This window comes from Heterocephalus glaber, unplaced genomic scaffold (assembly GCF_053883595.1).
Source record: "Heterocephalus glaber isolate CG9 unplaced genomic scaffold, H.glaber_assembly_v1.0 deba00000937, whole genome shotgun sequence".
NCBI classification, from domain to species: domain Eukaryota; kingdom Metazoa; phylum Chordata; class Mammalia; order Rodentia; family Bathyergidae; genus Heterocephalus; species Heterocephalus glaber.
In genome coordinates, this window is record NW_028258173.1 from 6,324,510 (window position 1) to 6,562,382 (window position 237,873).

A 237,873-nucleotide genomic window follows, 5' to 3' on the forward strand; every position below is an offset into this window, starting at 1 on the left:
TCTTGTAGGACTCCACCCTGATCCACCATTTCTCAAGTGGCTAAACTAGCCCCTGAGGGCTCCACCCTTCTCCCTCAGGAGTTACTGGGCCATAGTATGGCGACTTCTAGGGATAAGGAGTACTAGAAAGCTAAAACACTGGTGTCACTACTAGAGCTTTGAGCACAGACATCTGCTTCTAAGGAAACACTAATACTAGGGCTGAGTAGTCCTAAATAAGTACGTGAGTGTCACAAGGTGCACTTTATGAACTCATGGGTCTGCCTCCTGCAGGGGATGCTCTCTGAAGGAGAGTCTGGACCTAGTTTTCTTTCTCCATAGGCTTCAAGATGTGCCCATGGGGGTGGCCAAGGGTGTGTGCACCAGCGGTGACAAAGCAGAGGCAGTGGTTTTGTAGCAGCAGCGGCCAGGAAGCCCTAAACACCAAATTTCATGGCACAGAGTCCTGTTATCTTATTCAGCGTGGTGGCAGTGGTACATGGTTCCAAGAGCCTGCTGTGGTTTTTGAGTTCTAATTCCTCAGGGAAGGACAAAGGCAGCTGCAGGTCCTGACTACACCCAACTGGGTGGTTCACTCCTCTCTGTCCTTGATTTGAGGGCTTTGAAAGCTGGGACTAACTCAGCCTGAGGAGAGGCCAGGGGATCGAGGCCCAAGAAGGGCCTAGGACTGAGGTGGCTGAGGAGAGTGGGGGAGGGGCGCAGCCCAGTTGAGGTGATTTGGGCAAGTCAATTGTGAGGCATAGTAGTGGACCATATTGAGATAATTTGAGCCACCAGTCTATGAAGATTGGGCGGGACCGCAAGCCAGGTTTTTTTCGAGTTTTGAAAAAAAAGTCAGCGTCTTCCAGTTGGGAAGTGGTGAACCCGGAACTAGCACCGGTGGCATTGCAAAGACACTGTGGTCTCCATCTAGGTAGGACCTGTTCCAGGATCCTGCCATCACTGGTAGTGGAGACGTGAGTGCATACTCAGTTTTATGACAGAAGAGTGTAAATTTCCGGTTTGGTAAGTTTTCTGGTCAGGAAATTTAAGGGAACAAAAAAGGGCTTGAAGAACTAATGATAAGATGAAGAAATAATAACCGTCAGTGAGCTCAATAACCATTGACTCCAGGACCATCCACTTTGACTCTGATTGTCTGAACTGAAGTACTGAAACTTAAGGCTAAAAGTTCTTTGGAGCTGCAGGTTTATGACAAAGTTCTTTCCAAAATATTACATCATAGAAGATTTCAAGTACTTAAAGAAGAAATCAGTTGCAGTTTTGAATATCTGAATCTATTTTGGATAGATACTTGCTAACTTGCTTCAGCAAACCTTAAGGAACAGAGAGACAACCTTTACTCTGCAGAGACCTGAAAGGTCTGTTCTGTAGGCTGAAAGACTGGAGCTTTCACTACAATCATGGCTTTCACATATTACAGCAGTCTGAATCGAGCTCAGCTAACCTTTGAATACAAATTCAACCACTCGTGAATTTTTATTTGGAGCTCTTGCTGAACTGGTTGATAATGCAAGAGATGCTGATGCCACTAGAATAGATATTTATGCAGAAAGGTGAGAGGACCTTGGAGGAGGGTTTATGCTCTGCTTTTTGGATGATGGAGCAGGAATGGACCCCAGTGATGCCACCAGTGTGATCCAGTTTGGGAAGTCAGCCAAATGAACACCTGAGTCCACCCAGATTGGGCAGTATGGGAATGGGTTAAAATCACGCTCAATGTGTATTGGGAAGGATTTTATCCTCTTCACGAAGAAGGAAGATACCATAACCTGCCTCTTTCTGTCTTGAACCTTTCCTGAGGAAGAAGGCATTGATGAAGTGATAGTCCCATTGCCCACCTGGAATGCCCAGACCTGGGAACCTGTCACAGACAATGTGGAGAAGTTTGCCATTGAGACAGAACTCCTTTACAAGTATTCTCCTTTCTGCACTGAGGAGGAAGTGATGAGCCAGTTCTTGAAGATTCTTGGGGACAGTGGAACACTGGTGATCATCTTTAAACTCAAGCTCATGGATAATGGAGAGCCTGAACTAGACATAATCTTAAATCCAAGAGATATCCAGATGACAGAGACTTCCCCAGAGGGCACGAAGCCCGAACGATGCTCCTTCTGAGCCTACTCTGCTGTGCTCTACATTGATCCCTGGATGAGGATCTTCATCCATAAGCACAAGGTGCAAACCAAGAGGCTGTCCTGCTGCTTGTGCAAGCCCAGGATGCACAAGTATACATCTAGCCCTTTCAAGACCTATGTGGAGCAGTAGGTGAAGAAAGCAGAGCATGTAGCATGGATTGCTGAAGAGAAGGCCCAGGAGACAGAGAGCAAAGCTCAGACCTTAGAAGTACACTTAAGGTGAAGAGCTCACACGGGACTCCAGGGTAATGTTGAGACAGGTCCAGAACACTGCCATCACCCTGTGCAGAGAAACTGATGTCAAAAAGAGGATCAATGAGGCCAAGCAGTGAGCACTCAAAGAACCTAAGGAACTGGATTTTGTTTTGGGGATCAACATTGAACACCCAGAGCTAGATGGCATGTTTATTTACAACTGTATCCACTTGATCAAGATGTATGATAGAGTGGGCCCACAGCTGGAAGGGGGCACAGTATGCGGTGGGGTTGTTGGGGTTGTTGATGTGCCCTACCTGGTCCTGGAATTTACACTGAACAAGCAGGACTTTGCTGTTTGCAAGGAGTACCGGCACCTGCTGAAGGCAACAGGGGAGCACCTGGCACAGTATTGGAAGAACATTGCCATTGGCCAGTGTGGAATCATGAAGTTTTGGGGTGAGTTTGGTTACCTCTCTGCCAACTGGAACCAGCCCCCATCCAGTGAGCTGCATTACCAATGCAGGAGAGCAATGGAAATCCCAACCACCATCCAGTGTGATTTGTGTCTGAAGTGGAGGACCCTCCCCTTCCAGTTGAATTCAGTGGAAAAAGATTACCCTGACACCTGGGTTTGCTCCATAAACCCTGTCCTGAGCAGGACTGATGTGAGGCTTCTGAACAAAAGCAGAAGGTTCCCCTGGGAACATTCAAAAAGGATCCAAAGATACAGGAAGAAAAGCAGAAGCAGCTGTCAGAGAAAATTCACCAGCAGTAGAATCTGGAGGCCCTTCAGAAAACCACCCCCTCCGTTCCCAAGCTGACCTGAAGAAATTGCCCTTTTAAGTGACAGCCAGACCTTCCACTGTGGAACCCGCTCAGAGACCTCAGCGTCCTCGGTCACCACCTTTACCTGCTGTGATCAAGAATGCCCCAAGCAGACCACCTTCCCTGCAAGCTCCCAGACCAGTCAGCCAACCCTAAAAGGCTCCTGTCAACAGCAATCCCCCAAAACCTCCTTCTCTGGCAGCCTGAGTAGAGGCCAGTATCTCCAGGCTGCTCCAGCCCCCTGAGGTACCCTGAAAGCCCGTGAACTCTCCAGTCAAGACTGCACCCTGGACCACTTCTCTGGTGCAGCCACTGTCGTCATCTCTCCTGTCCAACTCCAAGAGCTCTCAGGAGGTCCCTGCAGCCATTTATCAGGACTCCAGTGGGCAAGAAGCCAGAGCCACCTGTTAAACTCTTCCCAGCTACCACTGGTCATGAGCAGAGTCTGGGAGCCTCTGATGAGGAAGAAGCTGAGGAAGAGGCTGAGAGGAGGAAGGAGAGGTGTAAGCAGGGCAAATTTGCTGTGGAGGAGGAGGAGAAGGAACCCAATGAGCTCTCAGACAGTGCTGGAGAAGCTGACCTCAAAAAGGCTCAGAAAGATAAGGGCTACATGTGGGAGTATGTGTGAACAAGGAGTGGTACACAGGCCATGTCATAGCCGTGGAGGTGGGCAAGAGTGTGGCACAGTGGAAGGTGAAATGTGACTATGTGCCCACAGATACAACTCCAAGAGACCAAAGGCAGTGAAGATGTGCGGCTGATGAAACCACCTGCTCCAGAGTATCAGGCCCCTGAGACACAGCAAGAGGGTCAGGAGGAAGAAGAAGCTGTGGTGGCTCAGCAGGCTGGAGCCATGGCAGAGCTCTCTACCTCTGACTGCATCTGCATTGAGCCTGACATCACTGCTCCAAGTACCAACCATGAAACCATTGATCTCCTGGTCCAGATTCTCCGGAATTGCTTATGGTATTTCTTGCCTTCAAGTTTCCCCATCTCCAAGAAGAAGCTGAGTGTTATGAATTCAGACGAGCTAATATCTTTTCCTCTGGAAGAGTACTTCAAGCAATATGAAGTGGGGCTCCAGAATCTGTGCCATTCATACCAGAGCTATGCTGACTCACAGGCCAAGGCATCTGAGGAAAGCCTGCGCACCTCTGAGAGGAAGCTCTGTGAGGGAGAGGAGAAGCTGCAGAAGCTGAGGACCAACATCATAGCACTCCTGCAAAAGGCGCAGGACATAGACATCAACACAGATGATGAGCTGGATCCCTACATCAAAACCTCATCACCAGGACTGAGGGACCAGGAGCCAGAGATCAGCTCCACCTGCCCCTCAACACAGTAGCTTCAGGGAGGGAGATTTCACTTATGGGTTGATGGACTTAACCTTTGATTTGATTCATGTGAGAGACATTTGTGCTTTTGGAAGGACAGATACTTTGATTCTTTGACTCTTCCTCCTTAAGTTTATAAATATTTATTAAAAAAAAGAAAAAAGATGTGCCATGGGAATCATCTTGAGCAACAAACACCCTGCAGATCCCAGCAACCTTGCCATTAGGTCATATCCTTCAACAGTGGGAAACATTTGACCCTGACAGTCTGAGAAAGGAACAGCTTATCCGCTATTTTAATATGCTTTGGGTTCAGTTCAAACTAGGGAATGATGAGAGATGGGTAAAGAAAGGCAGTTTGAAATATGATACTATTTAATAGGCCGTTTCTGCAAAAAGCATGGAAAGTGGAGTGAAGCCCCTATGTTCAGGCTTTTGTAACTCTTAATCACCAGAAAAGCCCGGAGTGGCCCCTAAGGGAGAGGAAGTTGATATCACTGGTGATCTTGCCCTCAGACCTCACCTGTCTCTTAGGGGAATATGGATCTTTCCCACCTGTTTGAAATCACACTTGGAGGTCTCTTTGACCTCCTCTTTATAATGCTCAGGCCAGTGAAACAGTCCCCTTCAAGTAAATCAAGAACTCTACCAGTACCCAGTGCCCCAGAGGGACCCAGTATTCCCCAGCCCTCTGGTTGTGCTCCTCAGACAACTTTAAATCCCACAGGACATACTCAGAGTGGAGCGTCCTACTTCTCTAACTCACAACACATCCTTCTCCTGAGAAATGGCCTTTTAAATATGGCCTTCTGCAGCCTTGCCAGTCCCCCTGCTGTGCTCCCCTTCTCCCCATAATAAAACCTTCAGGAGAATATAGAATGGTATAAGACCTTTGCCTCATTAATGAGGCTGTAATCCCAATCCACTTTCTGGTGGCAGATCCATATATGATTCTCTCCCAGATTCCAGGGGACACAAATTGTTTCTCAGTCCTAGACCTCAAAGATCCTTTCTTTTTCTATTCCACTCCACCTGCATTCCCAGTTTCTGTTTACTTTTGAATGGGAAACTGCCACTTCAAGGGAAAACAGCAGTATACATGGATAGTTCTTCCACAGGGCTTTAGAGACAGGCTTTACCTTTTTGTTCAGGCATTAGAAAAAGATTTGGGGAAACTAGAGTTTAAACAGGAAACTACCCTATAGTATGTAGATTTTAATATCTATCTTCCCCCAAATCATAAAACAAGTTCGTGAACCAAGGTCCTACTTACTATCCAAACTCTCAATTATTTTTATTCATTAAGTTTATTGGTACATTTTAGGTATACATTATGATCACGTTTATCAGTGGGAATGTGTACCTGTACATGACATATCTTGGTTTTTATTATTTTTTCCCATCCCCCTTCCCTCTCTTCAACCTCTCTACCCCTCCATCCCTGTTTATAAAAGCTTTGTTTCTGTTTTCTCCTTTTTAAATTTTTTCTTTCTCTTCTTTCCTTTCCCCTGCCCTCTCACCCTGGTGCCTCTCCCCCGTGAACATTTTCGTCCTATTTCACAATATTGATTATACATTTTGGTCCTCATTTACACTTTCAGGTTCTCACACCAGCGAAACATTTCAGTATTTACACATGTGTGTCCTATGTTTCACTTAGGAGTATGGCCTCAAGGTGCAACCATTTAGCTATAAATGTCTCCAGTTTATCTTTCTTATGGCTGAGTAGTACTCCATTTTATTAAAAAACCCCACATCTTCTTTACCCAATCACCAGTTGATGGGCATTTGGGCTGTTTCCAAGGTTTAGCTATTACAAACGGTGCTGCTATGAACATGGGTGCACATATATCGCTGTGGTATGATGCTTTTAATTCTTTTGGGAAGATACCCAGCAGGAGAATAGCTGGGTTAGATGGGACCTCTAATCCTAGTTTTGTTTTTTGGTACTGGGGTTTGAACTCAGGACCTTGAACTTGGCAGGCAGGCACAGTGCCACTGAGATAAATCCCTGGCCCTAATCCTAGTTTTGTTTTGTTTTTGTTTTTGGCACCAGGGATCAAACTCGGACCTTGTGCTTTTGCAGCAGGCGCTGGAACCACTGAGCTAAATCCCCGGCCCCTAATTCTAGTTTTCTGAGGAAGCTCCAGACTGATTTGCACAGTGGTTGCACCAGTCTACACTCCCACCAACAGTGGAGAAGAGTTCTTTTTTCCCCATAGCCCTGCCAGAATTTCAAACCCTCAATTTTCTAGCTGAGAAAGGATATAAAGTCTCAAAGAAGAAACCTCAGCTATCTCTCCAGAAAGTCCAATACCTGGCATATATTCTTACACCCAGGAAAAAAGCAGCTGTCTAGGTATTGGATCCAGGCTATCTGTCATCTGGGGCCCCCTGCCACCAAACAACAGCTCCATTACTTCCTGGGAATGGCAAGCTTCTGCCAGATTTGGATCTCTAATTTTGGACTAGTAGCAAAGCCTTTATACGAGGCTGTCAAAGGTCCTGAGTCTATGCCCCTAGAATGGACAAAAGTGACTGGCAATGCCTTTTGAGAAATAAAACATGTCATCACTAAGGTTCCAGCATTAGGGCTACCTGATTTAAGAAAATCCTTCTCCCTCTACATATCAGAAAAGAGAGGAATTGCTTTGGGTGTCTTAACCCAAAGACTGGGACAAGAAAGCTGTCCCGTAGCTTACTTTTCAACAAAGAGTGGTGGCTGGAAGGCCACCTTGGCTTAGGGCAATAGTAACTACAGGTATGCTAATGGGTGAAGCTACAAAACTAACCTCGAGACAAAAACTGTAAATCTGGACTCCCCACCAGGTCAGGGCTGTACTTGAGATGAAAGGCTACTTGTGGTCAATAGGGAAACAGCTAAGTATCAGGACATGGTCTTAGATACCCTGAGGTTACCCTAAAGACTTGCACTATTCTTAATCCTACTTCATTAATGCCTACAGGCTGAGTGGTTAGTCACTCTTGTGAACAAGTGATTTCTCAGACCTATGTAAGCAGGCAGGACATCAGTGACCTACCCCTACAAGACCCCGAAGAGGTGCAGTTCAGTGAGGAAACTGGTCCTTCCCCAGGGAGCACAGTAGAAAGCTATGAAAACCATTTATGATTCTTTCCATATGGGAAGAGATGCTACAAGAGCTCACTTGAATTTTCACAGAGCTAGCACAAGTGACAACCACCCAACAGGTCTACCAAGCTTGCTCACTCTGCACCTACAATAACCCTGGGAAATCCAGACCACCTCCTTTGTTAGAATCTGTACAGAGAAGAGGGACATACCCTGGGGAGGACTGGCATTTAGACTTTACCCATATGTCATCATGTGGGGGATTTTAGTTCTAATTGATACTTTTATAGGCTGGATTGAGGCCTTCTCTACTGATTCAGAAAGGGCTACAGAGTAGTCAGTTTCTCCTTATAAGTAAATCATCCCCCAGTTTAGACTACCCCACCCCTTCAGAGTGACAATGGGCATTTTTTTTTTTTTAACCTCTCAAATAACTCAGGGGATGTCAAAGGGTTTAGAAATAAAGTACCGTTTCCACTCTTCATGGAGACCTCAGTGCTCTGGAAAGGTTGAGAGAGTCAACCAGATCCTAAAGCAAGCTTTGGCAATGCTTTGCCAGGAGATATCCGAATCTTGACTCTGGTTATTGTCAATTGCCCTCATGAGGATTCAGAACCTCCCCCGCAAGGCTAGACTAAATATGAGTCCATTTGACATGTAATATGAGAGGCCTTTTCTATCCTCTGATATGATAATAGATCCACAGACCATGGGACTCTTGGGATAGCTTATCAATCTAAGCCAAGTACAGCAGGCCACCCAACTACACAGGAACAAAGTCCTGCCAGCTCCTGGCCCAGAGGAACAATCTAATGTTCACCTGGGTGGTTGGTGCTTGTTAAAACTTGGAAAGAAGAGACTCCCAAGAACAAATCAAAACCAAAATGGAAGGGACCCTTTTCAGTGATCCTTGCCATGGGCACTGTAATGAAGGTGGCAGAGCTAGACAGTTGGATTCACTTCTCTAGAATAAAACCAGCTTCTCTAATACCGTATCTGAACACCATCTGACAGAGTAGTACTGCGGAGCACTGGAAGACCTTAGGCTCCTCTTTAGAAAGCAGGACCCCAGTTCTGCTTCAAGGACAGGCTCCTGACAAGTTCATCAAGCTCTCTTCTGTTAAATGGGCAGCTCAACACTTCTTCATATATAGACACCAATTCCTTATACGTTTCAGTCCAGCCAGTAACCCACATCACATAAGGTGGTTAATACATAGTCTCCAGTAGGTAGGGCCCATGGTCCTTTTCAGTAGAAAGTAGCTATCTGAAGACAGAGACCTCTACTCTCTCAAGCACTCCAGAAGGAATTATAGAGATTTATCTGTGTCTCTCAGTGGGAAATGAGGCAGAAGACTAGGGCATGACAACATGGTTGTCAACTGGCACGACCAGCCAGTTGAAGAGACTTGTTACCATGGGCAGAGCAGCAGCTCCCGAGCCTGACACAAGATCAAGCCAAGCCAAGCACCTGGTGCCAATCTTCTGACATAAGAACATGCTGAACCTGACACCTAATATCAATCTTCTGACAAGCTGAGCCTCGCACCTGATCCCAATCTTCCAGCACAGGATTGAGTGGACCACCTGCATCAACTACTGAAGACATAAAAAGATGGCAGCAAATGACTTTGCACTACTGGAGTATAGTTATTGCAGTTCTGTTCTGTTGCAGGACATATCTTCTCTTTTTTCCTTCCAAGCAACCTTTTCTCCTTGAGGACTTCTTTTGTGCTTCTTTTCCTTTTCTTCTTCTTTGTGCCTTAAATAAATGTTAATCTTTCACATTCACAAACTGGTCTGTCCAATTCATTGAGCGAGACAATAAGAGCCTGGAAAGCATTGCTGGTCTCTGCGCCACTAAGTAACAATAGGAAGGGCATCTTTCTTGCCCAGAGATCAAGGGAGAAGAGGACCCGGGCTCAGTGGAGCCCACTTCCAAGAATTGGCCCATTCCCAGCCCTCACAGACCTGCCTTTAGGACCCAGCCCTTAGGACCTGCGCACACCTCTCCCCACCCTACTGTGCTCCACACTCAGGCCCTGGGCTCCCACTCGACCAAAGACTGCAAGTGTAAAGTGCCCAAAGCACAGTCACTGATGATTCAGCATGACACATGCCCTTCACTGGCACAGTTGCTATTTTTGACATTTGTTTACCTTGGAAAGAAACGACAGAAGTAGAAGAGGAAAACACGGCCGAATGGTGATTTACACACAGCAGAGTCCCCAAGGGCACCTGAGGCGATCACACGGTATAAGGTGCAGTGAAAAGAGGTGTGTGGCTCCCGAAGGTCGGGGAGAGGCTGCAGCTTGGGTCCAAGCTCTGCTCACAAGGCTACGCTGATGTCCTCGGGAGGCAAAGATCTGGCAGGCGGTATTGCTGCCACTCACAAGTGGACAGTCGTCAGCTGAGGGAGGCGAAGTGACCGCACAGTTGGTTCTCAGGCCCAGCGAAGTCATAGATCCAGAAGCCAGGATTTGGTCTGACGCGTATCGGCCAGCGCAATGAGGTGGGGGTGGGGTATGAGTCGCCTCCGGGCCCTTGCTAGTGTCGGGCGGTACGCAGCCACTGGTACTCTACCAAAGCGGGCCTAGCCCCCACCTTCCCTTCAGGGAGCGGGTGGGCCCGGCCCCGCCACCCCCGCCGCCCCCGCCCCCCCTCCTCTGGGCCCCGCGATTGGCTCCACGGTATGGGGGCGTGACCAGAACCCCGGAGCCTACGAGAAAACGTCAGTCACTGCTTAGCTGTTACTCGTTTTTGTTTTGGTGTTTTTTGTTTGGTACCGAGGATCGAACTCGGGACCTTGCGCTTGCGAGGCAGGCGCCGGAATCACTGAGCTAAATCCCCGGCTCTATGTTACTCGTTTTTTTAACGGCTGGGGGGCCGCAAATTCACCTCAGAGGGAGAAGGGGATGAGCGGCTGGAACCACTCTGTTCGGCTCCCGGACCACCTTTGGTGAGGACCAGTGCAGAGGCGAAGGGGCGGACACGAACGGTGGGCTTTCTGCCCTCTGAGTGATCCCAGACCCTGGTTGCCTTGAGACCTTTGGTCTGGAGAGTCCCTGGCCCTTCCTGCCCCGGGGTCCCTTCCATCTTCTCCCTCTGTGACTGTTACAGACGGTGCACATGAATACACTCGTTAAAATAGGCTTTTGTTGTTGTTGTTGTGAGAAAAAGAAAAGTTTATTCCAGTGGACAGGGACTAAAATCAGAGAGATTCTAGCAGCTAGCTGGGAAAGATTTCATCCGTGGGTGGATGGGCTAACACCGGGAGAAAGATTAGCAACTCACTGGGAAAGGAATTAGGCTTATGTAGGTATTAAAGGGGCTAAGGAATCTGGGGCGAGATGTTTATGACTGAATCCAAGGACAGTTTGCATAGGTGTGTAGACAATCACTGGACTTCTCGGCTCCAGGGGGGTTGTATACTTCATTTTGAGTCCATTTGTCCTATTTACTGAGAAGCTGTTGTTTGCTGAAAGCTTTGTCAAAGTGGACAAGTTGTTTGCTTTGTCCTGTTTATGAAGGACTCACTTAAGTCAAGCATGATGCTGACCTCAGCCCTGACCCCATCCACTCCGCACTGGCCTTGAGGAAATACAGCCCACTGGGACCCCTCTAGCCTCGTTGCACACTGAGTCTGGGCCACAACCCTGCACTTCTTACCCCATCTTCACCCAGCCCCTCCAGTAATCCTAATGCTCCACACAAACCTCCCAAGAGCCACCATTTAGATTTCCCTCTTCTGGCTCACAGTTCTTTTTTTTTTTTTTTTGGTATCGGGGATTGAACTCAGGACCTTGGGCTTGTCAGGCAGGTGCAGTGCCACTGAGCTACATCCCCAGCCCTGGCTCACAGTTCTTATCCCAGTTGAGACTTGTTTATGTGTGTTCTCATTTCCACGGGGATGGGGGGCAGCGTGTGTGTGTGCTGTTGGCGCCCACATGGCTCACCTCCTCTGCACTGGGAGCAGTGGTATGGTGGCCTGGAAGCCCCTTTCTCTTGCGTGGGAAAGGTGGAACGGCTGCCTGGAAGCCCCTTCCTCTGGGTTGGGAGTGGTGGAATGGCAGCCCAGAAGCCCCCTCCTCTGGGCTGGCAGTGGTGAAACAGTGGCCCAGAAGCCCCTACCTCTGGGCTCGATTATCATTAGTTTTATTTATTTATTTATATTTATTTATTTTTTGGTTCCAGGGATCAAACTCAGATCCTTGCACTTGTGGGGCAGGCGGCGGCACCACTGAGTTAAATCCTCAGCCCTATCCTTAGTTTTAAAAGAAAGTAAATACAGTATCTAGCCTCCATATTGCTGCTAGGTGGTTCTGTTCTCATCTTTGTTCTTTCATTCTGCCTTTTCCTCTTGTCTTCAACAGTTTCTTAGAGTTTGCCTGATTTTCCTGTCTTCTGGCCTCACTGCTAACCTTTCCTGATCTTTCTACCTATCTGTCCCTCCCTCCCCAACTCCTTCTAACTCTCCATCCCGAAGGGTAAAGTTGCTATACTGAAGAGGTTATTCACTGTAAACATATGTTGGGCTGGTCCTCGATTTAGATGTCATTCACACAGTTAAAGGTGATAGAATAACAACTACCACAAATTGTCATTTTCTAAGCTTTGCTTGATGCTATGGTGTTGCTGATTGTATCATTTGGGCTAAGATGTTGTGATTGCCTTCCTGGTATAATGAAAATGAGATAGCCTTAGAGTCATTAGAGACTCAAAACCTAAAGACCAGCTATATCTGGAAGACACCTCTGAAAAGCAATCATTCCACAAGGGTTCTAAACACTAGCAACAAAGATGCTTACAATAAGCAATTTGGAAGTATCAACCCAGGAATTAAACCAAGGACACAGTACCAAAAACAAAAATGAGAAGACATTTAAGCAAGGCACAGACTCAGGCTTCTACCCCACCAAAGGCAAATCCTGGGGGAAAGAGGTGGAAGAATATGATAAGCAACCACCTGGATACTCTGCACTGATAGCAAAGGAAGTAACAAATCAGATGAATGAGGCTCTAGAGAAATTCAAAACAGAAATAATTTCCCAGATAACTACAGAGATGGTGAGCAGAGTGAAAGACATGATTAGAGGCTCTAGAGCAGAAACAGATAAAAAAATAGATGAGCTCAGAACCATGCTGGAAGCCATGAACGCACAGCATAAGAAAGAAATGAAAACCACGATCATCCAACATAAGAAAGAAATGGAATCCATGAAACAGATTCAAACAGATATCCAGGAGATTAAAAACTCCATCGAAAGCATTCATAGTAGATTGAGGGAATGTGAAGATAGAGTATCAGATATAGAAGACAGGATTGCAGTTAGTGAACATGAAAACAGAGATTTCTTAAAAATAGTAAGGGCCCATGAGAAATCAATCCAGCAGCTGCTAGATGATGCAAAGAAGAATAACATAAGTCTGATAGGAGTCCACGAAAAAGAGGAGAAAGTACAATTGATATAAAAAAACTGTTCATAGAAGTAATAGCAGAAAACTTCCCAGACAGAGATAGAGAATTGGACATACAGATAAGTGAGGCATATAGAACTCCAACTAGCCACGATCAAAAAAATCTACACCTAGACATTTAACAGTCACGATCCCAGAAACCCAACAGAAGACCAGAATCCTACAAGCAGTTAGAGAAAAGAAACAAATCACCTACAAAGGAAAGCCCATCAGAATCACAGCAGACTTCTCAATGCAAACCCTCAAGTCAAGGAGAGCCTGGAGGAAAGTATTTCAAGCCTTAAAAGAAAATAACTTCCAACCTAGACTGTCGTATCCTACAAAGTTATCTTTCAAAATCGATGGGGAAATTAGATATTTCCATGACAAAGAATACCTGAGACATTTCGTGAACACTAAATCAGGACTCCAGACAATTCTAAACAACTTGTGAGTTTGATGTATAGCCTGTAAATATTTAGACAGGTGGCCTCCCACCCCTGGCTGCGCATCCAGAATGGATACCTGGTTTCCAGCCTGGCTTTTTTGGTTGGTTGAACGAGCAGGAATCCATCCAGGGCTTTTGTCAGGACTGTGGGGCTGAGGTGGCCGTCAGTCTGGTCCGCCTTTGAGTGCTGACATCATCCCCTCCCAGATTTTAAGCTGTAGAGAGGCCAGATTTCCAGGGCATGGTCCTGGACCAGAGCAGTCTCCAGAGTAAGTTTATTCAGCTCACCAGGGCCACCTTGAGAATGCAGGCTGTGAACAGTGCTTCATAAAGTTATGGTACTTCGTGTGCTCTCTCTCCCATTCAAACTGCTCCCTTTCCAGCTGTTCTTGCTGCTCCATCCACTCATAAAGTGGTACCCACAGAAGGCCTTCCTGGGGTTCTGCCTCCATTCCTGCTCCGTTGGCTCCCTACCCCAGGATGTCACATGCTGTGTCCTGCTGGAGAGAGAAGCAGGAGGTGGGGACAGGGTGGCATCACCGTGGTTACTCTGTGAGACCTGCCATCTTGTTTCTCAGGTTGAGTTTCTCAGTGAAAAACTTTGCTCCCTCGCCTCCTTCTAGCTCCCGTCTGTGGAAATGTTCTCAGGCAATGTTGGCCCTGCTCTGTGAATTCAGCACTTCTAAGGCTTGCATCGTGACACTTGCGGCGACACTGGCATCCTCCTTGCTGCCAAAGTGGAGGCCTTACACGGGTTTGGCATCCTGCCCCGGTGGACGGTCTGGGTAGCTTGACTGTATGTCTGCCCAATTTATCACGACCTGGCGGTCCTGGCTCTTCTTGCCCACCTCCCTGAACGTGTCGTTGCCCGTGCTGGGATGGAACTGGACTCTGCTGAACCCTGAGGAACTCCGGCCACCACCGGCTTCTCCTTGGCATCCTCGTAAACCATCAAGCAGCTTTCGCCTGACAGATGCTCTGGTCACTCCAGGTGCCAGGGGCTCCAGCAGAGCTCATCCGGTGAGGCGGCAGTGACTCCCGGTCCACAGGGAGCCTCCACGGGGGTGAGGGGCAGTACAGGCGAAGTTGAGACCTTGGACGGTCCCACCCGAGTGACAGAATCTTGTTGATGTAGGACCCGAGCTCTGGACCCCAGTCCAGGCCTCGCTTGTGAGCCGGGCCAGGGTAGAGGGAGCGATGGAGGAAACCCCGCTCCCCATGCAGTGGGAGGCCTGAGCCCTGCCTTAGTGCCTCCCTTTCCCAGAGGACTCCACCTAGAGCGCAGTGGGCAGCGGCCCCAACCGGTGCTGAGGGAGAGGAAACCTACACAACCAGCAGCTGCTGCCGGCCAGTGCTTCTCCACCCAGTGTTGCCTCTTTCCTCAGAGGAAAGCTTTCTCACAGAATGATAGGTTTTTGAGTCCCGCCCTTTGAGAAGGGCTTGGAGAATATGGGGGGACGTTCGGGTCCATTTTCCTGTCATGAAATTTCCTGCAGTTTCTTGGCATGGGGCCACCCCACAGGCTTCTCTGTTCACAGTATTCTGTGCCCTCAGCAAGTCTTATTCGGCCAGGAATCCCAAAGAGCGCCAAAGGCACGTGACAGGAGGCCGATGTTCCAGAAATCTCCAGTGAAGGTGGCTTCACAGATGGAATTTTTACCTCCACTGAGATGAGGGCTGAATTCAATAACAGGCGAGCAATTTGGGGCCCACAGAATGCAGAATGCATAGCCACACTGATTCCCTGCTTCAGTTTTGTTTTGTTTTCTTTTTCATGAAATTCAAGCTCAGGGCGATTATGAGAATTGCTTAAGGTTTGTGACTGTAACTGGAACTACAGTGAATCCCAATCTTACTGTCATTTTATGTTGCCTTTAAGAAATCTTCTCTGGAAGAGTTCTGCTTCTGTTTACTTTTATGTGCATTTAAAGTGTGTGAGCTTGACAAAGTCTGTTGTCAGTGGTAACATAAAGGATGCTTTATCATCATCACTCTTCAGTTCCCAGCAAAGCTTTTCTTAATGGATTGTAGAAACCCTATCCTGAGTTAACCAGGCAACCAGTCCTGCTTTTCCAGAGCCCCAGGACTGCTGCATCGTGCTCTGGTTTAACCACATTTCCTTTCTCCTGGGCCATTTCATTTCCTGATTGGCTGTTTGATCTGTCTACTCACTACTGACCTTGCTGCCTGTTGTTGTCTGTGTTGCTTTCCTCGTTGATTTAAGCTTGAGTGACCTGAGAACTCTACCCATTATTGTCTGCAGGTACACTACCTATACCTCTGCACCCTGTTCAACACTCTCGTCTAACCTGGATACACTTCCTCCGATTGAATGATCACCTGGCAGACGTTTTTTAAGGTTTGGACTTTGATTTGCCTGTTTGTAACTGCTGGACCAACTCTCATCGCCATTGAGTACAGATGGTACTGGAAAGATTACAAAACAGTTACTTGGTATCATTTTGTGGGTCATGAGTTTTTAGTGCTGTTTGGACATGAGACTATTTCATAGGCTTTCAATTTTGAGAATTTCACAGTGTACATCCCATCACTGATGGAGTGATGAAGGAAATGTTCAGCAAGTCAATGTATGGTTGGGAGGAGATATAATCTTGAAGTTCTTTCTGTAGTTAACACAGAGCCTAAGTGTCCCCAACCCCGAATTGGTTTTTGGTTTTGTTTTTTTAGATAGGGCCTCACTGTGTAGTTCAGGCTGCCCTTGAACTCAGTATGTAGCCCAGGCTGGCCTCAAACTCACAGTGATCCTCCTACCTCTGCCTCCCAAGTGCTAGGATTACAGGCATGCACTACCACACCTGGCTAAAATCAAGGTTTCTGAGGTCTTGATTTTGACTATCTTTTTCACCTGGTGTGGCTGTAAAGAAAACGGTTGTCAACAAGAACTGTGACAAGATTATCCCTGGTGGCAACTGTCTGTACTACCTGGGGTCTCAGAGCCCTCTGAAGCTTTTGGTCGTCCAGTAAAACTTCACCATGACTCACTGTACAGGGCAGGCTCCCCTGCACCACTGGACACTTAAAAATCAGACTTTGTTTCTCTTTCCCAACCAGAGCTACAGTTGGTGAATGAAATTTTATTTTTTTATTACTCCTCATTTTATCCATTCACCTAACCACCAGACCATGAATCCTGTATTAGATGCCAAGAACTGTGCTTGATTCTCTTAGTGAGAAAAGTGTAAGATATGGGTCCCTGGAGCACTTAAGGGCTGATAATCTAGGGCAGAGGAAGAAGCTAGAGCAAGAAATCAATAAAGAATTAATAATGTTTAACTTTATATTGTTCAAATTTCATTAAAATGTTCATAGACTACCCTTTTAAAAAATGAAACAAACATTCAGAAAAGAACTAGTGATATAAGAAATCCACATTAATGTGTAAAATATTTGGAGAGTTAACAATATATTGATAATTGCATTCGCAAAGAAGCTTGTTAATGCAGATGAGCCTGTAATGGTTTAGTTGCTTGTAAAATCCACAGAGCTGTGTGTATTGTAGCCCCTCCGCTAACAGGGATTGGTAACCTGCAGAGGGGGTGGATGGCAGCCTCATCTGTTTTTTGGGTCGTATTCCTATCCAATTGGATAGGAAGGCTGAAATAATCTTTTCCACTCACAATCCTATAATTTTCCTGGAGGGCTTCCTGGGGTTGCTATTTTCATGACTATTTACCACTAGAGGTCAGGGAAACCTTTCAGTTAGTCCGGGCCCCTGAACATGAGGCCGAAAAGTGCTATGGTTTAAAAGTAATATTTAAAAAATCTATTTATTTAGGGTTCACTATGGATGCAATGCTTGAAAGGCTCTTTCTAGGCCATTTAATCTTCACAGCCCCTGTATGGAGGAGTATTGATGAGTCCCAGGGGTATCCAAACTAAAATCTCTGGCAGGTGGTGATACTGGTGGGTCTATCTCTTGTGTCTTTAGGTTTGTCTTGGGACCAGACATAAGGTGGCTCAACATCAGACCCTTGCCGTGAACAGCTCACGATCCCAACCACTGGCAAATTACTGCTTTGGTTGCAATGGATGGTCCAAAAGGGTAATTGAGGTAAACCCTGTAGATTTTCCTTGACTAATCATACTCTCCTTCAACACTGTAATTCTAGACTTTAGACAGAAGATGAACTGGGTTTTGGGGAGGACATGTGAGAGGTCATCTGCTGTTGGGGATGAGGGGCTGTATCTGAATTGGCCCACATAGAGTTAATAATGCTGCGTGGCCATCATGCGGATGTTGGTGTCCTTAATTTTCTGCATTGTCTGTGTGGTATGTAATAAGGAGTGATTAATCCATAATAATCCAGTGATTAATTTGCACATCTTACTTGACTTTGAAGCTAGACAATGCCTCAACTACTTGCTAGAATTATTAGAGTTTAGCTTTTATTTCTGTACATTGAAATCCTAGGGCAGCTGGTGATGGAACTCTATGCGAGAGTGATTGCCTATCATGTCTGAGGCCTGGGTTCAATCCCCAGCACTGAAAAAAGTATAATTGAAGCCAGGTGTGATGACTCATGCCTGTAATCCCAGCAGTCCGGAGGCTAAGACAAGTGGATAGCGAGCTCAAGGCCACCTGGGCTACGTTGTGAGTTTGAGAACAGCCTGAGCAACATAGCAAGACTCTGTCCCAAAGAACCAAAAACTAAAACACATCCTAAGAAGGACTTTTTGTTTTTTGTTTTTTTGGTACTGGGGATGGAACTAGGGACCTTCCTCTTTCGAGCCAGGCGACAGAACCACTGAGCTAAATCCTCGGCCCCAAGAAGGACTTTTAATTCAAAATCCTGACAACTTCAGGAGCTTTGTGTCCTTGAAGGAAGGGAAAATGAAGATCTTTCAGCACCACTTGAGAAGTGAAGCCTGAATTTCTTGTGTGCATTGGAGGTGGTGCTGCAGCCCCATGAGTGCTGGAATCCTGGAGCTGCCACTGCAGAGGAGTCTTTGGAGAGCTGGAGGAAGGTGCATTCTTAATAGAAGGGGGAGGAGGGGACAGGAGAAGATCTTGATTTCTTTTTTCTTTCTAAAGTTCACTTTTCATCTACCTATGAGGCCTTGCCCATGCTAAGCTTTTAAATTCTGGGCAGAATTTTTGTGCCTTATAATACAGGCTTTCATTTTCTGCAATATCTGACAGAAACTTTAAGTGTAAAATTTAAGAATCAATTTCCAACGAAAAAGCCTAGAATGAGGTAGGAAATGCGTCGAAAGCACAAGGTCCTGAGTTAGATCCCCGGTACGAAAAAAAAAAACCTCAAGGAAGGAAATAATATTTCTCCTTTGAGACAAGGTCTCCTTGTATAGTGCAGCCTGACCTCAAACTCACTATGTATTCTAGGATTGCCTCAAACTCAAGGTGATCCTCCTGGCTCAGCCCCTGAGTGCTAGAATGATAGGTGTGCACCACCATACCTGGCATGTTTCTCCAGTTTTTTGGTTAAGAACTTGCTTTAATATATATATAAAAAAAGAACTTGCTTTATTGCTGGGAATGGTGGCGGCATCCCAATAACTCTGGGAATCTGAGGCAGGAGGATCAGCCTGGGCAATGTAGCAAGACTCGTTCTCAAATAAAAAATAAAACTGCTGGGGATGTAATTCATGCAAAGGCCTATGCTCAAACCCTAGTACAAAAAAAGAAAACAAAAAGAAGAAAACAACAATGGCAAAAAGCAAAAAAGAGAAATTGCTTTATATAAATATAGAACTTCAAGTGGTGCCTCCACCTTCCTCCCAAGCACAAGGCCCTCAGTTTGATCCCCACTTCCAAAAAACAAGAACTTCAAATACAGAGCTCTTGTAGTTTTCAGTTATCTCAGCAAGTCATTATCTAATGGGCTCCATAATCCAGGCCCAGTGCCCCACACTTGTAATCCCAGCACATGAGGAGGGTGTGACAGGAGGATCTCGACTTTGAACCCACCCTAGACAATGTAGTGACTTAGGGAGAACTCGTCTCCAAAGTAAAAATAAGGGGCGGGGATTTACCTCAGTGGTTCCTCTGCCTGCCTCATAAGCACAAGGACCCGAGTTCGATCCCTGGTACCAATAAAACAAAGTAAAAATAAAAAATGGGCTACAGGTGTAGCTTAGTGCAGAAGCCTTGGGTTCAATACCTAGTACCACAAAAACAAAGACAGCTTCATGCTCTTTTGTAAACATACATTCCTTTTTTGACTCATGTAAGAGCTTAAGCAGAAATAGATTCAACTAGAGATACCTAGAAAGGGCATGTTGATTAATCCTGAGTTTTTGTATAATCCATGGCCTTTAGGCTATGGGGTATAAGTCTGAGGCAGGGCTGTTAGTAGGGTAGGGGAGGCTCCTGTGGCTGATGTGCAGGTAGGGGCCAGATCATCTGCACCATCTCCAGACTTTCTCAGTATGTGATTGCACCCTGATGCATAGGCCGGGGGCAACAGGAGTGTAGCTTCCATTTGTCTATATGACACATCTGTGGGTGATGTGAGACTTGTGCCAAGTACATCAGAAACTTCCACACTAGATCAGTGAACATAGCCCTACCAGGATATATTTACCTCAGACCATTCAACCAAACCCGCGGGCCATGCCTGCCTCTAATCTCTAGGACAATGATGTAAGAATCACACAAGGATTGTTTTTTACTATTGTTTTGTGGGGTTTTGTTGTTGTTGTTGTTTGATGTTTTGAGACAGGGTCTTGCTATGTAGTTCAGGCTGGCCTTGAACTCACTCACGGTGATCCTCCTGCTTCAGCCTCCTGAGTGCTGGGATTACAGGCATGCACCACCACACCCAGCAAGTATTGTTATTTTTAAACAACAGTCTTCTTCACATAGATATTTTAAATCCATTTGTTTCGCTTGGGTGTATCATACCGCAGTGATGTATGTGCAACCATATTTATAGCAGCACAGTTTGTAATAGCTAAATCTTGGAAACAACCCAAATGCCCATCCACCAATCAGTGGATAAAAAAAGATGTGGTGGGCTGGGGATTTAGCTCAGTGGTTCTGCTGCCTGCCTCACAAGCGCAAGGACCTGAGTTCGATCCCCGGTACCAAAAAAAAAAAAGCTGTGTTTTTTTGATATAATGGAATACTATTCAGTCATAAAGAAGGATAAACTTGAGACATTTCTTGGTAAACACACATGTGTAAATATCACATTGAGAGAAACAAAGTATAAATAAGGATCAAAATGTATAATAGATATTGTGAAACAGGAAGAAATTGTTCAAAATAATACTGAGTGTCAGATACTTGGTTTTTTTTTTTTTTGGGTACTGGGGATCGAACTCGGGTCCTTGTGCTTGCGCAGCAGGCGACGAAAACACTGAGCTAAATCCCCGGCCCCAGATACTTTGTTAATAAAATGTTTCTTCAAAAAAGGTATAGTTCTTAGGAGATGAAAGATTAGCAATTGAAAATATATTCTTTTAAGATTATGATACTCAGTATATTTACCATTGTTCTCTAATTATTTTGTTATGAAATTTTATTTTTATAGATGTGCTTTTATATTTTCTTTATTAATATCTACTTGTATTACATTAAAATAAAAATATTTTTAAAAACAAACCAGAAAGTTGTATACAGAAAATACTCCCTCAACAGGGCAATTTTACCCTCAGGGAGAGAATGTGAAAGGGGTAAAAGGAAAAAGTAGAGAAATAGAAGAGAAAGAGATTAAAAGCAAGGCTGGAGGACAAAGGAAGATTTCCTAAGCTTTGGGAAACTGGTGAAAAAACAGGAAGGAGAAAAAGAAGGAAGAGACATACAAGAACACAAGAAAACTAGAAACAATGTTCACACTCATTTCAAAACAAGAACAAATAATCAATTTTAAAAAAGCAAAGGGCTGGGTGTGGTGGTGCCCACCTGTAATCCCAGCATTCTGAAGTCTGAGGCAGGAGGATCACTGTGAGTTTGAGGCCAGCCAGGACTACATAGTGAGTTCAATGCCAGCCTGAACTGCATAGTGAGACCTTGTTTCAAAAAAAAAAAAACAAAAAACAAAGGAAGAAAAAAAGTCCACTTCAGGGCATGTTTCTGCTACCATTGGTAGACAAAAGGAGCAGTCAGAGCCCAGATCTGTGTTGGTTGATCCCAACAAGCCTGCAGAATTGTAGGGGGGTGGGGAATAATCCCAGCAAGCTTGCGCTTTCAACTCTGATGAAATTCAGGCTGATTCTGGTGTCAGGAGTCCTGTGAGGCTGGATCCTAAATTGTTCAGCCCACAACACTCTTGGTGCCTCTTACTGGCTTGAACTCATGTCTCCCTGACTCTGTCTCCCACAGCTGTGCCTCATCCTGACACTGGGAGCGCTAGATGGAACCAACTTGTGGCTGCTCTGAGTCCTGGGCTCAGGTGACCCCTTTCCAAAATGGTGACTGGTCAGTCTCTTGGGGACTGTCTCTTGGGGACATGTGAACTGGAATGACTCACCAGCCACTGCAGTCCACAGTGCGTACTGCTCTGTTGGACTGGTGCATTTCTCCATGAAAGCCTCTGGCGTCACTCATAGTAACTGTGCCTCTGTAGGTTTGAGCTGCTTCTCTCACACTGTGAGCTAGTATGAAACCTTTAACTAGGGATAAGTTTTCCAAAGTAATTTCTAAAAGAAAATTGTCATTATTTACTATGTTTAGGATGTTTGGAAAAGAAAGAGGCAAAAAACATGTTTTGTGCCAGTGGGACTTAATTTGGGGATTTTTGATTAAAAATTGGAAAGTGTTTGTTTTGAAAAGGTGGAGAATGTAGTTATGTTCTGGAAAAGTATCTGAATTTTTTCCAGGTAAAACAGTGATTTCAGTTTAATTTAAATAAAACCAAAGAAGCTTCAAACTTTAAGGACTCTAGCTTCCTGTACAATGTGGAAAGAGGAAGTCATCACTGATTTCAGAAATCTGATTTTAACACCAAATCCACCTCTACATGAGGTGACTTTCGGAATTAATTCTATTTTAAAACCATTACAATGTGCCCAGCCTCGTGCAAGGCAGGAGGGATAAGAGGATGAACGAACCCTCTTCTTGAATTTCACATGCTAGGGCTGTGCCAGGTAAGAAATGAGTAATAAAACAGATGAAAAAGGGCTGTGAAGGAAGTCAGTTTATCGTAGCGAAAGGGGAATTTTGCCTCCGTAGTCCAAGCAGGACTTACTACAGGAAATTCCCTACATAAAATTTTCTTTGTTCAAAATGTCTGGGCCTGTCCCACCTCATATGCCCATCTCATAGGCCTGGACATGCCCAAGCCAACTTCCACATCTCAAGAATGTCTTTGTCTCTAAAGTAGTTTTGTCTTTCTGCTCAGATACAAATGAGGTATTAACTCCCATATTTTAAATTACCCAATGAACCTGCTGCCAGTATTATATGTGAGCCAATGCCATGTTTGATTCTGCCTGTTAGTGCATAATCAAATTCTGTAACCGATGAGTGTACACCAAGAGTACCTCACTTGTAATGCCCCCTCCCAAAGTGTATATCTACTTTGTTCAAGCATTGGACGGGGCCAGTCACCCATGTGTGAACACAGGCTGACCCATGGCATTAATAAAGCTTTACTTTGTCTCCAAGGCTCCTGGTGTGCCTTCCATCCTTTTGGACTAGCGGTAATGAGCTTTATCAATGAAACAGAAACCTTGCCATTTCAGTAGTACCCCTCTCCTCCCTCTCTCTCGCTCTCTCTCTCTCTCTCTCTCTCTCTCTCTCTCTCTCTCTCTCTCTCTCTCTCTTTCTCTCTCTTTCTCTCTCTCCCTGTTCTTGTGAAAGAGTTTCTCTCTGGAGTTCAGGCTAGCTTTGAACTCACTATGTAGCCCAAGCTGGCCTGGAACTCACTGCAGTCCTCCTGGCTCAGCCTTGAGTGTTGGGGTTATGGTATGTGCCATCATGCCCAGTTTATAGTAGTGTTTCAAGAAAATTATTTAGCCTGCAGACTTTAACATCCTAAATGTCTAATCCACGTGTGTTGTGAAAAATGGCGTCATACCTAGATGAACGACTATGCTGAGCCATGGTGGGCTGGGGAGAGTTCTCCCATACTCATGTAAAGAACTGGCTTCTCGGATTCAAACCTTTTCTCTTAGATCCAATTGCCCACCTCCAAAACCCATTGTGGCATCATCACAGAATATATGCATCTCCAGTCCAACAAAGGGGAATGAATTATCAAACATGGAACCAGATACTGAGAGTTTAGAGCAAATGGCAGCATTGTGGAATAAATCACCATATTGTGTATTCTCCTGCCTACCACCCTAACTGGTCCTCATTGTGTAGGTCAGTTGCTTTTCATAGAAGCTGTATACCCAAGAGGAGGAAGAATTTCTCTGGGGAGCAGGAAGACCTCAGGCTGCCAGACTGGGTTACTACTTCTGAGTATCCTTTTAGGCCCAGCCCTGTGACTTTCATGGGAAGCTCTTCCATGCCACACCCAATGGGCTGCTGAATGCATAGACTACATAGGTATGGGGCCCATATCCTGCCTTTCTACAGGGAGATGACCCTGCAAGAAGCTGCTATCACCTGTACTGGGGGCAAGGAGTTGGCCCTGGTCACTGTAACATGAAGCTCCCTAAGGCCATGGTAAGCCCATCTGGGCCAGAACTATTAAAGATTCTTAAACAATGATGTCACAAATGGTGGGGGATGGTGGAATGTACAAGGTTACCCAGGCATTTGCAGCAAGTGCCCACCAGAAAGATTCCGGCAGGTGTTTGGATGGAGCCTTACTGGCTTAGTCTTGGTGACCAAGCCTTGTATTATTATGTTTGTACTTTGCTTCTGGGTTTTAGGGCTCACTGTGTGGCCACAGTTGTGGCTCCTGGGCCTGGTGGTCCCACTTCCAGAGTGGGTCCAATACCCAGACCAACTGAAATCTGAGCCCTTGGGGCCCAATTTTTTGTTTTCTCCCTATACGTCTACTATCTCACAGGAATCACTCCACGCCCTTACTGCCTCTGAGGAGCCAGGGGGATTTGATTACCTCGGGTCCTCTGTGCCTACCAAGATGTTTCTTCTACCTCTGGAGTCGACTGGAGAGCTGTTGCCAGATGAGTTAACTGATCTACATCAGGGTCTGGGCGACCAGGTTGCCAGGCAAGAGAGGCTCCCAGAGGTGGTTTCAATGCTAGATGGGGATCAGAACCAAGTTCTAGCTTTGCCTCCTCGACTCGAAAGGAGGATTGAGACTCCAGCTCAAGAGCAGGCTGCAGACCACCAGTCACTTTTACTTGCTCCACCTCCAGTGAGTAAGGGTTCGACAGCATCACAGTTTGCTTCAAACCTGAACCTGAAGAAGGATCTAACTCAGCACTGGCAACTTGCTAAGGAGGTTTTGGGAACTCGCTATCAACTGGCAACACCTAAGCTTCAGAAACAAACCGTGGAGGATGCTAATGTAGATCCGAGTGTGGCTAGAGCTGACCATGAGAGCCTATATCTGGGATATCAGGAGAACCCAGAGGAGCCTCCACAGCCCTGTGAGCACAAGGAATCATCACAATTCCAGCTGGAGGCCCAAGCTCAAAATCCACAGACTCTCCAAATCCAGTTTTCTGTATCTCAGGGAAAAGCCCCAGGTCAACTCTCACAGCCCCCTGAGGAACTTGAACCTTCTTTAAGCCAGCAGGAGGACCCAGCTCAGCCTCCAGCATTACCCAGTGTCACGGTACAACCACTGAATGTGGGCCTTAGGATAAGTCCTGAACTCACTACAGAGGCTGACCATTCTGTGGCCCTGCAGAAAGCATCTCCTGCTCTGAAGCAGCCTGCGATGACACTTGTACACCCACACCTGACTCCCATCACGTTTCAACCTTTGGATGTGAAACCTACTACAAATCAGTATTCTGTAAATTACATGCCAGAAAAGGCTTTAACTGAGCACAGTGCCACCAGAGCCATCAAAATATGTGAGCTCTGTACCTGTGAAAACAAGACCCTGTCGTGTATTGGTCTCAGCCCAGTGCAGAGGCTGCACCAAGTACCTGTACTGGAGCCTGACACCTATAGCAACACCTTCACAGTCTTGTAAGAATGACCTTTCCTGGGCTAGGGATTTGGCTCAGTGGTTCCTGAGCCTGCCTTGTAAGCGGAAGGTCCTGAGTTCAATCCCTGGTACCAAAAAAAAAAAAAAAGAATGACCTTTCCTCACTTGTACTCTGCACTATGTCTGACCTGGCAGCCTTTTCTTCCAGGACTTCCTGGGCTGTCCTCATTTCCTCAGTTCATGTTGACTAATTTTCTGCTTTTACTTTTTTCTTTCCAACATTTCCTTGTCCCATTCTCCTTTATACTAGTGTGCTCCATTTCCTTTTCTTCTTATCCTTTTTTTAAAATTTAGTACTACGGCACCATTGCTTAATCCTTGCTCTTTGCCCCACCCTTTTTACAACTCATTTCCTTAGTGATGCTATAACAAAGTGGGTTCGAGAATGTTCTGGGCCTGGGGCTGTAGCGCAGAGGTTGAGTGCTCATCTTGTATGTGCAGGGCCTTGGGTTCCATCCCCAGTAACCCCCTCTGAAAAAAGAATAGATTCTGCCTGACTCAGACTGCCTGAGTTTGAACCCAGATCTCTCTCTTTTTTTTTTTTTTGCTTTATAATCATTTGCAAGTTTAGTTTCCTCATCTGTGAAATGAGTATATTTACCATTTCATAGGATTGTGAGATTTAGAAGAGTAAGCACCTGTGATACATATGTCAGCACCATGCCTATAAATGAATATTAGCTGTTATTATTATTCAGTCCCTGAATTATGTACAGAACTTGCCTCTGTGCCTTGCTTTCTATATATAGCATCCAGTGTGTGCCCAACCCAGAAAGGCTAAGTATCTTGGGAACTATAGGAGGATAATGTTTTTTTCTGGAACATGAAAATAATAGGAGAGAAGGGAGCAGAAAAGCATTAAAAGGTGTGTGGTTATGAGCTAGGAGAGGATGGAGACCTTAGGTGCTGTCATCCTTCAGAACCTGGAACCACAGATGTGACGGTTAGGGAAAGCTGCATGGGTCAGATCAAACCTTACCTGGTGCTTAGAGTGGCTGCAATTGTCAAGTAGAGGAAATGCAGGAAGCTCAAACCAGGCAAAGGCATGGCAGCAGGGATGAACAGGATTTGATAAGTCAGTCTGCCTGCAAAGGATTGGGTTACAAAGCAATAAGAGACATTATCTTGAATTCTTAACCTTGAACATCAACTTTAGGGGTTTGAAAGTAAGACAGATACAGAGAGCCAGTGAAAGTTTTCAAGCAAGAGAGCAAAATGATTAAAACAGGAGGACTCTGTTAGAATCCATATGTAGAGTGATGTAGAAGGGAAAGCTGAATTCAGGAAGACCATCTAGAAAGCTCTAGGACATCTAGGAATAAAGGGAGAAGTGGCTGAGCAGAGTGGTGGTGATAATCCTGGGAGTGCTTCGTGATTGAGTGAAGAATTGGGGTTAAGGTGGACAGAGAAGTGCAAAATCAAACACGGTCCACCATTTCCATCCCGTGTGGAGATGATAATGGCGGTTGTATCACAGAGGGCAGCAGCAGCCAGGAGAGCCAGTTTGAGGGAGAGAAGTTCCATTTGAGGCACTTTCACTGGTGAGCATGAAGCAATAAGACTGCTTCTGGTTGCATGGAACTGTTCACTAGACAGATGAGCAGACTGATTTCTTCCCTCCCCACCCCAAGAAAAAATGTATGTAAACTAAATAGGAAAGTTTTGGCTGAGGAATAATGAATGAATTTCCACAGAATTGAAACTGAGCCCTATGTAGTTCAGGCTAGCCCAGGCTGGCTTCAAACCCATGGCGATCCTCCTGCCTCAGCCTCCTGAGTGCTGGGATTACAGGTGTGCGCCACCATGCCCAGCTTAATAGCTTTTTTTCAACATGTGCCACTTGTGGATAGATCTCACTCTTAAAAAGGAATCAGATATATGTGGAATAATGTGAAACCCATACCCTTGACCACCCTGATGCCCTTACCCATCACCCAGAAGATAAGCCTTGTTACCAGTTCGGTGTGTGTTCTTCCTTTCTCTCCTTTGCATTTCCCCCGCCAATAAGGTGCTGGTTTCCTCCTTGCTCTGTGGTTCCTGCTTTTTTCCTGTGCCTCAAGTCCAAGTGATTTTTCCACATCATCACATCAGTTCCTCTAAGCTTTTCTTGTCTTTGTTTTGGTTTTTTTTTTTTTGGTACCGGGGTCGAACTCCAGTCCTTGTGCTTGCACAGCAGGCAACGAAACTACTGAGCTAAATCCCCGGCCCAGCTTTATTTGTCTTTATCCTTCCTCTGCCTGGTGAAGCTTCCACAAAGGGTACTTAGGGAAAGCTTTGGTGGTACCTGGCATAGGGTTTCTTTATTCTTGTTTGCTAACGATACATTTTGGCCCATTTTGCTGTTGAATTATTTATCATTTACTTACTGATTTATAGAAGGGGTCGGCTTAGACACAAGTGATTTGGGGAGAGATACTTAGGTCAGAAGTAATTGACTGGCATTATTTATCCAGGAGATTGGACAGACAGGAAGTTCAGCTTCTGAGGAGAAATCTCATCATTTGTGCTAGTGGCTCCACAGTCCTCCTTTGTTGTGCAAACTGGGAAACTGTCAGCTCTGGAAATTTAAAAGCTGCTATGTTATCATTGTTTGAGTGTCCTGGAGATCACCAGGGTTCTTTTACTTGTTCTGCTCATTTCTTTCCTAGTTATTCAAGGATATAAACTGTTTCTTCACAGAACTTCCAAGGAAATTTTATTCATGGTATTCAAGAAAAGGCATGGAAAACATACTGTTGGGCTGAGAAACTGAGTACATTCTTTCCAAATATGAATATAAAATCTTCATTGTAAGATCCTTCTTGGTCCAGAATTTTGAGGTCAATACTTATGAGAAAAGGTATTTCCCAGTCTTACCCCAGATCAACCTCACTTGAAATTTTATGGTTAATAATTAAATTTCCTGTGGATTGGAAGTGTAGCTCAGTGATGGAACACTTCCCTAGCATATGTGAGGCCTTGGGTTCAAACCCCACCTCTGGAACTAAAAAATAAATGAAGAAAGGAAAGGAAAGGAAAGAAAGAAAGAAAAAGAAAGGAAGGAAGGAAGGAAGGACAGACAGACAAGTAAATTTCATAGACCTTCTTTTTCTTTTTTGGTACCAGGGATTGAACTCGGGTCCTTGCGCTTGTGCAGCAGGCAGTGAAACCACTGAGCTAAATCCCCGGCTATTATTACATTCTTAATGAATAAAAAATGAAATAGCAGGTATAGTAAAGACCTTCTAATGTTCTGTCAGTGAGGTAACCACTAGTCTGAATTTGCTATATATCTTTCCAGATTTTTCCCATATATTTGCCTACATACTTGTTTACATACAGCAAAACAGGTTTTTCAGGTGGCTGTCATCTTTTTTTTTTTTACATAAATTATAATATCCTGCAACTTCATTCTTTCACTTTTGATACATCAGGGTTCTTTCCTTCCTGATACATAAAGGGTTACCCTATTCACTTAAACTGCTGCACAATATTCTATAATGTGTGTATGTCATTGTGTCTTTAATAATTTCCCTGTTGATGGGTATTTAGAGCATATGCAGATTTTTTTTCCAATTTTTATTTTTTATTAGTACATTGCAGTACATAGTGACTGCATTTCTCATGGAGAGTTGGTACATGTACATAATACTGTTCATCTTCATTCCTTTTTTCATCCCCTTTCCTTTCCCTCCCTTCCCATCTCTCCACTGCTTGATCTCCTTCCCCTTTGAGAATGATCTCTCCTTTCTTCCTATTATCTATCTTTTATTTTGCTCTTTTCTTATACTTTGGGTTTCTCATATAAGAGAAACCATAAGATATTTAAGCTTGTGTGTCAGATTTATTGCACTTAACATTATGATCCTAAGTTGCATCCATTTTTCTCACATGACTGAAATTCATGTTTATGGCAGAGTAGTACTCCATTATGTGTAAATACCACATTTTCTTTATCCATTCATCTCTTGGTGGACATACCCCTTCCAAGATTTAGCTGTTATGAATTGTGCTGCTATAAACACGAGTATGAATGTATTCCTGTAATATGATGCCTTTAACTTTTTGGAGAAGATGCCTAGAAGGGGAATAGCTGGTCAAGTGGAGTTTCTAGTCTTAGTTTTTGGAGGAATCTCCATATTGATTTCCATAGTGGTTGTACTAGTTTACATTTTTACCTATAGTGTAGAAGAGTTTTCTTTTTCCCTGAGACCATAATAGCATTTGTTATTGATTTCTTTCCTTCCTTTTTTTTTTTTTTGGTACTGGGGATCGAAGTGAGGACCTTGTGCTTATGAGGCAGGCGGTGGCACCACTGAGCTAAATCACCAGCCCTGCTGTTTGATTTCTTCTTTTTTTTTTTTTGGAACTGGGGATCGAACTCGGGTCCTTGCACTTGCGCAGCAGGCAGCGAAACCACTGAGCTAAATCCCCGGCCCAATGTTGTTTGATTTCTTGATGGTAACTATTCTTTCTGGAATAAGATGAAATCTCAGTGTTGTTTTAATTTGCATTTCTCTAATGGCCAGAAATGTTGAACATTTTTTTCTTTTTTTGGTACCAAGGTTTGAACTCGGGTCCTTGAGCTTGCAAGGCAGGCAATGGAACTACTGGGCTAAATCCCCGGTCCATTTTTTTCATGTATTTATTGGCCATTTGTACTTCTCTTCTGAGAAGTGTCTATTCATTTTAGTTGCCCATTTTTTGGTTGGATCTTTTATTTGGTGTGGGATCTCTCCAGTTTTCTTGGTACCTGTATCATGCAATGAACATTCCTGTACATGCTTCTTTTTGAACATGGGCAAGTATTCCTGTAGAACAGGTACCTAAAAAAGGCATTATTGGTGTGAAGACTGTTGTTAGATGTGACTTTAATTGCCGTGAAAAAACATTGTGCCACCACACTCCAGGCAGCAGAATTTGACAATGTTCATTTCCTTGAACTTTTCCACCACTGGATAGTCTTCATGTTTTTGATGAAGTTTGATTCAGAAATAACCTTTTGATCTTCCAGAAATCTCAGTGGAAATTACATCACTGAACTACATAAGGATTCTTTTGAAGGCCTGGTGTCCCTCCAGTATTTGTGAGTTGGTTAATAATATTTATTTGTGAATCATATGTTATCTATACAATGAATAGGGATTTAAATTAGATATTCTCCAAAATCTGTTCCAGCAGTAAAGTTCTGCAATTATATAAGTCTGTGTAGGTCTCAGTCTGTATCTAATATCAAATATCCTATATACATTTTCAGTTTTTTGAATTATATAGACAACATACAAATGGGAAAAAACTCCACTTACAGAGGAAAAGTGATATTAAGACCTGAGGATTTACAGATGCCAATATGAATCTTGTTTTATAAGTGTTCATGTGCCATCTTGTATGTATATTTTCTTGTATTTATATTTACCCTGTGGCCCATGGATCAAATTGATCCACAGTCAATTTTATTCAGCTCCTAAGTTAATTATGGTTTTTCCTTTTTTTGGGGGGTGGACCACGGATCAAACTCGGGTCTTTGTGCCTGTGACAGGCAGCAGGCAGCGGAACCACTGAGCTAAATCCCCAGCCCCTGTTTTTCCATTTTTTAAGTGCTGTAAAATAAAAGGGAAAAAACCCCAAAAGAGACTGTATATGACCTGGAAAGTCTACAAATAATTTACTATCTGGGATTTACAAAAAGGTTTGAAAAAGCTGAATTAGAACAAAATAATTAAAATGAACTTTAGAGTGATGCTTAAAGGAGAACAAAATACTGTATAAGCTACCTATGTTCATTTGAATGACAGTAACCCAGAGTGCTTGGACAATTTAATCTGAATGAAATTAACACTTATGTATTAAATAGTTAACTAAACAGGTAAATTATAATATTAGCCAGGTGGTTATGCTACCAGAAGAATAGACTGCCAGTATTTCAATGCAGGAATTGTTACCCCCATGTTAAAAACAGGTATTTAAAATGATGGTTAAATGGTATAGCTAGAAATGTTTACACTCAGCGTAGAAATGTCCCTCTCTTCACTAATAACACAATAAAAATCTCTGCAGCTTTGTCACCAAGGAGGAAATACTTGCATGGTATTTTTATCTGTTTAGAGAAAAGAAGATACTTTGTTCTTTGGTATGAAAGTTTGATTTTTATTTTTGTCCAGGAGGTCCAGAAGTGAGAATTTCATTACCCTTAATTAAGCCAATTAGTGATATTTTAGCAAATAGAGCCTTCTTTCAAATGTAGAAGGCTTAAAGAAAATGAGCAAAAAGAACCTACATTATATGGGCCTCAAAATAGTCTTTTGAATTAGGAAACCTTCTAGGCCCCGAGCCTGTTGTTTTCTCTGAAGACAAAAGAGGTTAATATATGAGTTGTTTTTTCTAAACTAAGACCTCACTAATTCAGGTTTAATTACAGTGTTGGCACTTGGAGATAAATAAGTGGGTTTTGGGTTGCAGTTGGGGCACTGGGCTCTAAAAGGTTTGCAATCAATGCCCTAAGGGAATGACCGCTTTGTTATTGGTCTTCTTGAGTACCTTTTTCATCTGGGCTCCCAAACCTTACAGACAGGGTTTGGAGAAAAACAAACCAGATGTTCAATGGAGTACACCTTTCATATTTATACTGTGAAGTACTCTATAGCCTAATAATTTCACAGTATCACATGTATATCCTCATTCACTGAAAAATGCCCACCTATAAAAAATATCTCAAAAAGAATATCCCAGCACTATGGGCAGTATGGAGGCACAAAGATGAATAAGACAGAGTTCCTGTCCTCTGGGAACTAGAGGGCTCCTACAGGACCCAAACCTGTGAGTTCAAACCTTAACACAGCCGGTACTGACTGGGTGACAAAGTGTTGCAGAGTTGCAGGACAGCAGCAAGTCATGTGGTAATACACTATATTCATTCTGAAATAGTTATTTTGGTTTGCTTCATTCCCAGCTATTTACTTTATAAATGTTTTGAGTTTACTCAAATATTTATGTCATTCTCACACATGGTGTACAGTGCATGTCATGTGAAAGCAAGTTCATGCTTTCAAACAGTTGATGCTTGGAAGGGATAGGATGTAAAAATAACTGTATTAAAAAGAAAATGAGTGTGCACACCTGCAGTCTTAGCACTTGGGAGGCTGAGACAAGATCCTAATGAGTTTGAGGCCAGCCTGAGCTACATGGCCAGTTCAAGGCCAGCCTGGACTACCTCCCTAAGGCAGAATAAAAAAGCAACTAACGAAAAAGGATCTATAGTTGTGTATTTTCTTTATGAAGATCATGAAGGTGAGAATCTTAGAGGAAGTATAGACAGGGTATGGGATCCAGAATGTTCAGCTACAAGTCCAAAGATTTAGACAAAATATGTTTTCAGTATTACCAATTCTAAAGTCTAGTATTTATTCATACTAATTAGAGATCTAATAGTTATTCAAGGCAATATTTCCATTTTTCTTTTCCTAGAGATTTATCCTGCAATAAAATCCAGTTTATTGAAAGACGTACATTTGAAGCACTACCGTTTTTGAAGTTCGTGTAAGTTACAAATATAACTTCATTATATTTGCAGTTTTATAAACCTCTTTGCTACTCATTTTGAAATCCTTCTAATCTCTACCAAAGATCAGTATGAGGATTAGTGCACAGGACAGAGAGAATCATTATAGAGCAGTGATGCTCAATTGGTATGATTTTGCACCCAGGTGGCATGTGGCACTGTGGATACTGCCATTAGCATCTAGTGGGCAGAGACCAGGGATGCTGCTAACCATCCTACACTGTTCAGTCAGACACTCGCAACAAAGGATTGTCCAGCTCCAAATGTCAGTAGCGCTGAGGTTGTGAAATCCTGTTTTAGAGAATCAAAGATCACTCAACATGTGTTTATTAAGTATTCACTCTTTTATATCTAATGCATTGCAGGTATAAATATGAAAATATAAATTATACTGTACTTGGGATTGGACTCATAGCCTTGTGCATGCTAGGCAAGTGCTCTACCACTAAGCTACACCCCCAGCTCTGAAAGTATAAATTATAAGTCAATTTCTTCCAGTGAGATTTCTTTTTTATATGGAAAAAGTATTGAAAGTTATGTTTCATTGTATATCATTTAGGATTACTGCCAAATGATAAATATTCAGAAAGAGTATCTTTTTTCTTTGGCTTATGTCTTTTTTTGTAAAAATCTTCATTGTAATTTACTCATGAAACTGAGCTTTGGAACATTTCAAGCATGGCACAGGATGCAGTTTTTACACCAGTGTAAGTGAAATGAATGATAAACACATGCAAAAACAAAATCTATGTGTTAATTTCATGCAGATATTGGTTAGCTGGGTCTAAGTCCTGTATGAACTCTGAAAAGTATGTCTTAAGACCCATTCATTATTTTGAAATGAGGAAACTAAGGTACAAAGAGCCCAAGAGACTTGTATATAACTTGTTTTGGTAACAGAGTATTGCTATGTAGTCCAGGGTGGCCATGTACTTACTCACTGTGTACCCGAGGCTGGCCTCAAACTCACATTTCTCCTGCCTCAACCTCTTGAGTTCTGGAATTACAGGCATGTGCCACTGTGCCTGGCTTGACTTCTTTAACTTCTAGGTAACATGGCCTGCATTCCAAGGTACTGATCTTTGGCATGGGCAATATGAGGTATTGTACAAGTAACACCCAAATTAGCACTTTTGGAAGCTCAGGGATGCTGCTCTGACATGTGTATGGTCCTTGAAATTCCACTTGTCAGTTTAACTCTGATTCCTTCTCACATGCTGAGTTCCAACTGTTCAAATATATACAACAGAGAGCTTCAAATAATTAAGTTTAATGTAATATTCTCCAGGGAGCAAAAGGTACAGGTGCTTTCTCAGTGCCAGTGTCTTCTAAATGGAAAGAATTCCTGAAAACCTGCTACCAGGTACTTCTCTCCCTACCCACTCAGAATGTTATTTTTTGAAAAGTATGTACTTCTGAAGTTATGAATTATCTGTGTGCAATAGGTAGTGTTTCTGTAGAGTGACAGTTTGAAAAATATAAATAAAAATACATTGCTCTAGCCTTATTCCATTTGCTTTCGTTCCTGCTACCTTTGATAAGAAGTGTGGGTTTTATTGTCTTCCAATTGAAAATTCTGATGTTTAATGGCCTGAAGGGGATTTTAGACTCAAGGTGAAAATTCTCCTCTATCCTTGATGTTCGGAAAGACTGTCCACCTGTCTTGTGGGTTCCAAAATCCAGGTTCACACAGTTTATTTTGAGTTCCGTGGAGGGAGGGTTAGGATGTGCCTGGAGCTGGTTAACTTCACCTGCATCCTCAAGTGTAGTGATTCCTCTCTCCCCTCATCAATCTGCTGATGCCCAACTTGGGAGAATGAACACTGAGAATTTGCTTTTGAGGCAAAGTGGGAATGGGTGGTGGGTTAGAAAAGACCCATAATGGAGGAGATACCAACTTGTTACATCTGATTTTAAGGTTTATCTTAACAGAAAGACAGTTGCTTCATGGAGATGAGAAAATGAGAGCTAACTCGTGTTGACATTAATACTTGTATCATGTGATCTGGATGGAGCTGTGCCTCTGAAACTAATTTACAGTTGCTTTGATAGATCTGCACAATGAGCCAAGTGTGGCATGTACTTGTGGTTCCAGCTACTCAGGAGGTGGAAGCAGGGAGGACCATTTAAGCTCAGGAGTTTGGGGGCCAACATGGGCAACATAGTGAGGCCCTATCTCCCCCCTAAAAAAAGAGAAAAGATTGACACAATGGTCACAATCCACAAAGTGTGTGTTTGCAGCTGGGCACCTTTGTTTAGGGTCTAATCTTTCTAATAGACAAAAGTAGTGTAACATTTGCCATAATGAGATAGAAGCCTATTATATCTCTTTCCAAAAGGAAGTTGCCAAGTTAAGATACCAGTAATTTTATGACCAGTCAGATTCAGTCATGGGGCTGATTATAACTTGAAATATAATTTTTTCCAATGTTACAAAGGTTTGTACAAATATCTCAGCTGAGGTGAATTTACTATGACTGGAATGGAGCCTAGGCTCTAGGGCTCCTCACTTGCAAAGGCCCTTTCCAAAGCTCTGGTTATGGCCCTGTCAATCTCTGTATGCATAAATGTTGCATGTTTTTTCATTAGAAGGCACTTTGCAAATTTCATAAGGTTCAGGCCCCACAAAATCTGGATTCACCCCTGGGTTCCAGATAATTACTGTAACAGAGGTAGGGGGAGAGCAGAGAGACCACCAGTGGCAGGCCTTAGGCAAGTAAGGAGACTGGTTTATTCACTGTGACAGCATACAAGTGGTCTGAGTTTGGGAAAAGGGTAATCAGCAGTGACCAAGGTGAGAATCAAAGTTTTAAGGGGGAGGGGAAGAGTTTGCTTTCATGAGGAATTTGGAGGTGGAAAGAGTGAGGTTACACTTCTTGGGATGGATGGTGGTTGCAGGCATCATCAGGCTTCCTGGAAATGTAGCAGGTGGGACATGAGGATGGGACATGGTTTACTATCTTTGTTCTCTTCCCTAGTTTCCCACCATGTCTGCTAGTAATGGCTGACAGCTTATTAACTAAGATGTCTCATCCTAAAAGGGGAATGGAACAGGTGGGGAAAACTAAAAATGTGTGTGGGAAAAGGTGTTGGCCCAGTTGACACCAAATTGGCACATCTTAAAAGGTCTGGAGAAAGCTCCCCTGATGCCATCCCAAGCTCCTAGGGCAGAGAAGCTGAGCCAGTCCCAGCACCCAGAAGGAAACTCCCCCGCCGCAATCCCAAGCTCCTAGGGCAGAGAAGCTGAGCCGCACGGGTGCCAGAAGCAACCCCCCCACACACACACCGCCTGTGGAAATGAGAAGACACGTAAACAAGCCTCAAAAACAGACTTCTACAGCAACCCCAAAGGAAATGAGATGGAAGAATCTGATACTCAACTACCTGCACTCTCTAAACTGGCAACAAAAGAGGATCTGGGAAAAATAAAATCAGAAATAATTACTCAGGTAACAGCCGATTACAGGCGTGCACCACCACCATGCCCAGCTTATTCTTTGATTCTTTTTTTTTTCCAGTAGCAGGGATTGAACTCAGAACCTTGTGCTTATGAGGCAAGTGCAGTGCCACTGAGGTAAATCCCCAGCCTGTATCCTTTCATTCTTGTACTGGATACCTAGCTGCATCCCTGGCCCTTGTTTTATTTTTTATTTTGAGACAGGATCTCATTAGTTTTTTGGCAGAAATCCTCCCGCCTCCCACAGTGCTGGGATTACAGGCATGCACCACTATGCCTGGCTTCTCTGTAGTTTTCTACATGTAAGATCATGTTATCGGCAAATGTATATAGTTTTATTTGTCTTTCCAACATGGATGCCTTTTTGTTTTCCCTCACTGGCCTTGGCTAAAACCTCCATACAAAGTTTAATAGACATGGGAAGAGATCCTTGCTTTGTTCTTGATCTTAGGGGTATTCACTATAAGTAATGTTAGCCATGGCTTTTTATTTGTTTTTTGTTTGTTTTGCTTTTTGTAGATGCTTTCTACATGGTTGAGGTCATTTTTTTTCTATTCTTAGTTTGTAGATGTTTTTATAATGAAAAGGTGTTAATTTGTAAATGCTTCCACTGCATTAACTTAGATGACCATGTTAATTCTATTAAGATGGTGTCTTAGATTGGTTGATTTTTATGTTGAGCCAACCTTGCATTCCTGGACAAATCCCACTTGGTTGTGGTGTATAATGTTATCTGTATACTCTCTTTAATGTGGTTTGTTACTATTTGTTGAGGATTTGTACATCTATTGTCACAAGACATACTGGTTCATAATTTTCTTGATTTCTTCATCTGCTTTTGTTATGGGGCAATACTGACTCCTAGAATGAATTAGGAAATAGTCTATCCTCTTTTATATTTTGAAAGATTTTTTGAAGGATTGGTGTTAATTTTTCTGTAATTAGTTGGTAGATTTTACCAGTGAAGTCATCTGATCCTGAAATTCTCTTCATCCTATAAAAGAGAAAACCAAAGGTCCTAAGAAGTTTTTTGATCAATAACTCAACCTTTTTATTTAAATAGATCTGTTCAGATTTTGTTTCTGCTTAAGTCGCTTCTAGGAATGTATCTATTTCATTGGGGTTATCTAATTTATTAGTAGACAATTATTCAGAGTTTTCCCTTATAGTCTATTTCATATCTGTAGGTCAGTAATAATGTCCCCTCTTTTGTTCCTGAATTTTTTTCCTGAGACAAGGTCTCACTATGTAGTTTATGCTGGCCTTGAACTTACAGCTATCCTCCTGCCTCAGCCTCTTGAGTGCTGCAATTACAGGCATGCACCACCATTTGCTGATTTTAATAATATGAACCTTCTGTTTCATCTTGATCAATCTAGTTTGTCAGTTTTGTCTATCTTTTTCAAAAAACAATTTTTCCTTATATTGATTTTCTCTATTGTTTTCTATCTATTTCACTTTTTCTGTTTTACTCTTTATTATTTCCTTCTGTCTTCTTGACTTGGGTTTAAGTTGCTGAATTTTTTCCTAGTTTATTCAAGAGTTTATATAATTCATGAGAATTTTTAATATTTGCATTTGCATGTATACCTTTCCCTCTGCACACCGCTCTAGCTAGGTCCCTAATGGTTGGTGCTGTTGTGTCTTCATTTTCATTGGTGTCAAATCATGTCCTCATTTCCCTTGTGATTTCTTCTTGACCCATTGGTTGCTTATATGTGCTTAATTTCTATATATTTAAGATTTTACCAAACTTAGTTATCTTATTGTGATTTCATTCTACTTTGTTTGGAGAACATACTTTGTATGATATTAGTCCCTTTAAACTTACTGAAACTTGGGCCAGGGATGTAGCTCAGTGGCGCCATGCTTGCCTACCAGCGCAAGGTCCTGAGTTTGATCGCCAGTCCAGAAAAAAAAAAAAAAGAAATTTAAACTTACTGAGACTTGTCGCTAGGTGTGATGACACAGGCCTGTAATCCCAGCGTGGGAGGCTGAGGCATGAGGATTAAGAGTTCAAGGCCACCCTGCAGCACATAGCAAGTTTTAAACTAACCTGGACTACATAGATCCTGGCTCAAAAGAAACAAAAAAAATTTATTGAGACTTATCCTATAGTCTGTCTTGGGGAATGTTCTATGTGCCCTGGAGAAGAATGTGTTTTTTCTCTTCTTACATTGCTATTGTTGGGAAGTGTTGTATATATGAATGTTAGGTTTGGTTGGCTTATAATTACTCAAGTTTTCTGTTTACTTGCTGGTCTTCTGTCTGGTTGTCCTGTTACAGAAAATGGCATGTTGAAGTATCCAGCTACTATTGTTGCCTTGTTTATTTCTCCAATTAGATTTTGTTTCATATATTTTAGGATTCTATTGTTAGATGCATATGCATTTATATATATTTAGTACAATTGTTTTTATGTTCTTAATGGACTGAACATTTTGTGGGTTATTTTTTTTTTTTTTTTTTTTTTTGCTTTTTAGCCTGAGACAGGGTCTCACTGTAATTCAGGTTGGCCTTGAACTCACTATGTAGCCCAGGCTGGCCTTGAACTCATGGCAATTCACCTGCCTCAGCCTCCCGAGTGCTGGGAATACAGGATTTAGCACAAGGCAGCTCTGAGTCTGGTCAGTAAAAATAAGCCTTTCAAGTGCGATCTTCCAAGGAATGACCAATTTTCTAGGAACAAAGGGCTCCGGCTCCATTCTGCTTCCTCTCATCCTGGGGATGAGGCTCTTCTTCATGGCAGCCATGGGCCTGCAGTGAGGAATGGTCTAGGTCTGGACCCAGTTAAAACATCACTGATGTCACTGTTATTACAAAAATTCAGCTGTTTTTCCTTAAGTAAATCCTTCGTGGGTTGCTGCATGTCTTTGGTTAAATTGCTAAAGTTCTGAAAATGTTGATTTGGACCATTTTTGTTGTCACTTCTATGGAGGGATGAATTTTCAGATGTCCTTACTCCACCATTTTCACTGATGTCACCTACAACTTGATTTTAAATATCTAAAGCCTCTATGAATGTGAGCTAATTAAGTATTTAACCATAGGAAGAGATTAGGGGAAAGGAATTATAAGGCAAACTGGAATTCTCATAGAGGCTTTCTCAAAGCAGCAAATGTTGGGGCAGGGATGTATCTCAGTGGTGCCATGCCTGCCTGGCAAGCACAAGGTCCTGTGTTTAATTCCCAGTACCAAAAAAACCCCAAACCCAACAACAACAAATGTTTAAAAGAGTGTTTTTATATCTAGTCCTCTCAAAATTAAGGTTAAAGTAACAGCTTTTTAAAACCCCTTTTCACACAGATTAAACTTAAACTTTGGCAGCAGAACTGTGTTCAGATTCCAGCTTGGCATCTTACTAGCTTGGCAACTCAGAACAAGTTATATAACCTCTCTGTACCTAGTTTCCTCATTTATAAATTGGGATAATGATAATATCTACCACTTAAGGTTATTATGGGGGTTCAGTGTGAAATGCTGAGCATAGATGCCTGGCAGCCAATAGATACAAGCTGTAGTAGTTACTATTAAAATATTCTGTAGAAGTACACTAACAATTCAAGTAGAGTTAACCTAAGGATAGGTTTTTCTTTTCTTCCTGCTCCTTTTTTTTCTTTTGTTGTTCTTGTTTGCTTGCTGTAAACAATTGAATAGAAAAGATATTCCAGTATTTTGGAGTAAAAATTTGCATCAAAATGAATATATCTGGGCATAGTGGCATGTGCCTTTAATCTTAGCAGCCTGCCAGGCTGAGGCAGGAAGATCACAAGTTCAAGCCCAGCCTGGGCAACTTAGCAATTTAGGAGACTTTGTTTCAAAATTAAAAATAAAAACGGCTGGGGATGTAGCTCAGTGCAAAGCCCATGGGTTCAATCCATGTGCTGTAGTCTCAGCCATACAAGAGGCTGTGATAGGATGATCACTTGACCTTAGATGTTTGAGGCTAATCCAGGCAAGATTATGCCTAATGGGGGGGGGGAGATTTATTCATTTTGTTGATATGAAAGAATATTCATTTATTCAACAAGCATTTATTAAAAACAGAAAACTTCAGACACTAACCAGGCATAGACATGATACAAGAGTCCAGATGAAATGGGAAATGGTTTTAAGTACTTCCTCCTTGTTATAGTTTCTTTCCCCCAAAAGCCTCCTTCAGTCATAGGTGGGGCTTTGGGGAGGTGAGTGGATAATGGGGCATTACAGCTGAGGTAAGGGCTTATCTTCCTTCCTCACTCCTCTCTCCACCCTCACTGCTTCCTGATTGCCAGGCCATGAGCATCTCTCCTCCACCCAGGCCCTCTCACGGTGCCTTTGTGCCTTGGCGCTGGATAGTTATGGACTGAAATGTGAGCCAAAATAAACTCTTCCACCTTTAATTTACAAGTGTGTCAGGTATTGTTTCTCAGCCACCAGGAAAGTTAGTAAGACCCACCTGTTAGATTTTCTTTTTCTTTGGCTCAAAACCAAGGAACTGGTCCCATTTTTTCTTTACTTTTTTTTGAGACAGGGTTTTGCTATGTTGTTCAGGCTGGTCTTGAACTCACTGTGGATCCCAGACTTGCCTGAAATAAAGGCAATCCTCCTGCCTCAGCCTCCCCACTTCTGGGATTACAGACATGTACCACAAAACCTAGCTCATTATTTTCTTAAATAAATGAATTAGATCATGAATGTTTGAAATTTATAAAGATGAAAGTCAAGCACTTTGAATTATGAAAGGTACTAAATACAGAATTTCCCTCAGGGTGAAGGTTTCCTGTCAGTGTAGTCACTTGGAGGGCTTTTGTTCTTTCACCTATTTTTTTTTTTTCTACTTGCATTTTTTTTTACATTTTCTCTCTCTTGCACTTTTCCCTTTATCTTTTACAGACCTACGTAATCCCCCAAAGAAGAGTGCTTTATGAATTCTAAGTTTTATTCATAGGTAATCACAGAAAATGATTTTAACCTACAAATAAGTTCTATACCAACAAAAGAATATAAACTTTTTATGTAATCTCATACATATTAAAAATACAGATAATTTTAATTCCATTGCATTTTTCAGAATTCTCAATCATAATCCTCTGACAACTATTGAAGATTCATCTCTTTTTAAATTACCAGAATTAAAATATCTGTAAGTTTACAATTAATTCTGTATATCATAATATGACTTCTACTGTTTTTGCTTCCTTCCATCAATGGTTAAGTATTATACTTTGATTCTAAAAGTCATAATTTTAATTTGAATCAGGTTATTGGCCAGAAAAAGATTAAGATGTAAGGTGGGCAAGAGAGTTAGCAGGGGTAGAGAGCAGTATTGAGGAACACAGTAGATATGGAACATACAAATGGATGTAGGAACATCATTGTTGTTAAAAATGAGAGAAAGAGAGAAAGAGAGAGAGAGAGGTGAATGTAATATAAAAATGAGAAGATGACGATGAAAAAAAGATATAGCCTCTACTATGCAATGCCAACGTCATTAATTTGGTGATGAAAATATTAAATTTGAATTTCTTCATGAAGAGCTCTTGGGATTATATTTTATGATAAACTCATGTGTTGGCTCATTTTATTGGAGGGCAAAATTGGAATAATGACCTGTTCTTGAAATGCCTGTTTTAAGTACAGAATATTTGTGCTGGGGTTCCTCATTTCTGCCTGGGCTTTCTTCTTCAGAGACTTAGGACAAACACATGTGTCATTTACAGCACTTGAGAACATCCTCACAATGGCTCTGGAATTGGAAACACTGTAAGTTAGATTTTTCTTAGATTTATTTTGACTTAGGTTTGTTTAATTATTTTCTTGTCAGGTTTATTGATGTATGGTTTCCATGTAATAAAATTCATAAGCTTGAAGTGTACAGTTTGAGGAGTTTGTATAGTTACCTAACTGCCACCACATTTCTGCTGTAAAACATTTGGGTCACCTTCAAAAGGCAGCTCATCTCCTTTGCAGTCAGTTCACTCTTTCCACCACCAGCTCCTGGAATCTGCTGATCTTATCTCTGACCCTATAGTTTCACATTTTCCCAAAGGTCTTATAAATGAGATCGTGTAGTGCATAGCCTTTTGTGTTTGGCTTTTATTCACAAAGTGTAATCAGTAGTATAGCCCATCCGCAGTGAATAGGAGTTACAATTGCAGCTGGGCATGGTGGCACATGCCTGCAATGCTAGCACCCTGGGAGACTGAGGCAGGAGGATGGCAAGTTCGAACTCAGCCTGGGCAGCTTTCTGAAATAGTGTGACCCTGTCTCAAAATTACAAAAAAATAAATTTGAAAGGCAGGACAAGAAAGGGGGCTGGGGATGTAGCTCAGTGTGAATACCCTGGGTTTAATCCCCAGTACCACAATTAAAAACAAAGGAAAGAGTTACTGTGTCTTCTTTACTTGACCTTATATTTCAGTCTATAAGAACCTCCGCCTTTTTACCAGTAGGTATGTAGATGTATGCACTGTAGTTTAAATGTGCGTTTCTTTACTAGCTAACAATGTTGAGTATTTTTATATATGCAGATATCTTTTTTTTTTTTTTTAAGTACTAGGGGTTTCATACTGAGCTAAGGATCTCTCTCTCTCTCTCTCTCTCTCATTTTATTTTGAAACAAGATCTCACCAAGTAGTTAAGTTTCCCAGACTGGGCTTGAATTTGTGAACCTCCTACCTCAGTTTCCCAGAGTGCTGGAGTAGAAGAATAGAAAAATAGAAGTTTTAAAATTTTTAAATTTTGATAAAATGCAATTTAGCAAATTTTTCTTATGATTTGTGTTTTCTGATATCTTACCTAAGAAATCTCTATACCGGGGATCAAACTCAGGACCTTGTGCTTGCCATGCAGTCACAGCACCACTGAGCTAAATTCCCAGCCCAGGAATCTCTTTTTTTTTTTCTGGTAGCGGGGATAAAACTCAGGACCTTGCGCTTGCAAGGCAGGTGCCGCACCACTGAGCTGAATCCCCAGCCCCAGGAATCTCTTTCTTAATAACTCATTGTTTAATTCACAGTTGCAAGATTTTCTCATTTGATTTCTTCCAGGATTGTACTATATAACTGTATGGTTACATTCAGGTCCATGGTTTTTTTTGTTTTTTTCTTGATGCTGGGGATTGAACTCGGGATGTTGTGAGGCAGGCAGTAACACCACTGAACTAAATCCCTGACCCTGATTTATTTTAATTTTCAATTTTTGGTGGTACTGGAGATTAAACTCTGGCCCTTCACAGTGAGTTCCAACCCCAGCACTTTTTTTATTGTTTAGTTTTGAGACAGGGTCTCACTAAGTTGCTGGTTTGCCCAGGCTAGGCTCAAACTTATGATCCTTCTGCCTCTGCTTCTGAGTGTTGGGATTAGTTAGGGCTATAATCTATTCTGAGTTAATTTTCACACATAGTGTGAGGTATTTCATTTTTGTATTGTAGAGTTTTAAAATTTTTTCTGTAATGCCCTGCTGTGATGGTTTTGTTTTTTGTTTTGAGACAGGGTCTCGCTGTGTAGTTCAGGCTGGCTTTGAACTCACTATATAGCCCAGGCTGCCCTTGAACTCACAGCAATCCTCCTGCCTCAGCTTCCCAAGTGGTGAGATTACAGACATGAGCCACCATGGCCAGCTGCAGTGGTTTTTATACCATTGACTGCAACTTAAATTTTGCCACCCTCCTCCAATATGGCAAACTAAATAGAAGAAAGTTGCTGGTATGGTAAAGTAGCACTCTGCTCCACTTGTTTTCATCAGGTCACCTCCTCGAGTAACTTCCCCACACTGTAGAGCCCTTGGTTTCTGCTTCAGGCTCATCTTCCTCAACTTCCTGCAGCATCTGCTCCCTTCCCTCACATGTCAGTTGCATGCTGTCCCTTCCAGAGAGTTGTTATGAATTCATAGACTCTTCTTCACATTAGATGGTCACTCTTCCCTCCTGCTCCCTCCTTTCCTTTCTGTATTTTGTGATACTAGGGATCAAACCCTGCCTTGAGCATGCTAGGCAAGCTCTCTCCCGCTGAGCTCCCCAGCCCCATGCAGTCCTCATCCCTTTGAATGCTCCAGTTGTGTAGATTTGGCCAGTGTGGTCTGTGTGGTTATGAACCATACAATATGGGTGGGGGTTTTTTGTGCCCAGAATAATGTGTAACATTTACCACTCCTAACAGGAATTGGGGAAGGGTCTCCAGATATTGGAGGCTGATTCAGACTCTTCTTAGAAGTCGGCCTTCTTCCTGTGCACTCCCAGCCCAGAGAAAGACTTTGGAGTAGAAGGGAGATGCTTTTGAATGAAACTACACATTATTGTCACTCAGAGCAAATCTCTGTTGCCTTTATTTTAGGCATACCACATAAACTGCTGTGGTTACCCTTCTGTGGGGTGCCTCTCTCCTCCCTCCTATTTATTAACAGTATTCAAAAGCAGCAATTGCTTTTGGGTTCCTATCCAGCTGCTCAGACCTTGCCATGAACTCCTTTCTACACAACCCTGTGAGAACCTTGTCCTGCCTCTTTTACCATTCAAAGAACCTCTTTCCATGAACTCAGCTCTCCGTGTTTCTGTCTACAGGATCTTACCGAGCCATATGGTCTGCTGCCTCTGCCAGTTTAAAAAGGATATTGAGGTTGTCTGCAAGACAGTCAAGCTGCATTGTGACAGCATATGTTTGATCAATGCCATGCAGTGTTGTGAGTCTCAACTGCCTAGTGATAAATGTTTTTGTTATTTTATTTGCTTTTAATTTTTAACTGCTGATAAAATTTTAAACTAACGGTATTACTTTTATTCATTCATCAGAGTTAAACTCCCTAAATTTCTGAAGTGTTCCCCTGCTGAGAGTCAGGTTCTCAGTTAGTAGTGCATAAATCAATAACATAACTGTCCCATAGGCATAAGGACCCAGAGGAAGGGATGGAAGGGGAGGGAACACTGTTCATAGCCGTGCACCATGGACTGTGCTCTCGGCTTGGTGCTTGGCCTTCCAGTGATAACTTAATTCATAAAGTGCAATGCAGTTTGTAAGCTGGTTTTATATACATTAGGTCTCAAGTTTCTTCAACCTCAGGGCAGGTGTAGATCAGTTTTGTCTTGTTTCTGCAAATATATAAGACCGTAAGTAATGTTGTTTTATTTGGAACCTAGGGGTTTCTGACTGTGTAACCAGAAACTGCTGCCTGTCTCTTCTAAAGGAATACAGGTTCTTCCATGCCTAGACTGTCCAACCCTGAGCTTCTTCTGAATGTCAGCTGACTCAGGCGCATTTAAGTGTTTTTCTACACATCAGGTTTATTAGTTCTCAGTTCTTGCTTGCAAAATGTGACTGCTTTCACATCCAGACAGCTTGAATTCAGGTCTCTATCAGTGATCTGTGCTAATAATAAGTAATAGCACTCTGCTCCTTATGCAAAAGCAATGTTGCTTGGATTTCCTAACAAATTTTCACCAGTGACATCATTCATTCCTCCCTCAGAGATGAGGAAAACAAGAATTTCTGGCCTCCTTTTGGAGATGAGGACAACAAGATGAGAGGTGTCAAGTGCTAGCGCCTCATGCCTGGGTCTCTGTCCCCAATTCTGGGCTCTCCACAAGCCCATGCTCCTTTTTCCTCATGATCCTTACCTCCTCCTCTGGCCCTCATCACCACCACCACAGTCACACTGGGCACGAGACTTTCATACCATCAGAAGCTTTGGATGGTTAGAAATATTAGAAATGAAAGTAGGGCAGGCATCTGATAGAAACAGCTTCTTCCCTTGTACATCAGGACCTCAAGTAATGTTGATCCCAAAATTGCTGTTATTCTGTCGATTTATTGCACATCATTCCACATAGGCATACAATCAGGCAAAGTAAAAACCTCTTGACCTACACCTCAGATCCCTGCCCAAATCTAAAGAAAGAACCAGGGCGGAATAGCGTTTGGCTCTGTGTAGAGCCTTTTGTTATGGGGCTAGGACAGTGGTGGTGAACCTTTGGCACATGTGTTATCATGTTTTTCTTTTACGACAAAAGATTTTAATTCAGACTTGTTTGTTCTAAACTAAAACCTCAGTACACGAGTTTCATTGCAGTGTTGGCACTTTGCAAGTAAGTGGGTTTGGGATTGCAGTTTGGCACCCGGGCCCTAAAAGTTCGCCATGACTGGGCTCAGATATATGGGAGCAGGGACCAAGTGAAGGCACTGGCTGGTGAATAAATAGGTGGAGAGGACCTATCCAGATGAGGACCTGTTAGCAGAAGGAGTGGGGACTCTGCTTTCGCATGTCTGCCTCCCTGTCCTCGGAGGACTGTCCTTCATCGTGGTCATCTGTGACAGTAGCAAGAACGTGGCACACTGAAGAGGTGGAGCGAGGAAGCCTTGTCCTTCCTTTGTGGCTGCAGAGAATGCTGCATACACGATCCTGAGCGGGCATGGAAGGTCCACAGAGGGGCTTGCAGAGTGGGCCAATATTTGTCAGTATTTGGCCTTTGATTGAGTACCAATCAACTGACTGTCCTAAGTTAAGTTGCTGTTTTTCCCACTATGGCATGTACCGAGTAGGGAGTCACTTTAGCAAGAGAGGTCTTTTTCTTTTTTCTGTTGTGGTTTTCATAGGTTTAAGTTTGGGCTTCCTTTTGTCCCTTCCATTTGGCACTCAAATATTTACTGACCTCTAACTTATTGGACTGGCATGTATAGTGTGGGGTGACAAAAAGCTGGCTGTCTGTCAGTCTCCCCTGATTGAGAGCAGTCTTTTCTTTTCTGACAGTGGGACAAGCACCTACAGAGAACCCCGAAGGCACCTTCATGAAGGCGTTACAAGCCTGGAAGAAGAGCACCAGCACCAAGCTCACTATTGAGCCTGAAAAGACATCTTCAGAAAAAACTGGTATCGACTCATTGGGCTTTATGAAAGAGCAGCTAGACATTAACGATGAAAGTGATATTATTAGTGCACTAAGTTACATATTGCCATACTTCTCACAGGGAAATCTAGACGATGTAGAGTCAACATTATTACCATTCATTCAGCTGCTTTTTTCAAAAGTACAACACGGAAATAATACCCTAGGTTATTTGAAAAACAATACAGGAAACTCTTCTTTTCAACCTGTATCCAACAGCTCGACTTTCACAAATAAACTGAAGAAGCTGTATTTTATGCAAAATTTGTTAGATGCAGAAATTCATGAAAAAATTGATGAGGTGAAAAAGAAAGAGAAAACTGCCATGCTTATGCAGTCTAGCCTTTTTGGTCCCAAATTCAGACGCCAAATCTTTCCAAAGAAGTTGGAAAGTGCTCAAGCCCAGGAAAACAACCTGGCAGAGGTTCGGTATGGAAGGAAAAGGCTTCAAAGACTGAAGAAGGTCATTAGGAGAAACAGAAGAAATGACTTCATCCACAGCATTTTGGTTCTAGAAAATGCAAGCACTAGAGTTCAAAGCATGGAGGGCACTAAACCAATCTTACATTCTGGAAAAGTCCACCACTTTCACAAAATTCACTCTCTCATGGCCCACAGAACACCCAAGACCAAACTGAGTGAAAAGTTGAGAGAGGAAAACACGCACAATAAACTAATGCTTGTACAGAGGCCTCAGATTTCAGCAGTGAGGAGCTTTGACAGTTCCCATTCAGGACGGTTTTTATCTTCAGGAGACCTGAATTTTCAGGAGAGTCTTGTCTCAGAATTATATGCACCTTTAGAACTTTCAGGGGAACACACTCCTGTAGAAAACCATGCTATAGGAGATAATTATCAAGGAGATGATTTTGCACTAAACAGTGTGCCAGAAGAAACTATCTCTGAAAAGACAACTCAGAAGAATCCTTCTGCTGCAGACTCTGCTGTGACTAGATTCAGCCCAATGCCAGCTGTGGACAAGACCAGGCAGGCACAATGGGGGCACCCATACGCGGGCACTGACTCACCCCCCAAAGACTTCACCTCCCCATTGCTGTCATCCCCAGGTGATCAGTTTGAAACTTATCTAAACCAGCAACTCCAGCCATTCATCTCCAACAATGACATAAGAAGGCTGATTTCCGAACTCATCTGGCGTTTAAAAATGGACTGCTCTAAAGTCCATGTGCAACAACTGGCCTGTGCCAAGCTCATCTCCAAAACGGGCCTCCTGATGAAGCTTCTCAGGGAGCAGCAAGAAGTCAGTATGTCCAAGGCCCAGTGGGATGCAGACCACTGGAAAAGTGAGAACTCTATCAATGGGAGCACAGAAGACCAGAGAGAAGAAAAGGAGCAGGAGTCAAGGGAGGTGAGGACAACTACCCAACCTGAGGGTCTACCCTAGGGGCTCCTACTCTGTATTTTGTCTTGGCCACATAACTGGCCGGGACAGCGATGCCCACCCTGCTCCCTGAGAAAACAAAGCTGACCTGACACACAAGGTAAACAAATTAGAGAAGGGCATGCATAGTAATAAGATTTGTAACATGTCCCATCATGGTATGTTTTTAAGACCCTGTAAGCTACTTACCCAGAAGAATTGGATTTGAATAGTCAGCCTTCATCCTTCCTTCCTCTTTGTTACTTAACAAAAATTATTATTGTTATTTTTTTTTCTTTTTTTTTTAGCTCACAAAAGTTCCAGGATTTGACTATTATAAACTGATCTTGCCATTATCCGTGATGGGAGTAGTGATCATTTTGATGCTTATTTTCTGTGTCATTAAGGTAAGGATAAAAATTGATTCAGGTTTCCTGAATGCATCCTGTTTTTATAATAGATTCAGGACCCATGAATTAAAAATCCAAGCCACTTTGCCCTCTCCTATTTGACATCCTTCTTCAGTAACTGAGATTGAGGTATTTTTTGTTCTTTTATTGAAATATTTCCACGGATTTATTTTTTTTCCAGGGATTTATTTTTTTGAGACAGGGTCTTGCTATGTAGTTCAGGCTGGCCTTGAGTTCATTATGTAGCCAGGCTGGGCTCAAACTCACATCGATCCTCTTGCTTCAGCCTCCCAAGTGCTGGGATAACAGGTGTTCATCACCATGCCCAGTGTTTTCCAGGGAGTTTTAAAGGAACCCCACTCTGAAGAGATCTCTGAGGAATTGAAACCAAGATAACAGGCCATTTGACTATCCAGAGAAGTGAATTCTGATGGCCAGAATTGGCATGAAAGAAAATTTCCCCAACCCAAAACTACTATATCAACAATTTGACATCCTCGTTTATCTCATAGTCTATGCTCAAGGAGCTGTCATCACCCTGGGGAGAAAGGACAAGGCCACAAGACATAAGTCTGTCTTGTAGATTCCTTAGCTTTCTGCAGCCGCCACCTCCTCTAGTGCATGAGGCACTAATAGGTTCAGTTGAAGCACTGCTGCTGAGTCTTTTGCCAGGCTTCCCACAGCAGGTCCTATTTACACTAACCTGTTCCTGGAGCTTGCCTCAGTTTACCTTTTGCCTGATTATGTAATGGTTTGTTACTTTTACTTTTCATCTGCTAGACAGTTAAAGGGTAATTTCCTAAGTTGACAAACGTTGACTCCCCTTCTAGTTCAATCACCTGGTAATTTATTTTTTCCACAGTCAGGCAGCCTTCAGTCCCAGCCAAAGCAGTCCCTCTCCATGCTCTAGTCATACAATGCCCATTCCTGTTTTTGTCTGTGCCTCTAAAATCCCCACTTCACCTTGCCTGTGGAAGTGCCATGAATGTGCCAAAAGCCAACTGAAGCTTGTCTTTCTTCATGAAGCCTTCCCTGAATCCCCTGGCTCTCATGAGCCCAGTCCCCTCTTAAGAGATTTCTGTCCATTTCTTAAAGCCACAGTGAGGTACTGCCCCCTATTCCAAGAACTAAAAATGTAGCTGTGAGTTTTTTAAAGGACAGGTATCCAAGAAGGAAACACCAAGATCAACATGTAATAAAGCTGGGTGTGGTGCTGCAACCTGCAATCCCAGCATTTGGGAGGCTGAAGCAGGAGGATCACCATGAGGTCAAAGCCAGCCTGGACCACACACTGAGTTCAAGGTCAGCCTGGACTACATTGGGAGACCCTGTCTCAAACAAGGAAGACAAACACTAAAACCAAAAAAAAATACCCAACAGAGCAGAGTGGAGATGTGTAAGGACCAGCTGGATTCCTGGTGTATCAGATTCTAGTGGAACTCGACAGAAAAATATGTCTGTTCAAAGAAGGGCTGGTCAGTAGTAGAAGCACAAAAAGGTGAAGAAGGAGCGAGCATGGGCCATACCTATTCTAGCATTGGGTAAGAATGGATACGAAACCTGGGCCAGCAGATGTGGAGTCATTTCTGCTGGTGAGGCTACCCCTGTGTGTTTGGGGGGGGGCATGGACCTGCCCTCCTCAGCCCTTTCTATTACATGCTGGATTCAGCTGATTTCTTAGTTCTAATTCTGCTCTCATCAAGGCCTCCTATTGTGCTTGGCTGTGCCTCCCAGGCCTCTCCCTACAGTGACACAATTCCCTGATGGTGCAGACAAGTGCTGTCCCTGGGACAGAAGTCTTTCTCATCAGGTCATTATCTGCCAATCTGCTTTGGGGTCAGTCCTGTGATAATGATAGGTAAGACTGCTTCAAAAGGAAGGAGTGTGTACTCTCTTGGTGAGCGCAAAGACTATTTTCTGAGTACCAAAAGCAGGACCAACATAGGGTCAGATGCTTATAGTTTGGTTGCAACCAGAATCGTGGAACAAATTCTGGGGCCAGAATGGTGAAAGAAATTAAGTTTGTGAACCAAAGCACCAATCTGAATGGCTGGGAGTGGTGACATATGCCCCAAATCCTAGCACTCTGGGAGGCTGAGGCAGGAGGATTGCAAATTCAAGCACAGCCTGGGCAATTTAGTGACTTAGCGAGACCTTTTCTCAAAAAATATCCATATCAATACCTATATCTCCATCTCCATGTATTCATATCTATATCTATATCTATATCTATATCTATCTGTCTCAGTGCAAGGGCCATGGTTTCACCCAGTACTAGATTTTAAAAATTTCCAGCTGCATGCAAGACTCCAAGCAAGGTGCCTTGGAAAAGTCAATGACCTATGATTAACAGGGTAGAATTCCTGTCTCCAGAAAGGTTATCATCACACTGAGTAACTAAGACTTAAGATAAATTAAAGGACTAAAAATTAAGAGATGTCGGTGGATGCTCATGACTGTGTCTTCTTCCAAAACAGATTTATTCCCACAGAAGAGCTTCAGAGGAAACTGAAGAAGGATACCCAAGGTAAATACGAGTCTGCCAATCATTCAGTAAATACATCAGAACTAGAACACGAGATGAACTTAGAACTCATCTATTTCAATCCCTGATGTCACAGTGTGGAGCCCACCTGTGGGAGAAGACCCCTTCCTTTCTCTGGGGTTTCACTTGGCTCCAGCAAAGCTGAGATGGGCCTGAGGAGCGGGGAGGCACCTGATGTCACCAGACATCCAGTGCCGAGGGTGGAGGCGATAGGTTTGGCACGCCTACTGCTGTGGAGAGCGCAGGCACAGCCAGAGGCCTTCGTGGAGGCCCAGGAGCTAGGCTGGGGCTGGAGGGTGGAGTAGGCATCCTTCCTCAGAGGGGGCGGAAGTGCACCTTTGCACACTTCCTGTTCCCTTGTCATCCTCTGTTCCATTTACTCAGACCTCAAATTCATTCACACTCTCCCTCACCCTCCCTCTCTCATACTGGAGATTGAACCCAGTGCCTTTGCACTAAGCTACATCCCCAGCTTTTTTCTTGTTTTTTTTTTGAGACAGGATCTTGCCCAGGCTGCTCTTGAACTTGCCACGCTCCTGCCTCAGCCTCCCAGAATGCTGGGATTACAAGTGTGTACACCACACATGGTGTACTCAAAAAGGACATCTTGTGTTTTAGGGTTAATCATGTCCTTTAAACTGATTTCACAACTCATCAGTGACAGCCCTTGCTATGAAAATCTCTGAACTGTACCACTTTACTAACTGGACTTGGGTATTTGCTTGATGTGCCAACTTTTGGATAAGACAGCTAGGAAAATAGAAGCACCTTCTAGTTCTTCCCCATTGAGGGCTGCCTGTGGGACTAAGTGTGCAGGAGACTGATGTGAAAGGCTCTGGAGAGAGTGAAACGCTTCCACTCAGTATGGTCATGCAGTTTGTTCACTGCACGAGGTACCTGACCTATGGTATAATTGGGGATGATAATCCCGCTTGTGTTCCAGCTGTGCCAGGTGCAGGGGTCTCTCCAGAGACTTCCTGAGGCCCCTGGTAACAGATGGAGCCTCTGAAAGCCCAGCATTGTAGAGTTGTTTTCAGGACCCCAGTTCTGGGGTGACCTTGCTCACTGTGATTATGGACCAAGGTACAGGTTTTATCCTAATGAGACCTAAGGCGTGCAATTTGAGACATGAAAAATAACAGCAATCACTAATTGTCTTGCATGTGTGTTTTCCCACAAGGGGCTTCTCCCAACATTGGCATGGGAGATACAACATGGAACATGAAAACAAGGTAAATTTGAGGACTGGGTGCTGGCGTGGAAGAGGCAGGGGAAAGCAGAAGTCCTAAGTCCCCATCTGCTCTCCAGGATGGCGTCCCTGGGTTTGGTTTGCCACTTTGGCTGAGGGATCTGTACAGACCTATCAGTGCCTCACAGGTGAAAAGGATTGCATCTCTGCTCCATGGCAAGGACTCTTTTGATGATGAAGGATGCAGGGTAAGTGGCCAGGGATGACTTAAAATTCCTGTCTAAGGGGCCGGGGATTTAGCTCAGTGGTTTCGCTGCCTGCTGCGCAAGCCCAAGAACCTGAGTTCGATCCCCGGTACCTAAAAAAAAAAAAATTCCTGTCTAAAGTGAAGGGGTAGGGAAAACTTCATTGCCTTGGCATTGTTCTCCCAGCAGCTCTGCAAAGTCATCACAGAAGTGGCGCTAACAGAGTCGGCCATTGAGGATGAGGACAGTGAGGCACTGGAAGAGGTCGTCATTCCCTGAAGCTGTCTTGCTCTAGCAGTGGTTGTAAAATACTTTTTTACTAATATTAAAATACATAAAATTCATAACCACTTTTAACTGTATGGTGAGAAATTAAAATGCAAATAATTAAATATATGTGTGCATATAGCAAGAACAAGGGCAAAAAGTATAGGGACTGAAGCTCAGATCCTTGTGACTGAGATTCGCAGTCAAATGGCCACGGTTCTGGGTCCACTTTCCTCTGCTCTTTCAAGAACCAGTTGTGCAGTGGTGTAGGGTGGCACATCCCTGTAGCCCTAGCACTCTGGGAGGATCACAAGTTTGACCCCAGCCTGGGTAACTTAGTAACTCAGTGAGACCCTGTCTCATAAGAAAAAATAAAATAAGGCTGAGGATGTGGCTTAATGTGAAGGTCTGTGGTTCAATCCTCACTACCACAAAAAAGAATGAGCCAATCATTCCCTGCATACTTGGCCTCCTGCCCACAGGGTATCGTCTACCTGCCTACCTTCTGGACCCCTCTCCCAGGGGGTTGGGATCACCAGAATAGTTGGATCACTGAGCCTACTGCACTCAGGGGTCAAGTCCTGTCTTTCTCCCCAAGCCCTGAAACTCAAGTGTGAATGGGTATCCCGTCTTGGTAGCAGTTGTCCATCCTTACATGCTGGTAGAAAATTCACATTGTTTTTTTCTTCTTAAAATCCCAACACTTGGCCAACTAGCACAGAGGTGTGGAGGAATAGGGTAGGTAAAGAATACAGTAGTGCCAAAAATAAAATAAAAGCACACATCTCTCAGGGATCCACATGGCTCAAGGACAATTTGAAGACAGATTCACCATCAAAACTACAGGTGACACACCTGTAAACTTAGCACTCAAGAGGCTGAGGCAAGGGGATCACTGCAAGTTTGAGGCCAACCTGGGCTACATAAGTTCAAGGCCAGCCTAAACTACCTACTAAGACTCTGTCTCAAAAAACAAACACAAACCAAAAAACCACTACTGTTACTTAGCCACTCTCATCAGTCAAAGGCAAGGCCAGTCGTGGGTGTTCTACCTCAATGGCTGCCTTCCCCAGAGACCTTGATTTGTAAAGGAGAATCAAAGAGAACTGTGACTGATACTAAAGAAGGCCACCAGGACAGGACCCAGGGTGGCAAGTGTATATTAGGGCAATGATTCATGGTACCCCTGGTCCCCAGGCCTAGGCTAATAAAAGTGGAAGGGTGGGGAATCTAGGATTGTTGTGAGGTATTTTGGTTATAAAAAATGACAGCCCGTGACCCTCCAGGCTGAGTAAGAGATTGCTTTCATGAATTACAAGAGAATACAATACCTTGGATCAAGAATGTGTCTGTTTGTAAACAATTTGGTTTGCAAACAAAAGTGTTTGGCAAAATCTTGCTTCCTTTCACAAACTCCACATTAGGTGACAAACACGACCATGGCCATCTTCCCCATACAAATACAAATGCAGCCATCTTCCCCCAAAATCATAAAACAAATTAAGTTCATAAAGTGGTACCACTGTATTTTGCTTTAAGGAGGCTTGGGTGGATGACTGAGACAAGGTTTTGCTACATAATCTAGGCCGACCTTGACCTTGTGATCCTCCTGCCTCAGCCTCCTAAATGCTGGAATTATAGGCATGCACCACCAAACCTGGCTTCAAGGGAGTATTTTGTAGCAGTTTTTAATATAAGGTAGGATTGCCAGGGATGTAGCTCAGTGGCGCCATGCCTGCCTGGCAAGCACAAGGCCCTGAGTTAGATTCTTGGTACCAAAATAAAAAATAAAAGTAAAGTAGTCTGAAACAATTTATCTTCAAGATATACCAGCACTGATAAAACGACCAAAGCCAAGATAAAGCCAGTATGAGACTGGGCCCCTAGCCACATAGGACTATTGAAATACAAAGGAATACATATTAAGTAAAATTTAAAAGGCAGCCAAGTCACACTAGCCATATTTCAAGGGCTTAGTAGCTCCATACTGGACAACAGGCTTAAGTTTCAGCCTCACAGTTCTGGTGGACCACGCTGGTACAGGATACCTCTTCAGGGACATAGAGGACACAAGGGATGGAGGTCCTTCAGGGAGGGCAACTGGGAGGCTCAGTGCCATGTCCCCTATTACATCTCTCAAATACATATCATGTGTTTCCCGTCTGTGTTTAAATAAATAAATAAATAAATAAATAAATAAATAAAATATCTGAAGCTTGGTGCCATGGTGCATGCCCCTAATACAGGCTACTTAGGAGGCTACAGCAGGTTGATCAAAAGTTCAAGGCCAGGGCCGGGGATTTAGCTCAGTGGTTTCTTCGCCTGCTGTGCAAGCACAAGGGCCTGAGTTCGATCTCTGGTACTAAAAAAAAAAAAAAAAAAAGTTCAAGGCCAGCCTGGGCAATTTAGCAAGACCCCATCTAACGTACCAAAGAAAAAGCACTAGGAACATAGCTCAGTGGTAGTGACCCTGGCTTCAATCCACAGGATCAAAACAAACAAATTGGGAATCAGGCATCCCTTGTGTAAGGGTTCACTGTTTCAGGAGAATGGCTTCCAGGAAATAACTTTATAATTTGCCTAAAACAAAATAAGCTAATATTATGATTTCACAGTCGTTTTTTCCTCACATTTAAGACTTTTTAGCTCCTGCCTACCTCTCTCTGCTCTTAGGAGCAAACCACCTAGAAAGCTCTAGGAAATCTGGGACTAAAGTGAGAAGCAGCTGAGCAGAGAAGTGGTGACAGTGGAAAGAGAAACCTGGGAGCACTACATGATTGAGTGACTGAAGAATTGGGGGGTAAGGTGGACAGAGAAGCACAACATCAAACCTGAATTCATGCTTTCTGAACTAGATGAAGATCAGAATGACAGGTGGAAAGACCGGGACATAAGGAGAGCCAGTTTGGTGGAGAAGAGTTCAGTTTGAAATCCATACTAAGAATGTGTCTTCAACCTGCATCCTACAGTTTGATTTATAAAACTAAACTGAAGAAGCTACATCCTTTGGAAAATGTTTTGGAGGCTGAAAATCAGGAAAACAACAAGGTGAAAAAGAAAAACTGCCATGCTTATGCATTCCAGCCTTTCACATCCCTCATTTAAATGACAAATCTTTCCAAAGAAATTGGAAAATGACCAACCGCAGGAAAAGAGCCTGGCAGATGTTCATCTTGGAAGAAAAAGGCTTCAGACACTGAAGAAGGTCCCAAGGGGCCAAAGGGGCTCAAAAAAGTCTCTTCAAGGAAGTGAGAAAACAGGGGGTCAAGGCAAAGCAGAGTCCCCAGCCACTCTTGGAGGATGTCACCAAAGAAAGAAGCCCGAAGAGACCCATCCCAGGGGACTGGAGCACCATCCGAGGTACTGAGGCCAGAAGTTGGTAGGAAACTGCTTCCACATAAAGAAGGGAGCAAGCAGTCTCTTCTTCCCTTAAACATCACTCAGTGGGCAAGTCTCTCTCCTCCATCCCTGCCAAAGCCCTGCCTAAGGTGAGAAACAGGGCAAATTACTTTGTCTACAGTGTGTTGATGTTAGAAGATGCATATGCCAGAGCGAAAACTATGAAGTGTACTAAACCAATCTTACCCGCCCCCCCAAATCACTGCTTTCATAAAACGCATTCTCTTATGGCCCACGGAACACCCAAGGCCAAACTGAGTGAAAAGTTGAGAAAGGAAAATACATGCAGCGGACCAATGCTTGCGAGGAGGCCTCTGTTTTGGCAGCGAGGAGTCTCATCAGTTCCCCTTCACAACAGTTCTCATCTTCAAGAGACTTGCGTTTTCAGCAGAATCGTGTCTCAGAATTACATGCTCATTCAGAACCTTCCTTAGAAAGCACCCTATAGAAAACCATACCACAGCAAATACTTTTGAAGGATGAGGCTTTGCAGTGAACACTAATGTGCAAGAAGAAACTGAAACCACAAGAATCCTTCTGCTGCAGACTCTGCTGTGACTGCATTCAGCCCAATGACAGCTATGAATGAGACCAGGCAGGCACAATGGGGTCACCCCAACGTGGGCACTGACTCACTCCCCAAAGACTTCACCTCCCCATTGCTGTCATCCCCAGGTGATCAGTTTGAAACTTACCTAAACCAGTAACTCCAGCCATTATGTCCAATGACATAAGAAGGCTGATTTCCGAAGTCATCTGGTGTTTAAAAATGGACTGCTCTGAATGAGGCCCATGTGCAACTGCCCTGTGCCAAGCCCATCTCCAAAACGGGCCTCCTGATGAAGCTTCTCAGGGAGCAGCAAGAAGTCAATGTGTCCAAGGCCCGGTGGGATGCAGACCACTGGAAAAGTGAGAACTCTATCAATGGGAGCACAGAAGACCAGAGAGAAGAAAAGGAGCAGGAGTCAAGGGAGGTGAGGACAACTACCCAACCTGAGGGTCTGCCCTAGGGGCTCCTACTCTGTATTTTGTCTTGGCCACATAACTTTGGCCAGGACAGCAATGCCCACCCTGCTCCTTCAGAGAAAAAAAGCTGAACTGACACACAAGGTAAACAAAAGAACATGCATGATAAGATGTGTAACCCATTCCATTTGTTATGTTTTAAGACCCTGCAAACTATCTACCTGGAAGAATGGGATTTTGAGTAGTCAGCTTTCATTCTTCTTTTCTCTCTCTCTTTTTTTTGTACCAGGGATCAAACTCAGGACCTTGTGCTTGCAAGGCAGGTGGTGTTTTCTCTTTTAAGAAAAGATTCTTTTTTTTTTAAGTTCGCAAAAGAAGTTACAGGGCATAGCTACAACAACAAGCTCATCTTGGCAATATCTGTGACAGCAGTAATGATGATTTTGATCATTTTCTGTCTCACTGAGGTAAGGAAAACAATTAATTCAAGTTTCCTGAATGCATCCTGTCTTTGTAATAGATTCAGAAGCCACAAACTGAAAATCCAAGCCACTTTGCCCTCTCCTACTTGACATCCTTCTTCAGTAACTGAGACTTAGATCTTCTTTGTTCTTTTATTGAAATGTGACTTCCAGGGATTGTAAAAAAAATTCTATTGGTAAATTTTAGGTAACAATATAATGACATTCATCACTAGAAATTTGTACCTTTACATAATCTATCTTGGTTCTTATTTTTTCCCCTCCAGGGCATTTTTTTTTTTTTTTTTTGGTACCAGGGATCAAACTCAGGACCTTGTGATTGCAAGGCAGGCACCAGCGCCACTGAGCTAAATCCCTACCCCATCCCCAGCGATTTTTAAAGGAAGCCCAGTCCCAAGAGGAATTTGAAATGACAGGCCACATGAGTGTCTTGAGAAGTTAATTCTGATAGCTAGATGTGACATGAAAGAAAATTCTCCAACCCAAAATTATGGCAATAAGTTGATGTCTTCATCAGTCTTGTATAATCTCCACCCTCACGGAGCCGTCATCACCCTATGGAGAAAAGAACAAGGCCACAAGCAGAAGTGCTTTCTTGTAAACTCCTTAGCTTTCCACAGCCAGGTCCTCTTCTAGAGCCTGAGCATTGTCTATATAGGCTCAGCTAAAGCACTGCTGCTGAATTCTGCATCAGGCTTCTCCACAGCAGGTTATATTTATACTATTTCTTCCTAGAGATCAACTCTTTACCTTTTGCCTGGTTACATAATAGTTGATTACTTTTACCTTTCTCAAAAGTCAGATGTGAAAATATTAAATATTAAAGAATTACTTGATTGGGATCAAATTTAGACCAATTTTAAGAATACAGCCCATGGATGAGTCAGGAAGGATAGAGGACATAAGACCTTTCTCTGTAGGTCCTGCCCAGTGCTTTTGGATTCTACTCAAAAGCTTCATTTCAGGAAACCCATGAAGCAAGCTCTAATCTAGGGTTTTCCTTGTGAAAGACAGCCTCTGGGTTCCCAAAGTCAAACCTGGTCTCACTCTGCACCAAGCCGGTGGTAATGCCCACCGCCACAGTGTCTGTTGGGTTGGAATCAACCTGAGCAGGCAGGCAGAGAGCAGGGAACTGAGTCTGTGCACTGAATGGCCACCAGGGGAAAGAAAATTCACCATCCTGAAGAGCTTAAAACATGCTCGCTCATGAGTCTTCCAGAAAAGGACACTCAAAAGAGGCTAGCAGCAGCAGAGGATCAGGAGAGAGCTGTGGGGCAGCTAAGGGGGAGTTTTCGCAGTATGCACAGATTTGCCCTGGATGAGATTCTGCTGCCAACTGCAGTGTCACCTGCACTGTGTGTTCCAAGGGAGGGGAGTCCTGAAGGTAGAAAAGTAGCTCGTTACCATTATGGATCATACCAAGCTGCCCTCCTTTTTTCTGCTGCCTTCAGGTCCCACCAGAGTGTTGCCCCAGTGAGGGTCTTGTAGTTGCAAACGGGAAGCAAGGCTTTCCACAAGGGACAAAGCAACATCTTAGCTCATACCCTCATGGCCCTCCACAGTTGGGGTCATAGCACAGAAGCATTCAGGCCCCACTCCAGCATTCAATATGGGGGTTGAACCATCTCCCATTGAGAGTTCCCTGCACCAAAATGCCATGTGAGGTGTTACATGGAGGGCTGATGATACAGATTGCAAAAAAAATTCACTTTTCTGCTCATTCCCAGGTGTTAGGCCCACCTCAGAGTTGTTTAGAGTTTCTAGAGTGGGACTGCCAGACCAAGAACTAGTGGGTGAGGGCCAGGGATTTAGCTCAGTGGTTTCACCGCCGCCTGCTGCGCAAGCTCAAGGACCCGAGTTCAATCCCCAGTACCAAAACAAAACAAAACAAAAAAAGAACTAGTGAGTGAAGGCAGAATTTTCAAACAGATGAACACTGGGTATCTTTCTTTACTTCCTCCAGTTATCCATGCAGTCACACCCATTTCTGCATGTTCTTCCCTGTATGCTGTTGGATTCTAATAATGACCAAAGTCAGAATGAAATAAAGCAGTAACTTTGCCTACCTCACTCACAATTGCATTTACAGTATCCAGAACCATGCTTTGAATACAGTGTTGCTCAAAGAAAGCTTGTTGAATGACTTGATAAGTAAAACAAAAATAAGACATGCGGAAGGTATGTACATTTCACAAACTGTGGGAGGTTGAGATATAAAACTGTGAAGCAATGGGGCTATGGGGAATTCCTGCCATTAAACCAAGCTGTCAATAAGGCTGAAATCCATTCAGATAGTTTTACTTTTTTTTTTTGGTACCAGGGATCAAACTCAGGACCTTGCACTTGCGAGGCAGGCAGGCGGCAGCACCACTGAGCTAAATCCCTGGCCCCAGATAGTTACACTTTAGTGTGAGGAACACATGAAGGGAGCTGCATTAAGGGAACTACATTTAGTTTTCAAAGAGCAAATTAGCAAAGGCAGTGGGTCCTCTTGAGGCCCTTGAAAACTGCTGTCACGCCTCGAGGTATGTCTCAGTGTTAGAGCTCTTGCCTAGCACGTGAGAGAACCTGGTCTTGATCTCACTGGAAAAATATTTTAATTTATGTTTTTAAAATCCTACGAAATAGCCGACCCTTCTGAAGCAAGGTCATTAGAATTTGGAGGCGGCGTTGTGCACTAACAAGTCCCCAGGAGATTACTAATGTTCACCATGGGACCTAGGTCCCTGAGGAACATGCCTCTGTCTCAGCTCCTGTGAGATACTTTGATTTCCTGTGCTCATGGAACCTGCATGGCTACAACTCAATGACCCAGCACCTCCAAACAGAAGAAGCCATTCAGTTTCTGTCCTTCTGCTGGGCACTGAGACCCATCTGCAATCAGCTGTGGCAGAAAGGAACACAGGGAGAGAATCCTTCACAAGTGCCAGTGATACGGAAAAACAGAATGAAAAAAAAACTTGGATAGGAACTCTTCTGAGTCCCCTTCTTGTTATAATATTACTATTAATGTTTGGTCCTTGTGTCATCCAATGGATTTCAAAATTTATACGGTAGCGCAGTGCTGCAGCTCAAGACTACCAAATGCTAGTGTTAAAAAATATAGATAAACTGGATAGAACTTGTAATGGGTAGAAGAATTATCCCGAAGTAAACAGAGGGAGGAATGATATGGAAAAGTTTTAGATAACTTAATAGATTGCATATTAAGGTAGTTGTAGAAGCAAAATAAGTAATGTGTTCTTTTAAGATTTGCTTTTCCTGTAACTCCTTGTTTAAGGTGAGGATTATCTGATTTTAACCAGTAATTTCATTAACCTAACAAAATTACCATGCCAGGGTGAATTTACAATGTATATGTGCCTATCTTGTGTCTGTGACTTGTAAATAGGAACTGGAATTGTATTTACATATCAAAGACCACTAGGGATGAGATAATGGCTAAAAAGGATATAAAAAGGGAAATGCTGAACAAAGGGGGCGATATTGACCAGACTGGTTTCTGGCGTTCCCATCTGCTTGCGAGAAGAAATTTTATTATTTTATCCGAATTCTGTGTCTCTGTGTATTTCTTTCCGAGATTTCCATAACACCAGGACAAGACACAGGCTCCTGCTTCTGTGATCACAGCCAACCCACTCAGTGGCACTCCCTGGGTTCTCCAGGCCCAGATTACCAGCCAAGGGGAAGTGATGCTTCCATTGGCCCAGGCACAGAGAGGGGATGAATGGCCACTCTCAACTTCTAGGTGCTGGAGTGATGCCTACCATTCCAGCAGCCCCCACAAGGGATTTAATAGGAATGCCAGAAAAACATTCTGTAGGGTCAGACACAGGGGACCACATACCGGAAATGCCTCTGAGCTAAGAGTGGGGGAGGGATCTCTACTCCTCTGCACCATACCCCACCTGAGGCCTTGCACACACCAGTCAAGCTGCTCTATCTCTAAGTGCCCAGATCTGAGGCAGCTCCTGGACTTTGGCTGTAGAAGGAGAAGCTGCTGGGGCTGGTAGGGCTCTGTGTTAAGTTCTCAGGGTGAGTGGGAGCCTGGTCAAGGAAGAAAGAGCCCAGCACTGGGGTGAAGTGTTGTCACGGGGCCAGCAGAACAGAAAGGACATGGAGATCTCATTGTTAATAAGACTGGAGAGGTGGGAGGAACTGAAGCAGCAAGCCTCGAGGATAGTTTACCAAAGGCTTAGGGATTGGTGTCATGAGATTGAAGTCTATCTGATGAGCTAGGAATTTGGGGATCAAGTCTGTGAGGACAAGATTCACACAAAAGCCGTACTCTAAAACCCCACACTGCTGCTGAGTGAGGAACCAAGTGACTCTACCTTAGTGGCACTGTGACTTCCATTGGCTGCAGGAGCTGTAGGGAGGATGCCAGGAGAACTACAGGAGTCGGGAAGCGGAGTGTGTTAGGTGTCAGTGGCCTTTGAGGATCTGGCTTTGAACATCACTCAGGAGGAGTGGTCTTTGCTTGATCCTTTCAAGAAGAATCTCTACAGAAAAGTGATGCTGGAAACCCTCAAGAGTCTGGCTTGGAGAGAAAACAAATAGAAAAACAAGAATATGGAAGATTAATGCAAACATTTTGGGTGAAATGTAAGCAGCCATATGGAAGAGATGCTCTGTAAAATCAAAGGACAGTGATACTTTGGTTGTCGAACTCAATTCATTCCAAATTCATGTTTGAACACTGAAAAGTTTAAAAACCGAAAATGTTTTCCCCATAAGAAATAATGGAAAACCAAATAATTGGTTCTGAGGCCTCAAAATTACATGCATACACATTCATTTTTTCTAGTACTTCATTAAATTTCACAATGATTTCTCTTTGATTCTATAGTGAGTCTTGCAGTTTTCCTCTTAGCTTTACTGCTGGTATCACTAACTTTCTTTGTAGCCATGATTATGATATTTTACACAAATAAAATCACAAAAAAGCACAATGACTAAATTAACATACTAACACAAGCACTGTATGTTGTCTGGCCAAGAACGGCACTCATACTGAAGTGTCACCCCTCTGGAGCCAGATGTGACACACGACCCATTCTCAGCCTATATGCGTTTTTTAAAGTCAGATTTTTGGTTTGACTATTGAGCATAGTTACGAACACTGACCAGGTGTTTTTCAAGCTTTGCTGTTCAAGAAGTGGAAAATAGGGCCAGGGATTTAGCTCAGTGGTTTTGCTGCCTGCTGCGCAACCGCAGGGACCCAAGTTCAATCCCCGGTACAAAATAAAATAAAATAAAATAAAGAAGTGGAAAGTACAAGTCTGGAACCATTTGACAACTGAGGTATCACTGTAGGTGGTCAGCACAGTAAATCCTATGTCTGGATCCCAGATCTCAATCTGTGCAAAAAAAAAAATCTTGAAGTAAAACCATGTGAATGCAGTATGTGTGAGAAAGTTTTCATGTGTCAGTCATCCCTCAACAGGCACAATATATTGCACTTGACCGATACCATGTGAGTGTGAGGAGCATTCAGAGAAGCTATATAAATGTAAAGAAAGTGGTGAAACATTGATTTCTCTCACAAGTGTTCAAAGGCACACATGTAAACCAAATCAGATCATAAATGACCTCCTAAATGTAAGGTATGTTTGAAAGCCCTTTCTTTTCCCAGTTCATTTCAAGTCTGTCAACAAACTCAAATGGGAGAAAAACTTTATCATGGCAAGGATTTTGCAAAGGCCATTGTTTGTCCTAGTTCATTTCAAGGACATGGAAAAATACATCCTGTAGCAAAAAAATGTCTATATTATACAGTATGCCTAAGCTTTCATCATTCCCAGGATCCTTGAATGTCATAAATGTTTTGCCTCCAGGAAAAACCTATGGATATAAACATTGTGGTAGTTGTTCCAGTTACCTTCAAGTATCTGAAAAAATAAGGGGAAAAAGTTGCATGAATTCAGACAATGCGGTAAAGCCTTCATTTCTTCCTATTCCATTCAAAATAAATCCTACTGGGGGAAAAACCACATAAATGTAAACTCTGGAAATCCTTCAGTTCCAGTTCCCTTCAACATCATGAAAGAATTCACACTGGCATACAACACTATGAATATAAACAATGTGGTAAAATCTTCAATATTCCTATTCCTTTAAAATCTAGAAAATGACTCATACTGGAAGGAAAGATAAACCCTATTAATATAAAAAAATTTGGTAAACCCTTCATTCCAGTTTTCTTCAAAGACATGAAAGGATTCATAGTGAGGAACAAATGTATGAATGTGAATACTGTGCTAAGTCCTTCAGTTGTTTCACTTTCCTTTAATACATAAAAGCACACACACTGGAGACAAACTTTATGAATGTGAACAATGTATTAAAGTCTACATTTATCCTTTTTCATTCAAAGACATTAAAGAACTTGTACTGGGGCAAACAATGTACATACTCTAGTGTCATAAAGACTCCAGTCATTCAGATCCCTTCAAGTACACAAAGGAATTCATACAGGAGAAAAATTCTATGAAAGTAAACAATGTTCACTTTTCATTTATCCCAATTCTTTTCAAAGACATGAAAGAACCCATACTGGAGAAAACCTCTATGAATGAGAACTACGTAGTAAAGTTCTTGGTTGTTCTACCTACCTTCCATTACATGACATTATTCATAATGGTGGAAAATCCTATGAATGTCAACAATATGGTAAAGCCTTCATAGTGTCCTATTTCTTTAAAATGTATGAAATAACTCATATTAGAGAGAAAAACCCTGTAAGTGTAAGAAATCTAGAAAAAGCCTTCGTTCATCTGTGTTTCCTTTAAAGACAGGAAAGAATTCATACTGGGGAAAACATGAAAGTAAACAGTGTCATTGCTCCTCCCTTTATTCAGTGTCCTTAAATTCATGAAAGAACTCATAGCGGAGGAAAAAAACTAATGCCTTGTGAATATGAGAAATGCATTATGACCTTTAGTTGACCCAGTTCTGTTGGAGGACATGAAAAAAACTCACTGTGGAGAAAAATCTATGAACATATAGAATGTGACAATACATTAATTCCTTTCTTGGATATTCATTCAAGCCAAGATGATGCATACTATTGATAAACCACAAAAATAAAAAAACAGGGCTGGGGATTTAGCTCAGTGGTTTCAGTGCCTGCTGCACAAGTCGAAGGACCCGAGTTAGATCCCCGGTACCAAAAAAAAAAAAAAAACAAAGACACTGACTTGAAACCCAGCTATTTGGATAGAAGAGGAAAATATTTTAACAATGAGTTCTCAAGTGAGAACTCCTGTTTAAGAGAAAGCAAGCCTATAAATGTAATATTGAAATTGACAGAAATTATATAATGCTCAAAATTTCATAACATGAATGAAATGTTATATAAATTACAAACATTTATCAGTGACACATATTAAAGGAAGGTCTCTTGGCTATGAATTTCCATTTCCACTGCAGGAAAACACAGAGGTGAGAACTCTGTAGGAATAGCTGTGTTAGTTCTCAATGAGCAATGGGGGTACAATCTGTGAAATGTATTGTTAAGGCAATTTTATTATTGTGTGAAGATCATAATTGTGTTTACACGACACTGAACAGTGTCACCTACTACAGACCTGGCTATAGAATACAGCCCAGAGGTGGGAGGCTATTTGTATCACTGAAAGCTCTAAAAGGTTCACCATCACTGGTAAGCCTATTGTTTCTGGGTTGTACACCTGTGTAGTGTGTTATTGCACTAAATACTGCAGGCAGTGGTAGCACAGTGCTATGTATGGGTGTATATAAAACCGCAAATGCATAGAAAAGGTATGGTAAGCATAGGGTACAAAATATAGAAAAGGGTGCACCTGTGATGGGCACCTACCACGAATGGAACTTGAAGGACTAGATGATGTTCTGAGTGAATCTCAGTGATTTGGGAGTGAAAGTGAAGGCTTAGGAATGTGAAAGCCTAGCATGCCACATGCAATCGACTGTAAATTTTGTACACATTGTAGAATTAAGTTATAATAAATTCACAAGTGCCTTTTCTAGCCACAAAATAACCTTTACCTATTGTAATTTTTTAATTTATAGTTTTCAATTTCCAAGACTCTTGACTCCTTTGTAATAACATCATAAAACCACCATGTTGGAGAGCTACATAAAAATATTTTCATTATAATCTTCTATAATCTTTTTTCCATTTTTTAACCTTAATCTTATTTTATTTAAAACTAAGACAACAAGGGCTGGGGATTTAGCTCAGTGGTTCCACTGCCTGCCTCACAAGCGCAAGGACCCAGGTTCGATCCCTGGTACCAAAAAAAACAAAAATGAAGACAACAAAAACAGAGTAAGTTAGCCTTACGTATGGCCAGGTTCATCACTATCACTGGTTTCCACCTCTATCGGTCCCACTGGAAAGTCTTCAGAGGCAGGAACACACATAGAAGAGACCATTTCTGGATTATCTTCACACATGTTATGTAGTCCTCTTCTCTTACGGGAAGAATTTCTTCTAGGGAGGAATAAGATGTTTATTTAACTTTCTCTGCTAATAAAAAGTAAGTATCAATTTTTAAGTATGAAAAAATAGGAATGAGCTGGGCCTGGTGGTGCCTGCCTGTAAGCCCAGCACTCAGGAGGCTGAGGCAGGAGGATCACCACGAGTTTGAGGCCAGCCAAGGGTACATAGTGAGTTTGAAGCCAGCCTCAACTACATAGTGAGACCCTGTCTCAAAATTTAAAAAAATAAATAAAAAGAAGATACATAAAAGCCTCAGGAGCAGGCTGAGGTCACAGTTATCCAGAAGAGGGGGAGATCGACGGGGTGGGGTGTTCATTGAAAGGAAGGAGACAGAGGTATGATGTCTGTGATGAGAGCATGTCGGGAGCTCACGGGACTGTGGGCAACTGGGATAAGAACTGTGAGCCTGAAGGGCGAAACCCGAACGGTGGCTCTCGGGAGGCTTGTGCGGAGCATTAGGGTTACCAGAGGGGTTGGGTGAAGATGGGGTAAGAAGAGGCAAAGGGTTGTGGCCCAGACCGGGGTTGCAACAGGCTGGAGGGGTCCCAGTGGGCTGTATTTCCTCAAGGCCAGTGCGGAGTGGATGGGGTCAGGGCTGAGGCCAGGTCACAGAGGGAGAAGATGGAGGACCGAGCAGCAGGCCCGATGGTCTCAAGGCAACCAGAGTCTGGGATCACTGCGAGGCCGGCAGGCCCACCGTTCGTGTGGGCCCCTCTGCCCCTGCCCTGTTCCTCACCAAAGGTGGTCCAGGAGCCGAACAGAGTGGTTCAGGCCACTCAACCCCTTCAGCCTCAGGTGACTCCGCCCGCTTCCAGCGGCTAAAAACTATTAACAGCTCTGGGGTGACTGAGGTCTTCACTCAGGCTCTGGAGTTCCGGTCCCGCCCCCGAACCGTAGAGCCAACCGCGGGCCCCACAGGAGCCGTGGGAGGGACCAGCCGCTCCCAGAAGCCTTGAGGGCCCAGGCGCCTGAGCCTAGGTACAGTGCTAGTGACACTACTAGCTACTCCAAGACACTAGCCAGGCTCCGCACGCAAGCCACCCCCCACCCCGCACCCCCACCTCATTGCGCTGGCTGGACGCTTCTATACTGTCTGCCGCTGGCAGTTACACATCAGACCAAATCCTGGCTTTTCGCCTCCCTCAGTTCATGACTGTCTGGTTATGAGTGGCAGCAATTCCACCTGCCAGATCTTTGCCTTCTGAGGACATCAGCGTAGCCTCGTGAGCAAAGCTTGGACCCAAGCTGGAGCCTCTCCCCTGACCTTCAGGAGCCAGGAAAACACACACCTGTTTTCACTACACCTTATACAATGATATATGCACACCCACGTTTATGGCTGCACAGTTTGTAATAGCTATATCTTAGAAACAGCCTAAATGCTCATCAACAGATGAATGGATAAGGAAGATTTTTTTATACAATGGAGTACTATTCAGCCATAAAGAAGGATAAACTTCCAACATTTTTAGGTAAATGGATGCATCTTAAAACCATACTCTTAAGTGAAATAAATAGGACACACCTGTTTAAATTTCACATTGTGGCTGGGGTTTAGCTCAGTGGCGCTGTGCCTGCCTCCCAAGCACAAGGTCCTGAGTTTGATCCCCAGTACAAAAAAAAAGAAAAATTCACATTGTTTCTCTGATGTGAGAAACCAAAATTGCAAATAAGTACTGAAATATATAATAGACATTGGGAAGTAGGAAGAAAATGGTGAAATGGGAAGGAGAACAAGGGAGGGGGAAGGGAGAAACAAAGGAAGGGAAAAGAAAAAATATACATATAAAGAAAAAATGGAAACTAGCTTTTGTAAATAAGGAGAGAAAGAGAGGTTGAAGGGAGGGGAGGCAATTGGAGAAAAAAGAAGACACAAGATATATTATGTACAGGTACAGATCCTCTGATAAATGTGATCATTATGTATATCTAAAATGTACCAATAAAAATAATTTTTAAATATGTATAAAATATCAACTTTATACATTTCGTTCAATGAAGTTTGTGATCTTAGAAATGGGAACTAAGGAATGCTGACAGGAATTTGGAACCAAAATTCTTCAAATGAATAAAAGTAAGACATTATCTGGGCTCAAAGTGAGTTCAAACCTGTGCTGGAGTCCACTGGACAAGCAGATGTTTCATATGAGAAGCAAGGGGCAATTTTCTACTCTCTAAGAACCAAAACGCCACCAGCTTCAATGAGCAAAGCTTCAGAGAAAGCACTGCAACCTTGCGTTGGCAGAAACTGGCCCACGTACCTTACAGACAATACAGCTGTCCTCAAAGCAAACTAGAGCCATAACGTTTTGCATCTAAGGAGTGTGGGATTAATACAAGGGATACCATAGCACGTTATGAAGAAGTAAACAACCTATTTACTTTGTTCTTAAAAGTTATTACTGAGAGTTAATGGAAATTCCAGGCAGTGACCACAAAAGTCAGACTTTCGCTGGAAGGCTGCCCATGCTGCAAGGCTGAGACCAGTAAGAACCACTGTCACAAGCAAATCAGGGTCTCTGATAACTCAGCTAGGATTTCTCAGTGTCTAAGCCTCCAGGGCTGTGCAGCACGAGGGCAATTCTGTTCAGGGACTCTGCTCATCCTCAAGTTTCCCTTGAGCACAGCCTGTAACATTCACCTCACTGTGAAACTCAGCAGAGAGCACTGCTATTCAATAGTATGACTATTTCCAAGGCTCACACGAAAGCAGCTGATTCTTAGGAGTCCTGTTCATCCAAAGTGTCAGTGCCATGAATGAAAACAAAGACTGAATTGTTAAAAAATAAAGACTCTTTTTTCTCCACATCCTCAGCAACATTTTTAATTCATTCATTCATTCATTTTTTAAAAGACAGGGTCTCACTGTACAGTTCAGGCTGGTCTTGAACTCACCATGTAGTCCAGGCTGGCTTCGAAATTATAGCAATCCTTCCTGCCTCAGCCTCCCAAGTGCTGAGATTACAGGCATGTGCTACCACACCTAAGACTGAATTCTTTTTTTTTTTCAGTACTGGGGATGGAACTCAGGACCTTGTGCTTACAAAGCAGGTGCAGTGTCACTGAGCTAAATCCCTGGCCCAAGACTGAATTCCTGATTCAGCAGTTTATCTATTTATTTCAAGAGAAAATGATAATAATACTTATACCTTGCTTACCACGTAACGATAGTTCTGAGCTTTTACATTCATTATCTCAATTACCCTGACAATATCCTCCATAAATTAGGTAGAACAATAACCCTATATTGCAGATAGAGACTGCAGGATAAAGACACTAATTATCTACAAATGTCTCAGGCAATAAAACTTACAATTGCATTAAAAAACCTAAGAGACAGAGTTAACACGCAATCCTAGGTGTCCAAAGCTTATAATCACTATTCTGCATGATGCGAAAGAGAAAGGATTTGGGTCGAACTCTTTCTGTGCCAGCGTGACAAGTTATTCTATATGTGTACACTGGGAACAATACTATTTATTGCCATTACTCCCACAAATGTCACAAAGAACAAATCTGAGATCACTGCTAGGAAAACATTTAGTGAATATGAGCTGGGCATGGTTGTGCACACCTGCAATCCCAGCATTCAGGAAGCTGAGACAGGAGGATTGCTGCAAGCTCCAGGCCAGCCTAAGCTACACAGCCAGACCCTGCCTCAAAAAAAAAAAAAAAAAAAAAAAAAAGTGAATATGGAGTGGTTAAGATGGCCATGATTTCATCCAATTAACTTTTGTTAAAAATGAGTTCATTTGTGCTGGAGATGTGGCTCAATGGTAGAGCACCTACCTAGCACAAGTGTAGCCCACAATTCAATCCTCTGCAGAACCACCAAAAACTATGAGTTAATTTGCCCTTTGAACTTGACATACTTTCAGGACAATCAGGACTCACCTAAACCACAACTGACAGTTTCTGGAGTACATCTGACAAAACCATCCAAAGAGCAGGCTTCTGGGCCATCTTCCTTTTCATGAGGAATGACAACAGTCCTACACCCAAGCAAAACAAATGGATTTAAAATATCTATGTGAAGGAGACTGTTGTTTAAAAATAACAATACTTGCTGGGTGTGGTGGTGCATGCCTGTAATCCCAGCACTCAGGAGGCTGAAGCAGGAGGATCACCGTGAGTGAGTTCAAGGCCAGCCTGAACTACATAGCAAGACCCTGTCTCAAAACATCAAACAACAACAACAACAAAACCCCACAAAACAATAGTAAAAAACAATCCTTGTGTGATTCTTACATCATTGTCCTAGAGATTAGAGGCAGGCATGGCCCGCGGGTTTGGTTGAATGGTCTGAGGTAAATATATCCTGGTCGGGCTATGTTCACTGATCTAGTGTGGAAGTTTCTGATGTACTTGGCACAAGTCTCACATCACCCACAGATGTGTCATATAGACAAATGGAAGCTACACTCCTGTTGCCCCCAGCCTATGCATCAGGGTGCAATCACATACTGAGAAAGTCTGGAGATGGTGCAGATGATCTGGCCCCTACCTGCACATCAGCCACAGGAGCCTCCCCTACCCTACTAACAGCCCTGCCTCAGACTTATACCCCATAGCCTAAAGGCCATGGATTATACAAAAACTCAGGATTAATCAACATACCCTTTCTAGGTATCTCTAGTTGAATCTATTCCTGCTTAAGCTCTTACATGAGTCAAAAAAGGAATGTATGTTTACAAAAGAGCATGAAGCTGTCTTTGTTTTTGTGGTACTAGGTATTGAACCCAAGGCTTCTGCACTAAGCTACACCTGTAGCCCATTTTTTATTTTTACTTTGTTTTATTGGTACCAGGGATCGAACTCGGGTCCTTGTGCTTATGAGGCAGGCAGAGGAACCACTGAGGTAAATCCCCGCCCCTTATTTTTACTTTGGAGACGAGTTCTCCCTATGTCACTACATTGTCTAGGGTGGGTTCAAAGTCGAGATCCTCCTGTCACACCCTCCTCATGTGCTGGGATTACAAGTGTGGGGCACTGGGCCTGGATTATGGAGCCCATTAGATAATGACTTGCTGAGATAACTGAAAACTACAAGAGCTCTGTATTTGAAGTTCTTGGTTTTTGGAAGTGGGGATCAAACTCAGGGCCTTGTGCTTGGGAGGAAAGTGGAGGCACCACTTGAAGTTCTATATTTATATAAAGCAATTTCTCTTTTTTGCTCTTTGCCATTGTTGTTTTCTTCTTTTTGTTTTCTTTTTTTGTACTAGGGTTTGAGCATAGGCCTTTGCATGAATTACATCCCCAGCAGTTTTATTTTTTATTTGAGAACGAGTCTTGCTACATTGCCCAGGCTGATCCTCCTGCCTCAGATTCCCAGAGTTATTGGGATGCCGCCACCATTCCCAGCAATAAAGCAAGTTCTTTTTTTTTATATATATTAAAGCAAGTTCTTAACCAAAAAACTGGAGAAACATGCCAGGTATGGTGGTGCACACCTATCATTCTAGCACTCAGGGGCTGAGCCAGGAGGATCACCTTGAGTTTGAGGCAATCCTAGAATACATAGTGAGTTTGAGGTCAGGCTGCACTATACAAGGAGACCTTGTCTCAAAGGAGAAATATTATTTCCTTCCTTGAGGTTTTTTTTTTTTCGTACCGGGGATCTAACTCAGGACCTTGTGCTTTCGACGCATTTCCTACCTCATTCTAGGCTTTTTCGTTGGAAATTGATTCTTAAATTTTACACTTAAAGTTTCTGTCAGATATTGCAGAAAATGAAAGCCTGTATTATAAGGCACAAAAATTCTGCCCAGAATTTAAAAGCTTAGCATGGGCAAGGCCTCATAGGTAGATGAAAAGTGAATTTTAGAAAGAAAAAAGAAATCAAGATCTTCTCCTGTCCCCTCCTCCCCCTTCTATTAAGAATGCACCTTCCTCCAGCTCTCCAAAGACTCCTCTGCAGTGGCAGCTCCAGGATTCCAGCACTCATGGGGCTGCAGCACCACCTCCAATGCACACAAGAAATTCAGGCTTCGCTTCTCAAGTGGTGCTGAAAGATCTTCATTTTCCCTTCCTTCAAGGACACAAAGCTCCTGAAGTTGTCAGGATTTTGAATTAAAAGTCCTTCTTGGGGCCGAGGATTTAGCTCAGTGGTTCTGTCGCCTGGCTCGAAAGAGGAAGGTCCCTAGTTCCATCCCCAGTACCAAAAAAACAAAAAACAAAAAGTCCTTCTTAGGATGTGTTTTAGTTTTTGGTTCTTTGGGACAGGGTCTTGCTATGTTGCTCAGGCTGTTCTCAAACTCACAACGTAGCCCAGGTGGCCTTGAGCTCGCTATCCACCTGTCTTAGCCTCCGGACTGCTGGGATTACAGGCATGAGTCATCACACCTGGCTTCAATTATACTTTTTTCAGTGCTGGGGATTGAACCCAGGCCTCAGACATGATAGGCAATCACTCTCGCATAGAGTTCCATCACCAGCTGCCCTAGGATTTCAATGTACAGAAATAAAAGCTAAACTCTAATAATTCTAGCAAGTAGTTGAGGCATTGTCTAGCTTCAAAGTCAAGTAAGATGTGCAAATTAATCACTGGATTCATTATTATGGATTAATCACTCCTTATTACATACCACACAGACAATGCAGAAAATTAAGGACACCAACATCCGCATGATGGCCACGCAGCATTATTAACTCTATGTGGGCCAATTCAGATACAGCCCCTCACCCCCAACAGCAGGTGGCCTCTCACATGTCCTCCCCAAAACCCAGTTCATCTTCTGTCTAAAGTCTAGAATTACAGTGTTGAAGGAGAGTATGATTAGTCAAGGAAAATCTACAGGGTTTACCTCGATTACCCTTTTGGACCATCCATTGCAACCAAAGCAGTAATTTGCCAGTGGTTGGGATCGTGAGCTGTTCACGGCAAGGGTCTGATGTTGAGCCACCTTATGTCTGGTCCCAAGACAAACCTAAAGACACAAGAGATAGACCCACCAGTATCACCACCTGCCAGAGATTTTAGTTTGGATACCTCTGGGACTCATCAATACTCCTCCATACAGGGGCTGTGAAGATTAAATGGCCTAGAAAGAGCCTTTCAAGCATTGCATCCATAGTGAACCCTAAATAAATAGATTTTTTAAATATTACTTTTAAACCATAGCACTTTTCGGCCTCATGTTCAGGGGCCCGGACTAACTGAAAGGTTTCCCTGACCTCTAGTGGTAAATAGTCATGAAAATAGCAACCCCAGGAAGCCCTCCAGGAAAATTATAGGATTGTGAGCGGAAAAGATTATTTCAGCCTTCCTATCCAATCGGATAGGAATATGACCCAAAAAACAGATGAGGCTGCCATCCACCCCCTCTGCAGGTTACCAATCCCTGTTAGCGGAGGGGCTACAATACACACAGCTCTATGGATTTTACAAGCAACTAAACCATTACAGGCTCAACTGCATTAACAAGCTTCTTTGCGAATGTAATTATCAATATATTGTTAACTCTCCAAATATTTTACACATTAATGTGGATTTCTTATATCACCAGTTCTTTTCTGAATGTTTCATTTTTTAAAAGGGTAGTCTATGAACATTTTAATGAAATTTGAACAATATAAAGTTAAACATTATTAATTCTTTATTGATTTCTTACTCTAGCTTCTTCCTCTGCCCTAGATTATAAGCCCTTAAGTGCTCCAGGGACCAATATCTTACACTTTTCTCACTAAGAGAATCAAGCACAGTTCTTGGCATCTAATACAGGATTCATGGTCTGGTGGTTAGGTGAATGGATAAAATGAGGAGTAATAAAAAAATAAAATTTCATTCACCAACTGTAGCTCTGGTTGGGAAAGAGAAACAAAGTCTGATTTTTAAGTGTCCAGTGGTGCAGGGGAGCCTGCCCTGTACAGTGAGTCATGGTGAAGTTTTACTGGACGACCAAAAGCTTCAGAGGGCTCTGAGACCCCAGGTAGTACAGACAGTTGCCACCAGGGATAATCTTGTCACAGTTCTTGTTGACAACCGTTTTCTTTACAGCCACACCAGGTGAAAAAGATAGTCAAAATCAAGACCTCAGAAACCTTGATTTTAGCCAGGTGTGGTAGTGCCTGCCTGTAATCCTAGCACTTGGGAGGCAGAGGTAGGAGGATCACTGTGAGTTTGAGGCCAGCCTGGGCTACATACTGAGTTCAAGGGCAGCCTGAACTACACAGTGAGGCCCTATCTAAAAAAACAAAACCAAAAACCAATTCGGGGTTGGGGACACTTAGGCTCTGTGTTAACTACAGAAAGAACTTCAAGATTATATCTCCTCCCAACCATACATTGACTTGCTGAACATTTCCTTCATCACTCCATCAGTGATGGGATGTACACTGTGAAATTCTCAAAACTGAAAGCCTATGAAATAGTCTCATGTCCAAACAGCACTAAAAACTCATGACCCACAAAATGATACCAAGTAACTGTTTTGTAATCTTTCCAGTACCATCTGTACTCAATGGCGATGAGAGTTGGTCCAGCAGTTACAAACAGGCAAATCAAAGTCCAAACCTTAAAAAACGTCTGCCAGGTGATCATTCAATCGGAGGAAGTGTATCTAGGTTAGACGAGAGTGTTGAACAGGGTGCAGAGGTATAGGTAGTGTACCTGCAGACAATAATGGGTAGAGTTCTCAGGTCACTCAAGCTTAAATCAACGAGGAAAGCAACACAGACAACAACAGGCAGCAAGGTCAGTAGTGAGTAGACAGATCAAACAGCCAATCAGGAAATGAAATGGCCCAGGAGAAAGGAAATGTGGTTAAACCAGAGCACGATGCAGCAGTCCTGGGGCTCTGGAAAAGCAGGACTGGTTGCCTGGTTAACTCAGGATAGGGTTTCTACAATCCATTAAGAAAAGCTTTGCTGGGAACTGAAGAGTGATGATGATAAAGCATCCTTTATGTTACCACTGACAACAGACTTTGTCAAGCTCACACACTTTAAATGCACATAAAAGTAAACAGAAGCAGAACTCTTCCAGAGAAGATTTCTTAAAGGCAACATAAAATGACAGTAAGATTGGGATTCACTGTAGTTCCAGTTACAGTCACAAACCTTAAGCAATTCTCATAATCGCCCTGAGCTTGAATTTCATGAAAAAGAAAACAAAACAAAACTGAAGCAGGGAATCAGTGTGGCTATGCATTCTGCATTCTGTGGGCCCCAAATTGCTCGCCTGTTATTGAATTCAGCCCTCATCTCAGTGGAGGTAAAAATTCCATCTGTGAAGCCACCTTCACTGGAGATTTCTGGAACATCGGCCTCCTGTCACGTGCCTTTGGCGCTCTTTGGGATTCCTGGCCGAATAAGACTTGCTGAGGGCACAGAATACTGTGAACAGAGAAGCCTGTGGGGTGGCCCCATGCCAAGAAACTGCAGGAAATTTCATGACAGGAAAATGGACCCGAACGTCCCCCCATATTCTCCAAGCCCTTCTCAAAGGGCGGGACTCAAAAACCTATCATTCTGTGAGAAAGCTTTCCTCTGAGGAAAGAGGCAACACTGGGTGGAGAAGCACTGGCCGGCAGCAGCTGCTGGTTGTGTAGGTTTCCTCTCCCTCAGCACCGGTTGGGGCCGCTGCCCACTGCGCTCTAGGTGGAGTCCTCTGGGAAAGGGAGGCACTAAGGCAGGGCTCAGGCCTCCCACTGCATGGGGAGCGGGGTTTCCTCCATCGCTCCCTCTACCCTGGCCCAGCTCACAAGCGAGGCCTGGACTGGGGTCCAGAGCTCGGGTCCTACATCAACAAGATTCTGTCACTCGGGTGGGACCGTCCAAGGTCTCAACTTCGCCTGTACTGCCCCTCACCCCCGTGGAGGCTCCCTGTGGACCGGGAGTCACTGCCGCCTCACCGGATGAGCTCTGCTGGAGCCCCTGGCACCTGGAGTGACCAGAGCATCTGTCAGGCGAAAGCTGCTTGATGGTTTACGAGGATGCCAAGGAGAAGCCGGTGGTGGCCGGAGTTCCTCAGGGTTCAGCAGAGTCCAGTTCCATCCCAGCACGGGCAACGACACGTTCAGGGAGGTGGGCAAGAAGAGCCAGGACCGCCAGGTCGTGATAAATTGGGCCATTCCTGAAGGTAGACATACAGTCAAGCTACCCAGACCGTCCACCAGGGCAGGATGCCAAACCCGTGTAAGGCCTCCACTTTGGCAGCAAGGAGGATGCCAGTGTCGCCGCAAGTGTCACGATGCAAGCCTTAGAAGTGCTGAATTCACAGAGCAGGGCCAACATTGCCTGAGAACATTTCCACAGACGGGAGCTAGAAGGAGGCGAGGGAGCAAAGTTTTTCACTGAGAAACTCAACCTGAGAAACAAGATGGCAGGTCTCACAGAGTAACCACGGTGATGCCACCCTGTCCCCACCTCCTGCTTCTCTCTCCAGCAGGACACAGCATGTGACATCCTGGGGTAGGGAGCCAACGGAGCAGGAATGGAGGCAGAACCCCAGGAAGGCCTTCTGTGGGTACCACTTTATGAGTGGATGGAGCAGCAAGAACAGCTGGAAAGGGAGCAGTTTGAATGGGAGAGAGAGCACACGAAGTACCATAACTTTATGAAGCACTGTTCACAGCCTGCATTCTCAAGGTGGCCCTGGTGAGCTGAATAAACTTACTCTGGAGACTGCTCTGGTCCAGGACCATGCCCTGGAAATCTGGCCTCTCTACAGCTTAAAATCTGGGAGGGGATGATGTCAGCACTCAAAGGGGGACCAGACTGACGGCCACCTCAGCCCCACAGTCCTGACAAAAGCCCTGGATGGATTCCTGCTCGTTCAACCAACCAAAAAAGCCAGGCTAGAAACCAGGTATCCATTCTGGATGCGCAGCCAGGGGTGGGAGGCCACCTGTCTAAATATTTACAGGCTATACATCAAACTCACAAGTTGTTTAGAATTGTCTGGAGTCCTGGTTTAGTGTTCACGAAATGTCTCAGGTATTCTTTGTCATGGAAATATCTAATTTCCCCATCGATTTTGAAAGATAACTTTGTAGGATACGACAGTCTAGGTTGGAAGTTATTTTCTTTTAAGGCTTGAAATACTTCCCTCCAGGCTCTCCTTGACTTGAGGGTTTGCATTGAGAAGTCTGCTGTGATTCTGATGGGCTTTCCTTTGTAGGTGATTTGTTTCTTTTCTCTAACTGCTTGTAGGATTCTGATCTTCTGTTGGGTTTCTGGGATCTTGACTGTTATATGTCTAGGTGTAGATTTTTTTTTGATCGTGGCTAGTTGGAGTTCTATATGCCTCACTTATCTGTATGTCCAATTCTCTATCTCTGTCTGGGAAGTTTTCTGCTATTACTTCTATGAACAGTTTTTTTATATCAATTGTACTTTCTCCTCTTTTTCGTGGACTCCTATCAGACTTATGTTATTCTTCTTTGCATCATCTAGCAGCTGCTGGATTGATTTCTCATGGTCCCTTACTATTTTTAAGAAATCTCTGTTTTCATATTCACTAACTGCAATCCTGTCTTCTATATCTGATACTCTATCTTCACATTCCCTCAATCTACTATGAATGCTTTCGATGGAGTTTTTAATCTCCTGGATATCTGTCTGAATCTGTTTCATGGATTCCATTTCTTTCTTATGTTGGGTGATCGTGGTTTCCATTTCTTATGCTGTGCGTTCATGGCTTCCAGCATGGTTCTGAGCTCATCTATTTTTTTATCTGTTTCTGCTCTAGAGCCTCTAATCACGTCTTTCACTCTGCTCACCATCTCTGTAGTTATCTGGGAAATTATTTCTGTTTTGAATTTCTCTAGAGCCTCATTCATCTGATTTGTTACTTCCTTTGCTATCAGTGCAGAGTATCCAGGTGGTTGCTTATCATATTCTTCCACCTCTTTCCCCCAGGATTTGCCTTTGGTGGGGTAGAAGCCTGAGTCTGTGCCTTGCTTAAATGTCTTCTCATTTTTGTTTTTGGTACTGTGTCCTTGGTTTAATTCCTGGGTTGATACTTCCAAATTGCTTATTGTAAGCATCTTTGTTGCTAGTGTTTAGAACCCTTGTGGAATGATTGCTTTTCAGAGGTGTCTTCCAGATATAGCTGGTCTTTAGGTTTTGAGTCTCTAATGACTCTAAGGCTATCTCATTTTCATTATACCAGGAAGGCAATCACAACATCTTAGCCCAAATGATACAATCAGCAACACCATAGCATCAAGCAAAGCTTAGAAAATGACAATTTGTGGTAGTTGTTATTCTATCACCTTTAACTGTGTGAATGACATCTAAATCGAGGACCAGCCCAACATATGTTTACAGTGAATAACCTCTTCAGTATAGCAACTTTACCCTTCGGGATGGAGAGTTAGAAGGAGTTGGGGAGGGAGGGACAGATAGGTAGAAAGATCAGGAAAGGTTAGCAGTGAGGCCAGAAGACAGGAAAATCAGGCAAACTCTAAGAAACTGTTGAAGACAGGAGGAAAAGGCAAAATGAAAGAACAAAGACGAGAACAGAACCACCTAGCAGCAATATGGAGGCTAGATACTGTATTTACTTTCTTTTAAAACTAAGGATAGGGCTGAGAATTTAACTCAGTGGTGCCGCCGCCTGCCCCACAAGTGCAAGGATCTGAGTTTGATCCCTGGAACCAAAAAATAAATAAATATAAATAAATAAATAAAACTAACGATAATCAAGCCCAGAGGTAGGGGCTTCTGGGCCACTGTTTCACCACTCCCAGCCCAGAGAAGAGGGCTTCTGGGCTGCCATTCCACCACTCCCACCCCAGAGGAAGGGGCTTCCAGGTTGCCTTTCCACCACTCCCAGCCCATAGGAAGGGGCTTCCTAGGCCGCCATTCCACCACTCCCAACCCAGAGGAAGGGGCTTTCAGGTAGCCGTTCTACTTTTCCCAGGCAAGAGGAAGGGGCTTCCAGGCCACCATACCACCACTCCCAGTGCAGAGGAGGTGAGCCATGTGGGCACCAACAGCACACACGCACGCTGCCCCCCAACCCCCATCGAAATGAGAACACACATAAACAAGTCTCAAAACCAGACTTCCAGATCACCTAAAGCAACCCCAAAGTGAAAGGAGCTAGAACACTCTGATAATCAACCACCTGGACTCCCTGAACTGGCAACAAAGGAGGATCTGGAAAAAATGAAATCAGAAATAGTTTCTCAGATAACAGCAGAGACTGTGCTCATAGTGCAGGACATGATTAATAAATCTAGAGAGGAGCTGAGTAACATGATGGAATCCCAACACAGAAAACAAATGAAATCCATAAAACACATGCAAACAGATTTCCAGGAGATTTGTAGGGAACAGGGGAAGGGGACGTTACCAGAACCTCTGCAGTGAGTCCTGGTCTCCTGTGAGCCACTGCAGCACACGGCGAATTACAGGAAAGGTAGACAAATGAGACTGAGAAGAAGCTGAGCTTTGGGTCTGATCAGTGCTGCTCTAGGCAGCAAAGACAAAGACCCCTAGCTTGCAGCACCTTTTATTTAGTACATCCAAAGAAACAAATGTAACAAATGAATAATGTAGATTTCAGTATCATATTGGGATGAACAAGGTGTAACAAAAGACTGGGTGGGGGTGGTGGAAATCTAAGAACAATGAGGAACTATGCAGATGCAGATTTAGTTCCTCCCAGGAACTACACAGATGAAGATTTGGTTCCTCCCAGGGCATCTCCCTCAGGTGTGGTCTTGTCCTGGAGGATTACAGCATCATGGGATCATTGAGATCTCCCTTGTGACCTGAGGCCAAAATGGAAGTATGTCTTGGAGTGTTATTGCTGGCCTGTAGGCAGGAGAACTAGGCCTACTCAAATGATTTTTCCCTAGAATTATGTAGCATTGCTCCCAACAGAGATTAAAGACTTCATTGTATTATTATTATTTTTTTTTTGGTACTGGGGATCGAACTCTGGACCTTGCGCTTGCAAGGCAGGTAGTGGAACCACTGAGCTAAATCCCCGGCCCCCTTAAAGACTCCATTGAAAGTCTACACAGAAGAATGAGCCAATGTGAGGACAGAATTTCAGATATAGAAGATGAGGTTGCAATTAGTGATCAGGAAAAGAAAAATTGCTTCAAAACTGTAAGTGCCCAGGAGTAATCAATCCAGCAGCTGCTAGACGATGCAAAGAAGAATAACATAGGACTGATTGGAGTCAATGAAGAAACAGAAGAGTGCAAATGACATAAAAAACTGTTCACAGAAATAATGGCAGAAAACTTCTCAAGCAGGGGAAAAGAACTTGATATACAGACAAGTGAGGCATATAGGACTCCAACTAGCCTTGATCAAAAAAAATCTACACATAGTCATATAATTGTTAAGATTCCAGAAACCCAACAGAAGAACAAAGTTCTACAAGCAGTTAGAGAAAAGAAACAAATCACATACAAAGGAAAGCCCATCAGAATCACAGCATACTTCTCAATGCAAACCCTCAAGGCAAGAAGGGCTTGGAGTGATGTATTCCAAGCCCTAAAGGAAAACAGCCTCCAACCCAGATTGATGTATCCTGCAAAACTATCTTTCAAAATTGATGGAGAAATAAGATACTTTCATGACAAAGAGCACCTTAGGAACTTCATGAATACCAAACCGGCACTCCGAAAAATTTTAGACAATATCCTAGGAAAAGACAGTGAGGACCACAACCCCAGGAAGCACAGCAGAATGAATCCATCGGGCATGACAAGAAATTAAATGTAAAGGGGGAGAATCCAACAAAAAGACAAAGACATGACAATGATAAGTCAATACGTATCAGTTATAACCATCAATGTTAATGGTCTCAATTCACCAATCAAAAGAAATAGACTGGCAGAATGGGTCAAGAAGCAAAATCAAACAATATGCTGCATACAAGAAAGACACTTAATTCAAAAAGAAACTCACAGACTGAAAGTTAAAGGATGGAAAACAATACTCCATGCAATGGGAACACCAAAAAGCAGTAGCTACCCTCTTTGCAGATCAAGTGGATTTCAAACCAACACTGATTAAGAGGGACAAAGAATGACACTACGTCCTTGTAAAGGGAACAATCCAACAGGAAGAGATGACAATCATAAATATGTATGCACCAAACACTAGTGCGCCCAACTATATAAAACAAATACTAACGGACATGACAAGTCATATACGCACTAATACAATAGTAGTGGGGGACCTCAATTCCCCACTGTCACAAAAAAGACATCAACTAGAGAAAAAAATAAGTAATGAAATACTAGAACTCAACTGAACTCTTGAACAAATGAACTTAACAGATGTTTACAGTCTTCCGCACCACAAAATCAAAATACACATTCTTTTCAGCTGCACATGGGTCAATCTCCAAAACAGACCACATGCTTGCTCATAGAACATGTTTAAGTACGTGCAAAGGAATTGAAGCTATCCCCTGTATATTATCAGACCATAGTGTGATGAAATTGGAGAGCAACAGCAAAAGAAACCGCAAAAATTTCACAAACACGTGGAAATTGAGCAACACACTTCTGAATAACCAAAGGGTCTGAGAAGAAATTAAAGAAGAAATCAGACACTTCCTTCAATTAAATGACAATGACAATACAACATATCAGAATCTATGGGACACAATGAAAGCAGTCTTATGAGGGAAATTCATAGCAGTGAATACTCATATTAGGAAAACAGAGCAAGCCCAATTAAACAACCTGATACTGAACCTCAAGCTTCTAGAAAAAGAAGAGCAGGACAAACCCAAAGGTCATACAAGGGAGAAAATTATAAAGATCAGAGCAGAAATCAATGCACTGAAGACTAACAGAACGATACAAAAAAATCAATGAAGCCAAGAGTTGGTTCTTTGAAAAAATAAACAAAATTAGGCAACCTTATCAGAAAAAGGAAAGAAAAGGCCCAAATCCATGCAATTAGGAATGAAAAGGGTGAAATTAAAACAGATCCAGCAGAAATCCAGAGGATCATCAATATCTACTTCAAGAACCTATACACCAATAAGGTGGAAAACACAGAAGAAATGGATGTATGAATTACCAAAGTTGAATGAAGAAGACCTAAAAATTCTAAACAGCCCAATATCAACCAATGGAATTTAAAATGTAATTAAAAACTTACCAACTAAGAAAAGCCCAGGTACTGATGGCTTCACTGCTGAATTCTACAAGACATTTACAGAGGAACTACTGCCACTACTGTTTAAACTCTTCAGTGAAATTGAAAGGGAAGCAATACTCCCAAATTCATTCCCAAAAGCAACCCATCACCTTGATCCCCAAAGCAGAGAAAGACCCAACCGATAAAGAGAACTATAGGCCAATCTCACTAATGAACATAGATGCAAAAATCCTTTATGAGATACTGGCAAAAAAAAAAAAGATACTGGCAAATAGAATGCAGAAGATGATCAAAAAGATCATACACCCAGACCAAGTGGGACTCATCCCAGGGATGCAGGCATGCTTCAACATATGCAAATCAATCAATGTAATACACTATATCAATAGAGCGAAGGACAAAAACCATATGATTATCTTCACAGATGCAGAAAAAGCCTTTGACAAAATGCAACAAGCATTTATAATAAAAACCCTACAAAAAATTAGAATAGATGGTCTCTACCTCAATCTGATAAAAGCCATCTATGAAAACAACAGCCAATATCATTCTAAATGGTCAAAAACTGAAATCCTTCACACTAAAATCAGTGTGTGATTTAACCACTCTTGCCCAATATAGTTTTGGAAACATTAGCTACAGCAATTACACAAGAGAAAGAAATGAAAGGAATAAAGATAGGAAATGAAGAAGTCAAATTGTCATTATTTGCAGGTGACATGATACTCTATTTAGAAGACCAGAAGAATGCCACCAAAAGTCTTCTAGACTTAATAACAAAATTCAGTAGAGTAGCTGGATACAAGGTCAACACACAAAAATCAAGAGCTTTCCTCTACAAGAACAACAGACTCACTGAGACAGAAATAGGCCAAACAATTCCTTTCACAATAGCGTCCAAAACACTGAAATACCTAGGAATCAACCTAACGAAAGAAATCAAAGACCTTTTCCTGAAATCTATAGCACTCTGAAAAGAGAGATTGATCGCTTCTCGGCCTTTTGGCTAAGATCAAGTGAAAAGAGAGATTGAAGATGATATCAGAAAATGGAAAGACATCCCCTGCTCCTGGGTAGGAAGGATCAACATAGTGAAAATGGCCATACTTCCAAAGCTGCTATACACATTCAATGCAATCCCAATTGAAATCCCAGCAGCACACTTCAGGAACCTTGAGAAAACAATCCAAAAATTCATTTGGAACAAGAAGAGACCCAGAATAGCAAAAGCAATTCAAAGTAACAGAGACACAGCAGGGGGTAATAAAAACAGCATGGTACTGCCAAAGAAACAGACCTGAGGACCAGTGGAACAGATTAGAAGATGCAGAAACAACTCCAGACACACTCAGCCATCTCATCTTCGATAAAGGAGACAAACCCTCACTGGAAGAAAGATAGCCTCTTTAATAAATGGGGCTGGAAAAATTCAGTTTTAACTTGTCAAAAATTAAAACTAGACCTTTAACTCTCACCATGCACTAAACTAAAATCGAAATGGATTAAAGATCTAAATATTAAAATAGAAACACTGAATCGGCTGGAACAGAGGTTAGGTAGAACTCTTGAAGACATTGGTGTAGGAAAAGATTTTATGAACAAAACCTCAGTTGCCCGTGAACTAACACAAACAACCAACAAGTGGGATCTCTTCTTATTAAAAAGCTTCTGCACAGCAAGAGAAACCACCAGCAGTGTGAAGAGACAACCCACAATGTGGGAAAAAATCTTCACCTGGTTTGCCTCAGACAAAGGTCTACTATCGCGAATCTATAAAGCATTTAAAAAGATCAGATCTCCCAAATTTAAAGATCCAATCCAAAAATGGGCATCTGAAATGAACAAACATTTCGCAGACAACGCAGTAGAAATAGCAAATAAACTTATGAAAAAATATTTAACATCACTGGTTATTCGAGAGATGCAAATGAAAACAACGCTGAGATTCCACCTCACTCTACAAAGAATGGCTGCTATCGTGAAATCAACCAATAACAAATGCTAGCGGGGCTGTGGGGAAAGAGGAACCCTGCTCCACTGCTGGTGGGAGTGTAGACTGGTGCAGCCACTGTGGAAATCAGTATGGAGCTACCTCAAAGAACTAGGACTGGAAGTCCCATTTGACCCAGCTATTCCCCTGCTGGCTATCTTCCCCAAAGAATTAAAGAAATCATACCACAGTGATATATGTGCACCCATGTTCACAGCAACACAATTTGTAATAGCTAAAACTTGGAAGCAGCCCAAATGCCCATCAACTGGAGACTGGATCAAGAAAATGTGTTTTTTTAAATAAAATGGAGTACTACTCAGCCATAAAAAATGAGAAATTAGAGACATTTATAGCTAAATGGATACACATTGAGGCTATACTCTTAAGTGAAATAAATAGGACACACATGTGTAAACACCGAATAGTTTCTCTGGTGTGAGAAATTGAAAGTGTAAATAAGGAATAAAAGGTACAACAGATAATGTGAAATAGGAAGAAAAGGGGCAAAGGGGAAGGGGAAGAGGGAGGGGTAGGGGAAAGGAAAGAAGGGAATGGAATTAATATGAGAAAATGAAAAAACAGAAACAGAGTCTTTGTAAATAGCAAGGGATGGAGGGGTTGAAGGAAGGGCAGGGGAAGGGGGAAACATAAGAACCAAGAGAGATTATGTAAAGGTGCAAATTTCCAATGATGAATGTCATTATATTGTACACCTAAAATGTACCAATGAGTAAAATGAATAATTGATAATGCAAAATAGGAAGACAAGGTTTAAAGAGGTAGGGGAAGTAGGAGGGGTAGGGGAAGGGAAAGAAGGGAAAGGAAAAATTATGAGAAATGGAAAAAATGGAAACAAAGTCTTTGTAAATAGGGAAGGGTGGGCAGGGAATGGGGGAAAATAAGAACCAAGATACATCATGTAAAGGTACAAGTTCCCAGTGATAAAGGTAAATGTTTGTATACCTAAAATGTACCAATAAAAGAATTTAAGGGAAAAAAACCCTAACGATAATCAAGAGAAGGAAAAAGAGAAGAAAAGAAAAATAAAGAAGAAATCTGAATTAGGTCCAGAAAGGAACAAAAAGGGAGATGAAGAACAATGTGGGACAGCAAGAGAACGAGTGAGAGAGAGAGAAAGAAAAGTCATTTTTTAAAAAGAAGAACAAAATAAAAGTTTGAAAAAAGTAGAAAAAAATAAAAATTAAAAACTAAAAATTAGAGAAAAACATTTTTTGCAAATAACAAAAAATAAAAATGAAGGGCCTCCTTCAGGGTATGTCTCTGTTGTCACAGCAGGCAATGTGGGCGGCCCTGTGCAGATACAAGTCAATGAGTCTCAGCAAGCCAGTGGCAGACCTGTGAGACTCAGGCAGATTTCTGGCTGCTAGTCCCAAGTTGAGCTCCCTGTCCTCCTGCAGGGTTGAACTCTGCAAGGTTCTACTGCAGGTTCCAGCTGCCCTTCCCCTGAAGATAGTCCAGGTTCCGATGGGAGGTGATGAGCCCTCCAACTTACCAAGTACGGTGATCTGCTGTGGCTTTATTTGCAGAGCTCTTCACTTTTCCACTGGGCTTCAGTTTTCATTGAGGAGCCTGAGAGACGCCCTCTTTCTGTTGCTCACCCCTGCTGTATATTGTGAGGCTCAGGACGATGGCCTTTTTGACCCCCTGTGCCTCTGTAGTGTGGAACCGGGGGGCGGCAAGGGGCCAGGCCGTGCAGGCCCACGGGCAGCTGAGCTGCTTGCATTGTGCGGAGCACGGAGATCAAGTCGGGGCTCCGAGCCTCGCCGGGGTCCTCACCATGGGCCTTCCGGTCGCGGTGGGCGGAGCCCGGGACAGAGAGGGGTCTCCTTGCTGCCCGGGTTCTCACAGCCCTGGCTGGTTCCCTTGTGCGGATCAGGGGGACCGAGCGGGGGCGCCAAGCCTTGCTGGGGTCCTATAGGTTCTATCCTCATTCCCTGACAAATACCACTGTAAATGGAGGCAACTTTTAAATATGTATCTAGCTGTGTTTGTATGAGAGAAAGTTGGCAAAAACCTCAAAGATGGCTGAATTTTTTATTTCAAATATACTCTGTTGATGTGATGACCCTATCGGGAGGAGTTTAAGGGTTAACAAGGCTTAGTAAGGAATAAAATAAACATACATGTAATTCATCAATTATTAAAACTATTCCATGAAATTTATTTATCTTCTTTTCAGCCAAATCCACCCCATCCTGCTGCCAAGATGCGCTGACTCACAACAGGCCCAAAAGAAATGGGAGCAATCAACCATGGATTGCACCTCCAAAACCAATATGAGATTTTCTCTTTATAAATGAATTATCGCTAGTATTTATTATAATAGCAGAAAGTTGACCCCATACTGTGATTGCATCTATAGAAAATGAGAATGTGTAAACCAATCTATAATGATAGAAACCAGATCAGTAGTCCCTTGGGAATAGGGAAGTAAGAAAGAGCAGGAGGAAGGCTTACCAGGGGCACAAGAAAGCTTTGTTGGGGTAGAGATGGATATGTTCACTGTCTTGATTGTGATGATGATTTCAGGTGTACACATATGTAGAAATTCTCAAATTATATTGTATGAATATGTGCAGTTTATTGTAGATCAACATCTCAAAAAGGTGCTTCTAATATTTAAGGAGCTGGGCATGGTGGTACAGGCCTGTATTCCCTGCACTGAGGAGGCTGAGGCAGGAGGATCACCATGAGTTCCAGTCCAGCCAGGGCTACATCGTGAGTTCAAGGCTACATAGCAAGTTCTGGAACTGCATAGCAAGACGATGTCTCAAAAAAAAAAAAAAACTTAAAAATTACTATAGTTACGCAAAATGTATTTTGTGGAAAGGGAGTTATGGGTCAGGCATGGTTGAAAATCCCAGCAGCAGGTGGACTGAGAAATGGGGAAACCTGCTCCCACTTTCCCATCTTCTGTCTTGCCATGGTCTCCAAAACGGTTACCAGCCATTTAGGCTCATATGCTCAGGTTCATCTGCTGGCCCTCTGATCACACCAAAGGAGGCCATATATTTGGGTAAAAAGGAAAAAGGATTTATTCAAAACTAACAACAGTGAAGTTGCTTTATAAGGAAGATGGAAAGGAGAGGTTTAATGGGGTGTAGTGGGGGATTTATTTGCTTCAAATCACCATGTCACCTTTACAGGTGAACAAGGGTCTTTTCTGGGAAGGAAGGAATGAGCAAAGACAATGCAGACCTTTACACTACACTTGCTTTATCACTTCCTGGCAATCTTCAGTTCCTCCTTCTTTTTCTTGCGGAAAACAAACCAACCTCCTGGGTTCCTGGGACTTGCATCTGCATATTCAGTCACTTCTTTTGGGCTGAAGAGAAGAGGGGGTGTTGACACGTGCTCAGGAGGAGGGAGTTTGGAGAAGTTGCTTATCTCAGAAAAACCCAAGTTCCAACTCGCAGTGCCTGTTAAAATTGGGACACTTACTTGTAATCTATCTGGTGACCACTAGGAGGCAAAAGCGGCCCATGTAGAGGAAGTGGAGCTTGTTAAGGGGTTATCCTTCATCACTTAGAATTCTGTCCTCTAGGATCCCGGCATAAACACTACTTTATGCTCAGTAGAGCTAGGACTTGGGCCATGGTCTCAGTTCTGAGTCCATCGCATGTTGCTCTCAATACCAGAACACTTCCCTTTACTCCCAGATCTTTTATAAATGATGTCCTGAGCCGGGACGTGGTGGTGCATGCCTGTAATCCCAGCAATCAGGAGGCTGAGGCAGGAGGATTGCTATGAATTTGAGGCCAGCCTGGGCTACATAGTGAGACCCTATCTCAAAAAGAAAAAAAAGGAGTCCTGTGTAGGTAGTAGTCATAGCTCTGGGTCTCTTACCCAAGGGCTGATATGTTTTTGTTTTGGTTTCATTTTGGTTTGAGACAGGATATCATTATGAGGTTCAGGTTGGCCTTGAACTCATTATATAGCCCAGGCTGGCCTCAAACTTGCATCAATCCTCCTGCCTCAGCCTCCCAAGTGGGATTACAGGCATGGGCCACCCTGTGCTGCACCCAAGGGCTGATATCAGCCACTGGAAATGGGAACACCTGAGTGTTGTAATTCTCAGGGGGCCTTTGGAAGACCCCCCTTCTTTGCCTGAAATTCACTACTATAAAGCAGAGCAATTTCTAGAATCACATGCTGCAACATCACAGGCTGAGCTAGCCAGGGAGATGGAAAGGAGAGGTTTCATGGGGGCAGAGGTGATGCAGAGAAGCACCCATGTAATGCTGCCAGGAAAGCCTTCCATGAGGAGCCATTGCCGACGCTGCCTGAGGGCTGGATGCAGGGCACCATTTCCCCTCCATCGAATTCCCATGGAACTAGCTGCTCACCCACAGTCACAGAGCTGGAAGGAGGCACAGAAAGGATTCGTATCCAGGTTTGACATAAACCCATGTGCTTACCTATTACTCATAAGGTGCTCACTTGAGTGGAATTGTCTTTCTTTTTTCTTGAGGTCATGGTGGGCACTGGTAGCAGATGGTGGGCATCTTAGGTTACTCTAAGAGATAGTTAAGCCCATGTGATAATCTAGGAAGGAGAGTTTCCCATCCCTTCACCCCATTATATCGAACATTTTCAGTGGGTGAGGTTGGTGACAGTAGAGACCTCAGCAGTAATAGTATTTGAAGGGCAGGTGGATCAAGGCCAGTGACGTGGAACTGAGGGGCAGTGACATGAAGCAAACCAGAACACTGTTCATTTGCACTCAGAGAGGTGCACTCAAAGGAGTCTGTCAAAAGCTGCCCAACCCCAATAGCATCCTTAATGTGTGTGCAGACCAGGATGCAGGCTCAAGTTGTGGACCAGATGTCCCCAGGCCACTCATCCTGTGGAGCAGGTCACACTCTCAGATGGCCCATGAGTGGGTGTGGCTGTCCAGCGATTTCTCCCCGTTGCCTTGGTTGGGACCAGCACACCTGAGATCATGCAGTTTACTCTCCAGGCGAGGTACCCTAAGGAGGTGGCCTCTCCTCCTCTGGGTTTTGCAGAAACCAATCACCCTGGGCTGAGGCCGACCATGCCTTCTCTTGCCCATTTTACCCTCTGTGGATCCACACCTGGGGGGACGTAGGCACTGACTAAAGCCCAGGCTCATGTGGGAGGCCAAAGTGGAAGGAGGCCAGTGAGGTCCTCACAGGTCCAGGTGGCCTGTGCTATCGAGCATAGCCTGTCAGCCGCCAGCCAGGAGAAAACGTCCACAGCAAGCTAGCAGGATTGGCCTGCATTGTTAAGGACAAGTGCACTCTCAGAGGCCAAGAGCTGCTTGATGCAGGGCAAAGCATCCTTGGGATGATGAGTCAGGGCCAAGCCTGACTTTTCCCAGGAGGCACTGAAGTGGCTGGTGACAGCTGCCTTTACTTCATTGCTTGGAAACAGTTTCAGTGTGGTACAGCATTGTCTGTAGTCCCAGCGTGTTACCATCTTTTCACTGCTGTGACTGAATACCAGAGAAGAACAATCGAGAGGAGGAAAGGTTTGCTTTGGCTTGCAGTTTCAAAAGCTTTGGTCCATGATCAGCTGGCTCCATAGCTGTGGGCATGAAGGGAAGCAGAACCTCAGGGTTGAAAGGTTTGGAGGAGGAAAGCTGCTAGCCTCACAGCAGCTGCACCTAGAGAGAGCCAGACAGGAAGGGGCCAGAGACCAGATATAGTCCCCAAGGTCATGGCCCCCTGTGCTCCACTCCCTTCAGTGAGGCTCCACCTCCTATTTCCACCACCTTCCAACAATGCCACCGAATCCCAGTGATGAGGTTAGCACCTTGGGATCCAGTCATCTCTCTAGCCCCAGCTCTGAACATTGCTGCACTGGGAATGAAGCCATCTCTACATGAGTCTTTGGGAGCTACTTCATACTCAAACTGTTAAACCCAGCTGCTTAAAAGACTGCAGCAGGAGGTTCACTTACCCAGGATTTTGAGATCAGCCTGGGCAATAACAGAAAATATTGTCTCAAAAAAATTTTTCTTTTACCTGGGTGTGACGGTGCACACCTGTAATCCCAGCATTTGAGAGGCTGAGGCAGGAGGATCACTGCAAGTTCAAGGCCACCCTGAGCTACATAGTGAGCTCAAGGTCACCCTGAACTGCATAGTGAGACCCTGTTTCCCCCCTAAAATTTTTTTTTAAATAACAGAATAGCATTGCATATAGAAAAGTACCCAAATCACAGATGTACAGCTCAATGATTTTTATAAGAATGATAACACCTAAGTATTCAGGAGCCGGATCAAGAAGTAAGACATTTCCTGAACTCCACAAACCCTTCATGCCCCTTTCTAGTTACTGTTGCCTTTTCCTCTCTCTTCCTCTCTTCCTACGCTTCCCATTCTTCCACTCGCAGTGGCTCCCCAGCATTTGTACCATCTTTCCTGGTGATTCCAAGGCAAGGGCAGTGCTGAGGTTTGTTGCTTTGATAACACTGGTTCTCCAACCTAGCTGCATGTTAGAATCACCTGGGGAGCACCTGCCCATTGAAGTACAAGATGGAACAGAGGTAGCTGACAAGGCAATGTCACATCTTCCATTTGCCAGCTGTGTGACCTCAAAAGAGTTCCTTCCACCTCTGCAAGCCTCCCCTGTGGAATGGGAACAGGACCACAGACCCTGCCAGAGTACCGAGCCCACCCATAGGGTCTCCATATGGCAGCTACTGTTGTCATGTTGAAGACTAAAGTCTTGCCTTCTTTTGATGGACCCCAATGTGGGGAGGGAAGAGTGGACTCAGGTTGTGTGGATGGGAGGCAAGGATCTTGAAAGGAAGCATGGAGAAATTGCAGGGGCAGCAGTTACGGAGGAGGCCCAGCTTGGGCAAAGCCAGTCCTTCTTCTTCACCCAGAGCAGAAGCTGACTGGCCACAGGTTCTGATGCTGAGAGCAGCTTATGGAGAAAACACCTCAGCTGAACACCTACTGTGCTACACAGCAGCATACCTGGACACTGCATTTATGCCTTTAATTCTGTGAAGGGGTGAGGGGTACAGACTCATCCTTTCTTTTTCTTTTTTCATTTAAGTTTTTCTTTTTTCAGTAGTGGGGTTTGAACCCAGGGCCTAGCTCATGCTGGGCATGCACTTTGCCACTAAGCTACATCCCCAGTGCTTTCAATTTTCATTTTGAGACAAGGTCTCACTGAGTTGTCCTGGCTGAGCTCTACCTTTTGGTCCTCCCGCCTCACCCCCAGCCCCCTGAATAGCTGGGCTTCCAGGGGTGCACTCCTGCCCATGTCAGGCTAGACTCATCACTTTTAGCACCCTGACACTTGGCAGCTGTAACCCCGGCTTTACTCACAGGCCCTGGGGGCTGCGCGAGACTGTGTCCTGCTCCGTGGGCTGCGGTGTGTACACCAACGACACAAGGTCACTTTCTTCACTTCATGCTCTTCCCTATAGTTTTCCCAAAGCAAAAAATAGGTTTTTAGGCTATTAATTGCTTTATGATTGATTGTACTTGTTTCAAGGTATAATACTGATTGTAGAACACATACAAAATACAGTAAACAAACAAATCAGTATCTCAGTCTCACCCAACAGAGATGACCACTGTCACTGCTTCTGCATTTATTGGTATCTGTGTGTGTTTTTGTGTAGAAATTTACCAAAAAGGAGTCATACAGCACACACTCTTAGATAATCTGCTTTTCTTCACTTTATGGTATTAGAGGCTGTCTGTCTGTCATTGAACATTCATCTACATTATTGGCTCTGCCTTAGAATCTCCTAGGGAAGCTTTAAAAATATTGATGCCTGGGTCCACCCTAGAGTCAAATTTAATTGATCTTGGCTGGGGCTGTGGTTGGAGATTCTGAAGAAAGTTCCCAGGCAGTTGTGTTGTGGCAGCTGAGCTTGACAGCTACCTTGCTGCAGTGGCATTTTCTCACAGAGACTTGCATGCCATTTGCTGCAGGGAAACACTGTAACTGGATCAATTTTCTTTTAGGGAATTTAGGTTTATTCCAATTTTTATATTATTATAAAACAGGGAGCTCCTTTTTCTGTAAAGGCTAGGTAGTACTGTATATATTTTAGCCTTTACAAGCCATAAGGTCTTTGCCACATCTGTTTAATTCAATCACCATGGCACAACAGCAACCAGACAATCCATAAATGAATGAGCCTGGCTGTGCTGCAATGAAACTTTATTTCCAATAATCGGTGGTAGCCAGATCTGGCCTCTCAGCCAAAATTAGCTGTCCCTTTTTATAGACAATGTGAAGTGAGTCTCCCTTGCAGGCAAACCTCCTAGTATGAAATGAATGTTTTCTTGTAACAGTAGTTTTATACTGTTTATTTTTAAAAGTAGGATTCTCCGTTGATGTAATCATGTATTTCTTGTGTAGTGGAAAATAAATTTTAACTTGCTGCATACTTATTTGCAAGATGGTCCATGATATTTAATTTATTATAATGGGGGGTGGGTGCTGCAGCGCTGTGGATCAAACGCAGGACCTCAGGCAAGCTAGCTAGGCAAGTGGTCTGCTATGGAACTGCACTCCCAGCCCCTCTAGGAGAGGGATATAATCCATAGGCACCCAGGAAGGGGTCATCGAACCTGCTTCCTGTCACCTGTTCCATCACGCATCTAGAATCAGAGACAATGGCTAGACTCTTATATGCTAGCACCCACTTTAACCACAAGCTACTTCTTGATCCACATCAGATTTAGGGGAATGATGTGGGCAGTGTGGGGAGAAGTAAGGAAATATTTCCTGTCCTGAATCCAAAGCCTGGCTGTCTCAAATTGTGTCTCCTTAGGTTTCTGGAATTTAATCTCTCTGCGTCAGTTCCTGTTGTGTGCACCAAAGTATGCTGTCCAGCACCCATAGATTGCTCTCAGAAACTTCCAGCATCAGCACCCTGCCAGGGAGTCAAAGGAGAGACCGCAAGAGGACCTTTCTTTTTAAACCTTCACCCCCAACATAAGCCAGGCACGGCGGGGCCAGCAGGCTTGACAGCGTGTCGGGCTGAGCTCAGGTTGCTGAGTTTCTTCTTCTTGGGGGGGGGGGGGGCGGGGGGGGGGGGGCAGACTGATGAGACCTACTGGAAATGAAAGGGGACTTTGTGCATTGCCACTGAGACTAGACTTAGACAAGGAATTTCTTTTCCCGTCACTAAAGTCTGAACCCGGGCTGGGGATTTAGCTCAGTGGTTCCACCGCCTGTCTCCCAAGCGCAAGGTCCTGAGTTCGATCCCCGGTACCAAAAAAACAAACAAAAGTCCGAACCCAAACAGGAACCAGTTACATTGAGGGAAAGGACAGAGGCGACAATAATCTGGCTCGACTGTCTGATACAGAGAAGTGGAAGTTTACATGGGAGAAACGTTTGGTGATCACATAAAGATTGATGATTAGAGCTTAAGTCATTTGTAGAGAAAGCAGATTTTCCAAGCCGCCTCTGGGCAGTTGCCAGTGCAATGTATGTTTGTGGCTCCAGTATCAGATCCATTAACATGTGTTTGTCTCTGGTCTGAGCAGCAATCTGGTAGGGTTTGTTAGCAGAGGTTTAGTATTGGACAGCCTACTGGACTTGAGTCTGCTTGAAGATGGTCTGGTATTTGCGTGTTTGATTTTTTGACCCCATTGTCCTTGCCCTAATTTAGTGTCAATAGGGTCATTCCTTGAACATGGCTGTAGAATATACTGGCCTTTTGCTGTATTCTATGCAATACATTCTACCAAATGTAGTGGTTTGGAGGTTTGCAGATTTTTTTTTTTTCTTACCAAGGAGTTTCTTAAAAAGGCATTAACTTTTTGTTTTTGTCTTTTGATATTGTTGCTGTTTGGTACCGGGGATGGAATCAAACTCAGGACCTGGTGCTTTCGAGGCAGGTGCAGTGCCCCTGAACTAAATCCCCGGTCCCCGTTGCTTTTTGAGACAGGGTCTCGCTATGTAGCCAAGGCTGGCCTCAAACTAGGAGCAGTCCTCTTGCTTCAGCCTTCTGAGGGCTGAGATTATAAACACGCACCACCATCCACAGCACTAAGAGACCATCAGCTTTAAATCTGTCATCAGAACTTACATTATTTTTCCACTTTGCAAATGTTTAACTCCCATTGCTTCAAACATGCATTGCAATAACATTTTCAGGGTATGTCAGCATGTGCTTAGTTTTTATAACAGTATAGTCAATCACAATGATTAACAGTTCAAAAGTTTAGTGTACTATAAAACACACTAAAACATGTTGTATGAGTTTTCGGTAATTATGTTATTAGTTACACATCCCTGTAATCCCAGTACTCTGGGAGGCTGAGGAGGGAGGATAGCAAATTTGAGCTCAGTGACTTAGCTTAGACCATTTTAGGTCAGGGATTTAGCTCAGTGGCACACCTGCCTTGCAAGCACAAAGTCCTGAGTTCGATCCCTGGTACCCCCCAAAAAGACCCTGTTTCAAACAATTAAACAGCTCTTTTTAAAGGGCTAGTAGCATGTAGCTCTATGTAAAAGCCCTAGGTTCAACTTCCAGTATGTTGTTGCTTTTTGTTTTTAAGGCCAAAGATGATTTCACAGGATTATTTTGTTTCCCATCAGTCTAATGTGATCCTTAATAAACATTGACTTGCCAAATGAAATGTCTTTTCTTTTTTTTTAAACAGTTTCACTATGGAGTTCAGGCTGGCCTTGAACCCACCACATAGCCCAGACTGGCCTCATACTTGCAGTGATCCTCCTGCCTCCTGAGTGCTGGGATTACACATATGTGCCACCACAGCCAGCTAAGCCTGGTCTCTGATTCTTACTCTTGGTCTGATCACAAGGATAAGCTACGGATAAAATCTGAGTAGTCTTTTTTTTTTGCAGTGGGCAGTGGAACCTAGGGCATCTTGTGAGCCAGGCAAGTGTTCAACCACCGCACTACATCCCCATCTTACTTCCTTTACCTGCTTTGCTCTCAGGTATTGTAAACTCCCCCTTGCTCCAAGCCCAGCCCTCTTCTGACTCCATCCCACCCTTCATCCCTCTCTCCTGGCCTTACCCACAATCCACAACTCCTAGCTCCTTTGCTTGGGTAAGTTTACTAGGAGCCAGTGATTTTACAGGCTCTCATTTAATCCCTTCAGCCCTCTGAGGGAGGTCCTACTATTATCCCTCGGTTTACAGATAGATAAACAAGGAATGAGGTCATTTACCTGAGGTCACAGGCAAAGCCAGAGCTCAAGGCTGGGCCTGCCCACTACCGAGTCTAAGTGAACAGTAAGTCTCCCGCCTCTTTGGATGCCTGAGACCCTAGGATCTACATCACACTGATAGCCCAGCAGCCTACTTACTGTACATGGCCTGTGGAGCCAGCACTCACCCGCCTTCTCTCACCTGGCAGCACTTGTCATTCCAAATTCCCAGTGTTGCTATTTTGACCACTGTCACTTATCACATACACTTCTACGAGGACCCCAGCTCCTCTCCTTGTGCCAACCCAGCTTCCTCCAATTCACTTGCTAGAAAGGAGGCTGCCAACCCTTCCACTGTGCATACCCATCAATAAAAATCGCTCATCTGCCCAGGCCTGGTGGCACATACTGGAAATCCCAGGATTCTGGGAGCCTGAGGCAGAAGGGTCGCAAGATCAAGCCCAGCCTTGGCAATTTATTGACTTAGTAAGAACTTGTCTCAAAATTTTAAAGGGCCCTGGGTTCAGTCTCCAGTACTAGAGAAAAAAAAAAATTCACTTCACATTCTCAATACAAGGATGTTTTCTTCAAAATAAAATAAGCAAACATTGACATCAGCTGACACTTCAAAGCACAGGGTCGTTAAGCAAAGCTCATCATTAGTGAGCAACGAAGGAAATTTTTGTTTTGTTTTGTTTTGGTACCAGGGTTCAAACTCGGGACCTGGTGCTTGTGAGGCAGGTGGTGGCACCACAGAGCTAAATCCCAGCCCAGGAAATCTATGTTTTAAGAGCCTTCGCAGTTTAAAAAAAAGAAACAAGCTGTCTTATATACAAGCCTGTACAGGAAATATATACTAAAAAAAATGCCTTCATCGTGTTTTCAACTTTTTTTTGAAATGAGGTCTTGCTATGTTGCCCAGGCTGGTCTCAAACTCCTGGGCTCACAAAATCCTCCTGCCTTCGTCTCCTGAGTAGCTGGCACTATAGGTGTGGGTCACTGTGCCCACTCCTTTTCAAAGTTCTTGTTCAGTCTGATCAGCCAGATAACTGCTATAGCTCTAAAGCACCTGGGAGCCCTGAAAGCCAGCTCCACTGCAGTCTTCTGACCCGTGGTGCCTGCTTTATCACTGATATCTTCAACTTGGTCTCAGGGCAGGAAAGTTCTTGTTATGTTTGTTAGTTTACTCACTGGATAAAATAAGCTGTCCACCCCTTTAAATTCAGTGAAATCCCACGCAAATCTAAATGCTTGGGCAGGGGGTTATCTAGCTCAAGATGGTTCACCTTTGCCCTTTAGTCTCAAAGACAGAAGGTGCACTCACGTTCAGACACAAATAAGCAGTCTGCCCTGATTCAAATGCTTAAAAAGCTGATTCTGAGCACTACTCGGGCCACGGAGACAGACACAGTGGAAGGCAAGGCCTCGCTATGACTTTGTGTTTATCTGGACAGTTCTTTCACAGGTGAAAAATTAAAATTCCTTGGACCAGTCCAGTGACGAGGTAATAAGGTGTTTATTAAAAACTCTGTTTCATCCAGAGACAGTTAAAATTTATAATTTAAAACCCAGCCCACTACAAAAAGGGGGGGGGATAAAAACTGTGCAACATTGACAAAGGACTGAGACAGACAAGGCCCAGGAGGGGCATCCCCAGGGCAAGTCTCTCCTCTCCAGAAGCCAGGAGCAGCAGCAGAGTGGAGCCCTGGGGCACACAGCCACTGGCCTGGCCCAGCTCTTGGGCCTCTCCAGCTGGGGCAAGCCTGGAAGGGCCCTCAGTAGTGTTCGCTGCGCAGCCTGGATGTCCATGCTGCTCACTCTGCTACGTGAGGTCAAGAAGGGACAGCAACTCAGGACCGTCCTGGGTAGGATGGAGCACCTCAGTCACTTGCCCTGCACCCTGACACGGTGGTTTCCAGCACATCTGGGCACGTATCAGGGCTGGGATGGGCCCTAAGGCCTGTAGGGGGGTGCCAGGACTCTGCCACCTACCCTCCCAGGGCAGCAAGCCCAACCCGGCTGAGCCCCAGAGTCCTACCTCCCCCATTGCTGAGGCCACATCCCACAGCCACCTGGTGAGAACGCCAGTTGCCATAGCTCCTGTGGTTGCAAAGACAGGGAGTCACCGTCCACGGGGACCCTCGCCCTCAGCGCTCTCCAGACGCCCTGTCAGCCCTCATCGACTTACCCTCGGTCCCCCTCCAGCGTGCTCTGGATCTCCTTCAGGACTCCTGCAGGCAGCAGAGGCCCGGTTAGGTGGGCAGGGGCCGGGCCAGCCACCAGCCCTTCCCTCCCTTTTACCAACGCGTGCTGGGCCTCCCGTCTCCCTTCTCAGGGTTCGACCCTGGCCTTATAAGCTCCGCCCTGACACCAACCTCACCTACTCCCACCCTGACTCACGCTCGTCATTGAGCAGTGCGTGCTCCATCACTGGGCCAGGCTTCTTCTCTGGAAGGCAGAGGCCAGGTCAGGCGAGGCCCTGGCTATGAGGAATGCTGTTTCTACTCCCAAACCGAACTGGCCCTGCTCACCTGAGGCCCCTTCCCTCCCTTCCAAGGGTGGCCCAGGTGTGCCCCAGGCAGTGGCTCCGAGGGGCCTATCTTACCCTCTCCATCACTCTGGCTTCCCGAGTTCCTGTGGGGAAAGAGATAATGAGGGCCTAGAGGACGGGGAGGTCAAGTGTCCTGGCCTGCCCTGAGCGGGGAGTCTGGGGAGTGCCCTGAACTCTGCCAAGGACCCATGGGGTGTATGCGGGGTAGACCCTGAGGGCAGGGGGCTTCCGCCAGTCAGCAGCGGCACTTAGGGAATCTCACCAAGGGCAGAGGCGGGAGAGGCTGTGGAAAGGCCTCCTGTTCTCTACCTACCTGGCTCTGCCCACAGCCTTCTCAGGGCCCATGCTGTTGCCATTGCTTGGGCAACTGTGGTTCCTGGTTTTGGATGAATCCACCAGACACCGTGGCTCTACCAGCCACTTGGTGGAAAGAGAAAAGCGCTCGAACTCTGAGGGTGAAATCAGGTAGAAACCTGGGGACGGAGGGGAAGCCCGGCAGGTAAGGCTGTGGCTGTGGAGGGGTCTTCTCTCCTAGGAGAGAAGGGGTGCAGCCCCCATCCCAAGGCCAGCCAGCCTGGCAGCGGCTGCCACACCCTGGCTGAGCCCCTCACCCATCTGGACCTGCTCAGAGGCCCAAGGACAGCTGCATACCTTGGCCATATTTGGTGAAGACACAGGAGGCGATGCCACTGACGTCCTCCCGACGAATGCAGCTATATCGAACCTGGGGCTTGAGCAGGGGCAGCGAGACCACCTGAATGTCGCCCAGGTTGGTGAGAACTGCCAGGTGGTGCTCCCCATAGTCTTCGACCCGACAGCTGCCGAAGTGGGCCACGCCGACCCGCCGCACCCTCGAGCCCTCCAGGGCCGTCAGCTTCAGCTTCAGCTTGGCACTCACCTTGGGCAGTGTGAACACCTGGGGGCACAGGGTGCCCGGTGATGCCACCACGCACTGGGCCCCTGCCCTCCGGAGCCCTGCCGGGTCTCAGTGCCCCCAGCCCCTGGATGCTTAGACACTGCACTTGGGCTGCGAGGACTTGAGGCCACTAACTGCCACATCTGGATAGTCTGTCCCTTCCACAGTCACAGGTTCTGCCTCACTGTTCCTACCTCTGACCCCGAGGCTCAGGGACTCAGCACAAGACTACTCCACTTCCTTCCTGCGCCTCGGTAGCCCTTCTGACACCGAGTCTCAGCCATCATCATTTGTGCCCAGGAGCCAAACTCAGCGAGCATCCCAGAAACCCTGCTCCCATCCATGTGACACCTTGAATTGCTCCTCTGACACCACAAGCAGCTGGTGGCTTCCCTGCATGTCTGGGCTCTTCGACAGGTCGTGGGCCACTTCCAGGGGCTCAGGAAGGGGTACGCTGTGTCCGTCGAGCACCAGGATGCCCACCACAGGTGCTCTGTGCATCAGCTGGATCTCCTTGGCTACAGGAAGGCAGCAGGAGGGGGCTGTGGCAGGCGACCAAGCTTGAGACACCAGGCAGATCAAGCACCCTCTGCTCACCCCATCCAGCACTTACCCTGTTCCGCCCACACCGGCTCGTCCATTCTCCGCTCAGCTGGGGGCACACGCAGGGAGAAGGCATAGACAGTGCCTCCATTGGTGCCAGCCCACAGTGAGGGGCAGTGGCGGGAGCCTGCCAAGAGGCAAAGGCTTGGTATCTAATTCCTTGGCTCTTGGAGCCAGGTGGGGTTGGACAACCTGGGTTCCCATCCCACCCTTGCCACTCCAAAGCCAACTCAACAAACCTAAATCTTTAAGTCTCAGTTTCTGCCTCTTTCAAATGGACATGCTGTGGGGCCTGCCTGCTTCCCAGGAAGGGTGGCAAAACTCTGGCAGCTACACAGAGTCCCAAAAACAGATGCTTCTCAATCTAGGACCGCTCAGTCATGGCTGCCAAACAGCCGGGGACACACCCACCCGACGGGAGAAATGGCCTCGGAGGGACACTTCCACAAGTGTGCCGCCACCATGTCAGCCTGAACCCTCACGGCCACTCTAGGGGGAAAACATCATCTCCCCATTTCACAGAGCGGGAAGCTGAGGCTCAGAAAGATGAAGTGATGTGTCCAAGGCCATGTTTCCAGACAGTGAGAGCATGGACATGAAGCCAGACGGGAGAAGGACAGAGGCAGATGGGGGTTCTGATCTGCCCCTGCTCACAAGGGGGAAACCTTTTTAGAGTTCCAGGCAGGCAGTAGCCCCTATGTGCCCTCAGGCAGGGATGCCACATGCCAGAGGTGTCCATTACATCCCCAACCTCAGACTGGCCACTCACTGTCCCTCAGGTAGGTGTCAGCGAAGTACAGGGTCCGGACAAAGCCCGTGAAGGAGTCCTCAGCTGAGCGGGCCTCAATCTTGCGCTGCACCGGTGCCAGCTCCATGTTCTGCAGGCCTGTCCGCTCTGCCTTGGTGATGCCTGCTGTCTGCATCTGCAGTGAGTTGGGCTGGGCCTAAGGCTAGGTTCAGGCCACCCCTCCCCAAGGGCACTGGCTGCTTCACTGCCAATCCTTCCAGGGAAGGCTGGCCTGGGTTCAAGAGGACCATGTCCAAGTGGGAGGAGCCCTGGTGGGAAGCCTCCCTACCCTCCCACAGAAAGCAGCAGAAGAACAAGAAGAAAATCACTAGTGTTTCCTGGGGACTCACATCTAAGGTTAGTATTACAACTTATCTTTTGTACTTAGGGAAATGGAGGCAAAAAAGCAAAGGTCACACAGTGGGTGGTGAACTATTCAGGGCCTATACTTGTAGGCCAGTGAGCCCAGCGAGAGTTGGGTGGTCCTGCTGGTGGCTGTTTTAGGCTTGGCCTGGGCTGAAGGCCAGCCTTGGGCCTCACCTCTCCTGGGGCACCAGCTGGCCGGCACTTCCGACTAGACACTCTGCTGTGGCGCATCCGGCGGAAGGACTGACGCAGGGACTTCTTGAGGGACTTTACTCGGGACAGCGGGCCTTCTAAGGCTAGCTGGTCACTGGGGTGCAGTGTGCACCTGGAGGGATAGCAGCCCATTAGTGCTGCCAGGGCAGAGGGGTCCTCACGAGACCCCAGCCTCACACCCTGGCCCCAATTATCTTGCTCACTTAACAAAGACCTGCCGCCTCTGATGGTGATCAAAGAGGCCAAAGCCATGGCTGGTGCCAAACGCCACAAGCCTCCACTCAGAGTGCAGGGCCAAGGAGGTGACCACAGCCGGGGGCTGGCACTGCACCAACACGAAGGGCTGGAAGCCGGGCTCAAAGCACACAGCCCCTGAGCGGGCAGCCAGGCGCTCATGCCCCTTCCAGCGGTAGCCTTCTTGGTCCTGCAGCAGGTCCACCTCCACCTCCTCCACAGTGTGCTCTGCCGCCTCATCATTCAGCTCCAGCACCAGCACCTAGTGGGGGGAGGGTGTCAGAAACAGGGGGCTCAGCAAATTTCAGACACTAGACCTGAGACCCAACAAAAGACCTGGGACCCAAGCCAAGGCCCAGGACCCAAGCAGAGAATTTGTTCTGATTTCTGGAGGAGAAACAACCTTCGTGGGGGCCGCCCTCTACTGGAATCAACTGGCCTCCATTTGCTGGGAAGAGCAGAGTGATAGAAACTGCTCTGGTGACAGTTCCAGCAGGTGCTTAGAGGCTGGTTCCTGTCCCCGCCGTCCCCAGTCCTGAGAAGGAAGCTCCTGGGCCTGGATGCTGCCTCCAAATCCCCCAACCACTGTCCTCTCGCCCCCTACCCTGCCCAGCCTGCTACCTGTCCTGCCGTGCCTGCTACAGCCAGGTAGCCGCTGTACTTGCAGAGGAAGATCTTCTGGATGCCCAGCCGGGGATCGTCACTATAGGGGTCAAAGGAGCCCACCTGAAAAGGGAGAGGGCCCTATGAGTGGTCCTGAGCCAGCTCCAGGCTGTCCACCCCCCACCCCCACCCTGTTTCCTGGCTTCGGGCCTCACCTTTCGGAGAGGGGGCCACTCCTCCTCGCCCTGGGCATTGAGGCTCTCGCTGGCATCCGTGTCAGTGAGGAACACACGCACCGTGCTGAGTCTGAACAGCAGCCGCAAGCAAACACCCGAGGCATCCCAGAAGCGTACCGTGCCATCCTCGTGCCTGTGGGTACAGCCCACCTATGCCCACCAGAGCACTGCCGGCTGGGTACCCAGGGGACTGGACACACACCTCAAGGCTCTGCTCCCACCCCCTTGTCCACCTGGGAAGAGGAACAGCAGTATCAAAGTCACCTACCCTGTAAGCAGCAGGTCCCTCTGGGGTGGGGGAGGGGCCAGAGTGGTGCCACCATCAATGGGCCACTTCTGGAGAAGGAGACAAGAAGTCTTGGAGAACCTGGCTCCATGGTGGGCTGGAGCTGGGGCTGGCGCTGGGGCTAGACCTACCATGGCGGAGAAGTGTGCATTCTGCCGGCTGCCTGCAGCGATGATGCGCTCCCACAGCTTCAGGGGGATGTTGGACACGTGGTGGGAGCAGGTGATGGCTGAGCAGTGCAGGGAAGCCAGGTAGGGTGGCTGGACTTGGGGCCAGCCTGCCGTCTGCAGGTCAATCACCACTAGCTCCTCCTCAGCCAGCACCACCAGGGCGTAGGGGTTGTCAAAAGCTGAGGCACAGCCCAAGGGTCAGACCCGGGAGGAGCCAGTTTGCCCTAGTCCGGCCCTGCAGAATCAGAGCTCCAAGGAGGGAGCCTGGGCATCTGCACACTCCAAAAGCCCCATTCTTGGCTACTTCAGCAAAATCTTTCACCTGGAGTCTGGGCTCCAGACAGGGCCAGAAGGCAGAGTCCCCACCAGGAAATGGCCAGCTGAATCCTGCCTGACCCTCTTCCCTGGTTCCTATTCTCCATGCCCAGCCCTGGCTGGGATGCAGCTACTGATGCTGTCTGTCCCTGCAGGCAGCAGCAAGCAGGGTGCTCAGCACCCCAGCGGCTGGGGTGGTGTGATCACACCACGGGACACACGGCCTCACTCAGGCCTGGCCATGGTTGGTGCTCGATAGAGGTGAGCTGAAACCTGGCTTCCAGTGCCCTTTCTCTTTGTTTCATTTTGTTTTTTTGTTTTTTTGGTACTGGGGATCGAACTTGGGAGCTTGTGCTTGCAAGGCAGGCGCCGGAACCACTGAGCTAAATCTCTGGCCCTTCCAGTCCCCTTTCTCTACAGGTCAAGCTGTCTCACCAGCTCCGACCTGGCCGGGGACTGGGGCCCTTATCCACCAGCCCAGGGAAGAGACCCAGCTGACATTTCTCAGGGGGAGAGGAGGAGTGAACCCAGGGCCTCCACACTGAGCTACATCCCAGCCTGACTGACCGACTGACTGACACAGGGTCTTGCTAAGTTGTTAAACTGCCCAGACTAGGCTCAAAATTGTCATCCTCCTGCCTCAGCCTTCCTGGGGGGTTGGATTATAGGCATGTGCCACCATGCCCAGTTCCATCCCCTCTTGAATCCTCTCGATCAGGCTTTTGTCCACAGAGGAAGCTTTCTTCTAGGTGTGCCTCCATCTGTCTGGGCCTCACACCGCTGCCTGCGTTGCCTTTGCAGCACTTCTCACCCTGCTTCTCTCAGGTCTCCTGCTTCCGTGTCTGCTGCTCAGTGTTCTCTGTCAGATCCCATCAACCTCTGTGCCCCTAATGGCTTCAGAACATGTTAGGGCTCGGTTTTTGCGTGGCTGCTCTTCTGTGCTGTCTCCTTCACTGCTGGGCACCCTCATCTGCTCCCAGGGCTTTTCAGCTCCAAGAATGACTCCAAATCTCTCCTCAGAATCCAGACTCAGACCCCAAGCGTCTACTCAATACCTCATGCTCAATCCCCACCACCTGAAAGCCTGCCTCTTCCCTAGTCTTCTTCCAGCTTCCTGAGGCTCTAGCCAAATACCTCAGCTGCCCTTGGTTCCCCTCCCTTCCTTCCAGGACGTCTACCTACACAAGGGGTCCACTCTGGCCCACTGCCTGTTTGGGTCAGGAAGTTGTACTGGGACAAAGATGAGACCATGTGTTGACATACTTACTGCCTGTGGCTGCCTTGGCTCTATAATTTGCACTTGCAAATGGGGAAAACATCTGCTATCCAGACTACCTTTACAGATCTACCATCAGTCAAGGCTGAATGTCAGGGAGAATGTTCCTGACCTGCCCACTTCCCGCGGCCCTGTGCTTTTGTCCCGGCCTAAGCTACTTGGCTTCCTTCTTGGCTCTTGGGGGGGCTCCCTTCTCCACCACCACAAAATGCTCCCCATGCAGCAGCCAGCTAGATCCTTCCTTCCTTCCTTTCTTTCTTTCTGGTACCGGGGATCGAACTCGGGTCCTTGCGCTTGCGCAGCAGGTGATGAAACCACAGAGCTAAATCCCCAGTCCCTATTTATTTTTATTAATTAAAGAAATAATTTTTTTTTGGTACTGGGGATCGAACTCAGGACGTTGCTCTTGCAAGGCAGACACAGTGCCACTGAGCTAAATTCTCAGCCCCTCTTTATTTATTTTTTGAGACAGGTTCTCCTTTGTAGTTAAGGCTGGCCTTGAACTCCAGGCAATCCTCCTGCTTCAGCCTCCCAAGTGCTGGGGTTACAGGTGTGCACCACCACTCCTGGTTTAGATCCTCTTTAAACAGAGGCCAGACCATGGCACCTCTACTTGGGGCTCTCATTTCTCTCCAAATAAACCCGAAGGCCTCACTGTGCCTCTATGGCCCTATATGATCTGGAGTGTCTGGGATCATCCCCATGGTCACGCTGCCTTCCATCCCTTCCTCTGTGCATGTCTCTGTGGCCAAGGGCTCTTCCAACGCATAGTCTCTGCACCCAGTCCCTTGTGGGCCATCCCTGCCCTCTCAGTTCCTTACAGTGTCCAAGGGGCTCGATGACCACTTGTCTAAATCAGCACTGTCCCCAGCCCCACCTCTGTCTGCTCGCCTGGCCTTGCTTTTTACCTGCCTCTGACATTATCTGTGGAACTGTTCATTCGATCTCTCCACTTGAGTAAGCCTCACCAGAGCTGGGACTTTGTTTGCTCCAGGGAGAGGACCAGGCATGTAGTAGCTGCTCACTAAACAGGAAGGTCCGCCCAGCATGGGTGCAAGGTGGAAGAATTATGTAGGAAATTCGGGGTGCCCATCCCTGGCCTGAGGGGAGCACCCCTCCTTACAACCTGTGTCCAGACCTGCTGTTACTATGAGAGATTGGGAACACAAATGGATGACCACAGGAGGATGGCTTGCCCTAGAAAATGTCATTGGTTTGATGTTTATGGTACTGGGGATTGAACTCAGTTGCACTGAGCTATATCCCTGTTCTTTTTATATCTGTTTGTTTGTTTCTTTTTTATTTAGTTAGTTTCGAAGCAGGGTCTTGCTAAGTTGTGGAGTTACCCAGGTTGGATCCGAACTTTCGAGACTCCTGCCTCAGCCTCCCAGAATGCTGGGATCACAGGCATGTACCACCATGCCCGCCTCCCATTGTTTTTTAAATTTTTTATATTTTTTTCCCCCGTTGTTTTCAAATATGTAGCTCAGCAAGATTCTCTCCTGCCTCCTCCACCCACTCAGCCGCATGGGAGCCCCAGGCTCTGTGCCCACAATGCTCTGAGTGGTTTGAGGAAGACAGCGCGAGAGCCCTGCTTTCAGCACCCAGAGGACAGAGAGGAGAGGGAGGCCAAGATAAAAGGGGACACGCGGCTGGTCAGTGGTGCACATCTGCAATCCCAGCACTCTCAGGGAGGCTGAGGCAGGAGGACTCAAGTTTGGGCAACTCAAGCAAGACCTTGTCTCAAAATTAAAAATTAAAAGAGGAGTGGGGATGTAGCTCAGTGTGAAGGCCCTGCTACTGGGGGAGCGGGGGGGGGGGGGGGATGGGAAGAATTCCCACTACTGAAAAAAAAAAAGAAAGAAAGGAAAGAGAAAAGGAATTGAGGAAGAAAAGCATAGTGAGGTATAAGGACCCAGGAGGTTGCAAGTTTGGGAAAGCTTATGCAGGACCCTCCTCTATTTCTGCACCCACTCAGTACCCCTCACCTCCTGCACCCACCCTGCACACCCACTCCCACAGCTCCCCTACCAGCCGAAGGGTCCACCTCAGCGAGGACAGTGAAGTCGATGACACGGGAAGTGAAGTCGAAGGCCGTCTGCTGGCTGTTGTGGAACACAGAGATGCAGTGGCGGTCCCCATAGCTGGCTCGAGGCATGCCACCCTGGAAGATGGTGAAGGGCAACCTGCAGGCACAGGAACAGGGTGGGTGGGGCCTCCACACAACCTGGACAGCCACAGGCGGGGATGGCAGCTGGACTTCCTGGAGCATGCAGGGCAGTGGCCAGCCTTTGCAGCATGGCCTGGGGCCCTAGCACTGAAAAGGAAGCCAGTCTCAGAGTGACTGGACCCCCACCCCTTCCTGACTGTAGCAGCCCAGGAGAACTTGGGGGGAGGGAGGCTTCCACACTGGGGTCCTGAGTCTCTAACGCCACTTCTGCTTTGACATCAGGCCTCCCTGCATGATTCTGTTTGAAGAAATGGGACTGCGGCTAAAAGACTGTGAAACCCAGGCCAGGGATTTAGCTCAGTGCCACTGCGCCTGCCTCATAAGCACAAGGTCCTGAGGTTGATCCCTGGTACCAAAAAAAAAAGACAGAGACAGAGAGAGAGAAAGAGAGAGAGAGAGAGAGAGAGAGAGAGAGAGAGAGAGAGAGAGAGACTGTGAAACCCACTGATGGGTGGGGGAGGAAGGAGTGAGAGGAGATTTTGCAGAATTGAGCTGCTGAGAGTTATGAATGGCAAGTCTGCCCTTTTCCCCCTTCCTGGGTCCTAGACCCCATGAAAGCATCTACTAAGCACTGCCTCCCCAGATAGGGATCTGCGAGGTCTCTCTAACCCTCCACGGAAGCTCTGGAAAGCAGGGGGAACAGAGCACCAGTACCTACCCCTTTTTGGTGGTGAGCCAAAAGATTTTGGTAATAGCTTTGCAAGGAAATGGACCTAAAAAAAAAGAGTTAGCTTGAAAGAGTCTCCCCCACTCCTAGATACATGACAGTCCCCATGGGTGCAGCTCCTTCACAACCAGAAAACCTGCTGTAGAGTTTCGGCCCAAGCCTTGGCCCTCTCTGGGCCTAGGTTTGGCTTCTATGAGCTGGGCACCCTATGCCCCCATCCAGGCAAGACCGAAGGCTCTCTGATGGTGGGAGGGTGGGCTGGGCCCACTGGGTAGGTCCAGTACTGACCATAAGGCATGGAGCTGCGCAGGGGCTCTGGTTGCTGGGTGTCGCTGGACACAGGCCACTGGCAATGGCTGCCATCGGAGTGGCAGGTGACAATCAGGCGGCCATCCCGCTGCCAGCTGACATTCTCCAGTTGCTTCAGAGCAGGAAGAGAGGGGGAAAGGGCATCAGCTTGGGCAGCGTTCCCAGCACTTGCCTCTCTGCATTGCGGCAACAGGCTCTATGTACTCTAAGAGGGGCCTGGTGGAGCCGCCGTCAGGCACCTACCTGGCTGCTGAGGAAATGGCAGAGCACACGGCTGCGCTGCAGGTCCCAGATGATGACCAGGCCCCGGCTATAGCCTATCAGGATCTGGCTGGAGTCTCGAGGGTGCTCCTGCAGCGCCTCCACCATCTCGAACACTCGCCGCTGGCGGGCCTCCTCAGGCAGCCTGGGGACAGGAAAGGTGTTAGCCACCGCCCTCCTATGGGGCGTGGCCATGGTAGGGCACAGCTGCACGTGGCATTCATGTGCCAGAGTGGAAAGGTGCTTGGGACATAGCGCCACCAGAGAGAGGCAACATGTAGAACAGGACAGTGATACATTAAAAAAAACCCAGGAAGTGGGCCGGGGATTTAGCTCAGTGGTTCCACCACCTGCCTCGAAAGTGCAAGGACCTGAATTTGATCCCTGGTACCAAAAAAAAAACACCCTGGAAGAGTTGGGCATGGTGGCACATGCCTGTAATCCCAGGACTTGGGAGGCTGAGGCAGGAGGACTGCTGTGAGTTCAAGGCCAGCCTAGGTTACACAGTAAGTTCAAGGCCAGAGTGAACTACATAGCAAGATCCCATCTCAAAAACCAAACCAAACCAACCAACCAAACAAACAAACACAACCCTAGAGCGATCATTCTTACACCTGTGTCTCTGTATGTTTGCCCCCCTTAGGACGATACCGTCTCAGAGAGCAAGTCAGAGAACCATCAGGACATTAGGAACCTAAGTGAGCACTGCCAGAGTGAAAGCTCAGCAAGTACTAGATCGCAGGGGGGTCCTCGGCCATCCAGCCCCCTCCCTGACTCAGCTCCATCACAGGCAAGGTTCGGCTGGGCCCTGGTGTGGCCACGTGCCAGGTCCTCCTGCCATTCCGCCCTAGACCATGCCCATGATGAGCACCAGTCACATCTACCGTTCATCCTGCAAGGTGCTCCGCTCTGACCTTGGGCTCGCTGTCCCTGCCCTAGCCTGCTGAGCAGCAACAGCACAGGGGTTTGTACTTGGGGAACCCAGCCCCACACAGGAATCCTCCCAAGCCACCAAGGCCCTGGCCTGGACAGACGAGCCCTCCCTCATGGTGATGTGGACAGCCTGGCCTGCTGGGACCCAGACCCTGGCCTTCTCCCTGCCCCCCAGAACTGCAGGACATTCCACCACTGCCACCCTAAGCCTGTCACCCTCTCTCCATCCAGACCCAATCTGACTCCTTAGTCAGATGCAAAGCCTTGGAAATGACCTCAGCAGACTTCCAGGCTAGTGACCATCCAGGCTTTTTAGCAATACAGGCCACACGCAAATGAAAGCACAGCAAAAAAAAGAGGAAAAGCTCAGCAGCGCCCCAGACACAGGCATTAGCAGGAGTGGGCTTACCCTTGCAGCACCGCATCTGAGCTGATGGTCTGGTCCTCCAGCACTCGGAAGCTGGGCAGCTGCACCACAAACACATTGCCGCTCTCAGTCCCCAGGTAGAGGAGCTCTTGGCAAGAGTGAGGCAGGACCACGGTGATCTGCGTGGCACTGGGGGCAGCCCTGCCAATGAGGACAGCTGCTCATGAGCTGGGTGCTACCCAGGCAGGAGGGACCTCAGGGACAGGATCCCTCCCTCCTGGCTGTCCCGGCCAGCCCAGGGAAGGCCTGGCCTAGGAAATGCAGGCCTTCGATGCAGTACAGACCATCTCAGGACAGGACAAATACCTGAAATCCTTCCACACAATAGGGCGTGGGCACCGAGGGAGGCTTCAGCCCTGCCCACTGTGCCCAGAGTATTTGAGGACGAGACACAGTGGCTCAGACACACACTGAGCACTGCCAAAGACGCAAGGGCCTTCCAAGGATGAGCCCACCCCAGAGTTGAGTGTGAGACAGGAACAGGAGCTCATCTTACCCTGGGGGCCCACGCAGGGTGAAGCTCTCATCCTCCTGCAGCTCTGACACTCCGTCCCTGACCTTCAAGCTCCACAAATGCAGACTGTTGTCATCCAGCAGGGTGGCCAGCTTGCACTAGGGAGGAGATGGGACGGGGGCGGGGAGGTGCTGGGCTGTTAACAAGGCAGGCCTTTACACACGGGGGTGGCTCAGCCTGGGCACTTATTTCAAAGAGCCCCAGGACTCAAAGTCCCCAGCTATTCTGGTGGGCTGAGGGCCTCCAGCGGGCCCCAGGACCACACCTCCCCCCTCACCCTTTGTGGAAGATGTGAAGAGACCCCTGTCCCTCCTGCCTCCCTCCCCAAGCCTGGCCCTTACCTGGCCAGGCAGGAAGTGGATCTGTACCACAGCATTGTTCTCCCGATGGAGTCCCATGAACTCCACCCCAGGGGCACCGTAGCTAGGAGGAGGCTCAGGAAAACCTCTGAATGCTAAACACCAGCCCTCACCACTCTGACCGGCACCCAGGTGGCCAGGAGTGCAAGCGCAGAGAAGGGCTCTGCACCCTTGGGACCTGGGGTGCAGAGGAGACAGCAGGGGCCCTGGCCGGGTGTACTCAGCCAGTGACCTGACCCCGGGAGAGCTGTCCCAGCCAAGCAAGTGGGGGGCAGCTCCCCAGAGTGAAGCCCTATCTTGGTGACTGTTAGGCTGCCCCCTCGGTTCCCTTTGTCTCCCCCTCCCCCAATCTGAGCAGAGGGGCCACCTGTGAGGAGACACAGGCCACTGCGGGGGCGCCCCCAGCATGACCTGTGAGGCTTGGCAGGAGGGATTGGCACCGGGACACGGTTGAGACCTGGCAATGATTAACCGGCTGGGGGGAGGCTGAGCCAGCAACAGGACCTGGGCCTCTGCCCTGCTGGCAATACATGAGCCCAGCCACCTGGGCTTCCCGACTGCTCCCCCACATCTGGTGACAGGGAGCAGGGCAGAATCAGGGTTTTGCTCCAGGAGGTGTTGCTGAGCGACCCAAGGCAGCCCCTGGCTCCCAACTCTCACGGCCTCACTGGAGCTCACCTGGGGGCCAGACAGAGTGGGCTCCAAGTCTCATGGCCTGGCCAAAAGACCAAACTAAGCTGGGTGTGGTAGTGCACACCTGTGACCCCTGTACTCCGGGAGGCTGAGGCAGGAGGATTGCAAGTTCAAGCCCAGCCTAAGCAATTTAATGACTTAGTGAGTCTTTTTCTCAAAACTTTAAAAAGGGCTGGGAATATAGCTCAGCGTAAAGGTCCTGGGTTAAATACTTAGAACAGCAAAACAAACGAAATAAAACACAAGTATGTGGGCCCCACCCCCGGTCAGGGCAGAAGGAAAAGATGTCAAGGCCAGGCCTCTCTCCTCCCTGAGCAGTGCCTGGCCATAAGGGATCCCCCACTCTGCCTGGTATAGCTGAATCCTGAAACCTCCAGCTCTAGGTGAGAAAGAGGCCCATACCCCTCGGCCTGCAGCCCACCCTCTCCTCCCCTGAAAGGACGGATGAACAGCTGGCCACCCCAAGTCTTCCAGCCCCTTCGACGATATCACCCCACCCCAAGGAAACCACTTTCACCACGGGAAGTCAGGTAAGTCCTGCTCTCATCCCAACAGCCCAGGGACCAGGGGGGAAAAAATGGAAAGGATACAGCTTGACGGCTCCAGAGCGAGTGCCGATGGCCAGGATCCGCAGGGAGGGGCTGTAGCCCAGGGCGCTGGGCTGGTGCGGGAATCCATGCTCCACAGTCTGCAATGACAGCCACATGGGTCAGGCCTACAGACACATCTCCGGGGGCCTTGTGTTCCCTCTGCTTCCCCGGCTGAGCCCAGTGCCAGATGGAGGAGCCAGCCAGAAGGAAGGAGGGGTCTGGAACCTTTCAGGTCCCTCCCAGACACCTGAGTGTTAGAGCCAAACTCAGACCCACCTGTTCTCCCCGCTGCAGCCCATTTCTGAGCCTGTCCTTGGCCACTCGGCTATCCCCACAAGCTACCCCTCCAGGAACTCTGACTTGGTGCCCCTGCCACAAACACCCTGCGCAGAGGGGCAGCCCTCTCCCTCTACCGGGGGAGGTGCCGGGCCACTGTAGGAGACACGAGTCCCTCAGGAAAAAAGCCTGGTGGCACCACAGCCCCAGGCTGTCCCCATGGCCTGAGGGCACCTTGGTGTCCCTGCTCAGTTCGGGACTGTCCAAGGTCCCCACCCCCAGTCTCCTCTGTCCCCAGGGCCCTTGTCACTGAGTACTCAGTCATCTTCCCAGAGAGGAAATTTCTGGAGCATTGCTGCAGGCTCGTGCTTGGTTCAGTTCTTATTACAGAAGCAACACACACACACCGTACAAGTTTGGAATGTATAGAAAAGCCCAACCGGAAGTAGCCCTCACTAACTTCTTGGAGTGTATATCCTTTGAGTCTTTTCTGTGCTTGTGAATGTTATGTATTTGTATGTATATATATATTTTAATTTGCAGTACTGGGAATAAACTCCAGAGCCTTGTACACACTCAGCAAATGCTCTACCACTCAGCTACACCCCCAGCAACTACCCTCCTCCCTTTTTTAACATAGGGATTTTTAAATTGCTAAATTGCCTAGGCTGGGGCTCAAACTGGGGTTCCTGCCTCAGCCTCCCAAGTACCTGGGATTATAGGAGTGTGCCACCACACTTGACTCATTTATTATTTATTTATTTTTCTGGTACCAGGACCTTGGGCTTTCGAACTAGACGCAGCGCCACTGAGCTAAATCCCTGGCCCTCTCATTTATTTTTTAATTAGTGATATTTTACTGTTTTCCCTTGGGCTTTTTTTTTCCTGTGCTGGGGATCAAACAGGGCCTTGTGCCGATTACACAAACACTCCACTGCTGAGCCACACCCTCAGCCTGTTTGTACATTTGAGAACGGATCACTCCACGCAGAGACGCGTGTGTGTTCCTGTGCACGTATAAGTTTATAACCTGTTTTCTACTCAAAGCTACCTGGTTGCTAAAAGTTCTCAAACAACTTTTAAACAGCTGGAGGTGGCACTGCCTCTGCTATTGAACATTTAGTCTGCTTCTGTTGCTTTTGTAATGGCTAATTACACTGACAACCTTCCTTGGACTCCTGTCCTTGCCTGCAAGTCTGGGTATTTTCTGAGGCACATGTCCCAGGGAAGGAACTTCAACCTGCAATGGTAAAAAGGTATGGATGTAAACCCTACCGATTCAGATGGGCAAACCATCTTTGGGAAGGCTTTGCTTCTTTTTTATTTTTTCTTCTGGTGGCACTAAGATTGAATCTAGAGTTTTTGTTTTGTTTTGTTTTTGGTATGGGGATTGAACTCGGGTGGGACCTTACACTTGCAAGGCTGTGAATCTAGAGTTTTTGCGCTGAGCTACATATCCAGCCATTTGAAAAAAAATTTTTTTTTTTAAATTTTGAGATGGGGCTGGGCATGGTGGCACATGCCTGTCATCCCAGAAAGCTGAGGCAGGAGGATTGCCACAAGTTCGATTTCAGCCCCTGAACTATGTAGCAAGACCTTGTCTCAAATAAATTAACTTTTGTGGGGGGGGGGGGTACCAGGGATCAAACTTGGGACCTTGGACTTGCGAGGCAGGCACTGGAACAACTGAGCTAAATCCTCGGCCCAAAAAATTAATCTTTTTTGAGATAGGGTCTCGTTAAGCTCCTGAACTGCCAGATCTAGGCTGTAATTTAAATCCTCCTGCCTCAGCCTCCCAGACTGCAAAAGTTACAGGCAAGCACCACTACCCCTGGCTGAGTTTCTGCTTCTTAATCAGCTACCCCACACCCACCCCAGGGGTCACTGACATTGCCAAACTAGGTCAGATCAGAGCACAGCAACAGGACAAACATCTGCTTTACAGACTTTTCTTTTCTTTTTTCAGACATGGAAACTGCCTTGCAGCAAGAAGCTACAGCAATGAGGTGGCCTCTCCAGGCCCGGAGCTCTCCCCCCACCCCCCCACCGGCTGTATTTAGCCATCCTGTTAGGCCTCCAAGAGGCGATAAGTCCCTGGCCACACCAGCTGAGATAGCTTAGCAAACTCCACAGCTGCCAGCCTCCCCACCAGCCCAGTCCAGGCCAGGCCAAGCCAGTCCAGTGGTTCAGAGGAGGAGGCCCATGCTGGGTTGTGCTCAGGAGGAAAATTCCAACTGCCTATTTGGGGGACTCTTGGGCTGAATGGAAAGGGGGAGGTGGGGACAGGAATACAGTCTGCCCTGAAACTGGCGGACTACCTGGATGGGACAGCCGGAAGAGACCCCTGGGGGCAGGAGCCCCCAAGGATGCCCAGGTCCCTGTCCAGCTATGTAAAAAACGAAGAGCCCCAACAAGCTCTGGGTAGATAGCTGAGTGTCTGGAATGTAAACATTTCCCAGGAAAAGAAGGGCAGGGGATGGATCAGCTACGTGAGACAAGCTCCCTGGGGCCCTGCTAGGCCTCCACTAGCCCCAGGTTACTGGCTCTGCAGGAAGTCAGCTGCCGAGCCTGGGAGAAGGTTCCCTAGACAAGTAGCATTTTCCCATCATCACCTGCAGCAGCAGTTCAGGGTAAAAGCCTGGAATTTGGAATCTAGAGGACTCTTAGGAACATATCCTCAGAGGCTTGGTGGCCAGTAGCAGGCCCCACACCTTGTGCTGCCAGAACAGCAGCCACAAGACAAAGTATGCAGTGGAGCTATTCCCACAGATGAACTGTTTTCCACATTTTCCCTCACTTCAATGAATTTTCATTTCAGAAGGGATGTTCTGTTCAGCTACTGGACAACTTCCAAGTATGTCTGGAACAACCTGAGTTCCAAAAGAAGAGGGGCTGGACTCAGGCAGACTAACTTCAAATGCCCCCTTTTTGACTATAAATCTTCTGAACTCTAAATACAGAGTCACATATTTCCAAAGAAAATTTATGTCAGGGGGCCGGGGATTTAGCTCAGTGGTTCCGCCACTTGCCTCGAAAGCGCAAGGTCCCAAGTTTGATCCCCAGTATCAAAAAAAGAAAGAAAAAGAAAATTTATGTCAGAATTGAGATGTTCTAGAAATATAAAATATAGACATATTTCAAGACTTAGTATTCTTTCTTTCTTTTTTTTTTTTTGGTACTGGGGATCGAACTCTGGACCTTGCACTTGTGAGGCAGGTGCCGGAACCACTGAGCTAAATCCCCGTCCCTATGACTTAGTATTTTTAACTTCTTTTTTTTTTTTTGGTACCGGGGACTGAACTCAGGCCCTTGTGCTTGCAAGACAGGTGGCAGAACCACTGAGCTAAATCCCCAGCCCCAGACTTAGTATTTTTAAAAAGACAAATAGTAAAGAAATATCTTAGTAATTTGTGTGGCAAAACAATAATATTTTGAACTGGGTGTAGAGAGAAAACCTATAACCCCAGCTACCTGGGAGGCTGAAGCAGAAGGACTGCAAGTTCGAGGTCAGCCTGGGCAACTTAGTGATATTCTGTATAAATAAAATTTGAAAAAGGACTGCGGATATATTTTAGTGGAAGAGTGCTTGCCCAGTATGAGCCTGAGTCCCTGGGTTCAGTCCCTAGTAACACAGACACACACAAGTATATTCTGGACTAAAGACAGCTTATTATTAAAGTTAATTTCAGGGGCCAGGGATTTAGCTCAGTGGTTCCGACACCTGCCTCACAAGCGCAAGGTCCCGAGTTTGAGCCCTGGTACCAATAATAATAATAATAATAATAATAATAATAATAATAATTTAAAAATAAAATAAAATTAATTTCAATTGTTTACGAGATTTTATAATGCAGCTTCTAGAAAATTTAAAACTACATATGTGGCTTAGCCCAGGTATGGTGGTGCACACTTATAATCCCAGGACTTGGGAGGCCAGAATAGGATCACTTCAAGTTCAGGGCCAGCTTGGGCAACATACTGAGTTCAGGACCAGCCTGAACTACATAGCCAGACCCTGTCTCAGAAAACAAAAAAGGCTGGGTGTGGTGGCCCACACCTGTAATCTCAGCACTCAGGATGCTGAGGCCAGAGGATCGCCTGGAGTTCAAGGGCACTCTGGGCTACACAGTGAGTTTGAGGCCAGCCTGAGCTACCTGGGAGAGATTCTGTCTCAAATAAATAAATACATACATGGGGCTCATATTATATTCCTGTTGAAACAATGCCTCAGGGCATCATCAGGCAAGTGAAGCCAAATAAGAAGGGCTCTGGAGCTTTTTTGTTGGGCTCTTAGGCCACACGTTATCCCCTCCACTCAGGGCTGGTCTAACATCTCAGCTAAGTCCCTCCTGCTGCAGTTCAGCTTCTTTAAACCAGAAGACAAAAGGTTGGGCTCATCCTTCAGTCATCTGTACTCTCTTCTTCATGCCCTTCAGGGTCTTGGGGACACCGTGGCCACCCTTCCCTCCCATCCCCACCTTCCCGTCAGGGTTCAGAACAGGCACTGAGCTGGGTGTTGTGGTGCACGCCTGTAGTCCCAGCACTTGGGAGGCTGAAGCAGGAGGACTGCCCCAAATTCGAGGCCAGCTTGGGCTACACAGTGAGTTCAAGGCTGCCCTGAACGATATAGCAAGACTCTGTCTCAAACAAACAAAAAGAACAGGCACTGAGTCAGACTCACTGGGATTCTAATCCCCTCCTACCTTGAAATGTGTCTGCACTTAGCAAGTACTCCAAGCTACTTTGCTCTCTGAGCCTCGTCTCCCACCTCACGGCTGCCCTAGAGCTGAACACCAAGAACCACCTGACAGCTTGGGAGCCTGAGCCAAGGTTCCTGTCTTTCTCCACATCCTTCGGGACATCTTCTCCAGCTCCTGAGGGGCCATGGCCCTATCGGGTACGGGTACGAAATAAGGGCAGTGAACTCCACAGTAACCCGGCCCGAGAGAGTCAATTCAAATGCAAAGAGTGTGGCTCCCTGGGGATTCCCCAGGCTGGACAAGCAAATAAGACCCACAGATACCCCAAGGAGGTGACTAGGTGAGCGGCAGAGCCAGGCATGAGTTCCACCCAGCTGGGCAGGGAGGTCTAAGAGCCCCAGGGAGTTTTGCTGGCACTGGGGACGGAGGGATTTGAATTTGGAAAGAAGTGGCCCATGGATCAGAGAGAAGGGAGGAGCTAGAAACCAACCCTGGGACGGGGTGGATATACCCAAGAGAAACCAGGTACGATGTCCCTGAACCTTGTTCAAACCTCGAACCTCAGTGCCCCGCTCACATTCTTGCTGTTCCTCCCCCAGCTCTTAATTCTATTAGATCGCAGAACCATGGGGTGATGACTTTGTCTAGAGCTTAGGAACAGTTCCAGATTCTTTGCAGGGGGAGTACAGATGGCCACCCTCAAAGGAACCATCCACAGAGCGTAGGAGGGTGGGCTCAGCCCCAGGGCTTCCTAGCTGTGCAACTTCCAGGGCACTGGCAACCCTGAGGGAAGCATGAGGGTCAGGCTCAGTCTAGGGCAGCTGGCACAGCCCCTCAGGGGCATGGCATTCCCAGATGGCCCCTGGGACAGAGACCCTAGTTCACTCCAGCTCAGGATCAAAGGAGGAGCCTGTGAGAACCGGGCATCCAGCCTCTCTGGGCCCTGCCCCCATCCTGCTACCTGGCTCAGGTGACCTCTGCCAAGGGAAGAGAGAACAATGAACTCTTTTGACAGGGAGCAAGGAAAGGAGAGCACCGATCTGTAGGGTCGCCAAACTGCAACATCAGCCTGTGTGGGAGAGAAAGGCCATCTGTCTCACCCCTGCTCCAGGACCCAGGTTCAGATCCCCAGAAGGGAAAGGAGTGAACGAGGGCTGTTTTGTCAGAGACAGTAGGGACCCTTCATCCTGCCCTCCACCTGGGAGGGCCCTGTCCAGAAAAAAAGGACCTGATGAACCCCCAGTGCTCGTCAGGGGGTAGAAAGGAAGACTGACAGGGACCGGGGTCCAGGAGGCAGCCCAGGGCCACAGGGGGCACACCCACCAGGCTGGCTGAGAGGCTCTGCCCGATACTGGGTGTGGCCACCTCAGATTCCTGGTGGTGGCAGCAACCTGGCCCTCCCTGTGTGGCTGTCACCTGACACCAGGGACCCAGCCATGCAAAAGCCAACACAAACCACCTGGCCCTGGGCAGGGGCAGCTGGCCAGGAACAGACTGTTTGTCCATCCAGGGCCTGGGGGTGGGGTTGGAGAGGCTAGGCAAGGGCAGGAAGGGCTGGGCAGGTCCCCTGCAGCCTCTGGGGACAGACACCAGGGCCTCCTCATGGGTGTGGCTCATTAGATGCACCAGGGAAGGAGCACGCCCTGCTGGCTGACTTACCTATCTTCCCAACCGGCTCAGGACCCACACTGCATGTGATAGATGACAGCTTCACAGGTGAAGAAACTGAGGCTCAGAGAGGTGAAATCACCACCCTAAGGCCACACAGCCAGTCAGCAGAGAGGACAGGATTGTCCTTATTCCCGACCACTGCCCTCCGGCATATGCTCAGGCTGCATAAGCCCTGGAGGTCTCAGTTTCCTCACCTGTAGAGCGGGGACAACACCCATTTGCCTGTCACCCTGAAGATGAGGTGGTGATGTGCTGGCCACTATTCCTATTCGAAGCAATTAAACTCACTCAGTGTGGTAGCCAGGATATAGGGATTGCCATGACTCCCATCTTACAGATAAGGAAATGGAGGCACAGAGAAGCTACGTGATGTTTCCACGGCCGCACAGTACAAACGTAGCAGAGCCCACATCTAGATCCAGGTTGTCTGGTGCTAAGTCCCTGCCCCTAATCATTGTCCCACCCAGTCTCCTGATGCCTGGGCTCCTGCTGAGCTAGAGTTGACCCTGTGGGAGCCAGCCCCTGGCCGAGAGTCTCAAGACTGGTCATCATCATAACTTCTACCCATGAACATGCAGCTCCCCAGGCCCCTGGGGCAGTGTTCCTGCTCTCTTTGGGGCCGCTTGCTGGCCATGGGCACAAAAGTTTGGCTAGAGGATGCTAGAGGGAGAGGCTCAGAACTAATTTAGAAGCTGGTGTCTGTAAGCCACTGAGGTCGAGCCTGTGGTGGCAGCACTGCTCTGCTGTCCCACCCCCAAGGACAAGGCCTTGTAGATTGGCCATTAGGACAGCAGTCTTGGGCCAGGTGACCAGAGTCCCCAGGCATAGACACTCTCCAGGGCCTGACACCCACCTGAATCTGACCTACATTAGCAGCTCATTTGGTGCTCAGGGGCCAGCTCAGTCCACACACTGTCTGCTGGACCCTCCCTCGAGGGTCCCCAGGCTCCCTGGAGTCAGCCTCAAGCCAGCAGAAATACCTGTCGAGCTGGGCCATTCAAAACTGTAGTCATGAGCCAGGCATGGTGGCTCATGCCTATCATTCCAGCACTCGGGAGGCTGAGGCAGGAAAACTGCTGCAAGTTTGAAGACAGCCTGGGCTACATAATGAGTTCAAGATCAGCCTGAGCTACAGAGCAAGACCCTCTCTCAAAACAACAACCACAAAAAAAGAAAAAAAGAAAGAAAAGAAAAAGAAACTGTAGCCATGAGCCTGTTCAGCCCTGCGTTTATGTACAGACCCACCTGGTCCTCACATCAGTCCCATGGACTAGCTTCTAACATCACCTCCATTTGAGACTAGGGACCTGCCTGAGCTCACACAGCAAGGAGACCAGCAGCCAGGTGTCAGGGTTGGGCGCTAACCACTGGGAAAACTGCCCTTCCATGAACAGAGACCGTGGTTGTTCCCATCCTGTCCAAACTGAATTAATTAACACATCACTGAAACTTGCTCCTGGGCTCCCCTTCTGTGTTTGGCACCGCCACCCACCCAGGGCAGAGACCCCATGGTCATCCTGGACGCCCACCTCCCTCCTTTGTCCCCTGTCCCCTCCCCTGCCTCCTCACTCCCACACTGTATCTAGCACCGGCTCTCATCAATCTTATGCCCTAACTGGCCTATTCCAGCAGTTCTCAAGTAGGAGCAATTTTACCCTTCAGGAGATACCTGGCAATGTCTGGAGACATTCTGAGATATCACAAATTGGACATCTAGGAGGTAGGAAGTGGGGATGCTGCTAGGTACCCTGCAATGCCTGGACAGACCCCGTGGCACAACCGCCCCCAGAAGTCTCCAGGGCCAGGGTCCAGAAGCCCCGCCCCTCACTCCCTGTTGGGCTCTGGACACTTCAAAGTCTCCTAAGTTTACCGTTTCACCCAGAGAGGAAAAAAGTCCCCAGAGTCAGCTTTTCTAAACTGTCAGGGCAACTGCTCACCCCCTACTCAAAATCCACCAAGTCAGGCTCAGACTCCCAGGTTTCAGTTTCCCTTCTGCCCTCCAGGTCCAGGGGCCACCAAAAGTCGGACCAACCAGGGTACCAGATCCTCTAGGGACTGGCCTTGGCCTTCAACCCCACCCTGCTGGCTCCAATGCACTCCCAGAGCCTGATGAGACTGTGTGGGCTTCCCGTTCCCCTCTCCCTACCTGCTTCTCTCTACTCCTAAGACAAGCCATCAGCCCTACCCTCCCTAAATCCTGAAGGCCAAAGCCTCCTGCTCTGAGATTCCCACAGGCCTTGGCCTTGGGCTGTGTGTGTAGCAGGTGCTAGAAGAAGCTTCTTGCATGCAGATGGAAAGAGGAAGGCAGAGAAGGCAGGAAGAATTCAAAAAGCCTCCCCCTCCCCGCCCAGGTCTGTGGGTGGGGTTGGCAAGTTTGGGGACTACCAATGGGGGGATGATTTCTTCACTCCAGCTCCACCCCAGCCTCACCCACAGCACCTAGGGAACTTGGGGCGAGGGTTCGGTCCCTTTGCTGAGCCTGTCTGTCCGGTTTCTGCTGGAATTGGCTACCTTTGCTAACAGTGAGAGATACATGCTTCACCTAGAGGGTTGGAGGCACTTGGGGACACCCAGGTACCCGTGGTATTTTCCTTCAAGAGCAAAGTTGGCAGGCTCCAGGTGTCTTGAGATTCCCCCCATTTCTCCATCTGCACCCCCATTTCCCATGGCCCTAAAGCAACCCGAGAGAAGAGCATTCATGTAGGAAACCTAGATTTCAGAGGCAGATGGCTTACAGAAAAGCCCCATTGGGCCGGGGATTTAGCTCAGTGGTTCCACTGCCTGCCTCACAAGCCCAAGGACCCGAGTTCGATCCTTGGTACCAAAAAAAGAAAGAAAGAAAAGCTCCATGGCGACACCCTCTCCTACAGGGCAAGACCACCAAAGGAAGACGGCAGGATATGCTGGGCCCCTTGATCCCATTCTCCCAACACAGCAAGACCTGGGAAGCACCTCTCCACCCCGCCCCCATCCCCCAAATCCCCAGCAGCTAACGTCCCTGGGCCACTGGGCCTAGCACTCAAGTTAGGTGATTGCACACATAGCCCTTAGAAGTCTATGGCATGAGTGATGGACACACGGCCACCTAGTCGTACACTGTGAGGCTGGATTTGAACTTGGGCAGACCGACTTCTGCTTTTCTCAAAAAGAAAAAAATTGAAGAAGAGAATTCCTCATTTTCTACAAAGAGAGGTGCTTTTATGTTTAGTTGATTTTTGGGTGGATTTTTGTTTGTTTTGTTTTGTTTTTGGTTGAGACAGGGTTTCGTTTTGCAGTGCAGCTGGCCTTAAAGTCACTGTGTATCCCAGGCTGGCCTCAAATTCATAGCGCTCCTCCAGCCTCAGACTCTGGGATTCAGGAATATACCACCATGTCCGGCAAGAGAGGTGCTTTTTTCCCCACTGTCCAGTCTAACATTCACTGGTTCCTCTGGAGAAGAGGGTAGCCTAAAACAAATTCCCCAGGGCCAGGGATTTAGCTCAGTGGTTCTGACACCTGCCTCGAAAGCCAAGGACCGGAGTTCAATCCCCTGTACCAAAACCCCCCCCCAAAAAACAAAGTCCCCAACAAAACTGAGATTTCCCAGCTGGGGGTGTAGCTTAGCATTCATGAGGGCCTAGGTTCAATCCCCAGCACCATTTAAAAATAAAAAAGCCGGGTGTAGCACACACCTCTAATGCCACCTTGTCTCAAAAAACAAACAAAAAGTCAGAGTCTTACCTGTGAATTTACTCTGGAAGATTAGGCCCCTAAGGGGAGAATATCATGATGTCCCCCTTCCTGAAGTCCACTTGGAGCAGAGATCAAAGGAGAGAGGAGAAGGCTAATTATCCCCAAGCAGTCCAGATTGCTAGGTGGCAGTGGCAAGAGCTAATGAGCCACAAGGTGCTCCTGTTTACAGGCCTGCGCTGGCCTTGTCAGGCTCAGGTTCCAGCTCCAGCTCCAGCTCCAGCTCCAGCTCCAGCTCCAGCTCCAGCTCCCTCCAGCAGACCCTGCAGAGCTTCTACTAGGGCCTTAGGAGTGGGACTGGGATAGTCAAATGCCAACTCTGACTGCTCCGGGGTGCCTCTCCCCTCTCCCCTGGGCCCACAGTTCCAGGAGGAACGAGACATCCAGCCTGCTGAGAAAGGTGTGTTTTCTTCTGAGGGTATTGTGAGGAGAGAGGGAACAGCCATGTCTAAAGCTCTTTTTTTTTTTCCAGTACTTGGGATAGAACTCCAGATCTCTCGATTTCGAGGGAGGCACAGTGCCACTAAGTTACATCTCGGCCCTAAAGCCTCCTGAACCCCTAGGGCTCTGCCATCACTGGAACATTATTATACCTTGATGCAGGACTCAATACTCTTTCATCTTTTCTGTCCCTAAACCTCCAGGGCAGCCCTGTGGCAAGACAGGCAGGACAGATTGTTTTATACCCATTTTATAGGAAGAAAGACTGAGGCTGCACGGCGTGACTTGCAGAGGTCAAACAACGAGCCAGCAAGAGACCTGGGACAAGGAGTCCCGACTCCTGAGTATCCCACTGCCCTGTCCCAGGAATGCCCTCTGACCACACCCCATTTCCAAAGTCAGATTCCTTGAGGCCTGTTAGGCAGTACCAAGCAAGCACCTTAATCCAGGTGAAGGAAAGCTGACTCTTCAGCCCTAGGCCATGATGACCGACCCTCCCGCCCCCAGCCTGGGGTCTGGCTCACATTCTGTCCTTACCTTGTTAAATTGGAACAGGTCCCGCTTGAGCCTCTCCCGTGCAGGGTCATGCCCTGGTCTCAGGAACCGCCTCATGTTTGCAGCTGCCCACTGGAGACCTGCAGAAAGGGGACCCCTTGAGACCTGCCCCAGAGCTGTGCTGGTCCCACAGTCCTGGCCTGCAGCAGCCTGTGGGCTCTCTCCCCAAGCCCAGAGCCACCCAGGGCTTCCTGTGCACCATATGCAGTATAGTCCCCCAGAAGTCGGACAGCCCTCAGAACCTGGAGTCCCAGGCCTGTCCCTGATCAGGCCTGCTGCTGGCTGGTTAATGCTCTAATGCCACCCTTAGCCTCATATGGGAGCAGAAGCTAGGGAAGGAAGCTACTTAGCCTGGCTTTATAGGAACAAGGAGGGCCAGCAGGCCCTGCAGTTAATTAGCTTAATTGTTAACCTGTTTTCTAAAAAAGCCATAAAAGTCTGGCTAACCAGAAAGAGAAACTTCACAAGCCTCCCTCCAGAGCCAGCAGAAAGGTGGAATGGAAAAGCTGTCCCAGGGACTCCCCATTAGAGCCCAAATGGGGCTAGGGAGAGGCCAGAGTCCATCTGGGTTCAGCAGCCTCTTCTAACTTCAGGAAGACTCTCACTGAAGTCTACGCAACCAGCCCCAGCCACGGGAACACACGTCAGGGAGGCACGGAGCACTCAGCTGGGGGCGCTGCCCCATCCACTGGGGCTTGGAAGGAGAGCCCATCCCATAGGGCCGCTGGGGTCTCTGCAGCAGGACCAGCCCCAGCTTCCCTCCTGATCCCCACCCCAACTTGTGCCCCCCCCTCCCGTTCCAGCACCCCTGGGATCTAATGGGGAGTGCCAGAACAGCCCCCTTTCTACGGGCCCAAGTGTAGTATAAGCCAATGAAATCTGCACCCAATAAAGAAAGCAGCTCAAGGGCCCCAAACCATCCACCCACATAAAATGCACTCCCAGCCCAAAGGGAAACTATTTCTGGATTATCCTTGGGGGAGGGGGGAGGATTATCTGCACTTTGCTTCCGGCTTCCAGTAGCCAGGCCTCCCACTGACCACAGGACACCAAGGCCTGTCCTTGGGAAACACAGGGGGCAAGGCACACCCCCAAAATGGCTCCATTCAGTCCATACAGCTACAAAGGGAAGGCAAGCAGATCCAGTCCTCACCAGGGACCAGGGAGAAGCTTACTCTTGGTAGGACAGGTAGAGACAGGCCAGCTCAGTGTACCAAGTGCTGGACTGGGGTACGGAAAGGGGACATCTGGCCTGAAATGAGGAAGGGGGGCGGGGTGTCCTAACAAAGCTGGGGCCTAAAGGATGTCCTGAAGATTTCAGCTTCTTGGGAGGTGGGAAAAATTAATTACAGGGCTGGAAGAATAGCTTCGTGGTAGAGCACTTGTCTGACATGCACAAAGCCCTGGGTTTGACCCCCAGGATTGAAAAAAAAAAAAAAAAATTACCAGGCCAGGAGTTTGCATACGAAAGGATCCTGAGGATCTAAGACTGAGGCTTCCTTGAAGTTGGGGGGCAAGTGCCCACTGCATGCAATGTGTGTGACAAAGTTGCAGAGTCTTCTGGCCAAGTAATTAGGGCCTGCCATGCCAGGAGTGCCATCTCACTCTGCATTCACGCCACACGAGAGGCTGAGACCCACATCCCTGCAAATGAAAGGACCAGCAGGCGTGGTCACTTCCAAACCAAATACCAGCAACCAACCCTCCAGCACTGTCACCCCTTGGGGACAACCAAAAAATGTGAGGAGAGCCAGACCAGAGCAGCACCTCCCACCCCAGGGGGAGTGGCAGGTAGCTGGGAAAGTCCCAGTGCTAGATCAGAGGCCCCAAGGGTCAGAGAGTAAGCATGAAAGCCCTGGGGGCTCCTGGGGCTGGAAGTGAAAATAGAGTCTCGGAGACCAGGGATCTGGGCCTCTGGAGAAACAGCTGAGCCTGATAGAATGCTGTGGGGGAGGGAAGCCCAGTAAATCAATGTAAATCAGCACTCACTGGGCTCTGAGGTGTGGGTTCTTTCCTCCCCGGGTTGAGGTCACTGGGTCAGAAGCCAGAGGAACCTGAGAGAGATTCCCCTGGGGAGGAGAGGGGCCTACAGACTCGGGGGAAGGGACATGAGGACACAGGACCATCTGTGACAAGGACCCCACAGGTGCAGAGGTGGAAGACGGGAGAAAGGAGGGAAACAGATGAGGAGACACCCAACTCAGCCAGGAGGGCAAGAACACTCAGTGCCAGCCCCACACCCAAGCACCTCTCCGAGCACCTTCTGCACACCAGGCATCGGACCAGATACTCTGTGTGTTCTTGTAATTATATTTTAAGTTTTTATGCTCATTGGAGAAAATGCAAACACAGAGGAGAAAATCCTCCTTGAACCTCACTGCCAGTCAGCCAGGGAGACGAGCTGGTACACATTCTGACCACCTTTGCACTCTGTGTGTGAATTTGTGAATGTGACACCAAACAGCATGTCGGAAGCCACCAGAAAGGTAAGTGGAACCTCCTCAGATAGGTGAGGAAACCAGGACCACAGACGCTAAGTGACTTGTCCCAGATAACCAGGTAGGAAGTGGCAGGATGATGATCTGACTAACTCAGACCTCAGGCTTTGGGAGGCAGTGAAGCATGGCTATTACAGGAGGGAGGATGCCTAATTACACCCCTGCCATTAAAGGCAGGGACACGTGCAGACATAATCCCTAGGCCGCCAGCTCAGAGCCAACCAAGCAGTTTGGGGCCAGGAGCTGACCACTGCTTCCAGGGTGCAGGTGAGGGCTGGCTGGGTAGGACTAGAGGCCTGGCAGGATCTGCTGCACATTACACAGGGGCCTGGACTGCTGGCTCCAGGACCAAGCAGGGTGGGCCCCCAATGCAGAAAGAATGCCCCCAGGCAAGGCAGGAAAATCCAGCCACCACCCCTTGTTGGTAGGAGAGGGCAGGTTTGGGGCAGGCTAGCAGCCCCTGGGCTCCACCCACCCCAGAGGTGCAAGGTGTCAGCAAAGAGGTCACACAGAGCAGATCCTGCCTGCTTGCCCCACTCCGGGAGCCAGGGGACCAGCAGCACAGCACTCTAGCCCAGGCCTGGTGGGCTCTGGAGCCAGCTGTCTGTGAAGAAGCCGAAGAAGCAAGACCAAACGCTGACTGCCTGGCACAGAGCAGGCCCTGTCCTGGAAGGGGGAGGTGAGGTAACCGAACACAAACCAGCCAATGGGACAATTTCCTACAAAATAGGGCTTTTGAGGAACTAAAGGCCGATGCTGAGCTCTGGTAGCCAGGCCTAGGCCTGTGCTGCCCATGGCCTGGAAAGCCCTCTCCTGCGTCCGATCCCTGACCCCAGCTCTGCCGGGAGGTCCCTTCCCCACCTTGGTCTGGCACTGCACCTGCCATCGTTCTCGCCTCCTTGCTCTTCTCCTCAGACCTTGCCCCACGTGAGCACACTGAAGAGTTTACTTATTAATCCTGATGCCTGCCTGGGGAACCTTCCACAGGAAGCCACTTTCTGGGGTTTTTGTTGTTGTTGTTTCATTTTTCAGCAGCAGTGTGGATCAAACCCAGGGGGGTCTCTGCACTGAGCTACATCCCCAAGTCTTTATTTTTTACTTTAGGACAGGGTCTCGCCAAGTCACTACGCTGCCCAGCTGGACTCAAACTTGTGATCCTCCTGCCTCAGCCTCCCAGAATGGTGGGATTACAGGCATGCATCACCATACCCAGCTGCTCTCTTGTTCTTATTTAGTGACTTTTGTCCTTTTTTCCGGTGCCACATCCCAAGTTCACATAATAGTGAGTGATCACCGCTCCCTGCTGCATGAGTGAAAGGAGGAGGTAATGTTCTCCATCGATGACCTGAATGAAGGACAGGAAGCCTTGGCCATGATGAGATTCGGGGACAGAGTGGTTCAGGCAGGCAGAACAACGGGTGTAAGATCTCAAGCTAGACCAAGCTTGCACATTCCCGGGCCATGAAGACAAGTCAGGGCCAAGCGCATGGAGAGCCCTGAGCAGAGGACCCGGGACAAACAACAACGGTTAGAGCCAGGGCCTCTCGAGCCTGACCAGGCTGGGAACCACTGCTAGTCCTGGGCAGAGGCCCATGCAGCCCCTTCCCCGACACCAGTCCCCTCTCCTTGGCCCTGTGCAGGCTGCTCCATCTACCCCCCCCACCCATCCCGGGCCTGCTTCACTAGTCTCTGAGCCTCTCTGTCTGAGATCCCTCTTGCCCTCGCCCCAGGAGCACATCAAGGTACCTTCCAAGAGCCTTCCTGGTCTGACCCCACCTGCCCATCGTCAACCTTGCTCCCACAGTGCTTGCCTGAACCTTGCACTAAAATGGCCCCTTAAAATTGCCATGGATAGGGACACCCGCCGAGCTCCAGAACTTTTATCCTCTCTGTATTATTTATTGTTTTGTTTTTTGGTGTTTTCTTGAAACAGGGTTTCGCTATGTAGTTCAGGCTGGCTTCAAACTTGTGGTGATCCTCCTGCCTCAGCCTCCCAGGTGCTAGGATTACAGTAAGCTACTGGGATAAAATGAGAAGCAACCTGAATGGCCAATGACAGGGAGGCAGGTGAAGTGCACTCAGCCCCTCAGACAACTGAGTGAGAAGGAAGCATATGTACAAGGTTTCCAAAGCCCGGTAAGCTTTCTTAAAAATATCTGGAGTACAGTGCTACATGCCTATAATCCCAGCACTCTGGGAGGCTGAGGCAGGAAGATTCAAGGCCAACCTGTGCAACTTACCAAGACCCTGTCTTAAAACAAAATATAAAAAAGGGGCTGGGGACATGGCTCAGTGTAAAGGCCCTGGGTTCAGCTTCCAGTACTGAAGGAAAAAAAAAAAAAAAGTACATACTCAGACAACACCCTAAGGGTGATCTTTCTCTTCTTTTGTTTTATCTGCCTCCTATGCAGGGTAGATAAGAGGATCAAATGGAGAAGGGATGAAGCCCTAGTGGTGGGCTTAGCTCCATCCCATTGGTGGAATCGCTCTTGAGCAATGAGGGTACAGGGCTCCTCTCCAGCCATCGTAACCTGCATGGGGAGGGGCAGCTACCCCAGACACCACACAGGTGCAGCAGCAGGGAAAGCCAGGTAGTCGGGTGGGTGAAACCAGCTACTGAGAGGGACACGGGAAAGGAAGCAAGTTCACAAGTTCCACAGGCTGAAGAGCCCAGGTCCCCAAGTCCAAAACCAGGGAGGGTCTGGGGGAGTCACTGCCACCTGGCTAGAGGGCCACCCTGAGACCGAGCTTCCAGGAAGGAACACCTTCTCCACCCCCAACTCCTAAAGACTGCCCAGTCTTAGTCCCCACGCCTGCCTGTTGTTCCCTGTCAGTGACCAGCCCAACCTCTGAGCACCTCCCTGCTGTTCCTGCAGGGACAGACCTCCAGGGCTCAGGGCTGCCCCATGTGAGGCTTGCTGACCTGTCTGTGGCTGATCCTGTCTCCTTTCCACACAAGTCTGTGCCGGGTGCACGGAACTAGCCTGAGCGTTTCCTGTGGGCAGCTGACCCAGCAATTTCCTTCTTTTCTCCCTGTCCCCATCATCCCTCATTGCCACTGACCAGCAGAAAATTCCTGGTTCTGGGACAGGTCTTCTCACATCCTGACACCCACCTGGAAAATACAGGAGAGCTTCCTGCACAGGGGTAGGCTAGAAATTCCACACCCTGCCCTCCCTGCCCATCCTTTGCCCCACCTCTGGGACACACACTGCCCTCCGCACCCTTCTATCTCAGGAGCTCAGCACAGACCCCAGTGGAGACATAGAGGTGGCTTGTTTGGGGCCCCCCATGCTGGGTGGCAGATCAGACTGTGCCCCTCAGAGGAAGGAGGCGATCACCAGGCCACACTGCTCATCCCCTGCTGGCACTGTTGGAGTGCCTAGGCATGGCCGAGCTGAGCCCATCTGTCCTGGGCATGTAAGATGGGTAAGCCCCCAAGAAGGCCCCTCAGTAGCCTGGCCAGTTCCACTGATCTGCTGGGAGGGTCCACACCCAGGGCAGGACTCAAGACTCCTGTGTTGGCCCACAAGCAAGGAGGCCACTGGAGCCTCAGCCAGCATCCGTCCCTGAGTCTCCTGCTCTCCAAGAGCATACCACGTGGGGTTCTCCTCTCCTCTCCCCTTTGCTCAGGCTCCCCACACCCTGCCACCGATCACGAAACTGTCCTCCCTTCCCTGACATCCTGTGTGAGGCTGGTTGTGGCTTCAGCCTCCTGCTTGGCGGATGTGAGACGCCCCGGCACCTCCCACTGATGGGAGTGGCAGGGCAGGGCTCTGAGCCACTGGGGCAGCCGCTGACCCCTCTGGCTTCTGCCTGTGACAACTCAACATGCCCAAGGCTGCTTCACCAGGGTCCATGTTACCTGGGGAACTCAATTACCAGGGCCTTGGCCAGCAGCTCAACAAATGAACTTTGGCTGAAGGGCACCGCTGTGGGACAGGTGTGTGTTTGGGAGGCACCAGAGAATTATCAGTACTAATGGTGGTTAAGTAATCAAAGTACTGAGGGCTATGACCAGATGCTACTTTCACTCTTTACATGCATCATCTCATATAATTATTACAACTAATCCGGGGTAGTATCAAGCCCCAAACAGTAAGAGTCTGAGTTTCTGTTTCAACTGCGATCTGACTGACTCCAGAGTCCCCTGGCTCATTGCAAGCCACTCTCGCAGCACACAGGGCTGGTGAACAGTAGGCCAGATGGGGCCAGCCTCCACCCAACCACCATCCATCCCACAACCCTGTGAGTCTTCCCACCCAGGCCAGCTTCCTTCTGAAGTGTTTCCTCTGCCGCCCCTCCCAGGACTGTGAAGAGGGTAAGAAGCCAGGATGCAAACATCCTTCTGCACCCCCTACTCTGTAGGGGCCTCAGTCCTCTCTGGGCATCCAGCACCAGATTCTCCAAGGAAGTGAATGGTAGGACATGGCCAAGTGAAAAGAGAAGCAAAACCATTCTGGGGAGAAGATGGACAACTTGTCAGGTTGGGTCACAGACTGCCTGATCCACATCCAATCAAGCCCCATCCCAGGGCCTCCCACCTGTCCTGACACCTGAACAGCTGGCTCCATGAGCTGCCAGAAGACACCACCTACAGAAGGAAATGACCATACTGGTCTTGTCCACATTGTGTCCCCAGTGACACATGGAAGCACTCAGATTTTATTTTGAGAACTCCTCTGCCTTCTTCAAGCTTTGCTCAAATGTCCCCAGAACAGGTGAGGCCCATTCTGACCACCTTTTAAAGCTCTAGCCCAAGAATGGTGGTGCACACCTGTAATTCCAGCCCTTTGGGAGGCTGAGGCAGGAGGACTGCTAAGAATTTGAGGCAGCCTGGGCTACTACACAGTGAGTTCAAGGCCAGCCTAAACTACATCCTGAGACCCTGTCTCAAAAATAAATAAATAAATAAATAAAGTTGTAGCCCTAGTAGTACAGGGGATCCCAACTCCTGCTCTAGTTCTTTTTCCTGTGCAACTCATATTATCTGCTAATGCACTGTTTATTACTAAAGCTTATTTCCAGTGACTTATGCTCCCTATCTTTTAAAAAGAAAGTTTCACAATGACAGAAACCTTGCTTGGTTTAAAGATTATGTCCAGTATCTAGAATGATGCTACACATAAGCACCAATAAATACCCATTAAATTAATGAATGAAAAGTTGGACAACATAGAGATTAACTAGGTAAAGAATGCTGAGGTAGGCCACAGGGTCCTCAGAGAACCTTCCTATCCTGTTCTCAAGACTGAAACTGTGGGCAGGGCCATATGGACCTTGTATATGGCATCCTGCTTGGGATGTTGTGTGGGCCCTGTCCCAGACCAGGAGTCCAAGACACTCAGCTCTTGAGAAAGGAGAATCCCGGAATAATATTGTTAAATATTATTCACTAGAGTCAAATACATGTGTCCAGATGTCCCTTTTGTCAAACCCTGGCAACACTGAGTCAGGTGCCTGGAGAGAAGGCTCTGGTCTCTACTGAATTCCTGAAGGGTAGAGTCAGGTATCTTGCAGTTTTCCCGTCCCCACGCCCAGAGCAGCCTCTCCTAACTCAAGAATTCATCGTGGTTCCTGGGAACGGGAAGGAGCAGAACACTGTGACTCTTCAAAGGACCAGTTTCTTCTGAGGCAGGGCAGAAAGGGAAGGCTACCACAGAGGAACCTGGGCATGGCCACAGCACACAGCAAGGAAGGTTCTCTCTGGGATCCCTAAGGAGCCAGGGTTGGGAGCGACAGGCAGTGCCAGTAGCCCTACTGGAAAACACCCATGTCCTGCCCTGTGCCCTGTTTCTCCCTGCAAACTGTGCCCAGGCAGAAGAAAATAAAGCTGCCAAGCAGACCGGGCATGCTCCAACTAGGAGGAGCCAAGATAGTGATATCTCCAAGTGAGATAAGAGGGTCTCTCGGAATGGAGTGCTGTGGATAAGTGAGTCCAGGCCACCAGTGTTGCTCCAAGCTGCCAACCAGGACAGACATTAGCCTCACTGGCCTCTATCCTGGCCCCCAACTCAGGTGTCTCAACAGCTGCTCCTGGTTGGTCTGGGAAGTCCAGGAAACTAAGCCTTGCCACATTGTCCCTAGAGGCTTCTGTCAGTGATGCTCAGGGTCTCCCTTGGGATAGCAGGGGTCACAGACTGATGGCAAAGGCTCCAAACTTTCTAGCTCCATGTACCACTTTCCCAGAAATCCAGTCCCAGAAGAGGATATCCCACCCCCAAGGGAGGCTGAAAGGGAGCACTATGGAATTCCCAGACAATCGCCTTAAAGACAAGAAGAATGTGCTCCCCTGCCCCACCCCCCAACAGGGTGTCCAGAATGGACAGTGTAAGCCCTCTCAGCCAGGACAAGAGTATAGCAGATAAGATTCTGCACTTAGGGCAGACTCTCAGCTTAGTCTGTGACCAGCCCTCATTCCTGGCTCTCCCAAGGAGCAAGGGAAGTATCAGGGGCCAAAGCAACAGGATGTCAGGTAAGGATGGGCCACCTCCCCCTACTACTGAGGAGTATCCTCACTGACCTCTATAGACTTTCTGTTCATTTGGTTTTGAGACAGGGTCTCACTATGTAGTTGAAGCTGGCCTTGAACTCACTATGTAGCCCAGGTTGGCCTTGAACTCGTGGTGATCCTCTCATCTCAGCCCTGGAGTGCTGGGATCATGGGCATGCACCACCACACCTGGGCAAGAGACTTTAAAGGATTACTAAATCATGAAACTTCAGCTGATTTCTGGAGTGGGAAGCAAATCCTCTCAACCCATCAACTGTTTCCAAAAGGTCCAGGAGCCCACCCAAAGACCTGTAAGTGCCTGATGCTTTTTATGCTTTCAGGGAAGCTAACAAGATCCCCATTTTTGAGTATGAACTAGGCAACACATGTTCATCTTTTCACCTTCTTGGTAACTTCTGTAAGAACAAGGCTTGGCATGGTTAGTTGATTCAGCTATGGTCATACAGCCAGAACTCAGCAAGTTATGATTTAAAATCACCTGATAGCTAGGAGGACATTACAAAAACAATTTTTTTTTTTGACACAGAGTCTTTCAATGTAGCCCAGGAATGTTAGGCAGCTCAAACTTGCAATCCTCCTGCCTCAGCCTCCTGAGTGCTGAGATTAAAGGCTTGTACCACCATGCTTGGCTTAAAAATCTTCACAAATACTATGTTTGGGGAAAACTCTGTCAGGCAAGGATAATCTTTTCTGCCTTACATTTTCTAAAATCTTTTATTTTTCCCTCCATGGGCTCCTACTCCCTTTTTCTGTTTTGTTTTGTTTTAATGAACTTGGGTCACCTGGGGCTACAGGGTTTTTCTTTTTTTAATGCTACTGTCTATTAAAAAGTTGCCAAGTATTATTTTAATATAATTGAAATTATACCACTCTGCAACCAAAGGAGACACTCCATTGCCTCAAAGAAAAGTAGGGAAACAGAATGACCCCAGATGCTGGAGATGCTATCTAGGGCCCTTCTCAGGGAGAAAAAGAGCTGAGTTTGAGTCCGGACTGCCACAAAAGGGTTCCGTGGGCAGATGACTTAAGAAAACTAACCCTAAATTCCCTGTTCAGAAAATAAGGTAAAACCATCTTCCCCCTGACCCATCCCTTCCCATGCTCTCCCGTGCCCAGATCTTCCTCAAAAGCCACTTCTGACCTTGGCTTCCCCTGGGCGGCCCCGCCTCTAGTGCTGCAGCCCTGGTCTTCCACCTGCGTTTCCTTGTAGGCTGACACACCCTTTCCTTCCCTGCCTCCCATCGGCTCAGAATCCCTCCTGCGGAGTCCCTAGCGCACAGGTTAGGGCAGCTAGCACCAACAGACAGTAAGGATTCCCTGGGGAAGGGGCACTGAGTCTAAGCTCCGCCCTCCTCACCTAAAGATCACCTGCTTCGGGTGAGCGCCTCCAAAGGCTACGACCAAGGCTCAATGGATCCACCAGCCGTCCAGCAGGAGCAAACCTAGTTACTTACTTTGGCAAGAATTTCCACTACCCGCCAATCCCCACCGCGCAACCCCACCTATCAGCGTGGAAGAGAGACTGGATGTCAGCACAGTCGCCTTAAAGGTGTCCAACAGCGTCCGGGAGAACGCGCCGACAGAGAGGTGCCTCCCGCTGGCCTCCTGCGTCCGGGGATTAGAAGGCATAAAGGGCCCGCAGGGAGAGCTCCAGATGGCCCGGACCGGGGATAAGCCGCCAAGGTAACGCCGCCCGCGGAGGCTGGGTCACAGGAGCCCGCGTCGCCCGCTCCCCGCCCGGGCGCCTTGCACGTGAGCCCCGGGACTCCGCCTCCCGAAAGCACCCTGGCTGGACACCTGTTCCCCTGCTCCCGAAAGCCAACACTATTGTGCAAACCCAAACCCAAAGTTTGGTAATCGGGAGTGGACCAGGCAGAGAGAAGTTCCCAGCAACACTTTCCACAGGTGTCTGTCTCCCAGACGAGCCAAAGGACGGCACGAGGGCGAGGCGGAGGAGTTGGGTGCGGCCCTCCCGGCAGGGAAGCCCGGGGGTCTCAGTCCTCTCCCGCCTCTCCGCTCGAGCGGCGCCGGGCGACCCAACGGGACGGGGCGGGGCGGGGCGGACCGGGCCGGGCCGGGCCGGGCCGAGCTAAGTCGGTCGCGCCCCGCGCTCACCTGGGATCCGGGCCGGCCCCCGCCCAGGGCCTCCGCGTCCCTCTGCGCCCTCCGCCGGCTCCGATCGTTCCGCCGCGCCGGCCTACCGGCTGCTGGGCGGCCGCCTCCTTCCTGCTCACCTCCGGCGCGGCGAGCGGGGGGCGGAGCTGCCGCTATTTACATAGAGGGCGAGCTAGCCGGGTCCGCGGAACCCCGAGAGCCCGCCCCCGGGCCCGCCACGCCCCCCGCAGCCCCGCGCCGACGGGGCGGGGGCGCAGCGAGGGCGCCCAACGGAGCGGGGACCGTTCTCGGGCCAATCAGCGGCTCCCGGGGCTCAGGGGCCGCCCCCCGCCCCCGGCCTCACCTGAGAACACCTGACCGCAGGACGGCACACCGCGCCCAGTGTCCCGCCGCCTCCTGTTGAAGGAAATAGTTCCCGGAACGCGCGGCTGTCCCGGCCGCCTCCCAGACCCGGCTCTGGGCGAGAGCCGTCCCTCCCACGACTCGCCCGAGCTGCCGAGGGAGGGGCAAAGCGGGTCCGGCTCCTCTGAGAACGATCAGCCAGGAAAGGGTGGCCGAGGCCCCAGCGCCAGGTTTCAGGACCCACAAGTAGGGTCATAGGGGCCGAGGGAGGAGGCGGGCGGCGCCCGAAGTCCCAAGGGACAGCGAAGAGGAGGGGTTGAAGTGACGAGAGGCCAGAGGGGAAGGGGCGCGGAGGCAGAGATGGGAACCACTCACTCCACCCCACAGCTGCTGCAGACTGGCGTGGGCCACACGGACGTGGGTTTCACCCACCCTCCTAGCTCGACCTGGCCGCGCTCAGGGAAGACCAATGTTGCGTAGGCTTACTTTCCAGGTACTCATCAAGAGCCCAGCGACTTCAACTTCCCATCCCCCTGGGACAGTGCACGCAAGTGCAAAGGTTCTCGACCTAGTCCTGCCCCCACCCGGGTTTCCCGGATTTTAGGTCCCCGTCGGGAAAGACGGCTCCCCCAGAGTGAGCAGGTGAGAGGTCCAGTACATCCAGCCACGGTAGAAAAGAAATCGATTTTTAATGGCTTTGGCTTTATGGCATGAAGCAGGCACCCTCTCATTAGAGGCACAGAGTCCTCTTCCGCCCCACCTCCTGGGCCTCTGAAAACCAGTCCTGAGTTCCAAGGGAGTCACTGCAAGGCAGCACTCTCTCGCTTGGGGCTAGGTAGCCCTGCGGGCGAGGCAAGGGGGCGGGGCACGGGGCAAGGTGTCACACTTCCTCAGACACCTAGGGCCGAGGCCCAAACTGGGATGGTCCCTGAGAACAGACAGCCCAGGTTCCCCACAGAAGGCTCCAGCCCGGCCCCCCACCACCACTGTCAGTGCTCCAGATCCTTGGGCAGTGTGAAGTCCCTGAAACTGTAGAAGGAGATGTCCCCGTGATCCACCAGGGCAAAGATCAAAGGGACATCCCCACTCTGAAAGGTCAACCGCTTGAGGCTGCAGAGGTCTGGGACAGGCTCATCAAATCTGTAGGTATAAGGGTTGGGCTGAGACCTGGTTGTAGCCCCCCACCAGTAATCCCCAAGATCCCACCCCTTGAACTCCTGAGGAAGGGAGATTATAAAACGGGCTAGGGGTGCAAGAATTCTGGCCCCTGGGTTCTCCTATCTACAAACTAGTGACTCTGATAACTTCTCCAAGAAATCCCGAGTGCCCTGGTTGGGTAGGGAGCTGGGAATAGCAAGGTTCTCACCAGTCTTAGCCTTTAAATCCCTCCAATCCACATCCCTTCTGCTGGGTGAGCCGAGGACTAATATGGCATAGGAGAGACTACTCAAAAATGCAAGTAATGAGGAGCCCAGAGCTGGGAAGCTTGGGATTCTATGGCACTAACTGACTCTGTGGACTTGTGTAGGTCAATGAACCTCTCTGGACCTTGGGTTCTTAGGGATTGGCAAAGTGGTCTGGGGGTGGGAAGTAGGGTGGAGAGAATGCCCACATGGTTCACAGGAGAGCCAGCAACAACCCAGGGGGAGTGCTTGCTCATCTCGTACCCACTGATGCACATCCGGGCATAGGGTTTGCCAGGGCTATTCTTTCGGAATGTGGCCACAGCATCAGCCTGGTAAACATCAAAGCTGATGTCCAAGCCTCCGGGCTTCTCCAGCAGCCTGAGAAAAGAGTGAGAAACTTCAGAACGAGGACTCTCCTCTCCTTCCCATCACTAGTTCTACTAAGCAGCCACATCCAGGGGAACCGAGGCTGAGAGGTGCCAGTTGAGGGGAAGGGGCTCCAAACACTTAGGACAAACCCACCAGCCTGCCATTCCTCCCTCTCCCCTAGACACACGTGAACATTAGTAGTAAGCTAGGGTGGGGTCCCCTTGCTTACACCCAACTCTAGCAGCCAAATCCCGACTGTCATACTACCTGGCTGCCAAGTGTCACGGAGATGCGCACTGCTTGGAAACTTACCGGGCACCTCCATCAGCAAGGTGTGTTGTCTGCAGCACAGAGATATGCTGAAGGACTGTGGCTATAGGACAATGAAAAAGAGCTGTGGTGAGGAGTCAGCCTGCTCTACACTCGCTTGACATTGCTCAATCTGCTATCAAGGTTAGGGTTGCCAGATTTACCAAAATTGTTTTTTAAAGTTCTTTATTTGTGTGTGGTACTGGGGATTGAATCCAGGAGCACTGTACCTTAAACTACATCCCTGGCCCTATTAATTTGTATTTAATTATTTATTCTGCCTTGCTGGTGACTGAGCCCAGGCATGTGCTACCACTGACCTACATTCCTATACTCCCAGCCCATTTTTCCTTTTTATTTTTATTTATTTTTTATTTTTTGGTACCGGGGATTGAACTTGGGTCCTTCTGCTTGCACAGCAGGCGCAGCAGGCGGCAAAACCACTGAGGTAAATCCCCAGCCCTTTCCTTTTTATTTTGAGCCAGGATCTTGCTAAGTCACTAAATTGCTCAGGCTAGGTTCAAACTTTACAGTCCTCCAACCTCAGTCACCTAGAGCAGTGGTAGCAAACCTGTGGCATGTGTGCCGAAGCAGGCTATTTGTATCACTGAATGCTCTAAAAGGTTTGCCATCACTGTCCTAGAGTGTTGGAATTACAGATGTGCACCACCATACCCAGGTTATTTTTTTTTTGAGACAGAATTTCACTCAATTGCCCAAGATAGGCTTGAACTTGCCTTCTTCCTACTTCTGCCTCCAGAGCAGCTGGGATTACAGGCATGTGCCAACACAACTGGCCCAAATTTTTTTTAGTGTAAGTATGTCCAATGCAGTATTTGGAACATACTTATGTTTAAAAAATTAGCTGTTTATCTAAAATTCAAATCTAACTGATTTGGTGACACTAATCTAGTCATCTACGATCTATATACCATACTCCCATGATTTTAAGTAGTTCTGAATCTATCACATTTAGCAGAGTCCATTCCAGCCCTAGTAATTTCCTGTGCTTAAAACCAGGAGCAGGGCCCAGGATTTAATTCAGTGGTTCCGGCGCCTACCTCGCAAGTTTGAGGTCCCAAGTTTGATCCCCGGTCCCCCCCCAAAAAAAAAAACAGGAGCAAACAGTGAGCCTCTTAATTGAGCCAGGCTGGCACCCCTACATTCCAGCTAACTGGTTTGGGAGGGAAGAGGATCACAGATGGCAAAGGCATCCAAGTTATCCTGGTTGGTTATGGCTTGTTTTCCCCACCAGTGCTGGAGACTGAACCCATGGCCTTTGCACTGAACTATATCCCCAGTGACCACCCCACTTTCTGAGACAGGCTCTGAGTTGTTAAATTGCCCAGATTACCTTTGATCTTGCAATCCATCCTCCCGCCTCAGCCTTCTAGAGTGCTGGGATTACAGGCATGCGCCACCATACCTGGCTTTGGTTACGGTTTTAAGGACACAGTCAGTTTTCTCCCCTCCTTGCCTCTCCCTGGTCACTGACTCACCATCGATAAGCGTTGCCCTGTTGGCTCTGCTGACAACAGAACTATTTTTGTGGGTTCCATGCCAGTAAACAGCTGTCTCTTCCCACATCCTAAACCTCAATTAGTCCTAGGCAATCCAGTTCCTTTTCAAAGTCTGTGAACCCTCAGCTACCAGTGGCCTGCATGGGTACAGCAGGGTAAAGGAGGTACCTGGGGAGTCAGCCTGGCCAGGGCTCAGCAAGGGAGTGACGGGCTGACCCCACAAGTGTGAGGGGCAGCTCTGGCTCTTCTGCAGGTGTCGCCTCTGCAGCAGTTCCTTGTATTCCCGCCAGCCGGAGCAGCGCTGCACCTCAGGATCTGCGTTTACATCCTCCCGGAATTGCTGGGCCACTGCTTGTTGTTCTCGCTCCCGTTGGGAAAGCTTCTCCTTTCGCTGGTTCAGCTTCTGGCACCAGGACTCAGCGTCTGTCTCCCGCCCAGCAACATTGGCCGGGAGCAGCTCTGGGGCTGGCGCAGGCAGGAGGATGCGGGGGCTATCTGAAGCCATGTTGGGGAAGGAGATCTGTTCAAAGTTCCACCGAGGCTTACGAGCCCCCTTGACTCCATTCTCTGCTTTGCCACTCTCCTCGCCACATCCCTGTCCCTCCCTGGCCAGACCAGGGCAGGGCTCCAGGGATCCCAGAAGCTGAAATGGGACACCTGGACCCTTCATGGGCTTTGACTCCTGAGCTTTCTCCATGGAGCACTGGCTGTTCTGGACGCTGGCAGGTGGGCTGGAGGCGGCCAGGCTTATGGGTAGCAGGGAATCCTCCAGGGCCTTGGCCTTCTTATTAACAGACCTGATGGACATGGGAGGAAAAGCAGCAATCTATTCTTGATTGCTGAGGCGCACACATTCCACAGGAGCTGAGAAAGGCTGTCCCCTGAGCCAACGTGAGCACTGCCCAAGTGCAACTCTAGACCCACACACTCCCTGGGGTCCCAGGCACCAGTACTCCCTGGGGGTGGTCACGGGGGCAGCCATTACTGAGAGCTGGCACTCCTCTTCCTCTTGCCAGTCCCATCCTCTAGGTGCTGAGCGTAGCCATCCAAGTTAAGCTGTCTCTCGTAAGGGGATAGGACAGAGCTGTAGGGTGAGAACAGCAGGCAGGCAACAGATCCACCTCCTCAGGTTGGTGTTCCTGGTGGGGGTTTGTGAGGGACTGGCCAAAAGGATAAGTCAGGAACCAGGGTCAGAGCCACATGAAGAGGGTAAGGCTCCAAGCAGATCTGCATGAGGGTACAAGGGGGCAGTCACAGGGGTCCAGTCATGGCCCTTTGCCCAGGCCTCTGGGTGTTAGCAATGGCAACACAGACTCATTAGAATTGGGACTCCTGAAGGGCCAGTAACACATGAATCATCAGACTGAGGGTGTAGCTCAGTGACATAGCACTTTCCTTGGCATGCTCAATGGAGGCCCTGGGCTCAATCCCCAGGACCACAATAAACAAATAATCCCTAGCAAAAAAACCCAAGAGGAACTAAAACACTTGGAAAATACAGAAAAGGAAAGATGAAAAGCATGGTGGTGCACATGCGGAAAAGCCCTACGTTCAATCCCCAGTACTATCAAAGGGAGAAACAAAAAAAGATGAAGATAATAAAAACCTTGGATAACCACTTGTGACATCACTTATTATACATACACACTAAATAATATCTCCCATGTATTTTTTTCTGATGACAATGTCACTGCACCAATATGTTGCTTTGTAATCTTTTTTTCCACTTGATAATGCATTAGACTCAGCCCCTTATCATTATAGCATTCTTTCTGACCATAAACTTATGATGGCTCCCGATGCTGCAGTGTTCAATACACGTGGCTATTATATTAACTGAAATGAAATGAAATGAAGTGAAATGAAATGAAAAATTCACTCCCACAGGTGCACAAGCCACAATATTAGCCTAGGCATAGGACATTTCATCGCTTCACAAAATTCTACGCATAGCATGGTTGTAAGAGACTCTAGTTTTTGTGAGATCTTAGGTTACTTCCAAGTACACTAATTTTGCAAGTTATTTTGAAGGTATTTTACATGTGCACCTCCACTGAAGGCAAGCAGCGTGGGGGCAGTGTTTTGGCTCCATTCCTCAGCAACAAGTACAGGGCCTTGCACTGGTAACAGGTCAATAATATCGCAGAATGAATGAAAATTCTCATGAGAGCACCTCTGCATGTGAGCATGATTGTTTCCCTAAAACAGACTCCATTTTTAGGAAATAAGGGATGCATCTCTTTTAGAGCTTTGGGGACACACTATGTAATTTCAAATGCTGTACCAGCTTCCACCCAAGAGTGAAGGTCTCTGTGGCTCTCAGCAATGCTGGATTGCTAAGTGATGAAAGAAAGAACATCTAACCTAGCATAAGAAATATGAAACCCAGGCATAAATTCCTCACTTGGTCCTTCACTCATACATGAACTTCACAAATCTGCCTTCACACCTACCGAGTTTGAGACACTATTCCAGTGTTCACAATGAGCTGCAGGTATTCAGTCATCTGAAGAGGAGTCTCAAGTTGATAATGCAGTAGGAAGCATAATGGGATTCGTCCCTAATGCCTAAGAGCATTTCCAGGGGAGGCCTGCAGTCAGTGTCCAGGGAGCTGCACTCCAGCCAAAGGCTCCAGCTAAGCAGGGGACACTTTCCACCTGAAACTGGTCAGCCAGGTCCCTGGACTAGAGTGAATGGGAGAGAAAGGAATAGGGACCTACCTTGGTTGAAATCGTCGAACCACATAGCCCAGCCTCTTCAGGTGGCTGAAGACCTCAAATGAAAAAAAGTAAAGCTCAAATGTCCACTCTTTTATTATTTTGTTTCATCTCTAGCTCTCTTTTAAATTTATTTTTTATTTTGAGACAGGGTCTCACTAAATTGCTAAGTTGGCCAAGCCGGGCTCAAATTTGCTCTTCCTGCCTCAGCCTCCCAGAGTGCTAGCACTGCAGACTGTACCACCACACCTGGCTCAAAATAAAGTTCTTTTGAGTGGTTCCATCCCCCCAAATCTGCCCTTCCCTCAGTATTTTCAGCCAGAAAATATAACTATCCATCCACTGGCTCATGCCCAAATCATGAGCATACCCTCCCCCTCTTTGCAGTGCTGGGAACTGAACCCAGGGCCTTGCACATGCAAAGCAACCCTTCTACCACTAAGTTATACCCTCAGTCCCCATGGCCATAATCTCAGATTCTTCTCTCTTCTTAATGTGAAACCCCATCCATTGGCAAAGTTCTCTTTTCTTTCTCCAAAACATTTCTAAGATTCATCCATTTATTTTCACTCACTGACAACCGCCCCAACCCCAAGCTAAGCCTCTATCTTCTCTCACTTGAACGAAATCTCAGATTCTATCACTTCTCCTCCCTCATTTTATCTTCTTCCTAGCACCTACTTCTCTATAAAGCCTACAATTCACTTGCTTGCTTTCTATTATCCAATTGCCACCATGAGAATGGAAGCCTTGTGATAGCAAGGCCCTTATAGCTCCAGCATGTGGCATTGTGCTGGTACCTCATGGGTACTTGTCACTACGCATTGACTCAGCAAATGAGAGGTCAGGGAGAGGTACCTGGTATTGTAGGAAAGTCACAGTGTCCCCGGTGAGCAGCAGCTGGTAGGCCTCCTGGATAGACAGCGGCAGGTCTTGGTGAAAAAGCTGAATAGAGCCCTGGAAGTGGGGTCAACAGCTCAGCTGTGCACTCTTCCTGCAGTGCCTCAGCCACAGGGGGCAATCTCCCGCCACTACCTCCCAGTAAGAATACAGCCAATCGGGAGAGAGGGGCAGCACCCTGATTTGGGCTGGAATTCCTGATCCCTGTAGAGTATTTTTTAAAAATAACTTTCATTAGTATGTTTGTGATATACAACTAATTCATTCAACGTGGGGAGTTGGTCCATATACATATGGCACCTTAATCCTTTTTACTCCCTTTTTCGTTCTTCCCCTCTCCATCCCTAGATCCCCTTTCCATCTATAAATACTCTGCCTCCCTGTTTCTTATCGCCATTTATTTTGCTCTTTAAATTATTTACACTTTGGGTTTCTCACATAGAGAGACCACCTGGATGGTATTCTCGGGTCTTACTCTGGAAGGCCAATTATAAGTTCAGTGGAAACGTAGCGTATGCTTTTTCTCCATGAAACACGTGTCCTTCCAGTTTCTTGGTCCAGACCCCTTCCCCATTCTCCGGGGTTCCACTCACACACTCCAGCAGATACAAGGCCTCTTCTGGGTGAAGGCGCTGATGGCCCTGCTCTGAGAAGCCCATGGTCTGCCAGAACTTACCCTGTATGAGATCCAGAGAAAGTGTCACAAAATAGCCAGGAGCGCATAGCAGGCGGGACCCGACCCTGAGCCCCGCCGCTCACCGCAGGAGACTTCAACTCCACGAAGTCCTCTTCTGGCCTCCACTCTGCAGCCACCAAGCTGCCCCTGGCGAGGAGAGAGGAGAGGTCCTTTCGCTCAGACAGCCCAGTCCGCCTGCCCCGCCCCCTGCCCCGCCCCCTGCCCCGCCCCTCACAGGCGCTCCACGCGCTCTTCCGCCAGCAGCTGCCAGAGCTCTTCGCGACACTGGCGCAGCCGCAGGGCCTGGGCCTCCGAGCCGTCGGGGAGGAAGTCCTTGGGGCCGTGCGACCGCTGGGGCAGCTTCTGGGACCGTGAGCGGGCGGCGAAGAGCTCCGGGGCGCTGGGGGAGTAGGGGGACACGAGGTCGGCACCGCGCATCGATGACACCTTGCCCCGTTCCGAACCCCAGTTTCCCGCCTCCCGCACCGCCCCGCACCTGAGAACGCGCCCCGGGGGAACCTCCACTGCCGCAGGCTCCGGCTCAGGCTCCATCTGGCCGCAGTCTGCGCCTGCGCCCTCCTCGTGTGCTCCGCCCACCGGAACTCCGAGAGGCCCTAGCGCCGGCAGATGACGTCGGCTCTCCTCCACTGGCTTTCCGCCTTCCTGGTTCTCTCGGGTCCTAGCGCCTGCCTTCACACTTGTGCCTCGATACCGGGAACTGAGATTAGCTTGCAGGTTATTGGATGTGCAGGAGCTCCTCTGTCCTGTCCCCAACCCGCTTCGGGGCTCCTATTAGTAAAACCTCGAACTAGCCTCCAGGAGTGTGGCATGAGCTGTCAAATGTGTGACCCTCCTTGCTGCAGCCCTGGACTGCCTAATCCCCCGCCGTCCGAGCAAGGAGGGAAGAGGGGCTTACAGAATGGAGAGCGGCAGTTACCGAATTCTAGCTTTGTAAACTACAGCGGTCCCGAGAGGTTCGGAGCTCCTTCCGGGCCCGCCCTTGGGTCCCATCCCAGGGGTTCCGAAGCCGGGTTTCGAGGGTGGGAGGCGCTGTCCGGCCCACGCTGGTGCTGAAGCACCACCCCAGTCCAATAGCACCTCCTCGAGGCTGGGGTCCCCGCCGCCTTCACCGTGGGCCGCCCGACACTGTCCGCTAGGTGGCACCATTGGTCCGGCCAGTGGTGGTGGGTCGGCCACTCCGGCCGTAGGCAAAGGTCGCTGGGTGAGTCCTGGCAGGGGCGGGGTCAAAGAGGAAAGGGGATTTCCCAAGAAGGGTCCCCGGGATTCTGTTGCCAAACCCTTTCACATCACGTCTTCTCTTTCATCCTTCGATCTAGACCCTAGAGCCCAGTTCGCCCAGGACCGACCATCGGGACGCAGCAGCGCCAACTCCACCCACCGCGCACCCCGCTCCTTTTCACCTGCACGCATGCTCTGAAGGGGCCAGGGCCTCGGTCCGGGCTGGAGCGGTTGGGGGCGGGGCCTGACGTGATGGGGGTGGGGCCGAGGACACTGATTGACAGCCCGACTGCGCGGCCGGGACGGTCCCTCTCTCCCGATCTGGCGGGAGGGAGGGGGGAGGGGCGGGATTTCCTGCGGGAGGCGCAGTGTCGGCCTTGGAAGAGCAGCCGAAGGAGGAGAAAGGTTGGGGGGGTTGGCTAGTAGGAGCCCGCGTCCAAAGTGCCGAGGGACTGAGCAGGGCCAGCCGGACCCCCGGCGGAGCAGCCGGGAGAGGTGAGACTGCGGGGCCGGACCTAGGGGTCAGAACCCTTGGGGGCGGGCGCAAACTAACTTTTCTTGCGGGATCGATTGGTGCCTCCATCTCCGCTTCTTCCGTCCTCCGCGCGCCCCCTTTTCGTCCTCCCGCATCTATCCCTCGGCGCTTGGCCCTCTCGGTCCCTCCCGCCGCTTTGTTCCCAGGTCGGTCTGCCCTGGGCTCAGCTGGGGGGTGCGAGGCGCTGGAGGGGCATTCCGAGGGGCGGGGGAGCCAGCCGACCCCAGCCAGTGCCTGGGGCGCCCTCCCCCAGGGTCGGCCGTGGGCCTTGAGGGGGAGTGCCTTTGGGTTGGGTTTGGTACCTTGGGGAGTGAGGGGTTCCCCGCCAGGGCCCCAGGCCTGCGCAGGTCTCCTGCCACTAGACCGGCGACAAATTCACGGCCACCGAAGAACTGACATAAGCTTTCCAGCAGTAAGCTCGAGGGTCTGGGCTTCAGGTTCAGGCTGCGGGGGGCATTGACCAGCAGTGACTGTTCTCTGCCCACTGAGTGGTGAGGAGGGTCAGCAACAGGTGCTGCAGGGCCTCCCTGCCCAGCAGGCAGATTCCCCCAGAATCAAGGGCCCGTAAACTCCCCACGCTGCCCTCAGTTCACAAAGGGCCGCAGGGCTAAGCATCCAGCTATTAAAGCAAAGGCTAGGTGGGGAGGAGTCTGAGGGCAGGCGCCTTGGAAAGGGAGTGATCCCTGCTCCTCTGCCTGTGCCACCCTGTCAGGCCCCACCTCCTGGCCTGCCAGTTGTCTGTGGGTGTTGGAGCCTGGGGCTGTGGAGAACAGGCTGCTGGCCTGCCCCAGGGTGTTGTGCTGCCAGGGCCCCTCCTGCCCAGGGTTGAGGTGCTGCTCCAAGCCCTGGGGCCCTGGTGACTCAGCCTCTCCCTCCCTGCACATACTCCACTCTGGCATGGCAGCTGCCTCCCCACTTCATGTAGCTGAGCCCCTCTTGACTCTGTGGGGCAACCAGGGTGACTGGGGGCTTCCTGGAGATCCTGTCCTGCTCGCCCTCTGTGCCCTCCTGGGATCCTTGCAGGCCGTGGCTCAACCTTCGGCTTTTTCAGACCCCCAGGACCTGTCCACTGCTGCTGCCCAAGCCCCAAGGGAATGCTGGCTCCTCTCGGGGTGGGCATTGGTGCTCCAGAGCCAAGCCTGGAAGATCGGCGTTCCCAGTCCCGGCCCATCCCGGGGCTGTCGGAAGCTGCAGGCTGATATCCTTCCAGACTTCCACACAGCTGCTGCCTCCTCAGAGACACTTTCCCGCCTGTGGTGGCAGCTCACAGAGCACCTTTGAGGAGTACCCATCAGCGCCTGACAAGGGACCCACTGCCTGGGACACCAGACGTGTCCCCCGCAAGACTCCCCCAGGCCTGGGAGACCTCCAAGGGGCTGAAGCATGGCATGCTGATGGTCTGCTTGGACCAGTGCCTTGCCTCTGCCTTGGACTCCTGAGCCCAGAGCCTGGCCCTGGAGCCAGGATGGGTCGAGAACAGGATCTGATTCTCGCTGTCAAAAATGGAGATGTGATTGGAGTGCAGAAACTGGTGGCCAAGGTCAAGGCCACGAAGACAAGTGAGTACTTGCTGCAGTGACCCTTGCACGGAGGTCCTCTTAGTACTGTGGCTACAGAGGGAGATTTGGAGGGTGGGGAGGGGTCACTGTGATCTGGAGATTCGGGAGGGAAGATGCTCCTGTTCTAGACAAGAAATGCATAGTATAGGAGAGTCAGAAAGGTTGGGACCCACTTGCTGTGTGTCCCTAGGCAGGTTATTTAACCTCTCTGGGCCACAGTTTCCTTGACTGCAAAGTGAGAGGATTGAAGTACATTTATTCAAACTTTTATTGGGCTGAGGATTTAGCTCAGTGGTTTCCACACCTGCTGTGCAAGCGCAAGGACCCGAGTTCGATCCCTGGTTCCAGAAAAAAAAAAACAAACTTTTATTGAGTATTTTTTGTGTGCCAGGGTCTGTTCTAAGTCCTGTGCCAGAATAGGGAACAAAACAGACCAAACTTGCAGCCCTCACGAAGTTGCTTGGTGCAAGTAGCTTTATAGATGTAGTCTTTGGTGCCACAAGGGTTCTGGTGATGGGTTGGGAAAGACTGAATACACAGAGGCTCCATGCCCACGCCCAATCCCATGTACACATTTCAACCTGAGCATCTCTTGTGTTTTTTTCTGAACTTAACAGGGATGTCTGTTTTTTTTACTAAGAGAGATGTCGTGTTTTGGTTTTTTTCTTTTTAATTTCAACACTTTCTGACCACTTACTGAAGCAACTTTTTTCTGACTAAATCTATCGTTGTCCCCTGAGGTGTGTAGCCAAAACTGATTTCCTAGAGGTTTTCACAGCCTGGGGCTTCAGTCCTGACAGGAATGTGGGACTCGAGGCATGCACTGGGCCACTCCTGAGCCCCAGGTCTGCCGGCCCTCTGGTGGGAACACCCCTGGCCCACCCCCAGGGAGAATAGGCCTCTGGCCATCAGGGCAGACTCTCTGGGGGAAAAGAGCAAGTGCCCCTGGATTTGTCACCTTGAGATTCTAAACCAGCAAGGACAGCCACTGGTTCAAACTAGAGCTGGGAGGGGAGTTCCCTGGAGAGGAAAGTCTTCTCTGGGTGCTGGGGCTCTAGCCCCAAGACACACCTGGCCCCTGTTCACAGGAAGGAGTCCCCAGGCTACCTGGAGACATTTATCCCCACCCACGCTTCAGGTGTGGGTGTCACAAGGAAAGGTCAGGATGGTGTGCATCTGCCTGCACACCAGGCCGGGAGGACTGCCTGTCCTGTCCTGTGGTGTGTGGCCCGTAGTCCCTTGCCCCTGGGGAAGTAGATCCTGGGTCAGCCCAGTGGGAGGTCCCTGAGGACCAAGACTGGGACCCACTCCCTCTCCTTCCTTACCTCTGTGTTGTTCTTGGCCACCTTCCTAGTGAGACCTTGGTCACAATGCTGCTGGCCTCCCCGCCCTGCAGACTGATGGCAGGAAGCTCACAGCGAGGCTTTGAGGCTCTGAACAGGTTCTCTGTACGCAGTGGGAAATATCCATGGAGGAAGAGGGCTCCTCCATTGAAGGGGAGAATTCACCTGCAAAGGAGCAGTGACAGGCCTGGGATTCCTTGTGAGGCTCAGGCACCCTACCTTGGAAAGGCTAGTGGCAAAGTGAGATCACAAGGTGACCTTTGCAAACGTTAGAGTTTATGAAATATTCTAATCTCTTCACTTCTCCATGAGATAGGTATTCCTACATCCATTGTACAGATGAAGTAGACTCGGAGGTTAGTAACTTGCCCAAGGCCACATAGCCATAGTGGGATATATCTGAGACAAACCTGTGCCCCCTCCTCTGTGCTCCCGCACTGATCTCCACTCATACACCCATGCACATCAGAAATACCCAGGAACCCACCACCCTGGGAAGCTGAGGCAGGAGGATTGTAAGTTCCAGCCCAGCCTGGGCAACTTAATGAAACCCTGTCTCAAAATAAAAATAAAGGGAGGTGGGGATGTGTGAAAGTCTTGGGTCCATTCCCCAGTGTGGGTGTGGAGAGAATTGCCTAGGGATTGTTCTAAAAGTCTGGCTTCCCTAGACAGACCTCCACCAAATTAAAATAATCAGAAGGGGCCTAGGACTCTGCAAATTAGAAAGTTCTCCAGGTGATTCTAATGCAGTTCTCTGAAAGGAGGGAGGGATCTCTGCGCCACACTACAGAGAAGCAAAGGAAACTTCCAGGAATGTCAGGGCTCCCATTTTCCCCCTACGAGTGGCTAGAGCTGTCTGGCTCTCCAGAGAGCAGAAGAGAGGTGCTCCTCAGCCCCCTCCAGCCGGCCACCAGCCTGTACCCCCCCCCCCCGCCCCCCGGCCAACCAGGTCCTCTTCAGGGAGCAGGTGGCCTGGCCTGGCTCTACCCGTCACCCTTTCCCACCTCTTTCTGCTGAGCTCTCCTCTGGCCAGAGGAAATGTAGTGGGCTGGGTGGCTGGCTGAGCTCACATCCTCTGCCCGAACCTAAGTCAGGGACAGGCCAGGCAAGAAGGCTGCCTGCAGCAGACCCTCCACCCACCCTCCGCAGTCCTCAGCCCAGTCATTTTGAGCTTCTCCCCCACCACCTTTCCGGCTATTGTTCTGGAAAGAACAGAGCCACCCAGCCTGGCCCTAGCCCTGTTCCTGTGTCCCTCCTGTCACACTCTCCTGCCCCTCCCCTGGAGGAGCCACATCCCTCCACCTAGCTGCCCCATCCCAGAATGCCCAGGCTGGCTGGCTGGTGGAAGGGTGAGCAGGCTAAAGGACCCTGTGTCTCTACCCAGGGGACCTATGTCTCCACTAATGCTCAGAGAGACACCATGGTTTGTGAAAGTCACACAGCAGGAAGAGGCAGGAGAGCATTTGAGCTGGGTACTTTTTGCTTCCCAAGCCCTGGTTCTTTCCCCTGCATGACAAGTACTTTCCAAAGCAACAAAAGGAAAGCTGGGAGGTCTGCATTTCCTCTCGGTGGCCCCCAACACTTTGCTCCCCTGCCCTCCTTGGCTCTGTATTTACCTTTTTGGAGTAGAGTCCTTCAGCGCAGCCCTGCGTGTAGCTGTCCCCTCCTCCTCCCCATCCCACTGCAAGTTTAGTCCCTCCCTGTTGGAATGAGGCCCTGCCTTGTCCAGGCTGCCGGGGTTTTCAGGGGCCCACCAGGGCCTGGGGGGGGCAGGCCTGGACCAGCATGCTTGGCACCCTGCCCGGCCTGGGTTGAGCCGGGCCCCCTCCCCGGCAGGGGTGGGTTCCAGCAGGAGGCAGGGGCCGCTTGTGATAGATAGGCCTCCTCCTTTCCCTCCCCAACACCTCAAGGACCGCCCGTCCCTGCCCTGGCTGCCACAGGGCACTTACCTGTGTGTACCTGCTGTGGGGAGGCAGTGCCCCAGCCCCTCTGCCTGGTGCCTGCACAGCTCAGCCAAGAGCCTGTGGGTGCCGAGGTGGCTGAGGACCCACTGAGACCCAGGGGGATGGTGGGATCGGTACGAGCTCTTGTTGGAGGATAACGTGGTGCTAGTAATGGTCAGCATTGTCAGGAGTGCCACAGCTGTTGCCTTGCATGCTGACAGGGATCAGTCACTGTGTTTACAGGGCCTGTGCAGAAAGGACACTGAGCCGGAAAGGCCCAATGACCTGCCCATACTCTTCCAGTTAGCATACGGCAGAGCCATGGCCAAGGCAGGTGTCTGATGCCACCCTCCCCAGGCTGTGACTCTCAAGCCCAGCCCTGGCCTCTCAGCCCTGGAATACCTAGTGCCCTCCTCACTATTCCTACCCAGCCCCTTGGCTCAGTGGGACGATGTGACTCGCTCCCTAGCCCATTCAAGCAGGAATGCTAACCATGTGCTCCGTGGGCCTGTTGGTTAGGGCACATCGTGCCAGAGCCCCCTCCCACCCCTTGTGGCTCTATAAACAAGCCGGGCTGGGGCCTCAGGAAGCCAGGCCACTGCTACAGTGGCTCCCTGCACTCCGTGCCTGTGGCTCAGGGTGAGAACTATAGGGACAGGACTGGCAAAGGACCATGGGGCAGGTGTCCTGCACACCAAGAGGTCAGCTGAGCAGGTGGGAAGTGGGTGGCAGGAATGCCGGGTGAGGGTATGGGTGACAGCTGATGACTGCCTGTTCCCTAATGCCCCTGTCCTGTCCTCCAGAGCTCCTTGGCTCCACGAAGAGGCTCAATGTCAACTACCAGGATGCTGATGGGTGAGTGAGTGCTGCTATGGGGTGGGAGTGAGAGGGGGAGATCAGAGCCCTGGGGGAGGGGCTGAAGGGAATGGCTCTGGGGCCCAGGGTCCCTGCTCCTCTCAAACTTGGCCCTCAAACTGCCTTTGCTGACAGCTCTGAGTCCTGGGCTTGGGGAGGGGGTCTTGCCCACCCAACCTGCTGTGGAATTAGCCCAGATTGAGGGGAAGAGCCCTGGGGCCACTCCAAGGGGCCTCCTTGAGTCAGATTCCTCCTGGGCCCCCTTTTTCCCTGGAGGGTAGGAGCCTAAGGGCTCCTGCTCCCACGGCCCTCTCCCCTGGGCTGGCTGCGGGGGGCGGCGCATCAGACAAACAGGCCTCTCAGTCCAGACACTGAGCCCTTTCATGCTGTGGCCAGGCTGCTGTGCGCTCCCACGACAGGGCTGATGGGGGGGTAACCCACCCTTGCCAGCCCCCCAGGATGAGTTTGGGTGTGGAAGACAGGATTTGGGGGGTCACTGACACCCCCTACTTTGTGTCACCCTCCCCTCAGATTCTCCGCTCTCCACCACGCCGCCTTGGGGGGCAGCTTGGAGCTCATAGCCTTGTTACTGGAGGCCCAGGCCACTGTGGACATCAAGGACAGCAATGGTGAGGCCCTGAGACCAGAGCTTGCTGCTGTGAGGACACCGCAGTGCTGGGTGTTTGCAGAGCTTCTCTAGCCTTGCACATGCCTTTCCCTCTGATTGTGATGCTGATGTCCTGTTACTCAGAGGAGGAGGTTGAGACTCAAGAGATGTTCTGTCACAGTCTCGGGGTGGCCACATCATGTGGTAGGCAAGGTGGAACTGCAGCTTCGACCCCACACAGCCAGACCACTTCCTGACCCAATCCGAGTCAAGCCAGTGTCGCAGCATGTTTTTTGTTTGGTTTTTTTTTTCACTTTTTTCCGGTAGCAGGGATTGAACTCAGGACCTTATGCTTTCGAGGCAGATGCAGTGCCCCTGAGCTAAATCCCCAGACCTTGTGCTTTCAAGGCAGGTGCAGTGCCCCTGAGCTAAATCCCCAGCCCGTTGCAGCATGTTCTTGAGCTGTCTCCCCTCCCAGCCAGAGTGCCCTCCCAGGACCTCTCTCAGGCATACGTGTCCTCCCGCCAGGCATGCGTCCGCTGCACTACGCAGCCTGGCAGGGCCGGCTGGAGCCCGTGCGGCTGCTACTCCGGGCCTCTGCGGCCGTCAATGCTGCGTCACTGGATGGGCAGATCCCGCTGCACCTGGCCGCACAGTATGGACACTATGAGGTGGTATGTAAGCTGCCCAAAGGGGTCCTGGGGTGGGGCGGCGTGGAGTGAGGTCGGCAGGCCAGACCTCTTCACTCAGCTCCTTCCACCCCAGTCAGAAATGCTCCTCCAACATCAGTCCAACCCGTGCCTAGTGAACAAGGCCAAGAAGACACCCCTGGACCTGGCCTGTGAATTTGGGCGGCTCAAGGTGAGGCCTGCAGTCCTTGGAGTGCTGGGTGCCAGACATTTGTAGGGGCTTGAAAGAGGCACTGACTGGGTATTGTGTGCTGCAGGTGGCCCAACTGCTCCTAAACAGCCACTTATGTGTGGCACTGCTAGAGGGTGAGGCTAAGGACCCGGGCGACCCCAACTATACCACGCCTCTGCACTTGGCTGCCAAGAATGGCCACAGAGAAGTCATCCGGTACCCCAGGGAGCTCCCCGCTTTCTCATCCCCTTCCTGTCTTCCTGTGGGACTGTTTCTGTCCTCTTCTTTTTTTTTGGTACCGGGGATTGAACTGGGGACCATGCACTTGCAAGGCAGGCGCCAGAACCACTGAGCTAAATCCCCGGTCCTGGTGCCCTCTTCTTGAGCTCCCTGTCCCCAGCAGTCAGCTTCCTCCCCTGCCCCACGACTTGCATGACTCTCTGTGCCCCTGCAGGCAGCTCTTAAGAGCTGGGATTGAGATCAACCGTCAGACCAAGACTGGGACGGCGCTCCACGAGGCTGCACTATACGGCAAGACGGAGGTGGTGCGGCTGCTCCTGGAGGTCGGTACCGGCCCCCGGTACACACGGGGGCTCTGCCATGTGCTGAGACTGGCCGGAGAAGCCTTGGCATTTTACTTGGGCAGTAGGGAAAAAGTTCTCTTCCTGTAAGGGGTGCTAAGGCTCGGGAGCAGCCCCACCTGCCTTAACCCCATACCTGCCTCTTAGGACCTCATCCTTGACCTGAAATTCCATTTCCTCATCTGTAAGATCGGAACTTGAGCATAGTCCCCACCTCCTGGATGGTTGCAAGGATTAGGGGCGAGATGACAGGTAGGCCATGCTCACGTGACACTGTGCACCCAGGGAGGTGTGGACGTGAACATTCGAAACACATACAACCAGACAGCGCTGGACATTGTGAATCAGTTTACCACTTCGCAGGCCAGCCGGGAAATCAAGCAGCTACTGCGGGGTGAGTAAGTGGGAAAAGACCCAGCCAGGGGCTGGAGCGGCTCCAGTAGGTACCGGAGGTGGATGTGGAAGAGGAGCTGGTGTCCCTGGGGAAGGATGGGGCCTGGGGCCAGGGGTCGGGAGGGAGATGCCCTCGGGGTGCTTGGATGATGCCTGCTCTCCCCTGTTTTAGAGGCCTCGGGGATCCTGAAGGTCCGAGCGCTCAAGGATTTCTGGAACCTCCACGACCCCACTGCTCTCAGTGTCCGGGCAGGGGACGTCATCACGGTGAGGACCTGCATGTGCGGTCCTTTGAGAACAAAATGGGTGCTGCCTTCCTTGGGCAGCTGTGTAACGGGCTGGGCTAAGTCCTTTTTTTCTTTTCTTTTCTTTTCTTTTTGTGGTTCTGGGTCTGCTCCCAAGGCCTTTGCACTGAGCTGCATCTCCACCCTTTTTCACTTTTTCCACTAAGCTTCCCAGACTGAGCTTGAACTTGGGATCTTCCTGCCTCAACCTCCCAGAGTGCTGGGATTACATGTGCTAAGTCTTTATATCCTCTCTCATTTAATTCTTTCCAAATCCAGGGACGGTGGGTGCCATTATCATTTCTTTGTAGAGATGACAAATTTGCGGCTTAGAGAAACTAAAGTGACTTGGCCAAGATTACACAGCTAGCAAGTAGCAGAGGTGGGATTGGAGCACAGGCTGTTCTTATGTTCTGTGGTCTGGCTGCTGGAAACAAGGGCTGAACTTGCACGTCAGAGGCCAGCTCCGTGGGGATGAGGGAAGAGCCTGACCAGAGTTGCTGGACTGTGGCCACTGCCTCTTGCTTGGTACAGGGAGTGACCATCCCCCCCCCGCCCCCCCCCCGCCATAACCTGTCACAGGTGATTGAGCAGCATCCTGATGGCCGCTGGAAGGGCCATATCCACGAGAGCCAAAGGGGCACGGACCGTGTGGGCTACTTCCCCCCGGGCATCGTTGAGGTGGTCAGCAAGCGAGTGGGCATCCCCATGCCCCGTCTCCCCTCTGTGCCCACCCCGCTCCGCCCAGGCTTCTCCCGGATGCCGCAGCCTCCTGCTGATGAGCCACTGCACCCCTTTACCTATGGCCAGCTCCCTCGGGTGGGCCTCAGCCCAGACAGCCCAGGTACATCCTTCCAGAGGGTGGTGCTGGGCACTGGCGTGGGCGTCTGGCTTTAACAAGTTGCCAGTCAGCTGTTAGCAGCACCAACTGAGGCTCTGACCCTGTGCTTCTGCCCCCTGCAGCAGGTGACAGGAATAGCGTGGGCAGTGAGGGCAGTGTGGGCAGCATCCGTAGTGCTGGCAGCGGGCAGAGTTCTGAAGGCACCAATGGCCATGGCACTGGACTCCTTATTGAGAATGCCCAGGTAGGAGGGAGGGCCCTGGGACCAGGGGAGGGTCCACCTCTGCTGCCAGTTCCTCATACGCTGAGGGGCTTCATCCCTCTCTCTAGCCCCTGCCTTCTGCCGGGGAGGACCAGGTACTTCCAGGACTGCACACCCCATCCCTGGCAGGTAGGATAGATAGGTGGGAGCAGGGTTGGCCAGAAGGTATAGGTGGGTGAGGAGGGGGTGGACTGGGCACCTCTTGTTCCAGCCACCTCTGATGCCATTTCTTACCTCCTATAGACAACCTGAGCCACCGCCCACTGGCCAGCTACCGCTCTGGGGAGATCGTCACCCAGGAAGTGAGGCCAGAACAGCTGCTGGAAGGGAAGGTGAGACCTCCACTGGGGGGTGCGCTGCGGGCCTGGGGTTGGAGTGTGCTGCAGGCCTGCCAGGTAGAGGGGGCCTTAGTACAGACATAAGTTCCACAGCGGCCAGGCCCCTGCTGATTTCACCTCCTGTCCTCCACAGGATGCGCAGGCGATTCATAACTGGCTAAGCGAGTTCCAGCTGGAGGGCTACACTGCCCACTTTCTGCAGGCTGGCTACGACGTCCCAACCATCAGTCGCATGACGCCTGAGGTAGGTGCTGCAGCTGGGAAAGGGAGGGCCCAGCGTGCAGAGGAGCAGCCTGATGCCCGTGTCCTGTGTGGCAGGATCTGACAGCCATCGGGGTGACCAAGCCTGGGCACAGGAAGAAGATTGCTTCAGAGATCTCTCAGCTCAGCATCGCTGAGTGGCTGCCCAGCTACATCCCGGTGAGCAGGCAGCCAGAGCAGGGGGCTCTGGCTCACAGTGGGGCTGTGGCTTTGTGCTGCCCCTTCCTTTCTGGCTGGGAGGAAGCCAAGTCTGATGACACCCCTCTTCCAGACGGACTTGCTGGAGTGGTTGTGTGCACTGGGGCTGCCGCAGTACCACAAGCAGCTGGTGAGCAGTGGCTATGACTCCATGGGGCTGGTGGCCGATCTCACCTGGGAGGAGCTACAGGAGATCGGTGTCAACAAGCTAGGTGAGGACGGCTCTGGCCTCCCAACTGGACCCTCATTGCCTCTAGGGTCCGGGATGACTTTTCCCAGACTCGGCTAACCAGGCTACTCTGTCCACCCCTCTTAGGGCATCAGAAGAAGCTTATGCTGGGTGTGAAGCGTCTGGCAGAGCTTCGGCGGGGCCTGCTGCAGGGGGAGGCCCTAGGTGAAGGCAGGCACCGGCTGGCCAGGGGTCCAGAGCTGATGGCTATTGAGGGGCTGGAGAACGGGGAGGCTCCGGCTATGGCCGGCCCACGCCTTCTCACCTTTCAGGGCAGCGAGCTGAGCCCAGAGCTCCAGGCGGCCATGGCAGGGGGTGGCCCTGAGCCGCTCCCCCTTCCCCCTGCCCGATCCCCCAGCCAGGAGAGCATCGGAGCACGTTCACGGGGGTCTGGTCACTCACAGGAACAGCCTGCCCCCCAGCCCAGTGGTGGAGACCCCAGCACCCCACAGGAGAGGAACCTTCCAGAGGGCACAGAGCGGCCCCCTAGGCTTTGCTCCCCACTTCCTGGCCAAGGACCTGCCCCTTATGTTTTTATGTACCCCCAGCCCTCGCCCACCAGCCCAGCTCCAGGGCCACCTCCTGGTGCACCCCGGGCCTTCTCCTACTTGGCCAGCTCCCCAGCCACTCCTCCAGACCCACCTCGGCCCAAGCGCCGGTCCCATAGCCTGAGCCGCCCTGGCCCCACTGAGGGGGAACCAGAGGGAGAGGCTGAAGGGCCAGTGGGCAGTGCTCTGGGCAGCTATGCTACCCTTACCCGGCGACCAGGACGCAGCACCCTTGCCCGGACCAATCCTAGCCCAACCTCAACTCGATGGGCTCCCCGAAGCCAGTCCTTTGCTCTCCGGGCCCGTCGCAAGGGCCCTCCACCTCCACCCCCTAAGCGCCTCAGCTCTGTCTCTGGCCCGACGGACCCACCTCCGCCAGACAGGAGCCCAGGCCCCAAGGAGGGGTCCACAGAGCCCCGAAGGCGCACACTGAGTGAACCCGCTGGCCCTTCTGAAGCCCCTAGCCTGCCTATCCCAGCTGGTCCTGCTTCAGACACAGAAGAGGAGCCTGGCTCTGAGGGGACACCCCCCTCTCGGGGCAGCTCAGGAGAAGGGCTGCCATTCGCAGAGGAAGGGAACTTGACTATCAAGCAGCGGCCAAAGCCAGCTGGCCCCCCACTTCGGGAAACACCTGTGCCCCCCGGCCTTGACTTCAACCTCACAGAGTCAGACACTGTCAAGCGGAGGCCCAAATGCAAGGAGAGAGAGCCACTTCAGACAGCACTGCTGGCCTTTGGGGTGGCAAGTGCCACCCCTAGTCCCTCTGCTCCCCTGACCGCCCAGGCCCCCAGTGAGCCCCCCTCCTCAGCTTCCTCCAGCCCTGCACAGCCTGAGCCCAGCAGCTTGCCAACTCAAGGAGCTCCGGCCCTTGCTCCCAGCCCGGGAACACAGCCCTCTGGGCCCCCAGCATCCTGCCCTGCGCTGGGTCCAGAGACGGAGTCCCAGGCTGCTCCTGCTGCCCTCCTCAAGGTGCCCAGAGCAGGTAGGAAGCTGAGGGCTGTGCAAGGGGAATGCACAAGGTCATATCCAGCCAGCTGAGGCACAAACCAACCTTTTCGTCTCTGCAGGAACAGCCCCCAAGCCTGTGTCTGTGGCCTGCACCCAGCTGGCATTTTCCGGGCCAAAGCTGGCTCCCCGGCTCGGCCCCCGTCCTGTGCCACCCCCAAGGCCTGAGAACACTGGGGCTGCAGGTGCAGGCCGGGCCCAGCAGAGACTGGAGCAGACCAGCTCATCCCTGGCAGCTGCGCTGAGAGCCGCAGAGAAGAGCATTAGCGCTGAAGAGCGAGATGGGTGAGGATGCTGGGTGCTGGGTATGGAGAAAGAGGAAGCTGGGTATAGAACAGCTCCTGCCATGGGTCCCCGGAACAATGGAGGGGGCATTTCAGGCAGAGCCTCGCGCTGGGCAAGCCCTCGGGTTTTAGAGTTGCCACTTGTGAGGCACATGAGCTCGGGCAAGTCCCTTATCCCCAGATCTCAGTGAGCTCTCCTGCTGCTCGGGAGGTGGTGAGCATTAAGAGGGTGCACACTGAGTGCCTGGCAGCAGCAGGAACTCCGTAGCAGCTCCTCCTCAGGGCCAGGGGCTGCAGGACACCGGCCCATCTGATCAGGCCCTTCCCACTGCCATAGTGACCCCGGGACCTGCACGAAGCACATTCTGGATGACATCAGCACCATGTTTGATGCCCTGGCTGACCAGCTGGATGCCATGCTGGATTGAGCGAGACCCGCCTATGGCCCCTAGCAGTCCCACTGTGACCTGCAGTGTCCACTGCTTTTGGCCCGGTGCAGAAGAGGCCCCTGCTACCCTCAGCACAGGCAGTGGGCTGGTCTGGCTGGGATCCACTCCCCAGCCCTGCAGCGTCACTGGGCCAGCCCAGAGGCAGGGCCAAGGGGACTTGTCAGACCTGATGCGCACAGGGCCCTCTGCTCTTATCTCAGCAAGCCCTCACTCATGTGTAACCAACTGGACAGGCTTGGCCCCTGGCCAGGAACCTTCGTCAAAGCTTTCTCCTCAAGAAGAGAAGGTGGTGACAGGGCTTCTGGGGTGCTTTCTCTGTACCCTCAACCATGTGTCCAAGTCCCTGAGCCAAGGAAATGCCTCTGACTACCCCCACTCTAGCCCGGCACCGAGAGGCAGGATGCCCAGCTGGACCTCTCCTGCAGGTGTACATAGGACGTGTAAATAGGCAGCAGGGACACGCTCTCATGGTTGTGGCAGTGCCCTGGCCAGCTCCCGCCCCTCCTCCCACAATCCCTCACTGGGAGGCAGTGGGATTAACAGATCCTCAATGTCCAAACTTTTTCAACTGTAAATGTTATTTTTTAAGCAGAGAAAAATGCATATATTTTAAATGGAATTTATTGTATCTATTAACTGCCTGAGAGGATGTAGTGGGGGAGCCTTGGGTTACTGCAGTACCCCCACTGTCCACCTTAGGGCTAGAGGCCTGACCTGGATGGCCCAGGCCCAGGACATGTAACCATTAACCTCTTCCCCCAACTAACACCAATGAAAGTGTCATCCCATGCAACTTGGCTGTGTCTGGATCTGTGCCAGTCTCCTGAGCTGGACCCGGGGCACCCACTGATGGGGGAGGAGGAAGGCCTGGGCCTACTCTTCTCGCCTTCAGGGGTCCCCTTTTGAGCCCCCGAGTAGAGGGGAGGGTCCCTTCGTGGCTGCTTCATGGACCAGCTACACATTTTTCTTAAGCAATTTACAAGTTTTAATATAAACCAATCTACATTCATTCCTAAAAGGCTCATTTCTGGTAAAAAATATACACCAATAAAAACTTCTCCCAGGAGAACGAGGGTAGGATTACAGGAAACCTGGGCCACATCCCCCAAGACTGACTCGTGGCCTGCTGAGCCTGGCACAGTAAGGGGGGGCTTCTCTAGCTTCAGACTCCCCCCAGAGGGAGGGCAGGGCAACAGGGCCACACCCAGGCCCTTGCCCAGGAAGACGGGATGCAGAGCGGCAGTGGGATACAGCACCTCCCCGGCAACAGCCTTTGCTCTTCCACAAAGGCTGAGGCCCTCACCCTGATTTCCAGGCTGTGCACAGATGCCAGGCAGAGGGTGCTGGGTGAGGGGACCCTGAAGGGGGCCAGCGCGTGGGTGAGGGACTGAGGGCCCCTCTGCCGAGTGCCTGAGGTCATACATTCAAGAGTGCCCCTGCCAAGGCCGGCGAACAGCCAGGATGGTCCCGTCTGGCTGAGGCCACAGCTCCTCAGCTTTTCCACAGGGGGACAGTGGGGTCTCCCAGTGATCACAGCTGGGCTCCCAGTGCCATGGGGCACAAGAGCAAACCCTGAAACGTTCGTGATAGCAACTTCCCAGATTCAGGGATAGGTCTGGCTTCAGCCCCAGCGACTAGGGCAACTATGGCCACCATGGCCAATGGCTCAGAAGGGAGAGTTCATGCCCAGCTTGGTCTCAAACTGCAACTTCTGTCGCTTCTGGTACCGGACACGGACCCTGTGGGGCAGATTAAAATACAGGTTGTTGGGTTAGGGATGTAGCTCAGAAGCACAATGCCTGAGTGCCAAGTGAAGGTCCTGAGTTTGATCCCCAGTACCAAAAAAATAAAATATAGGTTGGTATAGACCCCAGACCAGGGGATGGGGCAGGATGCCAGCGGCGAGGATGGAGGGAGGGATGCTGACAAAGGGGTGACAGGTTTAGGGAACACTCCTGAGCTCCAAGGGAATGCCTGCACACAGCTCACCGAATCTCATGCAACTTTACAATCTCATTGGTAACCACCACAAGGACCAGGGACAAGCAGCCCAGAAGCCACGTCACCAGAGGCACATCCTTCAGGCCGAAGTGGATCTGGCTGTCCCTGTGTGTCCACAGCTGCAGGTCCACAGCCGTCTGGACTACCTGACCCAGCAACCTGCAGGAGGAGGAGGAGCAGCCCTGTGTGAACCCCAAATCACCTTGCGTCCTCCCCTATTGCCTCAGATGATCAGCTTAAGGAAGACCATCACGCCTCTAGCCACATCCCACCTCAGACCTGCCTGCAGAAGCCCCTCCTGTGCCTTAGGCCCCGCCACCCAGCACCACTCACACCACAGGCACGGTCACAGCCCACCAAATGTTCGTCAGGGGGCTCTTTCTCCACAGGGGTTTGGTGCGATGCACATGGGTAATGGAGATGAAAACTGGAGAAAATGGGGACAATGAAGGGCATCAGGCTTCCTACCAGCCTGAGGCCTTGTCCCCATGCCCCAACAGCCCCTCCTAGGCAGAGCCCTCACCAGTGTGCAGGACAATCAGGGCGGCCGTGAGTTTCTGAGCTGACAGCAACCCATTGGCAAAGTCCTCAAACCAAGCCGGAGCTCTGTCACTATCACTGCCAAAGCAAGACAAGGGCTCAGCCTCCTGTGGGGCCGCGGGGAAGCAGGCTAGGGGCGGGGGGTGACCCAGGGACCCACCTGCTCAGCATGATGGAGGAGCAGTTGGTGAGATTGCGGGCCTGGGCGCTGTCACAGAAGCTCTGCAGTGTGAACCCAAAGCAGATGAGGCACGAGCTGATGGTGAGGCTGAACTTGAGCAAGAAGCAGAGCAGGAAGTAGTGCTGGGTCTGCAAGAGAAGAGAGGTGGTCACGCCCATGGATGGCTCTGCAGCCTGGCACCCAGTGGGCTTTTTCACACTTGTAATAGGTTCTTAGGAAGTGGCCAGGCCTGGCAGGGCAAGGAGCAGGGCCCGTGCTCCCGGCAAGGCTCTTTCTCAGCAACGACTACCTCCTCCTCTGGCCAGGTGCTGGCTCTCCAGATCTCCCGACCTCTGCAGCCTTCCAGGTCGGGCCCTTAGGGGATGCCTTGCATTTAACCCCCTCCACAACCGCCTGCATTCCTCTGCAAGAGGCCCCAGCCTTGGGGTCTGTCTCACTTACCTTCTTAGGAATGGACTGAAGATTTTTCCCCGTTGCCATAGACATGATGGCGCTATGGGGCGGTTTCCCCAGCAGAGAGATGCTGCAAAGCAAGTGCAGGGAAAGGGGTGGTAACTGTCACCTCTGCCTCTCAACTCTCACTTAGGAACCCTTCAGGGACCCTTAGTGAGGTCAGGTCTGGAGGGGAGAAAGACAACCCAGGGGTCTTCCCCCAAGGCCTCCTGCAGCAGAGGAGGGAAGCCCTGAGCTGTGCTTCCAGAACCCTGGCTCTGGGGGACAGACACACTGGCATCCCAGCCCCACCTGCCTGGGCGTGGCCCCTCACCTCAGCAGAGGGTAGCAAAAGCAGGACAGCCACAGGATGTCTGTGGTACTCAGGAGCGGTGGGAGCTGGACCAAGCAAGAAAGGAACTGGGCCAAGAAAGAACCCAGGAACCATAATTAGATTCTGGCAAGTTAAGGAGAGCCCTGGGCCCCCCGGGCTGCCTGGCCCTTACCCAGACAGACACTCAAGCCCTTGCTTAGAGGATCTGGAGTCGTGGGCTCTGTCAGAGACACATCTTCAGAACCCCATGGGTTTTACAGAGGCTCCGGGGACCGTCTGGATGTGTTGCACCCCCAGCATCCCTCAAGATTCTCAACTGGTGGTCGGACAAAGGACTGGGTGGGGAGAGGGCAATTCCTGTGCTGTCCCTAGCTCACCTGGATGACCATGAGGGTCAGCTGGCACTGCAGCAGGAAGAGGAAGCACTTCCGGATGCCATAGGTAGCATGTCGAGCCTAGGGACAGATTATGGCCATGGGCTGCCTGATCTCTCAGGCCCTACAGCTGACAAGCTTCAGTCAAGAGCCAGGTGCCCCTGATGCTCTGCGAGGAAGGAGCACAGACAAATTCAACTGCCTGGGGGAGCTTCACTTGCTTGGGGGAGTAAGTATGAGAGTCAGAAGGATCCTGTGTTGCAACTCCACCCCCCAGACAGCCCTGTACTCATCCCCTACCACCTGTCTGGCCCCCTCACCTGCTCTATGAGCCGGATGATGCTGATGGTCTCCTCCTGGCGAAAGGTCAGGGAGCAGGGCAGGCTGTTCAGCTTCCCTGACAACTGCAGGGGAGAAAGGCCATCCGTGGCCTGGGCCATGCTGGTGCTGGTGGCGTAGCCAAAAGTCTCCCAGGAGCAGCGGGATGGATACAGAGGATCCAGAGCAATGCTGCTCAGTGTATGAAAAGCCCACATGTGAGCCATATTCTGTGAAGACCCCACCCAATCTCTCACCAGATTGAGCATCCCATTCCTTTTCTCCCACCCCACCAGGTGCCAGGGTCCCAGCCAGGGAAGATGGACCACAGGATATGCCCCCAGACCCACACAGGCTTGTCCTGGACAGGAGAGGCAGAGGCTAGCTGATCTCCCAGCCCTAGGGTCTTGCCCTGACCTGACATCACTCTGGAGGAAGAGGCAGCTGTTCCTCAGGTTAGCAGAGCTGCCCAGGCAGCAGGTCACCTCCCCATACTCCTGCATGATCTTTATCATCTCACACATGGCTGGGGGCAGGCGGGAAGGAAGCACAAGAGTCAGGCAGGCAGAGGCCCCTCTGGGCACTGGCAAAGACCCATGGGCCAGGAGGGCAGGGAGCAATAGGAAGTGGGCTCCTCTCTGGAACAGTCCCACCCCAGCAGCATGATCATGTCAACACTGTCACTGACTTCCTGGAACAGGCACACCCATGTGACAGCCCATTGGGTTTCTTAGCCAAACCCAACTCAGGTTCTTCCACTCCCTGCATGGGAAACCCACATCCCCTCTGGAGCCCACAGGGTGTCCAGCCCTGGCAGAGCTCAGCAAGAGGACCACAGCACTCACTCTCAGGGGTACAGTCAGTGAAGAGGGGCACGAGCAGGGGCACATTGTCAATGTTCTGCAGGTGGGGCCGCACTTGATGAATGCCCCGGGGCAGCTTGGCCTGGAGGAAGCAGAGAAGCCAGTGGCCTTAGGATGGGGAACAAGATGCCTGCGCTTCACCTGCCTGTCCATCCCTCTGCCTCTCTCCCTCCTGGACCAGCTGTGGGGCCACTTCCAGGCGTGTAGGGGACAGACTCTACCATCATACCCGGTTGCAGTCCTCTAGGAAGCTGGGGATGTCGCTGTCTGTAGGCTGGAAGCTGATGAGGTCTGAGTGACCCTCCTCCTCCATGAGGAGCAGTCCTTCCGCATCATCTCGGGACACTGTGGGGACAAAAGCCTGTCCCTCATCTGGGGCCAGCCTTCTGGGGGGTCTTTCCTTGCCTGTAGGCCTACACTCTTTCCCTGTCCACTGCTGCTGCCCACAGGGGAAACAGGACCACTTTCCAGAGAGTGCACGTATTGGGAGGGATCTTCAGAGGCTCTTCCTAGCTCTGGCTCCCAGCCCACGCCGCCCCTGCCACACACCTCTGCCCTCACCCTGATTCAGGTCATCATGCAGGGAGCCTGCATGGCTGGGGCTGGAAGGGGGGATCTCGGAGCCGGGCATGTCACCATTGGGTGTGAGGGAGATGTGGCAGTTCCAGCCAGTTTCCAGGCCCATCTTTTCGGCAAACACCTGTAAAAGGCAAGCAGGCAGCAATGGGCCCAAAAGCCCTGGCGAAAAGGGTCATGGGTGGGACAGGAGGAGGGCTCTCTCTACCTTGCTTTTGAGCTCATCCTCCAAAGAGAAGTAGACAAAACGGATGCAGGCATTGACAAGCCCATCAATGAGGCGCACAATGTCCAGCCGGGCCTGGTACTGGGAGGACACCATGCCCATGAAGATCTGGCCACTCAGGGCCTGCATGCATTCCTCCTTCTCCAGCACCTCCCCGATCCCTTCTTCAGGCACAAGACACGTGCCGCGGGATGCCAGGACATGGCCCCATCAGGACACCCAGGAACCAGCAGATTTCAGGAGGCAGTCCAGGGGCACACACACAGATGCCACACCGGAATCAATGAACACACAGGCCCCAGAAACCACACACAGCCGGCACATACACAGCCAAGAGACATACAGGAGAAAAGACAATGAAAGGTACTCATCAGTCAGGTGGCCATCCTGGGGAGCCAGCAGAGCATGGCTCAGATCCTGCCCAGCCCTGCTCCAAGCCAGAGGACCACCCCTACCCGCAGCCAGTTTCAGTGCATGGCCTCTGGGTTTTCTGAGACTCCCTAAGTATGTGTGTTTGGGGGTATGAGGGTAGGTTCTGAGTCCCTCAGTTCCAGCAGGGCTCATGACCTAGGCTTTCTTCTGATTCTAATAAGACTAACACTCTGAATATACAGTTGTTTTGTTGTTGTTGGTTTTTGGTACCGGGAATCGAACTCGAGACCCTGCACTTGCGAGGCAAGTTTTATAACTTTCCAAGAAAGACTTTTTTCTTTTTTTTTTGCTGGAACTAGAGATTGAACCCAGGGCATTCACACTGTACTACATCCCCAGCCCTTTATATATATATATATATATATATATATTTAAGACAGGGTCTCACTAAGTTGTCCAGGCTAGGCTCAAACTTGGGATCCTCCTGCCTCAGCCTCCCAGAGTATTGGAAAGGAAAGCACTTTTATGTATATAATTCCCTTGAACATCACAGTAAACCTGTGAAGTGGACAGAGTAAGCATCAATTTGTATATGTGAAAACAGGATTCCCACGTCACCAGCTAGGGAGGGCCAGGCTGGCATCCCAGCTCCCATATGGGGCCTGGGGCACCTTTTACTGCAAGCAATGCCATGGCCGTCTGAAAGCCCTCCTTATCCTGGACTCCTGGCCCCTGGGAGCCCCAGCCCCAGCCCCAGCCAGTGGGAAGCACACGATACCGTCAGAGCTCCAGCTGTTCCGGCGGACATTCTGCTTGATAGGGACAGTGCTAGGCAGTTCACACATGGTGAAGATGCTGCTCTGGCCGGGCATCTGCACCAGCTCGATGCACTTGCCATTCAGCTGAGAGGACAGGGCACAGTTCATGGGCTTGTAGGCGAAGGCAGAGCAATAACCAGACAGGCAGGCTCGCTGGTAGAAATCCAGCACTTTCTTTCTGCCAAGGAAGCAGAGTGGAAGGGACATGAGGGTGCCTGAGATCCCTGTGACCATGAGACAGGCAGGCAGACTAGCAAACTCCTCTCCCACCTGTCAGAACCCGAAAGAGGGTAGATGTCAGCTCCATCCCAGAAGTCTGTGCAGGCCTCCAAGACCACGTCAGCCGTGCCATGGGACAGCATCTGCTCTGTGCCTAGGGATGAGATAGAGAAGCCCAACCATGAGGGCCCTACAAAGCTCTTGCCCTGCTTCTGACCTAACAAGTGGCATGTTGCCAACCTTGAGAAGGGCGCCAAGGAGGCCCTGACAGAGGAGGGGGCCCCAGGCCTCACAGTAAGCCAGCTACTATGGAACTCCACTGAGCCAGTCATGTAGACACTATACTTCCTGTCCTCTGGACAATCCCACCCTTGTGGCCCAAGTCCCCAAGTCCAGTCCCTGCCACACTGAAGGACTCAGAAAGTGGTCTACTGTTCATCTGCCCAGTCCTCCCAGAATGAATGGAGCAGAACAGAGCCTCCCGCCCACCGGGCTCTGGCAGGTTTGGCTAGACCAGCTGAGCTGGCACAAGGCTCACTGGTGGCAGTGTCCTTGATGAAGAGGCTGATCATGTGGCTGAGGGGAGGGCGCCGCTTGGTGACACAGGATGGCCGCCCCAGCGAGGTCTCCTTCATGGTCTCGGCACTGGGTAGGCGGTAGAGTGCCAGGTGGTTCTCCTGCTTGAAGAGCTCCTTGGCCCCCGGCGTGAAGCCTGCAGATGAACATGGGACTCGGGGCCACTGTGTGAGGGCTTGCGCCACACTCAGGCCACCTCAGTCCCCTGGCTCAGACAGAATCTAGTCCCTCCAGCCAGCTTCTTCCATGTTTCCATCCCAACACTTAATCTTCCAGACTAAGAAGCTCTGTCACACACCACAGTGCCTGGCTAAAGGCAGATTGTCCCAAGCTGAAAGAGGGCTGGGTGCTCCTGACCAGCAAGGGCCGTGCCAGGGTCTGGTCTGTTCGGAGACGGTGCTGGGGAGTTCTAAGAGGTCAGGTACCACCCAGCCAACCCTGCCCTGCTGCCACCGCCACCACTGCCACAACCGTACCGATGAGGCGGGCCAGCTCACAGAGGCCCCAGGGCACATGCACGGGGAGCACGGCACTGTGGCTCTCCTGCAGGGCGATGTTGCACAGGTGGTCTGAGAAGCGGCACAGGCGCTCGGTGACACTGGCGTTACACAGGTTCAGTAGCACGTTGAGGCCCAGGGGCTTGAGGGAGGTAAGATGGAACTGCCAGTTGGAATCATCAAACTGGATGCAGGAGGGGTTCTGCTGGTCCTGGGACAGGCTCAGCATCTCTAGGTGGTAGTCGCACACGAAGTCCTCTGCCTCATAAGGCTCACCCTCGGTCCCAGGCTGGGCCTGGGGAAACATGGGCCAGGGGTGGAGGTCAGGCCCTGGTTCCACCTCCTCCCTTGGCTGCTGCCCAAGGCTGGCTCCTGGGAGGGGTGCAGGTGTCCCCGAGGGCCCCTTCCTGTCCTGGGGCTCCTGTCTCTAGGATCTACACGCAATGACACTGGCAACACTGGCAATACTGACAAGGAGGGACAGGCACAGAGGAAGAAAATAAGAGGTCTTTTTTTAGCCAGAGGACAATACCAGCAAGAGAGCCACGGCTTTGTGTGTTTGGAAGGTTCAGTTAGGAGGCCAGTGGCTATCAGTGAGAAGTGGAGGTGGGTGGCACCCACTTTATAGAAGAGACTCAGGGTGAGCCTCGGGAGGCTGCCAGGCCAGGGGAGCGGGGAGGGCTCTGCATGTGACTTCTGAATTCTATTTTTTCTTTTCTTTTTTCTTTCTCTCCCTCCCTCCCTCCCTCCCTCCCTTCCTTCCTCCCTCCCTCCTTTCTTTCCATTTATTTATTTATTATTTATTTATTTATTTATTTGATACCAGGGACTGAACTTAGGTCCTTGTGCTTGTGCAGCAGGTGGCAAAACCACTGAGCTAAATCCCTGGCCCTCCTTTTTTTAAACAGTACTGGAGATTGAACTCAGGGCCTCATGCATGCTAGGCAAGCACTCTACCACTGAGCTACAACACCAGCGTTTTTAATTTTCTCCCGAGACAGGGTCTCACTAAGATACCCAGGCTGGTATCAAACTTGCAACTTTCCTGCCTCAGCTTCCTGAGTAGCTGCAATTACAAGTGTGCACCACTGTACCCAGCAATTTCTGCACTCTTAGATCCTGCTGGTTCAGGCTCCCTTTAGTAGGAGGGGACAGGACAGTCTGTGGAAGACGAGGGGGCCTCTCCACCCTGCCTCCCTCTCACCTTGCTGAGCTCTTCCACACCGCCCTCAGTGTCCCTGCTGAAGCTCACGTTGGACCCAGATGGGTGTTTGCTGCGGCCATGCATTTTGTGGTGAGAGTAGGGCTCGGGGGGCTTGGGACCATCACCAGGCCAGTCGCCACGCTCCTGCTCATTGGAAAGGTGCAGGGTATTGTTCAAGGAGCCAGCCAGGAGGGCATCTCGTTCATGGGGCTGAGGAGAACAGGAGTGCACGCCTAGGACCTGGTCCCGTGGCTCCTGAGGGCCAGGGAGGTGGGGCAGTTCTGGCCCCCTCACCACCTTGTCCTGTGGCTTCACCACAACTGCTCAGAGGCAGCTCCCAGAAGTGCTGAAGCCCCTTCTTCTTCCTGGCTCTCACCCTCCCAAGGCCACAAGCCAGGCTCCACAGCTAAGTGGCCTGACCCAGTCAGCCCATGGAAGCCAGCCATACCTCCTCCTCTACCTCAGGATGGCAGAAGGAGCGGGTGGACAGATCATCCGTGAGGTCCTCGTGGCTGCTATGAGGGGGCTCCACCTTCCCGCTGAAGAAGAGCACAGTCTCTGGGCTGGGGTTTGGCCAGGACAAGACCCCCTGTTTGTCCACACAGCACAGGACCTGCAAGGAAGCGAGGCCAGGACTGGAAAGGGCTTGGCAGTGGCCCAACCACCCAGAGGCCACTCAAGTGGTAGATGGACAGCAGGCCCGGAGCGACAGGTGCCTCTTCCCAGCGGGGCCACCCTTACCGTGACAGAGCCCAAGCTGTGCAGCAGGCTGGCACTGTGGCTCAGCGTCGGTGACGTCCCCTGGATCACCCTCAGGAAGTGGCCCCAAATGCAGCGCAGCATTTCCTGGTAGGAGAGAGAGAGGCCATATGGGGCAGAGCCTTCTTTCCCCAGAGATCATCTCTGAGACCTAAATCAGGAAAAGTCCAGGGAGCAACTCAAAGCTGGGGTTCTGAGGCACGGTGTCTTGTGTCACGGGATCAGGCCTGGGTAATGCCCATGTTGGATGGGTGGGTGGGGGTGGAGCACAAGAGCCTGGCAGGAGACTCAAGGCCATAAATAGGCTCGCCATTCCCAGACAGAGCCTGAGGGTGTGGCAGTTCATGGCCCTAGGGGACTGCAGTAGAATCTATCACCGTCAGTATACCTTGGAAGAGACAGCTTCTGTGTAGCTGCTGAGAGTGTCCTCCGAGAACTTGGCTAGCTGCACAAAGAAGGAGGGGCCTGAGTGAGGAAAGCCTGCCTTCACAGGGCTTCCACACTGGCAGGCTGGAGACCCGCCGCCCAGCCCCTTTACAAGAAGGCACCTGGCAGTCCTGACTCCCCACCAGCAGGAGTCAGGAAGATGCCACCCTCACCCTGGCCTGGCCTGGCCTAGAGGTCTGGAATGGAAAGAGCTGGAGCCTTGGAGAGCTGCCCAGGGCCTCAAACATGCGGCTCCAAGGTGGGGCTAGGTCTGCCCTTCCTTCGCCAGCTCAGCTAGTTCCCTGCCACTGTCCCCCATACGCCTTGGAACCACCTACCAGGGAGCTGGGTGAGGCCTTGCTCATCTGTGCCAGGACACGAGCTTCTCCACAGGCGGTGGCCAGGACCCAGAGGACTGGGAAGAGCAGGGGGAGGATGGGCAGCATGCCATTCACCTGGGAAGGAGTAGACCACAGGAGGCTCCCACAGAGCTGCTGGCTGGCCCAGAGGGAGAAGGGGAGAGCTGCCCTGCCATGTGGCCCTCCCCTGGGTGGAAAGAACAGCTGCCCAGGGCCAAAAAGGGAAGGAAGGGACTAAGGCACTCTTAAGCTAAAGCCTGGGGAGAGGTCAGGCTGCAGAGAGGAGCAATGAGAGGCCCCATAGGTGAGAGAAGCGCAACAGAGAGGAAAGAGCCAAACTTGCCTGGAGCTGCAGGAGGGTGTACTGCCAGGATGTGACCCCAGGGGCACTGAGCATGAAGCGCAGGGCATTGGTGATAAGAAAGCCAGCCTGCAGGGACAGGAGGTGCAGCCTTAGCCGCCTCCCTGGGGAGGGGTGGCCTCTAGGCTCCCTGCTTTTGCCACCCCTGGCAGGCTCACGCTGAGGCCTCTGCTTGCTCTCACACTCACCTGGCTCCAGCCCCGAGGCTCCCCCATGCCTGGCCCTCCCCCCTGCCCCGCAGCCCCGCTCACGCACCAGGACCACAGGCACCGCATAGTGCAGCATCACTGACTGCACTGTGAACCTCTCGTTGTCCAGAGCAGTGACTGGGCGGGACAGAGACATGTCCAGGCACCATCTGCAGAAAGAGACGACCCTCAGCCCCAACGGAGGAAAGGGTCAGAATCCTGTGCTTCGAAAAGTCTCTGGGCCTCTCAGCCAGCCAGGGCTTCACTGAGCACTGTGGAGCCCCCAAACTCCCTGGTCTGCCCTGGCCCTTGCTGAAAGGTCCCCTGGGGGAGGTGCCTGCAGAGATGTCCAGAGCCAGCCCCTCAGAGCAGACTGGGTGGGGGCTACCACTCAGCCTAAAAACTCTTGGCCTGGACCGAGAAGAGCCTGAGGAGGGGCCTGCTCTCAGCCAGCCTCCTCGCGGGCCTGGGGGAGAGGACAGCGAGGCGGCACCCCTCCCTGCCTGATGTTGTCGATCACAGGGGTCTCCAGGACACGGAAGAGCCGGTGCTGCTGAGGGTTCTGTGGCCCTTTCTTCACCTCTCCTCGGGGTGAGGGTGGCGGAGAGAAAGGAGGGAACAGGTCTCCCGGCTCTAGGACGATGTGCTCGTCATCCTGTCAGCAGTGAAGGGAGGCGAGAGGGAGGAAAGGGCTGTCAAGGCCACACTTCCTGGACAGTGGCAGCTAAGTGGAGACACCTCCAGGGGTCAGGGACCATCCACTACCACAGTCCATCAGGGCAGGCCATGTAAGGTTAGGATTCAAGAGAAGAAAGAACAACACGAGGAGGAGGAGGTTCCAGCTCCATCTGAGAATTCTTGCGAAGCCCCCAAGCTGGCCAGAAAGCTTTAGAATGGAGCCCGGGAGCCCCAAGTGGCCTTCAGATGTCGTCCCCCCACCCCCACCCCGCCTCCACAGTTCCCAGGACGAAGAGAAGCCTCCAGTTACCTTGATCCCTCTCAGGGAGGCAAAGGATTCCTGGCCAGGTCTCAGGGCTATGATGTCCCCTTCTACCAACAGGCTAACTGGCAGGTTGACCAGGTGGCCATCTCTGTAGGCCCAGTGCAGGGACCAGGATGGAGCAAATGGCATGTGGAGGTCTGGATACATGGCATTCGGCCACTTGATCTCCTTGCCATTTCTGAGGGCATCTGAGGAGAAACACAAAAGAGAAACAACCTTCTCACCCTCCAGTCAGCCCAGCACACACCAAGGGACACCGCCTGCTTTCTTCTTCCCACCCCAATTATTCAAATGCTTCCCGTTTCAATGATGCCTCCCCTCTGAAGCCATCCCTAGCCCAGCCACTTCCACCTGCTCTCATTCTCTGAAGATTTTATCTTTGTACACTTTCCACTCAAATACACTTCACACTTTGCTGAGGGGCTGTGCAGGGTACAAGGCACAGACAACACAGTCCCTGCCCTTGAGAAGTTACTGCATAGTGGGGGAGAGGAGGTGCATGGCCAGACAACTGCAAACCAGGCAAATATTTGCTAAGTGTGGTTAACAAACATCCCAGCACCACGGGAGTATACGGAAGCAGGAACAAACCTATCTGCCAGGGCTTCTGGGAAGGCTTCTGGGAGTGGCCAGGAAGATTGGCAAAGATTTTGTCCACCAGAGGTGAATGAGGGAGCTCACTGGGCAGAGAATAGGTCAGAAGCACAGAGCAGGTTGGTACACGGAGGGTCTAGGGAGGATGAGTAGTTATAATGTGAGGATGAGTAGTAAGAAGAGAGGCTGGATAGGAAGCTCAGAGCCTAGGGCAGGGGTACTGGGAAGCCACTGGCAGCATCTGAGATGGCTTGAAGGAGCAAGAGGGAGCCACTGATGGTTCCTGAGCAAGCGACTAAGCTCCTGGAGAGCAAGACTCATCTTTCTCAGCGATCATTGTACTCCCAGACCCCAGCTTATGTTTGCAATTAATCATTGCAGGATGAATGAACAAATTCTCACTTAGGCCTTGAACATCCACTGCCTAGAACTGTCAGAGAAAGGCCTCCTGAGAGCAGGTGCTGCTTCTGACACCACCATGCACCCTTGGAAAGCAGGAACCATAAGCTCTCCGAGGAGCCCAATGTAATGATGGATAGCTGGAGCCTAATAAGTGCCAGCTAGACAGAGGATTGAGCAATGGCTCGCTCCTTTAGGCACCAGGATACTCATCTTGAGCTCCCAACTCCCTGCCCAACCCTGACTCCTGCAGGCATCTCAGCTACCCTGGTCCACCTTCCCACCTTTTCCCCAGCCCAGTACCACCAGACTGGACAGACTTGGAAGAGGACATCTCAACTGCCCTTCTGTCAAGAGACAGGGTCTTCTCTGTCTGTCTCCCAACATTTGCCAGCTTGTAAGCCCACAGTGACACCATCAGCTTCCTGTCTTCCCAGGCCACTGCCTAGGTGCCCACAGCTGCACCACAGTCTGCACTGCCCTGCTCAAGAGAGGGCAAGACACCCTTCCAACTCTGCCAATGATGACGGCCCCTGCAACACTGACGGTAGGCCATCCCCAGGTGCTGGGCACCGGCGTGGAGTCTCAGGGTTCTGACACGTCGCAGGGTGCCTTTCCCACTGACACACCTGGCTCTTGCCTCACCTTGGATTTGGTCAATGATCCCCCGGAGCCTGTGCTCCACCTCGTGGCGCTTCAGCCGATCTTGCCGCCCAATGAGGACAAGGTTGAGAAGTAGCAGCAGGAAGAGTGCGGAGGCATTGACCAGCTCCACCCCATGGCTAGTGTTGGGATGCAGGGTGTAAGGTGTAATTCCAGGGAGTAAAGACCCTCCCTGCTCCCAGCCCCCAGGTCCAAGACACCCCCTTTCCACCCAGTCCCTTCTGGAAGGAGTGTCTCATCTGACTCGGGACTCAAGGGACCAAGGAGAGTCTCACACACCCAGTAGCCCACTGTGGCAACAGCTCAGGCACAACAGCCTCTTCAGAGCCTTGGAGAGTCCAAGGGAGACAGAGTGGGGCACTGACAGAAGTCTGTGGGGTGCTGTTTACCTCCCGGCTGGCTGGCCCCCAAAGCAGCCCAGTAGAAGCAGCACAGCCAGCAGCATGAGCGAGGCCCCAGGCCAGTGGAAGCAGGAGCAGCGGTTACTGTGGTGCAGGAAGCTGCTTCTCCACACCTCCTGGGGGTTAATGGCAGAAAGGCAGTGGGTGGCCCGTCCAGCTCTCATCTGCCGGGTTCCCCTGCCCCTCACCTCCCCAGTGAGTCCCCGTGGCTATCTTGGACCCATCCCTTTGACCTTGGCTGGGGTCCAGTATGTTGGGCTCCTCTGAGAAGGAACCTCGACTTCCTTTTTTTTTTCCTTTTTGCAGCACAGGGGAATGAACCCAGGGCATTCACATGAGCCATACCTCCAGCTCTTTTAAAATTTTTTATCTCAAGACAAGGTCTCACTAAGTCACGAAGTTGTCCAGGCTGGTCTTGAACTTGTGATCATCCTACCTTAGGCTCCCAGAGTAGTGCAATTACGGGTGTGCACCACCACACCCAGCTCCTTCTGACTATTCATATGCCCTGCTTGGGTCTCCCACTACCCAGGTGGGCAGGGCACATCGCAGCCCCAAGGAGGGGCCTCCCCAGCTTCTTTCTCATCCCACCCAGGCTCGGAATGCCTGTGAAGAAGCTTCACCTTCCACGTAAGTCGTTTCTTCCGCTCTTTGAGGTGTCCCTCTAACACGGCCTCCAGTTGCTCCTTCAGGACACTCAGGGCCTTCCATGTGGACAGGCCCAGGGCCAAGGGGGGCTCGCCCTGCAGGGAAATAGATGTGGCCAGCATGTCCCCAGGCCCTGGGTCCCTGCCCAGATGGGGCATCCAGTGAGGACTGGACCCTCCCTTCTCTCCACCCAAGCCCCTGCTTGCCCTCCACCTCCCTTCTTCCCCAAGCTCTTCACCCTCAGGGTGTATCTATAGTAAAATCACCACCAAATTTAAAACCATTCAAGGGCACAGTCCTGTACTCTTTTTTTTTTTGGTACCGGGGATCGAACTCAGGACCTTGTGCTTGTGAGGCAGGCGCTGGAACCACTGAGCTAAATCCCTGGCCCACAGTCCTGTACTCTTTGGGTGTGAGTTATTTTTTTGTTTGTTTGTTTGGTACCAGGAATTGAACTCGGGTCCTTGCGCCTGCACAGCAGGCGGCCAAACCACTGAGCTAAATCCCTGGCCCTAGCACTGTACTCTTTAAAGCCAAGTTTAAAAACCAAAAAAAGCACCTGCCGCACAACCACAAGGTCCTGAGTTCATACCCAGTCTCAAAAAAAAAACAACAAAAAACCAAAAAACACTTTTTCTACTCAGTGTTTTCTAACTTGCCTTTCACTTACCTCTCAACCTGCTGCCACTCAGCCTGCTCTCATTGCCTGTCTTTCCATTGACCTCAAAGGCGCCAGTCTTTTAGAACTCCATTTTTTTTCTTTTCTTTTTTGCAGTATTTGCTATAGAACCCAGGACCTCGCACATGCTAACCTACCACTGAACTATACCCTCAGCCCCATCCATCCATCCATCCATCCATCCCAGCAACTTTTCCTGATGGGAGTGCACACTGAGATGGAAAGACTGGCTGCTTCTTCAGGCACTGCCTCTTGGGGGACCACTGTTTGTCTTTGCACCTCATAGACAGGGATTGTGCTACCTCCCCAGTCCTTTTTTTAATTTATTTTTTTGTTGTTGTTGTTGCTTTGTTTTTTGTTTATTTTGTTTTGTTTTTTGACTAACATGTTCTTAGGATCAGTGAAGCTACTCGCAGGTTCATTTATTCACTCATTCATTCAGCAGGTATTCACTAAGCTCGTATGCACCAGGCACCATCTTTAGTGGTTTGGTGGGGAGGGCATGTGGAGATGGTAGAACTCAGTACCTGTTTTCAAGGAATCTGCAGTCTAGTGGGGGAGCCAGACATGTACATCTATAATCACAATGCCATAAGATGCAGGCTGAGAGCCAGGTTGCCAAGGAGCCATCGGAATACAAACCTCTCCCTGAAGTGCAGCCCTGGGTTTTGGGAAAATGTCCCAGAGCGGGTGACATTTTGGGTTGTCTTGAAAAAGCAAGAGTTGTCTAGGGTGGCGAATGTTTCCTGGCCAGGCATTAGTACTCTCGCTGGAATAGCAAGGCCTGGGGAAGGAACAGCAGGGAGCTGGGAGGTCGCAGGTCCCAAGAGCCTCATAGAACTGGCATGTGGGTCTGGACTGGACTTTAAAGGTAAAGGGTGTCAGCTGATGTGGCACTTACCCTGGCTAGGGTGTCTGTATGGGGTGTTACCCTGGGGAAGGTAGAGGCTGGGAGTGGGAAGGACAGCATGAAGTGGGGTGGGGAAAGCCACAGACTGGGATATTGCAGAGGCCACTGGGTAAGCAGTTGTGTGGAAGAAGAGGTGACTCTGGCAGGCCGTTGGAAGCGAGTTTGGGTTTCGACATCCTGACTCCCATTTCCTGCGAAAACAGCTGAGAGGCAGGTCACAGGTCTACACTGTGAGCAGGTCAGGCTGGGGATGAAATGTAGGAGTTTTAAGTGTCTCGGTGGTAGGTATGTCCACTACTGTGGCTGAGATCACTCCAGAAATGTACAACAGTTGGCAAACTGGGGGTGCAGGGTAGACAGAGGGAAATGAAGGGCTAAAGTCCAAGAAGGGGAAGCTAGGAGGGGGAGAGTCTCAACAGGGAGCAGCCTGGCTGTGAGGTCCCTCAAGGCAACGTATCAGGTTCCCAAGTCACCCGGGACCATCCCTGTCCATGCCAGCTAACTGTGGTGACAAATAGCCAGCTGGCTATCAACCCAAAATCTGCAATAACATCACCTGGAGTTTTCAAAACCCTGCCTGTCCAGGTCCTAGCCTAGGCCTGCTGAATCAAAACTTCCATGGGTTTAGCTGATGCCAGGCTGAATATGATGTACAAATCCCCAGCCATGGGGTGCAAAAACAAACAATACCTCCCCCTGCCCAAGAGCCAGTGCCTGAAGAAGCAGTCTTTCTGCCTCAGTGATGGGCACTTCCATCAGGAAAAGTTCCTGAGTAAGAGCAGCCAATTCCTAGATCTGAGGCACCAGAAAGGAACTCACTGCTATCTACTGAGGACTCCAGGCCCCGGCTGTGGTGCTGGGCCACCATGCCACCTGATTCCCTGTCCTCCCCTCCACTCCTTCCAGTCTGATGACCCACAGATCTGCCCTCTCCAGGGGCCTGTCCTGGCCTTGTCTGCTGATGTTCTGCACTTCCTCATCCTTGCCTGCTTCCACAGGTGCCTCTTCTCTGGCTGTCTGGCCTGGGCACCTCCACAACTCTGAGGGGCTGCAGGGTCCCAGTGTCACACACCTGAGTGGAGCCCCAGTGTTATCTGCTGCCAGCTGCCTTGGCTTCCAGAATGGACTCAGCCCCAAGATTTCCGGCACCCTGACCTAAATCTCACCTAATCCCATTCTCTACTATGGTTTTGGTGGATTATGGAGGTAAGAGTTGCTTCTTCCCACTGGAGATAAACTGGTCATTTCAGCTCAGGAAGAAATGACCTCTGGGCAGGAAGCCTACAACGTAGCCTGGTAAATACTGTATTCCAAAGCATCCACCTCCCTTTGGAGGATCCTGGGCTTCCTCAGATGGTATTTGTCCTCAGGACAAATGAATGTCAGGCAAGCTAAGTCTGTCCACAGTATCCCAGAGCTCCTGACATGGGAAGGAGGAGGACTTCAGGAAGGCTCAAATGGAGGAAGACAGAAGAGAAGAGAAGAAGAGCCCATGAGCTCCTATCTATAGGACTGGGTCAGGGTGGTGATGCCGGATCCTCCCACCTCCACCCCAGTAAGAGAAGAAGAGGATCTGAGGCCAGGTTGGGAAGCCCAGGCCCCTAGCACCTTCCCTCACACTGACCCTCCTCCCCTTGGGCCCAGCCTTCCTCTCCAGAGGGATTTAAGAGCTTGTGGGATGGACAGGATGGCTGGGCCTGGGCCACACCTCCAGAAATGACCAAAGGGAAAACACACTGGAGGCAGGAAGGACTGGCCAGCTGAGCTGGAGGGCTGCACACCCAAGAGAAGGAGTCTGAACAGAAGAAAGAAGGGTTGGGAAAACCACACCAGGCTGCAGGACTACCCGAGAAGCTGCTTGGGATGGTGTGGGGACCTCATAGCTAAGAAAGAACAGCTTCCATCAAGGCAGAGAAAAGGCTAAAAAGGGGCAAGGAGGCATTCTTCCTCGGCCAGGCCTGCAGACCCAGAGCACTCACTGACTCCCTTGGATGGCACAGTGGCTGTCCTGATGACACACATCTGCTGCCTCCTTCTAGCCACCACCACACCCAGGACCTCCTTGGCTGTCCAGCCGAAATTGCTCTCTTGCTCTCCCCTCCCCAGGCACCCTGTTCCTCTCCAGATGGGTAAGGCACAGGCCAGAGGGTGGCAGATGCTCCCGGGCAGAGGACCTGCAGAGCTGTCTGTATGCATCTGCCCCCGCATGTTATGTCTGGCCAGAGGCCCTGACTGCAGACAGGGGATTAAAGACAGCACAACAGAAAGAAAAAAAGCCATTCTGTAATTACATGCTGCCCGAAGGAAGCGCCTGCCCACACAGGCTGGCCCTGTGGTGAGCACTTGGCCTTCAACAGAGTGGCCCAACTGCCAAGCCTGTTCAGCTCACTCCTCTGCAGCAGGAGTCAAAGCACTGCTTTTCCTCATCCTGCCTCAGTTCTTCCCCAAGTGACAGAAGAACCAGAGCTAAGCAGCTTGGTGGAATATTGCCTTCTTTCTGAGGGAGATTCAGAGTGGGTGGGTGAGGAGCAGTCTCTGCCAGCCCTTCTCAGTAGAGTTAGGTGGGGTACCCGTGTGCCTGGGCATCCTCATACCAAGTTATTATCTGAGAAATAAGAACCTGAGTAGACACAGTAGTCTGAGGTCTGCTTTTCATGTCTACTAGCGGGTGGGGGAGGGGTGAGGAAAGATTGGACCTGGCCTTAAGCACCCAAAGGTAACAAGAGATGCTGCCTGATACCCACATTCTAATAGCTCCCCCCTACTCTACTGCCAGGTACCTCTAAAGACATTCCTGGGGCCAGGAATGAGGGCTCTACCCCAGCAGGGCCAGGAAAGAGGACACTGAAGCTTTCCAGGTAGAGCCAGCCCCCGCCTGCTTTTCTAAGTGCTCAGGCTCAAGTGGACCAAGGCAGAGAATGGCTCGAGGCTGGGAGGAAGTTTTAACACCGTGCAAGCTGGGCTTGTTCTTTCTGTTCTGCCATCCAAGGGGAGGGTGCTGGTAGGGTTGGGAATGTGGGAGTGAAAGAACTCTGTCCTCCAAATCATTCATAGGAATCTGCCACTAAGCAGGAGCCACTGTCAAGGTGCAAAGCTTGGAGAGTCTAACTAGCCCTCCAAAAGCTGATACCTGACCTCTCCTACACCCACCTTAGCCAAGTTTCTCAGAACGAAAGCCCCCTGCCCGCAGCCCCCATCCTTGCAGACCCCCTCTCTCACAAAGCAATGGCTTTCTTTGTATCAGAGACAACAGAATCAAGGCTCCTAGGCTGAGTTATAAATTTAGACCTTGACCTAAGGCTTCTTGACAACACATAACCACCAGTTAGGGGCTCCTTCTCTAGTTCCCCCCATCACAACCTTCTTAGTCAGTGGGAGCAGAGAGGGGACTCAAAGCTGAACTCAACCAAGCTCCAGTCACTGAGGAGATTCAGCCACCGTCTATGCTTCTGAGTCTGACACAATGGGACACATCTGCAGCTAGGTGAATCGAAGGCAAAGCTGAGCTGCTTCTTTACCTCACTTTCCAGGCTGGAGCCCATCTTACCACTCTCATTCACCTTCTTCCCCACCCTCCTGCAGCCACCAACACCTGGGCAATCATTCCAACCCTGATGGCTCCTGGCACAGTGATCTCTGTGGTCTAGGGGGAAAGGCCCCTTCACTGGCCCCGAGAAGGGCTGGCATCTGGTCCCCAAGCTTCTGTTACCTGTGTGCCTGGGGACCTGGGTCCTAGCAGCCCTTGGTAGGATGCCCTTCGGGGAGGCTTGAGCACCAGGCCTCTTCTAGGTAACTCGGGCACCCAGCTGACAGCTCTAAGACCCACTTTTCGGCTCTCATTCCCAATCTCCTTCCAAGATTCTGGTAGCATCATGCTCATTCTAGCTGCCTCCCATTCAGCTCATCGTTAGGACTCCACTGGCAACCATGAACCCAAAGACTCCCTCACTAAGCAGGGAAGGAAGCATGAAGAGAAACAGGAAACCAAGCTGGCATACTCACTGTGCTGGGCTTGGCCTGGTGAGGCATCCATAGCTCTGCCTGCTTAAAGAGCATGGGGCAGAGCCTGAGCCACGAGTGATCAGCTACAGTAACTTCCAATGTCACCCTCAAAAAGAGGGGGAGAGGCAGAACAGAGAGAGAGGGTGTGAGAAGACAGGAGAGAAACGTGTGTGAACGAGGAGGAGGAGCTGCAGAGAAGGTGCTGCTGAGAATCGGGTGCAGCAGAGCACAGCTTCAATCTGCTGATTAATTCAGCCTATTTCCAGTCACGCTGCAGATTCAGGGAGGGAGGAGGCAGCAGGCAGTAGAGGCAGGCTGCAACAGCAGCCGAGGGAGGGAGGGAGGGAGGGAGCGAGGGAGGGACGGAAGGAGGGAGGGGCCGAGGGAGGGAGGAAAGGAGAAAGGAGGACTGAGAGGAGAAAGTTTGCCCAACGCTCTGCCAGATGTCCAGGAGCTTGGCTCATTGTTCAGAAGAGGCCACTGAAGGGTGAGGAGAGGGACTATGTGCAGCTCGAGTGCAGACAGATGGAAAGACGGCAGAAGCTGCAAAGAGCCTGGGCCCCGAGCACATCCACTGGTATCCAGCTATCCCCTGGGGTAGATAAGTACCAGTTCTCTTCCCAAACTACCCGTCCACTGCCCCCAGGTCACCGGACAAGGTTAGTGGCCCCCTGGTAGGTGAGCCCACCATCTGTGAGAGCTCCCCAAATCACTCCGAGGCTCCCAGCATGGAGACAAGCCAAAAGCAGCTCTTTTCACACTTAGGAGCTGCAGGAAGCAGGGAAGGGGACTACAGTAGTATGTTATTAATAGCAACACATCCTGCACAGAGGGGGAGCACTGGCCACTGAGAAGCCTCCAGCAGTGACTTCTAGGAGGCCAAGCAGAGGGCCAGGAAGCTGGAGGAAGGAAGAATCCAGTGACAGTGGGCAGAGCCAGCTGAACGGAGGGCTCTTTGAAGATTCCAGCACCTCCCAGCCAGGGACCCCACTAAACTGATGGATAAAGAGAACAGCCACATTTAGACATACCCACCCAAGAGCTCTCAGGACCAGGGGCTACCTGAGTACACCTGGGCCCTCACCTCCCAGGCAGAAAGGGGCAGCCAGCACGTGGGGCTCCTTCCCAGGGCACCAAACAGGGATGGCTCTGGGAGGAGTTTGACCTAAGGAAAGCTCTCAGCACAGGCATCTTGGGAGAAGGAAGAACCAAGGCATGGAGAGGCCATAGAATTTCTCTGGTGATGGCCAGGCCATCCTAAGAATGAGGCTACAACACCCCAGGGACAGGAGATAGCCTAATGGTCCTCTAGCTGGAGAGCGGGCTGGAGGCTGAGCGCATTTCTCCAGGGCCCTCAGTCTCCCGGACGACAACATCTTGAGCTGCAGGGAGGGGAAGAGCGAGTCTCTACAGTACAAGCCAGCCTCTTCCCTCCCCCTTAGCTGCTCTGGCAGCTCCCTGTGGGGCCCCTGCCAAACAGAGCTGAATGGGGACAGAAAGGAGGGGTGGGGCGATCCAGAGGCTAAGGGCAGGAAGTTTCTGTGGGGAAGCAGGAAAAGGAGGTGGGCGGGGTCAGTTTCTATGCCAGCCACTGTGAGGAACATAGGCTGTGGCCCAGAGAAGGACTCCTGTTCCCAAGCCCCTTCTCTGTGGCAGGCCCTGGAAGTGACAGCATGGAAGGCCTATCCCAGGTATCATGCAGACCTCAATGCAGACGTTTCCCTCTCCTGCTCCCCTCCCACAGGGCCCGCTTCAGTGATGGGAAAGAGGAGCATCTCAGGAGCAGGAGCCCAAGCCACCATTGCTGTAGCACATCCAACCTGGGCTGGACGGGAGGCTGAGAGCTGGTAGGTCTGAAAGAGAGGAAAGCTGGGTGCTGAAAATCATCCAGCAATAGCAAAATTGATCCTGGGCCAAGCCAGGGAGCCAGACCCCACCTGACCATCAATTGTCACCATGCCAGCTACTCCCAATCCTACTTCTCCAAGATCCCTCTGACTGGGCCACTGTCCTGGGCCATGGGATAATCTGTACAAACCCTGATGGTAAAAGGAACATACACAGGTAGAAATTCCTTCGGGCCTATTGATGAATTGCTTGTGCTATCCATTCCTCAACTAGACTACAAACCTCTCTGAGCCAGGGGCCACCTCCCCAGCCCTACCAACTCGAAGTCAATATTCCATCAATATGGCTGCTGCTGATGTTGATGAGGGTTTCTGGTTCAGGACTCATGTATTCAATAAGATGAGGATGCACAAAAATCCTCCAGGAAAAATGGCCCTGAGAGGTACCCAGCAGGTTCTCATGGCTTCTCCCTTGGGCTCTAGGGAAAAGCCATCCCCTGCAATCACAGAACTTTATTTCCCCAATACACAGTACTAGCCACTGGTGCTTCAGCAACAGGCTGGAATCAGGACAACACTGTCCTCTGTTTAGGGGCAGGCAGCCCCACCTAGGCAGATCACTGCATTGCACATCAGAGCTTCTTGGGGTGCTCCCTGAATTGAGTAGTGCACAGCATTTACTGCCATATAGAACAGCCTTGCACCCAGGCTAGGAGGGAGATAAGCGTAGTTTTCCCTTTAGGCCTATCACTGCTAGGATAGACACCTGCAGAGGAGCCAGAGGTGGTTATGAACAGGAGGCTGAACACACTTGTTTCAAGTTCAAGTCCACAGGCTTGTGTTCAGAGGCACAGGGAGCCTGAAGGTGAACAGGCTGCAGTCAGTCAGGCACCATCAAAAGCCCACAGCTCCCTTTAGCAGGTAAATCACTCCCCAGAAGTTTAAGTCCATAAATATTTACTAAGCCTTTGCTATATGCCAGGCTCTGTGTTGGGCTCCAGGGATGTTGAAATACAATGAAAGAGCCACATTGCTTTGTTAGAGTATAGCAGGCATGATGGTGGAGGTACCATGAATGCTGAAAGCAGGGATCTCTGGAGGTTGGAGGACTCACTTGACAAAGATAATGCCTGAACTAGGTCTTGAAAAAAGGGTAGAAAACTTTGCTGGGGCAAAGAATGGGGCAATTTTAGAGGGAACAACCTCAATATGGTACACGTGCCCAAACCCAGAAGAATACAGAACCATCTGAGGTAAAAGGCAAGGCAGGCTGTGACGCTGGGCCCTTGGGAAGGACCACAATGTGAGGCCTCATATACTCCAGGTTTTACCAGGTAGCACAGAGCCACTGACCCATTGTCAGCAGCCACGTGAATGGAGGCTGGTGCGCAGACAGGCCTATGGTGCGGGGGGGATATGCAGAAGCCACGTTAGGGACACAGTGACTTTGTCGGGGCAGTCTTTGTCATGGGAGAGGAATATTCTGATTGACAAATCTACCTCCATCCAAAGATGGTGCACCTGGAGCCCAGGCCAGTCTCACAGACAGGACCTCCAGGCTGCTCCCTCCGGCTGAGGAGGCAGCTGTGTTTGGAGTTTGACAGCAAGCTCATCTCTACCCACAGATAGGGTGCCCAGGAACCCTCCACATGGCTCAGCAAGTTGGGGCACAGCCTTAACACAGAGCAAACAAACTAAATTGCACACCTCTGGGCAAGAAGTGGAAGACTGGCTCAGGATAACCCGAATCTGAAACCCCACTGCCGTGCAGTTGTGTTAACAGATCTGCCCTTCATCCTTTGTCTTTCCCAAACAAGCAGTACGACCCTCACAGGAGTCACAGTCATATCCCCATGCCTCGGAGCCACACTCGCTTTCACTTTGGATATAAAACCCAGATGAGGATTCCCAACGAACCTAGGAGGGGACAGCCCAACAGAGACACCCCAGGGACAGCCATATGGCACCAAAGCAGGGCTCACCAGATGCTTCCTCACCTTCAAGTCCATGGGTCCAGGGTAGTGCAGTCATGCCCAGATGAACGTGGTCACCCCCGAAAGGAAGGTTCCTCCCCAACATGGACAAACCCCAGCAAGTCTGCACAGTCACGGCATCTAGGAAAAGAAGAGAAAATCATGTAAGTTACATTGCAGGACTGGGCAACTAGTGTGGAACACAACAGGCCCACGTAAGCCACAGTGTGGGACAGGAGCTAACTACCAGTGCCCTGCCGCCCTGTCCTACAGCAGCACTTGCCAAGCAGCCAGCTTTGGGTGACTTATACTCACTGAGGCCAGGAGGGGCCCCGAGGGGATTCTGGAGCTACATGATCTTTCACCCTTAACTTTTACAGTTTCTCCACATGTCATGTTTACTGTGGGCTTCTGGCAGCCAGAAAAAGCCTTAGCTTATTAGCACTTTTTAAAATTAGGAGTAAGGTTAGCAATAAGATCATCTAGATGTAGAAGCAACTGGAATAATCAGGCAGCGGCAGGGAGGACAAGAGAGACTTCAGGAGACACATACCCAGTACAGCTGCCATCAGGAACGGATGCACTCTCCCTCCCCATTTGTTGGGAAATGTGTGCCACACCTGCCAGCACACACATGCTCATGGGGCCCCAAGCCTTTCATGCAAGTGATGGCAGTCCAACAGGAACCTGGGCAGAGGTCCCCAAGCATGGGCAAAACAATGTGACAGTGACGAGCCTGACAGAAGTTGGCTAGTTACCTAGAAAATGAAGATTAGACCAGGGGCTAGGAGAAGGGCTCAGTGGTATGGCTCATGCTTAGCTTGTACAAGGCCCTGAGTTCAATTCCCAGAAACAACAATAAAAATTAGCCAACCTCCCCACCCACCCCACACAAGCCCCGACCTTCACCTTTCCATCCTGACAGCCAGCACAACTTTCCTGGACTCAGATCAGGGCATGTTTGGGTAGAGTGCCACTGAGTAATCTGATTTGGTGCCAGGTGACTCCTCTTGGTGAAAGCACTAACCTGCTGACAAGGGCAGTTCTTTCTGGGGCCTGCAGCGGGCCCCTCATTAAGAGGACAGTCTGAAGCCCAGAAGAAGTGACCCATAAAAGAGATACCGAGAAACAATCAAAGCAGCTGTGTCCAGAGGGCCAGCCAGGAGACCGAGGTCTGCAGCCACTGATTCCTCTCCAAAATCCCATCTGACTCTCCCAGGCAGCATCAGTGCTGATGTCACTGGCTGTGCTGCCAAGTTTCTCCCTGGCCCTGCCTTTCAGGCAGGGCTTGCAAAGCTCAGCCAGCCCCATGGGCTCAGAGACAGACAGTGACGCTAGAAGTGACCTTGCAAGACAGTGACAGTAAGTCTTCGGCAGCCAACTGAAATGGGATCCTGAGAAGCCGAATCGCTCCCTCCAAGGCCATTGACTCAGGCTGCCCAGCCCTGATTACAGCTGAGGTCCCCATGATACCCCTTCCCAGAAGAGCCTGGATGACGTAGTCACCACACAGGGAAAGGCACTAGGACCCAGACGGGGATTGTGCCTATTAACTTCTTCCACCAACACGACAAAAGTGAAGTAACTCCACAGCCAGCTGGAACCACAGCAGTGCAGAGGGTAGCCAGGAACATGACATTTTTCTAAGAGTCTCTGTTTTCCCATCACCCCATACAACGGACTCTGGGAGAGGGCTATTCTCATCAGTATGACCTCACACCAGCAGAGTCTCCTTAAAAGGCCAATTCTGCCCAAAAACCAAATATCCCTGGGTGCAAATCCCAGGTCCAACACACACCAAATGCCAAACAATCTTGGGAAATCATGTGTTCCTTCTGAGCCTCTGTTTTTGTTCTTCAACAACTGATAAGAGGTATTATACAAAATAGGCAGGCATGGTGGCGCATGCATGCCTGTAATCTCAGCACTCGGGAGGCTGAGGCAGGAGGATTGCTGTGAGTTCAAGGCCAGCCTGGGCTACATAGTGAGTTCGAGGCCAGTCTGAACTACCCTGTCTCAAAAAAAAAAAAAAGAAAAAGAATTATATAAAATAGTATATGCAGGGGGCCTAGTGCAATATTTGCCACATAGTAGGTCCACAGAAATAACTGCCATAGTTTGCCGGGGATTTAGCTCAGTGATTCTGCAGCCTGCCGCGAAAGCGCAAAGACCCGAGTTCAATCCCTGGTACTAAAAAGAAAAAGATAAACAAGAAATAACTCCCATTATTATTATTAGCAAACAAGAAATGTGAACCAAATGTCACCTAGGTCAAGAATAAGGATTCAGAGGACCGGGGAATTAGCTTAGTGGTTCTGGCGCCTGCCATGGAAGCGCAAGGTCCTGAGTTCAATCCCCGGTACCAAAAAAACAAAGAATAAGGATTCAGAGATAAGGTGAAAGGACAAGGAATGGAAGACATAAAGCCTGGAAAAAAATGTATTTATTTGCAAAAGACTAGATCATATATAAAGAAAAAAGAAATTCCTAAGGAATATACAAGTAGGATACTGAAAACAAAACAAGGGCACAACAATGCAGGATAAATTCTATTTTATATACTGTACAGTAATGAAATACTAGAAAATAGAAATTTTAAAAATACAAAAATAAAATATGGGGCCGGGGATCTAGCTCAGTGGTTCTGCCACCTGCCTTGCAAGTGCAAGGTCCCAAGTTCGATCCCCCGTACCAAAATAAAATAAAGTAAAACACTCAGGGATGATTTTTTTGTTTTGGTAATGGGGATCGAACTCAGGACCTTGCGCTTGCGCGGCAGGTGCCAGAACCAGTGAGCTAAATCCCCGGCCCCTAAGAATGATTTTAATAAGATACATACATGACCTAAAGTCAACATACAGTTTTTCTGTACACCAATAATGAATTAGCTGAGAAAGAAATCAGGAAAATGTTCCATTCACAATATCTTCAAAAATATAAAGTTAAGGCTGGGGATTTAGCTCAGTGGTTTCGCCGCCTGCTGCGCAAGCACAAGAACCGGAGTTCGATCCCCGGTACCAAAAAAAAAAAATTAAGACACATAGACCAATGGAATAGAGTACACAGAAACAAACCCATACAACTACTGCCACCTGATTCTAGATAAAAAGCCAAAAATATACGGTGGAGGAAAAAAGCCTCTGTTATAGTTTAGCTCTAAAATGCGACCCCCAGATGGGTGTGGTGGTGCACACATGTAATCCCAGCATGCAGGAGAATCCAAGTGAGTTCATGACCAGCCTGTGCTACATAGTGAGTTCAGGGCAGCCTGAACTACATAGAGAGACTCTGTCTTGAAAAAGCCAAACAGGGATTTAGCTCAGTGGTTTCGCTGCCTGCTGCGCAAGCACAAGAACCGGAGTTCGATCCCCGGTAACAAAAAAAAAGCCAAACAAACAAATGCTCGGGATTTAGCTCAGTGGTTTCGCCTCCTGCTGTGCTGTGCAAAACTCAAGAACCCGAGTTCGATCCCCGGTACCAAAAAAACCAAAAAATTAAAAAGAGTTACCATTTAATCCAGCTATACCACCCCTTGGTATATAACCAAAGGAATTAAAGACAGCAAAAAGGAATTAAAGATACCTTCCTACCCATGTTTGCTGCAGCACAATTCACAATAGTCAAGAGATGAAACCAGGCAAAGTATCCATCAACAGATGAGTGGATAAAGGAAATCATCATATTAAGCAAAATAAGCAACACTCAAGACAAATATCAAGCTAGACAGTGATGTAGCTCTGTAATTCCAACATTCTAGGAGGCTCAGGCAGAGGACTGTAAATTCTAGCCCAGCCTGTGCAACTTAGCAATTTAGTGAGTCTCTATCTCAAAATAAAAAATATTTTTAAAAGTGTGGGGTATAGCTCAGTGCAAAGTTCCTGAGTTCAATCCCCAGTACCATAAAAAAACAAAGAAGTTCTACTCTTCAAAAGATGTCATAAAGAAAAACAGAAGATGGAGACCAAGAGAAAATATGCACAATAGAATACTCTTTTTTTTTGGTACTGGGGATCGAACTCAGGACCTTGTGTTTGTGAGGCAGGCGGTGGCACCACTGAGCTAAATCCCCAGCCTACAATACTTTTGATTAGAAAAATTCAAACTGTGTGCACATAATTTATTAAAGAGCTTAATAAATATTTTTCTATCTTAAAAAAAAGAAAAAAGAAAAATTCATATAACTCAATACTAAGATCAACAACCCAGTTTTTTTTTGCTGAGGATTGAATTCATGGCCTTTTGTGCTGTACCACTGAGCCACACTCTCAACTTCAACAATCCAATTTATAGAGCTGGCAAAGATTTGAAAAGATATTTCACAAATCAAGATATACAAATACTAATATGGCTGGGCACGGTAGCACATGCCTATAATCCCAGCACTCAAGATGTTGATGCAAAAGGACTGTGAATTAAAGGACAGCCTGGGCAATTTAGCAACTGATCAAGACCTTGTATTAAAATCAAAAATAAAAAAGGACTGAGGATGTAGCCCAGTCCAAAGGCCCTGGGTTCCATCCACAGTAACTAACTCACACACACTCACACACACACACACACACACACTCACATGCGTGCACGTCAATATGAATATGAAAACATGATCAACATCATTATTGAACTGGGAAATGCAAATTTAAATCACAATAAGAGTAGGCAACACTGGCACATGCCCATAATCCCAGCTGCTCAGGAGGCTGATGCAAAAGGATTTGAGGCCAAGCTGAGCAATTTAGCAAGAACTTGTATCAAAAAAATAAAAAAAGGATGGGGTTGTAGCCCAGCACTTCCTGGGTTCAATCCTGAGTACAGCAAAAACAAAACAAAAACAATAAAATACCAATACACATCCATTAGAATGACTAAAATAAAAAAGATACAGTACCTAGAGTTAGTGAGGATTTGAATGCAGGAATTGCTGGTGAGAATTCAACATGATACCCATGACAATCACTTTGGAAAAACAGTTTGACAGCTTCTTACAAAGCTAAGTGCTGTACACATTTCATGTAACCCAGAAATGAACTCTTTGTTATTACTTTTATGTAACATATTATATGCAAATGGATGGGGGATTTAGTTCAGTGGTTCCCCCGCCTGCCTTGTATATTATATGCAAATGTTACTAGTTGTTTCATTAAAAATAGCCCAACACCACAAACAGTCCAAATGTCCATTCACAGGATTCTGTGCTTTGGCCATGGCTCCCAGTCAATTCCAAGCCCACTCTGCATTTTGTTTCCCCTTGGCAAGGGGCAGCAGAGGCACCAACCAACCAACTGACCTCATCATGGACAAGGCCAATGCCTGGGAAGAGAATGTAAGCCCAGAGTGTGTTGGCAGCTCCAGGGAGAAAAAGTGGATGAGGCCAGCAATGCCAAGAAAAGCCCCTGGCTATAGTAAACTGCAAAAATAGTGTGAGGTTTTACTCTGAAAGTGACTCCTGTCATACATACAGCAAGCTAGAATTGGCAAAGAAATCCAGTGCAGTACCTACCATATCTGAGAGAGTTTAATCCGGAGCCATTTTGGGAAGGGGTTAAATGCTTAAAACTGAGATACAGAACAACTTCACTTCAGGATTTCCAGGGTTAAACTTACTAGAGTCACTGGGTAAGAGACAGCCCTAACAGATAATCACAGAGAGGAGGGTGTGGGCAGACCTCCTGAGAAATTTAAGCTCAGGCAGGGAAAGACATGGGGGCCTGCCTTCTGTGGTGAGAAGCCAGGCGTGGCATGTTTGGCTTTCAAAAGCAGATGGATGGATCTAAGGGCCGGGGATTTAGCTCAGTGGTTCCACTGCTTGCCTAGCAAGCGCAAGGTCCGGAGTTCAATCCCCAGTACCAGAAAAAAAAAAAAAAAAAAAGGAGCAGATGGATCTAAATGTGTTAGCATTAAATCCAGGGGACTGCTTGAACCTTCACCCCTCCACATCAGTAGTCTGATTGCTTTCTCCATCTACCAAAATGAGCAAGGATATGCCTTGGCTTGGATGGTTGCCACAGGCTTGAGTGTACAGACAGAGAGGCCTGGGGAGGGGGTGCACCTCACAAACACACAGGCCATAAACCTAGGTGGAGAAAACCATGACTGGCTGGATTCCAAGACTGCAGATCCTGGAAAGAAATCACTCATTCAAAAATACAAAGGAATTTTTGTTTTGATTTGTTCGTTTTTGAGGCAGGGTCTTGCTGTGTAATCCAGGGTGGCCTTGAACTTACTATGTAGCACAGGGTGCCTGGAACTCATGGCGATACTCCTGCCTCAGCCTCCTGAGTGCTGGGATTACAGGCAGGCACCACCATGTCTAGCTAGAGGAATTTTAAGTCATTTTTTTTCCATTGGTTTTGGAGGATTTGGGATTATTTTCCTTTTAAATTTTTATTTTTCTTAGTGTTTCTTTTTATTTTTCCATTTTTTTCTTTTTCTTCTCTGTTCTTTGCTGTAACTTTTATGTAATTCTTTTTTTTTTTGTTTTGTGTGTGTGTGTGTGCTTTTTGGGGTTTTTTGGTACCGGGGATCGGACTCAGGACCTTGCATTTTTGAGGCAGGCACTATGTGCCTGAGCTAAATGCCTGGCCTGGCTTTTCTGTAATTCTATTAATTTCCTTTTACTCCTTAGTAGGATCATTTATCTCACTTTTTTTCTTCCTTCTCATCTTCCTTTGCTTAATTTTTCAAATTTTACTTTTTTAATTCTCCTGTTCATCTATCTCCTCTATCTTTATTTATTTATTTTTTTGGTACCAGGGATCGAACTCGGGTCCCTGTGCTTGCACAGCAGGCGGCGAAACCACTGAGCTAAATCCCTGGCCCTCCTCTATCTTTATTAGTATAACCATTAAGCTTTATTAATCTTCAGATAGTTAACTCCGTGCTATTACTACTGAATTCTTTCCTTTTGTCAGTGGAGGTATAGTTGTTGCATTTAGTAGATGTTTACTGTATGTCAATATTTGGTTTGTCTCAGTGTTTATAATTATAGATCTCTTCTATGGTTAAGGGTGATACATTATTGGTTCTTACAGTATTTCAAAATCCAGTTTGTTTTTGACACTATTATTGTTGCTGATTTTGTTGCTATTGCTAGAGTGGCATAGTTATTGCTATTAATTGGTTTTTCTCTGTAGGCCAATATGTGGATTGCCTTTGTGTTATTAACAATAGTGTGTAGTCCATTCCCAGAAAACTAGGTACTGGGCCAATTACACTGCACTCTTCCCTCCCAAATTAATTGAGGTGGCTGGATCATGGGATAGAGGCAAAGGCCTATAGTTAGCCACGTCCAGAAAGGATTACTGAAAATAGGCACTAACTAAAGAAATCTCCATACTAGCCACAAACCTTTACACTATAATCAGCCCACAAACCTCAGGATAGGCAAACACACACACACACACACACACACACACACACACGAAACACGAGATGACAAGGCAAAAAAATATCTCTAATTCTCCCAGTGTTGATTCATGGGACATTGTAAGGAAGTCAAAAAACACACAGCTGAATTATTCAAAATGATAAAAGAGGAGATAAAAGCAGATCAATAAGGTGCTCAGCAAGCAGATATAACTAAACAGATAAGGGACTTAATAAAATAATCAGCAAGTTTACAGAAGATACTAATAAAAAGCTAGCTAAGCTCCAGAAAGTGATTTTAAAAAAAAATGAATGACCAGTTTAGCAAAGTATGACTCCATGAAGAGGTACCAAACAGAAATACAGGAGAGCTCTGGGAATGTAGCTCAGCCGCACAGCACCTATCCGGCAAACTCGAGGTCCTGAGTTCGATTCTCAGTATCAAAAAACAATACAGGAGATTAAAAATTCTATTGAAAGAATGGAAAGCAGAAGAGCAGAAATGACCAATGTGAGGACAAAGTGTCAGAACTAGAAGAAAGGGATGATATCCGAGACCAATTACTCCAAAACACCTTAAAAACAATAAGAGAACATGAAAAATAGATCCAACAGCTACTAGATGATGCAATAACTAACCTCAGTTACAATGGTACCTCGGTTCACGAATGCTCTTGTTTGCAAACAGTTTGGTTCGCAAACAGAAGCATTTGGCAAAATTTTGTTTTTGTTTGCAAACTCTGCATCAGGTGATGACCATGGCCATCCTTCCTGTATGAACACAAACGGGGCCATCTTTTCCAGAATCATGGAACAAATTCAGTTTGTGAACTGAGGTACTACTGTAATTGAAATTAGTGAAAAATCAGAAGACAGCACAAATGACATAAAAAGAAAATCTGTTTACAGCCAGGCATGGTGACTCATGCCTATAATCCCAGCACTGGAGAGGCTAAGGCAGGAGGATCATTGCAAGCTCAAGCCCAGCCTTGGGCTACATAGTGAGTTCAAGGAGAGCCTAAGCTGCATATTGAGACTGTCGAAAAAAACAAAAACAAACAAAAACCCTGTTTACAGAAATAATAGAAGAAAACTTCCCAGATATGGACAAAGAATTTAACAGTCAGATAATAGGGATATAGAACCCCAAATAGCCACAATCAGAAAAGGACCTCTCCACAACACATCACAGGCAAAATCCCTGAAGTCTAATGCCAAGACAGAATGTTAAAAGCTGTTAAGAGAAAAGCAACAAATCACCGATAAAGGTAAACACATTAGAATTATATCAGACTTTTCAACATGAAACTTAAAGGCCAGAAGAGCTTGTAGTAAAGTATTTCAAGCCTTAAAAGAAGATAACTTCCAACCCAGACTAATATATCATGCAAATATACCTTTAAAAATTGACAGAGAAATAAGGTCTTTCCATGACAAAGACTACCTTAACAAATTTATGACCACCAAACCAGCACTCCAAAAAATACTGAAGTATATCCTAGAAAGAGTCAACAAAGCCAACAATGCCAAAAAGTCAAACAGAATGAATACACCAAGCAAGGTAAGGAGTTAAGCATAAAGAAAAAAAAGGAATCAACAGGAAAATAATGCAATCACAAGAATAAGTCAATACCTTTCAGTAATCACTCTCAATGTGAATAGTCTTACAATCAAAAGATATAGGTTGGGGCCCGGGATTTAGCTCAGTGGTGCCACACCTGCCTCGTAAGCACAAGGTCCTGAGTTTCATCCCCAGTACCAAAAAAAGGAGGAAAAAAAAAAGATACAGTTTGGCAGAATGGATCAAGAAACAAAATCCAGTGGGATTCTGTATACAAGAAATACATTTAATCCAAAAGAAATTTACTGACTAAACAAACAAATTAAAGGACGGAAAATAATATTCCATGCAATAAGAACCCAAAAACAAGCTGGAGTAGCTATCCTATTTCAGACAAAGTGGACTTCAGGCCAAAACTGATCCAAAGAGGCAAAGATCATTACGTATTAATCAATGGAACAATCCAACAGGAAGAAATAACAACTATAAACATATATTCACTGAACTTTGGTGCACTCAACTTCATAAAACAAACATTACTGGGCTGGAGATTTAGCTCAGTGATTCCGCTGCCTGCCTTCCAAGCACAAGGTCCCGAGTTCGATCCCAGGTACCAAAAATAAATAAGTAAATAAAACATTATTAGACTTAATGGGTCAGATAAACATCAACACAATTATAGTGGGCAACCTTAATACCACACTGTCAATTAGACAGATCAATTAGACAAAAACTCAACAAAGAAATACAAGAGTTGAACTAGACCCCCAAACAAATGGACATATTATCTATAGAATGTTCTATCCAAGAACAAAACAATACAAATTCTTCTCAGCAGTACATGGAACTTTCTCCAAAACAGACCACATACTAGACCATAAAAATATGCTTAAGTGCAAAAGAATCAAAATTATTCCATGCACATTATCAGATCATAGTACAATGAAACCAGAAATTAATGGCAAAAGAAACTACAGAAATTTAACAAATACATGGAAATTAAACAATACACTCTTGAATAATCTGTGTCACAGAAGAAACTGTTCCTCGTATCAAATGAGATAGCCAGTACAACATACCAGAACCTATGAGACACAATGAAAGCAGTCCTATAGCTGTGAACGCTCACATCAGAAAAAGTGAGTCCAAATAAATAACCTAATGATGCAGCTCAAAGTCCTAGAAAAACAAGAACATATCCAAAGCTAGTACAATGAAGGAAATTATAAAGATCAGAGCAGAAATTAATGAAATTGAGACTAAAAAAAATACAAAGAATCAATTAACTGAAGAGCTAGTTTGTTGAAAGAAAAACAAAATAGACAAATCCTTAGCCAATCTTGCCAAAAAGAGAGACAGAGAGAGAGAGAGAAAACAAGAAAGTCAATTAGAAGTTAAAAAAGGCAGCTGGGCATGGCAGTGCACACCTATAATCCCAGTACTCGGGAGGCTGAGGCAGGAGAATCGCTGAGTCCAAGGCCAGCCTAGGCTACATAGTGTGTTCAAAGCCAGTCTGAGACTATATAGCAAGACTCTGTCCCAAAAAATAAAAAATTAAATAAAAATTAGATAAAAATAAATGAAAAAGCCAAAATCAAATGGCACTGCTGAAAACCAGAAGATTATTAGTAACTACTTTGAAAATCTGAACTCCAATAAATTGGAGAATTTAGAAGAAATGGATATATTCTTGGGTACATAAGAATTACCAAAACTGAACAAAAAGATATAAAAATCCTAAATAACCCAACAACATGCAGTGAAATTGAAGCAGTAATAAAAACCTACCAAATAATTAAAGTCCTGGACCTGATGGATTCACAGCTGAATTCTACAAGAACTTCAGGAAGGATCTACTGAGATACTCTTTTTCTTTTTGGTACCAGGGATCAAACTCCGGTCCTTGCGCTTGCGCAGCTGGCGTCGAAACCACTGAGCTACATCCCCGGCCCTTCAGGAAGGATCTAATGCCAATACTCCTCAAACTCTTTCTTTTTGGTACCAGGGATCAAACTCAGGACCTTGTGCTTGCCAAGCAGGCACGGCGCCACTAAGCTACATCCTTGGCCCCTCAAACTCTTTAATGAAATTGAAAGGGAAGGAATACCTACAAAATCAATCCTGGAAGCTAGCATTACCCTGATTCAAAACCAGACAAGGACCCAGTCAAAAAAGAAAATTACAGGGCTGGGGATTTAGCTCAGTGGTTCCGGCACCTGCCTCGCAAGCGCAAGGTCCCGAGTTCAATCCCTGGTACCAAAAGAAAGAAAGAAAGAAAGAAAGAAAGAAAACTACAGGCCAATCTCTAATAAACATAGATGCAAAAATTCTTTTTTTGGTACTGGGGATTGAACTCGGGACCTTGCTCTTGTGATGCAGGCGGTGGAACCACTGAGCTAAATCCCCAGCCCCAAAAATTCTTAACAAAACACTGCCAAACAGAATGCAACAATCATCAAATATATATATATATATATATATATATATTAGGCTTCATCCCAAGGAAACAAGGAGGTTCAACATATGCAAATTAAAAAATATAATACATCACATAAACAGAAAAATGGAGAAAAATCACCTGGTCATCTCAACAGATGCAGAAAACCTTTGACAAAATCCAACATCCATTCATGATTAAAAAAAAAAAAACCTGAAGAAAATCGGTGTCGAAGGACCTTATCTCAATCCGATAAACCTACTCCCAACATCATATTAAATGAGGAAAAACTGAAAGCTTGCCCTTGGAAATCAGGAACAAGACATGGATGTCTACTATCATCACTCCTGTTCAATATAGTACTCAAAACATTAGCCAGACCAATTAGACGAGAAAGAAATAAAAAGGATATGTATAGGAAAGGAAGAAGTTAAATCATCATTATTTGCAGATGACATGATCTTCTACATAGAAGACCCAAAAAATTCTACCAAAAGACTTCTATAGGGCCAGGGATTTGGCTCAGTGGTGCCCACGCCTGCCTTGCAAAAGGTCCTGAGTTTGATCCCTGGTACCAGAAAAAAAAAAAAAAAGACTCCTAGAATTAATAACCAAATTCAGTAGTGTAGCAGGATACAAAATCAACACACAAAAATCCATAGTGCAATACTTGGGAATTAACATAACCAAGTAAGTGAAAGACCTCTGAAATGAAACTACGGCACTCTGAAAAAGAACAAAGAGGACACCAGAAAATGGAAAGATGTCCCCAGTTCCTGGATATCCAGAATCAATATTGTAAAAATGGCTATACTTCCAAAACTGTTACACAGATTTAACACAATCTCAAACAAAATACCAATAGCATTCCTCACAGAACTAAAGAAAACAATTCTAAAATTCATATGGAACCATCCTGGTCAATAAGAGCAAAGCAGAGGGCCAGGGATTTAGCTCAGTGGTTCCGGTGCCTGCCTCGAAAGCACAAGGTCCCAAGTTCGATCCCTGGTATCAAAAAAAAGAGCAAAGCAGAAAGCATCACAATTCCCAACTTCAAATTATACTACAAAGCTACAGTGATAAAAAATAGCATGCTACTGGCACAAAAACAGACACTGTATCAATGGAACAGAACAGAGGATGCAGAAACAACCCCAAGCACATTCAGCCATCTGATTTGACAAAGGGCCCAAAAACATGCTGGACAAAAGATAGCCTCTTTAATAAACGGTGCTAAGAAAACTAGCTATTCACATACAGGAGACTGAAAATAGACATATCTCTCACCACGTACTAAATTACATAAAATCAAAATGGATCCAAGATTTAAATGTTAAAACAGAAACAATCTACTGGAAGATAGGACTTTCTGAACAGAAACCCAATTACACAAGAAATAAAATCAAGAATCAACAAATGGGATATCAGGCTGGACATGGTGGCACAGACCTGTAATCCCACCACTCAGGAGGCAGAGGCAGAAGAATCGCCATAAATTCCACACCAGCCTAGGGTACATAGTGAGTTCACGGGTAGTCTGAAACACATGGTGAGACCTCGTCTCAAAAAAATAAAAAATTAAAATTAAAAAAAAAAAACCCAGAGGAGATATCAAATTAAAAAGCTCCTGCACAGCAAAAGAAACAACCAACAGAGTGAAGAAACAATTTACAGAATCTATAGGGGAGTTGGCTGTCCTTCTATGCCCTTCTAACAATCTGCATTAGGGCTTGTACACTAACCTTGCCCAACCCTTGGAAACACAATTTGGTGGATTTGTATTCAGTTGAACAGCTGTGCCCAAAGGGAACTAAATGACATATTAATGCTAAACTGAAGGGAGGCTTTCAACAGTAAACCACAGGATGCTATCCTTGGGGGCATTCTAGTCAATATTTTTATCAATGACTTGGATGAGAAGACAGATGGTATTCTAATCAAATTCCTGGCGAGCATACACCTGGAAAGGAGATCAAAGGCAAGATCCAAGCAGATCTCCCCAGGCTAAAATGTTGAAATGAGGAGCCAAATCTAATAGGTTTAATTTAACAGGGGAAAATATTGGGCCCTGAGCCTACACTCAAGAACTACTGTACAGGCTGGGGATTTAGCCGAGTGGTTCCGCCGCCTGCCTCAAAAGCGCAAGCTCCTGAGTTCGATCTCCAGTACCAAAAAAAAAAAAAATGCTTGAAGATGGTGTGGTAGTGCACACCTGTAATCTCAGCACTTCAGAGGCTGAGGCAGGAGGATTATTGTGAATTCGAGACCGGTGTGGGCTACACAGTGAGTTCAAGTCCACCCTGAACTACATAGCAAGACCCTGTTTCCAAAAAAAGAACAACTGGGGCCAGGGATTTAGCTCAGTGGTTTCACCGCCTGCTGTGCAAGCGCAAGGACCTGAGTTCAATCCCTGGTACCAAAAAAAAAAAAAAAAAAAAAAAAGAACTCAGGGCCACTCATAAAAGACACTTAAATTATATTACTCTAAGAGGACAAAACTGGAAGACATTTACCACTTGACTTCCAGGCCTATAAAGTTACAATAATCAAGTCAGTGCAGTATTGACTTGGTATTTGAGAGTCCAGAAATAGATCTAGACATATGGACAATCGATTTTTTGAGAAAAGTGCAAAGACAATTCAGTGGAGAAAGGAAGATCTTTTCAACAAATGGTACCAAAACAATGGAATATTCAGACGCAAACAAAAGTACCCAGGCATGGGGGTACACGTCTGTAATCCCAGCACTTGGGAGGCAGAGGCAAGAGGATCACTGGGAGTTCAAGGCCAGCTTTAAGTATATAGCGAGACCTGCCTAAAACAAAACAAAACACACAAAAAAACTTGGAAATATATCTCAAGATACATATATACACAGAGTCCCCCCCCAAAAATCATACCCATTTCAGCAGTTCGCCATACTAATGAATGTCTGGAAGCTAATGGCCACCACTCTGAGTACCTCTAGTAAAGGCCAAGGGTAACTTGTATTAATCTCATGATGTATCAATAAATTTAGTATTAAAATATTTTTACAAGTTTTTCTTTTCCTGATGTATACATTTTTTGACTTGTGCGCTCTCTCTCTATATATATATATACATACACACATATATATATATATATATTCAAAATGAGTCACAGGCCTATAAAACTTTTAGAAAACACAGGATAAAAATGTCTATAACCTTGGGTTACATTTCTTAGACTCACCTGGGCATGGTGACCCAAGCTGTAATCCCTGCATTCTGGAAGGCTGAGGCAGTGAAGATCACAAGTTCAAGCCTAGGCTGGGCAACTTGGCAACTCAACAAGACTCTGTCTCAAAATAAAAAATTTTAAAAGGGCTGGGGGAGCCCAGGGATTTAGCTCAGTGGTTTCCCCACCTGCTGCGCAAGCGCTAGGACCTGAGTCCGATCCCCGGTACCAAAAAAAAAAAAGGGCTGGGGATGTAACTCAGTGTGAAGACCCTGCATTCAATCCCCAGTATCATCTCCCCCCAAAAAATCAACAATTTCTTACTTCCTGGTATATATATTCAAAAGAATGAAACAGGGACTCAAAATAGTATTTATTCACCCATATTTATAAAGGCATTATTCATTCACAATAGCTGAAAGGCAGAAGTAACCCAAGCACACTAACAGATACAATGGGTAAAAAAAATGTAGTTCATCCCTACAATGGAATATAATTGTTTCAGAAAGGAAGGAAATTTTCACACGTGCTGCAACATGGATTACTCTTGAAGACGTTATGCTAAGTAAAATAAGCCAGTCATAAGGGGACAGGTACTGTGTGGTGCCTCCTAAGTGAGGTTTCTAGAGTATTCAAAATCACAGTGATAGAAAGTTGAATGTTAGTGGCCAAGGGATGAGGAACAAGGGGAAATGGGAACATAGTGCTTAACAAGTACAGAGTTTCAGTTTGGGAAAATGAGAAAGTTCTGGAGGTGGATGGCAGCAATGATTGCATAATGATGAAATGTTCTTAATGCTACCGAAGTGGTCAAAATGGTAAATTTTATGCTACACGTATTTTACCACATACACAAAAACTCAGCAACCACTGGTCCTGGTTTTGCAAAAGCTCTGCCTATGTTACCCAGCAACAGTCTCCCCTCGGGTACTCTGTCAGCCTAAGGATGGGTTATGTGCTTGGAGTCCACTTTGCAGTCTCTCTCTGGTTCACATCTTTCCAGTGTTTCCCAGGAGTTTTCTGTTTCCCTATTATCACATATATCTTTTTCAGAAGGATCCTGAAATTATGAAAACCTGGACAGTTACACTAACATTTCCGGTTTCCCAAATGCCACTCTGAGCCCTTCAAGCTCCTCTTCCCTTGGGCACCCTCCACCTCCACAACTACTTCTGGCCTCTGGAACTAAGGAATTCCAAAGCAATCAGTCTGAGATTTGCTGGCCTTAGGCAGGCATCTGGGTTGGGTCGAAATCTGGCCCTTACCCGACTTGCTGGCCATGTGACCGTAATGTTTACTACTGTCTCAGCAGCCACAACCAAAGTGATTATTATACAAACCCTGATCACCAAACCACACATTCTGGCTGCCGGGTCTTTGGGGGAAGAAAAACATTCTTGTTTCAGCCGCCAGACTAACCTTTAGTTCACCTGTGCTGCTGCAAACAAACCCAGGTCTGCTTGGAAACTACAGTTTAAACAACAGATTTTTTTGTTTGTTTTTGGTACCAGGGATCGAACTCGGGTCCGTGCACTTGCGAGACAGGCGGCAGAACCACTGAGCTAAATCCCTGGCCCTAGATTTTTAAATTTTATTATAGTAGTATGAGTTTGCAGGATAAGTTTACATTTACCTTAAACAGTATTTTTAAGGGACCCTATCTTTTTTTTTTTAAAATTCTTTTATTGGTACATTTTAGGTATACAATTCGTTTACATTTATCACTGGGTGCTTGTACCTGTACATGATGTATCTTGGTTCTTATTTTTTTTCCCCATTACCTGTGCACCCTTCACCCTCTCCACCCTTCCCTATTTACATAGATTTAGTTTCCATTTTTTTTCTTTTCTCATACTTTTTCCTTTAAGGGACCCTATCTTTTCAGCAACATTGAAAGCAACTCTGACACAATAACAAGACGAAAAAGACACACTTGAACACCAGGAATGGCCTTGGAGGCTCTGTATCTTGCCAGCTTGCATGCCAAGGTAAGCGCTCAGATCTGACTCATCAGGTTGGGTTAAATAAAGCCTTGGGTGTAGGCAGCATTTTATTACTGCTCCCCCCTCTCCACACAGAATCTGTTTCTGGAGCCCAATTTAGAGGAAAAGTTAACAGGGAGGAACCAGAGGATTGTCACCTTCACTGCTCATTAATTCTACAGGAGTTAAGATTTCCAAAAGACTGATTCTCCACACTAGAAGCTGGCACTCCCTAGCAACTTCTCAAAATAGAAATGTGAAGTGCTTTCTGTTTTCTTCCATTTCACTGCCCAGTCCAGTCTCCTGGTCTAATCTTCTGAAGTAAGGGGCATGGCGGGGTGAGTGGGGAAGAGGGTTCAAGGGCAGTTAACTCTCAATTATTTGGAGGCTGGTTCTTCTAAGCGGATGCTTTCTGCTTAACTTCCCTCGTCCATACATTACTCCCGGGTATCCATCAGCTTCCTGTGTGCAGCTCTGACAAGGAACCAGTGAGGAAGCTAGAGTTCATAGGTCAGCTGAAATAGGATGACAGAGTGTTTATGGTTTTTATCTAAGCATTCTATCTCCTGCTCCAGGGTCGCGAGAGTCTATGCTGATCTTTACAATGATTTTCAAACTTCTTTTTAAATTACTTTGTGTGTGTGTGTAACTAGGGACTGAACATGGTAGGCAAGTACTCTACCACTAAGCTACATCCCCAGCTCTCTTTTCTTCCCTCACTAGTAGGGACTGAACCCAGGACCTTCACATTAAGCTACATCCCCAGCCCTTTTGTATTTTTCTTTTGAGATAGGATCTCATTAAGTTGCTAAGTTGCCCCAGCTGGGCTCAAACTTTTGCTCCTCCTGCTGTGACAAGCCCCTTGCAACTCCATCCACAGGGGATGGAGAATGCAGACAGTAGCTGGTATTAGAGGTGTGCACTACCATGCCAAGCTTAAATTACATCTTTAGGATACTGAGATCAGCTCTTCTTTGCCTAAGAGTATCTTACAAAGACACCACAGTGGAATTTCTTCTTCCTTCAGTGGTTCTCAACTTTTTTCTGCCTCCATGCTGTTCTTGTACCCAATGCATTCCCATTAATGACATCTCTAATGACACTATGATTGCCAAAAACCAAAGACAAGGCTCACTTTGCTCCTGACTGAAAAACCACGAAATAATTTATGACCCAAAATATAGAGACCACAGTAAATATTAATATAAGCAATCAGCCGGGTGTGGTGCCTGTAATCCCAGCTACTCAGGTGGCTGAGGCAGGAGGATCACAAGTTCTGGGACAAACTGTGCAACTCAGTGACACCCTGTCTAAAACTAAAATTTTATTTTGTTTTCTTTTTTTTTTTTTTTGGTACCGGGGATCAAACTAAAATCAAAATTTTAAAAAGATCTGGAAATGTGGCTCAATGGTAGAGCTTGCTTAGCATGTGTGAAGCCCAGGAAGGAAGGAAGGAAGGAAGGAAGGAAGGAAGGAAGGAAGGAAGGAAGGAAGGAAGAAATCGGGGTACCTGGTAGTTATTGAAAATTAATAAATGAAAAAAAAATGCATTAAGGACCTAGTGATTGCTTGACACTGTGGTAGGGATCCTACCCACACCCATACCTATACCATCTCATTTAATCCTCACAACCACCCTAAGAGGTAGAATTTAATTTCTTCAGACCACACAAAGAAACAACTGGCCCTAGTGGGTGAAAAACTCAAGAATCTAGAGTTTCAGATTGTAGTCTGGCTCCAGGTGGCCCTGGCCCTGCTCCTTTGCCTCTTCAGCTAGTTTTCACATCTGTAAAATGAAAATATTAAAGCTCCCCCACCCCCACTTTTACTGTATTTGTCCATTCCACGGTAACACTTTCCTCTCTCAAGAATATCCCTAGGGAGGCGGGGCGATGTGGTGGTGGCGGTAGTGCACATCTGTGATCCCTGCACTTGGGAGGTTGAGGCAGGAGGACTGCTGTGAGTTCGAGGCCACGCTGGGCTACATAGTGAGTTCAAGGTCGGTCTGAATTAAAGAGCAAGACCCTGTCTCAAAAAAAAAAAAAAAAAAAAAACCTTTAAAAAAAAAAAAAGAACATCCCTAGGGAATAATTTAACTGTCACTAAAGCTGAGCATCTTGGATAAAGCATAGGAAAATAGCATCCCATCCAACGCACAAAACCAGTACCAAAAGGAAAGCAACTCTGTGTTCAATTCCCTTCTTTTTCCTCAAGAGCCATAGAAAAACTCAGGAAAGGGTGAGATGGAACAGCACGTGACCAAATCAATGAACACGCCAAAGTGTAGCCCATGGTTACACACCAATGAAAGGAGAACAGGATTTTACTCAAGTGTGGCACTGGCCACGGGGTAGGGGCTCACACCGTAGCAAACAAGGGACTGTGAGAACTGGGCTTTAGGGTGTGCGGTGGAGGAACGAGGGCTTAGGGCAGAAATCGATTTATATGATGGCAAATATGGTGATGCTATGGTTGCTTCTGAGAAGGCTTAAAACGATTCTGAAAAAGGAAAAAGAAAAAAAACACGCTTCAGACTCCAATATCGCAGCTCAGAGCTATGATGAGACCCTCTCAACTCCATCCACAGGGGACAGAGGAGGCAGTCAGCACGAGGGCCATAGGCAGCAGAGAAACGCCCAAAGGAAAGACAAGGGTCTTTACTTGGGCCGAGGATGGGTACTCCCAGACGACTATAAATACTCATGGCATCACCGTCGACAGCCTCTGGCCCAGGGCCCAGCCACGGCAAAGTTAGGGCAAGAATTCTTTGTTGGAAAGACGCTTTACTTCTGTTGAAGGACCCCCAAGGAGACAAGCCAGGTTCGAAGACGAGAGTCTGAGGGTGTAGGGGAAGAGAACGGCCAAGAGCTACAAGCAACAACCAGGCCCTTGTCTCCCCTAAAGAAGGGGTCCGCTGAGGCCATTCTCGGGGTGCAGACCCCAGACTCCCCTCGCCTTAGCCAAGAATCCAGAGGATGCGGAAGGACGAGCCCCCACGCTCCCGTGTTCCCCACTTCCAAGCCACGGGCCTTCTCGTACTTACCCAGGCCCAGAGGCGCGTCTTCCTCGCCCGCATCCTCTCCCCTCCCAGCCCCCTCCTCACTTCACGTCCCCTCCGCCAGGGGCTGCAGCCATGTCCGTTACTGGCAAAATTCTAAGGGGATTGCTGCCCTTCCTGGACAACAGAGGCTCGGGCCAACGAGCTAAAGTTCCGGGCGCCGATTGGTCGGAATCTGAGACAAGCGGAAATCTCCGGCTTCTTATTGGTTGCGTGGAGCGCTAGGTTGTAGCTTTAACCGCCTTTCTGGGAGCCTGGCGGAATTATGTGCCAAGTGATACCCTCGGGAGCTCGCCCAGCTTCTGATCTTTAGACGAAATGCTCAGGCGCTTTTTTCTCCCAAGGCCCTGACCAGAGACCAAGGCAAGACTCGCTTTGATTTGTTTTCCTTTGGGATTATCTCAGAGATATTCTTTTTTTTTTTTTTTTTTTTTAAACTAGCCCTTTGCAGAGCGCCACGTCTTTCCTGCTTTTTTCTAAGCTCTTGTTGCCGGGAACAAATGCCTAGAGACAACTTGCTCAGAGACCTTAGAAGTCTCCTAGGACTAATATTGCATCCTAACCAAAGCTGGAGAATCTAAGGCAATACTGCAATTTCCTCCTCGTGCTGGTCAAAATCTAAAGGGAAAAACAAGTTTTTAAAAAATTGTTTCTAGATAATTAGAGAAATCTCCTAGGAAACCTCTCTTGGGAAAACAAAGCAAGCTTGTGGCCCTATTTACTTCTGTTTTCCCAGAGATCTAAGTCTGGAAGACTTGTTTTTAAAAAATAAAATCTGTTTATAAAACAGAAACAGGGCCACGGTTGGCCCTGGGAAGTAAGAGCCCCTTCCCCCATTAATTTATTTAATCATGTAATTAAAATTCCTCTTTTCCAACCAGAAAGAAGCCATCGTGTGTTTAAACTAGTTCAGCTGTTGCCTAAAAATGCCCATAGAGGGCCGGGGATTTAGTTCAGTGGTTCCGCCGCCTGCCCTGCAAGCTCAAGGAACAGAGTTTGATCCCCGGCACCAAAAAAAATGCCCATAGAATCATGTCACTTTCCTGCACATAACAAGCCTTCCGTTTATCTTTGCAAACAGATGTAAATCTCTCCACCTGATCTTCAAAGCTCTTTATAAGTTCACTCAGACATACACTTCCAGGCATAACTCGCCATAAGCCAAACTACTGCATCTACCTAGATAAACCACAGTCCTTTAAACATGTCAGAGACCTTCTCAGCTCTACTCCCTTGCCCAGTGGTTTTGAGTGCTTTAAAGGTCTTATTGAACAATAAGGGCAACATTCAAATACATCCCTACCCTAAAGGTCCTCCCTAAATGCTACCTGTACAAATACTTTCCCTGACTTACTCATTGACTCTCTGTATGTAGTGCTGTGCCTCCTCCTTTGTGTCTCTATTGCCTCCTTTACAAAACTATGCTTTTGGGCTGGGGATGTATCTCAGTGGCACTGTGCCTGCCCAGCAAGCGCAAGGTCCTGAGTTAGATCCCCGGTACCAGGAGAAGTATGCTTTTAACTGTATCATGGTTGGTGAAGACCTCAAGTTCCCTGAGGCCAGCTGGCTTATTCTGAAAAATTCCACAGAGCCTTTCTTGGGCCATTAAAGAGAGCTTTTATCCATTAAATGTTTGTTGGACTGAACTAGTCAATTGCCTACCTAGTTGTAGGTCTTTCCACTTCATTCCACAAGAGCTGCATGGGACCTTTGGGAAATTAATAAATATTGGACAGGCATCTTGCCCTTGCCCTGCTCCACATTGTACCTAGGTTCCTCTAGCCATGCTTGCTTTTCTGCTCCTTTGTATTTTATATCGTTCAACATACTTGAGCTGAGTGCCGGCCATTTTGAGGATCTTGCAACATTCTTATCCCCCTGACCTGTTTGTCCTCTCAGCTAAAACTTTGCTGAAAGACTAAATCAAAATACTGAAGCCAGAAGGAAGCGTCAATGCACCATTTTTCTGCTACAGGGTTCAAATTCAGGACCTTGCACTTGCAAGGCAGGCAAGGTACCACTGAGCTAAATCCCTGGCCCTTGATGCACCCACTCTAAATGCACCATGATTAGCCTTTTTAAGGTTCTGAAGGCCCTTTAACCATGTCTAGCAACCCCAACAGCTATGAAATCTTTCACTTTTCAGGGGGGATATTGTTTTATTTTGTGAGACAGAGTCTCACTATGTAGTTCAGGCTGGCCTTGAACTCATATGCAGCCCAGGCTGACCTCAAACTCTTGGCAATCCTCCTGCCTCAGCCTTCCAAGTGCTGGGATTACAGGCAGGAGCCACTACACCTGGCCCATTTTTCTGAAGACACCTGTCTCTTCCTTCCAAGATGACACTAATGAGATCAAAGCCTTTTAGTAGAGATTTCTCATCTATTTCATATACAGTGAACCATTGATTTACAAACTCAATTCTTTCTCTTTCTTTTTCTTTTTTTGCAGTACCAAGGACTGAACTCAGGACCTTGCACTTGCAAGGCAGGCACAGCACTACTGAACTAAATCCCCAGCCCATTGTTTTTTGGGGTTTTTTTTCAGCCCATTGGTTTTTTTGTTGTTGTTGTTTTGTTTTGTTTTTGCGGTACTGGGGATCGAACTCAGGACCTTGTGCTTACCAGGCAGGTGCAGTGCCCCTGAGCTACATCCCCAGCCCACAAACTAAATTTTTTTGAGAGGGCTGGTTGTACCTCAAGTTGGTCAATTGAAGGCTCAGGCTCCTCTCCACAACCTTCAAGTCTCTCTCCTGTATACAGGCACATCTCAGGGTCCTTAGAGAGACATTGGCCCAGGATTTCTCAATTAACCCCACACAGGAAAAGATGCTGTAATTTCCTTCTAAAACTCTTTAAGGGTTAAATCTGTATCTGAGACCATCTGGAGGCACAAGTGGCCAGCATTTGGATCATAACTCAAAACTTTGGTTATAAGTTAAAACTAACTGATCATAACCAAGTTGTTCATAGGTCAGGCCGGTTGTAACTTAAGGATCCACTGGAAATCTCTTTCCCTCTCAACATTTCTGTAAAAAAAAAAAAAAAAAAAGCTCTCTAGCCGGGGATTTAGCTCAGTGGTTCAGCCACCTGCCCTGCAAGCTCAAGGACCCAAGTTCGATCCCTGGTACCAAAAAAAAAAAGCTCTCTACTTCTTTCCTTATCTGTGTTCTCAGTCCCTTCCCCTCTAGTCTGATATGTGATTTCCCATCTTGAAATCTTAGCTAGTGGTGTTCTCCAGCCTCAAATGAACCTCCTGACCTCCTTGCTTCCTAGTTGACTCCTTATTAACTTTTAAGATCAGGTGGACTTTTCCCTGTTCTGTTGTTTCATAATTCCCTCCAGACAACTGTATCACTTTGCCTTCCATGTTGTTGGTACCTTGGACAGGAAAAGAATACTAACAGTGCATCATAAGTATGCACCATCTCTTTCCCTCCTCCCACCTGCTGAGGAGGATTCTCTTGGTCCCTTTGAGGCTCCCAGACTACTGTACGGTATTAGAATCATAAGTAAAAGTCAGGACTGAGAACAGCCAAGCCTTGAGGGATTTGACTTACGTTGGACAGGATGCAGTTATCAGTAGATGAGAAAAGGGAAGTGTGAAGAGAAGAGCCAGGACTGTCTGGAGCAGGAAATAGTTGGAGGAAGCATGAAGAGAGGGAAAAGAAAGGCTTTAGGATAGAAAGTGAGAATTGCTTTGGCTGATTAGGTGAAATACTTTTCACCTTTTACTCTGCGGTTTTAAAGCAATTTGAGAAGCTAACAGATAAAGACAGAATACCCTTAGCAGACAGGAGGAGAGAAAGAGAAATGATGTATAGGGTTTTAAGAAAGTTTTTGGTAGCCAGACATGATGGCACACACCTATAATCCCAGCACTCTGGGAGGCTGAGGCAGGAAGATAACAAGTTTGAGCCCAGGCCAGGCAATGTAGCAACTTAGTGAGAGCAACCTGGACCCTGTGCTAAGGTGGTAGCAGCATGGATCTCAAGAAGTTGATGTGTCCAAGAGCTATGGGCAGGTAGAACAGGCAAAATCTACCAGAGGACCAGACATAAAGTTTAGGGAGAAAGAAGGAAAAATATCATATCATATCATCTCAGTTATAATAACAGAAATCACCTCCATCCTGCTCCAAGGTACCTGAAAAGAAACTAACTTACAGTAAAATACTGGACAAGATGGATGCAGTGACACACATCTGTAATCCCAGCTATTCGGGAGGCTGAGGCAGGAAGATCGCCTAAACCCATGAATTTGAAGTGAGCCTGGGTGACCTAGATTCCAGTCCCAAAAAAACCCCCTGGAAAATGCATCATTTAGGGAACATTCTTGGGGATCCAAGAAGTGAGTCAGAAAGCCTGAATGATTCAGGCTTTTGGACAAGGAACAACTCTTGGAACCACCTGCAGCCTGAAACAAACTCCTCCTACTGCCCACTGGAGCGTTCTTCCACCTTGCTCCATCTTTTCCAGCTAGTCATTTGTTTAAAGGTGACAAGAGCAAATGGTGTCCATTTAAGATCTCCCCGCTAAAATTTTTTTAACTGCACTAAGCTAAACACCATGAGCACAATCAAAGTCCCTTGCCAGAAATAACAGGATCAGGAGCCACATGCTGCAAATGGCTGATACATTATCTATTGTTGCACCCAAAGTTTCAGACACTTCTAGGCTCTTTGAAAGGATGGAACAAATGATCAAGGGATGTGAACAGTTGATAAAAGAGGGAAGCAAATATAAGGAGTTCAGTTTTGGGGGAGGGAGAATTTATTTTAATAATAAGCAAAGAATGTTAAAATGAAAAGAACACAGGGATACAATTTCCTACCTATTCAGTAAGATAAAATAATAAAACTTAGCTGGGCATAATGGCACATGCCTGTAATCCCAGCACTCTGAGAGGCTGAAGCAGGAGCATCACAAATTTGAGCCTTGCCTTGGCAACTTAGAGACTTACCAAGATCCTGTCTCAAAAAAGTTTAGAGTCCGGAATGTGGCTCAGCACAAAGGCCCTGGGTTCAATCCCCAGTACAAAGACACACACACTCTCACAGACACACACACACATACACAATGCAGAGGCCTTGGTAAAACATACACATTTATACATTACTTACTTATTACACACTATTAAAATATCTTTGCTGGACCATCTGACAGCAGGTAATAAAAACCATGAAATGATCAGCTTTCATCATTTCTTTTATGGTGACACAACTTTTTTTAACTTTTTTTGAGATAGTCTCTTGCTATGTAGTCCAGGCTGCCCTCGAACTCGAAGCAATCCTCCTCCCTCCACACCCTGCGGTGACACAACTTTAGGAGAGAATTCCAAAGCTCTGTGTGTGTTGAGAGAAGGATTCAATACAGAAAAGAATAAGTAAATAGAAATCCTCCCCTTTGTGGCGCTCACATGTGACTTGGGGTAGGAAGACTTGCTGACAAACAATAAAAAAGTAACCAATGGGCCAGGGATTTAGCTCAGTGGTTTTGCCGCCTGCTGCGCAAGCACAAGGACCCGAGTTCGATCCCCGGTACCAAAAAAAAGTAACCAAAATAAAGGTAAATGGTATGCAGGAAATAAGGCGAGGGAGTGGGGTGAACAGGGGGTGCCAGGGTTGAGTTTGAGATAGGAATGTGCATTTGAGGGAACCTCTGATTAAATGCATGCTGCCCCAGCTGCTATCTATGAGTATTGGAGGGGTGAGTGTGTGTGTGTGTGTGTGTGTGTGTGTGTGTGTGTGTGTGTGTTAGGCTCTGGATGATTTTGCTGTGGGTTTTGTGAATATAATAGCTGTGAATTCTCTGGGCTGTTCTTACAACCCTTCTGAACTTTATTAGAATAATTATTTTGAGCCATGTGTCTTTTCAACAGAGCCTCTCCTCTTACAGGATCCATTGCGGATACTTTGAATCTGCAAGCCAAGTATATAATTTGAGCAGGAGCTTGATATGTTCCAATTCACAGGTATTTATTTATTTATTTATTTATTTATTTATTTATTTAACTGAGGACAATGTCCAGAGTGAGGCCATGGAAGTCTGGGGCTAAAATAATATGGACATCTGGGACCTTTTGCACTAAAAGGTATTTTGTCAGATTTAGTAGTACATGCCTATAGTCACAGCACTCAGAATGCTGAGGCAGGAAGATTGCTTGAGCACAGGAGTTAGAGACTAGCCTCAACAGTACAACAAGACCACATCTGAAACAACAATAAAACAAACCCCAGCAAAGAATCTTAGGTGGGCATGGTGGGACCCAGGTGTAATTGCAGCACTCTGGGAAGCTGAGGCAGGAGGATTCCAAGTTGAAGCCCAACCTGGGCAACTTAGCAAGACTCTGTCTCAAATCTTAGTATCTGAGCTGTTTGGATATCTTCTCCACACAGGGTCATGGTGGGACTCGCACAGAGTATAAGATGTGGAGTTCCAGAAGGAATGATCCTCAAAAACAGGAGGAATTTCGGGCTGGGAGTTGTAGCTCAGTAGTTGAGCACTTGCTCAGCATGCAAGAGACCATGGTTTTGATCCCTAGAGCTGGAGGGGAAAAAAAAGTGGTGGTTTTAAGAAGAAAGAAAGCAGAATGGTCTGAAAGTAGCCACAAAAACAAGGAAAATGTTACTGCTGTATCCTAGCCCCAAAGTACTTGGGTTTGGAACAAGTGCTCCCTCTACTTGACAGGAAGTGGCCTCTTTGTGGGAAAGACATTTCTCAGGAAAAGGGTGGAGATAGTCAGAGCTTCCTCTGAATTCAGATCTGGAGATAGCTGGGGATTTTCTCCACAGAGAAGTAAACGGCTTCCGATAAGATTGGGCAAAGGTTTGAGGGAGATGACAGTGGATGAAGATGTTGCTGGGAAATGGCTCAGAGGTTGTGAAAGAGGAGTTGATGACAGGCATTGGGATTTGGGGCTGTGACTGAGGAGAGGTGGAATGTGAGGCCTGCTGAAATTATCTGCACGCCAGTTCTCCAGTGGGCAGTTCCTTTGTTCAGTTTAGTCTGTTGGCAAGAGCCTTTTTTTTGTTTTGTTTTTTTCAGTACTGGAGCTTGAACACAGGACTTGCTCCAAGAGCTTTTGCCTCTGAAGTTTCAGGTGACATTATTAAGAGAAGCTTCTCCTCCAACATCTGCAACGCGTACATAGCAGTGAAGTCTCAATGAAGAGGGCCTCTTTTGGGGCCTGTGATTCAGTCTAGAGGTCCCACTGGGTCCCACTGTAAATACTGCCCGTGAAGCAATTCTGATACTTGGTTTGGAACCAGGGTCCATAACTCTACCACACAATATAAGCATCGGGCCATACCACAATCTGTATTTCCAGACCGTAGTCACAATCTGCCAAGTCTAAATCTCTGGGTATAATGAACAGCCATCAAAGTCTTTGTTCACAATAGTCCCAAATGGGAAACAACTCCAATATCCATCAAAGGAGAAGGAATAAACAAATGGTGGTATATCCATACAAGGGAATACTACTCAGCAGTAAAAATAAACAGCTGGGTGTGGCATTGGCCACCTATAATCTGTGCTACTCAGGAGGCTGATGCAGGAGTTACAAGTGGAAGGCCTGCCTGGACAAGTTAGCCAAAGCATTGTCTCAAAAGAAAAAAGAAAAGGGCCAGGGATTTAGCTCAGTGGTTTCGCGGCCTGCTGCATAAGCACAAGGACCCGAGTTCAATCCCTGGTACCGAAAAAGAAAAGAAAAGAAAGAGCTGGAGTTGTAGTGCTTCCTGAATTTAATCCAGAGTACTACCCACCCCTGCAAACAAACAAACAAAAAAATGAAACCCTAATCACAACATTAATGAATTCCAGTCATTATGCCAAAGAGAGGAAGCCAAACATGAAGGACTACGTACCACATGATTTCATTTTTACCAACTTTCTAAAATGGATTGAGGGTGGGTAAAGATTAAATCCAAAAGGACATGAGGGAATTCTGGCAGGGGAGGGTGAAGGAAAGGCTCCATATGTTGGGCTTGTGCCACTGAGCTACATCCCTGGCCCTAAGGCTCCATATCTTTTTTTTTGGTACCAGGGATCAAACTCAGGACCTTGCACTTGGGAGGCAGGCGGCAGAACCACTGAGCTAAATCCCTGGCCCCACACTCCATATCTTGACTAGGTGAGAGTTACATAGGTTTATATATTGAGCAAGACTCAACCCACTATCTACTTGAAATCTGGAATGTTTTTAGTATATTTAAACTATACCCCAATATATATATGCAGAATTTCTCTCAACTCAAGGGAATGGTGACTCCTAGGGGCATTTGGCAATGTCTAGAGACATTATTGGTTTTCCAACTGAAGAGAGTTAGTGGGGACTGCTCTTAGATATCCTCTTGAATATATATAAAGTCTAGAAATGTTGATAAACATCCTAAAGCTCACAGAACTGCCCCTGCAGCAGAGTTATCTGATCCAAAATGTCACTGGCACAGAGGTTGAGAAACCCTACCTGCCATAGGTTAAACACCATGAGTTATCATCATATTGATCTCTGGATTCCAGGCACCAGGAACCTCTCTCCTATTTGCTCCTAGAAGATAACAAAAACAGTAACTTTGGTATACCACTCACAGGCACCAAGATCTTCAGCATGACACAGGCAGCCATTTGAAGCTTCCAAAAAGGAAGCCATATTTCCCTGCCTGTCAGGATGGTTGGTGTACATTTGGAAGGAGTGCAGCAGAAGGCAATGCCAAAGGAGCTGGCAACCATTTCCTAAGGAGGCAGGAAAGCTTTGAAACTCTGAAGATAACTGTTGAGGGAGAACGAAAAGTAGAGAAATGAGACAATCAGGTGCAGGAGAAAGAAAGATGGATTCGTAGAAGAGCAACTGGAAAGAGAATCCAGTGAAAATTGAATCTAGCTATGGTGCTCCAAAGTTAAGCAAGAGGTACTCAGCCATCCCTACTCCCCACCTCAACTCCAATAACCTGCTCCAGCACTCTAGAGAATATCAAACCCAGCCCCAGGCTTCTCCACCTAGCATTCTGGACTCATTTTTTTATTTGTTTGTTTTGTTTTTTGAGATAGGGTCTCAATATGTAGTTAAGGCTGGCCTTGAACTCATGACAATCCTCCTGCCTCAGCCTCCTGAGTGCTGGGGTTATAGGCATATGCCACCACACCCAGCCTCCTGGACTAATTTTTGCACCATTTCTTGCTTTGAGATGTAAATATCACTTCATTAGCTAAATCTTAAGTGAGCCCAGAACATGGATAATATCTTACTACTACTGCTTTTTGTTTGTTTGGTGGTACTGGAGATTGAACCCAGGACCTTCACACTGAGCTACATCTCCAGCCCTTTATTTTTTTATTTTAAAACAGGGTTTCACTAAGTTGCTAAGTTGCCCAGGCTGGGGTTGAGCTTTCAGTCTTCCTGCCTCAGCCTCCCAGGGTGCTGGGATAACAGGTGAGCACATGATGCCTAACTTTCTTTAAATTCCTCACAATTACCAAAGTAATTAGTTACCTATACACTTGTTCCCTAATAGTGGCGCCAACAGTCTTCCTGGGGAAGAAACTGTCTTTGTTTAAGAACATAATTAGTAACTGTTTTAAGGGAACATGAGACTCAGGACCTAGGTCTGTGTAAATCAAAGCAGTAAGAGAATGAACCCAAATACTCTCCATTAAAAAATAAACCTAGGGGGCCAGGGATTTAGCTCAGTGGTTTCACCGCCTGCTGCGCAAGCACAAGGACCCGAGTTCGATCCCCGGCACCAAAAAAAGAAAACAAACCTAGGGCTGGGGATTTAGCTCAGAGGCACTGCGCCTGCCTTGCAAGCTCAAGGTCCTCAGTTCAATCTCTGGTACTGAAAAAAAAAATCTAAAATTTGGAACTGGAAGAGAAAAAGAGGAAAGCACAGAGATGAAGGCTGAACAATGTGTAAGGGAGTTGGACCTTTAACCATAGAAACAGCAGATAACTTTTAGGGGAAAAACCCTGATGCTGAGTTTAAAACTGCTCATGTTTCTACTATGGAAATCCCTGCATCTCTCAGGCCTTCTATAGAAATATCTAGATAGACACCTTGTGTGAGAGACTGGTTTACTGAAAAGTAAGGGGCAGAGCCTTGTTTTATATCTTGGTCAGTGTTGTTGGGTCAGGAACTGCACCAGTGGCATTATGGGAGAATTCCTGAGGTAACCAGTTCAGGTGGGAACAAATAACTACCATGAGAATGTAAGACCCTAAAGCCTTTTGAATAGGATTGAAGTTAATCATATCTAGATCTAAAATGCCAAAGAAGAGCCAGGGCATGGTGGCTCCCACCTGTATTCTCAGCACTCAGAAGGCTGAGGAAGCAGGATCTCCTCAAGTTCAAGACTAGCCTGGACTACATAGTGAGACCCTGTGTCAAAAAACAAACAAAAAGAGCCAAGGACATCCCCTGCCCTATCTAAACTATATTTGCATAGCTATCACAAGGGTCCTCTAAAAGTAGGTTGGTCTAACTTGGGCAGTGTGGTGGATTAACTAATGGTCAACTAGGAATGCCCAGCTGAACTGAATCAGTGTAGTTCTGGGCATGGAGGACCCGCCTGAGGATTGTTACCTATAGCATGAAAAGAAAACTGGAGAGGAGGATTGTGTGCTATTGATTTTCTTGGAGAAGCTTGCCATGGTTTTCCTGATGCGAACTTGGTTGTTCTTGTCAGAGGAGGAGCCTGAGTTCTCCCTGTCGCTGGGAATGGCTGCTGTTCTCATCAGGGGAGCCCTGCTCTTCACTCTGAGCTTTGCTTCCTGGTTCCAGTGTAGATCCCTCAGCCTGATGACGCAAATCCTATACCCTGCTGTCGCAGGCTTTCTAGCTTCCACCACAGGCCTGAGGGCCTTCCCGGTGCATATTCTCCATGCAGACTTGCATGAGGCATTGCCTGGGCTCTGGGCCTCTGGCTGGACTTGAGTGGGACATTGCCATGGGATCCAGGCCCTTGGCTGGATTCTTCAAGTCTCTAATGCACGAACAGATATAGTGCATTCCTCTGCATTTGACTTTTTGGGTAAATATTATAAAGTAATCCTATCAATTGTGTCCTGTATTAAATCTAGTCCCTTGCAAACCCTGACTACAACAGGCAGTATGCTCACTGGAGGAGGTAGCTAGTTTCTGTTCCAGTCGAACACTGGTTCATCTTCATGTATAGAGAGAGACATGTCAGTCAAAACTGGACGACCAGAAGGTCCAGAGTTCAATCTCTGGTACCAAAAACAAAACAAAACAAAACAAAAAAAACCTGGATGGCAATCATTAAAGGGACAATAGAACATCATGCAGCGGAGGGCTCTATGTCCGTGAGTGGTCAGGACTGTGTAGGGTGACAGCCATGCTTCCCGGAACATAAACCATTGTTCTTGGCCTCTTTTTCTCCTGCTGGCTCCTGGGTCACCACTGTTCTAGTTCTCCCACCTCTCTGAATGTTTCTTCTCAACCTTCATGGTTAATTCTTACTCCCATCAGCCCCTAAATGTGGGAGTGGGCAGAGTCTTCTTTGTTCTCTGCTATTATCTCTCTAGTTGGCTTAATCCGGTCCTGTGGTCTTTGTATTTGTCAGTATTCCCATCACCAAAACAAAACACCTTAGGGAAGAGAAGTTTATTCTGGCTCATGGCTTTCAGAGGATTCCATCAATAGTTGGTTGGCTCCAAGGCAAAATGGCATGGTTAAAGGGGATGGTGAAGGAACACAGTTCACCCCATGAGAGCCAGGAAGCAGAAGGAGAAGCAAGGAGCGCCAGGGATTTAGTTCAGTGGTGCCACCACCTGCCTCACAAGGTCCCAAGTTTGATCCCTGGTATATATAAAAAAAAAAAAGCAGCAAGGAGCCAGGGACAAGAACACACCCTTCCAGGCCACAGTCCCCAGCGGCCCACCTCCAGCCAGGCCCCACCTCCTAACAGCACATACAGCCATAAACTCAACGGAGTAGTCCACTGAGGAGTGTAGGGTCCCACAATCCAATCACCTTCCAAACACACGAACCTTTTAGGGGCCACCTTAGATCTAAACCACAACAGTCCTAAATGCCACAGATAGCCTGAAGAGTGACATGTTTACATCAATCTTGACCTCTCCTCTAGATCTCAGGTTTTTACTTAGCCAGTTGCTTGCTTGACACCTCCTCTAAAGTGTCTAATAAGCAGTTCAAACTTTTGCACCCAAATCACATTCACAGCCTCTTCCCTGTAAGAGCTTCCTTCTTCCAGTTTTCCGCTTTGCAGTAAGTGGCACTGCCGAAGACCCAACTGCTGCCGCGGAACCTGTCATTTTGTATTGCTTCTCTTTCCTCACCTTCCATATTCAAATACCAGCACGCACTAACTCCAAATTACAACCCAATTCTGCCCTCTTCTGTTATTTCCAAGTCTACCCCCCTCCATGTAGGCCACTGTTAACACCTACCGCACCTATTGCAAAAACTTCTAACTAGACCCCTGTTTCTTCCCTGGCTCTCTCCCTATAATCCATCCTTATCTGGTACCCAGAGGTATTATTTCACAAGAGAAGTTAGATCATGTCTCTTTCCTGCTTGAAATCCTTGAATGACTTCCCATCATACTTAGACTGAAAGCTCAAGTCCTAGAAGGGCATGAGGGCACAGCCTGTAATCCCAGCACTCTGGCGGGCTGAGGCTGGAGAATGGGAAGTTTGTGACTTAATGAGACCCTATCGTTTAGAAAGCACTGAGGGGTCTGGGATTTAGCTCAGTGGTTCCACCACCTGCCTTGTAAGTGCAAGGTCCTGAGTTCGATCCCTGGTACCAAAAAAAACCAAAACAAAACACTGAGGTCCCTCAGTATGAAGGCCTTGTGTTCAATCCCCAGTACTGAGGAAGGAAGGAAAGAAGAAAGAAAAGCTCTCAAGTCCTTATGTCCTTATTGTGGTGCACCAATAACCTATTGCTGCTTTTTTAAAAATTGACCTAAAATTCGGTGAATTAAAAACAGCAAACATAACACAGTGTGTGTAGGTCAGGTCAGAACTCCAGGGGCAGCTTAGTTACATGACCATGGCTCTGGTCTCTCCTGAGGTTGCCGTCACGGTGTCAGGCAAAGCTGTGGTCATCAGAAGGCTGGATGGGGCAGCAGGCCCCGCAGCCCCGTTCATCTGCCTGAAGAGCTAATGCCGGTGTCGACATGTGGCCTCCACTCCTCCTCACGGGAATGTTCTGCAGAGCTGTTTGAGTCCCTCAGGACGTGGCTGCTAGCTCCTGCAGAATAAATGGTCCAAGGGAGAACAAAGCAGAATCTTCTATGTCTTTTATGTCCTAATCTTGGACCACGCTTTGTGGTTTCCATATCACGTTGGACACAGGACAACCCTGTTCACCGTGAGAGGAATCACACTGGGAATTGATGCCCAGAAGCAGGGGTTGTTCAGGATCATCTCGGAGTCCAGCTCTCACACAGAACCCCTGAGATCCTTCTGTTATTTCCAAGTTTACTTCATTAATAAGTTAGATGAAGCCAAACTTCTTAAATAAAATTCATGTCCACATTCTGTGTGGGACCAATTTAGCCAACTTATTCTTTTTTTTTTTTCCATTAACAAACATTTTTATTAGAAATAAAAGCAGCAGAGTCCCATGTCCCATAGCAGGCAGGACATGAGATGAATGGATGAGCATTTAGCCAACTTAAATTCTCAAGAGAAACTTTTTGTTGTCTTCATTACTGCCAAATTTCTAAACCTTCAAAGGTAAGGACTCCCTCAGATGCTTCTCGCACTCTCACCACATTGGCCTCCTTTATTTCCTCTGACACATCCAAGCGTGTTTCTGCCTCAGGACCTTTGCACAGCCAATGTTCCCTTATCTGAGAGGTTCCATAATCACAATGTCCCCTCCTTTGAGAGAACTCCCTAGTCTGCATCTGGCTATCTTTCTGTTTTTCATAATACTGTCACGTTTTCCTGTGTCTCCATTCAATGCTAGGATATAAGCTTTGTATGAGCAGGAAATTGGGTCCTTTTTGGTCACTGCCGTTTTCCCAGTGCTTACAGGAACGCTGGGGATGCAGTATTATATAGTTGATGAACTACTGAATAAAAGGCTTTCCAAGGTCTGATGCAGCTTCCACAAGAATAACAGCAGCCTGCTTCTGACTTCATGCCTGCCAAGCCTTCTTACTCAGCATCTTGCATGCCTTAAAACCAACTAGGAGGGCTGAGGGTGTAGCTCAGTGGCACACGGTAGGGAACAGGGGAAGGGGACGTTACTAGAACCTCTGCAGTTAAGTCCTAGTCTCCTGCAAGCCACAGCAGTACACGGCGAATTACAGGAAAGGTAGAAAAATGAGACAGAGAAGAAGCTAGACTTTGGGTCTGATCAGTGCTGCTCTGGGTGGCAAAGACAAAAGCCCCCAGTTTACCGCACCTTTTATTCAGTACATCGGGAGAAACAAATGTAACAAATGACTTGCAGAGAGTTTAGTACATCCGCGTAAACAAGATGGTAACAGTCCAAGAACAGTGAGGAACTGAGTAGATGTTTGTTCCTCCCAGGATGTTTTCAGCTCCCAGGATGTTTCTTGTCCTGGACAATCACAGCGTCACCGGATCATTAAGGTGTCAGTTGTGACCGGAGGCCAAAATGGAATTATGTCTCGGAATTCCATAGCTGAGCTGTAGGCAGGAGAACTAGGCTAACCAAATGATTCTACCCTAAAATTATGTAGCATTGCTCCCGACAGCACAGCACTTAGCTAGCATGAGTAAGACCTTGGGGTGGGGGGGACACCCAGTAGCCTTCCAGAAGACTAATAATAATAATATCAGTAATATTTCACCCTCATGCTAGATTTACCATATACTACACATTATTTTGAGACTCTTTTTATAAATTTTATTTTATTTTATCCCATCCCCCTATTCTGAGTCTTTACGTACAAACTATCTTTCTCATTTCAGAGATGAGAAAACCGAGGTCCAGAAGGTCTAGGTGTATCACCATCAAGACCCCCAGTTAAGCCAGGCATGGTTGCACATGCCTGTAATCCCAGCACTTGGGAAGCTGAGGCAGGAGGATAGCCTGGACTACATAGCAAGACCCTGTCTCCAAAAACAAAAGATCTCCAATTAATACATAGTACAGCAGGATTTAAGCCAGGCAGTCTGACTTCAGAGGCCAGAGTCTTTATAGAATAGCCTTATTTTAATTTACATACCATGAAACTCACCCATCGAGAGTATATTATTCAGTGGTTAATAGTATATTCTCAGAGTTATGTACCCACCAATACTACCAGTTTTGGAACATTCTCATCACCCGAAAAGGAAACTCTGTACTCTTTAGCAGTCATTTCCATTCCCCCTCTCCCCAGCTCCAGGCAACCAATAATCTACTTTATGTCTTTATGAGTTTATCTATTCTGGAAATTTCCTGTAAATGGAATTATGTAACATGTGGCCTACGATGACTGGCTTCTTTCACTTCACATGGTACTTTCAAGATTCATTCATGCGGCAGCATGTGTTCATTCTCTCATTTGGATGGATATGCTAAATTTTGTTTACCCACTCATCCACTGATGAACATTTGAGTTGTTTCCACTTTGGGACTATTACAAATTGTGCTGCTATGAGCATTCATGTAGGAGAGTTTGCATGGACACATATTCTCATTTCTCCTGGGTGAGGTTCGTAATGCTTTGCTGTGCTGCCTCCTGGAGGGAATGAATTCATCACCACTTTGGTTGCTATATCAGCCTTGAGATTCTTGCTCAGCACAATTAGCACCTTCCTTACCTGAGGGCCCGATCGCTTTTGGGTACAGTAAAACCTGAGAGATGACAGAGCTCCTGGGAGGACTTGACGGAAGCTGCCCCCGGAGGGAAAACTGCTGCCAGTTACAGGTTCTTCACTGAGAGTCATTCCCCACATGGCCACCCCTCCTCTAGGCACTGGGTTTGTGTCAGTTGTCTGCACATTTTTTCCCCAGTGCCCTTGGTGATAAGCAGAAATTTGCCAAATGATGGGTTGGAGTCTGGAGGTGCTGTCAATACCTAGGAGCAAACAACAGTCGTGGTCAAAATATGATCTGTTTAGAGATTAAGTGCAACTGAGTGGTCCTTAGTACATTTCCTAACCCTTCGGCTTAGGCTCGCGCCACCTCATCAGCCCCTTAGGACTGAGTCTGTGTCCACTCACAGTGATTTATAGGGGATATTAATTATACAGAGTAATGGGTTTCATTGTGAAGGGGTTTTTTGGTTTTTTTGATACCAGAGATCGAACTCAGGACCTGTACTTGCAAGGCAGGTGGCAGAACCACTGAGCTAAATCCCCAGCCCCTGTGACGGGTTTTTTAGGGCAGAGTACTAGGGCTACTAGAGGGCTATTGCACTGAGCTATATCCCTATCCTTTTTTTATATTTTATTTTGAAACAGGGTCTCACTAAGTCACTAAGTTACCAGGATCGGCTTGAACTTTAGTATATGTGCTGCCAAAGCGAGCACAGGATCGGCTTGAACTTGCAATTCTCCTGTCTCAGCCTCTCAAGCGTGTGCCACCATGCTGGGCCATTATGGCATTTTCATACATGTATGTAACACACTTTGATCATAGCCAGCCCCCATTATCCTCCTTTACCCTTTCCTCTCCCCACCCCTCTCTCCCTAGCTTTGGACAGTCCCTTGCCAGGTTGGTGTCAGATGTCCAAACTGCCCCTATGCCTTCATCTCTGCCACCTTCTGCAGCCGAGGGGCTTGCTTAGGGGCCAGATGCCACAGTGATGGCTGTGTGATCAATGTCAGTAATAAACACAGGTACTCAGGAGGAAATGACCCTGCTCTGAGCCCTCTGTCTGGGGTGAAAAGGCCAATTAACATAGGTTGTTGCCTTGGTTGTGTTTTGACTTTATCACGGGGTGTGGTTAGCATGTTGTTCAGCACCAAATGAACTTTAGAACTCTCTGCATGTTCTTTATTGGACTAAAGTTCAGATCTGTTTACATTTCTGGTAATAAATCCTTGAATCCACACACATTTCCTTTGGGTCCTCCAGGGTTTTCTTTTCTTTCTCCAGTGACCTCTGGTTCTCTTAGGACATCCCCTTGAAGTAAGCTGCAGATGGAGTGACATCATACCCATATCCAAGAAAGCAGAAAAATGGGACAACCATATACTAAGTGGTTTTACTCGGGATCACACAGTAAATGGGCTGTGGGTTGAAGCTGAAAATAAACTCTAAGCTTGTCATTCATCATTCTCTTCCCACAGCGGGAGAGATTAAGCGGCCTTTCCATTGCTGTCTGGCTCTACATGAGGAGAGGACAGGCTATTTAGGGAGCAAATGCCTGCTGCACCCACACCCGGAGAGCCCAGGTGACTCAAATGTGCCACTCCAGCTTCTGGACTAGAGGGGACAATCTGGGCTTAACTTGAAGGGACAGTGTGCAGCCTTGCTGCCTTTGTTGTGGATAAACAACCAGGCCACTCTAGGGCTGCTCTAGGGCAAAGCGGACAAAGACGTCAATTTTGGGCTGCAGATTTTAAAACAGAAACAAAGTGACTAAGGCCGATTTTACTTGATTGGAAAAAGAAAACATCATTAAACAAGAAAACATACATAACAGACTTTTTTTTCTATTTTGCATTATTATGCTGATTGCTTTATACAGCTCATAATTTTTTGAGTTAAGAATGATACATATCAAGCTGGGCATGGTGGCACCCATCTGTAATCCCAGCACTCTGTAGGCTGAGGCAGGAGGATTGCCTGGACAGCCTGGGCTACGTAGTGAGTTCAAGGCCAGTCTGAACTACATAGTGAGACTTTTGTCTCAACAAGAAAACAAAAAAAGGAGTGATGCATGTTGGGTTGGGGTATAGCTCAGTGGTAGAGCACTTACCTAGCAGGCACAAGACTCCATCCCTGTCACTGCAAAAAGGAGGAAGAGGAAGGCCAGGGATTTAACTCAGTGGTTTTGCCACCTACTGTGCAAGTGCAAGGACCTGAGTTCAATCCCCAGTACCAAAAAAAAAGGAGGAGGAGAAGAAGATGGAGGAGGGCAGATATAAGTGGCATCTAAGAAGAAAAATTATGCTCCTGTAAGACAGATGTTTGAATTTCCTCAATGGCATACATCCTCTATGGGGAAAATATTGCCTCTAAAAGGGAAAAAATTAGTTCTTAGGAGAAGAAAAAGCCTTAGATATTAAATAGTTGGTGGCTCTCTGAAGTGCACCTCTACCCAGTGAAATGTTATTTCTTAGTATTTTATTTCTCTCAGTAAGGAGAATTTAAATTCAGTTTACTTTTTACCCTTGGGGGAAAATAATGAAAAAAATTAGAGGGTTGAAAAAACTTTTGTATGAGAAAATTGGCTTTCTCAGAGAAAACACCTATCAGCTATTAAACACCTTTAGCATCCTTAGGTCAGATCTTTTCTAAAATTCTCTTTCTTTCTTTCTTTCTTTCTTTCTTTCTTTCTTTCTTTCTTTCTTTCTTTCTTTCTTTCTTTCTTTCTTTCTTTCTTTTCCAATTTGAGCCAAGATCTCCTATGTAGTTCAGGCTGGCTTTGAACTCAGCATATAGCCCAGACTGGCCTCGAACTCATGGTGACTCTCTACACCTTACAGTTGGTTTTGTTTTTTGTGGGGTTTTTTTCCCAGTTCTGGGGACTGTACCCAGGCCTTCACAAATGCTAGGAAAGTGCTCTACCACTGAGCTATATCCCAGCCCTCCAAAATTCCTGTATGTGAACTGGGAGCCAGGTGTCCAGGGTCACGCCCTTGGAATGAGGCAGCTCTGCAAATCTAGAGGATGGAATTTACTGGGTAGAGACAGGTGGGCACTGAAAGAGAATGCAGTCCCCTGACGCAGGCTGTCCCCATCCCCTGTGCTTCTCAGCCACCTGGCTCATTCCAGTGACTGCGTGTGCTTACCTCCTGTTAATTTCAAGAATATTATGAATGCAAACCTAGAAGAGGAAGGTAGAAGAAATCTCTCTCACATTGTGTTCTTGCACCAATAGAGAATTCCTATGACCCTCTTTGTTTAAAATCAAGTATATGTGATGGCTCACGCCTGTAATCCCAGCATTCAGGAGGCTGAGGCAAGAGGACCACCATGAGGTCAAGGCTAGTCTGGGCTACATAGTGAGTTTAAGGCCAGCCTGAACTACACAGTGAGACCCTGTCTCAACAAAACAAAAATATCAAGTATATATCCCCAAATACTCTACCCTGGACAGAGCCCGCCGTTCAAGAACCTGCTCACTACTGGTTCCCAGGGTCTGCTCTTCAAAGACAGCCTGTCTCCCCTGGCTATTTGTTGGGAGTGTATGGAGAGAGAGTTTATTGAGCACTAAGACTAGAAGAGGCCAGGAACCCTGCCTGCTCAAAGGAGATGATGCTCATGAAGGTCCTTTCGAAGCCCGACCTAGTGGCACAGACCTTTAACTCCAGCACTCAAGAGAGGCTGAGGCAGAAAGATCGCAAGTTGAAGCCCAATCTGGACAACTTGGCAACTTAACAAGACTCTGTCTCAAAATAAATTTTTTTTTTCTTTTAAGAACTTAAATCTCAGTGCAAAAGTCCTGGGTTCAATCACTGGCATTGGATAAATAAATAAATAAATAAATAAATAAATAAATAAATAAAATTTAAAAGCTTGTTTTAAATTACAAAGTATATAAAGTATGTTCTTACAAAGCCTCCCCGAGAGTGTGAATAAGCTACATGGAGGAAGGCAGGTTTATTTAAGGATGATTGCTAGATTTCTGCCTCAGTTGCCACCACAAAAAGTTGGCATAATTGATGACTGTTTGTAAAACCCCTTTCTATCTTGGGGCAGCCAGGGCTCTGTGAGAGTGTGATAGACTGTCAGCTGCTATTCCGCCTTCTGCAGCCCCATCTCGGATTGCAGGCTTCATGGTTGTTTTTCATTGCGATCCTGTCCTTTCTTCCTGTGTCCATAGCAACTACCCGTAATGCAGGGGCTTGTCTTTTAAGGGGCCCCCTAAGATTCCTGCAGCTTTGCTCTGAGCCCGAGTTTCCCCTTTAAACCAGAAATAGATCTGTCTATCTCTCTCTCTTTCTGTCTCTCTCTCACTCTCTCAGCAGTATTGGGGATTGAATCCAAGGTCTTCACATTGAGCTACATCCTCAGCCCTTTAAAAATTTTTTTCTCCAAATATGAGAAAAGGAAAAAAATGGAAACAAAGTCTTTGCAAATAGGAAAGGGTGGAGGGGGTGAAGGGAGGGCAGGGGAAGGGGAAAAAAATAAGAACCAAGATACTCATGTAAGGGTACAAGATCCCAATGATGAATGTAACTGTATTTCATACCTAAAATGTACCAATAAACTTAATGGAAAAAAGATTTTTTTTTCCAAACAGGGTTTTGCTAAGTTGCTAAGTTGCCCGGGCTGAGCTCAAACTTGGAATCCTCCTGCCTCAGCCTTCCAGAGTGCTGAGATCACAGGTGTGCACCACCACACCTGGCTGATGCATCTCTTGGTGGTGTCTTCTAGCTCAGTCCAAAAGGATCCTCTTGCCATTTGAAAGCTACCTGTGTTGTGTCGCACTGAAAAGTTCCTTGCTTAGGATTTGGTTGTAGAGGACCAGAGGCCTCATACTTTGATGGACTGGCTAGCCAGTCATTCTGCAGAAATAATCTGCATCCCCAATGTGAAAAGTATGTGTATCCAATTTGCTATCAGGCAAAGAGTGTGCATTAAATGTGCTTCGGGTTGATGAAGGAATGCGTGAGAAAGTTCCTAATATGTTTGATGCAGTTTAATACTTATGTTCTCATAGCTACTGCGGTAGTAGGTGGAGGGGTTGCAAGTTGTGACTAGGCAGACAGACCCAAGTTCGTATCCTAGAGAGGCCATGGGACCTCTCTCTAAGCTTGGTTTCCTTGTCTGTAGAAGTTGAATAACAAGGAAACCTTCTTGATGGCTTGTGAAATGAGGTCATGAACAGAGAACAAAGATCAGAGTGCCTACGACATAGTCAGTGTTCAGTAAAGGATAGATGTGGTTATTGCAATTATTAACGAAATTGAGAGCTGAAAGAGAAAGGGAGGAAAACCTAGAGTGGTGGCACACATGTGTAATCCCAGTTAGTCAGTAGGCTGAGGCAGGAGGATCACAAATTCTAGGCCAACTTGAGGAACTTAGTGAGACTCTGTCTCAAAATAAAATTTAAAAAGGGGCCAGGGATTTAGCTCAGTGGTTCTGGCGCCTGCCTCACAAGCACAAGGTCCTGAGTTCGATCCCTGGTACCAAAAAATAAATACATAAATAAACAAATAAATAGAAATAAATAAAAAAGACTAAGACTACAAGTCCATGGTAGATTGCTCATCTAGCACACACAAGCCCCTGGGTTTAGTCCCCAGCACTGAAAACAATAACAACAAAAAAGAACAGTGAAAAATATATATCTCATCCCTATACTCTATTTACCTCCTACTTTTCCTCTCCTGGAGCAACTAATATTGAGCTTCCTGAGTATCTTCCAGAAATTCTCCTGAACTTAAAAAACAACTTTAGAGGGAAATTTATTTTGTTTTGCTTTTACAATACTAGAGATTAAACCCAAGGCCTCACATATGCTAGATGAGCAATCTACCACTGAACTACATCCCCAGCCGCCCCCCCCCCTTTTATTTGAGACAGGGTCTCGCTTTATAATTCAGGCTGTTTGGGCTGGCCTTGAGGTCACTATGTAGCCCAGGCTGGCCCCAAACTTAGAGTGACCATCCTACCTTAGCCTCCCAAGTACTGGGATTACAAACATGTGCCACCACACCCAGGGCCAGCACTTTTTATTTTGAGACAGTGTCTTGCCCAGACTGATCTTGAACTTTCAAACCTCCTGCCTCAGCCTCCCAAGTAGCTGAGATTGCAGACATGTGCCACCATGCCTGACAAGAAATTGGTTTTGAAGAGCACTGTCTTGGGAGTATTGTTGCAATTTCTTGGCTAAGTATTAGGCAGAGCAGATTGATAATAAAGACAGCTGCCCATGTGGTTGTGTTGGACCTCAAGTTTAGGAGTATTTTGACAGCATATTTAGTTCTTTGCAGCCTGTGCCAGACTGGTTAAAATCTTTCTAGCTATAACAAGACACTAGAGCTCAGAAAAGGAATATGATTCAGAAGTAGGATTCGCAGTTCCCAAACCAGAGAGCCCATCTCAGGGAGTCCCCTCGTTTCATCCTTCCTGACGGATGTCAGGGCAGGGCCAAGCCAGGCTTCAGGAGAGCTCCGGATGGCGGCTCATTCTCAGCATTCTCCGTTCACCAAGCCCACATTGTCAGCATTCCCCTTGGGTTTAGGTTCTCTTCTTTCCTCCTGGACAGAGATACATGAGGTCACATAGCTTCGCCTTCAGCTGCTGGAGGGCCCAAAGGACAGGGCAGAGGAGACAATGATTGAAGACCATGTGAAAACCTCATGAATTTCTTCCCTCCCATATTCTCCCTTGACTTGTGGCATTCTGCTTCTGTTCTGCAAAATGCACAGAACTTACATTTATCTTGGATCAACCTGGTAAATTTAAACTGTGAGCCGCACCTGTTTGTTGGCTAAACAGGGCTATTTGTTCCCATACTGTTAATAGGGCAACTGTATAAAGAGAAAGCAAAGTGAGCTCACAGCCTTGCCTCTGATCTCCTGCAAACAGATATCAAACCCTCCCAATTGAAAGAGATTCATCAACCTTGGAATTTCAGTATTTGACCCATGTCAAAATAGGATAAAATAAACCAGGCTGGGAGTAGTGGCATACACTTGTAATCCCAGCACTTGGGAGGCTGAGGCAGGAGTATCACTGTGAGTCTGAAGCCATCCTGGGCTACATAATGAGTTCAAGGCCAGCCTGAACTACATAGTGAGACCCCGCCTTTAAACAAACAAACCAACCAACCTCACTTGGATCTAGTCCGAATTCACTAAACTAGGATTTGTCTACTTTCCAATAAGTAAGGAACAAAGTAGTGGTCACCTTCTACCACTCTTTATATTTGAAGATGTTCAGGAAGCTTTTGTCCCTTTAATAGGAAATGAAAACCCACCCAACCTCTTTCTCTTTCACTTGCATTCAATTTCTAACTCCTCAGTCACTCCTGTGGTTCAGGCCTCTCTTTTCATGGCCTTTAAATCAGTCCAGGAGTTGGTGAAGAACTTACTCTGTGCATAATATCAAGTACTCTGGGCTGGGAATTTAACTCAGTGGTGCCGCCACCTGCCTCTCAAGTGTGAGGTCCTGAGTTTGAGCCCCAGTACCAAAAAAAAAAAAAGAACTCTAACAAGGCAGGTGTGGTGGTGCACACCTGTGATCCCAGCACTCAGGAGGCTGAGGCAGAATGATTGCCGCAAGTTCAAGGCCAGCCTGGGCTATACAGTGAGTTCAAGGCCAGTCTGAACAACACAGCAAAATCTTGTCTCAAAAAAAAAAGAAAAGAAAAGAAAAAACATAAAACAAAAAAAGGACTCTAACATAGCTTTCAATTTTTTGTTTTGTTTTTGTTTTGTTTTGTATACTGGGACTGGAACTAAGGGCCTCGTGGATGCCAGGCAAATGCTCTACCACAAGCCACACCTCCAGCCCCTTATCGCATTTGTGTGTGTGTGCGTGTGTGTGTGTGTGTGTGTGTGTGTGTTTTCACTCGGGTGCAAGTGCATACGTGCACATGATACTGGACCTTTGCACTGAGCTACACCCTGAACCATTTTCAAATTTTTATTTTGAGACAGGATCTCACTAAATTGTCCAGGCTGGGCTCAAACTTGCCATCCTCCTTCTGCAGCCTCTCAAAATGCTGGGATTACAGGCATGTGCCACCACACCTGGCATCCCTATTGCATCTTTTACTGTATTTTCACATCCTCTGCATCCTACTTGCCTTGGGAGCTGCTTGCCTGATTCATCCTTGGCTCTTTCATATAGAAGCACAGCTATATAAAGTGAAAATTTCCCCCCCGTCTGACGTATAGTACTTAAATATCAGAGTGAGTGAGTAATAACATTCTTTCTGGTTGCTAGGCAGTTCTGGTATTTATATTGATATTAGCTCATGATGCTTATGGAGATTTAATTTTCCTAAAGATCAAATGCTCATGTTAATTTGGGATACGATGGAGAGTTCATTTCTTAAGCAGTGCCAAAAAATTTGAGACCTGCTGGAGGCCTAGCCCCAGAAAGGCTGCCAGCAAAACTTGGGACCAAATTCCTTTATTTCTTTGCAACTCCGAGCGGAACAGAGGAGGCATTTGTGAATTTCCAAGGGCTTTGTGACTGAGTGAAGTCTCAGAAACACTCAGCTAGACAAAAACGGAGAAAGGACTGGAAAAGCAGAAAGCCTTGGAATTGATTTACAAGCAGTCCTATCCTGTTTTGAAATGAAACAAGACTACAAAAGACAAGAAAATGAGTATTACCAACTATTTCTCACAACACCCTCCTATCATTACAGATGAGGACTGGGAACCTTCGTGAAGTTAGAGAAGCTAAAATATCCCATGTGTCTAGCACAGGGCCCCAAACACAGTCAGTATTCAGAGCCAGTTAGTCCTCTTCCTAATTGTATGGCTGATAATAAGAAGGGTCAAAGGCAGGCATCATGGAGTTAACATTCCAATTACCAATTAAAACTTCTAGCTATATTGTCATATAAAATACAGCCAGTAAATGGCATCTCTTACCATCAAAACAATTGGTTTTCTTTTTTTTTCCCCTTAGATTCTTTTTTTGGTACATTTTAGGTATACAATACATTTACATTTATCATTGGGAACTTGTGCCTTTACATGATGTATCTTGATTCTTATTTTTTCCCCTTCCCCTGCCCTCCCTTCTCCCCTGCCACCCTTCCCTATTTACAAAGACTTTGTTTCCATTTTCTCCATTTCTCATAATTTTTCCCTTCTTTCCTTTCCCCGACCCCTCCCACTTTCCCTACCTCTCTGGATCTTTACTTCCTATTTCACATTATCGACTATCCATTTTAATCATTATTTACACTTTTAGTTTCTCACACCAGAGAAACTGTTTGATATTTACACGTGTGTCCTTTTTATTTCACTTCAGAGTATGTCCTCAATATGCATCCATTTAGCTATAAATGTCTCTAGTTTCTCGTTCTTTATGGCTGAGTAACAATTGGTTTTCATTATGGCAAGCTGCCTGTCCTCCTGTGGTCACATTGCTCAGGCAGAGATTGGTCCCATGGACAACGTGGTCTAGGTTACCCAGCCACCTTGGGCAGGATCTTGAGGTGGCCTTGTATCTTTGCAATTAGTCTTGTTCCTCTAGATCCTGACTGACAGTTATCTTAGTGTCATAAATAATAATATAATAATAATAGTGTCATGAATAATAACATAATAATGATGTCAGGCCTAGAGGTACAGGGCTATAATCTCAGCATTCTGAGAGGCTAAAGCAGGAGGATCACAAGTTCAACCCCAGCCTGGGCAACTTAGTGACTTAGCATGACTCTGACTCAAAGTAAAAAAAAAAAGGACTGGGGATGTACCCCCTCAGTGGGAAGGTCCTAGGTTCAATCCATAGTACTGCAAAAATAGTGGTAACGATGATAGCAGGTAGCATTTTTTTCTTATTAGTACATGTTGGTGGTGTATAATGAATACATTGTGGGCAGTTGTTACATGTATGTGGCACATCTTAATTCTTTTTTACACCCCTCCCCCACATCTCTTAGTCCCCTTCCCATTTCCTAAACATTTATCAGCTAGCATTTCTTCTTTCTTTCTTAAAAAAATTTTTTTTGAGACAGGATCTCGCTGTGCAGTTCAGGCTAGCTTTGAACTCACTGTACACCCCAGGCTGACCTTACACTCTCAGAGATTCTCCTGCCTCAGCCTCCTGAATGCTGGGACTAGAGGCATGCACCACCACGCACAGGTCCAGCTAGCACTTAAAGAGTGTATTGTGGTGAAGGGGGGGAGGAAAAGAGGGAAAGGAAAAACTATGAGAAAAGAAAGAAAAAAGGAAATGAAATCTATGTAAATAGGGAAGGGTGGAGGGGGTGAAGGGCGCACAGGTAATGGGGAAAAAAATAAGAACCAAGATATATCATGTACAGGTACAAGCACCCAATGATAAATGTAAACGAATTGTATACCTAAAGTGTACCAATAAAATTAATTTTAAAAAAAGAGTGTATTGTGGGCTAGACTTTGAGTGAAATATATTATGTGCATTAGTTCATTGGGCTCCTAAGTTAAAACACGTAGACATAGGGCTGGGGATTTAGCTCAGTGGTTTCGCCGCCTGCTGCGCAAGCGCAAAGACCTGAGTTCGATCCCCGGTACCAAAAAACAAAAACAAAAACAAAACACGTAGACATTGAAAACTCTTGCCAAGTGGAAAGACACTAGACCTTATCACTGAATTATCTACACCTGAAAATGTTTGCGAACCAAAGAGAGTAAGTTCTCCAACTTCCTGTCCTTGGGCCATAAAACCAAAAAGAGAATAGGGCAGCAGAAAAGGAAGTTGTGTTTCATTCACACGAGAAGACGTAGCAAATGCAGCTCTGGAGTTTATTAAATGAATGGGAAGATATTAGTTCTGCTCTCTTGTAATCACAAAGAACTGAAACTTGTGGCTAACAAAGATCTCAGGGTGAGGGAGGAGGAGAAGGGAGGGCTGTTCATGGTTCTTTCTGTTTTGGTTCCAGGGAAGGAGGGTTTCCATTGCATACAGTGCAATAGGATATTTCCTCCACGCTCCATCACTGGGACCTGGCATGCAGTCTCCTGGCACTCTTGGCGAGGCAAGTCCCAGCAGCAAGGTCAAGTCCATTTTTGGAGCCAAACGGCAGCATTCCTTTCCGGTTAGTTAGCGCCACAACTCCAAAGTAGCGCCTGCCTGTCTAGAGTGACATCTAATGGCAACCAGAGGGACTTGCCCAATTTTCCAGCCAATGGAAGAATCACCCCAGAAATGTTGGACTCCTGCTCCCAACAGAAGCCTCTTGATTCTTTCTCTCACTAATTACCCTGCGGTTGATGATGACAAGAAGGGTTGACAAGATGGGCAACTTGAAGTTATTCCACTTGCTAATTAAAACCGTGAACTATGCATTCACATAAAACACAAAACCACTGAATATGTTTGGATGTGTCCAAACCACTGTTATCTATAGATGTATTTCATAGAAAACATGAAACCAGAGCCAGGGATTTAGCTCAGTGGTTCCGCTGCCTGCCTCACAAGCACAAGGTCCCGAGTTTGATCCCTGGTACCAAAAAAAAAAAACCAGAAAGAAAACATGAAACCAGAGCCAGGCATGGTGGTACATGCCTGTAATCCTATCACTTGGGAGGCTGAGGCAGGAGGATTATGAGTTCGAATCTAGCCTGGGCCTGGGCCATCCATTGAGTAGGTCCCAGGCCAACAGAGTGAGAATCCATCTAAAACAAATCAAAAAACACACAAAACCACTGAATCTTTTTTGGGGGTGGGCACTGGGGATCAAACTCAGGTCCTTGTGCTTGTGAGGCAGGCAGCAGAACCACTGAGCTAAATTCCTGGCCCACACTGAATACCTTTTGATTGTCCTTGATAGTTGTTGTCCTAAGTTCTGCCTGGGCCACTTGTCTACCGGAAATACAACATGCTTGGCTTGTAGTTGGCAGTGGAATTCCTCTTCAGAGGGGCTTTAATATTTCAGAGTAGAAATAATGAGTAGAACACTTGTTTGGTATACACGAGTCCCTGGGCTTACATGAAATCCCTAGTACCTCCCCCCAAAGAAAAAAAGAAAGAAAAGAAAAAGAAATAATGGTGATAATCTACAAAACGTTTTCTTTGAGATCTTTGGATGATTGGGAATTATTACAGGAAAGCTTAAAAGACAACAGCTAAAAGATGTAGCCTGAGAGTTTTCGTAATTATGGGACCAGGCTGGGGATTTAGCTTAGTGGTGCCTCACCTGCTTCACAAGTACAAGGTCCTGCGGTCCTCAGTTCAATCCCCGGTACTACAAAAAAAACCAAAAAACCAAAAAAACATAACTATGGGACTGGATCCACATGGGATTTTTTTTTTTTTTTTTTTTTTTTGGTACCAGGGATTGAATTTAGGTCCTTGTGCTTGCAGGGCAGGCAACAGAACCACTGAGCTAAATCCCTGGCCCACACATGGGACTATTAAGACCAAGAAAGGGAACATTGAGATGTGAGTGTCTGAAAGGTTAAATTAAGAAATGTTTTGCAGCACACATTTATTTATTTATTTTTCAGTACTGGAGATTGAACTCAGGACCCTGCACTTGCCAGGCAGGTGAGGCGCCACTGAGCTACATCCCTGGCCCAGCAGCACTTTTAATATGCATTATCTTCATTCCCTTTTCATGATACCTCTGCTTAGGGATACATTTCTATCCAGGCAGGGATAGTAACAAGTAACAGGACATGTCAAAGATTACTCAGTCAGGAAGAAAGGCTAATTCTGGAACGATCTCTCATACATTAAATCCTGTTCTTATTTTACTTCGTCTTTTGGGACACTCCTCCAGTCCCATCTCAGAACCTGGGATCTCCCTTTTATTTCTCCATCTCACTCACCTCTAGTTTCCAGTCCATTAGCAACTAGACATTCCCATTCTGGCCTCCATAGCTGTGACTCTTTGTTTTTATTTCTTTATATATTTAATTTAAAAAAATTATTTTTTGAGTCAGGGTCTCACTATGTTGCCCATGCTGGCCTAGAACTGGTGGCAATTCTCCTGCCTCAGCCTCCTGAGTTCCGGGAATTATAGGCATGCACCACCATATCCAGCAGAACTTTTTGTTTTTAAAGAAAGGGGGTCTTACCAAGTTTCCCAGGCTGGTTTTAAATTCCTAAATTCAAGCAATCTTCCTGACTCAGCCTCCTGAGTAGCTGGGACTACAGGCCTGTGTACCTGGCACATCTTCAGAAATTTTTTCCCCAGTACTAGGTTTTAAACCCAGGGCCTTTGCACTGACCTACATCCCCAATCTTTTTTTTTTTTGGCACCAGGGATCAAACTCAGGTCCTCGGGCTTGCGGGGCAGGCAGCCGAACCACTGAGCTAAATCCCTGGCCCCTACATCCCCAAATCTTTTAAATAATTTTTCAAAATTTCTGGTATAGGGTTTCATTAAGTCACCCAAGGTGAGTTCAAACCTGCAATCTTCCTGGCTCAGCTTTCCCGAATGCTAGGATTACAGATATGCACCAACACACCTGGCTTCCAGAATTTCTTTATTATCTCAAACTAAAACTCTGTGGTCATTAAACACTAACTCCTCATTCCTCCCTGATCTTTCTTTTCTTCTTTCTTTTTGTGACCTGGCTTGGATTGCAGGCCTGAGCACTGTGTCTATATGCATGCTTGACACCCTGGCCAGCCCTCTGTGGACAGCAAGCATTGGCCTAGCAAAACCCCAGCCTGGCCAAATCAGACTCTATACCTGCTCTGCATCTCCCACTAGGCAGCCGAATTTGACTGGTTATAAACACAGCTAGGTCCAGGTATGGAGGTGCACACGTGACAACCCAGGATTCAAGAGGCTGAGACAGGAAGAGGTTCAAGGTCAGCCTGAGCTACACAGAAAGCTCAAGGCCAGCCTGTAGGACATGCCTAGCATGCACAAGGTCCTGAGTTCAATCACCAGCACTGCAAATCCAATAAAAGAAAAAATGCACAATGAGGTCCAAAAAAAACCACACTTGATTAAGGCTGAGTGGCCTCTTTTGAGCTTACAAATACAAGTTAGAGTGGAACTTTGACACTGCCTGGAATGTTTCCTCAATGTACGGATCCCCCACGGTCCAAAAGAACTCCTCAGACCTCCAGCATGGGTCCTCTGCTCCCTGCCCCACCCCATGTTGCTTTCTCTCATTAAATTGAGAGAATGGCAGCCACCAGAGTAGAGAGATGCTTTCCTACCACCATGGCCACCCACCGACCTATATCTGTTCTCACGTATGATTTCTTGTCCATGAAATTGGTGAAGTTCAAGGACGTTTATCTTCAATTTTCTCTTTTCTCTTCCATAATCAAAATTTCCTCTCTCTTCTAGATAATGTCTTTCAGCATATAAAACATGCTGTAGGCTGGGGATTTAGCTCAGTTGTTTCGCCACCTGCTGCGCAAGTGCAAGAACCTGAGTTTGATCTCCAGTACCAAAAAAAATGCTGTAATTGAATCCATATTTTAAATCCCTTCCTCAAGCCAGGAATGGTGGCTCACACCTGTAATTCCAGAACTCTGGGAGGCTAAGGCAGGAGGATGGAAAGTTCAAGCCCAGCCTAGGCAACTCAGCAAAAACCTGTCTCAAAATTAAAAAATAAAATGATAAAAGGCTGGGGATATAGTGCAGTGCAAAGGTACTGGGTTCAATACCCAGTACCAAAAGAAAAAAAATAATTCCTTCCTCAGCCCTCCAAATCTGAGAGAGCAAGCCCGCTTCCTTCTTTCTTTCTTTTTTGTTTTGTTTTTATTTTTTGTGAGACAGGGTCTCACCTTGTAGTTCAGACTGGCCTTGAAATTACTATGTAGTTTAGGCTGATTTCAAATTTAGGAGGATCTTCCTGCCTCAGCCTCCTGAATGCTGGGATTATAGGTGTGTTCACCACACCTGCTTTGCTCTGCTCTGGTTTTTAGCAAAGCTCTTAAAGACTTGCTCATCCTTTGTGTTTGCACTTCCTCACCTCTTACTGCCTCTTTCTTGTTTTTGTTTTTTTTGGGGGTACTGGGGATCGAACTCGGGTCCTTCGCTTGCGCAGCAGGCAGCGAAACCACTGAGCTAAATCCCCGGCCCCTCTCTCAAGCTTTCTATGACTCCAACTGTCAGACTTTCACCCCTACCAGGCTAGAACTAGACTGTCCTTGTCAAGGTCACCAATAGTCTCCATCTCATCAAGTTCAGTTGTCGATTCTGATTCTGAGTCCTTCGTAGTAACACTGGACAGAGTCAATTGTCTCTTCCTTCTGGAAACAATTTCCCACCCATAAAATGGGGATAAGTCTTATCTAGCATCTATGGTTGCTGTGGGCAGGAAATGAAATAATGTGTCAGAAGTCCTTTGGGCTGGACGTGGTGGCACCTACCTGTAATCCCAGCACTTGGGAGGCTGAAGCTGGAGGATTGCTGTGAGTTTTGAGGCCACCCTAGACTGCACAGTAAGTTCAAGGCCAGGCTGAACTACATAGCAAGATCCTGTTGCACAAAATCAATATCAATCAATCAATCAATCAAGTCCTTCAGCTTTTCTTGGCCCCAAATTAGTGCTCAATACACACTTTTTTCCCCAGTACTGAGCCCAAGGTCTTCACACTGAGTTATATCCCCAGACCTTTTTATTATAAATATGTATATATTTTTTAAAAATTTTTATTTATTATTATTTTTTAAGACACAGTCTTGCTGAGTTGCCTAGGCTGGGCTTGCACGTGTAATGTTCCTGCCTCAGCCTCCCAGATTCATGGGATTACAGTCATCTGTCACCACACTCAGTTTGGCTATCCTCAAATATATTTCCAATCTCCATGGGAGGGTGGGTTCATGTAATGCTTGTCTAATTATAATCCAGTTTGTAAAAGTTTTTTTTTTTGGTACCAGGGATCAAACTCAGATCCTTGCGCTTGCGAGGCAGGTGGCAGAACCACTGAGCTAAATCCCCAGCCCTGTAAAAAATTTTTAAAAAGCAGCTGGATCCAGTGGTGCATGCCCATCATCCCAGCACTTTGAGAGGTTGAAACAAGATGATCAGCCTGAGAATTACCTGAAGCTGCTTATTAAATTCATAATTCCGGATCCTTCTCAGACCTCATGAATTGAATATCTCTGGAATCCTGGAACTTGTACTTTAAACAGGTCTCAAGCGATTCTCTTGTATTTGAAAATCTGAAATCTGCTGTGTTTGAGAATTGTTGATGTTTTTCTCCATCTTAAAAGCTTGCTATTTAAGGCCAGGGATTTAGCTCAGTGGTACGGCTCCTGCCTTGCAAGCACAAGGTCCTGAGTTCAATCCCCGGTACCACAAAAAAAAAAGCTTGCTATTTGGTCTAAAGGGGCTTCAATGTGGCTCAACCCACAGGGATGCTAGCTATTCTTCAAGAGAACTCAGTTACCACTTCCTCAAGTTATCTGAACCCTGGACTCACTTAACACCAAGTCACAGGGCTCCTACAGCCTTATCATGCTGTAACACACTACTTGGGGATCAGGTTTTAGCATCACTGTTAGTTTATAAAATTCTTGGGGGCACTGGTTAAAAATAACCTTTGTTAGGCCAGGGATTTAGCTCAGTAGTGCCACCGCCTGCCTCGAAAGCGCAAGGCTCTGAGTTCGATCCCTGGTACCAAAAAACCCCCCACCTTTGTTATCTGTCGATCATTCATTGCAGATATGAAATTTTTCTGCTAGAGATTTGTATCTTTCATGATAGACACATCTTTTTTGGTATCTATCATCTTTTTTGTATCTTTCATTCACGGATACAAAATATTCACCACCTTCCATAGATACACAATAATGTTCAAGGTTTGGAATTAAAAATTATTCAACTATTTTTTTTTTTTGGTACCGGGGATCAAACTCAGGTCCTTGCACTTGCACAGCAGGTAGCGAAACCACTGAGCTAAATCCCCAGCCCCATTCAACTATTTTAAAAAAATTATTTATTTAGCCGGGGATGTAGCTCAGTGGCTCCCGTGCTTGCCTGGCAAGTGCAAGGTCCCGAGTTTGATTCTTGGTACAAAAAATAAAATAAAATAAAAATTATTTATTGATCCTGGGGATTGAACCCATGGCCTTCACAATGAGCTACATCTCCATCCCTTTTTAAAAATTTTATTTAAAGAAACAGTCTCAAGAAGTCGTTAAGTTGTCAAGACTGGGCTCAAACATGAGATCCTCCTGTCTCAGCCTCCTGGAGTTCTGGGATTACAACCATGTGCCACCGCAGCAGATTTATTCAACTGATTTTTACTGAACACCAATACCGTGCACTTTATTCCTGGGTTCAAACCTGGCCAATCGTGTTGGTCCTTAATAAAATTCAGTTGAATAGTGCTTTGAGTAAATACTTTGAAGATCATAATACACAAGGTAACTCTCATTATTCTATTATGAAATTTTATTTTATTTTTTCATAAAATAAAAAAATTAGTTGAATAAATGAAGAACAAAATAAATGAATAAATGATAAAACTGACTTTGGAAATGGGTAAACAGAAAAGGAGAGAGGAAAGAGGGATGGCAGGGAGATAGATAAGAAATTACAAAAGTATAAATGATGTTGTAACTGTCATCGTATGAGACAAATGGAGGAGAGGGCAACGCTCATTTCACCTGCTCTTCATCTCTGCTCATGTTGCCGCTAGAGGGCCTCAGGCGGCCCTGGGACTGAGAGGGCTGGAGGAGGAGTCCCTGGGAGGAAGCTGGGAAAAGCCCCTTGAGGATCCGTCTGTGGGCCTCACCCTGGAGGAGAAGGTTTTGCTGGACCTCATCTAGAAGACACTCTGCAGAGATGTGATGCTGGACATCTTCCAGAACCTGGCCTCTCTAAGAAAAACAAATGGGAAGATCAAAACACTAAAGATCAGCACAAAAACCAGAGCATTTATGTACATGGTCAAGACTGTGGGAGCGAAGAAAGTAGTCCAAGTAAGGAAACATTTAGCCAGATTCCAAATCTTGGTCTGGACAAGAAAACTGCTAGAAGAAAACCATGTGGATGTTGTATGTGTGTGGAAGTCTTCATGCTCTTTCAACCCTTATGAGGTACATCAGATCTCACACTAGGCACAAATCACATGACTATGAGAAACCATATAAATGTATGGATCAAGCCTAGTATGGTGCTGCACCCTTGTAATCCCAGCACTGGGGAGGCTGAGGCAGGAGGATCGCTGTGAGTTCAAGAAAGCAAGACCTTGTCTCAAAAAACATAAATAGATAAATAATAAATAAAAAGGATCGTGGGAATGCCTCCAGTTGACTCTCAGCCTCTCAAAGACATGAAAGCCTGGCAAGAAACACTATAAATATAAACAATGTGGAAAAACCTACATATCCTATAAATTATTTCAAATACACTGGAGAAAAGAGCTATGGCTCTGAAAATTGTGGTTAAAGCTTTCCATTAGCCCAATTCCCTATGACCACATGAAAGAACTCATTCTGGAGAAAAACCTTATTATATAAAGAATGTGGAAAAGGCTTCATTTCTGTACAATACTTCAAAGACACATGATAGGGCTGGGGATTTAGCTCAGTGCTTCCGCCGCCTGCCTCGAAAGCACAAGGTCCCGAGTTCGATCCCCAGTACCAAAAATAAATAAATAAACGACGCATGATAATGCACAATGGAGATATGTTTTATAAATGTAAAGAATGTGGCAAAGCATTCATTTTTCCAAGTATGTTAAGAAGCCATGAAGAAATGCATACTAGCGAGAGGCCTTTTGAATGTAAACAGTCTGGTAAAGCCTTTGTGCATTCTAATACCTTTTGAGGTCATGAAAGGACTCACACTGGAGAGAAATTCTATGAATATAAGCAATGTGGGAAAGCCTTCAACTATCACTCAATGTGTCAAGTACACCCGAGAACCCACACTGGAGAGAGGCCCCACAAATGGAAGGAATGTGGGAAACCTTCAGTCATCCCAGTTCCTTTCAAATGCATGAAAAGATTCACTGAAGAAAAAAATCCACAAATGTAACACACACAGGAAAGCCTTCAATTTTCTCTAGTCTTCTAAGTCATGATTCATCCTTGTGAGAAATGCCATGAATGTAAACAATGTGGAATAACCTTCACGTATCACCAGTACTATACTTTCAAATACAAGAAAAACCCTCACACTGGAGAGGGACACTAAGAATGTAAACATGTACTAAAGTTCTCATTCATCTTTGCATTTCAAATTCATGGAAGGTAAATGAAAAAAAAAAAGAGGTCAAGCCTTTTGTTGGCCCAGTTCCCTATGAAGACATGAAAGAATGCACATAGGTGAGAAATCTTTTGAATGTACAGAATTTGAGAAAGTCTTCATTTCTATATAATGCTTTCAAATACACCTGATAAAACACAATGGAGGGGCTGGGGATTTAGCTCAGTGGTTTCACCGCCTGCTGCGCAAGTACAAAGACCCGAGTTCGATCCCCAGTACCAAAAAAAAAAAAAAACCCAACACAATGGAGATGCATCTTATAAATGTAAAGAAAGTGGGAAAGCATTCATTTCTCCCAGTTTATTTCAAATATATGAAAGAACACCCTGAAGAGAAACCCTATGAATGCGAGCAGTGTGGGAAAGCCATCAGGGATCTCAATACTACATGTAGGGGCCGGAGATTTAGCTCAGTGGTTCCATCACCTCCCTGAAAGCTCAAGGGCCTGAGTTCGATCCCCGGTACCAAAAAAAAAAAAAAATCAAGACTACATGTACACCTGAGAATGTATGCTGGGGAGAAACCCTACAAATGTAAAGAATATGAGAAAAACTTTACTCGTCCAGGTTCTTTCAAAGGCACGAAATGACTTTTACTGTAGAAAAACCCTATGAATGTAAAAATAAATGAAAACCTTTAATTTTCCTCTAGATTTGCAGATCACGCTTGAGAGAAACCTAGTGAATGTAAGGAATATCCCAGTACCTTCATTTCTTCTGAAAGTGTTCAAGTGGTCATACACACTGGAGATGAACTTTATAAATGTAGGAAATGTTTTAAAAAAGCATTCTTATTTCAAATATAGGAGGAAAAACACTGAAGAGAAACTCTATGAATGTAAACAATGTAGTAAATCTTTCTGATGTTTTACTTTATTCAAATTCAATGGATGAAGACATTAGTTACACATGTGAGGCTGTGTAAGCTATCCACAGACATAAAAATGTAAGGCTGTGCACTGAATAGACACCATTTAAATGTGAAAAACACAACATTTTAATTTCAGAGAAGACTGGGGATGTAGCTCTCAGTGGGAGAGCACTTGCTGAGTGTATGTGAGCCTCTGGATTCAATTCTCAGTATTGGAAAACATACTAACAGTAATAATTTCAAAGACATGTAAAACTTCCAATGAAGAGAAGTCATATAAATATAGGTCGTATGGAAATTCTGATGCAAATTAATTCATGTATAATGCTTCAGAAAATTCACAATAGGAAACAAACATTATAAAAGTTATATTGTTTTTATTAGTGACTCATTCTTAAAGTTTATCTATAGATTATGTATTTCTACTTAATATTTTCTCAAAGACATAGAGGTGAGATAATTCTGTACTGTAAAGTTTAATAAGGTAATATTTTTCCATTAAATCTTTTGTTTGTTTGCTTGGGTTTTTCTTTTTCTTTGGTACCGGGGATCGATCTCGGGTCCTTCCACTTGTGAGGCAGGTGGCAGAACCACTTAGCTAAATCCCCGACCCTCCTTGGGTTTTTCTGTTTGTTTGCTTGCTTGCTTGTTGTTGGATTGAATTTAGGACCTTACACATTCTAGGCAACTGCTCTATTACTGAGGTACATTGCCAGCCCTAAAAACTTTTTAATCTACATTTTGAGGTTTGTTGGATCCATGAGTAAGGTGAAGTGTATTTATGTGAAATAAATAGATTTAATTTTATGTAATTTTTAAAGTATTCTTTGAGTCAATGGCCATTAA

The 237,873-nt window shown here is 47.6% G+C and overlaps 6 protein-coding genes, 2 long non-coding RNA genes and 1 pseudogene across 54 annotated transcripts; 6 read left to right on the plus strand and 3 right to left on the minus strand.

Annotated features, from left to right (window-relative positions):
* The first annotated feature begins 1,430 nt into the window (after positions 1 to 1,430).
* Positions 1,431 to 4,507, plus strand: LOC101718401 (ATPase MORC2 pseudogene; annotated as a pseudogene).
* A 5,836-nt stretch (positions 4,508 to 10,343) lies between these two features.
* Positions 10,344 to 134,187, minus strand: Llgl2 (LLGL scribble cell polarity complex component 2). Of its 24 annotated transcripts, none has more exons than XM_021241095.2 (32): positions 134,032 to 134,183; positions 124,351 to 124,548; positions 122,887 to 122,984; positions 111,533 to 111,630; positions 110,232 to 110,313; positions 109,873 to 109,988; positions 109,359 to 109,517; positions 107,999 to 108,161; positions 107,735 to 107,867; positions 107,438 to 107,492; positions 106,581 to 106,735; positions 102,920 to 103,137; positions 102,771 to 102,838; positions 102,482 to 102,635; positions 102,285 to 102,389; positions 101,633 to 101,925; positions 101,391 to 101,541; positions 100,833 to 100,986; positions 100,074 to 100,190; positions 99,812 to 99,978; positions 99,196 to 99,460; positions 98,858 to 99,017; positions 98,599 to 98,627; positions 98,394 to 98,441; positions 98,182 to 98,224; positions 92,175 to 92,269; positions 75,287 to 90,418; positions 73,578 to 73,700; positions 70,669 to 70,766; positions 66,616 to 66,765; positions 62,624 to 62,825; positions 10,344 to 57,742 (listed from the first exon to the last, which is right to left on the minus strand). In XM_021241095.2, exons 3-27 carry the CDS (start codon positions 122,959 to 122,961, stop codon positions 90,315 to 90,317), a joined length of 3,207 nt encoding a protein of 1,068 aa, XP_021096754.1. In that variant the 5' UTR covers positions 122,962 to 122,984; positions 124,351 to 124,548; positions 134,032 to 134,183; the 3' UTR covers positions 10,344 to 57,742; positions 62,624 to 62,825; positions 66,616 to 66,765; positions 70,669 to 70,766; positions 73,578 to 73,700; positions 75,287 to 90,314. The 24 variants fall into 24 exon arrangements, with proteins under 24 accessions (XP_021096754.1, XP_087064598.1, XP_087064597.1 ...); XM_087208472.1 differs by lacking the exons at positions 124,351 to 124,548; positions 134,032 to 134,183 and adding an exon at positions 133,419 to 133,951 and having other exon boundaries at positions 75,287 to 88,196; positions 89,290 to 90,418; XM_087208471.1 differs by lacking the exons at positions 124,351 to 124,548; positions 134,032 to 134,183 and adding an exon at positions 133,419 to 133,951 and having other exon boundaries at positions 75,287 to 88,290; positions 89,290 to 90,418.
* Positions 24,270 to 25,538, plus strand: LOC147828758 (leucine-rich repeat-containing protein 37B-like). The gene has a single exon (XM_087208486.1). The coding sequence runs from the start codon at positions 24,270 to 24,272 to the stop codon at positions 25,536 to 25,538; it is 1,269 nt and encodes a 422-aa protein (XP_087064612.1).
* On the plus strand, positions 41,637 to 53,506 carry LOC101718063 (leucine-rich repeat-containing protein 37A2). 4 transcript variants are annotated; one of them, XM_021241181.2, is made up of 9 exons: positions 41,637 to 41,672; positions 42,218 to 42,292; positions 45,090 to 45,208; positions 47,270 to 48,774; positions 49,095 to 49,193; positions 51,674 to 51,723; positions 52,922 to 52,973; positions 53,050 to 53,178; positions 53,362 to 53,454. In XM_021241181.2, the coding sequence occupies exons 2-9, from the start codon at positions 42,270 to 42,272 to the stop codon at positions 53,452 to 53,454; spliced, it is 2,070 nt and encodes a 689-aa protein (XP_021096840.2). In that variant the 5' UTR covers positions 41,637 to 41,672; positions 42,218 to 42,269. The 4 variants fall into 4 exon arrangements, with proteins under 4 accessions (XP_021096840.2, XP_021096841.2, XP_012933550.2 ...); XM_021241182.2 differs by lacking the exons at positions 41,637 to 41,672; positions 42,218 to 42,292 and having other exon boundaries at positions 45,058 to 45,208; positions 53,365 to 53,506; XM_013078096.3 differs by lacking the exons at positions 41,637 to 41,672; positions 42,218 to 42,292 and having other exon boundaries at positions 45,058 to 45,208; positions 53,362 to 53,475.
* LOC110345077 (uncharacterized) lies at positions 101,120 to 115,642 on the plus strand. Its single transcript, XR_002388127.2, has 3 exons — positions 101,120 to 101,207; positions 111,320 to 111,472; positions 113,775 to 115,642. It is a non-coding gene; the product is annotated as an uncharacterized LOC110345077 (long non-coding RNA).
* Positions 134,188 to 135,038: 851 nt separating the features above from the next.
* On the minus strand, positions 135,039 to 143,683 carry Tsen54 (tRNA splicing endonuclease subunit 54). 2 transcript variants are annotated; one of them, XM_004860670.4, is made up of 12 exons: positions 143,208 to 143,683; positions 142,767 to 142,988; positions 142,506 to 142,670; positions 142,354 to 142,417; positions 142,188 to 142,271; positions 141,553 to 141,651; positions 140,698 to 140,750; positions 138,963 to 139,061; positions 138,146 to 138,774; positions 136,461 to 136,521; positions 136,041 to 136,157; positions 135,039 to 135,513 (listed from the first exon to the last, which is right to left on the minus strand). In XM_004860670.4, exons 1-12 carry the CDS (start codon positions 143,435 to 143,437, stop codon positions 135,363 to 135,365), a joined length of 1,974 nt encoding a protein of 657 aa, XP_004860727.1. In that variant the 5' UTR covers positions 143,438 to 143,683; the 3' UTR covers positions 135,039 to 135,362. The 2 variants fall into 2 exon arrangements, with proteins under 2 accessions (XP_004860727.1, XP_021096756.1); XM_021241097.2 differs by lacking the exon at positions 138,963 to 139,061 and having other exon boundaries at positions 143,208 to 143,499.
* Positions 143,684 to 143,835: 152 nt separating this feature from the next.
* Positions 143,836 to 157,678, plus strand: Caskin2 (CASK interacting protein 2). Of its 4 annotated transcripts, XM_021241089.2 has the most exons (21): positions 143,837 to 144,004; positions 145,096 to 145,603; positions 147,263 to 147,302; positions 149,693 to 149,744; positions 150,276 to 150,373; positions 150,880 to 151,025; positions 151,117 to 151,212; positions 151,298 to 151,428; positions 151,667 to 151,775; positions 152,079 to 152,187; positions 152,359 to 152,453; positions 153,053 to 153,314; positions 153,434 to 153,555; positions 153,642 to 153,702; positions 153,817 to 153,905; positions 154,045 to 154,155; positions 154,230 to 154,331; positions 154,444 to 154,582; positions 154,687 to 156,129; positions 156,215 to 156,437; positions 156,774 to 157,678. In XM_021241089.2, the coding sequence occupies exons 6-21, from the start codon at positions 150,882 to 150,884 to the stop codon at positions 156,862 to 156,864; spliced, it is 3,327 nt and encodes a 1,108-aa protein (XP_021096748.1). In that variant the 5' UTR covers positions 143,837 to 144,004; positions 145,096 to 145,603; positions 147,263 to 147,302; positions 149,693 to 149,744; positions 150,276 to 150,373; positions 150,880 to 150,881; the 3' UTR covers positions 156,865 to 157,678. The 4 variants fall into 4 exon arrangements, with proteins under 4 accessions (XP_012933564.1, XP_021096748.1, XP_087064591.1 ...); XM_013078110.3 differs by lacking the exon at positions 147,263 to 147,302 and having other exon boundaries at positions 143,836 to 144,004; XM_087208465.1 differs by lacking the exons at positions 143,837 to 144,004; positions 145,096 to 145,603; positions 147,263 to 147,302 and adding an exon at positions 149,505 to 149,528.
* Positions 157,491 to 201,361, minus strand: Tmem94 (transmembrane protein 94). Of its 17 annotated transcripts, none has more exons than XM_087208460.1 (32): positions 201,212 to 201,361; positions 181,653 to 181,769; positions 172,193 to 172,312; positions 171,558 to 171,685; positions 171,151 to 171,287; positions 169,498 to 169,700; positions 169,013 to 169,164; positions 168,577 to 168,679; positions 168,304 to 168,390; positions 167,940 to 168,056; positions 167,564 to 167,620; positions 167,158 to 167,262; positions 166,865 to 167,029; positions 166,417 to 166,560; positions 165,192 to 165,507; positions 164,678 to 164,851; positions 164,191 to 164,293; positions 163,881 to 164,098; positions 162,713 to 162,894; positions 162,490 to 162,628; positions 162,158 to 162,273; positions 161,911 to 162,010; positions 161,483 to 161,591; positions 161,068 to 161,257; positions 160,751 to 160,828; positions 160,374 to 160,459; positions 160,049 to 160,130; positions 159,587 to 159,735; positions 159,410 to 159,504; positions 159,220 to 159,313; positions 158,875 to 159,045; positions 157,491 to 158,624 (listed from the first exon to the last, which is right to left on the minus strand). In XM_087208460.1, the coding sequence occupies exons 2-32, from the start codon at positions 181,662 to 181,664 to the stop codon at positions 158,552 to 158,554; spliced, it is 4,005 nt and encodes a 1,334-aa protein (XP_087064586.1). In that variant the 5' UTR covers positions 181,665 to 181,769; positions 201,212 to 201,361; the 3' UTR covers positions 157,491 to 158,551. The 17 variants fall into 17 exon arrangements, with proteins under 17 accessions (XP_087064586.1, XP_004860731.1, XP_021096741.1 ...); XM_004860674.4 differs by having other exon boundaries at positions 166,417 to 166,626; XM_021241082.2 differs by lacking the exon at positions 201,212 to 201,361 and adding an exon at positions 182,656 to 182,840 and having other exon boundaries at positions 166,417 to 166,626.
* On the plus strand, positions 178,155 to 229,180 carry LOC147828759 (uncharacterized). The gene is made up of 4 exons (XR_015450255.1): positions 178,155 to 179,655; positions 198,055 to 198,174; positions 207,123 to 207,198; positions 227,904 to 229,180. It is a non-coding gene; the product is annotated as an uncharacterized LOC147828759 (long non-coding RNA).
* The last annotated feature ends 8,693 nt before the right edge of the window (positions 229,181 to 237,873 follow it).

Bases quoted from the DNA above. Each gene is read 5' to 3' on its own strand.
- LOC147828758 (XM_087208486.1), top strand. From the start codon at position 24,270: ATGTTTGTACTTTGCTTCTGGGTTTTAGGGCTCACTGTGTGGCCACAG.
- LOC101718063 (XM_013078096.3), top strand. From the start codon at position 45,058: ATGAACTCAGCTCTCCGTGTTTCTGTCTACAGGATCTTACCGAGCCAT. The intron at 51,724-52,921 runs GTAAATACGAGT...TTTTCCCACAAG, and splicing joins ACTGAAGAAGGATACCCAAG to GGGCTTCTCCCAACATTGGC. The intron at 52,974-53,049 runs GTAAATTTGAGG...TCTGCTCTCCAG, and splicing joins ACATGGAACATGAAAACAAG to GATGGCGTCCCTGGGTTTGG.
- Llgl2 (XM_087208472.1), bottom strand. From the start codon at position 133,545: ATGCCTTCTAATCCCCGGACGCAGGAGGCCAGCGGGAGGCACCTCTCT. The intron at 107,868-107,998 runs GTAGGTGCCTGA...CCTGCTCTGAAG, and splicing joins GCCATTTCCTCAGCAGCCAG to CAACTGGAGAATGTCAGCTG. The intron at 99,018-99,195 runs GTATGCAGCTGT...CTCCGTCCCCAG, and splicing joins CTTCACCAAATATGGCCAAG to GTTTCTACCTGATTTCACCC.
- Tsen54 (XM_004860670.4), bottom strand. From the start codon at position 143,437: ATGGTGCCACCTAGCGGACAGTGTCGGGCGGCCCACGGTGAAGGCGGC. The intron at 142,272-142,353 runs GTGAGCGGCGGG...GATCTCATACAG, and splicing joins TGGAGTTGAAGTCTCCTGCG to GGTAAGTTCTGGCAGACCAT. The intron at 135,514-136,040 runs GTACGAGATGAG...TTATACCTACAG, and splicing joins GCCCGGATGTGCATCAGTGG to ATTTGATGAGCCTGTCCCAG.
- Caskin2 (XM_013078110.3), top strand. From the start codon at position 145,510: ATGGGTCGAGAACAGGATCTGATTCTCGCTGTCAAAAATGGAGATGTG. The intron at 151,026-151,116 runs GTATGTAAGCTG...CTTCCACCCCAG, and splicing joins AGTATGGACACTATGAGGTG to TCAGAAATGCTCCTCCAACA. The intron at 152,454-153,052 runs GTGAGGACCTGC...AACCTGTCACAG, and splicing joins GGGCAGGGGACGTCATCACG to GTGATTGAGCAGCATCCTGA.
- Tmem94 (XM_004860672.3), bottom strand. From the start codon at position 177,862: ATGCTCTTTAAGCAGGCAGAGCTATGGATGCCTCACCAGGCCAAGCCC. The intron at 167,030-167,157 runs GTAAGGGTGGCC...GCTTCCTTGCAG, and splicing joins ACAGCTTGGGCTCTGTCACG to GTCCTGTGCTGTGTGGACAA. The intron at 159,505-159,586 runs GTGGGTCCCTGG...TTGCTTTGGCAG, and splicing joins TCCTCCATCATGCTGAGCAG to TGATAGTGACAGAGCTCCGG.